The sequence below is a fragment of the Lissotriton helveticus genome, chromosome 12 (genome assembly GCF_964261635.1).
Source record: "Lissotriton helveticus chromosome 12, aLisHel1.1, whole genome shotgun sequence".
NCBI lineage: Eukaryota > Metazoa > Chordata > Amphibia > Caudata > Salamandridae > Lissotriton > Lissotriton helveticus.
The window spans coordinates 548,123,603-548,411,960 of NC_136073.1; the positions used below are offsets into that span (position 1 = coordinate 548,123,603).

Consider the following 288,358-nt stretch of genomic DNA (forward strand, 5'->3'; position numbering starts at 1 on the left):
TCCTTTTTTTCAATCACCCATGCAACTCTGCAGTGCTCTCTCGTTTGTTTTACCCTTCATCCCTATAATGTGATTGCATTCCTCATTATGTATTCTGTGCTGTGACTCGTGCATTAATACCATACTACGCGGGTTGCTTACCCCTTATTTCTGCAATCCCTTTTCTCTATATATTGACAGACCCTTTATTTCAGTAAAAGGTTGTGTAGCTCACCCGTTCATCCAATATAGGGCTTATTTGATTCACTCCGGTATATTTACAGTACTTAAGTCCATTCCTTTATTAGACAAGTGGTGTTACCCATTCCTGCTCTGCTGGGCTTAAGGGACTCACCCACTGTTCTTTGCATGAGCTGATACACCTTTCATTTTTACAGAACACTCGGCTCATCTGTTCGTCTTGCACATTGGATATCTGACTCACTTATTCTTAACTACTACGTAGGTAACTACATACTGGATGTGGAAAATTGGTGAATTGTTGCAAAACAGCACGTTTTAGTCACCTTTCTTTCTATGCAATGTAAAGTCCACATTTGTAAAGCGCACAATCACCCGTAAGGGTCTCTAGGCGCTGGGGGCCGTCGGGAAGATTAAGCGAGCTATTGCCCAGAGTCACATGGTGCTGGGCTAACCTGCCGCCGGAGCCGGGGATCGAACCGCGGTCCCCAGATTCCAGCGTCAGTCGCCCTGGCCGCGGCGCCGTGCGTTCAGAACCCATATTGCATATCTTGCACTTTTGAGCCTCAACATAGTTCCTATATATATATATATATATATATATATATACAAACGCTCATTTTAATCCTCCATCCATTCTGTAGGGTATCAATGAGTCATTAATACCAAAGGCTTCCCCCTACGCATTGATGCTATTCAGTGCTCCAACTTATGTGTAATTTGAGAAAAGAGGGTCTCTGAATCCATGTATGGAGTTACTGGGTGTGTATGTAACTGAGCACAGTGTGAAAATCACATTCTAAGAGAGGAGCACAATCTGACAGCATCGTACGAGTTACTTATGTTCGGTAATGATGTATCTGGTAGAGACGATTCTAGCCGCAGATTCCTTAACGTAGAATTATCCCCAGGTGTGAGACTGGATCTGGAAAAGTTTTTGCCCAGCATCCCTGCGTGCTGGGGGGGACGGCATCACGCGGCTCCGCTCAGGCATCGCCCGTGTACGTGACGTCAGCGAGGTCACATAAGTCCCACACCAGCGCGCCTACGTCAGTTTTCTTCAGAGAACTTTTCCTCGCCAAAACGCTGACCCAACAGACAAAAACTGTGGGATTATGGGTACAGTGTGCAAAAGAGCAGAAAAAGTGGAAACAGAATGGTGACGAACTACACCATTAGAAGCAGTGTCAACACTGCAGCAGCCAAAGGCAGGGAAAGAAAAAGAACAGAGTACAGCCCTGAACAGCCACTCTGCCAGGATGTAGACAGCCCCCTTTGGAGATAAGGAACACATGCAAAATTGTCACGACAATATACAGCAGGACTACAACCCCAACCAGGAACAACGAAGAGGAAACTGGTCTCAAGACTAAAACAGGAACGACTAATGTCCAGGGGAACCCCAGGACGGAGTGCGACAACTCCCCCCAAAGAAGAAGGACAAGGGCACGGTGAAAGGACCCCAACCCAGAAGGCAGCAGAAGGACCAGAACCCTCAGTAACCAACGGAAGAGGGAGGGGAGGGAGAAAGTGAAGACAAGCCCCTAATCTGGAACAGAGCACAGGAGAACACAGAACTCCATCCTCTAAAGATGCAAGAGGTGGAAGGAACAAGAACAAAACAAAACCTCCTGTCAAAAGAGCAAAAGAATGCGCTCACAGAAGACACCGCCACCTACCATGAGGCGAGTGCAGAAGACCAAGCCAAAGGCCCTCGCAGAACAGGGAGGAAGGGCGGGCCGTGAAGGAATATGTGGCTAGATTCGTCTCTACCAGATACATCGTTACCAAAGGTAAGTAACTCGTACATCTGATAGAGACTACTAGCCGCAGATTCCTTAACGTAGAATAGATACCCTAGCCATACCCACAGGGAAGGAGTGTCTGCGAAAGGGCCCCACCGGCTTGGACATAACAGAGGACCCAACAGGAGACCAGGCCAACGGAAAAGGCGAGGAGCCCCGTCCCCACAGGCAAGGGGAAAACCCCAAAGCAGAACGCCACCGATCGGGGGGGGGGGAAGAAGAAAAGGATAAAAAGGGAGCCCATTCCACTCAACAGAGGAAACAAGGCAAGGCAAGGGGAGATCGAAGCACCCCACGTCCTTTCAGGGCTACAGAACCGCCAGCCAAGGCAAGGAAGAGGAAGAAGAACAACCCAGAGGCTCCAAGGAGACTGGGAGGAAGAAGAAAGAACAGCCCGGGTAACCCAGGAAGCCCGGTAGGCTGCATCCCAAAAAGAGGAGGAACACAAGAACCTTCCTAACCCCTAGGCCAGCGACCATGAGGTGGAAGAAGGCCCGTACACACCACAAAAAGGGGTACGCACACATGACCCAAAGGGAGCGGACCAGAGACACGACGCCAGGCCACAAACAGCAGGCCAGACCTGACGATCAGCGCAGCAACCCCGGAGAAGGACACTTCGGGGTGCCACCCAGGCAATTACATTCAGCACAAGAAATAGCACCTTCAAGTACATAAACACCACGGAGGGCAGAGGCCCGAAGGCGACCACAACTCCCCAGCACATAGCAAGCTATATAACAGCTACCAGTACCCCACATAAGGGATGTTAGTCCCAACGTGGGAACCCTCTTAGGAAGAAACTTCCGCAGCAGAGGACAACTAAAAGAGCAACAGGGAAAAAAAAACACAGGTCACTGAGGGGGGAAAAAAGGAGGAGGACAGAGCCCCGCCAAGTACCTCCGAATGGCCGAGTCCGCCGGGGCGTGGGACAGGAGGGTGTCATCAAAAGGAAGATCCAACAACCGCTCCCGCACATTCTCCGGGATCACACTGTCCTGAAGCCAAGCATGGCGATGAAGGGCAACTGAAGAGGCCATGGCACGACCCAGCACCTCCGAGATATCCAGAGCGGAGCGGAAAATACACGCCGCCAGCTCCCGGCCATCTAGCGCATGGTGTCGCAAGTCAACCCCAGCACCCTCCTGCGAAGCTGCAGATCCAAGGGACGGCGCCAAGTCCCACAAGCAAGACGTGGCCCTAGCCAGCACGCATAAGGTGTTAAGGACTCGCAGAGTCGAGGCACATATATTGAGGCCCCAGGAGTCCAGCCAGCAGGCCTCCCGGGAAGGTGGAGCCAACAGCGAGGGAAGGGAAGACGGTCCGCTATAGGGGGCCACTGGCAGAGGGGTGAAGGGAAAGACATGCCGGGTCACACAGCGATGGAAGGTGCCGGTGCAGAAGGTGCTGGGGCACTGGATCCCCCGTGGTGGGACGCCCCCAAGTCCCCGTCAGCGAAGAATGGAGCGAGCCTTCAAAGGGGAGCCCGAGCTCCCTCCCACCACAGCCCTGGAGAAGAACCTCCAAAAGATGGTCAGCGGGGAAATGGGCAACCGGATCTCCCATGCGCAAAATTCCCACAGTCGTGGAAACAGCGCGAGCAAAGGCTGCACCCGCCTCAGTATGGCCCCGCAGAGGAAAAAGCAGCTCCTCCGTGGGCGACGGCTGTAAGCTAAGGCAGCCGCCTCCGAAGCCAACCGGAGTGGGCAAGGACCAGGCCTGAAAAGGAGAAAGAGGCGCCGAAGAATGGGGGACTTGTGGTTCTTCCGGCGAAAACCGCGGCCACGGCGATGGCACAGATCATGCTTTCGACAACGCTGGGGAAAAAGCCACGATGCGGCAGCCTGTCTCCGGTGAGGACGACACCAGCAGGCACCCAACCTCTGGGGAAGAGGGGACGTCCGAGGACGAATCCACCACCTGACGCCTGTCCGGTGCGGTTGAGTTTGCAACCTGGAGCAGGGCATCATCGTCATCCAACACCACAGGAGATGAACAGGCCTCCTTCCCGTCAAACGGGGCTGGGGACCGGGGCTTGACTGGAGCCGAGGTGGTCAAGGGGCGGTGCCGGAACGGCTCCGACTCTACCTCCAACGTGGCAGCCGCCTGTGTGGAGGAACAAGAAGCACCTGGAGAGCCACAAGGAGTCCTCCGCCAGCCTCGACTCATGGGGTGACGAGAGGTCCGCTGACCTCCACGGCGGCGCCAAGCCGACTCGACCTCTGACGAGGCAGCCGCCTGCATGGAAGGGCGAGAGGGACCCGGGGACCGACAAGGAGTCCCCCACCAGCTCGCCCCATAAGGGGACGAGAGGGGCTTGCCGATCCCTGCGGCGCCGCCGAGGCCGACTCGACCTCCAACAAGGCAGCCGCCCGCGTGTAGGGACGAGAAGGGCCCGGGCAGGGACGAGGGGTCCTTCTCGAGCCTTGACCCACGACGGGACGAGAGGGGTCAGCCGACCCCGGTGGCGCCGTCCGGGCCAGCAGCGGCCAGCGCCAAAGCGGCATCACCTCGGCCTCAGACAGAGCCTGTCGGAAGGGCCAAGTGTGGCTCGGGGATGCGACCTGAGCCCCAGCGACCTCCCGCGACACCACAGGGACTCCTGCAGGAGTTTGCAGCGAGGCACAGGAGCCGTGGTCCGAAGGAGGGACCCCCGAAGGGCCTCACCCCAACGGCACCACATCCTCCAAACCTGGAGCTAAACCAGTCGGCGCCGGGGTCGAAGCCGCGGGCGAAGCTGCAGAGGGCCCTGCATGGCGCAAGGGATCCGCCGATGTTCCAGGAGACGAAGGAGGAGAAGGAGAAGCCAGCGAGGCCTGCAAAGCCGTCGCATATGTCTCCATTTGGGCTCTTGACACGCCCTCACCGGGGAACAGTGGACAGGGGGACGATACGGGGGGCCGCATAACCCGCAGAGAGCCCACGCCCCAATAGGCCGGAAACCAGCCCTCAGGGACAAACTCCGACACTTACCCACAGGGGAGCAACGCTCTTGCAGCACAGGAGAATATAGGAGGACGACTGTGACTATCACGGCCGCTCCGAAAACCCTCCACTGAAGCGGAGCGAGGAGACTAAGCCGATCTGGACATGTGAGCCAAGAGGAGTTTCATGCGGCGTTCCCGCCGCGACTTCGGCTTCAACCGTGGACATGCCTCGAAATCCGTGGAACCGTGATCCTCCCCCAAGCACCACATGCAAATGAAGTGAGGGTCCGTCGTCAACATCAAGCGCCCACAAGATAAACACGTTTTGAAGCCCACAGGCATCCGCGCACTGTTCCAAAAATACACAAAAGAACGAAGGAAAAAGGGGCCTAAACCGGCCCAAAGCAAGAAGCGGGTCCGCGTTGCACGCAGAAATGGAAAAAACAGACATAGGCGCGCCGGGGTGGGACTTATGTGACCTCGCTGATGTCACGCCTGGGCGGAGCCGTGTGATGCCGTCCCCCCAGCACGCCGGGATGCTGGGCAAAAAAGTTTCCGGATCCAGTCTCACGCCTGGGGATAATTCTACGTTAAGGAATCAGCGGCTAGTAGTCTCTATCAGATATTAGTTTTAGTAACCCTCTCAGTTCATACCCAGGAAGTCTTCAATGATGCCTACCCACGTTGTGTGCCTAAGTAAGGTGGCACCCACCATGGGTTGGAAACCACTAGATTGGCAGCCTCCACCTGAACGCACTGCAACCCACACCAACACAGACAAGGCAGAGGCAAGACAGACAGAAGCTTACCCCCCTTGAGGCTCATGAATGACTATCCTCCAAAGGAAGAGGTGTGCCACCACAGCAGGAAGCACCAGTTACAACCTAATGATTACCTGCAACTAGCTACGCATGAAGAGAACAACCAACGACAGTAGCTCATTGAGCTGCTGCGGGGGCTGTTTACTGCGGTGGTCCAATTTTTTCTCTGGAGATTTAGGCCACTCCTGCACCTTGTGTTCCAGTTTGCTATCACTAGTGTTGACAACAAGACTAGTAAGGGCTGAGTAGCATTTCCACTGAGGGCTTGAAATGCTAGACAAACCACAGTGGAGTCAGAACTACTAGACTTGTTTAGGGTTATGGCAGTGAGGTGGACTCCTTTGCCATGAGGTGCCTGCCCCTTCCTTGGTGGACTAATCTACCTCTTCCACCAATGAAACAGACCTACATCATAAAGAAGGAAAACGTCAAACATCACGAATAACAGTTTCAGTAACCTATGGCTGTACTATGTAACGAAAGAAAAAGTTACTTACCTTTGGTAACACTCTTCCGGGTAGAGACTCAATCTAGCCACAGATACACAGCCTACAAGAACGCCATCCGTAGACACCATCTCCTCATCAGATCCGCCAAAAGGGCCTCCTTCAAGGACCGACTCGACAACAACGCACACAACAGCAAAGAGCTCTTCAACATCGTGAAGGAACTCTCCAACCCCAGCTCCAACACCAACGACATCCCACCATCGCAAGACCTGTGCGACTCCCTTGCCACCTTCTTCCATCGCAAGAACGCGGACATCCACGACAGCTTCAACAACCTGACCGCCCCGACAACCACCTACATCTCAGATCCCGCAGCCACCACCCACATCGATCCCCTGCTCACCTGGACCAACATAAACAACAACGACACCATCAAAATCATGAACACCATCCAGTCCGGCTCTCTGTCAGACCCATGCCCACACCATATCTTCAACAAAGCAAGTGCCACCATCGCACCCCATCTCCGCAAGACCATCAACATCTCCTTCGAGACTGCGACCTTCCCCGAGAGCTGGAAGCCAGCCGAGATCAATGCCTTACTGAACAAACCCAAGGCAGATCTGAGGGACCTCAAGAACTTCCGGCCCATCTCCCTGCTCCCGTTCCCGGCAAAGGTCATCGAGAAGACCGTCAACAGACAGCTGACCCGCTACCTCGAAGAGAACAACATCCTTGACCCGTGTCAGTCGAGGTTCCGCGGCAACCACAGTACCGAGACTGCCCTCATCACTGCCTCCGATGACATCAGGGCCCTGCTCGACAACGGCAAAACCGCGGCCCTCATCTTCCTGGACCTATCAGCCGCCTTCGACACTGTCTGCCACCGCACCCTACGCACACGCCTCCACAACGCAGGGATCCGAGACAAGGTTCTGGAATGGACCTCCTCCTTCCTCTCTGGGAGAACCCAGAGCATCCGCCTCTCCTTGTTCCGTTCCAAAATCTCAGAAATCACCTGAGGCGTACTCCAAGGATCATCCCTCAGCCCGACATTGTTCAATGTCTACATGGCACCGCTCGCCCACGTCGCCCGACTACACAACCTCAACATGCTCTCCTACGCCACGACACCCAGCTGATACTGTCCCTCACCAAGGACCCCCTCACGGCCAAAACCAACCTCCACGAAGGAATGAAAGCTGTTGCCGAGTGGATGAAGAACAGCCGTCTGAAGCTGAACTCGGACAAGACAGAGGTCCTCATCCCCTCAGCCTGGGACGACTCCTGGTGGCCGTCCGCACTGGGAGCAGCACTGACACCCACCGACCACGCACGCAACCTGGTGTTTATCCCCCGACTCAACACTCTCCTTGACCAAGCAAGTCAACGCCCTCTCATCCTCCTGCTTCAACACCCTCTGCATGCTCCGCAAGATCTACAGGTGGATCCCCACCGAAACAAGAAGAACGGTCACCCAGGCCCTCGGTAGCAGCAGGCTGGACTACGGAAACATCCTCTACGCAGGAGCCTCGATCAAACTCCTGAAACGACTACAACGCATAAAGAACGCCTCTGCATGCATGAGCCTCGACATCCCGCGCCACAGCCACATCCACATCCACATCCACATCACACCACACCTAAGAGACATGCACTGGCTTCCTGTCAACAAGAGGATCACCTTCAAGCTCCTCACTCACGCACACAAGGTGCTCCACAACACCGGACTGGCATACCTCAAAAGACGACTCGCCTTCTACACCCCGAACCGACAGTGCCGCTCCGCCGACCTCGCCCTCGTCCCCCGCATCCAAGGAGCAACGATCTTTCAGGAGGCTTCTCAAGACCTGGCTATTCGAGCAGTAGCAGCCTTGAGACCCAGTGCGCTTTACAAATGTACTGATTGATTGATTGACAGATTCTTCACCTTTTGGTAATTTCCCAGGGATCAGACTGATCTACAAACTTTTCAGCAGCACCTCTGCATGCTGGTAGGTGGAGCTGTGCAAAATGGTGTTACCAGTGTGAAGATTCCAAGATTTGGAATCTTATTAATGGATTGAGTATAATCACAGAACGGAAGGTTGGGAGTGTCGGTGAGGAGTCTGCGGCTAGATAGAGTCTACACCTGAAGGCGTCTTACCAAAGTTAACTTGTTCTTTTGATAGAGACTTGTAGCTGCAGATTCCTCACATTTTGAATAGATGCCAAATCAGTACTGATTTGTAAGGGGGTCTCTGGATAGACCCAACCTAGAAAGTTTTGCAGAACCAAGCAGGCAAAATGCTCCTCTCTGTGAACCTGCAATTCAGAAGAGAACACTTCATGAAAGTAGGTAAGGCAAATGTCTAGGACAGGGACTATGTGTTGCTAACAGTCTTTTTGGAAGCCGGTTTTGGACCAATGAGTAGCAGGTCGTAATGCAGAGCACAAGCCAACAGGAGATGGCTCACTTCTGCCCAGCTTTGCCTTTTTGTTTTTTTAAACAAGCTTTATTTGTCACGGTTCACATATACTGCATAGCTCCGCAACCCTAGAGACTGCTGCACACATCCAGTATACAACAGCAAATGACATTGACTTTTTATACTTAAGAAACAAACAAGAACACCCCCTCCCTCCTCCCCCCAATTGCGCCCACGCCCACTCGGAAACATTTAGCACTTCGCTCTAATCACATACAAAAGCCACCAGCCCCCAGCAGAGCTCATCTTCCTCACACCCATTAACCTGTCAGATGAGCATCCCCTTCCAACAGCGGATCTAAATCTAGTCCCTGGTAGTCTGCCTATCGTTTCCGAATCTTATAATGTTTACGGGGACACCCCCGGGCAGTGAAAACCGGCTGTTCAAGGCCCATGCAGAAATCTATCCCATTTCTCCATGCAGTCAGCGAAGGGGCCTGAGGTGCTTTCCAAGCCCTAGCTATGTCCCTCTTTGCCAACGTGAGACCAAGCAATAGGAGATGCCACTTATATCTATTGCCCCCAACCCTCTCCATGGCATGTAGCAGGGATAAACGTGGCGTGCGAGGAAGCTCCCAGCCCAGTTCTTCTGACAGGCAAGAGAACACCCCTCTCCAAAATCTGTGGAGCGATGGACAACTCCAAACCGTGTGCAAAAAGGCGCCCTCCTCTGAGCCACATCTAAGACACTCGGGGATACAATCATTCCTGCCCTCCACAAGCGCACCCTCGTAAAATGTACACAATGTAAATATTTAAATTGAATCAGGCGCAGTCGTGTAGCTATTGCCGCCACCCGCGAACTTGCTAATGCCTCTGCTTAATCCTCCCTCCTCCAGTTCCCCTACATCTTCCTCCCAAACCGTCTTAAGCCGCTGCAAGGTTGTGAAACAATGAATGATCAGTGTCTGATATATGCGGGAAGTCCGGCAGCTCCCCCATAAAGACCTTAGCTTCAATGGGTCTGAAATCAGGGAGAGACTCCAGGCCAGCCAGACTAGGCGCCAGCGCGTGCCGGAACTGTAGGTATGTAAAAAACTGGGATTGTGGCATAGCATACTCGTCCCGCAGATCCTGAAATGATTTAAGCGTCACATCAGACATCACGTCACCCAGAACCGAGATGCCTATGGAGTCCCACCCCACCAAAGCCCTGCAGGGCCGCCAGCCGAGGTAAGCGCCCATTACCCCAAAGAGGAGTCTCTCTAGTCAGGACATTCCACCACCCCATCCTACGCTGGGCCTGCCTCCATAAATGGAACACCACCTGCGTGGCCGGGGGCAAAGTCTTCCGACGCAGCGCGGAATATAGTAGTGCATGTAAGGAGTTGCTACCCATGAGCTGCCGCTCGACCGCATAGGCTGGGTCACTCCTGTCCCCGTACCACCATTCATTGAGGACCAGCAAGTGTGCGGCTTGGTAGTAGGAGAGGAAATCTGAGGTAGCTAGGCCCCCGTGTATGTGGATAGGAAGCATGTACGCAGGGCCACCCTAACCGCACCCCCATCCCATAAAAACCCACCCAGCGCCGAGTTGACCTGCCGGAACCACATGGGCAAAATCTGGTAGGGATTTTTGTAACTGGTAAAGGAGACGAGGGAGCGGCACCATCTTAAAAATGGCTGACCTACCATAAATCGTCTGGGGCATGCGAGACCACACCTTGAGATCCTCCTTAGTACGATCCCACACCGGGATCAGGTTACGATCCCTGGACACTGCCGGGACATCAGACAAGAATACTCCCAGATACTTCATCCCCCCCGTCGCCAATTGAAGGGGTGATGCCCAATCCCCCACCCCTTGACCACCCCCCCCAGGACCACAGTGTGGATTTATGGGGATTCATATATAGCCCAGAGGCCTCGTCGAAAATCGTGGCCCGACATGTCCAAGTCCGTAAGAAAGAACAGGACGTCGTCTGCGTATAATGCTATTTTATCTGTGAGACCCGGCGCCCATCTGAACCCTTTAAGCTGAGCATCTATACGCACCCAGGCCACCAGCGGCTCCATGGCGAGCGCAAAAAGGTAAGGGGAGAGGGGGCAGCCCTGGCTGGTACCCCTCCGGATAGTGAAGGAGCGAGAAATCCGCCCCCCTCCCCCAACCCGCACCGAAGCTGTTAGGGTAGTATACAACAGCTGCAAATAGGCCATAAAATGCGGGCCCAGATTGAGTTTCCGCAGCAATGCAAACAGGGACACCCAACTCAAAGAATCGAAGGCCCTGTCCATATCCGCCAGCAGTAACGCTGCCGGCTCCCCAAGCCGCACATAGGCAGACACAGCCACGTGCGCACGCCTAATGTTGTGGCCAGCTTTGCCTTTTTTCACTCCATAGAAATCCACAAAGAGCAGATCATCGACACGCTGTGCGATCTATGTAAAAGCTCAGCTCTTTTTTGGGTTCAAAGCAATGGAGTCTCTTCTCCTTTGAAGGGTGGTGTGAACCATAGAATGACAGCAAGGTGATATTTTGACTGACATCACAACTTTAAGCAAGAAAGATAACAGTGTCCTCAAGACTATTTTGTCTGGAAAGAAGGTGGTGTACGACAGGTTGACGCAAAGAGTTTGAAGCTCACTCACACACCCCATCAATGTTATAGTGACAAGGAACATGGTCTTGAGGGTGAGGAGCCGCAAGGAACAGCTGTGAAGTGGTTTAAATAAAGTGCATATCAGAAATGTGAGGATGAAGTTAAGGTCCTACAGTTGCATGACAAAGGGAGAGGAACCAAACAAATGTAAACCTTTCAAAAGGGGCATAACAACTGGAGACTTAAAGAAAGAGGGCTGATCTGGCATCAGCAAGAAAGCCGAAAGATACCCTTTGACTGTGAAGAGAGCAAAACCTTGCTGGGCTAGGGATAAAACAAACACAAAACGTCAAACATCTTTAGAAGGCTGGGGGTGTATCTGCCAAGTACTCCACAAAACCAAAAATTAATCCCAGCATATACAGAGGGATGACTGGCTGCCATGATGATATCAACCAACTTTGGAGGAAAGTAAAAGGTGCTCAGCTGTCACTGCTCAATCTCCAACATGAAGGGGGAGATTGCAAGGGCTGGGTGCAGAATCCAGCCTTGTTACTGTGACACAGGTCTTCCCAGAGGTGCAGCCTGATTGGAGGACAGATGCTCAGGCTCAAGAGTTCTGTATACCATACATACCATACATATGAAACCCGCAACCCTCTAATTAGATCGCTATCCAACCTCCTCGCAGATAACAACCTCACTCAACATTGCACCGAGGAGACACACTACAAAGGAGCCACACTGGACGCCATCATTGCACAAAAGAATTCAATCACGATCAACCACATACTCCCCGTTGACTGGTCAGATCATCATATGATCCTATTTCACATTAATCACCCCATCATCCCGTTCAAACCTCCCCAAGACCCACCCAAATGGTCAAGAAACCTCTCTCAAGTCCCCCTAGACATTCTAGAAGGGCAGCTAAGCTCACTTCTCCCAGACAACTCTCCACACCTTTCGACCAACGATCTCATTGACCAGTACAACTCTGAGCTAGTCTCCATTCTCGATAATCTAGCTCCTCCAAAGCTCAAAAGAAGCCGTACCACCCCGTCCAGAACCTGGTTCAATTCGGACCTCAACGCAGAAAGAAGATCATTGAGAGCCAAAGAAAGAAAGTGGAGAAACAACCCAACAACCTTCCTTCGCCTACAATTAAAAACAGCCCGAAAGAAGTATAACAACCATATCAAAAACAAGAAATCCAACTTCTTCCGAGAGGCACTTGCCAACTCCAAAAACAGACCTAAGGAACTCTACAGCATAATCAGACACCAAACATCCAAGCCTCTGCCCTCTCCCCTGCAGGCGTCCAAAGAACTATGCGACAACTTCGCAAGCTTCTTCAACGACAAGGTCCTAAAAATCGAACTATCTCTAGACATCAGCAACACGACCATCCCTCAGGCCCTCCCTTCCGGCCCCCCTCCCCTACCTTGGCTAAGCTTTCGCCACGTGCAGGAAACGGAGATAATCTCGCTAATCTCGACCTCCAAACCATCAGCTCACATCTCAGACCCCATTCCCCCCTCACTTGTCAAAAAAATGAAGCTCACCTTAGCACCAATATGGGGCAAAATCATAAACAGCTCCCTACAAAGCGGAGTGGTCCCCGACTGTCTAAAAATGGGACAAGTCACTCCTTTGCTGAAAAAACCCGGCCTTGACTCTACAGACTTGAACAATTTCAGACCGATATCCAACCTCCCTCTACTCGCCAAAACAATGGAACGCTGCGTGCTCCTGCAACTAACTCATCACCTGGATAACATCAATCTCCTGGACCCCCTCCAATCTGGCTTCAGACAAGGTCGTAGCACAGAAACCGCAATGCTGAACATCATAGACGACATTCACGGTTCTCTTGACGCTGACAAGTGCTGCCTTCTCATACTCCTCGATCTATCCGCAGCGTTCGACACGGTAGACCATAAGCTCCTCATCAAAACTCTGCAAGTAAGAGCCGGCCTCGGCGAGGTAGTTCTTGACTGGTTTTCTTCCTTTCTCCACAACCGCTCGCAAATAATAAAACTGAAGAACTTCACCTCCGAAACACAGCAAGTCAACAAGGGTGTCCCCCAAGGATCAGTACTTTCTCCTCAGCTCTTCAACATCTATATGGAACCGCTCGCCAAACTACTCAGGAATGCCAACATCCTCTTCCACCTCTACGCGGATGACACGCAGATCTACCTGGAAACCTCTTCACCCAACGACATCCATAGACTAAATGCTGTCTTAAAAGATGTTCAAGATTGGCTGACAAAAAACCACCTGAAACTCAATCCCGACAAGACCGAAACCCTTCTCATATCAAACAAAGAAGACAACCCTCAAGTCACAGAGTGGCTGAAGTCGATCGATGCTCTTAAAGGTTCTCTCACGCCAACGGACTCCGTCAAATCTCTGGGTTTCACCCTAGACCCCAAACTCACCTTGACAAACCACATCAAGAACTCGGCAAAAAGTGCCTTCTTCAACCTCAGACTGCTGAACAAAATCAAACCTTTCATTCCCAACAAGGATCTTAAACTAGCTACACAATCTCTAGTCCTATCTAGACTGGACTACGGGAATTCAATCCTTACAGGTATCCCCAAATCACACTTGGCGCCACTAAAAACAACACTACATGCGGCAGCAAGAATGATCACAGGATGCAAAAAATTCGACCACATCTCCCCAGCACTCAAAGAACTTGAATGGCTTCCGGTGGAAATGCGTAGCTCCTTCAGAACGGCCTGCCTAACCCACAAAGCCCTCCACACCGGTAAACCGGAGTACCTGGCAACCAAGCTCAAAAAAGCAGGCCAAAGCAGATATTTGAGAAGCTCCAACTCCCTGCTGCTCATCCTTCCAAAAACCAGAAAGAAGAAAACTGCGGACTGCTCCTTCACTGGAAATGCCCCCAAAATATGGAACTCTATCCCTCCACATATCAGAACTCTACCGTCCTATGCGGAATTCAAGAACCAACTCAAATCCTTGTTCCTCATCCGCTCCCTAGGTCCCAGATAACCAGGATCTCCCACTGAACTATGTGTTGCTATGTATCCTTATACCAAAAGTCCCACTGTTACGCACTTTCCCTCCCCCAATATTGGACTGCCTCTACTTGTTACATGTCTTGTTGTTCACCCTGTCACACCTGTTACTGTAAAGCGCTCTGCTACCTTCGGGTCTTGTTAGCGCTATAGAAAACTTCTAAATAAAATAATAATAAATACTCTCCATGCCTGGTCCAGGGCCACTGGGATGACTTGGGCACAGTCAGTCCATATCTTCTAGAGGACTCGGGGCAGGAGCTGTTTAGGCAACAAGATAAACAAGAGCCACAAGTTCCATCGTAAGCATAATGCGCCTCCTAGTGAGAGAGGCCATACAAACTCCAATACCCGGAACTGTACTTTCTCAGCGGTGACAAACAGATCGGACCAAAGTTCTGCCCATTCGGGGAAGAGACCTCATACCACCTCCAGGTGTAACAGGCACTTGTGATCCGCTAGAGACCGCCGCCGGAGATCCTCCGCCCTGCCATTTAATGGTCCTGCAAGGTGGTTTACCATCAGTAAGATTCCTTGGCGGTCCAACAATTTACAAGAGGCCTCTTGGCACAGGGTCCATGACCCCAACCCCACCCAGTTTGCTGCAAGACAACATGGAGGTGGAGTTGTCCATGAGCACCTGTACCAGCATCCCCTTGATAGATGTAACAAAGGCTTTCATTGCTAAGCAGAAAGTTAATATGGAGGCAGGACTCTGCCAGAGAACAGAGTCCTCTGATCGCCATTTCTCAAAGATGGCCACCCCCAACCCAGATGCGATTCATTGGTCACCACTGTGAGCTCTGCGTGGGGAAGGGAGGGGGGTCTGCTGCTGACCCAATCACGGTCCAGCAACCACCACTGCAGATATTTTACAATCTCCTCAGAAATCTGAACGTGATTGGAGAAGTCCCCTTAATGTTGGACCCACTGATACTACAGATCCTACTGCACACATGCAACCTGGCATTCTCAACCAGCAGGAGGCAGGAAGCCATTAGTCCCAGCAGCCTCAAAGCGACCTTATTAAAATCCAGGTCTGATGCTGAAAGATCAGAATCATGACCTGGAATCTCTTTACTGAAGAGAAAGGTGAGAAATCAAACTGTGTCCAGAATGGCTCTTATGACGAGGAGTTGCTGAGAAGTCATGTGTGACTTTGGCACATTGATAATGAACCCCGACGATGACAGGAGGTTCACTGTAGTCTTGAGGTGGCTGATGATTATATGGGCGAGCCCAGAATGGCACCCTTGACCCCAAAAGATGTGCTGCCACCACCACCATCACTTTCGTGAACACCCGAGGGGTACTAGTGAGACTAAAGGGAGCACAATAAACTGAAAATATTCCTGTCCCACCACGAACCACAGGTAGTGCTGCTGGGTCTGCAGGATGGGTATATGGAACTAGGCGTTCTACAGGTCCAACATCATCCATTCTCCAGGGTCGAGCGCAGACCAGACTCAAGACGGTTTGAACATTTCAAAATGTTCCTCGGGAGGAAGGTGTCGAGAGCAGGTCTAAAATAGGACAAACGGGGGGATGGTGGAAACTGCGGCAGTGCAGAAAGGAAGAGTTGAGCACAGCTGTCCTGAAAAATTATCAGGACAAACCTGGTGTTATGGCTTGCCAACCCAGCATGACTCCTTTGATCCTGCCTCTTACCAGTTGGCTGTGCTCCACTAAGGGTGCGCTAAAGAGGTTTGGCAGGTGGGGCTGCTTGGGCGGTGGGGGTTATGTATGAGGGACTAGTGGACTGGGTGGCCTATTGAGCTTGACTGTGGGGATGGTGGACAATACAACTGTGAACCTGCTGGGCCCATGCTGGCGTTGGATTGGCTGACGGTATGGGGTACCTCTGTGGAAGCCACGAAAAGCACAGTAGGGCTGATACAGCTGGTGACATGGGGAAGATGAGCCCAAGGGGCGTGCTGTGGCCCTGCTCTCCTTGACCAACACGAGAGCGCCATCGACCTTGTCCCCAAACAGATGCGTCCATGAGAAATGACAGGACACGGCCTGAAAAACTAGTAGACCACAGATAAGCGTGGCAGCAAATTGCGACACTGGGGCTCATGATCCGCCCGATAGAACTGGTGGTGTCCATGCCACAACGAGTTGCAAATTTGGCCACATCAAGACCGTCCTGTATGGGGTGGGCCAGGACCGATCGAAGATCGACAGGGACACAGGGGAGTACTTGAGCCACTGAGTCCAAAAGGGCATCAGAATAGCCCCCAGCAGGCAGCTGGCATTGACGGACCTCAGCATGTCTCCACCCATTTTGCCTCCCTATCGAGGTGAGCAGTAGGAACTGTGTTGGGGTTAGTTTTGCTTGCAGACACCTGCACCACCAAGCTTTCATACAGGATTGCCTGAAGCAGGGCAGTGGAATTGTGCAATTTGCCAGTTAACCGGGTGCCAGAGCAAGGTTTGGTCCATGCCGCCAACCAGGTGTCCAGATGAGCCTCATTAAATAATAAGAGGGGCTCATTTGATGTGTGCTCTGGCTGAAGAAAGTACATTGGCCTTGACCTCCAAGGTAGGGAGCTGCAGGTCAAGGACTTTGGCTGCCCTACGCATATCTGTGGTGTCAGAAGCACTCTGCTCAGTGGCAGGGGGCATGGGGAGGTGTCAAGGCCAGTAGCCTCCAGCAGATTGTCATACAAATTCTCCTCATACTAAGGTTCGCCAGTCACCTTACCTGATTCATAATCATCCAAGTCCGTGCTGAACAGAGATGCAGGGTGTGTGTTAGACATTGTGGAGGCATTTCAAGTGGAGTAAACGGAACCAACTCAAGGTCTGAGAGAACAATTGGTGCCTCATCTTCCAGTGTCAATGAAAGCTCCGGAATGCTCCGGAAACCGGCATGAACCACAGTGCCAGAGGCAAGACTGGAGCGGAAGGTGACCCATTTAGGGGCTTAGAGGCTCTAGCTGCCATAAAGGGTGAACTCGCTGGTTGTAACCAAGACGGAGAAACTCTTGGTTCTGTGGAGCACGCAGGCGAGCCAGAGGGAGTCAGCAAGGATCCGAAGACTCAGAGCATGGTCTTACAGAACTCTTTGCTATGCCTAGGAGTGCCAGGCGGCCCCAGAAACTAGGGTCAAGCCAGGACAAGTTGCAGGATCGATTCCAAAGTCAAACGACTTCGAGAGCGAGATCTAAGGTGCCACCCTGCTCCTTCACAGGGGAGTGAGAGTGGCAGGAAGGGGCCAAATCTTGCCTAGATTTCTTGTATTTTTTCTTCGACTTACCCGAAGACTTGGATCGAGAGGAAGAAGGACCTCTGGAATGAAGCCGGTGTCTTTCGGACCTCGAACAGGACCAAACATTTGACTTGGACCCATCTGGTGGCAGAGTCTTCCACTGCGTGGCAATTTAGAATTTGTCATGTAGATTCATTGACACCGAGTCATTGCAGGCCATAACCCCTTGAATGCTAAGGACAAGATGGTCTCGTCCTCCGCACCACTGGTTCCGTCTGCGCGGAGGACAAGACCATCTTGTCCTTAGCACTTAGGAGTTGTGGCTTGACTTCAGGCACCACAGGCAAATTTGGTGAGGATCGGTCATAGATATTTGCAACAGTCCTTACATGGTTTGCAACCTGTTGTTTTGGGAGGTGACATGTTCCTTGTAGTAAACAATTTTTAGATAGAGGTGGGTCTCAAACAGATGAGAGGAAGCTCCCAATCAGCGTCTGGTGGTGTGGAAAGAAAGAAACTGACATTATCGGACAGCAGTGATGCCTATATCGGCTCCGCATGTCATTTCAGGAGAGGGTCAGCATCAGTGCGCAGCAGCACAGCTTCACCTACCGGTGCACAGAGGTGCTGCCGAAGTTTACAGATCCAGTCTGGCGCCTGGAGAATAGTCAAAAAGTTGAAGAATCGTGGCTAAAAGTGTCCATCAAAAATAAATAACACAACAAGCAGTGGCTGGGAGAAAAGGACCTGTTACACTCTAAGTTTAAATATTGATTACTTAAGATCTGAAGAAGAAAAAGTCTATACCAGACCCAAGAACAGAACATCTTTGGTTTAGAATACTTAAAAGAAAATACAGCTGCGACTTTCAGAGTGCTAAATCCTTTGATGCATGGAAAAAAATGGATTTCAGAGGCGTTTATGGACACATACATACCAGTGGAGATATCACATCTGGAATGGTCTGTGATGGTGTACTGCATTGCCGCACATATGCGTCAACACACTGCATGTGTATTGGGGTCTGAAGGTTTCTTAGTCCAGTGTGGATCTTGCAAGAGAATAGTATGCTGGAAAAATTATCCATTTAATGAGCCCAAACAAAACCTGTTAATTTCGGGCGCAGCCTGTGCATAACGCAGGTATGCTGGTTATAAAACACACCAAAATAAAATTAACTGCTGTTGGCTCTGTTGAAGACTACAGGTTCACACACGAGTTGCTAACTATATCATTATAAATGATGGTCATTTACAATGTAGAAAATACAATGCCTTTATATATTGAATTTAAATGTACAGTTGTACTTACAACACCAACAGGTGTTTGAAGAATACATTTAGACATGACACTTGTAATTCAGGGTTACTTTATATCAAGCATATTATTACAGTTGAAAGGTTGCAGAGGTCTGCGACATGCCATTGTAAATGAAGGTATTATTAAAAATGACAAATTGGCCTGTGATTATTTTGATGGCTTCCTGAGCAGCAGCTCCTGCAAATGAAAAGAGACATACATCAATATAATTAAAGGTATTTTACACTTCTCAGATTTTGTTATGTCAATTTGCCACTATATGACACCCCCATTATTGAGCAGCAGAATAGGTCTGCTGCTACCTTCGGGTGTTAATTCCAACACATTAGCAACACACAGGTCACACTGCTGTCACTGAGAGGCAACAGATGTGGTACTAATTAAATTCTCTGGATTTTATTGATCTGTTCTTGATAAAGTATGTCAAGAACCCGGCAAAGGACAGCAGATCGATTTATATTGCAGTATAGTACAGCAGTGGATTCAGAAATGTATGGTGCTGCTACATTTCCCTGGGAGGTTATCCCTTCTTACACATGATTAAATTTTGAAACCAAATATACTTTAAACGCTTGACCCGAGTTAACTTACTCTTATAACTGGTATTAAAGTAAAAAAGTAGGATGGTGCGACTTTCATGTTAGTCTAGAGGACTTGTTTTTTTAACAGTACTATAGTATCCAAAGGCAGATGTAAGCAATCAACCTGAAAGGCTGAGGGGCAAAGATGCCACAGATTTGATTTGTGGTGGGACTCAACTTCCATCCTCTCCGGTCATGTGAACACAACAGGGCTAAACTAATATTTTTACTAAGAGTATTTCCCCTGTATCTCCTTTAGGTAGTTCAGCTTAGCACAAAGACGATTTTTAGAGATCTGAGTGGTGTGCACGGTAACAGAATACCAGCATTAGAGGTCAGTACCAATTTTTTTAGTAAACCATTTAACAACAACTCTGAAGACACCATGGCCCAGATTCACAAACTGTATTTTGTAGTAGGTAAAGTCGTACTACTCATGTACTACAAAATGCAATTCACAAACCCACAGCTACGGACATCTACTTACATCCTTTCTGTGCAATTCACAAAATATACTTCTACTGTTACTAAAGAGTCAAAATAGGCTCAAATGCAATCCAGTCCAGCCATGGTGTATGTCAAGCCCTACATATGGCCAACCACTTGTTAATTGTACTGCGACACACATGCATAGAAAATAATGGAGATAAAAACTTATTTTAAAAAGAACTGTTTTTAAAAGTATATACATTAATTAAATGAATAACTTAACCTAGTTAATTATAAATTGATACAAACAAAAAGGATAGTGAGGGGTTAGACTTGGCATCTTTAGGGTGGTCTTCCCCCCAATCGTTTTTCTTTTTACCTCCACGTTTTACTGTGTTTTTCTTGGCCGTAGGACTGAGCACTTTACCACTGCTAATCAGTGCTAAAGTGCATGTGCTTCTTCCCTAAACCGGTGTGTAATTGGTGTATACATGATTGACATATTTAATTTACTTATAAGTCTCTTGTAAAGAGGTATCCCAATGCCCAGGACCTGTAAGTTAAATGCTACTAGTGGACTGCAGCACTGATTGTGCCACCCACAGAAGTAGCCTTTAACACCTGTCTCAGGACTGCCACTGCAGTGCCTGTGTGTGCAGTCCTACTGCCACTGTGAACTGGCATTTAAAACTACGTACCAATCCTTGAATTCCCCTTTTATTACACATAAGTCACCCCATGGTAGCCCTAAGGGCAGGGTGCTATGTAAGTAAGAGGCAGGACATGTACTGTTATGTTTTGCATGTCCTAGTAGTGACAAACAGCTACGTTCATTTTCACTACTGTGAGGCCTACCCCTCTCATAGATTAGCATTGGAAATTCCATTATACCTGTTTAAGTAGTAATTCCTGATCAGAGAGGAGTATCGTTCTATATCTGTGGATTGGTAATGATAAATCCTACTTACTGGTGAAGTTAGATTTAACCTTACTGTTTTAGAAATGCCATTTTTAGAAAGTGGACATTTCTCTACACTTACTGCTCTATGTGCCCAACAGCCTGTCTCCACTACATGTCTGGGCTAGGTTACAGCTACAGTGTACATTCACTCTAGATAGCCACAACACAGGACACTTAAATGCATCTGCATTCTGATAGGTCTTCCTGGGCAGGTATTCACACTTCAATAAGTAGTGTCCTGTCTCCACATAATGGGCTGATTAGCCCCCACCAGTAGCCTGGCAGATGGAACTGGGTTGAAAGCGATCATTGTGCACTGCGGAGGGCTCCTTTGAAGTCATCCCCACATCAAAGGCACTTTTGGGTAGAAGTACTGGGGCTTTGTCCCCTTCAAATCAGACACTTTTTTGACCTGTAACCAGATGCTGCTGGTTCTACGTCTGCACATTGCCAGAAGGACTGCTGTGCTGTGAGGAGGGATTGCCACTCTGCTAACTGCTCTGCTGTGTTGGCCTTCTGCTTGTAGAGCTGCAGGAGGGACTGTAACTTTGCTGGACTGCTACCTTTAGTGTTCTCCAAGGGCTTGTTCCCTATTCTTGAAATCTCAGGGCCATCAAAGATTACACTTGCTGGCTGTGGAACTCCGTCACTTTTGAGTCTGGCAGTGGTACCTTTTACAAATAATCAGAGCATGCCTGATCAGCAGTGCCCCTTGTAATGAGAATGAGCAACTGAGCACATTGGTACAATCACAGACGCCGCAGCGCTAAAGAAGTCTTCCGACGCGGCCCACCTGACTTTCGGGATTAAGATTGAGCGCTTTCCTGTTTGCCCCAGAGCGCACTGCTTCCTCACAAGACGCTGCACCTCTACGCTTATTCCCTATGGGGCAGACAACGTGTTGCCTTGGCAGCCCCAGGACTCGTCAGCAATGTTGCATCTAAGCCCGTTCCCCTACGGGATCCCTGATGATGCGGAGCCTCGTTCCTCTTGCATTGTTAGGAAATGCTACTAACCAGTATGCATCTGTTCTTGGCATGTAGAGCTGCAGAGTTACACACTGTGCAGATTACACACTGTGCATGGATGGCCACCTAGTGTTGGGCCCGGATGTTTGCAGTTTTTTTTGTAGAAAAGTCGTTGGAAGTCACAGGACAGGTGACTCCTCCTTCGGATCATACTGCGCATGGGCATCGGCTCCATCCCCAGATTGTCCTTCGCCATTAGGTAAGTGATGGAGCTGTACAAGAAGTAGTGATGTCCATGTGATTTGTATCTAATTAAGATAATACTGGAACAGATAAAGGCAGCCGGGGAGGCTGGTGGTCATGTGTAACTCTGCAGCTCTACATGCCAAGAACAGATGCATACTGGTAAGTAGCATTTTCCATTCTAGGCATATGAGCTGCAGATTACACACTGTGCATAGATTGTATAGCAGTACCCACCTTTAGCGGCGACTACCCGTATCTGTTGCAGTTGTTTGAAACAGAGTTTTTAGTACATTGGCTTGTTGTTTAGTTTGCACATCTACACAATAGTGTTTTGTGAATGTGTGCGGTGTAGACCATGTAGCTGCTGTGCATATATCATCTAGGGGAATGTTCCCTAAGAATGCCATTGAAGCCCTTATTTTCCTTGTAGAATGGGCTTTTGGAGGAATTATTAATGTACGTTTGGGGCTTTCTGGTAACATATTTGTATGCATTTAACAATCCACATAGCTATCCCCGATTTTGATATGGGGTTGCCTTTATGTGATGGTGAAAAGACACAAAAAGTTGTTTCGTTATACGAAAAGTTTGTGTCCTTTCGATGTAGTACAGTAATGCTCTTTTGACATCTAAGGTGTGTAGAGCTCTTTCTGCGACGGTTTGTGACTGCGAGAAAAATACAGGCAGCTCAACAGATTGATTTAGATGGAATGGTAAAATGACTTTTGGAAGGAATTTAGGATTAGTACGTAGAACCACTTTGTTATGATGCATTTGCAGAAAGGGTTCTTGAATGGTAAATGATTGTAGTTCACTAACTTATGTAACGGTTCAAAGGGAGGTCCCATTAACCGTGTGAGAACCTTCCATAAAAGCTTTTATAGCAGGTACTCTAAAAAGAGATACATGTCTATTTTGTAAATATGCTGCAATGGCAGCAAGGTGTAGTCTGATAGACGTGTAGGCTAAATTACACTTTTGAAGGGGTAATAGGTATCCTATGATGTGTTGAATCGACACATCTAAAAGATTTATGAGGTTGTTTTGACAGTATATCACAAACAGTTTCCACTTAGCAGCATAACATGCTCTAGTAGTGGGACGTCTAGCTTCTTTAATAATGTTCATGCATTCTGGAGGGAGGTAACCAAACTATGACTTCAGGAGCCAGATCGCTAGGTTGAGCTGAGCTGGGTCCGGGTGTCTGATCTCTCCTGTGTTAATAGGCGTGGAGATAGGCTTAGTTTCTGGTGTGGTACCACAGATAGTTGCAGCAGCGTGGTGTACCACGGTTGTCTGGCCCAAGTTGGAGCAACTAGAATGAGTGTTAGGGAATGTTGCTGTAGCTTGCATATCACTAACGGAAGTAGTGGGAGAGGAGGAAAAGCGTACGCAAATTGTCCTGACCAGTTCATCCATATCGCATTGCCTTTGGACAGCGGGTGTGGATATCTGGCGGCGAAGTTTGGGCATTTTGCATTTTCATGGGTGGCGAAGAGGTCTATCTGAGGTTGTCCCCACATTTGAAAGAACGGTTGAAGAACTTGCGGATGAAGTTCCCACTCGTGGATCTGCTGTGTCTGTCGACATTTAATTATTTAAGATTAGATGATGTGTAAGATTAATTTTGAATTGATGTAAGTGAATACACGATGTTTACCTTTTGCTATTATTGTTGTTTATAGTGTTCCCTGACGAAGGGCAATGAGGTGCCCGAAATGCATTGGATTTTTTAAATAAATATTGCTTTGGACGAACCACTGCGTTGATCGTGTTTGATAATGAGGTCCGGAGGGCACGGTTCAAGCATTAGAAATCTGGAAAATGGCAGAACATAACCTGAATGTGAAGCGAAACGACAGAGTTACACAGAAAATGTGGCAAAACGTGGATTAATATGGTTAAAACTATGGAATATTAGCAAATGGAAAAACGTGGTTGGAATGTTGCCAAAAGGCGCAATGATGGCAGCTGCGACTGGTTTTGGGGTGACATGTGTTACCCCACCCTTCTTCATTGATTCAAAGGTGTCACCGGGGGAGGCACAAAAACCAGTATTGCACGTCGTAAATGATGAACTTTGGACAAACAGAAGATAAATAAATGTTGACGTAAAAAATAAGTAAAAAAAAAGGTGTGCATCCCACCCTCATTCATATTGTTCATAAATTTCCCCGTAACGTTGGGATTGCACCCACTAAGTAGTAGTCTCTTTGATTTTTGTCTTACTATTTTAAAAGACTTGACATTCACGGAATAAGATCTGGTTCGTTTTTTATAAAAGCAATGTTTTTCAGGTTGAATTTAACGACACTAATTATGACACATGTCGTTCATGCAAAGACGATTAAAAATTTCAGTGACAAATGCAATTGTGTAACAAAATGCAAAGATTTAAGAATGTTTTAATACTGCGCGTAGGTTAGCATGGTATTATGGGTAACGTAGTCTCAAGCAAAATGACGTGCACCACCACGTGAAGACGAGAGCGAAAGACAGCGAGCGGCACGGGCCAATTAGGAAGAAGGTAGCATAGAGAATGAGTTTTAAATGAAGGGGTAACAACAGGAGGGTAACTTCACCGGATTGGAAACAAGACAGGATGGGTTTTAGCGTTCATTGCAGGTACGTTTAAGGAGTGAAAATGAAGCAGGGAGATGCAATGCGACTAATGGACAAATAGACTTGTGAATGAAGACATGAATACTTTGTTTAACATTAAAAACGTACTGAAAGAGATACTGAGATAATCATGTTAAAGAACACAGGGGCCTAAAACGTAGTTTCTGATAGTAAAGAGTGAACAGAAAATGTTATATCAACGGGGAGGGGAATAAGAGCCCACAGTCTCTATGCACAATAGCACCGGATACGAGCGGTAAAATGTGGCTGGATAGGCACTGTTTACAAAAATGAGTTTGCTAGCGTTGAGGCGATAGGTTGCATAAGAAAATTCGCACAGTGATCATGATGTACAAGCATTTAATTATTTAAGATTAGATGATGTGTAAGATTAATTTTGAATTGATGTAAGTGAATACACGATGTTTACCTTTTGCTATTATTGTTGTTTATAGTGTTCCCTGACGAAGGGCAATGAGGTGCCCGAAATGCATTGGATTTTTTAAATAAATATTGCTTTGGACGAACCACTGCGTTGATCGTGTTTGATAATGAGGTCCGGAGGGCACGGTTCAAGCATTAGAAATCTGGAAAATGGCAGAACATAACCTGAATGTGAAGCGAAACGACAGAGTTACACAGAAAATGTGGCAAAACGTGGATTAATATGGTTAAAACTATGGAATATTAGCAAATGGAAAAACGTGGTTGGAATGTTGCCAAAAGGCACAATGATGGCAGCTGCGACTGGTTTTGGGGTGACATGTGTTACCCCACCCTTCTTCATTGACTTAGCAGATCTGCCATGGTGTTTTGTACTCCTGGAACGTGTTGGGCTAAGAGGAAGATCTTTAGTGGTATAGCCAATCTCCATATCTGCTGTGCTAACTGAGAGCTGCAGAGAATGTGTTCCCCTTTGTTTGTTTATGTAGTACATGGCTGTCATATTGTCTGTGCGGACTAAGACAGCTTTGCCCGATACTTGCTTTTGGAATGCTTTTAGGGCTAGAAATACAGCTAGTAACTCCAGATGGTTGAGGTGGAGTGACTTTTGTTGCGGTGTCCACCTGCCTTGCATGGTGTGATGCAGGAGGTGAGCTCTCCAGCCAGAGAGCGATGCGTCCGCTGTCATGATTATTTGAGGAACTGGCTCTAGAAACGGTCGGCCCTTTAAAAGGTTTTTGGTGCTCCACCATTGCAGAGAGCGATGAGTCCGACTGTCTACCAACACTGGGTCTGTTAATTGACCACAAGCCTGGTTCCATTGGCGTGCTAGGCACTCTTGAAGTGGACGCATTTGCAATCTTGCGTGAGGTACTATAAATATGCAAGATGCCATCATTCCTATGAGCTGCATGAACACTTGAGCTGGAAGCGAGTGTTGTAGTTTGACTCTTGTTAGGAGAGTTTGTACACTTGTTATTCTGGTTGGAGATGGATAGGCTAGTGTTTGTTGGGTGTTTATTGTAGCGTCAAGATATTGTTGTATGTATGAAGGTTGCAGATGTGACTTGGTGTGATTTACTGTGAATCCCAAGCCGTGGAGCAGTTGAATTGTAGCGGGAGTGTGTTGTACACACTGGCTTTATGAGCTGACTTTTATGAGCCAGTCGTCTAGGTATAGGAAGACGTGAATATGCGGTCTTCTTGAGTGTGCTGCTACAACTGCTAGGCATTTGGTAAACACCCTTGGTGCTGTTGTGACTCCAAATGGGAGCACTTTGAACTGGCAGTGCTGCCCGTCCAGCACAAATCTGAGATATTTTCTGTGCGCTGTGTGGATAGTAATGTGAAAGCTGGCGTCCTTGAGATCTAGAGTGACAAGGAAGTCGTTTTGTAATAGGAGCGGAAGGACTTGTTGGAGTGTGACCATATGAAAATGATCGGACTGTATGTAAATGTTTAGAGGTCTGAGGTCTAGGATAGGTCTTAGAGATCGTCCTTCTTTGGGATTAAGAAATATAGGGAGTATACTCCTTTGTTTTGCTGATGCATTGGGACTATTTCTATTGCATGTTTGTGCAGGAGGGATATCACTTCCTGCCTGAGCAGTGACACATGTTCCTGTGACATTGGACGCTGCCTGGGTGGTATGTTTGGGGGGTGGATGTTAGTTCTAGACAGTAACCTGACTGAATTATTTGAAGCACCCACCTGTCTGATGTGATGTTTTCCCAGGCTGCTAAGTGTTGTTGTAGTCTTCCCCCGACAGGAGTGGAATGGGGCGGGGGAAGGGGAGGGGAGTCATTGGGCAGGGGTAGAGGCAAAGCGAGAGTTGTTGTTTTTACCTCTGCCCTTATTGTTGTTACCTCTGTAACCACCCCTTTGGTAGCCCCTACTATAGGTGGATTGTGTGGGGGCTTTATACGAGGTAGAAGGTGTGTCTGAAGAGTATCCCCTAGTGGCGCCTCTGTAAGATGAGCGGCGAAATGAATATCTGGGAGCCTGCGACTACAGGGCTCCCATAGATTTGGCCGTATCTGTATCCTTTTTCATCTTTTCAAGGGATACATCCACATTGGGTCCGAATAAGTGTTGCTCATCGAAGGGTTGGTTAAGTATAGCACCTTGGACTTCAGGTTTGAACCCTGATATGCGTAGCCAGGCATGTCTAAGCAACATAACACTGGTGTTAACTGCTCTGGAGGCAGTGTCTGCTGCATCAAGTGCACAACGAATGGAGGTGTTTGTAATATTTTTCCCTTCTTGGATAAGCTCATTTGCTCTATCTTTGTACTTATCAGGGAGATGCTGCATTAACGATTCTAATTCGTCATAATGTGCTCTGTCATATCTTGCCAATAATGCTTGTGTATTGGCAATACGCCACATGCTTGCTGCTTGAGATGCAGTTCTTTTCCCCGAAGTGTCAAGGAGCTTAGACTCTTTATCTGGTGGGGGACTTTCACCTGATGTTTGTGAATTTGCTCTCTTGCGTGCATTGGAAACCACAAGCGAGTCTAGTGGTACTGGGCCTTGAATATATGCTGGGTCTGAAGGGGCAACTTTATATTGCTTCTCTATTCGTGGGTTTATGACCCGAGTTCTAACTGGGTCTTTGAAGACTTCAGGAGCATGCTTAATCACTCCTTTAAGAATGGGTAAAATGGATGAGGATCTTTGTGCATTATCAAAGGTATCCATTAGGAAGTCTTCATCTACAGGGTCTATATGCATGTCCACTCCATGATACTGCGCAGCTCTGTGTACTAATTGATTGAAGCCCATAGTGTCTTCTGGTGGAGAAGGCCTAGAGGGGTATATGTCGTCCTGAGGGACATTTGGGATGTCTGGGGTGTTATAATCCTCCCACGGGTCGGGTGAGCCTGGAGGAATAGATGGATCATGTGCATTACCCCCTATATCATCAGAGCTATCATCCCTGTTGTCATCATCTGGTATGATAGAGGATGTAGGGCAATGTTGTGCTAGGGGCACAGGTGGTGATGGCATAGGTGGAGGAGAAGGGGAAGGAACTCTTAGAGGAGAGGTAGGCATGTCCTTTTTTGGATGAGGAGCTGGTGCAGGTGTACCCAGTGGTCGTTTTTTTTTTAACTTAGAGTTAAATCGGCCAGTGATTGGATCTTTAACCAGAGTCTTTTGTGCAGGGTCTGGGTGACATAAGTCATCTGCAGGAGGCTGATCTTTTGGTGCGGAGGGTGGTTTCGGCACCGAAGTAGCTTCTATTGGTTTTTTGGCAATGTTTTTAACAGGAGAAGCAGGAGTCTTTTTCGGCTCCGATGTTTTTTTTGGCTCCGATGTTTTTTTCGGTTCCGGTGCATTTTTCAGATCCGATGTTTTTTTTCGGTTCCGGTGCATTTTTCGGATCCAATGTTTTTTTCGGTTCCGGTGGTCTTTTTGAATCCGAAGCATGTTTGCTTGGGTCCGACCTGGGTTTCGGTGCCGAGGGACTAGCGGTATGCTTCGGCGCCGATTGTTTCGATGCCAGCGTGGTAGGTGATGTTGTCTTTTTCGGTACCGGTAGGTGTGCGCCGGCACCGCGGGGAGGCCGACTCGAGCCCGAGTCGCCGGAAGGCTTAGCTAGCTTCTTAGCCGGGCCCGAAGATGGGGCAGTAGAAGCAGTGTCTCGGTGTGCACCCGAGCCCAAGGGCGTGACCGGAGCCTTTTGTCGATGTGTCGAGGAAGGGCCGGGGTCGACGGTCTTACTTACGACCCGCTGTGCTGGAGTGATGTCCTCGACTTCGGAATCTTGTGCCTCGGAGTTGCTGTCGACGCCATGTTGTTCTGGGACGTCGACGCCCTCTGCGAAGATGTCGTCTGGAATCGGAGCTGAAGATCGAGCCATTGTTCTCCTAGCTCTTCGGTCCCGGATTGTCTTCTTGGAGCGGAAGGAGGCACAAGCAGAACAGTCTCTGGCCTCGTGCTCCGGGGAGAGGCAAAGGTTACACACCTCATGAAGGTCGGTGTGGGGAAACTTCAACCCACATTGAGGACACTTTTTAAATGGCGTCCTTTCCATGAGCTGGAGTCGAGGCCTAGTTAGGCTCGAAGGCCGTCGTCGACGACCGGAATCGAAATCTTCGATGTTGAAGAGTAGCATCGACTGGAAACGCGTTCGAAACTAAATTCTGGAAGCTGGCGAGGATTGCGCATCGAAGGAAATCGGTTCCAACACGGAGCGCTGGAAACACATCCGAGCCCGGTGCCGGAAAAATCTATCTGGGGATGGAGCCGATGCCCATGCGCAGTATGATCCAAAGGAGGAGTCACCTGTCCTGTGACTTCCAAAGACTTTTCTACAACAAAAACAAACTGCAAACATCCGGGCCCAACACTAGGTGGCCATCTATGCACAGTGTGTAATATGCAGCTCATATGCCTCGAACATATTGTTCCTCGTTACGCTGGGCCCAGGATGCTACAACACAACCACCCCTCCGGGGCTCGATGACACTGGGGACTGTTGATGGAGTACTCCCCTTGAGATTCCCACCTTTTCCCCAGGTACTGTATGTGAGCCACTGGACCTGCGAGGTACTTGAAAGCAGAGCTGCATGCTCACAGTCAGCGGAGATCCTAAAACCACACTTTTCCAGAGGAACCCATGGATCACCTTTATCTAGGCACATGCTTTGAATACTGTTTTGGCCACGATAAGAGACAAGGGACTTGGAGCATTCCATATTTTGAACTGTTGTTCGTGAGTGTTGCCAAAGCACCGTATTTACCTTTATACTTTTAATGCTTATAACTTGAAAAGTATTCCTCAGATTTTTAGCCTCTTTGTATTGTTTTGTTGTTAATATACTAAGCTATGTTTACAAACCAGAGTTGAGTATTTTTGTGGTGTATTCATTGTGTTACTATGAGGGTGCGTTACACAAATACTTTACACATTGCCTCTTTTGATAAGTCTCTCTGCTTTGGGCCAAGCTACCAGAGGGTGAGCACTTGTTATCCCGGGTGTGTATCTAGCTTACCCTGACCAGAGTGGTGTGTTTTGCCAGGCCTGTGTGTATACCGTAGCCAAAAAGAAACCCAATATCTGACCTTGGTGATCAGCGGTGAGGATAGAACTTGGGTTTGTGCAATGCCATATAGTAACTCATTGTTCACTACAACTCTTTACTGAGACCATTTCGAATTTTTTTAATTTTCCTGGTTTAGCCTTTGTGATTTGTCCCTGCTATACCATTCCCCAAACTGGAAAAATAGTACCTGCACCAACTGATTTTGAGCTGGCTAAGTTAGAGTCCTACAATGGGCTCCAGGTGAAGGGGTTCCGTAAAGTATTTCAGGTTTCTATCAAGGGAATAACCAGGAAGATTAAGTTCATGAAAACTTTAAGAGCCTCAGCGGATACCCAAGTTGTAGGATGACAACCCAGGTGAGGCAGAAGGAGACGTGGCAGCATAAAAGACCACACAAAACAGAACAGAGCATGAAGGACAGGGGCAGCAAGCCAACCATGCAGGACAGTCGAAAAAATCTGTGCTAGCAAAACCAACCATGAAGGAAAGGAGGGAAAGGCAGTGGCAGCACAACAGACCATGAAGGGCAAGAGGAACGGATAAGGGCATGGCTAGTGGACGGATTTAGGGTAGGTGGCAGCAATCTGACAGCACACAGAGTGGACAAGAGTGGCAGTGGCAGCCCAACAGACCATGCAGCCATTAGATCAATGGGGTGTCACCCACAGAATCAAAGGACCTGGGTATAGGTAATATAGAAAACAAGGTGGTCCTCGATATTGGTTCAAATACAAATGTATAAATATAAATTGTAACTTATTTGTGCGATTAAATCCAAACACATTGATTCAAACAAAAGAGAGATATATATTAGCTTGGATGTTAATTATAAACACATTAAATGCAATGAAAAACAGTACCCAAACAAGACAATTTGAGCTAAAGAAAAAAGTAATTGTTAATCACACTTTGTATTCTTGTTATACCAAGATGTGTCTATTTATTTACATCGTCATAAAACACTTCTATCTATATACGGCGTGCAGGACTGTCAGAGTACAGTCGAAGAAGAAAGGAAAAGGGGGTGCTCTCGTGATTTTGAGAAGGAAGGAAAGAAGAGACAATTGTTATAATATACAATAATACTATTTACATAAAGAAGCGGTAGCTGGCCGCTATGTTATAAACCTGTCCACGTCTAATTAAAAAGGGGGGATAAAATTCGGGTGAGGGAGGTACAGGCCAATTAAAGTAAACCGTCGACGTTTCGACCCTATTGCTCCAGGGGTGTTTGAGACCTCGGCTGCGGGTCTTCTTCAGGAAAAAAAACAGTGGTATTGGGGGAGGAAGGCCGTGGTCCAGCAGGTTGTCTGGATTGAACACCAGTGATGGTGTATGAGGGGAACCTCCGTCTGAGCGTCTTAGAAGCAGGTCACCTGTCTCATCGATTCACGGTGTACTGGGATCTCACTAAAAAATTGTGGGCGCAGAATGGACGTGGCCTGTTCGACTGGATCAGGCCAAATGTGGAGTCAGCGGGAAACCTACCGGGGCCCCCACGGGCAGACCGGTGGTGTTGGACCTTGAATTCGCCTTGAAGTATTTTAGTTGGATTTTCTGTGGGTTGAGGCAAAGTGAGGTACCGGGGTTACCTCTTGGGTCTCGGGCACAGGCTGTATAATTACTTCTATAAGACTGGTCTGTGGAGGTCTCAGGCTCGCGGATGATTTGATGCAGCTAATGGTGTGTGGTTGCGAACTGACCATTAGCTGCATCAAATCATCCGCGAGCCTGAGACCTCCACAGACCAGTCTTATAGACCAGGTTACCCGGGAACCTCGCTTTCCATTACCTATCCCAAATTGGAAGTAATTATACAGCCTGTGCCCGAGACCCAAGAGGTAACCCCGGTACCTCACTTTGCCTCAACCCACAGAAAATCCAACTAAAATACTTCAAGGCGAATTCAAGGTCCAACACCACCGGTCTGCCCGTGGGGGCCCCGGTAGGTTTCCCGCTGACTCCACATTTGGCCTGATCCAGTCGAACAGGCCACGTCCATTCTGCGCCCACAATTTTTTAGTGAGATCCCAGTACACCGTGAATCGATGAGACAGGTGACCTGCTTCTAAGACGCTCAGACGGAGGTTCCCCTCATACACCATCACTGGTGTTCAATCCAGACAACCTGCTGGACCACGGCCTTCCTCCCCCAATACCACTGTTTTTTGTCCTGAAGAAGACCCGCAGCCGAGGTCTCAAACACCCCTGGAGCAATAGGGTCGAAACGTCGACTGTTTACTTTAATTGGCCTGTACGTCCCTCACCCAAATTTTACCCCCCTTTTTAATTAGACGTGGACAGGTTTATAACATAGCGGCCAGCTACCGCTTCTTTATGTAAATAGTATTATTGTATATTATAACAATTGTCTCTTCTTTCCTTCCTTCTCAAAATCACGAGAGCACCCACTTTTCCTTTCTTCTTCGACTGTACTCTGACAGTCCCGCACGCCGTATATAGATATAAGTGTTTTATGACGATGTAAATAAATAGACACATCTTGGTATAACAAGAATACAAAGTGTGATTAACAATTACTTTTTTGTTTAGCTCAAATTGCCTTGTTTGGGTACTGTTTTTCATTGCATTTAATGTGTTTATAATTAACATCCAAGCTAATATATATCTCTCTTTTGTTTGAATCAATGTGTTTGGATTTAATCGCTCAAATAAGTTACAATTTATATTTATACATTTGTATTTGAACCAATATCGAGGACCACCTTGTTTTCTATATCAACAGACCATGCAGGCCAGGGAAGAGGGGCAGGGCAGATAAATGGCCATGGAGGCAGTAGGGAGGGGGCCGGGGCATGCACATGGACAATGGAAAGCAGGGGTGAGCAGGGTGGGGCAGCAGGCTACCCACACAGGACAGACAGGAGGGGCAGTGGCAGCACAGCGGACCCAGCAGGGCTGTAGAGAGGGGGCAGGTGCATGGGCTATGACAGTGAAGGACAGGAAGAGGGGGCCATGGATGATAACAAGTTAACCATGGATGGCAAGTGAGAGTGGCAATGGCAGCACATAGGACCATACAAGGTAGGAGGGAGGGGGTAGAGGCATGGCCTTGGACAACAGAGGGCAGGGAGGAGATGCTTAGGGACAGCAATATAAGTATGGAGGGCACGTGGGAGCAGCAGTACAAAAGACCATGCATGGCAGGCGGGAGGAGGCAGGACACAGACTAGGGGAGGGACCTGGGGCAGAAAACTGTTCACAGAGAAAAGGCTTGCATGGACAGGGGCAGCGGCACACACATGGAAAACCAAGGGCAGTTAGCAGGGGGACAGGAGGAAGAGCAGCAAACTGACCACATACGGCAGGCTGGCAAGGGCAGTAAGCTGTTCACATTGGTCTGGTGGGATGGGGAAGGAGCACGCAGATGGTGAACAAATGAAGGCAAATGGGTGGGGGCTGCAATCTTATCATGGTGAGTAGGCTAATTCGGCAGGGTCAGCACAATGGACCATGGAGAGCAGAAGTGAGCAGTAGGGGTATGCACATGGAGTAAAAAGGGCTGGAGCTGGGGGGTAGCAACATGACCACGGAGGGCATGGGCCAGGTGCAGCGCAAGAAACCAGGGAGGGTAGGCGGGAGGGGCCGGAGTACACAGACGGAGAACACAGGGCAGGCAAGAGGGAGCCTGGGGCAGCAAGCTGACCACAGAGAACAGGTTGCTGTGGGTAGGCCACCAGCAGGGGGTTAGCCTGTACCAATTCCCTTATGCAAATGGCCAATGGCAGTGGCACAGTGAAGGTGATGGCTGCATATGTTTGTGGCAGGGCACCTTGTCTAACAAACAAAGGATACAAACCTCCCAAAAATGAAGCTATGGTGTGTGGCTCAGAAGCTCCATAACGACAGCTGCAAAGAAAGAGCATACTCTTTAGCATCTTATGAAGCATTTGAGGGATTGTTTTACCAGGTTAGAAAAACAAAGCACAAATATGACCATTTTAAAATCAAGACACATATTGCTATGCTTAGAATCCATCATGTACTAGTAAGCATAGCACAGCCTTTTGTTTCTACTTATTAAAAAAAACTAACAATTCACAGCAGCATTACTTTGTTGCAAAGTTTAAGCAAGCACTGGCAAAGTCAGTAGATATGACTTTAATGTTGTAACAAACAAGTTACTTACATTCAGTAATGCTGTTTTTGGTGGATACTCTATCTATCCGCAGATTCCTCAACTTGCGAGCATCCGCAAGTACTAAACTGGATCCGAAAACTCAAAACAGTGCTCCTGAATGCCATCACAGGGCTTCGTGCGGGTCCAAGCCGACTCTGTTCCACTCCGAAAGTGCCAAATGGAGCTGCATATAACTTCCGCGGATGCACTGTCCCATCAGTTTCTTCTGCAGGCTTTCCCGCATTCTCAGAAGTGGAGCCTGTCAACAAATTGGAAGGACCTGTGAACAGATTCTTAAATTGGGACCTTTTTAGATGGAAAAGGAGACCATTAATCAGAAAGGGGAGAAGGGAGGCAAGAGAGGAATCTGCAGTTAGCTAGACTATCTACCACAGAGCTTTCCAAACTGTGTGTCTCGACACAGTACTGTGTCGCTTGCAAATGCTGGGTGTGTCGCGTGATGACACTGGTATTAACGGGTACTTAGCACATTACTGCTACTAATTAAGAGGCATTCCTTTGAAAGCTTTGTTCTCACTATGCCTCATCTATTGCATAACGTCTCCCAGTAAATGGTCTTTAAAGACCTGCGAAATACTCGGGTGCGGCTGTGTGTGTGTGCCCGGGAAGCTAGGGTGGGGTGACAGACCGAGGGAGATAGAGGGAGGAAGACAGAGGGAGGGAGACAGGGCGACAGACAGAGGGAGAGAGGGAAACCGTGGGAGACAGAGAGAGGGAGACAGAGGGAGGGAGTCTTGGGGTAGACAGGGGGAGGAAGAGAGAGGGAGACGGACAGAGGGGGGGGAGAGAGAGAGACAGAGGGAGAGACAGAGAGGGAGAGGCAGAGACAGACAGACAGAGGGAGAGACAGACAGAGACAGACAGACAGAGGGAGAGGAATACCGAGGTGGAGAGACAGAGAGGAGACAGAGGGAGACAGAGGGAGGGAGACAGACGGAGACAGAGGGAGACGGAGGGAGAGGGAGGGAGGGACAGAGGGAGGGAGGCAGAGGAAGGGAGACTGAGAGGGAGGGAGACAGAGAGGGAGGGAGACAGAGAGGGAGGGAGACAGAGAGGGAGACAGGGGGAGAGAGAGAGAGAGAGAGAGAGAGAGAGAGGGAGACAGAGGGAGGGAGACAGAGGGAGGGAGAGAGACAGAGAGAGAGAAAGATATGTGTCTGCCGGGTCTGGTGTCTCAGTGGACGAAGGCATCCGCTGCAGGGGCCTGTTTTCAACCTCATGGTCTCAAATTTGCTTGAAAATGTACAATCTGCCCACTGTTATTTCAAAATTTTCTTCCGGAGGGAGAACCCCTCCCGAATCCCCCGTAAATGGTTCGGGCTCGCTCGCTACACTGCCTTACTGTGTCCCAAAATGATGCATCTCCAAAAAGTGTCACCAGCATGAAAAGTTTGGAAAGCTGTGATCTACCAGAAAGAGCCTAACACAACGTAAGTAACTTGTACTTCTGGTGGATACTTCCAACCATAAATTTCTCACCTTATGAATAGATACCAAAGCAGTACCTCCCAATTTGGTGGGTCTGTGTAAGGCCTCAGGTCAAAAAATGTTGCAGGAGTGAATGGGCAAAATTACCATCCTGGTAATGCTCTTTCTGGAGGATAAATCATCTAACTTTATATTCTTCATCTTGTGAAAGTTAAGGAGACACCAGAGTGGATCGAGAATCTTTAAAACAATACTCCTGCACGCTGGTAGTTGGTATCATGCGGCTCTGTGCAGACGTCCTTCTGCTACATGAGTCCAGAGCACAGCTGCATATAAGTGTCACCTATGCACACTGATGTCACTTGCATTTTTAGGCTGTCCACGTGCTCAGAAGCTTAGCCTATCAGTAGATTGGTATGCCCAGTGTGCAGATCTCTAGATTGGGATCTATTTAGATTGAAAGAGATCCCAGTTCACAGACCATTAAGGCATCAGGGTCAGTGAGAAACCAGCAGTTAGCGTATACACCAGAAAGTGTTACCAAAGTAAATAACTTGTTTTACTGATGAATATTTGTAACCGCATATTCCTCACCTTATGAATAGATACCATAGCAGTACCTGCCAAAGTGGTGGGTCTATGAACTGGCTCAGACCAAAATGTCCTGCAGTACCAAGCAGGCAAAATGCTCCTCTTGACGGACCAGCCTGTTGAGGCAGTAGTGTTTCATGAACGTATGTACAGACACCCACGCAGCTGCCTGACAAATGTCCAGGATAAAGTCCAAACAATTAAGTTGTTTTTTCTCCTTAGAGGAGTGAGGTGGCGCAAACAATGCAGAAAGGTGATAGTCTACCCAAATGGAGTGACCGCTTTCGGTAGAAGGAACATTTTACTTACTCTGTAATCATCTGTTTGTGGAATATAGTGCTGTAGATTCATAGACTGTGCATACTCTTCAGTCTAGTGTTAGGGTCGGAAGTGTGCAAATTGTTTTTCTTAGAAGAAATCTTTTTGAGTCATGATCTATTGTGGCTCCACCTACTGCTGGTAATGCGCATGTGGATCAACTCCATTGTTAGATAGTTTTTTCTGCACAAAGGTTGAGGATGTAGATGAAGCATGAAGAAATAGAACGTTGAACATGCAAAGGAAAGATTAAGGATAGAAATTGGAGAGAAAAAGTCTGCAATACCTCCAGGCATCAGGAAGGAGGGTCAGTGCATGTGAATCTACAATACTACATGACAAAACAGATGCGTACAGGGTAACATTTTCTGTTCATGGCATGCATAGCTGCAGATACACATGCTGTGCATAGACTGTAAAGCTGTCCTCCCCAAAGCGGGACCCAACCTGAGGATGTTGCAGAAGATTGGAAAAGTGGGCAAAGGACAGTCTGACCAACAAAAGTTTGCTGGTGAGCTAAAACATCCACACAGTTTTGTTCTGTAAATGAGTGGGGGTTAGACCAGGTAGCTGCCTTACAGATGTAAACTATAGGAATACTACCCAGGAAAGCATAGAAGCTCTTTTTTGCAGTTAGAGTGGGTTTAGCATAACAGGTCTGTATGCGTCTGACCAGCCAGCATGCTATACCTGCTTTCGAGAGAGCTCACCCTCTGCGTGGTTTGGAGAAAGAAAGACAAAAGGTTGTTGTGTCTTAGGGAAGGGATTTATCCTGTCAATGAAATACATAAGCACTCTTGACTTTCAAGGTGTGAAGAGCTTGTTCTGCTGATCATGCATGTGGGAAGAACACTGGGAGTTCTATGGCCTGATTGAGGTGAAGGCTAGACTCCATCTTAGGTAAGAATTGTGGGTATGTCCTGAGGACAACTCTATTGTGGTGTACTTGGAAAAAAGGTTCTCCCAGTGTAAGTGCCTGTATCTCATTAACATGCCTTGGAGAAATGATGGCTACCAGAAATGCAACCTTCCAGGAAAGAAAGTCTAAGTGTAGTGGTTCAAAAGGAGGACCTATTAGTCTAGTGAGAACAAAGTTGAGGTTCCACACAGGAGCAGGAGGCACCCGTGATAGAATAATCCATTTGAGCCCTTCCATGAAGGCTTTGGTAACAGGCACCCTGAAATGTGAATTGTGTTCTCTGCATTGGAGATAAGCAGTGACAGCAGCCAAGAGGGGTCTGAGCGAAGTGTAAGCCAAGCCTAACATCTGCAAGGAAGCAGGTAACAATGTCTTGGACTGGTGCTTTGGGAGGATCAATGTGTTTTGAGAGAGAGTAATGCACAAACTATTTCTACTAAGGTGCACAGCAGGCTCTGGTTGTGGGTATGCGTGTTTCTTTAAGAATGGTCATGGAATCTGCAGGCAGACCGAGGTACCCAAATTCTTAGACTTCAGGAGCCAAATCGCAAGATTGAGCTGTGTGGGATGCCTATGAGTGCTTGATTTGGAGAGAGAAGATCCGGCTGGTTGGGTAGCTTCTCGTAAGGCACTACAGAGAGGTGGAGAAGAATAGTGAACCAGGGCTGTCTGGCCCAGGTCGGGCTACTAAAATCAGAGTGAGGGATGTTTGCTGAAGCTTCTGATCCAAGAATGGAAGAAGTGGGAGAGGCGGAAAAGAGTTGGCAATATACCTGACCAGTATATCCATAGCACGTTGCCCATGACTGAGAATGTGGTAGCCTGGAAGTGAAGCTTGGGCATTATGGGTGGTAGCGAACAGGTGTAAGCGAGGGAACCCACTCAACGGTAAAAATACGGGAGTAAGACTTGGGGGTGAAGTTCCCACTTGTGAACTTGTTGATGCATGCTGCTGAGCAGGACTGCAAAGTCATTGTCCAGCCGGAGTATGTACTATATGAGGAGATGGACTTCGTCATGTATCGCCCACCAACAAATGCTCTGAGCTAGAGAAGACAACTGCAGGGAGTGTGTGCCACCCTGGTTGTCTAAGTAAAACATGACAATTGTGTTGTCCATCCTAACTAGAACTGCCCTGTGCGGAATAAGAGGAAGGAACACTTTGAGGGCTAGCTGGATTGCTAACAACTCCAGGTGGTTGATGTGAGATCCTGTCGGTCTGGTGTTCACACACTTTGTACGGTCAGTTCTTGTAAGTGAGTGCCCCAACTGGCGAGTGAGGCGTCCATGGTGAGGGTACTGGCATAGAAAGGGCCATCTCTGGAATACATTGCTGGCGTTCCATCACTGCAGAGAGCGATGAGTGCAGCCCTAGATCAAAACTAGATCCTCCCATTGACCCTTCGCTTGTGATCATTGTTCTGCTAGGCTCTCCTGCAAAGGACGCATGTGTAATCTGGCATGTGGGACTACGGCTGTGCAAGAGGCCATTGTCCCCAAGAGGCATATGACATTCCTGACCATTACCTGGAGATCTGGCTGAAAAAGAGGTAGCAGTTTTTGGAATGTCTGAACCCTTGCTGGCTGGGTTATGCCTTCCCTACTCAAGAGTCGAGTATGGCCCCAAGGAAGGTCTGTACTCGCAGGAGTTGCAGGTGGGATTTGGTTGCATTGATGGTAAAGCCTTGGTTGGCAAACAGATGTATGATGGCTTGGGTGTGCACTAGGCATTGCTGCTGCACAGCACTCTTGATCAGCAAATGGCCCAGGTAAGAAAAGACGTGGACACAGCTCTTTCTGAGATGAGAGGCAAGGCACTTTGAAAACACCCTGGGAGCTGTGGCTATTCCAAAAGGTCAGCACTTTGTGGTAAGTGGTTAGCATTTTCATTCCAAAGTGTAGGAACATTTGATGCCGAAGGTGGATGGGTATGTGCAGGCAGACGTCCTTCAGATTGAGGGCAGTCATAAAGCTGTCTTGCTGTAGTAGAGAAATGACATCCTGGGGCTGTATTATGAATACAGTGCACTCTCCCCGTTTGCGGTATGGCGCACCTCTCAAAAGGTGCGCCGGGCGCAAAAAGGGACAGTGCGCTGTATTACAAAGAATATGCTGTCCCCATGGCAGCAGCGAACTTGCGCTGTCCGGGTGGCAGCACATTCAAGTGAAAGACGGAGCAGCTGTAAAAGCTGCTCCATGTTTCACAGCAGGCGGCAAACTGTCTGCACTTTCAAGAGAGGAGAGAGATTTCCTTGCAGGCGGGTGCAGTGGGTGACTGCACCCGCCTGCAGGGGGATGTCTGCAGGGGGACCCCTTTCTCCCCTTCAGGGGGCTGGCTTTAGGAGGAGCACTGAAAGTGTGCCACTTTTTTGTTGCACACTTTCAGTGCGCCTCCTGAAGGCATGTTTGCCTCTGCGCTCGCGTCCATAGTACGGCATGGGAGCTGAAGCAAAGTGTTTTGCTCATTTGCATGGGGCTATGCAACCATACAAATGAGGGAATGCGGTATTATGATCGCGCTGGCACAAAATGTGCACCAGCGCTATCAGTATAACAGAAGGGGACCCCCCCTCTGTAATACCAATGTGCCCAGAGGACACAACGCAGGCGCACACACCAGTTACGCCCCAAGGCGCAATGTATAATACGGCCTCTGGGGTGCCACAGTATGTACATGTTGAGGTGGCACAGTGTTGGTGGGGCACAAGTTCCATGGCCCCTTTGCTGGGTAGTGCGTGCATCTCCTCTTGGAGCAGACACTGATGTTCTGGCAACGGTCTGTCACCAATGTTTGATGGTGTTTGTGTGAGCTCTAGACAGTGCCCGTCACCTTCCCCTCCCCGACAGGCGTTGGATGGTTGGGTGCGGGGGGAAGCGGGTAAGGGTTAGGTAGTCAATGCTAGACAGATGCAGCCTCTTCGAGGGCTGCACTTTTTCCCTTGCACTGGCCAGTGCTGCCCTTGTAACCTCCCCTGTAGTAGAGAGGGTGTTTGTTGATGCTGCTGTCTGGGGAAGGATGTGGATGTTTAGGGGGTGATGGTTCCCCCATCCCATGATATTGTAGGCAGCAAAAGGAGCAGAGGACAGGAGGTGTTTTTTAGGGCACCCACGGCCTTAGCTGTCTTGGTGTCCTCAATTTTCTCCAACGTCTCATCAACTTGCATTCTGAAGAGTTGTTCGCCATCAAAAGGTAAGTTGATGAACTGTTGTTGCCCCTCTGGTTTCAAACCATACACGTGCAGCCAGGCCTGCCAGAGAAGGTGGACACTAGTATTGGCTATTCGAGCAGTGGTGTCTGCTGCATCCAATGCACATCTGATGTTGGTGTTGCAAATGATTTTCCCTTCCACCATCAGCTCCGGCGTTTCTGGGAGGTGCTGGATCAGGTCTTCCATCTCATCCTTCGGGGACCCAGTCCTACTGAGTTAGTAAACCCACAAAATTAGTGATCCGCCAATGTATGGCAGACTAGACTGTGACAAATTTGCCAGCCACATCAATCATTTCGCTCACTCGGTCCATCTCCTATGCCCTGTGAATTAGCACGCTTCTGTGCTGTATGTAAGACCAGTGAGTTGGGTGGTAGTTGGTCCCTGATGTAGGGTGGGCCAGAGGGCATGCTTTATAGTTCTTGTTCATTCTCTGTGTGATAACTCGTGCCTTCACTGATTCCTTGAAAATGTAATTAACAGGCCTAAGCATGCCCTAAAAGGTCAATCTGCACAGGCCGATATTTCATCAACCTATAAGTGGAGGAGAGGGTGTCCATAAGAAAGTACTCCTCCTTAGGCTGCTTGTGCATCTCCATCTTGTGAAAGGTGCCTGCATGGTAAAGAACCTCATAGTATGAGGTGGTGTCATCTGGGGGTGAAGGATTAGCCCGATTGAGGTTCAACTCAGCTGGGGCGCCACATTGTAGTCATCCGAGGGGTCACCATGGGGATGTGTGTCATATGGCAGGTCATAAGAGTCCCCTCACCCCCAAGAAAGAGAACACTGAGGTGAATGTGGCATAGGATCCGGTGGGTCTAGTGGTGAGTGGTACGGGAGGCATAGGAGGAGGAGTAAGTGGAAGAAGCAATGGAGAGGTGCCCTTATCATGGCATCAGTGCTTCTTGGGCGTCGACTTAAGGTCTCTTCAAAAGTCAATTTCCTCTTGGGAGGATCAGGGACCATCTGCACGATCGCTATCAACCCCTGCAGATGAGCTACCATCCGTAACAGAAGGGTGATTAAAAGCAATCCAGCAACTGTACACCTGTCCGTCCCGACTCCTGACACTCCCTCTGACCCATCTCTGACTGGTCTCTTAATTAACTGCCGATCGGCAGTAAAGCACGCCGCCGATATTGCTGCTCTCATCCTGAACAAAAATCTCGACTTAGCAATTCTAACAGAATTATGGTTGAACAACTCCTCATCCCCATGCCTAGACCTCTTAGTCCCTCCCAACTATAACATTGCAAGGCTGGACAGGCAACATAGCAAGAAAGGAGGTGGCATCGCCTGCATCTATCGCTCTAACCTTCTGGTCACGGAACTTCTGGCAGATACCACCGAATCCTGCCAATGCCTCGCCCTCTCCATTTGCAGTAACTCCACCCAACTGTGCAACCTGCACATCTTTTACCACCCCCCAGGCATAAATGACTTCTTCACTGACCACCTCATGGAAATTCTCACAGCAGAGAGTTCCCCCAATGCTAGAGACATTTTCCTTGGCAATTTCAACCTGCACTGAAACGATCCCAAGGATCCTCATGTCAACGCCATTAAAGACCTCCTGGCCGATCAAGCCCTGACCCAATCTTGCTCACTCCCAACTCACTCGAAAGGGGCCACCCTTGACTGTATCATCTCAAAGGAATCAACAGTCAATCTTATCTCCATGGACCCCTGTGACTGGTCTGACCACCATGCCATTGCCTTTCTACTACCCGGCACCCACAAGACAAGGGCACCGCAGCCGGTGATTCCTAAACGCTGGGGCAGAGACACCAAGAACATGGACCACAAACAACTGGAGGCTCAGTGCAAATCTGACCTCCCACCCTCCTCGCATATCACAACGGTCAATGACCATAACAACCACTGCTCTGTGACTATATCGAACATTCTGGATGACCTAGCCCCTCTAAAACTAAAAAGAACCCAAGTCAAAGATAGAACCCCCTGGTTCGCTGGATCCCTCAACAATGAGAGGAGATCCCTCCGGCAATCGGAAAGTATCGGGAGACAGCACCCCTCTGCCGCTCACCTAAAACTTATCCGCCAGGCCAGAAATTAGGAACATCCTCAAATCAAAATAAGAATTCTTCAGATCAGAACTGGGGAACACCCAGAACAGACCCCACAAACTCTTCAAACTGGTCAAACACCAATTCAGCAAACTGGCCAAAACATCAAAATAAAACCCCAAGTCTCTAATATCATCCGAGGAATTCTCCTTGTTTTTTGCAGACAAAATCAAAGCCTTAGGTAATGAACTCAGTTCAGCCTTATATTCTCTACCCCCCCCAATGCCCCCCCGCCCCGCCTCTACCTTCCGCGCCGCCCCAACAGGCTTCACCTAAGAATCAAGCACACTGGACCGCCTTCACACTCTACGATGAAGACTCCGTCTCCAAAATCCGATCTACCTTAAACCTGAACAACCCGCTTCCCTCCAACTGCCTAGCTGCCGCTGCCCAATCCATTATTCCTAGCTGGACTACAATAATCAACGCCTCTCTCCGGCAGGGATCGATTCCTGACTCTCTGAAAGCCGGCCAAGTCCTCCCCATATTGAAAAAGCGGTCGCTGGATCCAGCCTCCCCGGACAACTTCAGACCTATTTCCAACATCCCTCTCTTAGCTAAAGTGTTGGAGAAGTGTGTGCTACACATCAACAACGTCCCCCTACTCGATGACTTCCAATCCGGATTCAGACCGGGTCACAGCACTGAAACCACCATGCTCCACATCGTTGATGATGCCCTACAAGCACTTGACCAAGGCAAAACTTGTCTCCTAATCCTCCCAGATCTATCCTAGGCCTTCGACACGGTCAACCATGGAAAGTTACTTGAGCGCCTCAAACTCAGGATGATATTAGATGGCTCTATCCTAGAATGGTTTAGATCTTTCCTCCAAAACCATTTCTCAGAGATTCCTAACTAACGGCAACCTGTCCGCTCCCTCTCCGGTCACGGTTGGAGCCCCTCAAGGATCAACGTTGTCCCCCACCCTCAACAACATTTACTTAGAACCGCTTTCCGAAGTCCTGCGCACTGCAAATATCTCCTACCATATGTACGCTGACAACACTCAGATCTATATCAAAATGTCATTCCTCGAGGAGATTCTCTCCCTGAATGAGACCCTGAAGCTGACCGTCCAATGGCTCACCTCCAATCAACTCAAACTCAACGCAAAGAAAACAGAATTTCTTCTAATTTCCCCTCCTAAAACCAATTGAGTGGATTGAAGTATCCTTGTTTCTCGATATTATCCAGTCTAAGGTTGCTCCTTTCGAGTGTGTTGGCAGTGTGCAGGCTTGGGTAAGGTTTAGCTCAGTTAAAAAGTCTTTAAGTGCGTTGACCTGTTTGTCATTGTTGTCGTCCCAGTGCAAATTAAAATCGCCTAGGAATAGGTTATTAGAGTGAGTGTTCGAGTTAGCCGTGATGATCTCCATTAACTGGTCTATGAAAGTAACATTATTTCCTGGTGGGCGGTAAAGCGCATGCAGGTTGCACCTTTGATTGTCTCCCGATCTTATATTGAGACCTAAGTATTCACAGGATTCGAGTGGGTCAGATTGTATTTGGCTGACCTCTACATTCGATCGATGAATGCAGGCTATATCACCTCCTGTCTTTTCTAGTCTATCTAATCTCACAATGTTATAATGAGGGGGCACCAGAAGATCCATGAGTGGAGAAGAGGATTCCGAAAGCCATGTTTCTGTTAGGGTTGTCAGGTCAATTTCCTGGCTAACGATGAGGGCAGCGATGTCTGATGCATGTTTTACTGCGGACCGACAGTTGAGCAGTAGGCATATCAGTGGTTTCCCTGAGCTACTAGGGTTAAGCTCTTGCGAGTTGGTGGTTAGCTGGACTTGTTGTAAGTTGTTACGGTTGGGTTTCCTTTTATTATGTCTGGATGTTCTATTAGCATCGATCATGACTGTCCTAATTTCCTCCCCTATACTGTGGTCTGTAGGCTCATATGCCCGGAGTAAGGATAAGGTTTCATCTTCAGATAAGTAATTAAGATTCCTGTCTGGTCGATTATGCCCATTTGATAATGGCATAGCCGTCTCACTGCTCTTTCTTTGAGAATTATGCACTAATTTTTGGATGTGCTCGACTTTGGAGTGAGTGCTTACAGTGATTTCAAGTATCTTTTTCATTGCTTGCAGTGCGCTTAGAATGTCTTGTGACATATTGCCTATTTGTGTTTGTAGCTCTTCAATTTCTCTGCCTGGGGTGACATATTAGGAGTACTTATGACATGACAATGACACAAGCCAATAAAAAATATGGGTGGAGAGTGGGCAGGGCTTCTATTTCCAACTCCACTACAACAAGCAGAGCAGCATATGCGCGCTAACTCTAGGCTCGACCTAAAAAACTGGGAACCTCTCATGGAAGTCTTGGATCTTTAAAAGTGGTCAGGAGAACGCTTTCCGGTACCTAAAGAAAGTTAGAACTTTCTCAGATTTATACATTCGAAGGCCTGTGACTCAATGCTGAGGTTAACAAGGAAGACACCGCCTCAGTGGGCAAGATTTTCTGGTTCATTGGAGCCTTTCACTGCAAAGCTAAAGGCATCAGCTGGAGCTCCTGCTGTAGGTATACCACCCTGCAGAGCTACAAGGGTCAAGCCAAGGCTCTCACTCAAAGTGTGTATAAAACTAGCAAAATATTGTGTTGCGCTGACGGGATCAATACTTCCAATAATAATTTACTATCTCATATCTGCCTTCTAAACTTTCAACTGTTTTTAAATTACACAATCCAGTCAAATTTACGTTCCACCTATTATAGAACTGGGTTCATTTATGACCCTACCTCCAGTTCTAGCTTATTTAGGGGCATACGGTTGACAAAGGGTTTAGACAAATGTTATTGTTATTAGAAAAATATTTTGTATGGTTGCTATTTTGGAAGCAGAAGTTCTGAATCAATGTGTTTGCCGCCCCTGTTGCTGCCTCCTGTTATTCGCAGACCAGCCTTGTGAAAAGACAGCAATGACTTGGCAAACAGTCATAGGCCATCTGGCCCCAGACACCCAATGATGCAAATGTTAGAGTAAGACCTCCTTTTAGAGATTTTTTAAACATTTAGCCACAGACTGCTTACTCATAATGGAAATGATGCAGGTGTCCAACACTCACTTGTCGCAGGATCGGCGACACTAGCCTAAGTCAGAGTCCAGAGATGTGTGCCCATGCTAGTGCCAACAATGGTGGTCATTGTCCAAGAGAGTAGAACTTCAACTATTATACCTTCCTGAATAAGTTCCAGCGCACTAACAACAATCAATTCATCAAATACTACAAGTATCACTGGCAAGTTTAGGTCACTAGATGCATGGTAATTTTCGCAGCACCAGTAGCATGAGTCTAGGAAGATACCTCACTGCTTATGGTTCTAGTTCCACAAGAATCCCTGTAAGAATCCTGGTACACAAAGGTTTATTGGGCAACCTAGAGTGAGCACCAGTGTTAGGCATTTAACACACTTGATGCTATCACCTAGTGTCATAGGGTTAGGATGTACCGCAGGGAATTCTTCTTTAGAACTGGAACTACTCAAGGAAAGGAGCTGTCCAAGGGCCAATTCTCTGATGACCATGACAAACTATATGGAAAATACATCGCCCAAATGGAGAAGGAAGAATGGGTCTCAGAGACTTATTATGTCATTCTGCTTATCTAAGAGATAACCCAATTCTATTCATTTAAGAGATTCTCCTGCTCTTGCCACTTTGTAGCTCAAACAAATAAAATGTATTAAAATTGCCACACGATGGGTGCAACTATGTGTCAGACACTGCAGAAGACGATTGGTCACCTATTCGCTATTACTTGAGCTATTCAGGTATTTAAAGAGGAGATCATTTTCTCCATCTTGGGTGCGCTACTGTAAGTTGAAAGACTCTGGATAGGGCAGCTTTTGTCCGCATCAGCAAAGAAAACTGTCTGAACTTGAATTAACTTTAATTAGTATGAAATTAAGTATTACATCATTATCCTGGGAAAAAAAATATTTTAGTAGTCACACAAATTCTTGTTTTCGTCTCATTTACTGTTTTACAGGCTGCAGTTATTTCAGGAGGTTGCCCAGACAACAAAGGACCCCAAACAGGTTGCACCTACTTTATGGTCTAAAATCATGAACCCTAAGTAACCTTCTCATGTGACATGTACATAACATTTACTTTGCTGTCCTTCAGGGTTTTAAGGAAAAAGTTGCTTCTATTGCCCTGTACAAGGAACACAGCATAAACCAAAAAAATGAAGAACATTTTAAAAAGATAGCTCAGAGAAGCTGAATAACAGAGATATGCCTTTCTTAACAAGAAGTGTGTACTTGTAGGTTTATTTTCTACAGTTATGTATTTTTTATATAATCTATTTTACTGCGGAAGGTAGAAAGGAATGTTTTAATAAAATGGTGTTCCTGTATTTACATGCGCAATACAGAGATTAACTGCAGGTGCATATCAAATTAAATACAAAATTTGCTGAATAATAAGATGTACTTTAATGCATTGTGATTCCTTTTGTATCGATGTTTTTAAAATGTCAATCTAGCTAGATAATGCCACAAAATGTGGGGACTTTATAACACAGTGGCTGATGCAATAGAGGAAGTGCACCTAAAGTCTCTGGGGTGCCCACTGTAAGCAATAAAAAAGAGACGTATATAAAAACAAATAGTACAGGTAAATGTATTATCTTTGAATCTGCTCAATTTTTGTTTTAAACCATTAAAATATTTGGAACTCACAATTCATGAATATAATCATCCTTCACTGTTACAGAAAGGCAATATTCCTGTAGGAAACCACTGAGGCATGTTTTGAGCTTTCCAATGTCGTCTTCCACTTGGTAGTTACAAACACCTAAAGAAGAAAAAACAAGCATAAACCACATGCAGCAAATGTCCTATTAACAATTACGAGGCAAAACCAGTTTTTTTGCTTTAGTTCCAGCCTTCTGTTTGCTAATTTTAATAAAATTGAATATAGAGTCTAGTCGAAGGTATTCCACCCTATTTCCTCCTTCGTGTTAGCTTAATTGTTGGCAGTGTTGTAAGCCATAATAAAAGTAGTGATTTCTTATTCCAGCATCAGTGATACCATCTGGTAGATGTTCCAATAAGACACACCCACTTTTGGAAAACTAACCACAAAATAAAATAAATTCTACCTACCATTAAATTCGGGTGCTAGATGGAAGACCATGGCAATAGATATGTTGAGGTCCTTGGTTAAAATCATAAAGTCCTCAGAGTTTGCAAAAATGTTCATCTCCAGTCTTAAGTTATAAATGGAAAACATTGTTTGACACATGTCCACAGTTTAATAGTGCCTAATTGCAACACAAACACATATGGCAGTGAAAATACACGTGGCCAAATAACACATCCTATTTAGAGCTAGTGAATTAATAAACACAGATTCACATATTTTTTACTATAGTGGAAAAGGTCAAATTCAAGTTTAGTACCACAGTACTGCAAAACTGACATGTGAACAACACCTTTTACGCCCCACAGATACATATAATAATTTAGAGACTGAAAAGCCATGAGAAGGAGTTGAGACTGTGTTGTTGCCGGCTTATTAGTAGAATTGTGATATATGATTATGTCAATGGTATTGTGGTGTAGTAGGCTCATGGAGGCTTGCTTTTCTGTAGATGGAGATACAGTTTGTTCTACAATTGTTTGTATGAGCTGGCGGAGTTTTGTTTGAGAAGAGCATGATCTGTGCTTCCTCTGAAGCCTAGCTAAGACAATCATGTACAACTTGTGATATTCTTATAATGTTTACATCCAATCAGTGTGATTTAAAGCAAGGGGCTAGAAAGAGGTCGCTTACTGGTTATTCATTGTAGTTGGGTGGGGGGAGTTAGAGAGTCTGCGAAGGTACCCAGTACAGCTGTGGGATAGCTTAATTCTAATTGTACTTGGAAAATTTCGAGTAAGTTATTATATCATACCAGAAGGAGTTGATTGATGTAAAATTGTACAGAGTGTGTTGGATGTCACGTGTGTCTTGATGACAACGCTAAGACCTAGTTTGCCAGGGGTCCAAAATGCCTTCCAGAATCTGGACTGAGCAAGAGAGCGTTCAATTTTGGCCATAAAAATATACTACCATATATTAACAGAGTTGGTCATAGGTATTTGGAGGAGGAACTGAGATTGGATTCAGATCAAATAGAGTCACAATTTAATTTGTTTTTTCAGTAGTTGAAGTTTTCTTGGGCAATAAAATTGTATATACTTTGGAAGCTATATGTTCAGATTTAATAAGAATATTATTAAGGATGTGTTGTGTAGGATGGTGTAGCTTATCTAGTTTGCTTATTGCCACTTTAGATTTTTAAAATCTGCAGAACTCTGAGTTGGATAGCTGAGGTCTGCTTAGGCGGTCGGCAAAGGTGACAGTTTTATCGCTTCAGCCCAGATGTCTCAGATATTAATTAGTATGATTTTTATTTTGCCCATTCTGACCAGCAGATTGTATTACTGTTTATTTTTACAGCACAATTGTGGCAATGAGAAGCAAGATATGATCTATTCATTTTGTGTTTCATCTTTCTGTCTAGAGTTGTAAGTGTCTGTAGTACAAGTTACTCGCAGCTGGTGCAATCTATTTATACCATTTAAACAACATTGAAATATACTGAATATAGCGGAGTCAGACTTGTATACACACAAATATGTTGGGTAAGCTGAAGAAAATCATTAACGTACAGGTTACTTACCTTCGGTAACGATGTATCTGGTAGAGACGATTCTAGCCGCAGATTCCTTAACGTAGAATTATCCCCAGGCGTGAGACTGGATCCGGAAAACTTTTTGTCACAGCATCCCTGCGTGTCGGGGGGACTGCACCACGTGACTCCGCCCTGCCGACGTCCGCGTTGTCAGCGAGGATACATAAGTCCCACCCCGACGCGCCTACATCAGAACATTTCCGCGCCACAACGCGGAGCCATCACAAACAAAACTGTGAGAATACTGGAACAATGTGCAAAAAACCCAGCTACACAGAAGGGAAAGAAACACATGGTGAGGAACAGCACCATCCAGAATAGTGCCAGGTACTGAGTCACCAAGATCTGGAATGAAAGAACAGGGCACAGCTACTGGAAAGCAATCCTGCAAACAAATGCAACAGCCTCCCCGGGGGCAGAAGCATGTGAAAAATACACAGCAGACTAAGAAGTCTGCAGCCACCGCCCGGAACAGAAAGAGGCGCCAAGGTCAGAACGGAGAGCAATAACCATTCAAGATTCAAGATTCAAAGATAGCTTTATTCGGTCTTTGACAAAAAACCATAAAAGCAAACATAAAAGCATAATACAGACACAAACACGTTAAAAAGCTTACTCATTTAAAACTCGTTATAAAAAGGACATGTCATATAAACAAACAAATAGCCAAATCTTAAAATTCTTTAAAAAAAAGTTTTCATAAAATTCATTATGTTCAATGGGTAAATTCATTGAATTAATACATCGCTTGAGATAAATATTTCATTATTGTGTATTATTTGGTGTTATTATGCACAGGATAATACTCATTAAACCTCAGGCTCTAATCGTTGCGCATGGTCCCTCTACATTTTATGATGAAAGTCAAAAATTTTATCGCCGTTACAATAGTTGACTCATCTTGGAGCAAGTACAATCTAAGCAGGGCAGATTTACAGCTTCGCAAACCCCATGTCTTTAGCAGTGGTAGCAAGTATTTTTTCCTCCCCCACTGATAGTACTCGCAGAAAAAAATGCAGTGTATATTAGACTGGGTGGCTAAGCCGTCACACGGGCATTTTATCAACTTCACAGACCAATCATTTGGGGCAGGGAACGTTATTAGCCTGAAAAAAGATTCCGTCCTCATTCGTGACAAAAGCATTCTATGATAACACGAATAGGTTGGCGCCAGATATGGATGAAGGCCTTGGTCATGGAGAATCTGACGATGAGCTACAATGGTGGACTTATTCCCATCTAAGTAATATCTCCTCTCCTCCAATAAACCAAGGCATGCCCCTTTTAAAGCTTTTTTTGATATTTGTGAGCATGATGTTGGGTTTGAATAGAGATCTGGTTGGCCAATAGAGGTCAGGAATTTCTTAACGTAGGCCAGCCATGGCTGCTTAAAGCCCGCGGCTTGGTCCAGGCAGTCATGAATTACTTCCCTGTTGAAGGTCGTGTCCTCGCATGTCCAAATCTTGTACCACAGCATGACTGGCGCTATCTTTATCAGATCGCTGATATGGGCTCTGTCAAGTTCTTTATGGCATATGGTAGTAGATGTGGAACGCGGGACTGCTAAAAGGTACCTCAAAAAGGCATTTTCCACCCTTTGTATTTGGGTGCTATCTGCCAATCCCCAGATGCCAGCCCCATAAACGGCTGTGGACACGCATTTCGCTGCATAGATCTTAAGTAATATATCTACAGGTTTCCCACCCAGTCTTTTAGCAAATTGTTTAACCGCACCAATCATGCGAGCAAAGGCCAGGTTCCGGGAGGTGATTGCTGAGGACCATGTGCCCCTATTATTAAAAATGATGCCCAAATAAGAGAACGTTTTAGTCATAGCTATCTTTGTGTCATTGACGAAGGTTTTGCAGTCTGGGATATTTTTCCTGGTAGTGCATGACATTGTAAAAGTTTTCCCCACATTTATTTTTAGGCCTCTAGTGCTCATGAAGGTTGCAAAACCCATTAATGCCTTCTGGAGACCCCGCTGTGTGCGGGCCATGATCACCGCATCATCAGCGTATAATAGTAATGGGACTGAGAGGCCGTTTATTTTAGGGTAATCCACTTCCAGGTCGTTTAAAAAGGCTGCTACCTCGTTAATATATAAATTAAATAGGAATGGCGCAAGGATGCAGCCTTGTCGAACACCCTTTTCTATTGGGAATTTTCTAGTTCGCTCGCCGTTTTTGCCAAATCTCACCGTGGCGCCTGCATCTCTATACAATTCCTGAATAAAACTTAAAATGTTTTTGTCTATCCCCATTTTGGCCAGGGTTTTCCATAACATTCTATGATCTAGGCAATCAAAGGCCGAGGTTAGATCAACGAATGTTAGGAACAGGTTCCCTTTTTTTGCTCCAATATATTTATTCGTTATTAGGGCCAGGTTTAGACCCTGCTCTACAGTTCCTAAGCCGGACTTAAAGACGTATTGGAATTTCGAAAGTATTCCCTTACTCTTGGACCAGGTTTGTAGTTTGGTTAACAACACCCTACCTGCGACTTTCATCAGATTGTCTAGCAGGGAGATGGGACGATAGCATTTTGGGTCTTGCCTGTCCCCTTTTTTAAATATTGGAATGACTATTGCTTCGTGCCATGTGTCGGGAAAACCTATTTTGGTATAAGCATTCATTACGTTTGCTAATAAAGGAGCCCATAGATCTACATTCCCCTTGAACAAATCAATGGGAACTCCATCAGGTCCAGGGGCCTTTAAATTAGCACTCTGACAGATTGCTTGTTCCACCTCTGGAGGGGTAAACATTACATTTAATGGGAAATTTCCATGAATCGGTGGGAGAACCACCTGCCCAGCTTCCGAATCATCTAGTGGGATCAGTGCTAATAAATCTTTCTTGTACAGGGAAGTGAAATAGTTAACCCAGACATCTTCCGTTATGGCTATCTCCAATGAGTCTACCTTACTATCCGAAAAGAAGGGGGCATTAATTTCTTTCCAGAAAGAAATATTATCCCGTAAGGCACTTGCCTTTATCAGGGCTTCCCAGGCTGCATTTTTCAGATCATCCTGTCTACTTCGGAGGGTCTGCTTGTAAGCTCGTCTAGCGTCCTTGACTCGGCCACTGTCCCTTGGGACAGTCTTTAGAGCCTGTAGGAGAGCTTTGTGTGCTTTAGTGCAGGCAGGATTAAACCAGCCATGTAATCTTATTTCTTCCCCTGTCTTTTGTTTTTTAGTTAGCTTGGCATTTATTGTGGCGATAATCCTATCATATGCCCCTATAATTAACTCAGGATTAGTGCTAGGTTCTAAGCAGGTGGAAAAATGTTTAATTTCTTTCTGGACCAAGTCCTTCAAGAAGTTTGTGGAATCAATTTTCGCCCATTTTATGGCGTATCCATTTTTTCTGGCCAGCGACACCGAGCGACAATGAAGTATATTCATTGTGCTTGTTTTTTGAGTCCCCGGCTTCCCTACAACAACGGTGGTACTAATAGGAAAATGGTCGCTTATTGCTAGGTCTTCCATTTCAAAACCCCCCACCCAGCCTTGATTCCTGTTGGAGACTAAGATGTAGTCGATTACAGTGCCTGCCCCTCGGCCAAAGAAGGTTGTCTGGAAAGCCACAGGTGGCTCACAAAGTTCGTTGGCGAAGCCCAGGTCCCAATCATGCATGAGTCGATTTAGCAAATTGCCCCAGATGGAATGTTCAAAATGCATGGTGGGATCCCCTCTTAGATCGAGGATGCCGCAATTTTTTGTTTGACTATGGGGACATAGGTGACAATTAAAGTCTCCTGCTATGAGGAAGCAGTCTGCCTCCTGCCCACCTCTCTTGAGCAATGCATCAAGCTCCGCTATTAAAGCTTTAACATCAACTTTTGGCGCATTATTATAGATGTTGATCAGGAAAAGAGAACGCCCGTTTGTTTTAATGCTCAAGCCTTGTAATGAGCTTCCTACAGCTGCTTTGGGTCCACTCGCCTCATATGTGCTCTTTTTTATATTGCACAGATTAGAGGCGAAGATACACAGTCCCCCAGAGCCTCTACCTCGATTGCCCTGAATGGAGGGAATATAGAAAGTACTAAAGCCCTCAATGTGGGTCTCCTCCAAGTCCCAGCACTCCTGAAGACAGATTATGTCCTGCCTTTCCATAAAAGTTAGAAATAACCATTCAACTTCAGACAATACCAGCAGGGAGAAAGTTTCCTGAAAGCCAAGGTCAAGTCCAGCCACTGTACCTCAACCCCAAGGACTGCCAAAGACAGAAGTGCAAGCAAACAAAGGGAAGAATAACACGAGAGAACCCCACACTGGAACCCAGTGTGCAGGGGTGCAGAAGGGCCCATAAAGTCAAAACTAGAGCAACCACAAGGCGAGCATCCCCCGAAGGAGGGAGTAAAAAAAGGCACTCGCTAAAGACAACCACTCGGAGGTAGGCGAGTGCAGAAGACCAAGAGGGACCCTCGCTGAACGGGGGGGAAGGGTTATGAAGGAACCTGCAGCAAAGTAACTCGTACATCTGATAGAGACTACAAGCTGCAGATTCCTTAACGTAGAATAGATACCTAGCCATACCCAAGGGGAAGGAGGGTCTGCGAGAAGACCTCCCCAGCTCAGGCAAACCCAAGACCCTGCCAGGAGATGAATCACCGGGACATGGAAATAGCCCAGTCCTCCCCAACAGGGGATGAGCCACAGGGACAGGGTAAAGAGCCCCAGGCCCCCCCCCCCCCAGCAGACTATAACTTCAGTATCGCGGAGACCACCACCCCACAGGGGATGTGTCGTAACGACAAGAGGCAGCCCCTCCCTCACCAAGCAGGAGAAGGAAGGGCAATGCGAAAGGAGGCCATCAGCCAATGTACCAGAGACCTCCACCGGAAGCCCCAGGTACAGTCAATATGAAAGGAGGTCAGCAGCCCATGTACCAGGGACCTCCACCGGAAGTCCCGGGTACAGGCAACACAGGGGAGTACCAAGGAAGAAGAGCAACCTAGAGACTCCAAGGAGAAGAGTAGAAACAAGGGCAAGAGCCCTCCACCGGGAACACACCCAGTGAAGAGGGCGGCCAAATCGTTATAGCTGGACGTCAACAGGCCAGACAGAACAGCGCCTCAGTAATAAGGCAGGTGGAAGAGAAAAACATAGTCCCACAAGGCTCCTGAAAAACAAGAAGCAGAGGCGCCAGGCCTCACTCCAAGGCCCCTGGCCGGTGACCAGAAGAACAGGCGGGCACAGCTGAACGCCGACAAGCGCCACTAATCTAAACGTCGAGACCACAACGCCCAGGCGGGGACAGCTGGGTCCCAACAAGCAACCATCCGGGAAACAAGAGGAGAAACAAGTAGGACGAACCAAGTCGTCAACACAGGAAAATAACCCTTCTCGACACCAGACAGAGGACCAGGCCAAACGGCAGACACAGGGCAAAAACACCGCAGCACAACGCCGCAGCTGCCCAAGAAAATGCACCAGCGGCCTACAGCAACACCAGGAAGGGCGAGGAACCCGCAAGGGGAAGTCCACATCTTCCCAGTGTAAGACAGGGCTATCCAATAGCTACAAATACCCCAAGTAGGGTAGGACACGGCCCAAGAAGTATGGGAACCACTCTTAGGGTAGAAAATCCCGCATCAGAGAATAAATTAGAAAACCTGCGGCAGAAACCAAAGAAGGCTTAGTACGCAGCCAAAAAGAACACTCTTTGCCAAAAAGGGCTGAACCAGCAGCCAACTGAAGAGGTAGGCCAACCCAGGACCCCGAGGGCACAGCATTCCTCACAGAAAGTGTAAGGGTCACCCCAACACCAGATTCCAGGAGCAGTGGGATAACACCTCCCACTAAGACCCGGAGGATCAACAAAATCACCTACTGAGGAGGAGAAGGAGGTGGAGAAGGAGGTGGAGGAGGAGGACGGAGCCCCGCAAGAAGACGCTGAATGGCGAAGTCCGCATGAGTGTTAAACAGAAGGACCCCGTCAAAGGGTAGGTCAGCCAGACGTTCCCTGATATTTTCAGGAAAAACAGCATCACGGAGCCAGGTATGGCGACGGAGAGCCACAGAAGTGGCCATAGCATGGCCTAGAGCATCAGCAACATCCAAGGCCACACGAAGAATAAATGCAGCCAACTCTCTACCATCCAACACTTGGCTCCGTAGGTCAGCATGGGCACCCTCATGAGAGACATGAGAAAGAAGGGACTCCACAGAGTCCCACAGGCTGAGAGACATGAGAAAGAAGAAACTCCACAGAGTCCCACAGACTGGAAGTAGCCCTGGTCAACACACACAAAGTGTTAAGCGCCCGCAAGGCAGCGCTAGAAGAAGCAAAGACATTACGCCCCCATGAACCCAACCACTGAGCCTCCCGAGACGGAGGAAACAACATCACAGGCAAACACGGAAAGGCTTTCCAGCAGAAGAGAGCCTTGAGTAGTGGGTGGAAAGAAAGACAAACAGGGTCCAGCGGAGCAGGGTGGGGACGATGCAGAATGCCTGAGGCACCGGATCACCTGTGGCAGGGCATGCCCAAGCCCCCGTAAGAGAATTGTGGAGTGACGGTTCAAAGGGAAGAAACAACTCCCGTCCACCAGAGCCCTGGTGGAAAACTTCCAAAAGGTTGTCCGTAGGAAACGGAGTGACAGGTTCACCCATCCGCAGAATACCAACGGCTGTGGAAATGACCCTAACAAAGGCAACACTAGCCTCCCTAGGGCGCAATGGAGGAGAAAGTAATTCCTCCGTGTGCGACGGCTGCAGGCTGAGACACCCGTCCCCGTGTCCAGGGGGAAGCGGCCTGCCCCTGAATAGTGGGGGATCCACAGATGAATGGGGAAACTGAGGAGCCCCAGGTGGCGGAGAGACAAGGGAAAAAGCCATCAGCAAACCACGGAAAGAATGGTTCGAGGATTTAGGCCATGGGGACGTCGAGGAGCCCTCCCTGGAAGATGCCGGTGAAAAGGCAACAACACAGCGCCCTGTCTCCGGGGAGTAACACACAAACAAATGGCCGACCTCTGGAGAAGAAGGGACTTCAGGGGACGAATCCAGAACCAGACGCTGGCCCGGCTCCGTAGAGGCCGCCACTAGCGCCTGCTCAACGTCGATCGACGCTGGAGTGGCTCTGCCACCACGTGCTCATGAGGATGGGGCGGGGCCGCTCGCACCGAGGGGGACTCGGGAAAGCACCCCAGGTCCCTGCCTCCACCCGTGACTCCTCCTGGAGCCAGGGAGGAAGGCTCCCGGTGCCAAAACGGCGCCAGCTCGACCTCCGGTGAGGCAGACGCCTGCTCAGAGGACGGAGGGGGACTCGGGGGCAACCCAGAGTCCCGGCAGTCTCCTGCGACACCAAAGGGAGCCCCGTAGGGGTTTGCAGCTAGGCAGGGACGCCAGGCACCGAAGAGGGGAGCCCCGAAGGACCACACCTCGACGACACCACCCTCCGACCTGAAGCTGAAAATTTTGGCGTGACTCCGCAGAAGGCCCTGCGCGAGGCAAGGGATCCGCGGACGTCTCAGGAGGTGGAGGAAGGGCCAAAGAAGCCTGCAGCGCCGCAGCGTAGGCTGTCATTTGGGCCCTAGTCGCCTCCTCGCCAGGAAACGGCGGGTAGGATGGCGACAGGCGGGGGCTCATGTCCCGGGGGGAGCAGGTGCCCACCGCGAAAAGAGGACAAGGCCTCAGAGATAAACTGAAGGACCTACCAGCGGGTGAGCCATGCGCTTGGGGCCGCGGCGAAAGATGATGTCACAGACAAAACCGGCAGTTCCTTGCTTCCGAGGTAGGAGACGGCTGCTGGGATGATACCGACCTGGACAAGCATGCCGACAGCAACTTCATCCGGCGCTCCCGCCATGACTTAGGCTTAAGGTGCTGGGAGGCGTTGCAGCTCTCCAAGTTGTGGTGCTCACCCAAGTATCACATGCAAATTGGGTGAGGGTCAGTCGCCGACATGGGATGCACACAGGAGGTACACGTCTTGAAGCCCGAAGGCATTCGCACACTGTTCCACTTAACGCCAAAGCGTGTAAAAGAATAGAAGGCCCGAAAACAGGCCAGGACACAATCCGGATCCACGTTGCACGCGGAAAAGAGAAAAAACGGATGTAGGCGCGCCGGGATGAGACTTATGTATCCTTGATGACGTCACGGAAGTCGGCAGGGCGGAGTCACGTGGTGCCGTCCCCCGACGCGCAGGGATGCTGTGGCAAAAAGTATTCCGGATTCAGTCTCATGCCTGGGAATAATTCTACGTTAAGGAATCTGCGGCTAGTAGTCCCTATCAGATTGGTATTATTTATATTGGCCTCAGCATGTTCTATTTTAATATGTCTGAGTGTTAGAAGAGCCTTGAGAGTGAGAGCATACAATAAGTCTTGTTCAATAAGAAGCAAAAAAACAACCTGCTGTATTTTCTTCTCCGAGCCACCATGCACCTTGTTTATAAATTAATGCAGTCTGACATTTTACAAAGTTAGGGAGAATTAAAGCCTCCCAACTTAATTTTGGTTAGTCTTGGTATTGATATATTGTGTTTGTTTGTTTTGTCTTAAGTATTTAGAGATGGAATTATCTGCCGTCTTGAATAAGCTCCTTGAAAGTCCTACGTGGAGCATGCTGGTAATAAAGTTAATCAATGGGGCAATTATCATTATAATAGTTTCTAGCCTTCCCTCACCAGTTTGTAAATGCTGCAGACCAAAGTGACAATACTTCTCATTTTTGTCCGCTTTCTGTTTCGTTACAAGTAGGGGACTTGGACAAGTTGTTACTAAACCATATACCAAAGTATTTTATAGCTTTAACTTTGCTATTTGAATTGTGTGAAGCCTACAATGGAAGAGGAGCAGAGGTAATTCAAAGTAAAAACTGTAGACTGATTTTTGCTTAAAGAGGGGCCCGATGCTGTATAGTAACTGCTGATAATCTCTAGGATCATCTGGATAGTTTTTTCAGCCTCCTCTGTAAAGATCAGTACATCATCTGCATATGCTGCAAAAACTAGGTTACCTGATAATAAAAGGATATCTTTTAGAGAGACATGCCGAGGCTCGATCGTAAAAGAAATCATGGGGGGGAAAAGGGCACTCTTATCTAGTCCTTTGTGTATGAAAGCAAGGATCAGAGAGAGTACCATCAATCCTTATGCACACCTTCCTTTTTGAGCAGACTGAGAAGATCATTCGTATGAAGTCTACTCCTACATTTAATGTGTCAAGAAAAGCCTGTAGGAAGGGCCTGGAAACTTTGAGAAGTCTTTACCGCATCTAAAGCAACTAATACAGCTAGAGATTTCAGTATTTTAGGTTTTCATAGCAAATGACAAATAAGACATTATCAGATGCAAATCACCTTTTATTGGAACTTGTTTGTGCTGGCGGTATCAGTGTATTTAAAACCATATCTAATGTTGCGGCTAGTATTTTAGCATAGACGTTGCAGCTGAGATTTATAAGAGAAATAGTGTGGTAATTATGGGTTTCTAAATGGCCTTTTCCTTCTTTCAGACTGACTACTAATGTAGCATTGCAGTTGTATCCTCCTTTCCCCCCTGATTCTTCAAACTGGGTATAAAGGGCCTCAAGCAGTTCAATGATGGTATGTGAAAAAATATTATAGAGTTTCCTGTTGAGGCCATCTAGCCCAGGTGATTTATATAGTTGTAGTGACTGTATGACATTGATAGGTTCCGACTGTAAAACTGGCTTACAAATCAGTTTCTTTCTCTCATTATTTAGTGTGGGGAATCAAATCTTCTCTACATAATTATTACATGCTTCTAAGTTAATTACCTCAATTGAGTTAAGAATGTATTGCAAAATTGTGGAAATTCCATATGATCCCTTTAGTTGAAGCATTAATTTTACCATCTGTATGGTTAATGCTTTGGATAGATGTTTTGTTTTTGCTGTATTTTAAGTAGTTTGCCAGCATTTTGCCAGCTTTGATACTCTAGTCACCCATGTATGAGTTTGTTTAGTCAGGATTTCATTACACTCATGTAGTAAATTGAAATTTTGTTGCATTTGTCCCACTACTTTTTGCCCCCTTTTTGACTACTAAATGCTGGTTTTCGACTGACCGTGCACTTCGACCTGCTAACCAGACCTCAGTGCTAGTGCTCTTTCCCTCAAAATAAGTTAACGTCTAATTGTAACCCAACTGGCAAGGACTATGGGGTACCTTTTACTAGGGGCTTATAGGGGTGCCAGATACCTAGGGCATGGGCACTAAAGAAGGCCCCTAAGCATCCCTTATGTCACCCTAAGGAACCCACATACTAATTGCATGCAGCCTGCCATTGCAGACTGCATATCATGGTGGATAACAGGAGTAAAATCATGACATGGCACACTCACTATGTGACATAACAAAGTCAGTGCATGTAATATATGTAAGTCACCCCTACAGTAGGCCTTGTAGCCCTAAGGCAGGGTGCATTATATTACATGTGAGGGGATATATGCATGAGCAGCTATGCACATGTGCTGTCTAGTTCAATTACTAGATGGTACAAGTGAACAGGGAAGTGATCTTAAGTACATGCACTGGGCACTGGTCATCACTAGTTACCCAGGTACATGAAGGCTTTATTGAAAATACTGGTGTTTGGTATCAAACACGTTGTCTGAATAAATCTGTACTGTTGCCAGTACTGGATTTATTATGACATATACCCAGAGGGCACCTTAGAGGTGCCTCCTGAAAAACCTTCCACTATCTATTGTACTGGCTGTATGGTCGCGTCCAGACTGCCACCACAGACAAGTTTCTGATCCCCTACAGGTGAGAGTCCACGCTCTTTGAGGCCAGAAACAATGACTGCTCTGGAGGAAGGCGTTCATACCTCCTCCAGCAGGATGGCTAGTAATGTACCATATCAAGGCCAGGGGCTTCAAAGCCTCTGCCCCCTTTGATATGCCACCCCTGATTCCCCCAGACATGGGAGATGCCACACCCTGCCCTGAGGCCCATTTGGCATCAGGACCGGTGGGAAATTAGCTATGTAGTAGACGTGTTGCACCACCAGGCTAGTCACACCGAGGTGGGCTATCTGATGCGCTCCATGAAAGAAGGATTCTTTTTTTTGGTGGAATTCTGTGACAGGGTTATGCCTACTCCCCACAGGAAGGGGTCATATGGGGGTGTAGTAAACCCAAGTGTAAGTAGCCCATTGGCTACTAACCTTCACTCCCCTTAATGCCCCAAAATTGTGCATTTAATTGGCCCCTGACACCAGGAACTCAGATTTGCCTTACTAAAGAAGAAGGGCCAAGAAGAGCCGAAGAACACAAGAACGGAGGACTAACTGTGGACTTAGCATCAAACCCTGCTTGCCTGCTCCTGTATAGACAATTGCAAAGAACCAACTTGTCCTGCAGCTGTGCATCTTCCAAAAACCTCGGAAGGCTGCCAGCACTTTGCCAACCAGCCAGCATCTCTCCCTTGAAGTAGGATAGCCACTTACCTGCAGCCTGAAGGCACTGACCACACAATCTGGTTCACCAATCTGCTGAACACCGGGTCCACCAATGCAGCAGCAGACCAGGTGGTCACCGAGTATCCAGGAGGTCATACCCGTTGATCCATGCGATCTTCAAGACGCTGGTGCACCACGGATGCTCCCTGCACCAATACCCTGGGTACCGGAGCCTGTTGCAAGCACATAGGCTTGTTTGTGTTCACTCCAAACACCACCGCTGCCAAAACCGGCCTGTACATCGAGGGACTCCAACAGAGGCCAGCTCCACGGCAGAAGTCGTCCTGCTGTGTTTCTTCTCCCTCTTCTGCAGGTGCACCAAGAACTGTGAGAGCCTCAAACTCAATGACCCGCCGGACAAAACACCTATGCACCTGAGCCCGCCAGCCAGAGCCCATTGAAATCGACGGTGGCTCGGTGGACCTGAGAACTTCAAGAGCCAAGCTCCCCTTTGGCTTCTGCCGGGCTGGTCCTCGAGTCCCCACTTGCAGCCTCTCTTTGCAGGTATGTTCCCCATGGACTTCAACGTGTAGCATTTGAAGCTACCACCGGGAAAAGCACCTCTGCACTCAGACACCCCAGGGCAGGTAAACTTGAACTCTTGGTGCTTTCTTGGACCTTTGCCCTACTTACCTTAAGTCCCGAAGAACAGTCCTGTAAGTCATTTACAAGTGTCCCTAAGCAGTGAGTGTTTCTCCCATAAGATAACATTACCACATTCGAGGCTCATGCTTCAAATCTGACAGCTGTATTTTCTGTGTTTTTAAACATTTCTAACTAGAAAAGTACTTAGTAGATCTAGAAGATCTTGGTGTCTAAATTAATATAAAAATCAGTGTTATTTTTTAATAAATTGGTGTCAGATTTTCTTATTGAGAGTATGTCTCATTCATTGGCTCTATGTGTGCAACACATGCCCAACACTTCCCTCTGATAAACTAAAGGCTGCTCGACCACACTACACAAATACAGCACCTGGGGATTGTTAATGCAAGCACCTGTACTCTAGTAAGTGATACCTGGACACTCTACACCCAGTCCATTTTATAGAGAGTCAGCTTCCTACAAGTCATATTTGAGCTTTCTGAGGTCTAGGAGGATACCCACACCCTTGTGTATACAAACTAGTGTTCTAAAGAGCTGATCTTTATCCCAAGCATACGACTGTCTTTCTTTCTAATTTCTTACAGCCAATATGTTGACCATGGTCTCTCTAATTGCCGTCTCACAGACGTTGGGGCGGGGGGGGGGGGGGGGGGGGGTTGAGTATTTTCCTTTTGTTATCCTGAATTAAATCTACTATGGCTTCATCTATTTGTATTTTGCTATCCTCGTTTTCTAGTATCAATTTGTTTACTCTGCATTCTTTATATTCAACTGATAAGCATGCATTGTCAGATATAGAGATCGCTTTGATTTTATTGGTGTGAGCAGCTGCCTAATGCAAATCAGTTAAAGACAGTTCATCACAAGAGAATGTGTTTCAAATGTTGATGACAAGTGAAGGAAAGAGTTTCTTTTAAACCCAACCCCAAAACCCCTTTCTTCACTGAAGTGGGGCAGGCAGCCGATTCAAGGAGGTCTAAGAAACTGATCTTGAAACATTAATTTGCAGGCAATAGAGAAAACTGGCACACAAATATCATCAATGCAATTGTCATCGACATTCGAAACATCATAGAGAATAAATTGAACATGAAGATAAAAGTGAATGCCTTACGAAAGACATTAAAACAACAACCAGCTTATAAGCAGAGCCTCTGGTCTAGCATTGTAAGACTTTAATGCAAAAGCTAACTTAATAGTAAAGCCACAGAGCAGGCTGAGTATAGCACAGTAGGCTAATGGCCTCTAAACGGAATAACAATTAAGTAACAACTCAGCTTGACAATTTCTATAGTGAGGATAGAAAGCCTGATCGAAGGAGTAGCGAAAAAATCATCGAGAAAGCATAATATGGCATGTTATTATTTCATGACAGCAAAAGGACTGGTATGTTAGCAAACACTGACTAACTCCTAAGGATCGGGTTCCATATCGGACTGCAAGAGATATGCAATTTACTTTTAAGGCTCGACCAGTTCATGAAAAAAGCTTGGATCTACCATTATGAATCACTTTGGATCTTGATGGGCTTGTGAATGAAACGAAGATGGAAAGGTCTATCAGCCTTTCCATAGTGTTACGTGATTCCAATCTATGCCCCATTCTCCTCATATGATTTAGAATCATTTTATTTTGTTTGCAATAAGAGCTGGCACGTTTGTAGTTTAAATATTGATGGTCTGGCTGTCTCAACAATTGTGGCTTGTCTTGTGACATCTTTCTTGAGGGTATTCTGTGAGCTCTCTATTTCAAAGTTTCTCTCAGATGAGATACCGAAACATTTTAGAAGCCATACTTCTAAAAATGCAGTACAAGCACTCATGCCATCCTCCGTACTTTTTGGAAGAATACAAATGTGCAGGTTTCCTTAGCAGTTTCTGTCCTCAAGTGCAGTCACTTATCTCTTACTTATTTTTTCAACGTAGCGGTCTTCATTGTAAGTGGCTTTATTTGTTTTTTAGTACAGTTTTCTTAGTCATTGATAGGACTGATCCTGGCTCTGCTTTCGTAACTCTTCCTATGAAGTCTTCAAAACCCTTCATTCTACCCAAGATTTTGTTTTGCATCAAATCGTTGTAGGTTTTCGGGCTTTGGGTCAAGACAAGAAAAGCGGATAGTCATTATTTGATTAGGTCGAAGTTTAAATTACACTCCGATTTAAATGTAATTGATGAGCCTAGAATCAGTGGCTCAGCCTTAGTCCACTTATGGCCTATCTTGACATCTTTGTCTTTTGAGCCCACCATGTTTGCTGGTGTTGGGCAACACAGGGTTTAGGAGCAAATAAAACTAGAGATAGCACAAGGAGCTCAGCAGCAATTTAGATACCCAGTGTTTAGAAGCCTGATATTTTTGCAATGTAAAATTGTGTGTTTTTCGTACCATTTCAGCATTCAGAAGTACACTATGTCTTATAAGAGACTATGCAGCAGCTTTCAGTTCCTCGCTTCCAGCTATTGGTACCTAGGCATGTGCAGCACCATCTGCTGATGGTTTTTAAAAAGTTGCAAGTGGTTTTCAGCCAATGGCTTAAAGTATTGGTCTGCAGTCACAAACAGCGAAATACATATGACCAGTAGTTTTATTGATTTTGCTGCATTTATTAGATTTGATTTGAGCTTGCTCAAGCATGAATAATGTCAACTCGGTGTAACATAATTACCGCGGTAGTAGTGGTGTGTCAGTATGGCACAACGGACCTTTACCTGTAACTTGCCCAAAGAGAGTTTTTTACTGGATTCCACCTTCTAAAGTAGCCTGCCAGATCCCTGAAGTCTGTTCTGTATAGTTGTGTGTGGATGTCCCATGTGTATGTATCGGCTGCGTACCAAATGTAAGAGGCCTTGCAGATTAGGGCAGGAGGGCAAGAAATAGTAATTTCCTACGGAAGTATGGAATTTGTCTAGAATTTGTCTCCAACGCGGCTTCCGCACCATGTTGATCTTGAACCTTCTTAATAACCATCGGAAGCACTGTCATGGAGGAGTACCAAAGCAAAAGGAATACACCGCAGCGAACACTCCTCCCCAGGTATTACAGTCAGCGAGATTGGGAACTAAGCCTTTCGGCATACACATGGTTTGAATCCTGTGTTTATCCACAGGAGACGTGTGTGTAAAAACAGCATCTAGCTGTTCACATTTTTCAGCCAACCAAAAAGGGAATTCATCCCTACTCTGAGGGCACTTCCCCATCACAGTATTGACCATGAAAGGATTCATCATTATGCCCCCTTGTCCCACTGGCTGTACAGCCCCCGCCAGAGCCGCAGGCAAGTTACGGGCCAAATACTGTATGACACTTCGGTGAATCTAAATCAAATCGGTATGTAATACTTTCAGCTCTGCAATGGTAAGATTCAAATAATTAGGATGTGAAGTATAGCCTGCCAAAACAGGCCACGCAGCCCCGTCGACTGACAATGGGCCGAGACGGACCGATGTAACAGGGTGAGGCAGGGCGCCATTAAACCAGATAGAGTGTTGCCAAGCAGATTACTCAAATCGGTATGTAATACTTTCCGCTCTGCAATGGTAAGATTCAAATAATTAGGATGTGAAGTATAGCCTGCCAAAACGGGCCACGCGGCCCCGTCGACTGACAATGGGCCGAGACGGACCGATGTAACAGGGTGAGGCAGGGCGCCATTAAACCAGATAGAGTGTTGCCAAGCAGATTACTCAAGAATGCAGTTATCATTACCGTCCACAGCAGGAACTTGAACCCAGGTGTAAAAAACCTCGAAGCGGTAAGCAGCATTTGCCTCAACGACAAAAATAAAGTCTGCTCCCGCAACGGGCACTCCATGTTGGGTCAAATGTGCTGTAACGGTTGCGCGGTTCGGCGATGTAATATTAACAACCATAACAAAACTGTAATCTTTTCTGTAGAACACATAGGGGAGATTATATATATATATATATATATATATATATATATATATATATATATATATATATATATATATATATATATATATATATATATATATATATATATATATATATATATATATATATATATATAGAACCTTTTATAATTCAAGTTCGAAAAACCTATAAATCATTTACAGGAGGTTAGCCCCTTGCACCATGGACTTCTCCAGTATTGGTGAGAGGGTATTGTGGACAAGCGCTACTCAGGGGTCTCGCTAATAAGCACCAGACCAAAGGGCGGCACGATGTTGTAGGAATTCTGCACATACACAAAACTATGCACAGGATTATAGGACCTTGGTGTATATAGGCTATGCCTTCCTACTGCCTTAGTACTAATGAACCCAGGACCGACTAGCTATAGTGTCTCATTCGCTCGCCTACTCACAAATGGAGTAACAAATGATTAGACAACCCAGAACACAACACTCCCGAATCTCTAAGGAATCGCGGCAACAAGACACCCCTTTCACTCACTTCTCTCGTACCTGTCCACAACAAGATCTGACAGAGTCACTGAATTAGTTTAAAATATTTATTTCAACTAACGTGCTCTAAACTGCAGTATACGTGCCATCACCAGCCTAATAATGAATACTACAAATACTGTCAGTATAGCAGCAAGTCCATACATTATGAAGGGGGGAAGTCATCTTATAAAGACATTGGATATGGACTATAATGTCCAAGCTCCCTCCCTGTGGACTGAATAGGAATTATTATATAATAGAAGATCTCTGGGCTGTCAGCAGACCCCATACCTTTAGGCCATAGATCGTATTTCTAAATCACAGGTGCGTTTTGCACTTCTCCCTGGAAAAGTCCCTCTCCAAGTGTGTCTGTGTTAAATCATGCAGTCCTGTAATTTCAAAGTACAAGTGTCCTACAAAGAGCAGCTGTAGGGTATGTTTTGTCTGGCCAGAACAGAACAACAAGGGGCAATGTTATTTGACCTTGCTTACAATGTTCAGACTAACCACAAACCAGACAGAGGACAGGCACAATATCAATATGGCCCCACCCTCAACTCTCTACCAAGCACAAATGTATATTGCTGACTCTTCCTGCGCTCCAACACCATACCTAGACACAACTGGCATGCAATTAATATATGGAACGGAACATTGTATGCTTGGCTGCGGCACACCCACCTTATGGAATGAATCTCATGAACTACTTGATTACACTATAATAAAGGAGACATAAGCAACCCTAAGGCTGTGACCTTCACCAACGTTGGTAAGTGACACAAACATGCAAAAAAGAAAGGAAAACCACACTCTGTCTCAATTTTGCAGGTTCAAATGGTGGGCGAATGGTAGAGCGGGAAGATGAACCACAGCATACTGCTTTGGAGAATTAGAGTCAAGATTCTGGACTTTGGGGGCTCTTCTATGATATGAAAGGTAGTCAGTCTGGCCACCATTGACCCTAAGATTGATTTACTTACCAAGCATCTCAACAACATGATAGACAGGCCGGATAAACCGCAAAACCACCAGGACCTTGCCGAATATAGAATCCCAGAGGTGGGGAATGATGCGACCATGCAGGCAAAGATGCAAAAGGAACTGCAAAGGGAATTGCAGAGCATTAGGGATAAACTGAGTATTTGAAGGCCAGTTCATGGAGAATATATGCACTGCACGGCTCCCAGAGTTAATAGCAATGGACAGGGTTGAGAACTATGTTGAGAAAAAGATTTGTGACAACTTTGGCCAAGACAATTTATGCTCTACATTTGTGGTGTGACAAAGCTCATTACATGCTTGGGCCTAAACCGAAACCTGGGCACCACCCAAAAAATCTCAATGCTCCTAAAATACAGATATTGGGAAAAGATTTTGCATACATTTGGCAACCTTTTTATAAACAAGAAATGTTAATTCATTAATGGATGTTATGACATACCATTGATTCGGCCAATCCTTGGGTATACTTTTTGGCCCTATGCCTGATGAACCTACAGAATGGTAAAGTACTTGTTACTAACACATGCCCCAACAAACTGATTACAAAAATGTATGCTAGTGTTGTTAGTGATCTTTTGAATGAAGATGTTCAATTGAAAAGTAAATGGGAAAATAAACTGAATATTGACCTACCGTCAAGCAACTGATACACTATTGTCAACAAATTAAAGAAGAATCCACTTATGGTAAATTCTGGCTGTCACAACTAGAATACATAAATAGAGTCTATGATACCCCTGTCAGCATAGTGCAGTTTGGTTTACCTATTGATGGTGATGGAAATGGCTAGCTTTGGCAGTGACGCTGAGGAATCTAAAATCAAAACTGCCAGACCCAATGCTGCTGCCACTCCTCCAGGTAGCTCAATCTAAAATACTACCAACAATCACTTATGAAAGTGAAGCCATGTTTAACATTCCAAACTACTGCTCAGCAGCACAGATCTGGCTGGAGTTTGGCTTAACTAAACAGTCCTTAGCAAGCAAGTATTCAGTCCGCTGGCACAAGATCAGGAACTCTGTTCCCAAAACTGTTAATCACCTGCTCTGGCAAGAGCTGCAGCACAGAAATTCATCACCTGAAAGAAGCTTCTTTCATGAATCCCTTGCTAGTACCGGGCTATCCCAGTTTTGGGACATCCCAACTAGCATTGCAGTTTTTTAAAAAGTGGTCCCGAAATCAATTGAAAATCTCTCTGACAAGGCCACATTCTCAGGCCAAAGCCACGCCTGAATGACTAATAACAGCTACCATACACTTGTCCCTCAAAAATACTGTTATATAGCTCCTATATATCCTTATATCGTGTTAAGTTAGCATAGGTACATTTTAGGTTTAAACGCCATTTTTCCTTTCTTGCAACTTCTGCACACGACCCTTAATTGTTGACTTAGCTTTCAACCTAGTGGTTTGCCGTGGTGTATGTGAGAATAATATGTTATTGCTCTGATATCAGTTTTGTTTAATAAACCATGTCTGCACGGAGAGTGCTGAAGTTTCAGGAGCAACACGATATGGAATTGTTATGAGGTCTGATCTCCACGCCTTCATAGTCATAACACAAGTGCAGCCTTTGCCAACTTGGGCTTGAGGCGGGATTGATATTGCTTTGCACGTAAATTGTTAACACACTTGATGCGGTGCACATGCAGAGAGAGCTGGTGTATGCTGATGTGATTCCTTCATGCTAGGACACTAAGGTATGGGCCCGCCCTAAAACAACCCAAAGAGACCTTCTTAGCTAATAATATAATATATGTGTTAGGAAGGGTGAGATATAAGTGTTGTTGACTCTTATTCATTACAGCATGTTAACATGCTGTCACCATTCGCTTTTTATGTCTTAGTAACTATGCTGATAATTTTGATACTGATAATAAGTATACTTGTATTATCTAAGATACTGCGCCTGAGAAGACGGCATTCGTAAATAAACATTTCAAATGCACATGTGTCTTCTTTACTCCATGTTCGGGTTTGTAATGATAATATAACAAAAGAGTGTTCATGAGTTCCACGTACCCTGAGGTACTGTAAGTTCATGTTCTGGTTTGTCTAAACATTGGGAGTTTGATATGTCCAATGAGACACTGTAGCTAGCTCGGTAAGGGGTGAGTTGGTTGCTAAGGTAAGTTTTGGGACACCCTAATTTGCCGAGGTTCCACTCCTCTGTGCACAGTTCTGTGTGAGAACAGAAACCCTGCGACATGGCGCCCAACGGTTTCGGTGGTCTTATATCATGACACTCGAGTAGTTTATCGTTCATGCCTTAACCCCTTCACATCCGTTTCCGGAAAACGGGGTGTCGGTGAAACCTACCTATTTTTTGAAATAGGTCTTTATTCAAGCTTGATTCTTTCTTAAACGGTTTCTTTGAATTACTACCCAGTTGTGCTACGAAGTATTCTTTGTGTTTTCTTGTTTCCAGTGTTGTCATGGCGGCGGTGGCTATTGCGCAGCATAGTCGCGTAGCGGTACGCAACCATCTTCAGACGTACCAGGTCCCAGTAGATGGGATGGCTGTGATTTTCGTGGTATGTGCAGATCCGGCGTTTCCTTACGAGTTGTTTTACTCTTGGGTTACGTTTCCGGCTGTGGACGCTAATTCTGGTTTGTTCCACTCCTACACCGCCTCGGATGTCCCGGCTGAATATACGCCGTACAGGGCATTGGAAATACCTATTGATCATTGGCAGCATCGAGTTTGGTTTGATGGCGCCCTCCCCCACTCTTTGTCCGCAGCGAGGTTAGGTCCGCTCTCAATTCCAGGTACGAATTGGCCTGCGTTGGGTGGCTTTACCCCGCACCCGAATCACGGGGCTTGTACCCTAGCAGAAATTCGCAGGCTACATGTTGTTTCCATTTCCGTGATTCGTGCTTTAGTGCAATACATCGGTCGACATCTTCCTGGTGGTCCCCAGGGGGGTGCGGCCGCTCCCGTGGATCGAGGCGGAATGCGTCTCAATCCAGTGATGGTTAATTCGGTTTTTGGTGCGCGTCCAGTTGACAACGATGACTTCCCATTCTGGCTAGCAGAGAAGTTTGATCAACTGGAGGCGGTTTTTCCGAATTCTACTCCTGCTGATAAACATAGAATGTTAACGATTACTCTACCGAAGGATATAACTCCTGAACTTGTTGACTGTGAAAGCTGGGGAAAAACATTTGCGGCAGTTTATACAAGGTGCTTCGGCACCCCGTCTATGACTGCCCTGCCTGAAATAATTAGGCGTGTCCAGAATGATCACGGTCCAGAGGCAGCGGTTGAATTGGGTATGCGCCTGTGTGGTTCTTTTGAGATTGTATGTGATCTCATTCTCTCCAATGTTAAAGGAGATGCAGTTAACTTTCAGGTGTCGAATGCTTTGGCTGCTCTGCCCGATGCCGACAAACCCCGCCAGTTAGCAAAGATTGTGGTGGCCGCTTATAAGACAATTGGCCGCACAAGTAGAGGTCTGAAATATTTTCCAGTAAAGGAGAAAAAACAACCTCAGGGACAATCTGCAGTGACAGATGTCCAGCCCAAGTCCAAAAAACAAAATTGGCCTAAGAAACAGACACAGGGGAAGAAGAATACACCGACTCAGGATTCTTTTCCTGCAGTACAAGCACCTGCGCCGACAGAAAAAGTTTATGATTTGCGCGATCGCGCGATGATTAAATCACCTGATCGATTTCAGGGTTCTGATCAACGCTCTCCTCGTTCCTTTCAGGACACATCGGCCCCGAAGACCGGTGGAGGAGGAGGGGGTGGACGTGGACGTGGTGGCCAACAAGGACGTGGTCAGTCCCGCCAGACGGACGGCGCAGTGAAGCAGGAAGATTCTACGCCTAAGCGTCCGCAGTTTGCGAAAAAGAAAGTCGCAGCCTTAACAGCGCATAGATATGCCACAGATAGTGAGAACGCGGCTTCGGAATCTGACGTGGGCTCTGACCTTGCTGGACAGCGCGGCGGAGATTACCATAGTCAGAGAGGCGCTCCGTCCACTACTGAAGGTGACAGCGACTGATGTGTTTGTTGTCATAGAAACAGCCGATACGAGATTAGCTCCCCCTGAAAGACTTTTTGAAATTGTCCTGTTAATTGAAGGTGACATACAGCGTACGGTCAGAGGGGTATTTTGGGAGAACATGTCGTCTACGTACGACATTTTGCTTTCTGAGGCTGACTGGCCCCCACCTTTTGTGCTCGCAGCGCCGCGAGGGGAGGAGGTAATCCTTCCCAGTTATGCGCACACTGTCTCCACTGAGCATGCGCAGCATTTTGCAGAAGAGTGGGCTCGGGCACTTGCACCGGCTCTCTACCGCAACCAATGTGGTTGGGACAAATTGTCCCCTTGCCACGAAATTCCTTTGCGGTCTGAGCCGCAGCCTCAGCCTCAATATCCCATACGACGTGAAGCTAAAGCAGCCGTCGCGGAAATCCTTAAACAATTGGAATATCAGGGAGTTATTGAAACGTGTGTGTCACCAATGAATAATCCCCTTTTTACGGTGACCAAACCTGACGGATCATATCGTTTGGTATTGGATTACCGGCATTTGAACTCGCATTGCCGTAACTGTGCAGTACAGAATACTCACGGCTCTGCGTTAGTGGATAGTCTAGTGCGTAAGCGTTTCAAGACAACGCTTGACATTTCCAATGGTTTTTATGCCCACAGACTGCATGGCTTTAGCTCCCAATGGACAAGTTTTACGTCCGCTGGTGTGCAAAAATGCTTCCGGCGACTCCCTATGGGCTACAAAAATAGTCCTGGAGTGTTCACCTCCAGAATAGTCACTCTATTGGAGGGTATCGATCCCGATGCATGTTCTTATGTGGATGACATTTATCTCACAGACAACGAGATTTGGATGCATCTGTGTCGAGTGAATTCCATAATTTGTACCTTTGCTGATATGGGTTACAAATTTAATTTTGCAAAATCGCACATTGCAGAACACACAGTGTTGTTCCTCGGCTATGAGCTGAACAATGAAGGTAGAGGTTTGGCTCCTCACTTCTTGGAGAAATGCGCACAATTGCGTGCTCCTACAACACTGAAAAAATTACAGTCTTTGCTGGGCTTTTTGAATTTCGGCAGAACTTACATTCCGGAATATGCCCAGCGTATCAAGCCGTTGTATGCTTTGATACAACCAACTTTCTCAAAATCATGCTGGCTGCCTGAGCATTCAGCCATTTTGCAATCCTTGCAGGCTGATCTGCTTGCTTCTAAATATTTACTGACTCGTGATAACCACACCAACCTGGTAATAAGAATAATTCCTGGGACGGTGGGTTTCACATACCTCACTTTTAATGAAGGTGACACAGTACCTATTGCTTACAAGTCGCACTTGTACACTTCGGCTGAGTTGCGGTTTCCCACAGTGGAGAAGGTTTTAACTGCTGTACAGATGGCAATTCTTAAGGAACGAGCACTGTCTCAGGGGAAACGCATGCTAGTGGTAACACCCTGTCCTCATTTGGAGGCAGTCACGAAAGCCAGTGTACCAAATTCAAAAGCTTTGCACCCTCGGTGGATTCAGTGGGCTGCGTCATTGTCATCCACGGATGTCATGTTTATTTTTGACGCCTCCTTACGGTCGCAAGAGTACTTGCAGTATGAATTCGTTCATCCTGCTCCTCTGGCTATGCGACCTTTGGAGGACTTCCATTGCATCATTTACACTGATGGGTCGGCGCAGGTTGCGCATGGCTCTAAACATGCCTACGTTTCCGCATGCGCCATTGTGGTCGGTGCTATGTTGAATGATGAGTTCATTTCCAGGGAGGTGCACACGATGCCCCTGGGCGATTGCACCGCACAATTGGCAGAGCTTCGTGCTCTATTACTAGCGTTAGAGTACGCGGATCCAAGTGTTACAACTCTGATTGTAAGTGATTCTTACTACTGTGTCCAGTCTTACAATGAAAACTTGTTCTTTTGGATTCAAAATGATTTTCATGATTCCAAGGGTAGCACAATAAAACATAAAATGATCTGGGTTCGAGTGGCAGAGCTTAAGGCTAAGTTGCCACTCGTTTTTGTTATTCATACTCTCGGTCATCAGCGCGTAGGAGTTCACGCTGTTGGCAACTCGCTTGCTGATGAAGCAGCGAAATCAGCAGTATCTACATACTTAGTTGCAGCAGTTACTAGGTCTAAAACCAAGATTGATAGCGACATCTTGGCAGCGATTGCTGCCTCTGAGAAGGGAAGTAAACATCCTGCGGGATTCCCTTCGAAGTATAATTACCACTTAAGTCCCGAAAAGGTTCCTTTTGTGACAATTCCTGATGTTGGGGAACGGCTGATTCCCAACTCGGATCGCAGAGCAGACTTGATTACAGCGGCTCATGAAGGTGTGGCGTCTGCGCATGCGGGCGTCTCGGCCACTGTAACGCAATTACAACTACGTTTCTGGTGGCGGGGACTGTACAAACAGACGCGTGATTATGTCCTTCTTTGTGACATATGCCAGCAGATTAAACCTTCAACTGCTACGCGTCCGCCACAGACTCAGTTGTACATTTCTAATAAACCGCTGGGCTGTGTTTATTTAGATCACTGCGGTCCTTTTTCATCTGATACTGCATATAAGTACATCTTAGTAGCAGTTGACTCATGCACACGCTTTGTGTGGGTATGGCCACATCGCAGCGCTGATTCACGGACTGTCATTAGAGATTTGCGTATCTTTATAGGGATTTTTGCCTGTGGTACCTTCCATTCGGATCAGGGTCCGGCTTTCGCCTCTAAGGCGTATAAGGATGCCATGACTTCGATGGGGGTTCAAGTCAAGTTTTCATCACCCTACAGACCTGAGGGTAATAGTGTAGTTGAACGAATGAACCGTGATTTAAAGCAATCTTTGACAGCCCGAGTTATAGGCACTGGCAGAAACTGGCTGGCTCACCTATATGGCGTGCAGCGTGCTCTTAATAATCTCCCTAGAAGGTCTCTGGGTGGGCGGACCCCATACGAAATGCTCTTTGGCATCAAGATGTACGTCCCTGACCTTGACGGTCTAGACTCTGTGGTTCGCGCCACTTCCTTTGACGCAGATGAACATTGCAATGTTTTACAGAATCTACAAAAGACCAGAGACAGTCTTGCAAAGGAACATTTGCCCTCCACATCGGATGATGCGTTGCAGATCCCGGTAGTTGGCTGGCTACCCCAGGTTGGAGAACTGGTTCGGGAGAAGATCGACAACAAGAAAGAGTTTGGTCCCTCCTATCGAGCTCCAGTCCCAGTGCTTGGAGTGAAGGGCACAAGAGCAGTCATTTTACCACCACTTCCAGGTCGTAAGGAAAACAGGTTTATTTCTATTGACAATGTCAAGATACACAGAGTGGCCGATTCTTCTTAGCATGACACCAGCTGTTTCCTGTCCTTCCATTGTGAGAAATTCAATTATGCCCACTGCTTCTAATATTGAACCTGAAGTGGCCATCGAATTACCTGCTGTTTCCAGTCCTTTATTAAATAATTTACCGGGAACTAACATTGATGAGACAGACTATGCCTATCCCACTGATTTGTCCATACCTGACCTGCAAGCACGTTTAGCCACAGAATCCAGATTTTCTTTTGACTCTGTTTCTCTTACCTCGAAGGAACACTCTCGAGTTGCAGTTTATGCAAGCCTGTTTAAAAAACATTTTTTAATACCACCTTGGACTTACATTTGGCTGGTCCTTGCTTCGATTTACATTTTTATGTCAGTTGGTTTTGTGTTTTATTTTTTTCGAATCATCAATGGACATTATGTCGAGGAAAGAACATGCATTACTCATTTGAATGGAACTTTGGCCCCACTTTCCTCTTCACATTCTACACACAGATTAAAAAGAGACTTGACTTTGGTTAACATCACAGCATGGCCTGTTCTGGATGGAATCGCGTGGGATGCAGTTCGGTTTCAAATTCATGGCCCAACGGAAGTCGTTAATGTTCCTAATGTACTTAGAGTGAATATGGGGGATGTGGTGAAACAAAACATTCGTTCTGATGATTGGGATGTTAATGCTGTGGAAAGTTTGTTTTCTGATTTGAAATACTATGCTGCTTTTGATGCTGAGGATTTATATTTAGAATCTGCTAATTATGGTGAATTGTTCTGTTACCAACATTATGGCAATCACTTCTTACACAAGACATCTTCCCGAAGGGATGCTGTTAATTTTACTCAGTGGGAACATTGCCCAGCACCTACACAAGGGAGTTCAGAAACGTTTCTTAAAAAGTATACTTATTTCACTGACTTTAATCAGTCCAATCCCGAGTCCTTTTATTTTAAATTTCACAAACAGCCATTGTCCAAGGTTAGACTTACAAATACAAAATTGTTGTATTCGAAGGCCTTCCTAGATCAATTAGTTACTGGGGGGTATGAGTTATGGAAGGAAAACATAGACCTTAAATCGGTTTGGGGTTCAAGGGCCTGGCAGGTACGAGGCACTGAGGCTTTGCACCGTGCATGTCTCATCCCGAATCATATGTTGTTTTTAAATGAAACCATTTCCCAGACCACATGCTTTGGATTGGCTACATCTAAAAGGTTAAACACCCCGTCTTTCCCAGAGTTGGAGGAATATGAGGATTGGAGTAATTTTACTCAATTGTCCATTAAAGATATACAGGCTCTGCTTCTTAATTCCTCCTTTAATATTTCCAGTATGAATCCTAAGGGTTGGTTGCTTTGGCACCGTAGTGCTGATTCTTGCCCAAAAAGATTTTTGAATATAACTGACGGTTTTAAGACTGTTAGATCTGATCCCCGGTTTGATTTGAGTCATACTGTCACCTCTTACTCTGTGGGCAAGTTATGTCAAGCTTGGCTGAAACATTCAACTTTACCTGCGGTTAAGTATCACCTTTCCAAACTGAATGCAGACGTGGATTTGAATGATTTCATTAGAGGCCCAGCTAGTGGCAGGTCGAAAAGGTGGTTATATGGGGTTTATAATGAAATTTGGAAACTGTCACAGATTGAGGCTGCTACACGCCTTAGGGCTATTGATCAGGCAAATCTTGAGAAAGTGCTTGCAGTTGTTGACAATAGCATTAACGTGCTTTCCTCTAGAATTTACACATTGGATAATATTGTGTCGTCTGTTGTTGATATTGTGCATGATGAAGTGTCAGTATTATACCATGGTCAAAATCAATTACGGTCAATCATGCAGTTTGCATGGACACTTCAGACTCTGAAAATGGGTAAAGTTCCCTGGGGATACATGAACGTTTCCTCTTTATTTGCACCATTTAATTTGACTGACAAACAACGCTTGCTTTCAATGCGTGATGCTTCCTTTTCTATGTTACATATTGAAAGGTTGGAATCTTTACCTTTTTCTGTGGCAGAAGCCACTGCTGCTACGTGGCTTATCCACGGTTTAATAACACTGCCTTTTGCTTTATATAAGTTTTCAAATTGTATGAAATATGTGCCAATAGGTCGTTTTGAACCCTTAGGTAGCGGTTTTCTTCATGAGGTCTGGTCGCTCCCATACACATACAGATGTTTCAAGGATGAACAGGAGGTTTATCTAACAGGGGAGGAGTGTACTGAGACGCCAGATCATTCTTTAATGTGCAGACACATACAGTTACACGGTTCATGTAACAAGGACCGACCGAATATGGCTTGCGTTTTACAGGGCACGCCAGTTCCGGCTATCATCCCCATGTTTAAATTGTTAGAAAATGGTAGTTATTTGATGCTCAATAATGAAAACTGTTGTGGGTTAATTAAAGGTATAGCTTTCATAGTAACAGTAAGTGAGCGAGTTATTTGCTGCAGAAATGTTCTTTATCCTCCCACGCGTGAACATAGGGAGTCTTCCATTTGGCCACAGATACCGACCTTGGGAGCAAAATTCAGCGGCATGGCTAGAATAAGAGCTCTTTTGTCCCAGAAAGAGGTGGCCTTGAGCTCGGCCCGTGAAACTTTCGTGCTTCACATTGCTAACACCCGTACGGAGGTTCAGGCTCTTTTAAATACTGATTTGCCTTTGCATTTCGGAGCCATGGTTCGTTCTATCTTTAACGCATCCTCCACAACGGGCCTAGCACATTTTTTTAAAGTTGTTAGCAGTGGTCTCGTGACTTCCTTTGAGAAGATTTTTGGAGTCATCCCTGCCTTCTTCCATTCTATTTTTTCATCCTTATTTGGAGGGTTCGCGTTTTTTCTTGCATTAGCGGCTGGCGCTTTGGTGGTTTTCTGCCTTTTTAAATATGGATGCCCTTCCTGTGCAAGACCACGCTCAACTGCTACTGACGCGGTTTCGCAACCGCATGCTTGATTATTATGGCACACTACCGTTGGCGACTCTAAGCACGGCGTTTGGATTATCTTTTCGGTTCTCCTATTTCACCTGTGTCCAGCCTGTATTTCGCTGCCTGACCTGTGATTTCCTTTGGGCCATTGATTTGTGTCTCTGCGGACCGATTTCTTCTGACGTCGATTTTGATCGATTGATGAGTCCTATCATTGCTCACGAGTTGGTTTGTTCTGACGAAAGGATTATGGCCTTGGCGGTGGCACATGGACTAATGGGTCCCTGGGATGTATTGTCGGCAGCGCAAAATTTCTTGGAACGAAGTTTTCTTGAAAACCCACCGAGCTGTCCTCTGATGGTTATAGAGGATCCGGTGCTGGGAGATCACGTATGTTCCTTTCATCTTTTAAATTGGATGGCTGAACTGTTTTCGGATGAGGACAGTGACTTCCTCCTGGAGGCTGTTGCAGCTTACTTTTCATATACAGTCTTATCATAAACACTGCCTCGAATTGACATGCTGATTAATAGCATTTCCTTGATTTTATTGACTTTTGGTCAAGACATTTTATTTTTGCTTGCCTATTGGCTTGAGCCACATTATACTTTTGGGCTATTTTTTAGCATTACTTTTTATAATTGAATTTTTATTCATGCTCGTTTATTGTTGGATTCTGCTCTCATGTGATGGCACTTCTGTTATCTTATTTAGTCCGTTCTCGGATCATGGGGGGGTGTTATATAGCTCCTATATATCCTTATATCGTGTTAAGTTAGCATAGGTACATTTTAGGTTTAAACGCCATTTTTCCTTTCTTGCAACTTCTGCACACGACCCTTAATTGTTGACTTAGCTTTCAACCTAGTGGTTTGCCGTGGTGTATGTGAGAATAATATGTTATTGCTCTGATATCAGTTTTGTTTAATAAACCATGTCTGCACGGAGAGTGCTGAAGTTTCAGGAGCAACACGATATGGAATTGTTATGAGGTTTGATCTCCACGCCTTCATAGTCATAACACAAGTGCAGCCTTTGCCAACTTGGGCTTGAGGCGGGATTGATATTGCTTTGCACGTAAATTGTTAACACACTTGATGCGGTGCACATGCAGAGAGAGCTGGTGTATGCTGATGTGATTCCTTCATGCTAGGACACTAAGGTATGGGCCCGCCCTAAAACAACCCAAAGAGACCTTCTTAGCTAATAATATAATATATGTGTTAGGAAGGGTGAGATATAAGTGTTGTTGACTCTTATTCATTACAGCATGTTAACATGCTGTCACCATTCGCTTTTTATGTCTTAGTAACTATGCTGATAATTTTGATACTGATAATAAGTATACTTGTATTATCTAAGATACTGCGCCTGAGAAGACGGCATTCGTAAATAAACATTTCAAATGCACATGTGTCTTCTTTACTCCATGTTCGGGTTTGTAATGATAATATAACAAAAGAGTGTTCATGAGTTCCACGTACCCTGAGGTACTGTAAGTTCATGTTCTGGTTTGTCTAAACATTGGGAGTTTGATATGTCCAATGAGACACTGTAGCTAGCTCGGTAAGGGGTGAGTTGGTTGCTAAGGTAAGTTTTGGGACACCCTAATTTGCCGAGGTTCCACTCCTCTGTGCACAGTTCTGTGTGAGAACAGAAACCCTGCGACAATACTTTAGCCTAAGTTACTCTAGGCACACAAAGGAGATAATATTGAAACACCATGTGGGCATACTCCTGTCTCCTCTGCATCTTCCACCTTGGCAATAGGAGCAAACACCAACTTGCTGCCGCTTATGTGGTAAAGGCACAAAGGACCTGCCACATATACTCTGCATCTGTAACGATCTGAAGGAAGAAAGGAAAGGATTGCTTAAAACTCAGTTCAACTTAAGAGGGATCCACAGGCGGAGACAGGCAATGCTGGCCTGCTTTAACCCAGAGGACCCACAGCATAGCTGCGCTGGTAAGAAAATGCCAAGAGCCAGCCTACAAACAGTAAACTTTGCATCCGCAGCTGTCACAGAAGCGAGCGGCCCTCAACCCACAATCCTCGATCTCGGCTCATAAGCACCGCCCTTTACTCTCCTTGATCGGGTTCATAAAACACAGCTTCCCCACACTGATAGGAAATCGCCCTTCCTTTGATGGACACACCGCACTTGGTCCATCAGGTTTACCACACAAGGAATCAGTGCCCCTGGCTTATAAGAGCACATCGCAAGATTCTGTCGCAACTGACCGACCAACTTTAACTGCTGGTACTACAGCAAAGTTTTGCTCTATGTAATTTTCACTGCTATGCAATTGTGTTTTATATCTGCCTTTTAACTGTGGGTTTTACATTGCATTTTATTTCTCCTTTAAGCTGGCTGTATTGCACTGGTTTGAATTAACTATGCAAATAATAAAATGTACTTACTTACTATTGTTGGCGATGTGGTGAGCAAGAACTGATGCATTACACTTAACATGGTCAAGCCAACAGATACATTCATTTTGGAAGGAAATTGGGGATGCATTGAAAACGATGACTGAGTGTGATCTAAATGGGATATCCTTAAGGGCTATCCCTGGTGTGTGAAGGGGTACTCAAAGTCATACTTCGCTTGAATAAATGAGGAACCTTAACCCACTTATCCCACATATACAGCCTTTGAGAAAAGAGCATATTAATTATGTGATACAAAATCCTCTGCAAGTGTGCTTTTCAAGATTTACTGTAATATCTCATATATGCAGAATCTTGTCTGTAAGCTGATATGATGTATCAAATGAAATGATGTCTATTTTCTGATGTAAAGCCTTGTTAAAAAATTGGAAATAACGTTTTTTTTAAAACTAGCTGATTTGTCACACTGCTTGTATGATTGGGTGTATTTATGGCAGGCGGCCGCTTAGTCTTCCCTGCATACATTTGCTACAAATTGTTTCATCTCCGATAGTAGGGCAGAATGTTGGCTTCAAGTACTGTGCTACATTTAAGTTAGTGAAAGACATCCATCCAAATTCTTTAAGCCTTAATGAGTAAATGTTTGAAAGATTTTTTTTTTAAATGCTGCAGGAGAAATAGTCTCCACTACATGAATAATTATGTACATTTGTAATGACTATTTCGACTGACATTTGGTTTCCTCAGCAGCTTTTTTTAAATAGCATAAGCATATATGGATAGTGATTATTAGCTGTAAAAACTATGAGCTGCTGAACACAAGATGCACAGGAGAAGACCAGCATGGTTGGGGGACGGGGGAGGGGGGGGAGTGGTACAAGGAGAAATTATTGGAGGAGGCCCAGGGAGGTGTGCTGAGGAAGACTAAGGATAGCAGGAAAGAGACCAGAGTGACAGTTTTACTTCAACTTCTTGGTCCAGTTTCTAGTAACAGTGTGACCCAGTGGGTTTTCGGTGTTTGGAGAGTAATAGCCTGGGGGATTTTGGTTGGGATGGTATTTCAAATACTTAGAGCATGGCAGGAGAATACTTTGGGTCTAGTGTTTTTTCTTTCTTGTATTTTCTAGTATACAGTTTTTCAAAGCTACTGCTGCAGAATTTTCATGCCCATTCAGAAATGCAGAGATTGCAAGCAAGGTACAAAGGAACACCATTACTGACGACCTTGTAGACAATGCAACATTTTGTGACTGTGGTGAGAGCCGGCAACAGCAGCCAATGAAAGACAAAGCCGGTGTGATCCCATCAATTATATTAGACTTCTATTATTTTCTTTGGGGACTCTTTGATGCTGTCAAGCAGGACATTGCCTCAATCGAAGTGGGAAGTAGATCAATAGCTCAACTGGTGTTCTGAACTTGCCTTTTGGAATAAACGGTTCAACTCTGTGGAGCCCAGAAATCGGTTCTCCAGCCGACAGCTAGCCAATGGGGGGTATTAAAGCTAAGTGTGGAGTTGAGATGGAAGCCCATGGACTTGCGATGTGAATGAAGCCAACCATGTTAACTTTGTTGAGCAATTTCCAGATTACAGTTAATCACTTCTGTTATAGATGATCACAAGAAGGGGGATCGCTCAGACCCAGGAAATTATAGGCCTATATGTTTAATTGATTACATCCAGAAGGTGATAGCTAGGCTCGTTTTGACCTGAATCCAAGGCTGGATTAAGGAGGAGGACATTCTGTCTCCTCTTCAGGCTGGGTTCCGCTCACATATGAGCACTATTGATCAGGTTTTTAGATTTGTTTTAATTTATTGGTGAGTGGTAATCCTTAGAGGAGGCACGCTTTTGCGGCATTTGTCGACCTCAAGTCGGCATTTGATTTAGTGACGCGTGCCAAGATGTGGAGTGCCTTTGCTGAACAGGGTATGCTACTGGACGTACTGGCCTCTTTAATTAAACTTCACGATGCAAACTTCGCCCAAGTACGCTGGGGACAGCAAGCGAAAGTAACGGATAGGTTTTCCATTTCCAGGGGGGTACGACAAGGGTGTGTACTAGCACCAACACTCTTCTCCCTGTATATTAACAGGGTGATTCAGTATTTTAAGAACCATCCTACTGATGCCCCCAAACTCAATGGCAAGATGATCCCTTTGCTAATGTTTGCAGATAACACCTTGTTAATTTCTAAAACGCAGCAAGGCCTTCAGAAGGCTATAGTGCGTTTTGAGGTGTTCTGCAAGGACCATGGTCTTACCATTAATGTGAGTAAGACAAAGTTTATGGTGCTGCACAAGCACAAGTTCGTAAGAGGGAGGGTGGTTATGAATGGTGTTATGCTAGAACAGACCCAAGTCTTTTCCTACCTTGGTATAACTCTGGGTTCTAAATTAGATTGGAAACCTCACACTAATCAGCTGGCCATTAAACATGCACAACTAGCTGGTGCCCTAATAAAGGAACTCCGCCTCTCAGCTACAAAACCAATCGCCCCGGCGTTTAAAATCTACAGTACTAAAATCAGCGCGTCAGTGCTTTATGGGGCTGAACTATGGGGGTTCAGCAATTTAGCAGCATTAACGAGCACCCAAAACAAGTTTGTGAGGGGAATAAGTGGCCTTCCACCATCTACGCCATTATTGCCCCTCTTTATGAATTGGGATGCCAGCGACTAGAGGACGTAGCACGATTTAGACCTGTGGCTTACTGGAGGAGACTGTGGGTTACCCCGGAGGTCTCCCAGTACGCTCAGGCTTTCCTCGAAATTAGAGATGCTGATCGTGCCCGTAGAATTACAGGGATGAGAGAGGCCAGGGCAGTCTATACTGCTATGGGCTTGAGTTCATTGTGGGAGAATCCCACTGTTAATCCTTTTCCGACTAGAAAGGCATTTAAGGAGTTATATTGGACGATGGTTTCTATGAGAAGTTTTAGGATTTGTATTAGTCCATTGCTCACAAGAGACTTCCTGGAGCTAAAACATGATATTGCTTATGAAGGGTACTGGGATTTTATCACACTTCCCTGTGATAGGAAACGGTACCACCAATTTAGGGTGGGAACACTTCCTGTCAACTCTTTCACCAGCAAATGGCATGCTAAAACCAGTACAAATTGTCCATTTTGTCCATCTCAGCCGTAAAGTATAACACATATCCTGTTTATTTGCCCAAATATACTAGGCATACGTGGTTGAAGCCTATTTGTCTGTTGAAGGGCATTACCACTGGTTCAGAGGCACTAAGGATACTTAAAACAGATTGTTCAGAACCCACTGTTATTGCTGTCGCTACATTTCTACATTGGATGTGGGTAATTCGTGCGCATAAGTAAAGCCAGAACTAAAAAATTTTAATATATTTAAATATACTTATTTTTAAATGAATTCTGTGATGCTCATTGTATTTTGGCACTGGACTCTTTTTCTACATTTTTCATAGTTTTTTTATTCTGCTTTTAGATACATTATTGTGTATTGGATGGATTAACTTGATGATCAAATCTTTTTGCTGTGTTGCTCGGTCACTCATATGAGAATGAAATGTTTATGTTTTTAAACTTTTTTAATTAACTGTATAGTCTTTTATGATATGTATATCGAAATAAAGACTCTTTTTAATTGAATTGAATTGAATGGATGATCACAACTTAGTTTGTGTCAGGGTTGAGGTAGGTCTTGACGTCCAGGCGTGGATAGTGGGGAGAAAAGTCTTTAGCGAGTTACATGCTTGTCTGGATTCACCTTAAAGTAGAGCTAGGTATTTTCTGCATAATGGTGGGTGTTGGTATTTTTGTCAGGCATTAGAACTACAGGAGTTTTGTGTATAAACTAAACATCAAGAGTGTGAAGATGAAGCACTGTTGCACACCGCACTTCACTGGTATAAGCTTTACTGGTATAAGATCGATGTCTCCCTTTGGAACAGACTCTGTTCTTCAAATGAGATTTAAACTCCATAGAAATGTGTTAAAGTCTTTACTCTAGGCCATTGTGTACAGCACCAATTGGTTACCCCTCCTACTGAAGCCTGCAGTAAAGATGAGAAGGGTAATGAAGCAAGGGTCCGCCACTGTCAGCACTACATAGGACATAATCTACTACTCAGATGACAGTCCTGCCTTATGGTGTGGAATATGATTTTGCAACAAATTTGTCTGGCCGAGGCCTTTTCAATGATGGTGTATGATTGTCCTCACCGCCTCCCACTATGGTCTTTGGGATATGTGTACTCTGTCTGTGGACAGAAATACCTGTGTGACAAGGGTTCATGTACACCTAGGTTACCATGCCTGGCCAACCAAGCGTTGCACTCAACCTTTGATACAAGGAGCTGTTTTGAGCGTTGTGCAACTGTGGCTGTTTCTTTTACATCAGCCTGAATTGCCATGGAGAGGGAAGCACTTAAGGCATAACAAATGGGTAAGTGTCTATTCTTTCTGGATCCATAATGATTTTCCTGTTTTGGGAAAATATTGAGTACATGTTCCATTTATTTTACTGAGCAATTCCTTGCAGTTAGATAAAAGCATAAAGATATTACATACATTCACATTAATAGCATGGTCCCAACAGATGTGATAAAAACACACTCAGACAACATCTTAATCCAATTTAGCAAGATTATGAAATATATATTCAACTACCTGGGTATCGGCCATGATGTTTATAAAATCTGTCAACAGCTCTTAGCATTAGGTATAGCACTAATTCACTGTCTGGGTTATCAATCCATGATGCTGAAATACAAAAATCTAATTTTAGACAAATGCAAATGTATCTGTTCAAGTACTAAAGAAACCATCACATTAAATATATCAGGAAACTAGGTAAACACGTTTACCTTTTTCTTAATGTTAAACGGTTAATTTACTTTGATGGCGACTAGTTGCTCAAAGTGTACTGGCTTTCTATTTCTACCTTCTGGAATCGGTCACTTGACTATAGGGCGCAAAACTGGCCCTCAAAGCCTTTAAGAATACATAACCAGGTGCACTTCCCCTGCACCATGCATGCACTAACTCTACAAGCTGCTCATAAACGTATGGGTGTATTTCGACTGATATTTCCAGCATCTTTTCTACCACTCGGTCTACAGAATATGTGTATGGGATCATTGTTAAGTACATTTCATCCTCTTAATATGTCTAGCCATCTCCTATTCTCAATTTGTGTTCAGATTTCACAACTTCACAATAGGAAAAATGGGGAATGAGAAAGGCAGGATTGGGGAGCCAACAACTTCAGCAAGCAAACTCTTCAAACTTCTTTGCAAATTGTTTATCACCTGTGAGAGAGAGCTTGATGCTAGCAAACCACTTGCATTAGAAAGATGGTCTGAAGAACTCAGACATTTGATCCAATCTGCCCAGATACAATCCAAACGTGTTCCTGTCAAACAAATGACTTATCTTCAGTACACTCTTTCTGGTGGACACTATTTAACCACAGATTCTTAGAATATCCCCAGACATTTTTAAACCAGTGCTCCAGTGAGATGGTAGGTGGCGTTGTGCGACTGTGTCAATGTTATTCTGTCCTGAAAGTGATGAACGGAGCCACATGCGTGATGACGTCAGTTTCTTTCAGGAACTCTTCCGCACCCTTAGAGCTGGAGCATATGAGCAGACTGACAGAACCTGTGTGCAGATTACTACAGTGGGATCTTTTTATGTGAAGCAACCATGCCACACAACGGTGAGATGGGAGGGCAATGAGGAATCTTAGGTTAAATAGTGCTTCCACCAGAAAAAGGCTATTCAAAGATATGCAAGTTGTTCTTCTAACTGCATATTCCCCACCTTTGGAAAATATACCACAGCTGTCCTTCCTAGGTGGTCAGTCTGTGGATGAATAAAACTGAAAATTCCTAAAGGAAGGCCCATCTTGACAGACCAGACTGTCGAAGCAGTAGTGCTTTGTGAACATGTGCAATGATGCCAGTGTCGCTGCCTGAAAGATATCCAGGACAGGCACTCTACATGCCAACACAGTCATAACAGCTGTGGCTCTAGTGGATTGAGCTATTCGGCCTTTAGGGAGCTGCTTTCTAGCCAACGTGTAGCAGATCTTAATGCAGAGGATTACCCATCAAGGGATGGTCCATTTCTGCACCTCCTTGCCCATATTCGCCGCGGAGTAATGCACAAATAGCTGATCATCCACTCAATGGTCTTTGGTCCGATCTATGTAAAATACGAGCGCTCTCTTGGGAACCAACTAATGGAGTCTCCCATCCTCTTTTGAGGAATGAAGCGGAACAAAGAAGGCCGTAGCGTAATAGTTAGACCAATGTGAAAAGTAGTCACCCCCTTCGTCAGAAACGCTTCCCAAGCGCTGAGCCCCAACTTATCTGTGTGGCATAAGAAGGCTGGAACGAGGGGGCCTGAAGTCCGCTCATCCAGAGTGCATATATTATTGTCAACAAGCAGGTTGTCTTCAAGGTGAGCAGATATACAAGCAACCACATGGACTTGAAAAGGTGAAGACTCAATTTGAGTCTCACTATGGTATCACAAAAGGTTTTCAAGACGTGATGCATTTTATAAAAGGTTTGCAGCATAACTGGTGATTTAAACAATATTGGCTGGTTCAGCAAAATTAAAAGACAGGCAGATGAACTTTAACTGTGCACAGAGCACAGATTTCAGGCCAAAGAAAAGAAAACAACAACATATCCAACAATTTTGTCTGTACCTGGTCCAATTGTCAGGTACCACACTACTTCACAAACGTTTTTCTGTGCCCCTAATGCACAGATTTTGCAGAAGGGTGCCTGGCTGCCAAGATGACATTGATGCCTTCCAGATGGAGATCAAAATAACTAATTGCTGCCGCTCAATCTTCACAAATGGAAGTGTAATTAGTGCAGACTAGGATGGGAGACACTGCCCTGCTGCTATGACAAGAGGTCCTCCCGTAGAGGAAGCCTGACTGAAGGACAGATGCTCAGGTCCAGAAGTTCTGGGCACCAGGCTCTCCTGACCCAATTCAGAGCCACTAGGATGGTTTGGTTCCCGTCATTCCTGATCTTCAGAATATGGGGACTGGGGAGGTGGTTGCAGGAATGGTATACAGAAGTCCTGTGCTCCACTCTCATCAGAGTGTGTGCCAAGGGAGTGCCTCCATGGAGACTCCAAAAAGTGCTAAATTTGCCCTTTCTCAGAGGGGGCAAAGAAGCTGAGTCAGGTTTCTTCTTAATGCTGGAAGAAGCCCTGTTCCACTTTCAGATAGAATCACTATTCGTGATTCGCTTAGAGCCAGCGGATGAGCTCATCCACTCAGGAGTTTAAAGATCCCACCAGGAAATCTCTGGTAAGCCAGTTATCTCCATAAGCAGACAGCTTCTTGGCCCAGACCTTAGGACCCACACAGTGCCCTGCCTGTTGCAGTATCACATGGTAGTGGTGTCTGTGAGAAACTGTACCAACCTCTCTTCGATGTATGACAGGAAGGCTTTCTGCGCCAAGTGAACTGGTTGCAACACCAATAGGCTGATGTGGAGGCAGGTCTCTGCTCTAGACCAGAGTCCTCTGCTCTAGACCAGAGTCCTCTGATCTCCACCTCTCCCAGATGTCCTCTCAAACTCAGAAGAGATGCATATGTCAACACCGTCAACTCTTGGGGAGGCAAGGAGAGGGTCCTGCTTTTGGTCCACTGCAGGTCTTTTGCACAGATGCACTGCAAAATGTGCATGTTCCACCTGACAAGATTGGCAAGTACAATCCAGGAAACAAACAGGCAAAGAAGCCTCAGAGTCATCTTCACCGAGACCCAGGGCAGAGGCTGAAATATTGGGATCATAGCCAAAATGTCCCAAACTAGTTGGTACAGAGGCAAGGCATGAAAGTGCACCATTTCCAAAAATGGCCCGATGAAGGAGTCTCTATGGTGGTGCAAGGTGCGACTTGAGCAAATTATTTGAGAACCCCAGAGATTTACCATCACCTGGCAGGGTCACAGCTGACTGGAAAGCCAGCCTTCAGCTGTCAGTCACTGAAGTAAGGGAAGACTGATACCCCTGAACTCCTAACATGTGCAGCGGTCCCCACCATCACTTTTGGGAACACCTGAAGGGAACTGGTAAGGCCAAAAGGCAGAACGGCATACTGAAACCGGAGATAACGTCTGTGAGCCTGCAGGACAGTAAAGTGGAAATAAGCATCCTCCAGGTCCATTGCTACCATTCAGTCTCCAGTAACTTGAATGGAAGACCCTGTGGATCAATGGCGCCCATAGGCATGCCAGAGGGAACCAGAAGGAACCAGAAGCGTGTCAAATAAATGCAGCAGAGTCACTCAGATGGTTGCAACTAGCTCAGGAAATTCAGGGTGCATCAGAACCAGAGAAGGAATCCGATACTCTGAGTGGGACAAAGTCTGTGAGGCACAATGTTGCCCTCGTGCATTTTTCAGAGCATGGCAGGAAGGGGTAGAGTCTCACTTGGAATATTTATGTTTTTCTTAGACTTACCAGAAGATTTTGACCTTGAGGAAGATAGGCCTCGGGAGCGGCTTTGGGAGCGAGAGCAGGACAGTGAGCAGGTCCACTATCTTAACTTGGGAGAGGGATCTGTGCAGAGCTTCACATGTCCATTTTGGTTGGCTTTTGGGTTCATCAGTGCACCGTCATTACAGCCATATAATTGTTTGACAAACCAGAGAACATCTCATGGGGGTCTGTCACAGATTTAATTGCAACAGTACCTATAAGGCTTAAACTTGGTTGCCTTCAGGGCTGGGACCCTTTCCATTTACACTGCAAAAAAATGTCAAGAAAAATATTGGTTGACCATTGAAGAAAATTGGAGCAGAGCTCCCTGTCTGAACACGTAGAAATAAAGGACATTGACCGCAGCGCCCATGGGTGTGGCTTATATGCAGTTCCACTTGTCATTTCAGAGAGGAGTGACACTGACGCGGAGCTGAATGATGCCACCTAAAGGCATGCAGGATCACTGCCGGTAACATTTCCAGATTCAGTCTGGCACCTGGGGATAGAATATGTGGTGAGAAGTACCCATCAAAAATTGAGGTTTTTCCAATCTCTCAGCTGAGAAAGTACCCAAGCACAGAAAAAAAACTGGGCGATAAATCTCCTTAATTAAATTAAATGCAGTACATAGCCTTGGAACAAAGGATGGGTAAATCCTAAGCCCCACCTAGTCCCAATTGAATATAAGGAATGTTTCCCGAGACAAATGTAGTTTTCACCTTATGTATGTGCCTTTCAGATTTAGTGTATATATGCAACAATGGTTCTGTTGGGAAGAAATATTTTCTTTTGGTTGTCCTTATGACAAAAAAGGGGGAGTATTTGCACTGTTACTTCAAAGTTACAAATATCAAATTACAAACTAAACGAACACACCATTCTTTGGATTTAATCCTATATATTTCATTGTTTTAGAAGATATTAGTTGTACAAATATCTCTGTTATACATACATTTAAAAGGTTGTCCTAAACAAAACTTCCTAAGAGCAAAACAAAAAACAAACAATGAGCTTATACGTGATTAAAGTGCATGAAAGTGAAAACAAGAAGGAAATGACATTCACTGCGATTCAACAACTATACATATATTACAAAAATTAAAAACCAGTCCAAAAAATTACTGTACATTGGTTGCAACCCTCTTATATTTTTCTATTTGAGGTTGGAACTAAGTAGCAACTGGTAGGTGTTAATACGTCGACGTTTCGACCCTGTTTTACGGTGCTTGTTTTTCGCAACCAGCTCGGGTCTTCATCAGGACTACACAACGACTGGACAACCTGTCGCACTCAATAACCTACGTCTCTTTCTATAAGACGAGGGAAGGAGAAACTGTCAGCCGACAATGTTTCCTGCTTCGAAGTAATCACTCTTCCAAAACCTTTCTCTTCACCACATCATCTGCTATTTATGCATCTGATTCATCCACCAGCCGGTGGGGAATCTCGGAATTAATCGTATATGTGCCACTTTTCGATCACTATTTTTGAGGTAGAGCAACCGTCTCTCTCTCATTCGGCGTTTCAATCGGAGATACTTGAGAAACGCCCTTACGGATTTAGTGGGCATTAAGAATGTGTGCATTAAGAATGGTTCCATTTTTAAATTGAAAAAAAAGCATTTTAATGTTGCAGGTGGTAATTAGTTTGAACGGCTTGGACCAACAGGGTTGAAGTCCCACCTGGCATAAAGCCTACTCATTAAATGGAGAAAAAACACAACAGCCCATTCTCAGGTCCTAAGGATTCTTTGTTGGAGATTTAATGTAAGGGAAAATGTTACTTAACCTATTAGCATCTGTTCATAGTGTGTAGTGCTGTAGATTCACATGCTGGGTATACAGCCGTCTAGTGTTGGGCTTGGAAATTACAAGTTATTTTTCTTCGAAAAAGGTTCTAGTCACACAGGGATGCTGTGTGACCATGCATGTGGGTACCAAATCCAACCATAGACTGCTTTTTGCTCAGCGGCTGAAATACTATATAGAGGGCATAGAAAAGTAGGCAGGTGTTCTGTGCATAGTTAGTTAATAATAGATGTGCATTTAACGTAACAAAAATACTATGACTGAACACTTTTGGGGAAGATGGTGTGTACATGTGAACCTACAGTGCTACGTTCTACGAACAGATGCTTATAGGGTAACATTTTCTGTTTGTAACATGTGTGGCTATAGATACACATGCTTTGCATCACCTGTAAAGGTTGGATAATGGGCAGATGATGCAGATTTCTGAAACAAGGTACTTAATACAGCCTGTCCTACCATCGCTTGTTGATGAGCTAATATAAACACACACAGTAATGCTTTATGAGAAGGTGTGTGCGTTGACCAAGTTGCAGCTATTTCAAATATCTGATCACTTAATATTACCCAAGAAAGCCATGGTGGCTCCTTTTTTACATATAGCGTGCCCATGGAATTACAGGAAGGACCCGCTTCGCCTTAGCATAATTTAATGCATTTTAAAAGTCACCTTGCAATACCTGCCTTTGAAACAGATTGTCTTTTGTAAGGTATAGCAAAGGCCACAGAGTTGTAATTTGTCTTTCAAAATTGGTCCTATCAACATAGCACATGAGCACCAGTTTTACATCTAAGGAGTATAATATCATATCAGGCTGTGGAAGTAAAATGCAGCTCAATTGTCAGATTCAGTTGTAAAGTTTACACCACTTTAGGTAAGAACTTGGGGATTGTCCTAAGAACCACCCTATCCCTGTGCAATTGCATATCTGGCTTTAGAATAGTAAAAGCTTGCAGTACACTAATTCGTCTGAGGGAAGTTACTGTTGCCATAAAAGTAAATTTCCATGGAAGAACTGAAGGAGACATGAGTGAGGTAGTTCAAAAGGGGGCCCCATAAGCTTTGTAAGCACTCATTGAAGTTCCAAGCAAGTAGAGGTGGGGTTCTTGGGGGGGTATAATCCTTTTGAGTCCCTCCATGTTCCTTTGCTACAGGAAAGCGAAACAGATGTGTGTTCCCTGTATTGTATGTATGTAAGTGAAGTTGTGTAGACGTATATGCTAAACCTGCCTTATGGAGGTGAAAATGAAACACATAGCAATACAAATAAGGACGAACCTTTTCCTGTTGGCTGCAGAACAGTGCCTTGTACCTTCTGTAGGAAAGCCATACACTCGTAACTATCCAAATTCTAAGACGTAAGGTTCCATATGGCAAAGCTGAGCTTGCTGGGTGTGGCTGCCTGGTCTGGCCCTGAATTCTCTCACCCAAGTCAAAGATATGAGAGTGAGGTGTTCAGCCGTCAGAAGCACTGAAGGTTTCCAGCGGAATACAGTTCTTGAAGAATGTGTGACCTCCCCTTCTGCAGAGACCACGTTACCCAATTATCCAAAACGTTTGGGTATAAAAATTCTAGAACCACTGGTAATGTAAGACTTAGTCTTATCCTCACACAGGTAGATTATGCTGTTAAACTAAGAAACCCATCAGCCTGACGAAGACCTGAAACCATGTGAGGGCTCTTTTTTGGGGCCCGAAAAATGTTGGCAGTTATGAAGAATGACAGGTTCATAATTTTCAGCATGCATCTAATTTTCGTTTTTTAATCCTGTCCTATGTACCCATGAATAAAAAGGAATCCTTTTGGGTATACGTGGAGGCAGGTTTAACAGTGACCTGGATCTCTTGCTTATCCAACAAACACTTATTCTGAACTCCCCATCAGTGACCGGACAGTACTATTCTGTCATGTGGGATGAATCACCTATGATGAAGCATGCCACTATGATGAGGGTGAGGCTTTCTCTTCGATTCTAAATATGACTGATCACCCCAAGTATATTTTTATGCTGTTGCATCAGGTGTGTATTTTTGGTTGTGGAGCCCTGCCTCATCTTGCTGACCACGTATAGAATGAGTGGGAGAAGTGGAAAAGCCCTGGCCAATTCATCCATAAGCACTGCCCATGGATGAGTACCTGTAGATGAAGCTTTGCAATTTGCATTTTCTGGGGTGGTGCATAGATCGGAAGGGGGTGAGGGGTTCAGTGGGTGTTCCACAGGCAGAAGTATCTGTGGAGGACTAGTGGATGGAGTTCCCACTCATGGAATTAGCTAATGTGTCCTGCTTAGGAGGTAGACAAAATCGTTGTCCACCTCTGGGAGGTGTTCTGCCAGAAGATGTACATGACAGCACATTGGCTGATGCCAAATCCTTTAAGACCTGGCTGGAAAGAGGTTAAAGAGTGTGCTCCACAGTTACTGAATGTAGTCTAGCAGTCATGTTGTCTGTGCATACAAATACTATCTTGTGGTGTATCATGAAGTAAAAGGCTTTGAAGGCGAGGAAAGTGGTCATGACTTCCAGGTAATTGATTTGCCTCACCTGGTGAAGGAGGGGGATCAAAGTGCCCTGTACTGCCAAATTATGTAAATGTGCACCACTCCCCTCCACCCCACGAGTGATGTGTGGGAGGTGGTCCACAAAAGGCCTAACCATCAACATTTTTGGAGTTCCCTCAATGCAAAGTGCACCAAGTACTGCCCTTTATCAATACTAGAACTTCTCACTGACCTGCCGCCTCTGACGATTGATTGGCGAGGCACTGCTGGAGTTGGCCCATGTGCAACCTGGAATGTGCAGCAATCACTACACATGATGCCATCATACCTACGAGCATGATTACCACTCTTACTGACCTGCCGCCTCTGACGATTGATTGGCGAGGCACTGCTGGAGTTGGCACATGTGCAACCTGGAATGTGCAGCAATCACTACACATGATGCCATCATACCTACGAGCATGATTACCACTCTTGCAGTTACTGCACAAGAGGTATGATATAGAGACAACAGCTGATGAAATGGCATCACTGTCTGCTGCCAGGGTATGCTCTCCCTATGAGAATGTTGAGAATGGATTCAAAGATGAGCTGAATCAGTTGGGGTTGAAGATGAGACTTCTTGTTATTTACTTTGAAATGTAGTCTATAGAGCAGGTTTACGGCTGTCTGGGTGTGTGCTAGACATTACTGTGTGCTGCTGCTCTTTATCATCCAGTTGTTGCGGTATGAGAATAAGTAAAAGCATGCTCTGCACTGATAAGACCACCAATGCCACACAAGTTGTGAAGCGCCTTGGGGTTGCGGTGACCCTAAATTGTGAGCTGCTATTGTTGTCCACTTATGACAAACTATATATACTTGAGGAGGGTTACAGGGATGTGAAAAGGCACCTCTTTGAAATATAATGTGGTAATGAAGTTGCCTTGTCGGAGTATAAGCATGACATCCTGGAGAGTGTTCAAGTGGAAATGTTTCAACTGGATGTATCAATCAAGCGGCCTCAGATCTAGTAAGGTGTGGACTAAACAGTCCTTTAGAATGGGGAAGCATAGTGAGTAAACTCCCTTTGCTTGTTGACACAGGGGCTGGGTCTTAAGGCACCCTTCTGCAGGAACACTGTGACCGCTTTATGGTCTTGACGGAGGTTGTCACAACATGGTTGTATGTAATGTGGGGTGGTATGAAATTCAAGGTAGTAGCCCTGCTGGACTACCACTAGGAACCACGGATCTGAGTTGATTTTTCATTCAGCGAGAGTGAAAACCTTCTTTCCACCCATCCCCCGACAGGTGTTGAATAATCAGGAAGGAATGTATGGACAGTCAGCTTGTCCTCTATAATTTAGAGAGGGTTACTGGGAGATGCCTTGAACTATATATCTGCCCTAGACATTACTGCCTTTGCTCTAACAAGATCCTTAAAGTTCTTCAGAACCGTCTAAGGTAATCCTATGACCAATGGCAAAAACTGGATTGTACATTCTGACCACTGTTCCCAGTAAGGTGCGCGCGCACCTTTGTTTTCCAGAGTGCCCAGTGCTGTGTGTGAAACGCGCGCACATAGCACATCCAGGAGAAGTGTTTGTATGCCGAAAGGCAGAAAATGCTTCTGTACTTGCTATTTTCTAAATAGAGCGCGGCTGCAGGACTGCTTGTGAGCCTTTCAAAAGGTCCACAATCTGCCCTACAGCAAGAAAATAAACGCATCTGGTTAAAGTTTAGGTGTGCATATTTTTTTGATTTAAGAGTGTAAATCCATGCTTGATATTATCATAAGCTACATAAACTCACTCTATTTCCGGGAGAGTATAGTTTTGCCCGTAGGCAGGGAGAGAGTGTCCCAGGCTTCAAATGCCCATGGGGTTTTTCACAAACTTTGAGCAAAGCAATCCCACCCTATCAAGTGCAGGTGTAAATTATTTCAAAAGGCAAACCATCAGCCCCACATTTAGAAAAGAAATGCAGCAAGTTTTTATATAGTGTGAACTCAACCCAAAAGTATTGGAGCACTTTACATGATTTTTTATTATTGCTTTTTTAATATGGTATGCTTGGGGAGATTCATTGATTTGCCCAGAATCATAGGATGTTATGCTGACCAGAGACTCAAAAGCCATCTCCTAAGTCGGCAGCTCGAGCATTAAGCCACAACCTCTACCGCAAGAGCGGAAGCATTTTCAATATTATATACAACTTTATGCAAAAAAACAACCATTAACAAAGCCAACAGTCCTGGCGTCTTGTAGGTGTAATCTTACTTGAATTATATATCTGGATGCGATGACAGAAGCAGCAAAATATTAGTCGGGTGGCACACTATGCTATATACATATTTTTAGCTTAATTGCTTTTAAACCACACCCTAAATTGCATCGTTACATCCCTTTGAGAGATCCCCTAGTTTTTTCATACCAAAAAGCCCTGGTCTACACACGCGGTCGGGTTCTTGGCGCACACAGCCTTGGCTGCAGTGCAAAGAGACCTTACTCTGCCACACAAAGAAGAACACAATTAGAGAGAACATTGGTCTTGACCCTTTTCCTCATGGGAATAGTCCAGCCCGAACTGCCAGGCCAGTTCTCCCTGGACCAGAAACAAGCATCCTGGAACCGGTTTCGGAGCATTACCCCTCATCAGTCAGGCTAGCTTGAATCCAGTGGCACAGAGAGCAAGGGACCCATGTCTGGGCATACCCATTCCACTTAGGGTGAAAAGTGCAGAATTATTTTTTGTATTACTTTGAGGGGAAGATTCGGTGTGCTGGTCTTTATTGGGCCTCTACCTGCCACTTTTTAACACCATGTCTTTGAAGTTTGTTTTGCGCAGAGGAGACAGGCCTCCTTTGTGTGTTTTTAAAGTAGAGGGTATAGAAATATGTCTTATATGGGTTTTTCAACACCTCTGGGCTTATCAATGAGATTTTAATGTATCCTACCCTCATGACCTAGCCATATGGCAGACTGAAGAATTTGGGGTTTTTTGGCACACACTTTGGTGCTTTCACAGCCTGCAACATCTGAGATTTGCTCTTAAATGCCAATGCCCAATCCCCGAAATGCGGACCCAAAAGCCATGCACCACTTAAAACAACTCCCAACAACATAGCATCAAACATCTAGCATTTCTGTAGGGTTTTCAGTTGAAAAGCTTAGCAAGGCTGTGCCACTGTGGTCAACAGAGGTATAAATTAACACACTGAGCTCACAATTTAATAATGTCAATAATGGGTATACAGTGGGCAGAACTTAAAAAGTGTAAACTCATCCTTGAAAACTCTGAACAAAGCCATAGTAAAAACACAATTTCTGTCATTCCATGCAACTTCTACCACATCCGATTTTGAAAGTCTGCAGCATGTGAGGTGCTGAAATAATAATGCACCCTGCAATGACATCACACATTTCTTCAGTTCCGAAGCAAGGCACCCAATAAAACAGCAGAGTTTCCCAAAATTATCCATCGCTTTCAATTGGGGCACAGATGAATTCAAATCAGATGGCAGAAAACAGAATTTGAAGGAGGCATAAATGTTGTGGGGCTTAGGGCTGGCCTCAGGTGTCATACTGACTCTCCGCAGGAAACTTTATAAAGTCATTCATGTCAAGAAGAAACTTTTCCGAGCCCACAAATCACATGGGAGAATGATGCCCAGGGTGTGAATTTGAGGAAGCTTTGTTTATCAATGGTGACATGTAACAACACTAGGAACAGCTTCAGACTCTTACAAATACATAGTATACAAAGATTTCATAATTTCAAACTAGAATCCATCTGTGCCTTTCTGAATCTTTAAAATATCATATAATTTCTATTACTTTACCACTTTCTACAAAACAATTTAAGAAACCTAATTTAAAAGAGTAAACGTCCTCTTCAACTTTTGCATTTCTACCTAAAAATGATAACTAAAGAAGTGATCATAAACTATCTACTCACCAATTTCATCCTTCTTCATAGTATCCAAACCATATTCTTCAGCTAGAGAACGGCACCTTACTAATCGAAGAAATGCTGCGTTTCTGCCTGACGATGACAAAAAAAGAGAGCGAATAAGGACGATTAGCATCTCAGGTTAGGTTTTACTCTTTCAAAGTCTTCCCTTTTATCTTATAAGTCTACATTTAAAGTTCTACTTAATGGAACTTTTATGAATGACGTGGTGCTGAGAACATTATATGAACACATAAACTATATGAAGCAGAGTAGTGAATGATATTTTCCAAACTATCTTTCAGTAAATGGAAGATGTTGGGCAACAAACGTGCACCTGACAAATTTTAAAATAGGTCACCTTATGGCAAAAGGGAACAATTTCTGCACTTTTTTTCAATGAGACAACACATTATAAAGCACACTAAACACGCAACAGTTTCTGTAAAAATAGTACGCAAGAATCTCTTATAATCAGGGCCACTGGAATTAAGCGGTAACGATGATCAAATTATGGGGCAGGGTTGAGTAAATTATGCAGCAAGAAAAGTCAAATTATGCGGTGCAATGCGGCGTATTTTGCTATAGTAATACTTCATTATTTTGTCACTTTTACACTGTTTGGGCATTGGTTGCACCTCTTTACTACCAGTTTACCAATATAGCAATAAGCAACAACAAGCATTTGCAATGCAATAGGTCTCGCATTAGGAAAGTTTGAGCTATTGGTATTGTAAATGACAAATATTTTATTTATGTTTTGGTTTTGAAAGTAGCGAAATTAATAGCTTTGTCATTTACAATGCCAATAGTTTTAACTTTCGCAAATGTGACACCTATAGCATTTGTAATGCAATATGTGTGGTATTTACGTGACTTAGATGTATTGATATTACAAATAACAATGGCTTTTAATTTTTTTAAATAATTAGTACTTAAATAAAAGTTATTGTAATTTATAATGGCAATAGCTTTAACTTTTGTAAATAACTTTTGTGAAGATTATGTTCAGTGTATTTTATTGTCACGAAAATCCAAGAACAGAAGTGAAATATTAACATCTTTTTGTGACATTTGTAATAAAGCTTGAAACATTGAGAGAACGTATTTGAACCAGTTGTTGTTGAATGGTTGCACAGATTGATGCTGTGGTGGCGCGGAGTGATGTTCTGGTGGGGATGAGTGATGCTGTGGTGTTCAGTAATGCTGTAGTAGCGCATAGTGATGTTGTAGTGCCCCTGAGTGATTCTATGGTGGTGCTGAGTGATGCTGTGGTGATGCGATAGATAGATAGAGTGAGTGCGATAGATAGATAAGAGTGAGTGCGATAGATAGATAGATAAGAGTGAGGGTGATAGATAGATAGAGGGAGGGCGATAGATAGAGGGAGGGCGATAGATAGATATATAGTTGTGTGTTGTTGTGTGTTGTGTATGTGGTTGTGTGTGTAGTTGTATGTATGTGTGGTTGTGTGTGTGTGTGGTTGTGTGTGGAGTTGTGTGTGGTTGTGTGTGCTGTGTTCGGGTTGTGTGTGTTGTGTTTGGGGTTGTGTGTGGTTGTGTGGTTGAGTGTGGTTGTGTGTGTGTGTGGTTTTGTGTGTGCGTGTGGTGTGTGCGTGTGGTGTGTGTGTGTGTGGTTGTGTGTGTGGTGGGTGTGTGTGGGGTTTTATGTGGGTGGTTGTGTGTGTGCGTGTGGTGTGTGTGTGTGGTTGTGTGTGTGGTGGGTGTGTGTGGGGTTTTATGTGTGTGGTTGTGTGTGTGTTGTGTGTGTGGGGTTGTGTGTGTGGGGTTGTGTGTGTGTTTGGTTGTGTGTGTGCGTTGGCTCAGCGAGACCTAAAAAAGTAGACACTACATGTAAATCGTTTTTTCCGTTTTTCAATCCGAGATAAAAAATCCAAACTCCAATTCGTGGGGTAATGTTTGCTGGGGGAAAACAGAGTACCCTTTCCTCCCTGAAAAAAATAACAAATGGTAGGATTCCATCGTTCTATACAGTTTCGAAGCACAGCACCAGAACAAGCAGCAATATCGAGAGGTGGTGGGGGCAGGGTGAAGGGTTAAGGGGTAGGGAGAGACGGCACAGGCTGGGCAGGCTGCGATGGGCTGGTGGGAGGAGAAATGCGAGTGAGTCACGACCTGGCGGCCGTGAAAAGTGAAGTGAATAATTAGGGGAGGAGAAATGCCAGAGGCCGGCCGAGCGCACGCTGGGGGAGCCTTTGAAGTCATGCGAGGCTTAGACAACAAGGCAGGAGGCAGGCAGAAGGCTTGGGGATGTGCTCGTGCATGAGCAATACAAAATAGTAATACACCAAAAAGTAGCTTAACAAAACAAAATGCCCATGACAGAACACACAATGAGTACACTAACAACATAAAACATAACAATGGAGTGGAGTGAGATCTATGCGTGGAATTCGGGGCAGCCCCCACTTGAGATTGTAACACAGCCCTGTGCGGTTTCCATGTTTGCAGTACATTTCCAGCAATAAAGGACACTGTATAAACGCTGCGTGTTTGGCTGCTGCTCTTTAGCCACGCCCATGTCCCGCCAGACTCTAAGGTGCCGACCGGGAGAGGATATGGCGCACGGGCCTGAGCTTCCGGCTTTGGAATTGGGAAGCCGCGTTTGGAAACTCCATTGAACGTCCTGTGATTCTGCGCAAGTCACTTGCTCTCCCCGTGCCTACAAAAATGAACGTGTCCTTGTGTGATGCCTTTGGGTCGGGTTCGGGCTGTGAGTGGAAGAGGGGAAGTGAGTAAACCAGAAGGAGAGGCGGGGAGGAGGTAGCAGGAAGACCGGAGGCCAGAGCGAGGCCTGGGTAGGCGCGTGACTCATGCATTAATTGGATGGCTGGGCTCGGTCTGCGTCCCCTGCAGCGTGCCCGAGGGAAGGAAGGCTGGCACTGGCAACTTTGTTAAAATATGCAGGTTATGAAGCAGATGATGGATTGTGTGGCAAATGTGCCAAATCTATAACTATGCGAAGAACTCTGCAGCCACACAATCGCATAGTTCCAGCGGCCCTTGTTATAATTATATCTTTAAGTTGCACATAAATACTGCCCATATGTCATCCATCATTTGATCAAAATAGGATATAAAGATCAATGTTAAACTAATTGTGAGTTCTTCAATATGCCCTTCTCTGGTTGGCAAGTAGTTAACCAATTCTTAGTAAAATAGGTTAAGATTACTACTGCCACAAAAATGCACACACAAAGCATAAAGAAATGCTGTAGTGACATACGCCAAACCAGTAAGAGGTTTGGTAAAAGAAGATAAGGGTTACATTAGTAGAATATGTTTGTTTTGATGCTGCCATGTCAGGTAAAATGCTAGATGTGTTTGCTGACAAGCCCGCAATAAGGCACTCAAGACTGTTAGCATTTGCTTAAATGATCAGTGGAGACTAGCAAACATGAACTCTGTATGGTATAGAAGAGTAGATTAAAAAGTGTTCTCATGAGGAGGCCGGCCAAACGGCAGAAAGGAAGAAGCATTTGCAATGCAATAGGTCTCGCATTTGCAAAGGTTTGAGCTATTGGCGTTGTAAATGACAAACCTTTTTTTGTGTGTTGGCTTTGAAAATTTTAGCTATTGGCATTGTAAATGACAAACCTTTTATCTGCGTGTTGGTTTTGAAAACCGATAAATAAAAGGCATTGTCATTTCCAAAGGCAATAGCTTAAACTCTCGCAAATGCAAGACCTATTGCACTGCAAATGCTTGTTCATAAAATGCTGCTGTGTGCTTTACAGCCTAATGCATTTTGTAGTACAAACACTCCTAATTATACCAGGCTCTATTAGAAACAGAATATATTTAATTTTATAAGTTTTGTTTTGTATAACAACAGTTTTATAAATGACGATGATTAGCATAAACCTCTCTCCAAAACTTGATTGGCCACATACCAGCACAGATATGCGTTATAGACTGGGCCACTGGAATTATGTGATTTTTGTGCTCAGTGCGTTTTCTGCATAAATTATTAATTTAGCACACAATCTATGATGTTCTGCATAATCTGTAGTTTTTGTCAAAAAAATGTCGCTAGGTCAAGCAGATCAAAAGTTACTGCAGCAACACGGGGGCAGAGAAGCCTCTAATGGGTATGCTAAACAAATCTAGTATTTGTCTATGTTGCATTGATCCACGATATATTTTATTATTTCATATGTTGCTGACTTGGTTCTTTGCAATAAAAGCATAAATAAAACAACAACAAAAAGCGGTGACATGTGTTGCTTTATTTGGGTGTTAAACTGATACTGATGAGGTAAAACATTTTCCCAGACAATGTTAACCTGAGAACAAATGACAAAATAATTAAGTAATGCCATCACAAAATGTGCTGCACTACGCCGCTCGATTTGCCGTTTTTGTTGCATATCTTAGTCAGATCTGCCGCATAATTAGATAGTCTGCTGCCGCATAATTCCAGAGGCCCTGGTTATAGAGGAATGAGTGTACAGGTAACACATGCAGCCAGGTATACACAACAGTCACAGTGACACTAAATATACTAACACTTGGACAGGGAGCACATTGAAACTAGGTCCGAGAATACACTGGCGGAGGGAGAGGGGGGAATAGACTGATAAATGGAGACAGACACTGGAAAAGGGATCTTCAGAAATCGGCGCATGGAGAGACATATTGAGCCCAGGAATACACGTCACTGGCATATTGGGACCGGAACTGACGTTCTTCTTGATCACACTCACACAGTTGTTGGAAGGATGAAAAGCGTCAAATACGAAGGCACCGAAAAACAAAAAAAGACTTATGGAGCGCCGTTATGGAAAACCCCAGGACTGGTTGCACAACGAGCCTCCCAGCAGTGCTGAGAGGGCAAAGAACATGCGAAGGCTCTTATATAATCCCCATGTATTTTGATGTAACTTATGAAGTATTTTCTTCTCCCCCAAAAAAACAGGTCTCCTGTTCCTATCCATCCCTTTGCCAACCAGCTGGTCTCGCTACAGCCTCTAGGAACTACGTTGTTGTTTTTGCTACCGATACTGGGCATTTATTACCCCTTATTCTCCACTGTTCTACAAGTCACCCCACCCCGCCCCGTCAGCGCCCCAACCGTAGTAGGTCCTTGCAATAGCATTGCGTCAGAAAACCTCCCAGCAACACAGAGGAAATCTCTCTTCATGTGTCTGTAACTAGCGATGCTGCTTGTTCACATGCAGTGATGCACAAAATACATACATAATAAATACAGGATGTGCCCATTCCATCCATGGTACCCCACTGCCACCTATCTACAAAGTTAAACAAAGTTTGTCCCCATTTCGTTACCTGTCTGCAAGATGTTTCCCAACTCTTTGGCAACATTACATGTTCACATGCAGAACCAGCCATGGAAAAATCCCTGTCTGGGCACTGTCGAAGCACAGCCCCGGATGAGGGTATTTTTTCCGACATGGCTCATGTCTGGGCACCGTGGCACCGCTTTTGATGTCTCCACAGCGGGAGAGGCAGCCATCACACCCAGGCCTTAAACTTGCAAGCCAGAGTTTCGCTTTGCTTGCAGGACAGCTTCCATCAAAACACAAGTTAAATCACATGAAACCTATTTAAAAGCCATTTTCAGATTTCGTCACCAGGTTTCCGTTATTTATGTCATGCCACAGTGCCAAGAGACACCGAGCCGGCGGCAAATCACATCAGCGCTGCTGACCGCAATCTTTGAAGCATTCATTTTGTGCCTCTCCTGGCTGTATTACGATCCTGTCTGGGTCTCTACAGTTTCCCTCGAGTTACTCCAATCTCTACACTATTAAAACAAGCGCTCACCAGAAAGGCAGCCGCTTTTTTATATTTGCAGTGCGCTTTCACTTAAAGTGAAAGAGTGAAAGCGCGATGGCTCACCCACCAGATAAAGCTCACCGTGTAATCTCCGCTAGTACATGATCGAGTCTGGTTGGGCCGTCTCAAAAGGAGACAGGGCGGTAATCTAAAAACCTCCTTTTCAATGGGAGGCCAGCGTTTAGCATAAATGCTGACACGACCCAATGAGAATGAAGGGCAGGGCTTAAACAGAACTTCTAGAAAATCCCACGTACAAGAAGCCTCGCAGGGAGAGCAGTGCTTGCGCGCTGCAACGCTAGGCGAGACCTAAAAAGCGGTTGCGATGTGCAATACTGACTGTGCACAGTAACTTGTACTGCTGAGAAAATCTGTTCTTGCCTAATCAGTAAAACAACTGAGCTCGTTTGGTCAGTAGGCAACCTTTTCAGCAGCAAAATTCACTTCAATACCCAGAATGTAAAACACTACACGTTTGGTTTGATCCCAAAACGTAAAAATAAAAATGACTAAAGAGAAATAACTTAAGCCTTTTATGTTATTTTGAAAGAGGGACTTGGTTCCAGAAGATACTGTGAAGCACCAATATGACACATTCTATAATCAGTGATATTTTTCAATCAATTGTACCAGTGAAAAATGTAGAATAGAATATGAGCCAAATGTAATGTATTTTTCATGTGAGATGTTTAATGAGCTAGACCAAAATAGACTATAAAATGCACTTTCCACAAATAAAATGATAAAAGAAAACACACACACAAACTTACAAAATAATCTGATGTCCTTCTGTGAAATACTTTCTGGAGGCTGCAATGAAAACACAAACAGTGCAATGAAACACACTTTGCATGTGCTAGCCACCATCCACTTTGCTTGAGGCGAAAGCCCGGGTAGTTAAACTGTTTTACTTCAGCATATCCCCATTTACACTCTCACGACATTGGTTTTATTAATACACCGAGGCCAATAATCCAGGAATAGCATCCGTTTTTTTGCTACAGCTTGGCCTCTAGTGTCATATTATCTGCCTATATCAGTACCAGCTGTATGCTACCCAGGTTCCGATTGCTGGCAGTTTCAGGTGGATCACAAAGAAATAGAGGAAACAAACTGAATCCATGAGCCGCACTGGTTCGATCAATTTGTGTGAATGCATCGTAGTCCAGTATTTCCCTCTTACTTCACGCTTTATGTTTGAAGCTTTATCCTAAGGATTTTTTCTTTATCCACTTACAGAGAAAGGCGTCATGGCAGCCAAAGTATCCAGCCACTGATCCAGTACACCTAACTTGCCATTCATACTGCAGAAGCAAAGTTGGCAGGCCTTCTAAATAGGGCAATGGAATCGTATTTTCAACGGGTATTTTACAAATTACTCTCTTCTTAGTGAAAACCACTCCTCAGATGTCATATTCTTTTCCAAGACAAGTATTCTGCTACATGGACCTGCCTCTGTTCCCTAGTCCATTAATGGTCTCCCTACTGCCAGGCTTACTAACCCAAGTCTTTCTATTTTAAATGTTCACTTCTCCTACAGTTATCCTCCTAAACAGTTTGTTCTAGAATATAAAATTTTATTTCAATCAATACACTAATTCCCACACAACCCGGCGTGAAACCCAACGGCTCTAAAAATTAGCCTTAGCTGGAGCTCATAAGATAAAAACTGGATCCTCTACAACGAAGGAAATGGCAAACAGACACTTCATTCATCACCTTCATAACGATTTATTTAATTAACAATCCCATTCTTTTTTTTATGCATTTATTGCTATATAATGATTCATCAACCATAAAAGACAAACTCGTGATACACAGCAGATCTGTTTACAGAACATGTGCTATATTCCCAGCAATTCCTTTCAGACCGGTGTCATGATTCTTAAGGTTAGGCATATACATTCCCCATCTTCCTATTCATCATAGAGAGCTGTCTCAGCCTAGAGGCACCAGTCTATGCCCTGAAGCCATTCTTCTATAGTAGGTGTACTCTAAATATTGGATATTTGGGCTACACCAATTCTATTCTTCTGCCTCACTCCTTCCTGTGGGGCTGCATTTTTAAATACCTGCACTAGGATTCTGTCTAGTATCAGTCTTCTCCTGTTGATGGGCATAAGAAACACTAGCACTTGAGACAACTTGCAAAATATATTAAAGGAAGAGGTATGGCACCTACTTCTGCATCTTCAGATCCAACATGCGAGATAACTTATCAGATATATCTAGATCAGGGTGGGGACAAAGATACAGAAGCAAAAGGCTCTTTCAAAATATATGGTCTGAGAGATGTGGACTGAGAATCAAGATGTCACAGAATGACTGTAATTACCAACTGCAGCACGTCCTCTTCAGACAAAGTTCTCCGCCATGAGGGACATTAACACTAAAACACATATGCCCACAAACCAGGGCTTGTGTTTATGAACAACACAAATCTCACTGTCCCATATTCATAGGACAATTTCTCCCAATATATGGAGAACACTGCTGCTATTCATTTAAGCCATGCCTTTCAGGGTGTCTGCACAAAGGGGGAAAAAACTGCAAACTGTTTCCATTAGCAGAAATACATGTGGTTGTGCTATCTCTAAATGAGGCAGTGGAACCCGAAGTCGAGTGAAGGGGGCATTCACTAATTTTTAATGAATCTAAATAAAGGTCCAAGTCTTAGGCTTCGTTATGAAGCGTGGCCCAAATGATATGGTCACATTCACCCAGAATCCCACAACTCGAGGGGAGACACATTGCTATTCCGAGTTTGTACATTTTCTCCTCATCATAAGTCTGTGTTTTATATTTCAGTACTTCTACTATTTCATCCTTGAGAAGGTAGGAGAGACATGGTTGAAACGGTCAAGTAACATTTTCTGTTCGCGGATTCTGGTGCAGCTCAATACAACTGTCTGCTTACCTCCAAGAGGCTCACAGAGAGTGTATTTTGTGTTTAACGAATGGCCATGAATAAATTAATTAATCAATACGTTGTTATTTCTTCATGGGCTTGGCATAAACTATAAAGAACTACACGCTCTTTCCCCATAAGCATTATTGGCATAAAATAACATAAGAAGAAACCTTGTATTTGAAACGGTGACCAACTTGAGCACTGTAAAGCAACACAATGTTTAGTAAATACGTGGACATAAGTCCATGTTCCTGACCTGCAAATGTCAGTTAAATCAAGATTTCCCTGGAATACCATGTTGTGGGGGCACAGTCTGCCCGGAGCGGTACGACTGGATCATCTTCAAGAAATCCATGTAGATTTTACAATATTTAATACTTGACTTTGAAACAGGCAAACAGAGATATGGTTGCGTAAATTTATTAAAACTTTTTGATTTGCAGACTGGCCTAATGCAATCAATATATAATACAGAGGAGTGAAAAGAAAGGGTAAGGCCCTACATACAGTGTTAAGCTCTACAAATATCGGATTCTATACTTGGCTACCCCAAAAAGTGTTAAGTCAATCTATGTGTAGGTTTCATTGCGGTTTTGAGGCTTAACTAGCTTCATATAGCAATGAACCACCCTAACATGAGCTATAATTACTAACACATGCATGTGGTAATAACTGAATAAAGTTGTGATGGCTCAACAGTACAGTTATTTAAAACAGAAACAGAAAGAAGGAAGTCAAATACCTTTCCTATTGAGACTAATAGTCTGGCAACATGGGCACCAACATCTGCTGCATCTTTTTTAGCTCGATCTCTGTATCTGAAATGGCAAAACATTAACCTAGTTTACTGAATGAAGGACAGTTAGTTGAGTAACTCACTGTGGAATGTGAATTCGGCAAGTCACTCAGATTCATCCTGGACACACACTCACCCTGAAGGAACACATCACCAAGAAAACCAGCAAGGCCGGGTACGAGCTCTGTCTACTAAGAGAAGTTAAATAATTTCTCTGCGATAATGACTTCAGAACTGCTGTTAAAGTCGTCATACTCTTGCAGATGAATGAGGCAATGCCCTGCTCCACATCTTCAGACTCTTGCCACACTGGGACCCTTTATGGGAATAATACACTCCCACAGCATGCATCATCAAGGGCCTCAAGAAGTATGACCACATCACCCACACTCGAACAGATGCTTGCAGGGTAACATTTTCCGTTCGTAGATGTGCAGCTGTAAATACACATGCTCTGCAAAGCTGTTTATCCCAAAAGCTGTGGCCAGTAAGCAGCTGATGCAGATATTTGGAGTAAAGTTCTTTACAATGTCTGACCAACCATCGCCTGTGGGTGGGCTAGAATAACCACACAGGAGTATTTAATGAACATGTGTGTGTTGTCCAGGTGGCATCTTTGCAAATATCAGCTAGCATGAGGCTATCCAGGATAGCCGTGGTGGCATCCTTTTGAGCGTGGACAGTGCTCTGGGATGGGGTAGAGCGGGGAGTGTGTGCGCTTTGCCTTGGTGTCGGAGGTCTAGACAATCCATCTCTCAATGCTCGATTTAGAGTGGGAGTCCCTTATAGGGATTAGCAAAGGCTATGGATGGGTGCCGCTCGCAGCAGTTGTTGGACCCTTGGATTTCTGTTTTACCTTGCCTGGAGATGCTTTTAAACTCCTGCCGTGTTGCTTGATATTGGGCGCTGTGAGGCCGGGACTGCACGGGGGAAAAGTTCCTGATTGTGAGGAAACAGAGCGGGCGCCCGGGACTGCGTGGACCAGCATTCTCCCTTCCACCCGCAGCTGGTGCCTCTTCCCAGGCGTGCTCCGCCCCCATCTACCGCCTCATTACTGCTCGCGGCCCCCGCTTCGCGGGAGCCGCTCGCAGCAGTTGTTGGACCCTTGGATTTCTGTTTTACCTTGCCTGGAGACGCTTTTAAACTCCTGCCGTGTTGCTTGATATTGGGCACTGTGAGGCCGGGACTGCACGGGGGAAAAGTTCCTGATTGTGAGGAAACAGAGCGGGCGCCCGGGACTGCGTGGACCAGCATTCTCCCTTCCACCCACAGCTGGTGCCTCTTCCCGGGCGTGCTCCGCCCCCATCTACCGCCTCATTACTGCTCTCGGCCCCCGCTTCGCGGGAGCCGCTCGCAGCAGTTGTTGGACCCTTGGATTTCTGTTTTACCTTGCCTGGAGACGCTTTTAAACTCCTGCCGTGTTGCTTGATATTGGGCACTGTGAGGCCGGGACTGCACGGGGGAAAAGTTCCTGATTGTGAGGAAACAGAGCGGGCGCCCGGGACTGCGTGGACCAGCATTCTCCCTTCCACCCGCAGCTGGTGCCTCTTCCCGGGCGTGCTCCGCCCCCATCTACCGCCTCATTACTGCTCGCGGCCCCCGCTTCGCGGGAGCCGCTCGCAGCAGTTGTTGGACCCTTGGATTTCTGTTTTACCTTGCCTGGAGACGCTTTTAAACTCCTGCCGTGTTGCTTGATATTGGGCACTGTGAGGCCGGGACTGCACGGGGGAAAAGTTCCTGATTGTGAGGAAACAGAGCGGGCGCCCGGGACTGCGAGGACCAGCATTCTCCCTTCCACCCACAGCTGGTGCCTCTTCCCGGGCGTGCTCCGCCCCCATCTACCGCCTCATTACTGCTCTCGGTCCCCGCTTCGCGGCAGCCGCTCGCAGCAGTTGTTGGACCCTTGGATTTCTGTTTTACCTTGCCTGGAGACGCTTTTAAACTCCTGCCGTGTTGCTTGATATTGGGCGCTGTGAGGCCGGGACTGCACGGGGGAAAAGTTCCTGATTGTGAGGAAACAGAGCGGGCGCCCGGGACTGCGAGGACCAGCATTCTCCCTTCCACCCACAGCTGGTGCCTCTTCCCGGGCGTGCTCCGCCCCCATCTACCGCCTCATTAATGCTCTCGGCCCCCGCTTCGCGGGAGCCGCTCGCAGCAGTTGTTGGACCCTTGGATTTCTGTTTTACCTTGCCTGGAGACGCTTTTAAACTCCTGCCGTGTTGCTTGATATTGGGCACTGTGAGGCCGGGACTGCACGGGGGAAAAGTTCCTGATTGTGAGGAAACAGAGCGGGCGCCCGGGACTGCGAGGACCAGCATTCTCCCTTCCACCCACAGCTGGTGCCTCTTCCCGGGCGTGCTCCGCCCCCATCTACCGCCTCATTACTGCTCTCGGTCCCCGCTTCGCGGCAGCCGCTCGCAGCAGTTGTTGGACCCTTGGATTTCTGTTTTACCTTGCCTGGAGACGCTTTTAAACTCCTGCCGTGTTGCTTGATATTGGGCGCTGTGAGGCCGGGACTGCACGGGGGAAAAGTTCCTGATTGTGAGGAAACAGAGCGGGCGCCCGGGACTGCGAGGACCAGCATTCTCCCTTCCACCCACAGCTGGTGCCTCTTCCCGGGCGTGCTCCGCCCCCATCTACCGCCTCATTACTGCTCGCGGCCCCCGCTTCGCGGGAGCCGCTCGCAGCAGTTGTTGGACCCTTGGATTTCTGTTTTACCTTGCCTGGAGACGCTTTTAAACTCCTGCCGTGTTGCTTGATATTGGGCACTGTGAGGCCGGGACTGCACGGGGGAAAAGTTCCTGATTGTGAGGAAACAGAGCGGGCGCCCGGGACTGCGAGGACCAGCATTCTCCCTTCCACCCACAGCTGGTGCCTCTTCCCGGGCGTGCTCCGCCCCCATCTACCGCCTCATTACTGCTCTCGGCCCCCGCTTCGCGGCAGCCGCTCGCAGCAGTTGTTGGACCCTTGGATTTCTGTTTTACCTTGCCTGGAGACGCTTTTAAACTCCTGCCGTGTTGCTTGATTTTGGGCGCTGTGAGGCCGGGACTGCACGGGGGAAAAGTTCCTGATTGTGAGGAAACAGAGCGGGCGCCCGGGACTGCGAGGACCAGCATTCTCCCTTCCACCCACAGCTGGTGCCTCTTCCCTGGCGTGCTCCGCCCCCATCTACCGCCTCATTACTGCTCGCGGCCCCCGCTTCGCGGGAGCCGCTCGCAGCAGTTGTTGGACCCTTGGATTTCTGTTTTACCTTGCCTGGAGACGCTTTTAAACTCCTGCCGTGTTGCTTGATATTGGGCACTGTGAGGCCGGGACTGCACGGGGGAAAAGTTCCTGATTGTGAGGAAACAGAGCGGGCGCCCGGGACTGCGAGGACCAGCATTCTCCCTTCCACCCACAGCTGGTGCCTCTTGCCGGGCGTGCTCCGCCCCCATCTACCGCCTCATTACTGCTCGCGGCCCCCGCTCGCAGCAGTTGTTGGACCCTTGGATTTCTGTTTTACCTTGCCTGGAGACGCTTTTAAACTCCTGCCGTGTTGCTTGATATTGGGCGCTGTGAGGCCGGGACTGCACGGGGGAAAAGTTCCTGATTGTGAGGAAACAGAGCGGGCGCCCGGGACTGCGAGGACCAGCATTCTCCCTTCCACCCACAGCTGGTGCCTCTTCCCGGGCGTGCTCCGCCCCTATCTCCATCTTGTACTTAATTGAATTCCCAACGCGTATCGCGGGACGCACGCGGGACTCAGCCCGGGGCTAAGCCCGGGCAAAGGGCAGGCCCTCTGAGGCTGAAGAAGGCTGTGCCCCCCCCCCTTAAAGAATATTCTATTTTGGGTTAACGTTTAATCGTAGGTCTGTGACTGTCTTATTGTGCATTACTGTTCCCGCGCTACCTTGTGCCCTCCCTAGATTTATTTGAAATGACGGCCAAAAAACGTAGGTCTGGGAGACTATTGGTTGGGAGGTCGTGTTCCAAAACAAAATCAAATCCACTTCGCAACAAGGTTAATCATGTTGTGCAACTTAAGGGCACTTGTCAGTTTTTCAATCTCTGGGAAAGGGGGAAAAATAGAGCATCAAATGTTGAGCTTGCTTATGATGACACGGTAAAAGCCCCCTCCTCTCAGATAGGATTGAGTACTGAGGGTTTGGTGCATGAGATTAACATGGAAAAGGGAGTCATCTCTTTAGCTGCAGTAACAGAAGGCTTGGCCTCCTTGAACAATTGTGTGTCTCCCCCCCCTGCATACTTCAAAGGATTAAAATAATCAATTCCCTCTCCCCCCACAAATCCCCCCCGAAGTTATTTTACAAGCGGTGAGCATGATAGAACATGTTTCTCTTCCTAAAATTAGTAAGCCCCCATCCAAACATCATGAACCTAGCACTTCTTCACCTATAGGAGTGTATAATAATGACCTAGTTTCTTCCGATTTAGATTTAGAGCTCTGTAGGAGATATAGCGAGGTGGATACTGATAAGGTTGAGGATTTTACAAAAACCCCTGTAACACCAGTTCCACCTGTTCTCCATCTTTATAGCAGTACGCCCTCGAATATCTCCCAGTTAAATATCTCAACAAGCTCTAATCTTAACATAACAGGTATTGATGCCATGCTCCCACCTAGGATGGACAAGCCTGTTTCCGATTGCCTATCCTCTCTTGAACATCTGCTCTCTTCCATTCTACAATTATTAGAGAAATTTGTTGGGGGTTCTGACTGTGTACTGGAAACAGTCACCCAAATACTAAAGGTTTTATTGCACAACAAATATGAGAAGAAACCCTGCTCAATCTTAGAGGCCGTGGGAGAAGATCTTGGAGAGCAGAAAGTCCTTAAGTCAGAGAATGGGTCTTCTAATATCTCCCATCTACCTAACGATGGGTAACAATTAGTCCTACCTTTGAAAAACCCTGTCTCAAACTGTGCAGTTGATATAGTGCCAGTAGTAGAGGTTTCACACGAAATGGTGTCAAAGGAAGGTATAGATCTACCCCCAATAATAGAGGACCTATACGAATTGGATCCTAAGGAAGATAAAGAACTCTTCCCGATCTTTAATAAACAGCACAGCGTGGGTGACAAGGAGGTTCTAGATCCAGAAGGCGACAGAAAAAAGGAAAATCAGCGAAAGTTAAAAAGAATGGGACAAAAAAGAGGAGACTAATTAGAAGAATTGAAAAAAATAGACGGAGAAAAATTCTTTGGAGAGAAAACTCGGAAATGATCTCAAATCAAGATTTACATCAGGTCTCCCTGTTGGTATTAAAAGATGAAAGTGAGGAGGCAAAAATAGCTGCGAACACCTTATTCCCCGCAGTACAGAGTTCTGGCCCTCTACCATCAATGCCCTGCTCTTCTGGTGGGCTCTTTATGGGTAAAGGGGATCTGTTAAACTCAATTCCCCCAAAAAATGAGATCATTTCTACTGGCTCTGTATCCCCTGCTCTTAATCCTTTGGCCAGTCCCTACTCCGCTAAAAGAGAGGGAGTATTGGTTTGCCAAAAACCTCCCGAAATTTCTATGGAGGAGAGCGTGGATACCCTTATTCTTGACTTCTTCCCCTTATTTGATGCTGATAATTCTATTCCAAATTAGTAGTAAATTTAATTCTACAACGGTCGGAAGATTTCCAGAGTAGAGGGATTGATGTTACGCCTTTTTGGGGTAATTTCCCCTTTGATAGACCTTTCAAGTCTTCACGGCCTTTAAGGTCCTCTCTATCTCTCTTGCAGGTAGCTCCTGGAAATGTAGAACAATCTGGCGGTTTCACTGATCTGAAAATTCGCCTATCAAAAGATCTTCGTCTTGTATCTTACCCTAACCCTCCTATATCCCTCCCACAAGATAAGGTTGTAGATGTAACTCTGCGCTGGAACTGGCTACCAGGTGTTCTTTCGAAGAAATTGACCATTAAGTAACCGCACAATCCTCATCTTTAGCGACAATATAATGTTATTATCCTGGAATTGTGCTGGGTTAAAGAATTGTCCTGAAAAAATTCAATTCCTTATGTCCTTAAAAGCGAGTGTGATCTGTCTCCAGCGTTGCGCTATTCCCTCCAGGAGAGGCCATGCTAGTGGGGGTATTGCCTGTCTTTTATCCAACCGGATAAAATGGAATTTCTCTCATTATTTGGATTCTTGTAACCCTTTTCAGGCTGTAACGCTGTTTAGTCATGACAATGTTGAGGTATCTAAACCTCTAGTATTGATTAATGCTTATATTCCCCCCGAAGCTAGTTTTAACGTAACTTTAAAAAGGGTTTTTGTCTATATTCAGAGCATTAGGGAGAAATCTCCTCCCCCTAATATAATCCTAGTAGGGGATTTGAATTGCAAAATCTCTAATTTAAGTATGAGCCTGTTCCGCGATAAATATAAAGAAGAATCATTACAGATCCCCCAAGCCCTCTTCCCTGAGAAGATTAAAACAAACAAGCGAGGGAAGATACTTCTCAAAGAACTGTCCGATATGGATGGGATCATAGCGAATGGAAGGCTCCCTTCGGATTCCCCTGCACATTTTACTCACAAATCTATTCAGGGAGAATCTATACTAGATTATGTGATAGTTGAGAATTCTACCTTTGCCCTATTAAAGGATCTCAGGGATACTGAAACCCTTTTCAGCGACCATAAATTACTTTCTTCTTCTGTGAATATACACCCTCCTAAATCCGACCAATGGTCACTTAATAGCGACCTGGTAAATTTTGGAGCGAAATCAGGAAGATGCTATTGGAACACAAAAGCTGAACGAGATTTGGAGAGTGTTCTTGATGTTGCAATTGATGACCTTGCTATGTGGCACGGTTCCGAAATTGTGTGCTTCTTAGATTTTATGAAGTTAGTGATTCTGGTAGCTAAATAACCAAATAAGAAAAGGTATTTTGCAATACCCTCTTGACCCCTGCGTCTACTTAATATAGAAATAAATAGGTTAGTCAGGGAACAATATTTGTGTAAATCGGCAGAAGGATCGCGTAGAGTAACTTTATTAAAAAGAAGGAGGAGAAGGTTACAAGCGAAATTACGGAAAGAAGGGGAGGATATCATTTGGATAAAACGAAGAGAGGCTGCCTTTAAAGGAGAAATGAGACAGTTCTGGTCTCTCATAGGTGAGGGCTGTGGATCAAGAATAAGACCGCTTCCTATTCCCATTGAAGAACAATCATGGGTGGACTATGTCACAACCCTCTATGCAAATAATGGAGCTGCGGTTCCCTGTTTAAGTTCTATTGAGAGGAGTCAGCTTTTGGTCCCTTTATCTGAAAAGGATATTGAATCAGCCATTAAGGAAATGCGTTCTTCCGGGGCAATGGGGCCGGACGAACTTCCAATTTCTGTTTTAAAGCAAAGCGCCGCAAAATGGAGCAAATTGTTATGCCCTGTGTTTAACATTTGTTTTTCTAGCGGAAAGATTCTTCCCTCGTGGAAAGGGAGTATTCTAGTGCCCCTCTTTAAAAAGGGTGACCGATTATCTCCCCAAAATTATCGCCAAATTGCCCTTTTGGATGCAATTGGCAAAGTCTTTGCAAGATGCCTTTTGAAACGAATTAATGATTGGGTGGACCAAGCTAATATACTTCCCCTTGAACAGACGGGATTTCGAAAGAACCATGGTACCATGGATAACTTAACTGCTCTGCAAGTGATAAGTGACAAATATATCAGGGTCAGAGGTGGGGGAGTCTATGCAGCCTTTATAGACTTCTCCACGGCTTTTGATAAAGTTGATCGCCCTTTGCTGTGGAAGAAACTATTTACTTTAGGTATGCCAGCTACGCTGCTAAATCTAGTTCAGGAACTCCACTCTGACACCTGGTGTAGAGTGTTGTTGGGTGGAGAGAGAGGCCTATCTCAAGCAATCCCCTCAGCCAATGGTCTTAAACAGGGCTGTTTATTAGCTCCATTATTGTTTTCCCTCTATGTTTGTGATCTCCCCCAGACCTTATCCTTAAGTGAAGGAATTGCCCCCACTCTAGGGGACAAACCGGTAGCATGCTTAATGTATGCAGATGATATACTTCTTTTAGACCTTACTCCGAAGGGTCTTAATAATCGTCTGCATGCATTGCATATTTATGCAGAGTCCCACCATTTGAAGATCAACATCTCTAAAAGCAAGGTAATGTGCATTACAGGGAATAAAAAACTCTAAATCTGGAAACTTTAGTTGGTTTTTAGGCAGTGAGAAATTGGAAATTGTAAAATCTTACGTCTTTTTGGGGAAAATAGTATGCGGTAACTTGAGCGATAAGGCTCATATAGATAACAACATTAGGAAAGCTAAGACACAGGGAAATGGACTGAGTGCTCTTTATAAAGCCACCGGCAGAAGACATTTCGTCCATTTGCTTGAGGCCTTCCGAGCAAAAATTCCTGCCTCTCTGCTCTATGGCATTGAGCTCATTGATCTGGGGCAATGGGGTTTTTTAGATATTATCGAGGGTAGACCTTTGCGAAATCTAACATCGGTCAATAATGCTTGTACAGTGCAATCCCTCAGACTTGAATTGGGCATATGAAGTAGTTGGGTTCAGGCCCTGGCAGGAGTAATACGTTGGGTATTTTGCTTAGCCAATGGTAAATCGGCTACTTTAAGATTTCTGATTAAAAAAGAATTACTGGGCCCCCTGAAAGAATATTCCTTACTTATAAAGAATTTTAGAAGAGCTGTTACTTTACTGGAATTGGAGGAATCAACTCTTTTTTCGCTATCCCCACATCAGCTAAAGTCGTCACCAAGACTGGCTACATGGGAGTTAAGTTTTAAGAGGGACAGAGTTGTCCTTATCACAAAGAAAGGTGTTACGCAGGTTGTTAATTCTTACTTATTTAAACATATACAACCTTATGCATCCTGGAACCTCCCACACGGTCTACACCGTTTTTGGTTCCTCTTGAGACATGATCTTCTCCCTTTAAATAAATTACTAGCTAGATCGTATGGCTCTTCCGATAAATGTAATTTATGTAGCAATAATGACTCGATTCAGGATATTGCCCATATCCTCTTCATTTGCCCTGCCCTAATGGCTCATCGCCGAAAGTGGTTGAGACCAATTTGTTTACAGTTAAGCATTTTCTCTGCTAAATCTTTACTCGATGCTATTTTCTACCCTCCCAATGAAATGTTCTGTTTCAGAATTTTTAACTTTTTAAAATGTTTCTTAGAATTATACTAATCGCTACGATTTTCCTTTTTTACCCTTGAGTAAATAGAATGTATTTTAATGATTGTATGTTTTGTAATTTTTGTTGTCGTTTATGTTTTGCCTATATGTGGATCTCAATTGAGTTCCAAATCATATTCAAATAAAACTGAATTGAATTGAATTGATAGTTGGTTTGTTTTATGATAGCATTTGAAGCCATATGTACAAAACATTTTTCCAGTCACAAACTGCCCGATTCTCAGAACGGGGCCGTTTACAACCAGAAAAATGCTTTTTCGAATGTACAAAACGCGATTCGGTATTTGGAAGGCCCGTGTTTTGGGAGTCCCTTCGAAATACCGAATCGGTATACTGTTTGAGACCAGGATTCAGTCACAAAACAGTAATGCTTTACCACCATTTTAAAAGTGATGGCAAACAATTCGCAAAAGGGAAAGGTTCCCCATTTGAGAATGTTGAAAAAAATATTTTAAAGAGCAAGCAGTGTTCCCACGAACCATTGCCTACTCTTTTTTTTAAGCCCATGCAGTTTTCCTTAAGGAAAATGGCTGCATTTAAATAAATACATAAAAAAAGATTGCCTTATTAAAAAGCAATCACAAACATGGTGGTCTGCTGACTGCAGCAGGTCACCATCCCTGTGATGGCTTTGAATCCTAATGGGTCACACATTGCAAAATAAGAAAGGTGTGATGGCTGGGATAGTTAGCGCACTCTACCATTTAAGTCTAGTAAAGTTCAAAGTCTTATTCGTTCAGTGTCCAAATATTTTCTGGTGCTAAGGAGAAGAAAGAGCCATCCATTCTTCCTCGACTGGAGAGGTCCAGGAATCAACAACATAATTCTCCAGGCACACAGAGATAAAATGGAGGTTGTGGTTTCAATAGTTCTTTTATTTTTTGTAGTTATATGTGTCCCTTTGCCAACACGTGTTTCGTCTCAGGCTGTTCCTGTTACAGCAGACTTCCTCAGGGCTTAATATTCAGTCTTCTATGCCTATTCCTGAGTATTACAGGTGAACCATTGCAAATAAATTCTAATGTTGTTCCAATTCTGTATATTGGGCTCTAGTTTTAGGCTGTGGATGGTATATTTAGCCACTTGTGGTTACGAAGCACAGTCTTCCATCTTGATCCCACCAGCAAACACGGCGGCAGCAGAGAAGATGGAAGACAATGCAATGTATTTTTGGAATTGGAAGATAGAGGGAGTACAATTGTTTGTCTCGTTAAAGCAGAGACTCCCATTTGATGTCTATGGCTCCTTTCGCAAGGAGTGCCTGAACTACTACTTCCAGAAATCGGCTGTGGTCTCAGCTGAGGATGTGCTTATGGGTTTGGATGTTAGGGCATGTGGTGTGGAACTAAAGGCATTAAACCTGCCTTACCACCATGAGCACCCATTGATCGGAGGTGATGTACTCCCAACAGGGGAGATAATTCCCTAGCCTTCCGACAGCAGGTGCTATGTGAGTGGATTCATCACTGCCTCTGCCTTTGCCCTGGTTGTTGTCCCTATATTCGCCTCTCATGTAACCCGTGCCTGTTAGAGAGATTGTCTTTGTGCTGTCTTTCTAAAAGAAGCTTTTAGGGTAGTAGCCTGGAGGGCACACATGGACTTCTCAGAGTCTTTTTTTTTTACTTTCGCCAACATCTCTTTGATTTGAGGGCCGCAAAGATGCTTCACAACATATGGAAAATGGAGAAGATGCTGTTGCACCTCTGGCCTCAATCCGGACATGTGGAGCCACACGTGGTACCATACAAGGGTGCTTTATGTTGATGCCTCGTGTAGCGGTATCTGCTGAATCTAGAAGGCTGCAGATAAAATCTTTTGAGATGACCTATCCCTTGGCCACCAGCCCCCTCTTTCTAGAGGTTTATGGGAGGTGATTTATCACCTTCTCCCGCTACTCTCAATAGGATACATCATAGCAAAATAAAAAAAAACTAGAGTTGGCGATGTACTGATGGATGGCAGCCCCCACCACTACATGCTTGCCAGCCTTTTTAATACGCTTGCTCTCCTCACCTGGTAATGGGGCATTACCTGTTACTTGTGCTAAGGTGCATTTTGTGCTCTACACACCACTAGAGATTCTCAGGGGAGGGAATAGGCGGACCACAAATGTAGAGGGGGGTAAGAAGGTTGGACCTTATGCTTTTTGTCTACTCTTGGCGTTACAACTTTAGCCTTTACAAGCACTTTAAAGTCAATCTTCAATAAGCACATTATCACAGGGAGAAGCTGCACTGACCTTTTGGTTTTCGAAAGGGTTTGTACCAGGAAATTATTCTCGTCTTGTAGGACGTGCATGTCCACCTAGTAGCACTAAGCAACCCTTTGAATAATCATGTGGTAGGCGGAAGTGTCATTAGGCAGAGACAGTTGCCGGGGTAGTGGGTCTATGTCATTGGTAGGGTTGACCACGTAGTCCTCCCAGGAGTTCTCCCCCTCCTTGAGAGCTAGCAGCTCTTCATAATAGTCTAGCAGTCAAAAGAGCTTCTTGGGTCTGAGAAAGTATGGACTGAGCAGTCAGGAGATGGTTGCTGAGAGGGTGTGGGAGGTGGTCAAGGTGGCGGAGGGTGCCTTGGCATAGGAGCCTGGGGTTTGTAGGCTTTTGCTAGTCTCTACATTTCATGGAGAGGGAGTCCTGGGTGTCTTAAAAGCCATCTCACCCTCAAACATAAGTCTGCACTTTGGGGGGGATGTGTGATAGTGTATGTGGAGTCTCCTCTGGAGGTGCCTTGGTGAGGATCTTAACATCTTGGTGTTATATAGGGTCTTCTGCTTGGTGTCTGTGACCTCTGGCAGCTACAGAAAGATGGGGGCCCTCAGTAGTGTCCAACTTCAGCATCCAAGGTGCATTTGATGTCTGTCTGGCCGATGGTTTAGATGGAGGTTTTGGCATTAACCTTTGTTTTGAGGGAGGATGCTTGGGTGGCAGTGAAGTTGCCTGCTGACGTGGCTCAACACTCTTGAGTGGAGGTTTTGAAGGCTGCATTTGATGTAAACATGCCTGGGGTGTCAGAGCCGAACCCGAAGGTCATTCCCATTTATGGTTTGGCTCGGGGCTCGATTGACGACTTCCTAGGCAGAAGTGATCTTCCTCGATCTAGTGGCGCTTTGGGGTGAGGCTTTAAGTGGCCCTTAAATGCTGGCATTGGTACTTTCAGAGCTAGGCATGGTCTTTTCCCAAAGAAGGAGGAATGTGTAAATATGTACCTTAGAGAGTCAAGGAGACCTTCCACTGACAATCCTTAGTTCCAATCCTTAGTTCCACTAAGATCAGTTGAATGGATGCCACTCTGAACCTCTGCTTCATCAAGAATCTGTTCAGACAACTGATGGTGAGGGTAAGCTCCAAGACTTCTGCTGCCTTTCAGATTGTGGAGGGATGAGAGTAATGTTCCTCTGACAAGGGAATTTCAGAGACAGGAAGCCTGCTGCCAGTCGAATAACCTAAAAATAATCCCATTTCAGTATTTTTGGGGGGAATCAGATTAACTGCTACACGATCACCATTCACTTCCCTAGATCTGTAACATACTGGAAATTGGAGTGAGCCAGACACCAAAAAGATCTTTAAATCGAGACACAGGCATGTGCCTACTAATTTTCTTTCCAGTGAGCATCTCTTCCTCCTGTAGCAAATGTGTCATATTTTTTCCTAACAGTCTGGAAGGTAGCCTGTCATGGCTGGAAGAATAGCTAGACCTTGAACTCTATTTCGAAGCAGAATTCACCCGTGCAGAAACGGTAGTCACGGTCAAGCTGAGCACTGTAGGTGTCAACTACCTTTTCCACAAAATCAGATACAGTGTCACAGGCATGCTATGGTGTAGCTAGTAAGACGATGAACCAGTACAAATTTAGAAGGACTGTCAGACACAATATGGTATTGGGGGCTTGTGACTAAAAGTCACTAGTATGTCAAGTTGGAAGGGTATGCCCTAGTTCTCCAGCTTTCCCAGCGGACATAAACGGTAATCAGTTTAACAAACTTTTCAAGAATGGGAAGTGGCCCTGAATAAGAAGAATTTCAGGTCTCGACCTCATTTTCTTTTGTCTGGTGAGAGAATGAGGGCTTATGCTTATTGTGTTGATGTCCCGTATGACAGAGAGCGCTAGGTAATCAATTTCATTTAGATTTAGTGAATCCCTTTGCACTGAAAGGCGATAAAGCGTTTTACCTTCTTCTCCCTTATGACCTTTGTTTACATAAAAGTCCACCTAAATCAAAAGTAGTGGCAATAAGTGCCAGAGGAATTGCCAATGTGTGCCCATACTGTTATATACAACCTGCATTTTGAGCAGCTCTTATGTCTGAAAGCCGTGGCGGAGATGTGCTTGAAAATCTGGAAAAGTTTGGGTTAAAAATTAACGTTTGGCTGGTCTCCAGATCCAAGCTAATGACTTTGTTTGAGGCAAAACAGTTCCCAGATTGCAGTTGGTCTGCTGGGATACAATATAAACAGTTACCAGTAGAGACTGTATTTCAGAAGATAAGTAAAGAAAAAAAAGTATTCTTCGTTGCCAAAATGAGGACTCAAAAACGGCAAATCCAAAATAGCAAAATCGAGAGAAATTAGTCAACACACAATTAAATGATTTTCTGCAGGAAGCCAATATCCTACACTCCAAGCAATTGGGTTTTAGGCCTGGTCACACAACAGAATCAGTGCTGCTTCATACAACGGAAACATGAAATTCGCCCTAGATCAGGGAAAAGATGCAGTACTGATTCTGTTGGACCTATCGGCCGCATTTGCTACGGTCTCCCATGACATATTGAGAGACAGGCTAGCAGATAGTGGCATCACCCACAAGGCGTTGGCCTGGTTAACATCTTTTCTGGAAAACATGCGACAAATAGGAACCTTTAGGCAACTACAAATAAACAGAAAAACTGTTGCCAAGTGGAATCACTCAGGGCTCGGCCCTGAGCCCAACACTTTTTAATCTCTATACGATACCGCTGCTTAACCTGATTGCATCCTTTGACAGCAAGTCTATCTCGTACGCAGATGACACCCAGATAATCCTCACCCTCGACAAAAATTCCACAGCAGCTGTAGAAAAATTCCAGCACTGTTTATCCGCAGTCATGGAATGGATGAAATCAAATCAAACCACCTCAAATATAATAGCTAAAAAACGGAAATCATGCTGCTTGGGAAATCTAACTTCTTCATGCCCAAACAGTGGTGGCCGATTGATACGGCTCCACCTCCCAACACAGTAGACACTGTGATGAACTTGGGAGATTCGACTCTGCTCTATCCTTCCACTAGCAAGCCCTCTTGGTGGCGGCCACATGCTTCCACATGATAAAAACCCTTAAAAAATGCTTTGATCTACTCTCTGTCACTGCTAGGAAAACAGTTGCAGTTGCACTAATTCTGTCACGCTTGGATTACTGCAACAGCCTTTATGCAGGAGCAAAAAACGCAGTTCTGAAAATACTACAAATAGTCCAAACCATGGCAGCCCGGCTGGTACTAAGACTACCTAGGAGGTCCTCGGCCACAGCAGCACTCAAAACACTTCATTGGCTGCCTATACATAAAAGGATTCTCTTTAAAATCCTAGTAATCATCTTTAAAACCTTCAGGGCAACATGACCCAAATACCTACGGTCCAGAATCAAACCATACATCACTAAACGACTCCTGCGATCATCCTTGGAAAACCTTCTAGCACTTCCCCCACCTTCCACTTGACATCCAGAGGGGCAAAGTCAATGGCAGTCCTAGGAATAAAAGCGTGGAATAGCTTGCTCACCCAGCTGAGACTGGCGCAGTCTGAACCTATGTTTAAGAAACTCCTGAAAACCTGGAGTTTTGCGGCCCCGGACCATACTGTTCTATCACTCATCTGATTCTTACACTCCACTGGGTCCACTATTTCCCTTACCTCAGACTTCCACGCATTCGATAGCGCCAAGATGCTCTTCGGAGTGAATGATGCGCTTTATAAATGCCTTCATTCATTCATTAAAAAAAAAGGCTGGATGAGCTAGGTCTCACACAAAAGAAGTAGTATCACAAAACAGATTGCAGACAACGCTGCTCAACAGAAAAACTAGCAACTGAAATACAAATGTTCAGGAGAGATACTTTAAGTACTGATGTTCCATGAATTCCAAACACAGTTTCTAGTCAAGACCATGGCACTGTCAAACAAGTATAAAGCAAACAAAATCCCATGAAAATCCCCCAAAATATTTCTTACAAGGAGGTTATTGCAAAACATGTGGGACGGATTCATAAATAAAAGAAAATACCATGTTTTCAGTTTGGTGTGGTCTCTATTTTTCATTGAAGAATCTCAAAGACAGAAAATAAGACATTATGAGGTGCTTAGCAGTTCACCTGGGAGCAAACTTCTCTCAGAGGATGCTTTTACTTTCAAAGCATTACTAAAAAAGTAAACCACTCTTCAAAATGAGTCATAGCACTAACTAGAGCTGATAGACTGCCATTTAGTGTGTGGAAAAAACCTTCTGTGGCTGCTTGCACTTTATTTAATCCTAAAGCATTTTAAATATCCCATGCACAGGAGGCAGTTCTTGAAAAAAGAAAAAAATACTTACACACTCTGTAGTCTAATAAATTTATCTGAATCTGCAATCATGTCTGGAATGGTGCCCCGGACAGGTAAATTTCCATGACCTTCTTTTAATACAAACTCCTTCAAAGCACGAGCTAAAATCCAAAAGGAGGAGGACTGTAAACGGATAAAGCAATACATGAGTATATGATTGTGCACGTCCATTTCAAACAAGGCAAAAGATAATATTCTTTGTGCTTCCGCTGCTTTTTTACCTGTTGCGAAAGGTTAACACCACGCTCATCATTGAAGATTTCATCAATACTACTTGGTATCTGCAAAAAAAGATAATTGCGAGGAAGATTATTTCTGAAGTCTCACAAATACCTGGCCTACATAATAAAAAAAACTGCAGTGAACCAAACAGCCTTTTAAAGCAAAGCTATGAATACATAGAACACATTCAAGGCAAATCAAGTTAATCAGGGCTGTATGCTCTAACACTGACAAAATGCCACATACTTAAAATGTCTGGTAGTGTCGGATTCCTGAAGTGAGAACCATTTTGGGGCCATCAAAACAGATGCTTTTGCCCTCAGGATTATTACCTTGTCTTGACATCCCTGGTGTGGTCGCTTTAGAAACTGTGAATGCGGGAAGGCCTACTAAGACTATCCTGGAGAGTGAATGGCATGCTTGCTATCAATAACATATATGGATCCGATATTCCACTGTGCGAGTAGTACACTGAACATGATTTAACTATGGACAATCCCATTTGTCATTAGATATATGCAGGTACCTGTTATTTACATAATTCAAAGTGGACAATAAAGAGGAAGTAAAAGATTTGGAAAAGTCAATATGTACAGTGGCATGCTGGACCGTTATAACAACATGTAAGCACGGAGAAGATACTATTTTTTGTACAGTTTCACTACCCTACCAAACCCAAGTACATTTTTACAAAAGCCAAATCTGAAATTCCTTCAATTAAACCTGTAACCACCATAAGAAATCTATAATATTGGTCTTGAATGGTCACCAGCTACAAAGCATTTCATTTGTTACTTTTGCGAATCTTCTCATTTGTCCAATTGACTTATTTTGAGAATAATCTTTAAGCTCAGAAAGTGTCTGTGAGAAGTTGGCCTGGCTTAGGCTGTCCACTAGTTATAGTGGGCACCTTGCACCAGTCCAAACAGCCCCTTAGAGGTGATAGGTTAAAGACATCCTTTATTGAAAGCTATCCTAGAGGTAGCTATGGAGAACAGCCTTCAGGCTAAGTCTTGAAGGAATGTAAAGCAGTTTGTTTTACCAGTCTATAATCTCTTGAATGACCAAATGAAAGGAGAACCACACCAGGTATATATATAAAATATATGTATATATTCTTAGCAAATCCTACTAGTCTCTTTATGAGGCTAGAGGTCAAAACACAAAAGATAATAACACAGTAAATTAGCACAATATACGTTGAGCCCTAGGGGCGTACCAAACCATATTTTAAGAAAGTGGTATGAGAACCACAACTTGACTAAACACAAGGCCTAGAGCCTGTAAAATCGCTTGGCCCTCAAGGCCCCACCCATGGTAGTGACACAGGGGACCCACGGGGGACGCGTGCAGTGTGAGAACACAGCCGCAAATCAGCGTTCACTTCTATGGGGAAAGTCGCGGTTGGAAATGTAAAGATGTAGGAGAGGACTTTGAGCAAACCCCTTTAGACTTAAGAGATTCTAGGGCCAACACCCACTGGAGCACCGGAGTACTCAAATTACCTCACCCAGGGAAGCCGGGTGCATAGGTGTCTTTTGGTGTCGGGAATCGTTGTCGTTTTCAATGGCGATCTGCTGCAAAGTGCTGCTGCCGTCGAAGGGGAAAGTGTCCGGGGTCCAAGCCTGGATCGAAGATGAGAAGAATCTGAAAGCAGAGGGGACAGAGTCTGGGTCACTTGCTAGTGACCAGGGGCACGATAGTCCAATGCCCACCGATGTCGGGTGATTTCAGGTGAAAGAGGTGAAGCTTGACTCTTTAGCCACGAGGACCAGGAGGCGTCGACGACGACCAGGATCTGGAATCGAGCTGCCCCACAAAGGATGTCGAGTGCTGCGGTGTCGGTGACCGGATTGAACCCAACAAGCCTTGGTAACAGCAACCCATGCAGAAAGTAAAGAAATGCTTCGGTGTGGACCAGCAAGGACCGAGGGACTCACCACGCACCTCTGAGAAGTCTGGAAATCCACCTCTGGTGTTGCAAAGTCGTCGGCGTCCGGCGGAAGCTTGGGAGGTTCAGACCGGCAAGATGAGTCTTTGGTGCCTGCCAAGCAGGGGAGTCACTCCTTGACCCCAAGGGAGATTCTTCCTTCCTCTAGTCTTGAGTAAAGAGTTGCAGTTCCAGGATTCAGTTGCAGAGTTTCGTCCAGGTGTAATCTAAAGCCCTGTTGCCAGGGGTTCCTTACTTATACCTAAGAAAGGGGTTGGACTAACTTTGTGGACCAACCTATGGGAGGGTTGGGAAAGAGGGGTGGCTACACCCATTTCCTTTGTCCAGTTTCACACCAGAGCATTGGCTTGTAGCACCTGCAACCGGTTTGAACTGGGCTATGCACAGGGACACCAAATGTGCCCCCAGTGCAGACTTCAAAGCACTCTCAGAGTGCACATACCCAGCCCCAATCCACTAAGGCCTGTCTGGGAGGTGAATACACCTCCCTGTGACAGGAAACCTATTGTCCAGGCCTCTCCTGCCGGAGTTTGTCAGCAGCAGGAGGCCAGACTCGTGTCTGTGGCTGCAGCATCCATTTTGTGATGCCAGGGCTCTTTTAAACTGGTACCGGGTATACCGGTGTGTACACGTCTCTCCCTTCAGAAAGATGAAATTCTACCCCCAACGTCAGGACTGGTGGGGGGGGGGGGGGGGGGGGGGTAGGATTCTAAAGTGTTTGACACCAAAAACACAACATGTTTCCATGCAGCCATTCCAAAGTTAGCATTTACAGCGAGGTTATAATGCACTTCAGAGTATCTGGTCTGGCTGCATCACAGAACCGCCCCAGAGAATAGATTCCGAAGGCTGCAGAGGGGCCCTGCTCATGCATGGGCACCCTCTCACACGAAACCAAGCACCCTGCCTTCAGGATTGATAAGGCCTGCCATAGGGGGAACTGATAGGTTTATATGTGCAGTGATTAAAGGTAGATAAAGGTAACCTATAACTAAGTAAGGGGTGCATGCACCACCTTACCCAGGCTGCAGTAGAAGTCCTGTGGTGTCATTTTGGAACGCTTCCCAGGGGTGGCATAATACATGCTGCAGCCCCTGGTAGGCCTCTGGGCTACCTATGCCCTTACTACCTAGTGTACCATATACTAGGGACTCACAAGGGTACCCCAGTAACCAAACAGGAGTGTACCTATAGTACATGGAATCAGTTTTAGAGAGGAAGCTGCTAGGCTGGGGTCCTGGATAGCAGGGCACCAGCCAGACTAGAGTCGAAAAACAGTGAAACATCAGCAAAAAGTGGGGGTAACCATAGTAAGCATATCCTACTCTCCTACAGTGTCAGGTTCTAAATGTTTGTACACTGACAGTGATGGCATCACTTGGTGCTTGTATTTAGAGGGATATCAATGGTGAATGCTGTTCAACACCAACATCACGATAGATAATAAAGTTCTATGGAGGGTTGCATATGTAGTTTGTCAATTGATTGTGTGGGTAATTATTTTAGGTAAAATAGTTTTTCCCAAAAAGTCATACATAGAGAGGCTGTCAGTCAGCACGCAACGGTCAGTTACATTGTCCTTTACATTTTGCTTCAGCCCACCACAGCATTCATCATAGGGCAAAGGGTCACTCTACACAGCTCCCTACATTTGAGTGACGGCACAAAGCTTGAGCACACGGTTCACGTTCGCTTAAGAGTGGCTCTTTTTCCTACAGTGACAAACCTGATTCTGTCTGTTGTAAAAAATATATATATACTGTTTATGTTGTCTGCACTTCGGTTGCCCAGCTAGATGATGATTTATTTCCTACCTTGTTTTTAAGGGTGTGTTTACAAAGAGTTCTAAGGCCATTGTATTTCCCTACAATTTGAGGGTTTGGTGGTGATTTCTTCTTGACATTTTCAATTAAAAAAATTAAATGCATGCCACAAATGAAACTTTATATTTAAAAAAACTATTTATCGCTAGCAAAATAACCACATCAGTCAATACTTCTTAAATTTAAATTGATTTATTCCAATCATATAATGGCCACATTTAGTTGGGGGCATGTTTTCTTTTTTTCCTATTTATTTTCATGGGGTAGGCTTGGAATTTTAAGTCAGAATTGTGCTAGCATGGGGGCTAGACCTGCAAGCTTTGCAATGATTCTTATTTATTACTTTTTCATCCACCTGGAGAGGTTATGTTGTGCAAACGGAAGCACAGCATTTAAGTCATAGTATGGATGCCTCATTAAGAGTTTCATATCATTCATGAGGTACACATTCATCACATATTATATATTATTTCCCGAACATATCATGTTAAAACCAAGTAGAAACAGAGTTAGTAGAAATACATTTAGAATTTACATTTCTTTCCAACTGAGTAACAGATCCATACAAACACTAGAACATTTGGATGCGCTATGACCCACACCACATACTCCGATGGGTAATAAAGCAGTAATAAAAGCGTGTGGACATATCCTGCTAATGTTGTATGTGCATTTCTTCAGCTAGAGTTGAGTTTGCATTTATTTTGCCAAACCAATAAAGCCAGTGTCCCCTGCTTTAACAAATGTTTTCATTATCATCAAAATACGTATTTCAGGGAGTCCCCCATCAAACACAGCACATCAATAAATTACAACCTTGAGCATATTCAGTCTGTGAAAGGCAGTTAAAAACAACAAAGCTTTAAAAGCAGTATCTTAAGTTCGTTTTCTACTTTCTCAGGCACCATGATGAAAGGAGGAATCTTGAGACAAACGAATTATTAACCAACCATTACTTTGCTAGCAGTACACCCAGGGACACCAATGTTTGCTTACGTTTCCCTTGTTTAGGTTCCGGGTTTCTACCTAGCAGACATTTAAGAGATGCATGGGATAAGAGTAACCAGGCAATCTATTTGTAACTCTATCCCTGGACCTACACACTTTGGTCATTCTCAAGCAAAATGGAAAAAAAACATCAGCTCCGCTGCTGCACATCCAGGGCTCACTCCTGGTCTTTCTGGTTTTATTTCATGATATATAGTAGGGGCCCAGCAGCAAATATGAAAGTGCACTAGCTTAAAGTGTGCATTAGTAGAGACTTTAGTGTGTTCAACTCATTCCACTCTACTTCTGTTCTGTCTGGGACACTCAGAGATAAGTAACCCAAATAGCATGTTCTTCATATCGGTCGGCAGCCTAAACTGCCTACATGGCTCGTACATGGACGTGATCTGCCCTCCTCTCAATTCCAATGACAGAATGCCCCTCTAGCTGCCTTGGTCTACTGTGTTGAGGAAATTGTTTTAAATGTATATGTCTGCCCTCTACTCCTGATAGAAATTTGCCACCGACCTGTGTCTCACCCATTTTAACACATCCCCTCCAGTTCTTTTAGGGGTTTTCATGCTGTTTGCCAATCTTCTGGAACATGTGTAACTCAAAGAAAAGCCTGCAGGACAAATGAAGTCATTAGTGGGTCACATCCCAAAGCTCTGCTCAGTAAGTCTGTGTCTGAATACCTCCTAACCAAACTATCACATGACATGCTGTTACAGTGGTGCTAGATACTACGCTTCAAGGTCAGGATATCCTAGTGGACTATTTTCATTTGTCAATTTCAAGGTACTTCATTTAACCCAGTTTTGGAAAACCAATGCACAACAATTCGACGAATATATCTTCAAGCTCTTTAAATGCCTATTTAGGGAGGGAACATAACCAGGAAAGGCATGTTAGCATCTGAGCAACATTACCATCTAGGCAAAGTGGAACACCCCATAACCAAGAGTAGCAAATGTAATGATGTCTATATTCTTGAAAATTGTTTCTGGTTCAGTGGGTCAGATTTGGATACCCAGCATCTAATGGTGTGTGGCAAACAACCCCTTTGTATTCCCACCAGTCCCACCAATGTGAATACAGTTAACGTTGCCCAATTAGTTGTAAGGCCTGAAACCAGAACAAAATGATCCATACCGTGAGGGACTGAATCCTTTAGGTTCCTGAAATGAATCGGAGTATTATCAGCACATATAGATAAAATATGCATATTTGTACCAATCTTAATACCTCAATCCGTTATTTTTATTAAAATGCTTTAAAGTGGCTTAATAACAAGGGCAATGTCTGAGGGTCATATTTAAAAGACTTGCTTTTCAAGCTTCTAGCTTCTCAAATTGGAATGTATGTAAAATGATGCACAACAACAAGGTTTGGCACTTGCAGGAAAGCAGCTGTTGCCCTGAGCACTTGAATTTGTGTATCGCGTAGTTTGGCTGCAAAAACCTTGAACTCGCTTCTTTTTTAAAAAAACAACAACGAAATTTTACATCTTACTTTATAATCTTTGTGTGGAAAGCTTTTACTGTGTTAATCTTGTGCTTTTAACTTCGCACTACCCTCGGCTCCCACTTCCTGGTTGAGCCACCCAGAGCCGCCATCTTGGGAGAGTGCGTGCTCTAGTGGTTGAGAAGGGCGGGGTTTAAAATGCGCGATGCGCAAGCGCGCAGCAGACGCGCCAAAGGAGTGCCTAAGGCAAGCCCGTCTGTGCCCGACAGCGTCCCGGAGGCAGCCAGCGGCAGCCACTATTTTCGGGGACTCTATTCAAAACAGTGCTAGCACTATTCAGTAATATAGAAAGGAATTGCTATCCTTCAATGCTTTTAATTGTAGAGACTGTGAGATGGGATGCCCCGTTGGACTGCTCCTACACTTTCCACCATTTCTCTTATTGATCTGGTCAGGGGTGGGAGGGTGCCGGTTATTATTAAGGTTGCACTTATAAATGCCCGCTCTATGTCTAAACACTGCCAGGACATTTTTGAGCTACTCACTGACGCATCTCTCAACATACTTTTCCTGACACAAACATGGTTTACTCCATGTTTTTGTCCAGTTATTGAAATGGCCATTCCCAACGGCTTCAAAATTGCCTGTGCTGATTGAAAAAACGGGCGGGGGGTGGCAGTGGTGGTTAAAGAGGATTGGGAGTGTCTATTCAACGAAACTAATGGATCTTCCTGAAGTTGAAGCCTTGGATTTTTGCATTAAAATTTCCCCTCACTACTGCCTGGGTGGGATTGTGCTGTACCGTCCCCTTGCTCGGTAGGCCCCTTTCCTAACTTGCTGGATACCTGGATCATGCCCAGAGCTTTGCGTTACTCGCACTTCTTGCTCCTCTGGGACTGTAATATACATATGGATAATTTGGATGGGAATGATACGCGTGATTTCATAGCCACGTGGCACGCGAGTGAACTTAAACAATATGTATCCTCTACGACCCTTTGACGTAATCTGTTCCAGTTTGCCACTGCTGGTGACCCCCCTAAGCCCCCCCCCCCGCGGCCAGTCTAGTCAGATCACTATTTGAGCACCTTTTCCTGGAGTATCGCCAAGTGTCCCTCCTCCTTTAGGCCGCGTTGTGCTGTTACACGCAGCGAACCTCACAAAATTGATCCAGCTATTCTTTGCATAGCACTGGCCGACTGTCATCTGCAGCTCCCTGACGATTTCGACCTGGCCCTTGTGCAGTTTAACAACTGGATTGAGAAGGTGGTCTGTGATCTCTTTCCGCAGGTTACACCTAGACACCTTAATGCGCATCTGTCCAAACCCTGGTTCTCGCCCCTGCTTAAATCTCAAAAACAGCAGTGTAAAACGCTGGAAAGAAAATGGAGGCAGAACTATAGAGTAGCTGCCAAGACAGAATTGAAAAAAGCCCAAAAATCCTATTACGCGACGATTGTAGCAGCTAAACGATGGTTCTATGCCAATCGTATCACCATGTCGGGCAATAATGCTAATGAACTTTTTAACATTGTTAAAAGTTATGTTTCCCCTAAAGCTATGAACAACCCCCACACCCCTTCTATCTCCTGGTGCGAAGAGCTTTCTGACTTCTTTATGAATAAAGTTAGATCGCTTCAAATGCTCTTCAACAAACCAGTAGCCCAGCCCACGCAGGTGTTCTCTGACCTTAATACTGCTTCTTCCACTGAAGCGCCTTTCTCCTCTTTCTCCGTCCTATCCTTTGCCGATTCCCTCGCTGCCTTGTCCTCTTTAAAATCTGGTTCCCCTCTCGATCCCAAACTCATGGCTCGTGCAGCTGTTGCCATCAATCCTCTGGTGAATCAGCTGATTAATACATCACTGGGTTCGGCCTTTGTTCCTCCCGCCTGGAAGCAGGCCCTGCTGGTCCCTCTCACCAAAAAGCCAACTCTGGATCCCCACGTCCCGTCCACCTATCGTCCTTTTGCTCTACTTCCGGGCGTGGCCAAAGTATATTAGAAATTGGTTAATAAACAGCTGACCTCTTATATTGAACAGCAGGGTCTGCTGCATCCGGCTCAATCTGGGTTTCGAGTTTCATACAGCACTGAGTCTGCCTTGGTGGAAATTACAGAGGCCATCCGGGAGACGTTAGATGCCAGGGGCAGGGCCGTTTTGGCCCTTTTGGACCTATCTGCCGCCTTTGATACTGTCCCCCACGCTCTTCTCCTGGCCCGATTGCAGGGGTTAGGTATCATCGGTGCCGCATGGGAATGGTTAAAATCCTTTCTCGACGGTAGAACCCAACAAGTATGGATCCCCCTTTTGCATTTACTAACCAAGCCCTGCAGACAGGGTCCCTCAGGGATCCATAGTGAGCCCTTTGTTGTTCAATATTTATATGACCCCTTTAATCCAGCTAGCCGAGGACCTTTGGTGCAAAAGTAGTAGCTTACGCTGATGATACTCAGCTTTTATTCACCTGGAAAAAGCATGAGACTGCTACCACTCATGTTAGAGCCTGCCTGTCTGCTATGTTCAACTGGTTCACGTCTGCCCAGCTGAAATGTAACGAAGATGAAACAGAGATCCTGTTATTTGAGTATTTTTCTTCGATGTTTTGGCACGACTGCTGGCCTGATGCCCCTCGACCCTCTCCTTCGGGCCTCCCAGTGAAAAAACTTGGGATCTGGTTTGACGAAAAACTCAGTTTTGTTAACCAGATCCGCAAACTGACAGGCACCTGCTTTGGTATCCTGAAGCTTCTTAGAAAATGTTTGCCCCTGCTGCGTCTCTCCCCCAAAGAAACGGTAGTCTGGGCCTTGGTCACCTCCCGTCTCGATTATGCTAATGCATTGTATGTGGGTGTTCCAGGCTACCTTATGGATAAGTTGCAGGTTGTGCAGAATGCCGCTGTGCAGCTTCTGCTGGGCTTACCCAAACACACTAGTGTTAAACAGCATCTGCGCAACTTGCATTGGCTGCCGATAAAAGCTAGGGTCATGTTCAAGGCTCTGGTTACGGCCCATGCAGCGCTCTACGAGTATGGCCCGGCATATTTGAGAAACCGTTTCTCGTTTTATGTCTCTGGAAGACTCTTGCACTCCTAAAACATGTGCCTGGCTTCCATACCCAGAATTCGTCTGAAAAGAAAGGGATGTAGTTCCCTGGCGCCTCTGGCTGTTAAGTCTTGGAACTCTCTTCCCCCGGATCTCCGTAGCCTTCAAAACCCTACTAAGAATGGGAAAAAACTAAAAACGTTCCTACTCAACTAAGCTTGTTTTTTATTTGCCTCTATTTCAGTACTCTGTTTCGGTTCTCTTTGTGCTCGCGCCGGGACACTCTTCTGAGTAGCCGCGCGCATTATAAATCACTGCTAACATAACATAACATAACACTCAGCAAGATGGATAAACTTATTCCTGGATTATTTTCTCACTAAATTAAGATCATTCGTTTGAAGTACCTTTGAGGCTCCAAGTGCTGTGTTCACATTCTTAATTGCTTCTTCAAAGTTCTCTTCATCTTCTGGGACCCCATTTTCATTTTTTAAAATTCCTTTTTGAAACAACAAAGACGCAAAATATTGTGGTTAAAACTGCTGATTCCTGTGTGATTAAAAAATCAAATGCATTTGGTTGCCTACCTTTTCTAATCATCTCCCTGAAAGCTTCTTTTTCCTTATAGTTTTTGGGTATCTGCCCATTATTCTAAATGAAAAATAACAGATATAAAAAGACAACACAACTCGCTATTTTTGTACGCTGGGATATGTAATATAATAAGTGTTAATGTATGCTTCAAATGAATAGGTCTTTCGAAAACAAAGACCATAATTTGAGATTAGTAATTAAAAAAGAGCAGGCTGTGACATAAGGAAAAAAAACATACCACAATTAATTTGTAAGCTTCAAAAACACATACACATTGGACATACCGCAATCCGCCACTTTTCCAGAAACTTTGCTACAATAACGATCCATGGTGTGTGGCTGTGGTCCTGCAAGCAGTTACAATGGAAAGATAATCAGTTATGATTTAGTCACACTTTTCCTTTCCTCCAGTCATATAGATGAAAGAAAGTTACAACCTGGAGCAAACATTAGAAAGCACTACTCAATTTCCTCATGTTCAGCACCACCGATGATGCTACAACTAACCTTTAAAAATCTCATTGAAAGAACAAATTACAACTTTCAGGAATTCTGCCCTGTTTTGCTTCTCCAACTGTGTATGGATTAGTACAGCGCTGACTACAATTATTAAATAAAGTTACCTTAAAACTGACTTTAAATCTACATTCCGAATAAAAGTAAATTTCTTTCATGTGAGCTATGTGAAACATAGGCTACTCAATTTTAACATTTGTAAACTCAAACACAAGCATGTCTTGTAAGCAGGGAAGAGAGTAAATACAAAGCGGACACATGCTACAGTTAAATAATTGTTCCTTCACTTCCATTCCATATAAACAGAGATTACCAAGTGGAGCAATATTTCTTCGAGGAGGTATTCCCGCACAAAAAAACATGTTTCAGGCAAAATAGCTGTGGAGCAAAGGCACACCAAAGTAGGTGATGTTCCAAAAAGTCCACACAGTAATGTCAGTAAATAACCTTCAGCCAGTGATAAAGCTTTTGACATATAGAGTACAGCGTTAATAGGCAAACTTCCATTCACCTCTGAAGAACCGAGCCTTGATTGCTCCATCAAAGAGGCTCAAGGTTGCACAATCTCTTTTTTGCACGGGTTGCACTCAACTTTCAAAAAATACTTTATGGCCAAGTAAAAAAATAAAATTAAAAAAAAGAGTAATTTACAAACTACAATTAGTAGTCGATTGATAACCTTTGATTGCAAATGTTATTGAAGAGAGTGAGAGTACCAACACATCAACTTGTTTTTGCAAGCACCAACCAGGAGCGTATTTGATGGTAAAGAAACGTTTGGCTCAGGTGGCCTCCTGAGATGGATCAGACAACCCTTCAGTTTAGTCACGCTAAAAATGTAGTGCACCTTCCACTTCAGGAAAACTCTGACAAAAATATTGTAAAGATGTTTACCAAAAACAAAATGGGCTGAAAAAGAAACCTCAATCCTTCTCTACGGAAAGGATCTTCCTTTCCTGGTCTCATCTCTGCATTAGCAATTCACAACTTACTTTACTCATTTCTTCCAAACAGCATGCAACACAAATGTCTAACCCCAAAAAGCACAAGAATGGTAACCCAGGTCTGGAATTCCATAAACTGACAACTGGTTTAGTTCAAATAAAGAAATTAAGTTGCCTTAAAATTGACCAAGTTACAGCTAGATATCAGTCTCTCTCCTATTCCCAACCTAAGGGGACCATGCCATAGCTAACAATGCGAGAGTGTTGCAGCCGTGCCTACATGTGTATGTATACATACATGTCAATGCACTCTTCGAATGAGCGAGTAGGTACTGTGCGTTTCTCCCAAGCACCACAGCTATGGATAAATGCATCTGATCACAGTAACTTCTGGATTAAAAAACAAAATATGACTTTCCAGCATGCTTTCCGATTTTATACAGTAGTTCTCAGACCCAGTCAGAATTAATTTTAATAAGATATTCATCTCCCAATCGCTAGATTTTTCCTACACACAGCATCTAGGTCTTGTTTTGAATATTACCTTATACATAGTTCTGTAGCGCACAACTGAGCCAGAAGGGTATCCTGGCACTGAAGCATGAGCTGTATTGGCCGAGCCAGGACTGGGGCTAGGTGAAGAGTTAGATCCTGGAGTTTCTTGTGGAATTCAAGAACTGAGGCGGAGGCTCTGGTGTGTAGGGCAATCCCTTCCAGGATTTAAAACAAGGAATGCAAAAGTGTGACTGCTGTATCTGGTTCTGCATATATAGAGGAGGTGGGTGTTGTAAGTAGGAGTCCGGATGAGCGCAGCCGTAAGAAGGATGCAGGAAGTATGAGCATAATAACACCAAAAATGCCCGATGAGGCAAAGGCAGGCAAAAAAATGTATTACTGATTTGGCACACACAAACTGATTGTCAATAAACAGGAAAGTTTTGCAAATTGCTGCTGAAATGAGATTGAAAATGATATTCTATCATGTATTTGAGCGATTTATTTTGCTTGAAGTTCAAGGATATGTAGAAATAGGTAATCTCCAAGTTCAAGGTGTATTAATTTTACATATATTTAAAAAGCAACAACCCTTTTACTAGAGTTACCATTTTGAATGAGTGCATTTGTTAAAACTCAAGGCAAAAAAAGGACCAAAGTCCCCAATCTTCATTTACACAACAAACTATTGTGTGGACAAACCTTTTCTGCAGCCTCTTTTACAAGCAGTTAAAGAATGACACATTGCAAAAGCACGCGATTACGCATAAGTTCAGAGAATATTCCCGATTTGTCACGTAATTACACACACCTCTAATAAATACATCAAGAGGGCAGTGAAGAGGGGGAAAAAAACAACATACTGTATTTTCAAGTACACTTGTATCACCCACTCACTGCATTAAAGAGCAAAACACTCATTTTGCAAAAATATAAATACTTTGGACATTGAGCTGACTAAATAAACAGGAAAGTGAACTGGTTGAATATGATACAGGGTATTTTAGCAATATAAATGTAGATCACTCCAATGTAATTGAAGAAAATACCAGGGAGCGTATACTTTAGATTTACCTTTCTTTCCATATGATCCAAACTAAAATGTTGCAGGTGGGTATCCAGCTCTGGAAATGGATGGTCCAATCTCAAATCTTCCAGTGCATTATCTGGATGTGATTCTATGACTTTTAAAGAAGACAATCATCATCACTTTGATTATCTATTCGGATTTAACAGCGCAGCTGTAGCTAATTTACAACATTCCGACAACAAAGTACTTACACAAACCACAATGGTTATCATTAAGCTAGTGCACACAACAGAATTCAATAAAGGCACCTCTCTCCAAGCTGACACTAATTATTCAAACATAACATCTCTTTTCGTCCTTCCTTTGCACTTTCGCCAGTGCTATTTATAAAAGTTAATAGTTGTAACATTACAGATCTTAGTAATTATCACATACCTGCAGGGTATTCACTTTATAAAAGACACTAAAACATCTTAAATGGATATTGTTGAATAGTACATTAATATGGACAGCTGGGTTACATCCATTCTAACGAGGCAGTCAATGTTGCACTAAGGTCAAAAGTGTCCCCAAAATAAAAAATGGTTGTAATCAAAGTTCTTCTTCAGTTACTGTTTAACAGTGAAAGCGGCACCCTTTTAGGAAACAAAAAAGTTAACAAGCATTGGCAGAGCCAACAGCTGTCGCCTATAGTTTTGCCTATTGGGATTGTCAATTTTTTTTAGACATGTTGCACAGCAGCGTAATCTGCTGCGCGACATGGCTTAAAGTAAGAAAAGAGAAAACAAAAAAGCATAGTGAAGTGGCCAGGGTTGACCAAGTGAGAGCGATTTTTTTCTCCATTTAAGCCATGTTGCACAGCAGTCCACACTGCTGTTCAACATGGGTAAAAACAGTGCATGGGGAGTGGGGCAAGCAACGACTTGTATGCATCTTTGACCTTGTTCAGTTCATGTCCAGACTGATGAGAGCAGGGGCCCCATCACTGATAATAACCAATAAAATGGTGTTACATTTAATCAGAAAGGCGTTCCTTACCAGTGTGTTCTTTCACTACAATCCTCATGTAGCCAACCAATCCATAGGACCGACAAACTAAAAATGGAATATTGGAACACCAGAGAACTTCGGCTAAACGTATAAGCGTGCTGCAAAAAAACATTTTATGATTAGAACCATCATAAAAAAGGAGAAATTATGTTCTGATGAGAAACCAAGGTGTGAACACCAATACAATGTGACAGGCTGGCAAGACAGACAGGATCTCATTTGTACATTGATAGGTAGGCATAATAAATTAACAGTGCTCTTAATGTCTCCAGGGCATCAAAAGACACGACAAACAAAACTGGATTGACAAACTGATGGACCCCAGGACAGTTATGCCCTTTATGAACTGATGCAGAGATGTTTGAGATACTCCCTAATACCTAGACAGCTTTGTTAGGAGGTAACAGGACCATCAGTACCATGGGTAACGTTTTGCCACTAAGGGCCTAGAAAAATCTTGGTCGTACCAGGAAGAAGCTACAGTCTAAAACATCTGAAATTATAGTTTAATTTTAAATCTTAAGCTAAGCTCAGATTAAATAGGGCAATAAATGAGAACATTATTGTAAACAAATACAGAGGGCAAGGAAAACTCAGGACAGTTAGACACAAAAAGTAGATGGACAACAAAACTGACCACAATAGGCTGTAAAGTAATTGGATTCGAAGTACCAAATGTCAGAGGCCGACATGTAACAGTAAGCTACAGCATTGTTCTCCCAAAATAAGCATAGGTTCCTCTGAAGGCCTGTTACAAATGGTGGTTTCTCAAAAAAGGAGAGCGGACTAAATGATATTAGGAGTACCAGTCCAAATGAACATGGGATACTCAAGATAGTTTTGAGTGTAGCTGAACAACTACAAAACTGCAATTCAAGTTCACTTTAGAAGACCAATGCAACCATAAAATAAATACCATAATAAGGCAACGTATTTTTAAACTACAAGTTTAAGTACCAGCTGAACAAAAGAGCTTGCAGAGTTGTTTCGTTCATGCCACGTTCTTACCTTTCTGGTATTTGAGTTGCAATCACAAGGCTGAATCGAGAGAAGAATGAAGGGCTGTTATCGAGAAGAGTTTCTGCGCTCTAAATAATAAGGGAGGAATATATCACAGGGTTATTTTCTTATCAGCACAGATAGCAAAGCTTTCAGTCATTCTGCATTAAATAACTGGTTCAAGATGGTTACACACAACTAAAGTTGGCTGTAGCAATTTTCACAGGTAGTTTACTGAACAAAGCGTTGTGTGTGTGTCAGATACAAAACTGTGCTATCTTAAAGCATTACCTCTGGGCACCACACAGACATGATTTACACACATTATATAGCAACACCTACATATACTAACCTCTTCCACAAAATGTCCAGAGACATCGTGATTTAACTCTTGCAAAAGTTCCATAACATTCTGTGCTCGATTCTGTTTGAAAGAAAATGCAATTATTTAATAGTAATTTAATTCACTTTATCTGGACATTCTTCAAAGATCCCAAATGTAAACAATTTAAATTCATTATGTTTTACAAGTTTGAAGTAGAATGTCTTTTCTGGCTGAAAGTGTTATATCAGAGACAGAACTGTACTTGCCCACGTTCGCAAAAGCCAGATTCAATAGTTCCCAGTCTTTGAAGCGCACTGCGGGTCTCTGCTACAAGATTTCCTACTCAATCAATTGTGTGTAAATGCTACTATCTCCCAGAGTGACTGGAATCTATGCATTTCCTAAAGGCGTAGCCTCCTGCTACAGATTAATGTTATAACAGGAGACACTGGAATCTATCTTGACAAAATGGATAGGTTGTCCAAACCATCTGAATAACTGCCAGAACAGTAAATTCAATCCTCTCTTTCATACTTGTGCATGAAAAAGGAAACCAGAGAGACAGCACACTAGATATTAGAGAGTACTTACAACTGGATATATTTTTTTTTTCAAAACCATCTTTATTGGCATTTCAAGCATGGATTGCGGAAACATTCACAGTACTCCAAACACTGGAGAGACCGTAAGCAGATTATCGTGAATCACAGTTGCAGCAATCAACATATGTAAGCGGATAAAACCAAATGACGTTAACCTCCCGGATCCCCCCCTCCAACCCCAAAACATCCCTCCACCCGGTTCCCACCCCCACCCCGTTCACGATGGTCACCAGAATCTAACACAACGTAAGCTGTACTAAGATGGCTATGCACTCTCACTCCCGCCCCGGTACTCATGACAATTGTTCTACGTGTGTATCCTGCTGCGATGGCGGCTCCAGCCACAGCCCCCTATACTCTGCCCACCTCTTCCAGATTTTATAATGCTTTCTAGGGCAGCCTCGGGCCTCAAACACGGGGCGTTCCAGTCCCATGTAGTAGTCCATGCCCCGTTTCCAGACCCCAATCGGGGGCGCCCCCGGATCCTTCCAGGCACGGGCCACATCCCGCTTAGCCACTGCAAGGCCCAAGAGTAGGAGATGTCTCTTATAGATGTTGCCACCCACCCGTTCCAGGACATGCAACAGACCCAGCTGCGACGTGCGCGGGAGCTGCCAGCCCAGGACCTCATCCAGGCAGTCCCAGACACGTTTCCAATAGCGGGCTATAGCTCCACACGTCCACACTGTATGTAAAAACGTGCCCATTTCCCTACCACACCGCAGGCAGTCAGGGGAAGCAATCAGTCCAGCCCGCCACAGCCTCTCCCTTGTGTAGTAAGCCCTGTGAAGGTATTTGAATCGGATGAAGCGCAGCCGCACAGCAACAGCAGCCTTTCTCAGGGCCGAAAGAGCCTCCCTCCACCCTTCCTCATCTATCTCCCCCACATCTCTCTCCCATTTGGACCGCAGACCCTCCAAGGAGGACGCACAGTGTGTAACTAGGGATTGGTATATGCATGAGATCTTCTTCTCAGTCAGTTCACCCATGAACAGTTTAGCCTCAATGGGACTGAACTCCGGTAGCGAGTCCAACCCCTCTAATGCAGGGGAAATAGCATGGCGAAACTGCAGGTATTTGAAGAACTGGGTGTTCGGCATTTCAAACTCTTCCCTCAACTCCTGAAAGGACTTAAGGGCCGTGCCCCTCATAACGTGTCCCAACGCCGAGATTCCTATCGAGTCCCAACCCCGAAAGCCCCTCAGGGTTGACAAGGCCGGCAGGCGGCCATTCTGCCACAGCGGGGTCTCCCCAGTCAGCCTATTCCACCACCCCATACGATGAAGTGCCCTACGCCAGATCTGAAAGACAGTTTGCGTGACCACCGGGAGCCTCCTCCGTTTCCCAGCTGAGTAGAGAAGTGTGTGCAGGGTGTCGGGTTCCATTAAGTACCGCTCCAGGGCATACGCTGGGTCACTCCGGTCCCCATACCACCATTCATTAAGTATCAATAGATGGGACGCTTGGTAGTAGGAGAGGATGTCCGAAGAAGCCAGACCACCGCAGTATGTAGACAGGAAGCAAGTGCGAAGGGCCACGCGCACAGCCCCCCCAGCCCACAGGAATCGGCCCAGTGCCGAGTTAACTTGGCGAAACCATTGCGGCGAGATAGGGTACGGGTGGTTCTGCAGTTGGTAAAGCAGGCGCGGGAGGGCGACCATCTTAAAGATGGCCGAACGGCCGTAAAGATTCAAGGGCATTCGGGACCACGTCTTCATGTCCGATCGGACTCTGTCCCAAACCGGAACAACATTACGCTCCCACGAGACCCCAGGGATGTCAGTCAGGAACACCCCTAGGTACTTAAGGCCTCCTGTCGCTATTTGTAGAGCCGACGCCCAGGCACCTGGAACTGCCCCACTGCCCAGGGTCCACAAAACTGACTTCCTCACATTGAGATGCAGCCCTGACACCTCACCAAACACCCTCATAATCTCAAGTATTCTGGGACCCGATCTGTCGAGCTCTGTAATGAAAAACAATACGTCGTCCGCGTACAGCGCGATGCGGTCCGACGGCCCAGCTTCCCACTCAAACCCCTTCATCTGTGCATCAATGCGCACCCAAGCCGCGAGGGGTTCCATTGCGAGGGCAAATAGGTAGGGCGAGAGTGGGCAACCTTGTCGGGTGCCCCGCCCGATGGGAAAGGCGTAGGAAGTCGCACCCGCCACCCGCACGGACGCCGTTAGGTCAGTGAAGAGCAGGCGTATATACGAGAGGAAGTGAGGGCCAAGATTCAGGTGCGGTAGAAGTGCCTGTAGATACGTCCAGCTCAGCGAATCGAATGCCCTGTCTATGTCAGCCAGTAGGAGCGCCGCCTGGGTGCCAGTAGCCTTCATCATTTCCAGAGCCACTTGAGCCCGCCTGATGTTGTGCCTAGTGGCCCTGTGGGGCATGAAACCCGCCTGGTCCGGATGGACCAAAGTGGCAATGAGAGGCAGGAGACGATTGGCCAGCGCCTTCGCCAGGATCTTCGCCTCTACATTCAGAAGAGAAATAGGGCGGTATGACTCGTGTTTATCCGGCGGTCTCCCCGGCTTGCAGAACACCACTATCTCGGCATGTCTCCAATCTGATGGTAGCCGGCCCAGCTCCCTTGCAGCATCCAACGCCTTCTTGAAATGGGGCCCCAACTGAAGGTGGTATTTCCGAAGGAACTCGCACGGGAAGCCGTTCGGCCCAGGGGCCTTCCCGGCATTCAGCTCGCCCAGCGCCTTACCCAGTTCCTCCGAGGACAGAGGGAGCTCTAGATCCTCACGCTCCTCGTCGGAGATCCCCCGCGGCGGGAGATCCGCCAGGAATTTGTCTACATCCGCCGCCAAAAGGGAGTCTCTGGGGGCGTATTGCGCCTCATAGTACTGCGCAAAGCTGGCAGCCATGAGCCCAGGTTCTGTGATAGGGGTCCCGGCCTCATCCATCAACGCCGGAAATGTCTGAGCCTGGAACGCGCCCTGGCACAGCCTGTACAGCATAGAGCTGGATTTATCCCCCCACTGGTAGATTCTACTCTGCGTAGCCAGCCAGATATGGCGTGATTCCTCAAGCAATAGAGAAGCAGCATCTTTCTGCGCCTGTAGGAGCCGCCGCGCATCCTCCTCCGCCCCCGTCTCCGTAGACCGCGCTTCCAGGGTACGGACGCGATCCTCCGCCTTCTCCAGGTCCTCCTTCCGAGTCCTACGGGCCCTCGCACACCAGGCTATGTCGACACCCCTCAGCGTTGGCTTCATGGCCTCCCAGAGGGTCACCGCATCCGAGCCCCGTCCCACATTCTCTTCCCAGTAGTGAGCTATGGCTTCACGCATATGGGACTGGTAATCATCTCGTTGCAGATGCCAGGTAGAGAGGCGCCACCGAAACGGCTGTCGCCGCCTGTCAAGGAGAATATCGATCGTGACGGGGGAATGATCTGAGAGCCCCCTGGGCAGAATAGCGGTCGAGGCCACCCTTCCGATCACGGCGCGCGGGACAAACAGATAGTCCAGCCTCGAGAAGGAGCGATGGACCGCCGAAAAGTAAGTGAATTCCCTGCTGTGTGGGTGTTGGCAGCGCCATGCATCCATCCATCCCATACCTTCGACCATATCTCTCAGCTTCGTGGGGGCAGCTACCAGTTGTTCGCCAGCAGGCCTAAAGCGATCCGCGGACCCATCCATCACGTCATTCCAATCACCACCTATCACAGACAGGACATCCGGCACCTCGGCCCAGATCGCAAACAGCTTCTCCACTAGAGACCATTGCAAGGGGGGGGGAGCATACACACTACCAAACACCACTTGTTCCTCACCTATCATCCCTTTGATGAAGACATATCTACCCTGGGCATCTATCCACTGCGAGGAATGGGTATACGAGACCCTCTGGTGGACCAAGACCGCCACCCCCCGGGACCCTCTGGCAAAACCTGCATGGTAGACCTGGTGATACCCATAGCGTTGTAAACTCAAGGTCTTCGTACCCAGGAGATGCGTTTCCTGCAACAGGAGGACGTCAGCCTTTTCCCTCTTCCCCTGTCGCAACACAGCCCCTCGTTTGATTTTATCGAGCATGCCCCTCACGTTCCAACTCACTATTTTCAAGGTAGCTCTGGGGGGTTCCAATGCAGGACTCCTAACCGCCATTAATAGCAAATGGGCGCAGCCGCCCGGGTGTAGGAGAGCGCAGTCGCACATATGACATAAGGCTTATCTGGCGAACCATCGTGCGTGAACATGTTACCCCTGTGGACCCAAACATCCCGTAACCCCCCTCCCCCAAACCCCAGACCCAACCCCTACCCAACTCCCAACAGACCAACCTCCCCCCTCCCCTATACCTCAACAACATTGAAGTACCTGTCGCGGTGCAGGGGCGCCCTAACCCCCAACGGGAGGTCAGCGGCCACCCACTCCAATGGATCCCCAAGAACCTCTCCCCCAACGGTCCCAACTACCCACCCAGCTTACAGACTCCCCCCCTAGTGTCTCCCACTGAAGTAGGAGGCAAGCCCCTATAGAAGAGCTATCTGAACCCCCCCGTCCCCCACACCATCCCAAGACTGATAAAGTATAGCAAGCAGCAAACACACAGCTCAGCAGCAAGCCGCAGTCCCAAGAGATTGAGGAAAACCTTCTCCCAGCGGGAGCCTGGAATCAGCACCAACAAGTTCAGTCCCCTGATGTACCACCATCCTGGCTGGGGTGGTCAGAGTCTGCGGGTGCTCCATCTCGCTTTCGGCTACGTGAATGGGAGCGTTTTCGTGACCTTGACCGTCTGTTCCTTCTGCTCTTGGCGACTGAATCTTCCCGCTCCGGCGACGGGTCCCTCGAATGGCCCGGGTTCAGACCCGGCTGAGCATGCGGCCGGACCCTGACTGTCTCATCAGTTCACTTAAAGACGTCCTCCGGAGTGTCAAAGAAATGGGTACGCGATTGGTATATGACCCGCAGGCGGGCCGGATAGAGGAGCGAGTACTGGATCTTCAGACCCCTCAGCTTTGCCTTGGCTGCGATGAACGAGTGGCGCTGTTGCTGCACGATCCTGGTATAGTCCGGGAAAATCATTATTTTCTGATTTTCAAAAAGAAGAGAGTCCTTGGTCCTCGCCTCCCGAAGGATAGTGTCCCTGTCGTGGAAATTTAGAATCCGTGCAATCACCGGCCTGGGCCGCTCCCCTGCCGGCGGTTTCTGTGTCAGGGCCCTATGCGCGCGTTCGATCACGAAGCATCGTGACAGCACTTCGGAGGGAAGTCAGGACTCTAACCATTGGGACAAGAACAGTTCCATGTTACCCTTCTCGCAACCTTCCGGAAATCCCACGAAGCGTAGGTTGTTTCTGCGCGCCCGCCCTTCCGCATCTTCCACGCGGAGCGCAAGGCCTCTCTGAACATTTTCCATCGCCGCCATTTTCCGTTTCAGGGTCCCGACGTCGTCCTCCACCACCGATATCCTGGACTCGGCCTCGGTAATGCGCACCACAGCGTTCCGCAGGTCCTGACGCAGAAGGGTCACATCCGCGCCAACCGCCCCAATCTTGGCGTCCAGCATATCCCTGGACCGGGTAATCGCCGCCATCAGCGCTGCGTTGTCAGGGCCCGGCCCACTTCCTCCACCCGAGGCACCCGTCGCACCACCGGCCCCTGTGAACTTATCCAGGGTTCCTTGCTTAGCCGACCCGCTGCCACCTCCGCCTCTCGTCATGTCCACAGCCCCTTGGGTCCAACCAAAGTCTGAACAGCTGTTGCGGGACTCGGAGCCCACCCCCGCGCTCCCGAATGGAGGCAAGGGCACCCCACAGGAGAATCGCTGGGCACACAAGTCTTCGAACGCCGTCTGCTGCCAGGGGGGCCGGGCACCCCAAGGCGGTCCTCGGGTTTATGGTGCGCCACCGCTTTCCAGCCTGATCTAGGCTTCGCTCCGCTGTGCCCCACCTCCTCTCCAGCCACAAGTAGGGGGGTTCCCGCAGGGCCACTCCGGGCCACGAGGCAAGTCTCCACCAGTGTCTAGTTGGGGAGCCCCCTGTTCTGCAGGCTAATGGTCTCGGGCACTCACCAGTGTCTTCTGTGCCAGCCGCCGGTGCACCCCCTCTCCAGCATGAATCACCAACTCAGTGGACTTCTCGCCGGGCGCCACCACCGGGCCCACTCAGGATCGAGGTAAGGGGAGCACGTCAAGCCCCAGGGCACCGTTTCCTCAGCTGCACCAGCCGGCTCCTCCGCCTCCGCACTGCATCTGAGGGTGCAGCAGGGATCTCGAAAATTGAGGACCCGGCTTCTCGGCCCCGATGTAGGCCGCGACGCCCTCAAGCCGTCTCCGTGGGCCGGGACAATGCACCCACCACCACCGGTGTGTCCGCCAGGCTGCACCCTGTTCCGCCTGAAAGGGGGGGCCCGCCAGCCCCGGAGAAGTGGAGACCCAGTTAGCCGGTGCGGAGACCCTCCGGCCGGGAGGCGCCAAAATCCAGGTCCCGGCTCACCCTCGGGGACCAGGCCGCGAGCCGCTGCTGCTGCGATCGGCACTGCGCAAGGTCCGAGAGCACCGCAAAGTGCACCGGACAACACCTCCTGCCCTCCGCTACGTTTGCTGTTGGTGTGGGCGACGGGGCAACTCCAGAAGCCGGGATAAGTCGTCGGATAACGGTCGGGCCGGTGGGAGCTCTAACAAGCTGCGTCCACCATTGTCGCCCGCGTAGCCATGCCCCACAACTGGATATTTTAAGTTTCCTTGAACCATAATATACAAGGAAAAAGTAAAACTACTGGAAAATCTGTGGAAACGCAAAGTACAGCTGATGAAGTAAAGGCCTTACTGCTGGAACATGGCACTAAAGTCCACAAGCTGGCAGAGAACAAAGCTTACCACATAAGTGGAGATTTAAAATAAAAATAAAAAACATAAAAGGACAAAGTCTGTCAGTTGCCCTTTCATTAAGAGCTCACCTGCTAAGCAGTGGAGAAATGGGGAAAACAGAATTACAACAGCAAGTGGTGAGCTGCGGACAGAGCAAGTAGCTGCGTGATCTAGCGGAAGAATTCTTTATTGATGGGAAATGTCAGATCAGTCCACTAACATTTCCCTTTCTCTCCAATGAATAACAAGCATTTACAATGCAATGGTTTTGCCTTTGTTAAAGTTAGAGCTATTGGCATTGCTCTTGACATTATTTTTATTTATGTGTTTTTTTTAAAACATAAATAAATGGCATTGTCATTTACAATGCCAATAGCTTAATCGCTCGCAAATGCATGACCTCTTGCATTTTACACCCACACAGAGCCACACACGCAAAGCCACCCACACACACATAGAGTCACCCACACAATCTGCACTCTGAATCTGCACTCTGCACTCTGAAATCTGCACTCTCAATCTGCACTCTCAATCTGCACTCTCAATCTGCACTCTCAATCTGCACTCTCAATCTGCACTCTCAATCTGCACTCTCAATCTGCACTCTCAATCTGCACTCTCAATCTGCACTCTCAATCTGCACTCTCAATCTGCACTCTCAATCTGCACTCTCAATCTGCACTCTCAATCTGCACTCTGCACTCTCAATCTGCACTCTGCACTCTCAATCTGCACTCTGCACTCTCAATCTGCACTCTGCACTCTCAATCTGCACTCTGCACTCTCAATCTGCACTCTGCACTCTCAATCTGCACTCTCTGCACTCTCAATCTGCACTCTCTGCACTCTCAATCTGCACTCTCAATCTGCACTCTGAATCTGCACTCTGCACTCTCAATCTGCACTCTGAATCTGCACTCTGAATCCGTGCGCTATACAAGTCACCATAGCATAGCATAGCATAGCATAGCATAGCATGGCTTCCACTCGCCTCCCTTGATTTAAAGATGCGTACGAGTGCCTGTAGTCTGGGTACCACTTGCGCAACGCCCCATGCTCAGTGAAGGTCACCGTGTGCGGATGTCAAACGTCTGCCATTCAGGTTCAGAGAGGCAGATATTTTCCCGCAGACGTGCTTGCGCTCAGGAAAGGGAGTATATATGTGTGGCACCGACAGTAACCTGGAAGTGAGGGCAGATGAAACCCCCATCCCCGCCGCTCTTCCAGGGGCTCCCAGAGGAGGTGCAGGCTGCGTGATTAATAATATTTTAGCGTGGCTGTCCTCTCGGGTTGGGTTTTTTGACGCACAAGCTGTTAAATCACTCTGGAGGTGGAAGGCCCTGACATGTCTCCGGTTACGAAAACAAGCCCCGAAAATGAATGAAATTATTTCTGTGCGAGGGAAGAGCTTACGCACTGTCCACAGAGGTCACACCGCAGAATTGGGTGGGAATTAAGCGTCCCCAGATGTGCCTCGTGCTCCTCTTCGTGCCGGAGTTCAGCATAGCTGGAATATTTGGTGTCTTCTGCTGCAGCAACAGCTCTGAAGAGCCAGCAACAATTTGCAGTCTGCCCTGGCTGGATGGACTGGCCCCTGGGATAGGGTGGGGACCACATTAAGGTTGACGGGCAGTCATAGGAAGTGACTGTAAGAACCTACTAAATCCATGTTTTAGGGAACTGTGTTTTTCCATCCAGAATACATCTTCGAGCTCCCCATGATTTTATAAAAATCCATGTGATTACATGTGATAGCCTGACGGGGTGTCTGAAATCTATACTGTGGAATTAAACACACCATTACGCAGCTTGTAAACTGTGCCAACACGTCGCCAGTGGTTCATTCTAAATCAGATTCGAGGCCAGCTTTAAAGTGTTGAATGTGCGGTAATACGCAGGTGGAATCCTGCTTTCCTGTACTGAACCCCAGCTGTGGAGTAAATAAACACCCACTCTTAATTTCTGCTTTATTCTATGTGGGAGACTATAATCACCTTATAAAGGCTTGCACAATATTTTCAGCAGGCGTGAGATGACATAATAAGAAGGTAATGTAGCAGAGTTGCTCCGTTTGCCAAAGAGATCGGTGCTGTTGTGTTTACACATACTGTGGCAGGGTTTGTAAAGATACCTACTTCAGCACTGACTGTGCAGAGTTTCTTAACATTTCCCTGCACAGAGCGGTGTTTGTAAAGTTCTCTCCTCTGCAGCCTAATGCAGTGTCTGCAAGTTGTCTGTGCAGCACTGAAAGTGCGGCGTTTGTAAAAGGAACCCCGAACACTGCTGTGTTTGTGAAGTAGTTTGCGCAGCCCTGCACAGTGCAGTGACACCCTGCGGCGGTCCCCTCCGGCACCTGTGTACAGCGCACTGTTTGTAAAGACACCCACGGAGCCCCGTAGACGTGAGTGGAAAGTTCCTTCCACAGCCCTGCTCGCGGCAGTGTTTGCAGTGCACCCATGCCAACCCGCACGTGGCAGCAAGCACTTCAAGTTATACATGGCATTTCCTGGTCGGCAGGGGCGCTGCCTCTGCCCCCAGAGCTGGCACCATTGGCTGGAGACAACTCTGCACACACGGAGTTTGCAACACTCGGATAGATACAGGAGAGGATGGGGTCCTACGTAACCCCAAGACACGGGAAGGGTGGGTTGGGGCAGGAACAGTGTTCATAGAATAAAAAGGTGACATATCCAGCAGTGAGGCGTGAGATCCTCGTGTGTGGGGCGCTATGCGGGGGGGGGGGGGGGGGCTCAACTCCGCGCTTTTGTTATCCTGACTGTTGTTTTCCTTGGCGCACTTTCCCCTGGAAAACATCCAGCATACCTTATCCACGAGTCCCTGCTGAGGAAACACCCTACCCGACCGACAAGTCTTCCTTTAACTCTGGATATTTGTATTTTTAGGTATCAAAACCTAGCCTCGCCAGGAGCCAACGTTCACTAACCTTTCCCTGTCACTTCCTCTTAAATAGCGGATATATTTCCCAGACAAAAAAAGTGTTTAACAGTCCCACGAGCTTCCAAGGCGATTAGCGTGCATTAAACGTGGCGCTCCAGCCGGAAGAAAGGAATGTTATCAAAATATTTCTCTTTTTGAGACGAAGGTGTACTTGCATATAATCTTCTAAAGGCAGGGGTTTGCAGGAGGGCAGTAAAACAATTCCTTGACAGAACGAATATTTCTAGAATTATTGAGAGAGGCATTAATATGTGTATCCGGACACCAAAGGTGTATATGAAACTGTATTTGTGTTCCACAAAAATAGATATATCTATAGGGGTGGGGCTCTGAAATATGGACGTGTCGAGTTCAGAAATGTGTACTTCCTTGAAATGTAAATTTATATATAATATTCCATTTCTGTCAGTGAAACTGAAAAAATACATCGTCGATTTTTCCCAATAATTAATAACATCGATGCGTGCCTCTGTTTGAACGTGCTCTCTACCGACGGGGAAATAAAAGGCGTGCACCTTTTATTCATCTCTCCCTTCGATTGTGTGCCGTGGGCTCCCCGTGGGTGCTGCAGGTGGTGGCAAGGTTTGTGTCCCTAGGAAACACACGGATTTAGGAGTCTTATCTGTCAAACGGGCCATGTTATATATACAAATTAAAACGTCATGGATTTGTTGGAATTCATTGGAAACAAACGGTCACTGTTTTATGGTTGGTGCCCTTTTGAGACGCACGGTTTTTGAACAAAATTCTGTCAGATGTGTATGCATTATTTTCATTAATTATCAACATCTGACGTGTGTTTGAACAGATTTTATTACTTTGAAGTTTACCACATGCGGTCGTTTTCGGTGTGGCCTGTTTTGGCATGTGTGGAATGTTCGTGTGAATTTAAGGTACTGCTCCTCTCAATAAATGTGCTCGGGCCATGTTATATATACAAATTAAAACGTCATGGATTTGTTGGAATTCATTGGAAACGAACGGTCACTGTTTTATGGTTGGTGCCCTTTTGAGACGCACGGTTTTTTAACAAAATTCTGTCAGATGTGTATGCATTATTTTCATTAATTATCAACATCTGACGTGTGTTTGAACAGATTTTATTACTTTGAAGTTTACCACATGCGGTCGTTTTCGGTGTGGCCTGTTTTGGCATGTGTGGAATGTTCGTGTGAATTTAAGGTACTGCTCCTCTCAATAAATGTGCTGTATTGTTTTAAACAGAAATGGAACATTTTTGCCGTATCCTCACACGTAGTAATAACAGGCTACAAAGAGCGCGACATTTCTCACACGTCGGCAAGCCCGTGGCTGTTGTAATCATGCAAGGTGGGCTTTGGAACCGGGTTGTAGTCTCGGCGTCGGCTCGCCACCCTGTTATTCTGGGCAAATCTCTTTAACTCCCCCTACCCAAAAACAAACGGCAAACTGATTGCGTCCTTGTGTAATTTAACCGGTGCTCCTCCAAAGATTTCTAATGTTTTTGAGGCGAGTTCATGCTATATAAAACTGCCAGAAAAAAACACTGGTTGCTTTCTGCGTTTTCAACTCCTCTAAGTCGATTTTGCTCCCGGGAGCAGACTGAGCTGGCCACCAAACGGCACTTTTCGAACAAGATTTTCAGGGCCGTCGGAGCTCGGAAACACGAGAGGGACGGGGGGAGGGGGGCGGGAGAGGACACGGACGGCGGGAGACACCGGAGCAGGAAGGCGGGTGCCGGCAATGCCGGACCAGATTCGGGGGCGTTCCTGGCTTTCGGCTGACGTCGCGTGACGTCGGCAAAAGCCAAAGAATCTCGGGAACGCCCCCGAATCTGGTCCGGCATTGACGGACAGGCCCCTCGTCCAATGGCTAGGCTCCATTTATGGAGCCAGCCAATGAATGACGAGGGCCGACCCAAAGCCACACTACAGTTCTCATCAGGATTTCGCCTGCGCGAAAAAGATGCGCAGAGCGCATCTTTTCGCCAGGCAAAACCTAACAAGCATTTACAATGCAATGGTTTCGCCTTTTGAAAAGTTAGAGCTATTGGCTTTGTAAATGACAAAATTTGTATTTATGTGTTGGTTTTGAAAACAGATAACTAAATGGCATTGTCATTTACAATGCCAATAGTTTAATCTCTGGCAAATGCCACTCATCAAGCTGAGACACTCAGCTGCAGTCACAACTGTGGTTTGGAAAAGACACGGACACGCTGGAAGTAAATATAGTGTTACTGGAAATCACAGCACGCATTAGTCAATTTCCTGGAAGAACCTCGATTCTACCAGCAGGGTAAACCAGCCAAACCCCTAAAAATAAGGAGAGGAGTAGACCAAAAGCACAGGAAGTAGAGCTGCGAAGCCGAGACACGAACCGGCAACCCCAGCCACAGGAACGAGTACACTAGCCACTAGGCTATCTTCCAGCTCACTCACACGCATGCATAGTGCACAGAAGTATGCAGGAAAAAAGGGGAAACCAATACCCGCAAAGTGGGAAAAATAACCCCAGGACAGGAGAAAGGCGTACACAGACTCATGGCCGGAACCTGAGTCCGAAACCCCCAAAAGGAGAGTACGTGGAATCCGACGCACAGCAATGGGACACCAGTGCCCAGCTTAGAGAAAATGTCATATGTAACAAAACAAACGGGAAGCATTCATCAGAAACAAGAGCCCCTTTCAACAGCACTCGCCCACTCCCCTGACAAAAGTAAACCAGACACGCAGCTGGAAACTAAGCGGAGCGCAGGCGTAAGTGCAAGCTCCAACCAACTGGAAACACCGGAGGCTACAAGCATGAAGGAGATAGACAAGAACCCCACACAGCCCACAAGCCGCACGCCGACAGCCAGAGGCATGGGAAAATATGCGGCAACCCTTGGGACCGAGACCGTCTGAGGCAACGGCCACAGAGAAACCGGGCCAGCAAGGTAAGCCCCCCCCCTTCGGTGGGCAAAAGCGGCCCACACATGACAAGCGCAGGCAGCCACTGGAGCCCTCACAAATACGAGGCACAATGCCCACAACCTCCCGCAGTGGGTGCAACGTAGCACTGAGGTACAGCAGCCGTCGCAACGCCAGCACCGGGCCGAGAGGGTGGACTGGAGCGGAATGCAAGAAACCCCATGACAAAGCCTGTAGCCCTCCCGGGGGCCGAAGGGACCCCGACAGAGAATGTATCCACAGTGCGGTCCAATACCCGAGAGGTGGGGAGGGACTCCCAGGGCTATGTGGAGCAGTGAGGCAGCCGAGCCGAACCACAGAGCCCGCTAAAGCAGGGCAACGGCCCCCAATGTCTAAACCGATGAATGAGACATACATGTTTTAAGCCTCTGCTCTGTGTTGAAGCACTTGTAAGGAAACTGTAAGGGAGGCGTTGTATTGCATTCTGTCTGGTCAAATGCCCATCTTCCAATTCACCTCAAAGGAAATTTGAGAAAACTCCCGGATATTTTCTCCAGGGGTCCCTGAATTGACACTCTTCAGAGATGGCCTGTCCGCGTCGGTCGAATTGTATTCGTATTTGCAAGGTCTGTGGAAACATTTCGGAGAAGCACAATGAAGCCAGCAGGTGGCAGACGTTGCTACGTTTTCCCCTGTTCAAACGTGGACACCGAGAACAACAGTACCATCCGTACAGATCTGTCTGGAGATGATACTTAGATAAATATTTATTACTTTATCACACTTGTAGCGTAGCAATCTATCTACGTATATTGTTACCCATGTTGCGGTCTTTATGCGAAGCCGGAGCAACGTGGTTTTTAAAATCAAGGCCCCGTGTTGTTGCGTGCCAAGAGAGGAACCCTTGCCAGAAAGTTACAGCCCGCTGTTATGAAAAACAAATAACCACAAATAAGGGGGAAAGCATAAATTGACAATAAAACATGCTGCAGAATTTATTAAACAATACAATATCTCTGTTGTGGTTTACCTGTGATACAGAATGTCTCGGGCGTCGGGACTGTAATACTTCGTAACTAGAGCACGGTCCCGGCGGGTGCAGGGTATCAGCTATCTAAAAATGGGATAGCAGTATTCAGGAACTGCTTATCGGGGCATTGTATTAAAGGCTACCAAAATTATGTGTGGTTGTGTTTCTTCATAGTTCTTACCTACGTTTAAAAGAATGGTGGCACGCTGCAATATGAGAGTGAATCGTCTATGGAACCACGTGGCTTCACAACCAAGTGGGATTTAGACGGGTTCAGATTACCGGCTATCTAGGATTAAAAATAGCCGACCTTAAGATACAACATTGCGAATTGCGTTGCAAGTTAATTATTGTGAATGGCGCGACGTTTTTATGCTTCATACCTGTATTAACAAGCGTGCCGGTGAATAGTTTATTACAAATGAGTTATGCCTCTGCCAGGGTCAACTGACACCGATAAAGGCAACCCCCCTAACCAGAAACTTTACGGTACCTCAAACAGTTAAAGGGACACCCAGCTAGCGGAGGCTCGGCCGGCTGGGCCAATCCCAGCGCGGCCTTGGCTGGAGGCACACGGCTGCTTCCTTCGGGCCGGATCTCGCTGCGGGCAGCATCTCCGGTCTCCCTCACAACACGGGAGACCGGCAAGGCAGGAAATGGCTTCCCCAAGGAAGGGGGAAGCGAAACCACGTCCTCCCGGCCCCGCCCACAACCAGGCGGCGGGCCGGACATCTTCTTCCGGTGTTTCTAATGCCGGACCAGATTCGGGGGCGTTCCCGGCTTTCGGCTGACGTCGCGTGACGTCGGCAAAAGCCAAAGAATCTCGGGAACGCCCCCGAATCTGGTCCGGCATTGACGGACAGGCCCCTCGTCCAATGGCTAGGCTCCATTTATGGAGCCAGCCAATGAATGACGAGGGCCGACCCAAAGCCACTCTACAGTTCTCATAAGATTTCTCCTGCGCAAAAGCTGCTTGCGCAGCTTTTTGCAGTCGAAACCTAAAAAGGACCATGCATACGGAAATGGGGCTTGACATTCTGCTTTCCACTTCCCTGGGGATTGTAACTATAGGAAATGTCATATTGGCTCAGAAACTAGAGTTATACTGGAGCTTATGTTCAGACTGCAGACCATGTACACACTTCTGCTGCGGTCGTGTCTCAGTATGGGAACTTATGAACAAAATCAGTCCCAAATAGACACCAATGGTTCTAGATTCATCATGCTACCTGTTAAAGAACCACATAATAAGAAATGATGATGTGAGACTGCGACCTGTGCGGAAAGTTTGAGACTAGGAGGGTGGGGACTAACCCACAGAGTGGACAGTAATGCAAAAAGTATTTGTCATTAACAGTTTCACTATCCGCTCCGTTAATGTAGGGGGGCACCTTGTGGTTAATACATTCCTGCTCACAAATCCAATATCCCAGATACGAAGTTGAGAGACAGACAGACAGACAGACAGACAGACAGACAGACAGACAGACAGACAGACAGACACACACACACACACACACACACACACACACACACATTTCTCGGTCACATCTCAGCCCGAGGTACAGCACAAGGAGTGGACACTGACTGAAAATCTTTACGCAGATGGCGTTGCAGAATAGGTAAGCTATCTGTATTTACTAGAAAAAAGTTAGTGAACATAATGGAATTATAAACACTAGCTAATGGTCAAATATTACACATCCATATCAATACCTCAACATCAGTTTGATTCAAAGAAAAACAGGTCAGTAAGTGGGGGTAGGGCGAGGTGCCTGTTAAGGTTCAGGAAGGATATCCCACTCCCCAAGAGCACTGGTCTGGACTTAGAGGATGTAGCAGGGAAAGGAGACAAAGAAGGGCTGCTCAAAAGCGTGCTGAACAGTAAACAGAATAAAGTCTAAGGGATCCAGAATGTAGCATATAAATACTGCAATAACAGTCAAGCGCTTCTTCTGGCATCTGATCAGAAATTCATGATGGGACAGTAAGCCGAATAGTAAGTGCTGATCAGAAATACATTTGCTGTATTGTGCCCGTGCCAAACGCTGGAGTGCAGTAATCTAGAGAGCAGTATCTGCATGTTGTACGTCTTCTGGATTTAGCCCTGATGCACTGAAGGGACCATATGCCCACATCATGAACAACACTGATGAAGGTACGGCCCCCAAACAAGGGAGTCAATGTGAACATATATAGTAAAACCCCATAGCACTTACAGGAGTCTGTTGCACTCCGCCACAAGAATGGCACACAGAGTGAGCGTCGCTGCAGTTGTCCCTTCAAATACTGGGCTATTTAAAAGAGAGAGGATAAGAAGGGCCGTGTGGGAAGCAATCCATGCGACCTTTTAATGGGCCCTTGGAAAACATTTCTTCAGGAAGCACAATCAAAGAGCTCCCCAAGGAAGGTCACTTATAAGGAAGGGAAAGAATCGGAGCACTGAGGGTACAGATAGTGGCTATTAAGTAGAGAGGCAAAGGCATGTGTCTGTGGTCCTCAGTAGGGTGTTTTGTGCAAGCCTCCACCAATGGGATTGAAGAATTCCTCCTACCTTCTTGTCAACTGTCCGTTATGCATCACAGTGGAAGGCAATGGGGCTGGTGGACAAAGATCCTCCACTCTTCCCCTTTGGTCTTACATCTCCCACCATGTATTATTCATTTATCACTGATGTCCTGGCTCTGAATAGGTGCCAGGGGCTCCAAATAACCTTCAAAGCCCTCCTCTTTTCTTATCAAGGATCCCACTGTAGATAGCATTATATTTCAAGGAGACCAGCTTGCCTATAGAATGTTAGCAATCAGGTATTTTTAAAAGGGATAACTCAACATAAAATGTTTTGAATTCTTCAATAGGTTTACAGATGCCAATCTTGCGTAAAACAAGTTTATCATTCCAGGGGGCATGTCGTTTTTTTTTTTACATGAGTGGGGTTGAACATTCCAATTTTTTAAAACTACTGAGTTAAGGGGTTAAGGTACCCCAGGGCAGACATTTTCAAATCCAGGGGGAAGCAGCAACTAATGAAGGATGCAGGAGAAAAAGGTGGTGGTACGATCATTAAAAAAAACTGCATAATGGGAAGAGGTGTGGGAAGTAACAGGCGAGCTGGAGGAGGGAGAGGAAAGCTGAGAGCACTGGTGTGTTTAATTGCATGGGAGTGAAGGGGAAGACAGCACACAGATTATAGGGGAGCGCGAGAAACCACATGCAGTCCTGAAGAGTGTTAAAATCAACAACAAAAAGTGCCTCCCTGAATTTAAGCAGCAGCAGGAGATATGATAAAGACAAAATATCCTGGAAGTGGGACACACACAGATCAGGGAAGAAACACGCTGAATAAGAAGCAAATAAATTAGACAGCCAACAAAGCCATCCAGTGAAGAGTAAGGCTTCACCCAAAGACCACTACATGTACATATTTTAATATAATGGAAATGGACAAGTCTCTGATGACAAGCCATCGAAAACAAACAGATAAAGCGGTCTATGGGAGAGAGCTAAAATGGCATTGTCCAGAACATAAGGTTAGCTTCTGTTCACTTTTGCCCATCCTCCTACAAAAACGTGAATGATAGATAGAGAAGATTAGTACAATTGCTACACTTGGTACTGTTGAATTATAGTTATGTATTGTGACGATAGAGCCCACTTTCTCAAAGGACACCACCAGGAGGTAATACAAATTCATACCAACCTCTTGCTGATGGACAATCTGCAATTTCAGACACTGAAACTAACGAATGTAACCTAGAGATGTATTCCTTTCTTTATATTCATCTTTGGTTTTCTCCTATTAGCATTTTGGATTTAGTCTTACAATTACTTACATTTCAACAAAATTCGCTTTCATATAACTTCCCTTTCATGAGCTAAACATTTGCACGTGAAAACACTAAGTATGAATTCATTCAGGCACCTTCAGACTAGTTGTGTTGGTTAAAGTACTCCTTAATAAATACATTAAGCGAAAATATATATCTTTAGTGGAAAACTGAATTCTCCTGGGAACACAAATAATGTCTAAGCATAAACAAAAACTCTGCATAAATAACATAACATACCTTTCCAATGCTGCTTCTCTGAAGAAAAAAACTGGAGAAAATAGAAAAGTAATGTTTAAAGCCCTGAGCACTCCATTTTACTATACACATACATATGAACAGTATTTTATTCTGAACAATATTCTGAATAATGTTCTCCAAATTCGATATCTTTATAATGAGCACTTGTCAAAGGGCTTATCAGACTGTAATATTTAATTTGAGCAAACATGTGTTCTAAAATTTGAGCATTCAGGTCTTTTCTGAGACAACTGCACGAGAAAGAAGTAGCTATGGTTTTTGAATAAACAGGTAGGAGGTCACTGCTTATGTGTTGGGTTTTTGGGTACTCATGAGTGTAGTGCTAGGCTGATCAGATAACGTGGGGAGGTGATGATGAGCATGACATTGAAAACTAGGATAAGGGTTGGGCATTGTAGAAGACTGCCTTCTAACCAGGATAAAGGGAAGCTAAAGCTGGATTGGTCAGTTGGGCGGTCAGAATGTTGAGCACAATGCAAGTTCTCAACTAAAACAGACCGACTGTCTTTTCAGCCAAAATGATCGGCGAGTCCCAGAAATCATTGTCCAATATAATATATTCAGACATTCTTTTCTATATTAGGAGGAGGGTTACCATGTTTGACATGACAGGTACGAGAGTGGGGTACCGCAAGTGATACCTAAGGGCATCTGTTAAACTTGAGTATAGGTAGGGAGTCAAAAAAGGACACAGTAAGTAAACAGTCTATGTAAAGGCTGAAAATGCGCCATGTACACAGAATTTTCCTTTAATAAACCTCTTACCAGATTCAAGCATTTCTGTAAATGGAAAACAGAGAGCACAACGTTCAAAACCACAGCCTTTATTGAAGGGGAAAATGGAAGGAATGCAGAGGCATTATTAGTCAAATAGCTGAAATAAAAGCATAACAAGAGAATGCTGGCACCGTGCCTTAAGACCTTCCAGGACCTCCTACATCCCATCATGTCCCAAAGGTGACAAGTCAGTTCTTTTTTTTGGCTCCTTCAGTGAGGATCCTGGAGCACTGAGCTCTCTCAGTTTTTGACTTCGTCAGAAATTGCTTTTCAAAATAAATCTTTCTCTGCTTCACTCTACGTCTTTTTTTTACTTCTAGAGTGAGGAAAAATTATTTTCTGATAGGAATTTTTATTTTTTATTTTAAAAAAAATGCCCGCTTTTGGCCAGTTGCCCTGCCTGTGGCAAAAAAAGGCACAGTCTGATACGCATTCAGTCTGCACCTACCTAATTCTCATCTGCTTGAGTCTTGCCACCACTTCCAGAAACTCTATAGAAGAACTAAAAGATTGAGAGAAAAAACTGTCTCCATGGTCTTCAAAAGAGAGGAAAAAATCAACAGAAGGACATCCTCCAGCTGCTTCCACAGCTTCCTCTCTTCACAAGATTCCTTCCAGCAGCAGATCTCCAAGCAGATGTGAAAAAAGGAGATCAAGATATTTATTTGTTGCAAGATTTATATTGTGTGACTGATCACCGGTGAGGTTATCCATGTGCTGTCCATGGGCAAGAGGAGATTAAGTGATTTTCCCAAAATCACACGTCGTAGCGTTGACGCAGAGACTTGAACCCAGATCCCCAGCTACCGAGTCGGCAGCTCTGACCGCTGCGCCTCATCCCCTCCCTCAACATTCAGAGGTAGGGAAATACCAATTTGTTCTCCATCTGCATTGGGATCGATGGCGAGAGTGCCCCCAACTCTGAGGCACTCTTCGCCTGCAAAACAACCGTCGGCAGCAAAACAACTCTACCCTGAGAAAGTTTCCATCGACCACGAACACCAATTCATTGAAGCCCATGTCGTCGAGGGCCCAGTTGGCGTCACACCATTCCTTGACATCAATTAAGAACACACCGGCAGCCAAGTCAATGGCATGTGTCCATCAATTGAGGTCAAGGCAAGTACAAGCTACATCGATGGGCGATCATACCCGTTTGAAGTTGAAGCATCCTAAAGATTTTGCTATCACTGAAAAATACTTCATCCTCTTGAAGAGAACAAAAACTAGTAAAAGCCTATCCAGCTAATAAAATGAAAACAGACCAAATTAAAGTGACTGGACACACAGACAGTCAACAGCAAATAGATTTTTTTGAAACAGCTAAATCCAAACAACACTTGAAAAAAGTGCCAAAGTTATTTGGTAATTAGAAAGAAAAGCATACTTATTCCCAACATCTTCTCCACTGACTTGATTCCCATCGACAATTGTGAAGGAGCCAATTCCTTAAAAAAAACAAAATATTATGAGGCTAGATATTACGTACATATTCAAGACATGATTCCAAAAAAGTGCTTTAAAATTTGTATGTACCTGGCAGCACCAAATTTTTAAGGATTTCAGTTCCTGTTGCACTTGCATTCACCAGACAAACATGAGCTGATTCCAACGCTTCCTGACCATGGTCACCCCACAACCTGAAAACACAGAACACAGTATTTTGTCAGTTGTGTCAAAAATATAATACGAAAATGTACCAAGATGATCACCAAAGTATGAATAAAGCATGCCAGAGCACTAACATGTCAGTAATAAACAGAGAGAAAATGTCATCAAATTCTACTTTTCTCTAGGCCAAAACACACACATTCTCAGTTTAAACCTCCTAATCTCCAATTGTCTCAACAAACTGAAGCCACAATGGTTATTTACAACAAAATTAAGATTAATAAACACTAACTGTGTTATTTAGTATAAATGAAGCTAAAACAATTACTGTAAACAAATTTCTGAATTTCGATGAAAAATAGTGTTGTGTGTTCAGTTTAGCCAAGGGGTTTTCCAAACTAGGATAAAGGAAAGAGCATTTAGATTACCTCATTTGAAATTCCTGAAAAATATTTTACTGAATGGCCCATATTGTCGATATCTGACTTATTCCACAAAGTTTGGGGGCTTATTACGAGTAATTCAGTACTCCCATTTTGTCATATTGTACAGATTGTATTATATTACTGGACCTGGTATTTCAGGATTGATTAAGCTTCAATTTTTTTTTGTAAATTGCGGACACATTTTCCAGAACATATCTGGAAGTTCTTGTCCTCGGTAAATTACCCAGAATTACGTTTGACAAGCAGGAATCATTGTGGAAATACCAATTGCTCCATGTATCCCCAATCATTTAGAATGCTATAATGAGTCAATTCATAATACCCCAATAATATCCAGACTCTTTTATTGATACCCCCAAAATTGGTAACAATGGGTGCACAATTACTGCCTCAAAACACCAGGAATGTCTGCTGATGTGCAGAAGAGGCCTTTCAGCCACTCTCCACTTTATCCGTGTGTTAATGAGTATTTAACGAGATCCAAAGGGGTATTAGCAGTCAATGTGTCCATTTATGTGTCTCCCATCACTGGATTAACGTTATGCACCAATCTGTGAGAACAGCCCTTCACTAAACGAATGGGCATAACTCCATGGACATTGTGCTCTCTGTCTCCTCGAGCTTTAAGCAAGAGTGCTTCGAGCTGAGTGATTTAAGAAAAAAATAGCATGCCCAAGTCAGGCAACAAAAATCTCCAACAGTGGAACATAAACCTCTGCAGGATCTTCAGTTACCAGCACATCCTGAACAGACTGCCCATGCACTTATTATATTAGGGACTGCAATACCTATTTTGATTTGATACCTATCAATTAACTACACAAAGCTTAATTATGAATGGTCGAAAGGCACCAAATCAAACTTGCTGAAACCACTATTGTTTTAACCAATGCGATTTGTTGCTTTCAATTAACCATAATTGAACAATGGGAGCGCAATCCATGTACCTATTGTAGCATCCAGTTTGATAAAGGTAACAACACCATTTTTCACCGCTTCTAAAGTGTTTTTGTCAAGTCTTGTTCAAATCCCCAACTATTTCACTGTGCTCCTACACCATGCCAAAGGGAAGTCAGGCATGAACGTCCTTGTGTGTATAGTAAGGGGCAACAATACAGATTTACTCCAATCAACTGTGAACCTGAATCCCCAGCCACCAAAGGCTACAAATTCTCTTAGAACTCGGTTTAGGCTGGATAGTCATTCTCTTCCATATATCAAATCATTAGTGTAGAGGGAGATAAAAATGTAACGCGATGCAAGCCATAGCGCTGAGGTTGCATGATGCTGCCGCAATTTAGCTGCAAGCAGTTATAGTGCTAGTGCAAGTAGTATGGGGCTAGCTGGCACCCGTGTCTACTGCCTCTTGAGATATATATTGGTAGTGACATTATTGAGGCTAATAACTCTAAGCGGTGCAGCTGATTTCATGTATAGCAGCCTAAACTGGTCGACAAAGAGTGTCAGCATTCCCATTCGCTGAATAAACAGTTCCACTCTAACAAGTCAGAAGCCTTTGTGACACCTAATAACATTGCTGCTGCCTCCAGATCAGGGCTGATATAAAGAATTATCACAAATTGCATGCGTAGAGTATGTCCCGTGGATCAACTTGGTATGAATCTGGCATGGTCTGGCTAGAGTAATTTTGGCTGAATTAGCAGTATACTATTTGGAATCAGGTTTGCAAAATTGTTTGTGTTACAATTATAGAGGCCTGTATGCGTCAGAGCCTCCCGCATCAATGGGAGTAATAAGTGGTTAGAGTTTGAATCTTAAAACAGGACGAGGAGATGAGGACCAGCAAGTCTGGGAACTCCTTTGAAAATTCGACCTGAAACCCATCGGTGTCTGGGACTATGCCTGCAAGCAGTCCTCTTATTGCATCCTTGATCTCCTATAGGAAGAACGACTAGCATAGGTGTTTTCTGTGCACATCACTTGCCCGAGCTATGGCAGTCTCCTTGAGGTAATTGCTTGAAGGAGTAAAGGTCAAACAAGTATTTCCTAAAAGCATTTAGAATGTCTTCTGCATTATAGAAGGTCTGACCTCCATCTGTAGTGTTATGGATTATATCATTGACAACCAAAAACTGTTTGATTAAGTTAGCTAACAATTTGCTGGGGTGGTCACCTAGCTGCGGGCTGACATAAGTTTACTCAGAAAGTTATCCTTCCGGTCAGAGACCTCCTTGTATTCTGTGATTCTGGTCCTAATCTCCACCATCACTGACTCGTCAACAGTTTGTGTCTGGGCAGCCTTGAGCAACTGGATTTCTCGATCAAGCCTACTAATATGGGCTTGGGGGTCTTTAGTACACCTCCCTATTTAGCTACGCACAGACCATGAACCAGGATTTTGAAGGCCTCCCAGATAGTACTCAATTCCGATACTGAACCAAGTATTGTGTCAAAGTACTCTGCTATCTACTTTCTCAGTTCAACTCTAAATATCTTGTCTGAGGGGGCCCTTGGTGAGTCGCCAGTCTATGGTTATTACTATGGGCTTCTGGGAGTGAAGTGTTAGCAGGACAGGTGCATGACTAGTCTATTCTCAGGGACATGCGGTGAGCTAACAGTTCCTCACTCGCCAATGATCTGAGACCGGATGGTTGGATTTAAGATCATTATTGCAAGTGTGATCCAATGCTACAGTGACAGAATCCTGGCATGAATATGTGATCTGTCAACCTTTTTCTCTGTATAGAAGTTGCACTTTGCACCTAGTTCACACAATGCATCATCTGCACTACTGTCACAAAGAAGTGGATTGTTTTTGTTTACCTACTTGACAAAAAAGAAAAGATTGTAAATTAGGGAATATACACAATCTATTACCAATGAAGAAGGCTCGGTTGAATAATTATTCTATGTTGATATTTCCATTGAATGCTATATGAAATTTTACATTGAATTAGGTTACAGTTGATGCATGCAAAACCGTTTGCCTGGAAAGGAGTCCCACGGAACCATTGCTTCATATGATATTAAAAATACAGACTTCTTTGGCAGTCAGAGCTGCCTTACAATGCTGCCAGCTTTATGCCAGATGTCTGGTACCCCGACCAGAAGAACAATAAACCTACAAAACTCAGATTATCAATGAACAAAACGAATGTGGCATCTAGAAGTACCATCATCCCACCTAAGAAGTCCACTGAATAAATAAACTATTTCATAAGCAAAGTCAATCTTATTAGGAAAAATAAAGAATCCCAACACCATTCACCCTCTCAAAAAAAGTCAGTATTTCTATCAGTGTCAAAACAAGAAGTCTTCTGCAATCAAGCAGAAGATCAAGAGTAACTTCAATGCCACATCTCTTCTAAAAAATAAACAAATGATTCTTGGACCAACTGATCTGCACTTGGAAAACAAAAACCTACTCCCTTAAATTGGAAATGTTTCCAGATGCCTTCCAACTAGTCAAAATAAAGTGGTTCTAAATAATATATACTTAAATACTGAAACTGTTAGTAACTTCAAGCCAACAATAAACAAGCATTTACAATGCAATGGTTTCGCCTTTGGAAAAGTTAGAGCTATTGGCATTGTAAATGACAACATTTTTATTTATGTGTTGGTTTTGAAAACAGATAAATAAATGGCATTGTCATTTACATTGCCAATAGCCTCTGCAGTCACTAACAATGCAGCAGGCACACCTGACACGGACAGGCAAGCAATGGAAGAATCAATGGGACACAGCGTGCTCTCGCACAAACTTCCATTCCGTATGACACCTTTTCCATGTCCCAAAGGATTTTGCTCGGATACCATTAGCACCACATTGGGAGGCATGCTCAGCCACGTCCGAACGATGTCCGAAACAAATAAGAGGGTGAGACTAGAAATGGACTGCCTGTGGAGAAACGGAGATAATGCTTGACAGGTAGCTGGCTCCAACGTTGGCGTGTGCAGAGGACGTAGTTGCATGTCAGGCCTTCCTGACATAGGAGTGGATCTTCAACAGCCTCACCAGCCAGCTAAGCAGATACTGTGATTGGTGTCAGGGATGTCTCAGTGTTACATAAACAGCCCCTCTCTGCCATCTCTTCAGACTGGGCCCGCCTCCCTCTAATGATGAAACCCCCCTCCCTCATCCCCCTTTCGAATAAGCCACAGTGAGTCTGCAAGCCTGCCAACCCCACCCCCCTCTAAAGAAAGTAAAAAAAAAAAAAAATGTTTCATTAAATTACATTCTGCTAGTGACCTGACCTTGATTTGAGGAGGGCCTGTAGATTGTTTTCCCAGTTTATGACAGCACTAGACAGTCCAGTTGCTAATTATGCACTTTAAAGTGGGCAGAAGTTGCCTCGAAAGGGTTGGGCTCAGTACCCTGCTCAAGAGTTTATGCAGATCACTATACTGCAGAATGGCAGTGCTTTCTTCTTTTCAAAAGGTGTTAGGTGGCTTACAGAAACGTAAGTATATCCTACTTTCAACATGGCAGCTTGACAGCTCTATATGAAACTACAGTGTGCAAGAAAAAGACTGCAGCCTGCTGTCGATTATACCTATTTGACAATAAATATCGACGGCACTGATTAACGCCGACCGGTTTAATCCAAACAACCACTTTCTGACTCATTTTCAAGACCTCTCCAAGACACAACTGATCTTCAAATGTAATCTAAATAAGTCGAGTTTTTCTTTACACCAACGCAGTAGTCAATAACTAGCTATTCCAACTTTCCATCCGTCCCCCTCCCCACCCCCGGTTCCCGTCTAAGCGCTTTGAAGCGAACGTATGCTGGCACAAACCCCTATACAAAATGATCAACATAGCATCCAATAAGCAAGGAAGGTGCATTCATCGTCATTTACCCCGTCAAACGGGAGCTTCTCGAATAAATGCGCCCCTGTCCACTCCACAGAATAAGAGCAACAACGGAATACTTAATGTGCGTTTCGGTGCTCGAGATGGCAGTGCTTCCTATGACTACGACACCATTTTCACATGCAGACCGGTAGCCATTCAACATATAAATTATTCATGTATTTACAGAATAGGAGAGGGGGGATTCATCTTACGTACAAAAAGCATTAAAAATACAACTACCGTTTGCCCAAAGGCACCGTATAACAACACAACAAAGTCTGTTGTATGGAAAAACCTTACCAACAATAATAAAAATGCATTAAAACATTTATCCCGAGTGCTTATTTCTCCTAGCGATTCAGTTTTTAAAACGCACCGCTAGTCATGATCATACTTTGCTGGGCCTCTGAAACATGCATGGTTAATTAAAAGGAATTGGGCATAAAGCGGTGACAGTTCATGGTTATCCAGTAAAGGATGTCACTCGGGAGAGGACTTTCATCTGTAACAGAAGCGGATGGATTTTTTTTTCATTGTTGGCAGAAGGGGTAAATAATATTAAAGGAGAGAAAATAAAAAAAGAATACAACTGCCTGTTAAACAGTAACAATGAGAAGAAAATGAAACTTTTCAACCCCTCCCCCCTTCTTTGTTTGTGAAAAGGACCCTCATTTAGTGTCCGTGCCTTGAGTGGGGTGAGAAGAGCCGGAACCAGACACCCACAGGACAAAAGCACCGGGAGACGCATTCACCTCTCACCGGTGCCGCTGCGGCTGCTGCTGGGCCCGGGGAGGATGGGCCGCCGTTTGACAGTCGCGATGCTAACGATGCCAGCCATAGTATCACTGTTACTTGCCTTTATATTTCATCTTTGACATAAAATGACCCCTAGATTGTGCTCTACGTTTTCAACACTTTTGGCTTTCAGTGGATGGAGCAGCGTGCGGTTTTAGCAGCTAGAGATCTCTGTAAAACTCGAAGCGCTGAGTGGCCGCCTCTGTGATGCTCTGTCGGTTGGTGCTAAAATCCACACCCTGGGGGTTGATGGGTGATTTAGAGACCCGATGGGTTGATGGGTTGATTTAGAGACCCGAGCTGGACCTCTCACGAGAATGGAGCCCTTGGCGTGGCCACAGAGTTACATCCACGCCAGGACTCAGGAAAGTGAGGGGTAGCTCCCACCCTGCATCTGTCAGATACATTTATTAAGATTTATTTTAAATATTAATTTACTGCTGTGCGCCAAGAGTTTGTGGGAAAATCAGTGCATGTATCAGCACATATCCCCTTTAATGCATACATAGCGATGCCACCATCTGTTGCAGAGCCAAGCGCTGCGTGGTAAGCTTGTTGTAGGCTGGGCATCATTAATTCATTCATTAATGCCATCGTGTTTATAGGGTGCTGTTTGCAGCTTGGCCGGGAGGGTTAGCAAACGGAGCCAGTGTTGGCCAATTTTGACTTCCCTTTTGCTAGAAATGGCCCCGGTAGCCCGCCCTCGTACTCAGATTTACCAAAGAGGCATGGATCGCATCTGTGGACTGCTCTTCCTTACAACCGCTGCCCAATGGGTTCCCAGTGCGTCTAATGAATTTAAAAGTCTTAAAATTACAAGGAAACTTTGTTTCAATTGTCACAGTGTTTGAAATGGAAAACAAGCCAGGTCCCGGGCCGGCCAGCCAATCACAGCGCGGCCCGGGGAATGACCTCTCGGGGGTGTCCTGGGCCGGCAGCCAATGACAGCGCGGCCCAGGACAAAGGGGCGGGGCTTAAAAAAAGACAGAGAAACGCCCCCGAATCGCGTTTTCATCGAGAAAGCGTGATTGACAGCCTCGGTCTCCCAATGGCTAGCCTCCATTTATGGAGCTAGCCAATGGGAGACAGAGGCGGAACCAAAGCCCATATGTAGGATCATGAGATTTCGCCGTGGGCGTTGCAACTGCTGCTTTGCAGTTGCAACGCCCAGGGCGAAACCTAAAAACCTAATTCAACAAGTGAGCAATGGTGGGAGTCCTTTTCCAACATACAAAGGATGATAATATTGTAATGCCCTACATGTTAGATGCCATCCTAAGTTTTTATGTATTTTATAGGTGATTTTTCGGTAGAGTAATCCTGACCAGCTGTTTAACAAAGGAAGTGGCTACCTTACACGCCTGTGTGGACCTATTGCATCTGGAAACAATTACACTGCTCTGGTGGAAAGCTGTTTAGAAAAACTCAACATTCCAGAACTACAACTTCCTCATGTGTAATAGCTCTGAATTTCACTCTAGACTCAAAACTCATGCCCAATTTTGGCATCAATTCTCATGTTATCCAAATTTCAATGGCATCTGCTCATAAAAATCTAATGTTTGGGACCCATAAGTAACGTTATATCGGTTATTCACCCCTTGGCCATACCCACTTGGACATAGAAAATTATATCTAAACCAAATGGACTGTGCAACCATGGCCCCACTGAATGCAACTCTGCAGGCCACAGCAAGTGATTTCAGGAACTAAACAATATGAACACACCACATCCAAAAACTGCACTGGCTCCCTTGAGGGAACAGAGTACAAACAAAATATACAAGACGAAACCCACCAACTCCTTCACAACCAAAAAATAAATATCTTCTGGGAAGCTTAATGTGAGAAGTAAATATACCCTAAGACTTGAAAGTCCCAAACTCAAAATCACAAGGTTTCCCAAAATCCTTTTCGGAACTGGTAACAGTCCCAATCTCTCTACCATTGACATCATGGATTCAGTCTTACCTTCTATTTTCAGAACCCTCGATGTTGCCCAACTAATCAACATTAATTTACTCAATTTCATTCCAAATTTTTGATGAACATTTTCTCGCCATTACTCTACAGATCATGCTTCTCCAACAAGTAGCTTGTGAGCTACTGGTGGCTCTCCATCTATCTCCAAGTAGCTTTCCTGTGTGCAGACCAACTTACTAAATTAGAAGCTTCGGCTTAAATGAATTAATATATGTATACCAAAATGGAAAAGCATGCATTCGAGACAAAATGTGGGTATGTCAGAACTCATAAGTTGTTGTTTGGAGAAAAATGGTTGAATTGCCAAAATATATTTAAGGCAGATTTTGGAGTGATAACTCATGCAATGTTGGGGAGACTTATTATTAATATTACATTGATAGCAGGGTTATTTCTGCTACGACTGATATGTATCACTTACGTGGAGACATTACACATTGAGAAAGACTTTTTAGATTATTGCTGGCAACCTTTCCTTATGAACGGAGGGGATTACTGCTGGTAATGTTGCATATGGTGGCCACTGGTGTTATCTTTTCTGATGTGGTCACTATTATAACTAATAATATTAGTACATCAAGATGCTTTTCATTGAACATTTGTAGATCTTATTTCAGGAAAGTTTGGAGACACCTGCTCCAGATCATCCTAACACTTCTTCCATGTGCAATCCTTTTACTGTGAATGCTTGTTACAGTGTTTTATAGTAGACACATTTTTTCCAACACAAGTGTTAGCCACTAGCATTATCCCACCAGTATTATAGTTTGCAAATTGCTGGAACCTTGAACCTCCCACCATTCATGCTTGCTTAAAATGCAGTTTGTTTGTGACCAATTTTGGAAAACAGAAAACCTTTACTATCCTGTTTTACTTTATTTCCAATTTCTTTGGGGAAGCCGATGTATAAAAAAAAAATGAATGGCTGAAGGTCATAGACTATGCAACTACTGACACTGCACCCAATTTAAAGTGGGTGTGTTGTTACTCACTCAGCTATTATACCAAGGTGGTAACAAGTAACCTTCAGGTAACAAATGGATTTCTGCAGAAAGATCTTTAGCTCATTGAACTAGCGCAGAAAATACAAATCTGTAACCTACAAGTTAAAGTCTCAGAGGCAGGCACAAACCATTTGCGCTATTTTATTATGTTTTAACCTGAGTCCAGAGAAGGCCCACATAGCTTTCAAGCAAGCACATTCACCACCAGAGTTAGCTCACTGCTATATCCTGAAACGTGCTGGGCGTACCTCTATATCAGTATCAGATGCTGTAGCCCCAGTTTTTATGTTGAGCATTCGAGACCTCGTGTATATACTTTAGTATATACTTATATAAGTATGTGCTGTGTGGGCTCTGGAGATCAGCCCTAGGACTTGTCTGCTTCCGCTTAGGGACTTTTTTTCTCTTCATCTGCCCCTATTTAACTGTCTTGTTTGAAAACAACCAGTAGAGGTCAGTCAAATACCAGAATTGCTTTCTGCTGAGAGACTTTCTTTTTTTTAATTTGTCTGGCAACTGCCTCTATGTAACTTTCTTGACAGAAAACGACCAGCAGAGGTCAGTAAAATACCAGAATCACTTTAGCATTCTCTAGATTCCAGTCCATAGAAATGGTCTTCCACGAGCACCGGTAAATAATTTTTTTTCAAATCTTGTATTTTCAGTGATATGACCACCGTAGGCCCGGATTTTATATTAAAAACAGAGCTTTGGACTATAACATTTCCTGCTGTAAGGCAATATTTCTTTCCATGTATTCCCATAACTGGCGTGTCACGCAGTTTGGTGCTTACTTTCCCTTCATGTTAAAGAACAATAGATGTTTCAGCACCAAGGCTGATGTGCTGCATAGCTAAATAAATATAAGGTCCCAAAGGTGAGACTGATTGCATTGCAAATGCTTGTTTATTGTATGGATCCACAAAGAAAAGGGGAGAGGTTTTGAGAGGGGTTCCTAGAGAGTTAACTTTTTCTGTACTCCAGGTCCCCAATCACTAAACAAACATTTTAAAGCTGCTTAAAAAAAGAAAGACAAAAACCTGAGTGACAGGCTTGGAGGTCGTACTTGGCTAACCTAACCTGGAGCTGAGTGAGAGCATTGCAGGTGAGTACCTGGGTCACCAGCAGGACGAGGAAGAGGAGGGGCCAGCACGAGGACCTGGATCACCAGCAGGACAGGATGATTGGGTTCAAGATGGCCACGAAGGTTGGATCAGGAGAGCCAAAACCAGGAGGACCAGAAGGACAGGGATTACGGACCAGTGCCAGATTGATCAAGACCAGGACATGAAGACCACTGGGCATAGCACCCTGCAGGCCGACACCTGGATGAGCAGCGTCAGGGGGATCAGAAACAAGCCATGGACCTACAGCAACAGGACCTGCACAAAGATGGCCAAGAATAGGCACAGGACCTGGAGATGGACTACGACTACGAGGACCAGGAGGGCCAGGGTGAAGGTGAAGATTAGGTGGGCCACAAAGATAAGTACCAAGACGACCTGGACATGCATCAGGGCCAAGAGGTGATAGGCAAGAGGATCAGGACCGGGTCTATGATAGCCAGAAACAGAAAAACTGTGACCGTTGATATTCCCAGTACATGGATGGAGTACTAAGAACAAGAGAAAAGGGACCATGGTGAACAGAAGGACCGAGAGAATCAGGACAAGGAGGGGAGATCAGGGGCAGGAGGACAAATACGAGAGGAGCAAGTCCAGGGGGCAAGGATAAGAGGGCCAGAAATAGAAGCAGAAAGAACAGGCACTGGAAAAGGTCAAACACCAAAAGAACCAGGACAAAGAAAAACAGAAGGGCAAGGACCAAGAAGATCAGGACTATGAGGTTATGTTAAGGACTAGAACCCAGAGGCGAAGCAAGACAAGTGGAAGGAAGACCAGGCAGCTGAGAAGTAGAATTAGGAAGCAGGTCAGGAGGAGGATCTGGATGAGCAACAGGAGCATCAAGAAGAGAAGAGTGACAAGTAAGCTGACGAGCTGAACCAGGGCCCGGTGGATGACTAGAAATATGAGGGAGAGATGGGGGGAGAGGAGGAAATGGACTAGAAAGGCAATAATAATAATAATAATAATAATAAGCTGGGGAATGGCCCAATGGGGAGGAATAAAAGTGCCAGGAAGACCAGGACCCAGATGAGGGAGTGAGCTGGGAGGCTTAGGAATATAAGGCAGGCCAGGAGTGTGAGGAGGGGCCCCTAGGCAGGGAAGAGGGACAGAAGTAGGAATAGGATTAGGAGAAAAGAAGAAACACCATGCAAGTTCTGATAACGAAAAGGACCAGAACATTGAGGTGGATAGTTCAGGACTCTGAAGAGAAGTAGATTAGGAGGGAGAGGGTCACAAGGCTGAATATTAGGACCAAGAGGATGAAAAGGAAAACCTGGACCAAGAATCCCAAGGGAACCTGAAGGACGAGGGACAGGAGGACTATGAAGACGAACATCAATGGAAAATAAAGATTAGGATCTGGAAGAAGGCCATAACCAGAATCTGCAGGACTAAGAAGACATGGATGAGCAAGGTCAGGACTGGAGATCAAGACCGGAAGAAGCAGGCAGACTTGTAAGATGGTCACAAGGCTGAAAAGTAGGACCAGGAGGCAGAACACTAGGATTAGGAGGAGAACCTGGAAATGATTGGGAAGGGCCAGGGGAAATATGAACAAGATTCACAGGAGAAAAAGCGTTTTAATGAAGATAATGACCCTGAAGAAGAAACAGAAGCAAGAAGGAAAACTGAGAAGAGGAATTGAAGACCATGAACAGAAGGAAGAGATGAAGGAGAGGATCAAGAGGGTGATGATGATGCGGCACGATAAGAACAGTAGGATGACCACACGAAGAAGTACGATTAAGCGGACGCGATTCTAGGCCCCATGTATATGGTCACACAATTAAACAAAAGCCACACCTCTTTTTTCATTAGTTTTAAGTTACTGTTCTGAAACTACCATACTTTTACAGATTCAAATGTTTTAGCTCCCTTAAAGCAGTTTTAACTATCTTCAAATGCAGTGTCTGTAATTCAGTAAGCCACCAGAACAGCTACCCTTTAACAATTTTCTGTGTTTTCTTTATCTTCAGGGCAGTTTTCCAAAAATAATGCATAGCTTTGTTTCACTTCTCACGGCTCGACCCCTTCCAGGGGCATCTAATTTAGGGCACCCAGGGAAACACATTTCATTTCCAGCAATCAAATGTGTGTTCATGGACAATTTCAATATTTATTTCAATATCTACTTCACGGCTGCTATTTGGAAAACCTTCCAATCTTCTATACAAATTGATTTGTAAGTATTAGCAAGTTTTCATTGACGTCCTTGAACCAAATGTCTCCTCTTAATGCCCAGTAGTGCTGCTCATCCCCCTCCACCAGCCACACAAATATTCTCCTCTATTTTCTACTTCGAATCATATCTCCAACATCCAGAACCTAAAATTAAACACTTTGAGGGCCACAACAAATAAGTCGCGGGACAGGCTGCTTCTCTTCCCATGGCACTAGGGGCTACTTTCCTCTCTGTACGTATGAATGGGGAGGTCTGCCTATCCCTGTGCAACGAGATGCGCTGCTTCGCTGAAAGCCAAGTCCTATCTGTCACAGACAGGTCCATTTTTCTCATCGGTGTAGCGACTACTCCGCTACATAATAAAAGCTCTGCTTTTCCCCGTGTGTAGTACCAGGTGCGGCGTTGTACCTGAGCTGCCGGTCATATTTCTGTTCTTTTAAAGTTCTGCCCTGCGCCATGACTGTACGGGAAACCAATTCGCCAATTTGATGCAGGGAGTTGCGTCACGTGACGTACAGAGTCGCACTTCCACAAGCAGCGTTTTCATTCGATACCTCGGCTGAGGCTTCGCCAGCGAACGGTACTCTACAATTGGTCAGGGCGTTTAGGATTCGGATTGGCTTAGTTTAAACATGTAAAACCTGGTGAACCGCAAAAGTATGTGGTATTTAAGAAAATGCACTACTTCTTGTTTGCGCGTATTATGTAGAAGAAATACCCAGAAATATGGAGAAAAATCGCCCGGCTTGTTTTAACCTGCTTGTATTAATCAGAACTCCCCTTACCCGGAAGTATACTATAATACCCGGAAGTAGGGGAGGGGGGTGGCGTTACAGCCAACGTTGCCAAGTTTGGATCTGGGCAGGTAGGTACGCGTGCAAGGGTCCGCTCAACAACCTGCGATTCTAGGCAAAATAGGAACGTGATCTTGAGTAATGTACGTAGTGCTCACGGAAAGCGCTCCGATGATTGCATGTTTTCGGGGCGAGGTCGCGCTATATAAAACGGCAAAAATAAAATAGCCTTTTATATTGTAAAATAACAGGTACTTGGTAAAGATGCTTCAAGGAAATATATGTCAAAGGATTAATATGGGTAATAACTTGACCCACTCTGCTTTGCTGCTTAGCTGCCAAGGTTTTAGATTGCTTATGTGTGACAGTTTACAATTTCAATATAATTAAGAGTGACATTCAACGACTATGAGTAACACTTTCTCACGACCAAAATCAATCATTAAAGTCCCTGGAAACAGACAATTATCAAAATGTACTTCCATTTGATCAACGAGAAACTCTAAGGAACTCTGTTGCGGGTGCTTTTAAACCTATTATTTATAAATACACAGCACCCTTCAACCCCTCACCTCTGCGCCAGGTGGGTTGAATAAGTAACAAAGGGGTGTGCCAAAAGCAGTGACACAATGCCTATCCACATAAAATACAGTTCTGTTATGTGCTGGGACACGTTTTTTGCAGGAGCACATTAACCCTCTGTGTTATTTTATGGCGAGATTCAAAACTGACAGAAGACAAAACTCGGACCTCTAGTCAGCAGCAATTTTAATCCCCAATGTTATCTTTGTCTTACAGTGCTTGAAAAATAACGCCTGCTGCATTGAACTTCCACTGTAGCTGAACTATATGTGGAGTCACAGTCACTGACTGCAGACAGCTGCTCAGACAGTGTCGCTGTCATGTAGAGGCAGGAGTCCGTTTCCAGTCTGGAGAGTGCTGGCAGGCCGGTTCAGTGACAGAGATGATGCTCCTCTCTGTAGACTGTACAGCACTGCTGTAATTTAAAGTCATGGTGAGAGCCATGTGCCTGTTAAAGGTACTCGGCGCGGCCTGCTCTCACCATGACAAGACACTGCCCCCTCACGTCCATACACACAACAGGCAAGCACGTGTCTTGTTTAGGAAAGAGATGGCTTGTCCTATCATGTAACATCGGTGTGCAGCAGCGCCAATTCCTGGTGGCCTGGGTCTGCAGAAATTGCCTTTACTCTGGTCAATGTTCATTCAATCAATCAGTTTCTGGCCCCCAGAGTGACTCAGCTCTATTCCTCAGACATTTTGAAAGATAAATAAGTTACTAGTAGCACAGGCACCCGCAAGATATCCTCCCACTCCCCATCGGTTTTGACTCCATGAGGAGCGCTACCACGCTGGGCCAAAGCCTGGGAAATGTTTAACTGGAGGCCACTGCCATTTCGCAACTAAACTTTCAGTTTTAATAATGTCTAATCTGCAAAAAGTGCTGAGCTCGTGAATCGAGCCCTGCCTCGCACACACACATTCCAAGGTGCGCGGGTATCAGACTTAAATGCACTTAATGCTGCCCTTGTCATAAACGAAAAAGGCCACTATGTCATATTTTTTATTCAGCATCATACAGGCGCAGATCCAGCACTTGAGAAAAATTTATGAAAATCGCCTTACTTGAATAACTAATGTTTCCTCTTTAAGCCGATGTTCCAGTGTCATCCAAATAGTTTCTTAACCATTTTCTCTGCAACTTTGGCATGCCATGTATGCCCGGGATTCGGGACAGCAGACTCCAGTTAAATCCCCCGCCACTTTCTGGCTGAATCTGACCTCACTTCCTTCCAGGACGTGAGGTCACGACATCCCCCGTGACAACCACTGCTGAGGGGGGGCACGCCCTGGGTATCGGTATTGGGCAGTGTGAGCCAGTGACTCACTGGGTGACTGACAGCTGCAGCGGAAACTTCAATGCAGCCAGCCTGCTGCCTGCAGTGCTGGCAAGTCTGTGGGGGCGAGCAGCAGAGCCGGCGCACAGGTGGCAGGCGCCAGTACGCGGGCTGGTACAGCAGAGTGAGACAGTGGCATTAAAATGCGTGACAGTGCATTTCAGTGTGGTGATGCGGTACACCGCACTGAAATGCGTTAAGAGTCACACCGGAAGCGTGATACTTGGCAGGCCTGGTGCTGGAAACAAAAGAAAGTTTTAGGGGCGCCACTATTTTTTTGTTGTTTTTGAAAAATACCTTTATTGTACTTTATCATCAGAACACAGCAATAGGCCTACAACCCACCACAAGGGCAGGCCGCGAAGCAATGCAAATGCAGATATTAATCCGTCTGTCAATGTAAACAGCAATCCCAACTGTGCAATGCTATAACAGGTCAGCAATTGGATCCGAAGTCTGGCATTTCATTCACGTGTGTTACACTAGGTCTCATTTTTAGTCATAAAACCAAAACAATTTACTACCCCAACAACCCCAACAACCCCCCTCCCAAAATACACCAGAGATCAATCAGGTCATTAGTTAGCAATGCAGCAAGAAACAATACAAAAAGACAGAAGTCGTACAAGGCCCAGAGATGTCCACACAGCGTTACTCAAGGCCAAGGATAAACTATACATACTGAGGAAGCGGTCCCTCATGTGTGAAGACGTATCAGAGACTTCCGAAGGCGTCACTAGGGAGCTCGCACATCACCCCTATACAGAACCCCCGGATGCAGAGGAAATGACCCTTAAATCAGATTCACACACTACAGCAGTCATCTGAACACTCAAGCCACACAGAAATTCTGTCAGCCCTCCAACCAGTATCGTGTGGTGCACTTCAAGTATCGTCCAGCTGAGATAACATGTATGTAGTGTAAGGAGTCCATACATCCCGCGGGCGGGAAGCGGCAGGCAGTTCTTCATAATAACAAGTCAGCTGATCTCGACAATACGCCATGTCCTGCAACCAATCTCTGACAACTGGCGCACGTCTCCCTCCCCAGCAAACAGCCACTCTGCGTTTAGCAATCTGCAACGCTAACACGACCAAGCGTCTCATTCTGACCGGTATTCCAGAGGCTATCCCCAGCAAGCATAATCTCGGGTCAGTAGGAATCTCAACTGACGTCATTTCAGATAGCGCCTTCGTGACATCCACCCAGAACGTCTGCACGCGCACACATCCCCACGCCATATCGATAAAGTCTGCTCCTTCCAATCCGCACCTCTTACATTCAGACGATTCTCGGAGACCATACCTGACCAATTGAACAGGTGTGTAATACCATTGGTGTACGAACTTATAGTGAATGAGTCGAAAATTCCCATTAGCTGCAAAGTCACCAGTCGCCGAACAGCACGCAGACCATTCATCATCTGTCAACGGTTCAGGCAAACATGCATCCCACCTCTCCTTAGCAGCCCCGCCACCTCCTCCCTCATCCTCTTGTGATACCCGGTATAAGCGCGAGATCAACTTCACCCGGTCAGTCGTTGTGTACAGTAACTGTAAAGCCCCCGACACTGGTGGTTCAGCCGGGAAAGTGGGATATAAAGCGCGTATCGCAGCCCGCAGTCTGACATAAATGAAGGTGGCCATCGTAGCATTAGTTACCTACTCCAATACTTTCTGCAACGGTATAAACTGAGCACCCGGGAATACATCTCCCATAGTGTGTATCCCAGCGTCCTGCAGCAATTGTAAAGGTCCCAGTTCACTGGAAACCGAGATATCCGCATGATATAGCAATAGCATACCCGGAGCATATAACGGCAGCCTGTCCGAACGCTTACCTAAGTTCCCCCAGGCCTTAGCCGTACATTGTACCGTGTCCACTTCCCCCCTGTCAAACACCGAATGTGGATTTACTATCATCGCCTTCAGGGGTATCGGGGTGACAGCGCTCGCCTCCAGTGCTACGTGTGGGGTGAACGGTGGTGGCGAAAGCCAGTAGGTAGCAAAATGTGCCTGAGCGCATAGATAATATAGTCGCATGTCCAGAACAGCAAAGCCACCCAGTTCATAAGGCTTAGTCAGCACATCCCACTTCACACGTGGCTTTTTCCCTGCCCAGGCCAACGTAGTTAACAAAGATTGTAGCTGCGTAAAAAAATGAGACGTCAAAGCAAGAGGCACATTGACAAATAAATACAAAAACCTGGGAAGCACTACCATTTTGATTAGTTATACCCTATCAGCAAAGGTAAGTGGCAACCGAATCCAGCGGGTCACCTGATCCTCCAGTTTCGAAATAGCCACGCCGTAGTTAGCTCTTATTATCTCTTGGGAGTCCCTGTGCATCCAAATGCCCAGGTAACGAACAGGCTCCGACGCCCATGCTAGGGGGAATTCCAATTGAAAGGGTTGCGTGATGTCCGTAAGAGGCAACAAGATTGATTTGTCCCAGTTTATGGACAGGCCTGAAAAACGCCCAAATCTAATAAATTCTCTAAGTATGCTCTCCAAGTTTTGAGACGGCTCCCTCACGTATAATACCATATCGTCGGCGTACATCGATACAGCCAGGGATCTGAGAGGGAAGCGTAAAGCCGTGTCTGCATACCTTTGCCTCAAGATACATGCCAGTGGTTCCATCAGGATAGCGAACAGTAAGGGCGATAGAGGGCAGCCCTGCCTAGTCCCCCTCTTTTCAGCAAATGGCGCAGACACATGCCCATTAACCCGCACCCTCGCTATCGGGTTTGTATACAGCAAAGTTATCAAGGTCGTGAAGAAAAACGGGACCCCCATGCGATGCAATATGGCAATCATGTATCGCCAGGCTACAGAATCAAACGCTTTTGCAGCATCTAGAAGCACCGCCACTGCAGCAAGGTCCGGCTTAAGAAGATGTAAAACTGCAAACAGCGCCCTTAAATTATGTGCCGTGGAACGCATAGGTACAAAACCAGACTGGTCCGGCAGTACCATATTCGGCAATACAAGGCGCAGGCGTGTCGCTAACACCTTGGCAATGATCTTGACGTCCGTGTTCATTAAGGACAATGGCCTATATGACTCACAGCAATTCAGGGGCTTGCCCGGTTTAGGCAAGGCCACCATTAGTGCCTCTCTCATCGTTGCTGGCAATTGACCCTGTTCAACTGCTTCCTCCAGCACGTGCGCTAACCGAGGGAGCAGTAAATCGACATATTCCTTATAAAATTCAGATGGCAAGCCATCAGTCCCAGCGGCTTTACCATTCGGCAGAGCGGCAATGGCATCCCGAAATTCTCCCTCCACAATGGGCTGCGATAAGAAATCTTGTTGCCCCCTCGAAAGCCACACCAAGGCAATATCTTCCAGATAATTCGCTATGTCCTCATCCCCGGCTGTCTCTCTATAATCATACATCCGCTCATAATAGTTCACAAAGCATCCCAGCACGCCTGTCGCACTCGTCACCGTGGTCTCTCCATCCCTAATCTCCTGTATAGTACAATGCTTAGCCCAAGGCTCCTTAATTCTGTCCGCTAATCCTCTGCCCGGTCGCCCTCCTTCACCATAGTATTGTGCGTTAGTGCGTTTGGACAAAAACGTAACCTCCTGCTCTGCTAATTCATTATATTCAGTAACTTTTGTACGGATATCGGCCAGTAGAGTGTCAGCTGGCTGCTGTTCCTGTTGGCGCTCAAGGGACAACAATTCCCGCTCCAATCTGTCCATGGAGCCTCTCAGCGATTTGAGCACCCCTGCCTGCATTCCCAAACACGCACCCCGTATGGTTACTTTAAAGGCCTCCCATACCGTTCCCATATTATCCACAGAGCCAATATTTCTGTCAAAGTAGTCCTCAACAATCGTACGCAGCTCCTCACGCATCACTTGGTCCTGTAAGACCCCCATCGGGAGGCGCCACGTGAAGGGAGCGGGTGCATGCATCGGCATCCATACTTCCATATACACTGGTGCGTGATCCGATAGCGTTCGAGGTAAGTGTCTAACTTTCATCACCCAACCACTAACATCCTTGGTCACCATCCAGTAGTCCAACCGCGACCATGTGCAGCCGTATAACAAGTACCTTCTCTCATTCCTGGATTCCCTAATCTCCACACATCCACCAAACCCAGCCCAGTCATTCCATCTCGCACCGCATCCCCAGCCTTCCTATGCATGTAGGGTCGTTCCTCCTTCCTGTCCAGTGCCGCATCCAACGTCACATTGAAATCCCCACCATACACTATTGCCGAGGGTGGCAAAGCATACACCTTGTTCCACAAGTTGACATAAAATTCAGGGTCATCAATATTCGGACCGTATACATTAATCATCGTGACCAACGTGCCACATAATTTCCCATGTAAAATAGCATATCGACCTTCTCTGTCAATGTCCTCGTGCAAGGAAACAAACGGTAAATTTTTAAAAATTAGAATCATGACCCCACGAGCATACGAGGAATAGGTCGACGCCAATTTAGTGCCCGCCCATTGTCAAGCCACTGTCTCGGCTGCCCGCCCCCTAAGGTGCGTCTCCTGAAGGAAGGCCACCTGCACTCCATGCCTATTCAAAAAGGCCAGTACCTGCCTCGTCTTCTGTGGGCGATTCAGTCCCCTCACATTCCATGTTATCCAATTAATCTTGCCCCCCTCAGCCATAGCGCTCACCCTTCACGCGATCTCGCAGCCCAGAAGGTAAGTGTACCCATGTATTACGACTGTAAAGTATATGACAGCAGACCAAACATCCGCTAGTAGGCGACAGCTGAAAATGACAGTCATACACCATGTAACCAAGTGTACGTACATCCCTCAGACCTCCCGACTCCTGGCTGCTGCTAGTTGACCAAATGCCCCAGTCCTGATATCTCTGAACATCCTCTGCCCACCTCCCACCCACTTCAGCTCCCCCAACCTGCCAAAGCCTTCCCCCCCTCCCCAAACTCCCTACCTTCAACCCAACATCCAAAAAATAGTGGGGTACTTCCATATGTGGGGGCGTAGAGGCGCTTAGTTCTCGTTAGTGTAGTGAACGGGAAGGGACTGGTTCGTTGGATGAACAGCCCACCCCTGCCCCTCAAGCAGCGCGTCCCTGATCAGCTCAGTCCTTACCAGTTCAAACCAATAGGTCGCAGTTTCAACAGTATCTCATAGGCAACCATTTCACTTCTAACTTGATAAATAAACCTGGTGACTGGTAGTGCGGTGTAGCAAATAATCTGCCAATAGTCCATACCTCTCCAGAGTGCACAACCGGCGTCCATGAGCGCAAAGTGAGAAATCCAACTATACATTCTCAGAACTCGAATGCGACCAGTGTTATTGTCATGCAGCAGCAGCCAGCATATTCATAATCACCACTGAAAATCTTAAAACTCCACACATCCATCACTCAGCAATCTAAAAGTCAAGTAAGGTAAATCTTCCAAGGACAGCAGTGACACCTCGACAAGGAGCGTCACCCCAACCAAGATGAGCAAGGCGTCCCGTGATGTGTGCAGGGAACAGTTATTCATACAATCTCGTCGTGCATCTCTTCTTCCCCATCCTGCGGCCTGGCGGCTTCACGCTTGCGTTTTTTTTTTGTTTTTTGGCATAGTCCATGGCCGCCTTCGGAGAGGTGAAGATTTTGTTGTCAGCAGGTGCCCCAATCCTCAGACGAGCTGGATATAGCATGGCATATGAGATGTCTTCCGCTCGGAGAAGTTGCTTCACCGCAGCAAATTCCTTCCGCGCCGTTTGCACTGCCACTGTGAAATCGGGAAAGAATTCAAGTTTGTTGCCTTGGTGCTCTATAGTTCCTCTTTCCCGCGCAAGGCGCAAAATGACATCCCTGTCCTTATAATTGAGTATGCGGGCAATTATGGGGCGCGGCGTTGCTCCGGTCGGCGTTTTTTTCGCTAAGGAGCGATGTGCACGTTCCACTATAAACACCCGTGACAGATGCTCAGCCCCAAATATTTCAATCAGCAACTTCTCCATGTAGTCCTCCATTCTGCCCACATTGGTGGTCTCCGGCAAGCCCGTTACGCGGATATTATTGTGTCGGGACCTCCCCTCCAACTCCTCATTCTTGGCCTGGATGACCGCCAACACCTTCTCCATATTGAACACCTTGGCTGTTACCGTGGTGAGGCCGTCCTCAGTGGCAGAGACCCTCTGCTCGACCTCCCCCATCCGCTCATTTTGGCGATCAAATTGCGTGGCCATGTGATCCAGTCTATGGTTGACTGCTTCCATAGTGCCTTCAATAGATTGTAATGTCCGTTGCATTGCCACCAGTGTGGCCTCTAATGTCGGCGTACCTCCTGATGCCCCTGGTGTTTCGGTGTCTGTGGGTGTTTGCGTGGAAGACATTGTTGTTTTTTTAGTCTCAAAGTTAATCTTGGGCTAATTCCTCTCCGGTCTGCCCATGGTATCACCAAACTGCTTATCGTCGAAATTCACACACCGGTAGACAGAGCACAAATAAGCAGGCCGCCACCAACAGGCACCCACTCAAGCGTCGCAGTCCAGGCCCAGGCAATTATCAAAGGCAACAACTCGGGCAGAGTCAGTGTACAAGAACACGAGGCACTGCGCCACGTGGGCCTCTCCACCAGTGTCAGACGCTATAAAAAAAATGGGCCCCAGATCAGCACCAGCTCCCGGTGCAGGCCCAGTCCTCAAAGCCGCTTTTCAGCCCATGACCATCAGAGCGTAGACGGCCTCCTCAACAGATCCGGAGCCAAGTAGCCCTCCCGGCCCGCTCCCCACCCCCGCCGGCCGTAGGTCGCACAGCGCGGCCCAGTACGGCCCAGTACCGCCTCCGCAGCCCCAGACTTTCCTGAGCCGCCGCCCCACTCACCGCTACCGGCGAAGACGGTCACAGGCGCCGGAGGACGCCACCGCTCCCCACTGCAGGGCTAAACGTCGCTGCCTCAACTTCTCGCCGCTGTGACCTCCAAGTGCCGCTCCTCGTGTCGCAGCGTCTCCCCGCGTCCACCAGCGTCCAGACACGGCAGACAGCTGCCAGCTTCCGCAGGCCAGCACCCGAGGCCGAGGGTCGGCAGAGGCCCCGGTCGCAGTACGTGTAGCCGGAAGGGAAATCAGCACCCCAAGCAGCCTCCAACGTTATCGCTTGGTATCAGACACACACCGATGCCAGGTTTGTGTGGAGCAAAGGCAGGTCGTTGAGGATAATGGAAGGATTTTATGTCAGTCCGGCGGAGCCTCACAGAAGTGCGGCCATCTTGCCCGGCGCCCTCTAGCGCCCCCGGGGCGCCACTATTTGAGGAGGAAGAATACAAAAAGTTATGAATGGAATGCTTGACTTAATTTTAGCCACTGGTAACTACTATAGTTACTTAGCACACCATGCCACCTCCGTTTTTACTCAGCTATATGCATATCAGTCTTGACCCTGCTTCAAATTTCAGCCACTGGCAATTACTATAGTTAATTTGCACTCCATGCCACCTCAGTCTTTACTCAGCTATCTGCATAACAGTCTTGACCCTGCTCCAATGGGAACAGTTCAGCCCAAACTGCCAAGCAAGGTTCTCCCTGCGGACGCGTGCTGACAGACTGCAGCGGTGATTAGTATTCATTATGTAAGGCTCGGTGAGTTTCTCTGCCCAGCAATAATAATAGCAAACCGCTAGCCTCCTGCAGTAACGCTTTGTTATTAAAGTTGAATAGCTCATTTGCACATCACTCTGTTTTTTCAAATTTTTACTCACTCTGCCTTCTTCCTTCTTTTGCCACCTGCACCCCGGTCCTCCACGGGGCTCTCCCGATTGTTGTGGAGGGTGCAGGCTGACACAGGCACACAAACTTTTCTTAGTGGCAGTTGGGGGCGGAGCACCGCGATTAGCACCATGCTTGCAGCCTATATCTGCCAATGTGCTAAGCGTCACGCATCTGGTGCGCCAAAGACGCGCCAAGGTCAAGTCCGTCTGGGGCCAGGGGCCACGCATCATGCCCGTTTTCCTTTCCGTTACTCCTCAACTGAGCTTAACTCCCTTTAGGGGGAGTGGGCCATCAATCCGGATACTGGGAGAATCTTAGAAAAACTAGGGATATTGTCCCGCAAGAACACCGCTTGTAGTACCACTACCTATCCTCCTGTTCACACGCCACCGACAATCCAGAGGTATGCTCTCCCCAACACTCCCACCCCTTTTACCAGATCTAGCCAAGACAACCTGTCCATTTGGTACCTTAACACCCACTCGATGGTTAAGCACCAATTAGAGATTTTCTATCTTCTAGACACCATTAAGCCAGACATACTACTTTTATCAGAAACCTGGCTAGCAGCCGAATCCACCCCGGACATTCTGGCTGCAATCCCGGACAACTACTATGTCCTCCAGGCCAACAGGCTTGAGAGTAAGGTGGGGGGGAGTTGCGGCCATAATCTCCCAGTCACATAAATTCACTTCTCTAACCACAGCAGTAATCCCCTCTGTTGACAGCCTTCTTTTAAAGTTTGAATCTAATGGCTTCTCCTTTACCTGCGCGTTATTCTACAGGCCACATGACCAACTTCCCGCAATTATTTGGTAATCTGATTGCTTAGTTGGTGATTAACCATGCTAGAATCCGGTCATTGGCGATTTCAACTATTGGCCACATGACCCGCGTGAAAGCCTTTGCTCAGCAGACTTTTCTGATTTGCTGAAAGGAATGAACTTCTCCCAGCACATTAAAGTAGCTACCCCCATAAAAGGACATATCCTGGATCAGGCCTAGACTTCCAATCTCGATATTATTGACCTACAAATCACTCCCTGCACATGGTCTGATCACCACTTTATTTCTGTTTCCATCCCTAATACCCCAGCCACTAAAGCTCCTCCACCAGATCCCTTAATGGTCAGGAACTGGAGCCAGGTAGACATCACAACTCTCTGCACCTTTTTAGCCACCTCCATGCCTTGTACCTCTCAGCCCACGGGCCATCCGGCTTTGCCGCACTTTCAGGCAGAAAACATCAATGCCTGGTTGGCTTCGGCGAGAGATAGCCTAGCTCCCCTGAAAAAGCTTAAAAACAAGAGGCCCCATGACACTCAGCATTGATTCACCAACGACCTCAAGGATAAGAAACTTGCCTTGCGCCAAACTGAGCGCAAGTGGAGACAGGATTATTAACCCATTAAAAAAATCCATCTTTACATCAGCCCATAAAGATTATAAAAGTGCCATTCTTACAGTCCAATCTGATTTTTTCTCCCTGAAAATCCTGGAATTCACTAACAAAGCTAAAGACATCTTCTCCATTGTGGATGAACTCGTGAAACCTGTCCGTGTCACTGTTAAACCCTCCCTATCACAAACCCTCTGTGATTCTCCCAATACTTACTTAATTGACAAAATTATCAATATCAAAACCAGTATCCTCAAGGCCACCTCACCCCCGATCATGGCTACGCTTATCGTAATCCTCTTCACTTTGACCTTTTACCTCCGATTACTCAGGAGGTCTTCTTTTCCCTCCTTAAAAAGGTTCGCTCAGGCTCTCCGAGGGACACTCGCCCTCCTCACATTGCCCGGGAGGTATTTCTCCTCATTCCTGAACCTCCCCTATCGCTCCTCAACAACTCCCTCACCACGGGCATTGTCCCCAACCTCTTCAAGACAGCGGAAGTTGCACCTATCCTCAAAAAAGCAGGCGCTGACCCCCGTGTGCTTAGCAACTTCCGTCCAATATCGCTGTTACCCTTCCTGGGTAAAATCTTGGAGGCTTATGCTGCAAACTGCCTGAGCACATTTGTGGAACACTCCCATTACTTGGACCCTCACCAAGCAGGCTTCAGGCCCGAACACTCCACCGAGTCTATTGCTCTGGCCGTCCACGATTAACTCAGAAAGGGGGCTGACCAGAACATCACGCAGGCACTAATGCTCCTGGATTTGTCGGCGGCCTTCGACACCGTCGACCACGATTTGCTGGTTGACCGGATCGAGAGCGCCGGAATCCGGGGCCTTCCGTTAGGATGGATCACCTCCTTTCTTAACAATCGCTATCAAGCGGTTCGTCTCTCCAACTTCTCTTTGGAGAAAAAAGATTGACCTGCGGGGTCCCCCAGGGTTCTTCTCTCTCCCCCCTTCTTTTTAATCTGTATTTTCCCCCCTGATTTTAGATCTCCGGAAGAGAGAAGTAGTTACATTTAACTATGCCGATGACCTCCAGCTTATTTTTAACGTTGACCCATCACCCTCTATGGAGAACTTTCAATCAACCATGAACTTCATCAGCAACTGGATGAACCTAAACCAGTTAAAGCTTAACCCCTTCCATGCTCATGACGAGCTCAGCTCGTCATGCAGTACAGTGCTCCTGTGCTCATGACGAGCTGAGCTCGTCATGACCACACCCGTTTCTATTGACCTTCAGCACAGAGATAGAATTAGAGCAGTGATGTGGTTAACCCCGACAAGACGGAGCTGGTCATCACAGGGTCCTTAGTTAATCCATGGAACTCTAACTTGTGGCCCCACTCCTTGGGATACCCGCACTCTCTAGTTAGCACGGTCAAGAGCCTAGGTGTTACAATTAGTAGTGATCTCACCATGAAGGCCCAGATTAATTCTGTGGTTTCCGTCTGCTTCTTCTACATGCGAAGAATTCGGAAAATAAGCAGATTCCTATCCTTTGAGGCTCTTATTCAAGTCACTCTGCCCTAGTAATGTTGTGTATCGATTACGCCAATTCACTGTACGCCGGAATCTCTGCATATCAATCAGAACTGTTACAAATGGTACAGAATCAAGCTGCTAGGCTTGTCTACAGCCAGCCGAAATTCCACCATGCGAAGCCCCTGCTTAAGAGTCTGCCCTGGCTCCCAGTGACCCAGCGCAGCCTCTTCAAACTTGGCTGCCTGATCCACAGAGCCTTGTCCTCCCACTGACCTGTTTTTATCGCTACCAGAATACAGTGCTACGTCCCCTCTTGTGACCTACGTTTTTCCAGTTTGAACCTAATGACCCCTTGTTTATTTAAACGGCAAAAACACAGTGGTCTAAGATTGTTGTCCCTGGCACCACATTTCTGGAATACCCTTCCTCCAGAATTGCGCCAAATTTCCTCCTATCCTCAGTTTAGGAAATCCCTTAAAACATGGCTTTTTTCCCAGGCCTATAACTAGTACCTCCCGCCGCATCTGTCAATGCCTCTCTGCCCAAGTGCCAAGAAACCGCTGGTGAACGTGCGCTCAACAAATAACTTTATCATATCATTTATCATATCATCACAAGCAACCCAGTACTGGTTTTGCCCTTGTTATGGGCTCATCAGTCGGGTATAGCTAGGTTCCAGTGGCACAGTGTTCATCGGACCCATATCTGGGCATCCATGCCCCACCTAGAGGGATGTACTGAAGGTAACAAAAAGTGATGTATAGAAGGCTTGAATTAATTTCAGTCACTAGTAACTACTAGGGGCTGTATTCCGACTGATCGTTATTTTGCACACTGGTTCCAAGTAATTGCCAGTGGCTGAGATAATTTCAAGCATTCCATCCATTACTTTTTGTATACTGTACTATTTGAGGAGGAAGCTGAAATTAGGTGGAGCCAAGAGCAACAGAGTGATAAGATACAGAGCATGCCACAATGGGCCGTTCATGACCAATTGAACCATGTAAAGGCTGCATGTACTCTCTACCGGCACATATGCGTTTTGTTTTCACAAATACCTGCCCCTAGCACAAAGGACGAAGAAAAAGTTAGTAAAGCTGTTATGGCTTAATTCATTTATTGCCACAGATAGCTTTTTATCACAGCTTTGTGGCTTAAACAATGCCTTAGAGGTGTGTTTTTCTCTTATTCACTTATTTATTAGTAATATTTACATACCGCATGTAGTGCCTTACGATTTAGCAATGATGGAACCCTTTTGGCTCAAAATGGACTCCGTAGAGCTGTGACGTAAGTGTTAGAGGGAATGCAATGAAGGCTTGCTTAGAATGTTGAGTTTGCAGTTAAATGAAGAAGAATAAAGACGTGTAATACTAAGCGCCGTGTGTGGCATATTCATTGCTGTGTACTCCGGCTGGAGAAGACACTACACCTGGTGACGAGATAGGGGATAAGTAACTTAATGATCGACAGTGCTCTATTAGAGAGTTTGTCGTGGCCCAAAACAAACTGCCCATGCGTGCCACGTGTGCCGTCGAAGTATGGAATCAAGGCTTGATGCATGTGGAGTCAAAGCACAGCTTCTGCCATTGTGAAGCAGTTGAAAATAACGAAAGCATTGCAGTGAATCTACACATCATTTGCTGAGAACCTGCTTGTCAGGCCATACATAAAGGTTCCACATTGCCACGCAAGATAAAGTTATACATTATATGGAGCATTACTGCTAAAGGTGGATATGTCCAAAGACTGAAAAAAAATGCTAAAGGCTGTAGTAGGCAAATATGAGGAAAGAATATATAAAAACGTTGGCTGACAGAATAATTGACGAGAAAGCATACTGTCATTGCACTTACCAAAGCCTAACTATGCAGAGTTCTACACCCTCAGCACCTGGTGAGGAGACCCAAGAAGAAGCACATGGTTGTGCATACTGAGCCGTCCAATACCTGAAGTGGCATGCCGCCAAAAACGGCCAGGTGGCAGCTCAGAACAACTCAAGACGTCTCCAGAAAGTTAAGGACTCCAATGGAGACCAAGAAGGAGGTCACTGTCTCACAGACTATCCAGGACGATCCGGAGGCCACGCCATTGCATGGTCTCAGAGATGATGTAAGTCCTAGTGGATAGCTGACAATATCAAAAAAAGCTCCACCTTCAATTGTGAAAGGTCTTCTCTCACCTTGATTTGAATAAAAGCCATCATCATTTGGAAATCAAGATTCGTCACATGAATGTGAGAAGAGGTTTAAGAAAATCGAACACACCATTGAGAATGCTACTGAAATGGCATACATGGCATACTTCAATCTAAAGCTTCACACAGAGGTTGTTGTTGACATTAGCCCAGTTGGGTTAGGCTCTATCCTTGCACAGCACAGTGGACACCTGAATGCTCGAAGGCATATTGTGGCATATGAAAGTAGGAGTTTATCCTAAAGAGAGCATGCTCATTCAGAAACTGAAAAAGAAAGTTTGGCCTTGATATGGTATTATGAACATTTCCATGTTTATCTATATGGAAAGCCCTTTACACTGGTAACTGATCATCAAGCTTTACTGACTATATTTGGCAATCCAAAGGGCAAGATGCCTCCTCACATTGATCGATGGGAACTATATCAGTACAAGAGTACAATTATACCATTGTACATTGTCTTTTTAAAAAAAAATGTTTTTATTGAAGTTCATGGTGCATAAAAGACATAACAGTTAATCACATGTGAGCCATAAAAACATCTATACAAATAAATAATCACTCAAATAAAAACATCTAAAAGCACATTTCATGATGTGGGAGTAAAATGCAATTGATCTTTTAATAAATATGACAATACAGTACATGTCGAATTCAGATTCTGTCCTCCAGCCACTTCTTGACCGGGGCCCAAAGGCGTCTTCCCATCTCTCGTTTTTTAGCACCTTTAAGATCATAGAGACAAGACTCAATATTATATATACCTAAGAATATAGAGAGCCACATCTGATAAGAGGGGACTGTAACCTCCTTCCAACCGGCCGAGATCAAGATTCTGAGCACGGCAACCGACATAAAAACCAAAGCGGCTTCGTCCTCTGTCAAGACCAATTTAGAATCTGAACCAAATAGCATCAGTGTTGGGGATAGATCGATCTTATGACCTAGCAGCCCCTCCCAAAATTTCATAACTGCGTCCAGAACTGGGCCCAGCCGATCACAGGTGACAAATATATGTAATAAATCTGCTTGCCCCGTATTACATCTCGGGCAGCAGTCGTCATTCCTGACACCCCAAGCAAATAATTTAGCCGGTGTATGATACAGATTAAAAACTTTTAAAATGCTGAGCCCTTAAATTAGAAGCCCGAAAAAGCTTTTTATTTAAACACAATGCAAGGTCCAGGTCAACATCCGGGTTTCCCAATTTGATTGCCCAGTCACTTTCCACTTTTCCTACATCGTCCTGTATCCTCGAGACCAGAAGGTTATAAACCACTTTAATCTTCCTACGGCCTCTTCCCAAGACCTCAACCATAGGGAAATCTACCAGGGGCTTCAGTTTAGGCCTGTAAGCCAATAAAATGCGAGAGGTTTGACCATAGATGAGCCACTGATTTACAGGAAGGCCATACCTCCTTTGCATATCCTCAAACCTGATTATCTTGTCTCCTACCATTAGGTCTCCAATAGTCTTAACCCCCAAACCCTTCCAAACTTGTAGATTCCTATCCTTACTTAACTGATGAAAAAGACTCGAATTTTCCAGAAGAAGAAAGGGGTTGATTTTAGGGACATGAAAGAATTTTAAAATTGCTTTCCAGACCTGCCATGCCCCAAGCAAGGTCTTAAATCGTGCCTTCTTATAGAACCTATATTCCAATTCCGTCAACAGGAGACCAGTTGCTTTGCCCCCACCAGCAATTTGAAAATTGGAGGGGGGCCCTGACTGTCTGGATTAACACTTCCTCCCACCGAGCCAGTGTCACATTGGAAGAGGATAGACATCTGGATCAGGAGACAAGACCAATGTTACAATCTCAAATTGGGAAGTGCCATCCCGCCCCTTTCCCTCGGTAAGGACATAAGGCTCGTCGATCGTCTAACCTTGCCATACTGCCATATGAACCTAATGAACACAGACTCGAGATGTTTCAAAATTTTCTCATCAATGAATAGGGGTATAGCTCTGAACAGGTATAACACTCTGGGAAACATCAGCATTTTTAACGCATTAACCCTCACAACCAGAGAAAGATGGAGAACATCTATCCTTTTCAATTCGACCTCTATAGATTTAATTAGGGGGGTAGTTCTCCTCCACTATCCTACCCACTAAAGCATTGATCTTTACCCCTAAATACACAGCAGAATCCACATATCTTATGTCGCATTTCGATATATTCTTAGAACAAATTATCTGAGTTTTAGATTCGTTCAAAAGGTATCCAGAGCCTTGACCAAAAACCTTGGCCATATGTACCAACACCGGAAGTGCCTGCTGCGGATTTGTCGTAATGACCGCCAGATCATCAGCATATGCTAAGATCTTATTTACATGACCGTTAAAAATCACTGGAGAAATTCTGGGGCACTCTAATATTTTCTGAATAAGAGGGTCGATGTACAGAGAGAAAAGGATGGGGGAGCAGGGACAGCCCTGGCGCGTCCCTCTCCTTATCTTGAACTTATCCGACTTCTCCCCCATAACCGTGATTCTTGCCACTGGGTCCCTATACATAGCCTTAATGGCTCTGATGACATTCGGCCCGAAACCTCTGCCCGCCAAAATACCCCAGAGGAAGCTCCAACCCATCCGGTCGAAAGCTTTCTCTGCGTCGAGCAGGATCATGGCCATCCCACCCCCCGCGGCTTCCTGGGCGTCAAACAAAGTTATAGCTCTACATGTATGATCTGTAGTGCCGCGCCCAGGAACGAAGCCATGTTGCCACGGGGAGACGAGACCGCCTATGATCCTGCCCAACCTCTTCGCCCAGATCTTTGAATAAAGTATTGTATCGGCGTTTATTAGGGATATTGGCCGGTACGACCCTGGTTTCTCAGCTGGTTTCCCTTTCTTGTGAAAGACTATAACGTTAGTTTCTCTCCACGAGTCCGGAACCACCCCGAATACAATATCCCATTAAATAAGTCTACTAATAGGGGAACAATCTCGCGTTCCACTGCTTTATACACCTCCAAGGGGAGCCCATCAGGGCCAGAGGCTTTCCTAGGCGCTAACTCTCGCAAGGCAGATAAGACGTCAGCAAACGTAATATCTTTATCGAGGGCTGCTCTTGTTGCATCAACCAAACAGGGGCCGCTATCAATAGACACCTCCGCCTGGTTACCATCAGAATCGTCCTCTTCATATAATTTCTGATAGAAGTTTTTAAACACCATCAGAACATCCTTTACCTCGGTATATATTGTCCCTTCCTCTATACATACGATCGCGTTCTTCGATCTTTCCTGTCTTATCCGAAGGGCAAGTGCTCTACAGGCTTGCTCTCCCGTTTCATAACTTTTAGCCCTTGAAGATTGAAACTCCCCAATCGCCTTCCGCGTAACCTCTTTCTGCAACGCCGCTTTGACTGCCAGCAAAACACTCTGACTAGCCTCACCATTACCGCCTGAAGCAATATCCTTTATATGTTGTTCCTCCGCAGTGACAAGCTTATCCATTAATTTCTCTACTTCACCCCTATCCTCTCTTCTGAGCCTGGCAGAGCAACTAATCGTTTCTCCCCTTAACGCAGCTTTAAAAGCCTCCCAGATCCCGTTCCGGGATGTGCTATACCTATTTGCCGCAAAAATTCTCCGACCCAAATATTCAGATGATCTACAAATCTACTATCTGCCAGCAGTCTTCTTTCGAACGTCCAGTTTGCTTTAGATCTTTCCAACCTTCCCACATCATAGTTTAACAACAGGGGGTTGTGATCTGAGATAACCCTTGGGAGTCTACAGATCTTGACTTTCTCAGATTCCGACACAGAAACAAAGAAGTAATCCAATTTTGAATACTTCTGAGCTGGATTAGAAAAGTAAGTATAGCCTGCGTTCAAGGGCTCCTTAGCTCGCCATACATCCTGCAGCCCATGTGAGCCAATCATAGCCTGAACCGCCGTAAAAACTCTGGGTTTCCTCCCCTGATACAATATACCCATACCCCATTCAGATGAAATATTTAAATCTCCTATAAAAACCAGAGGGGTAGACCAATTGGCTAGCTCAGTTTCTAGAAAATCCTAAATTTCCGGATCGTCCTCATTAGAGCCATATAGAACACAAATAGTAAAGCCCAGCTCCATTTCCATTATCACCCATCTCCCATTGCTATCCGTTTTCACTCTCCTAGCTTTTCCTAGAACTTTCCTTCCTAAAATCGCAACCCCCCTAATATTTGATGATTGTGTTGTACAGGCCAACAATTCAAATCAGTTTATGAAAAGCAAATTTCTCTTTGACCAGGGGAGGTGAGTCTCTTGCAGGCAGAGAAGGTCTATTCTATTATGTTTCACCACATATGCTAATTTCTGTCTTTTCCTCCAGTCGTTTAGCCCCCCACATTCATTGTACAAATATTAATGTGTGCCATCAAATTGAGTGAAGCAACCTATACCAAAAACCTGTTCAGATATCTTTTTCCTCGCTGACGCTCTATGTCCATAACCAATACTGCACCAATCCCTCCTTTTTCCATTTTTCAACCCCACCCCCCCTCCCTCTCCCTCTCCCAACCCAGAGCACCCACACATACAACCACCCTCCCCCCAAGCCCTCCTCCACCTGCCACCCTTCCTACTCTGTGAAGCGCACAGACCTGGTCTGTGCATGTGATGGAACGCGAAGTGTGGTGAAGGCTGGCTTAAATCATATCCCCCAACATCCTACCAAAACCGTGGAGTCTAACCTAACCCAATTTGCCCAAACCATCAAATAATACAGATTAATGACCCTCCTAAACATATTCTAACAACAAAATCCATGAACAGACCATAATCAAATGTCATAAGCCCAGTCGGGCTGTATTCAGCCTAATATCCTAGCATCCTATGGAATCCAAGTATTGCTTCGCTTTAATCTCTGAGGAGAAAAAGACAGTTTTCCCATCATTAATAATTTTCAGCTGCGCCGGGTTTATTAAGTAAGCCTGAAGCTTCTTGTCCTGAAAGGGTTTAATCAAACACCTTAACCGCCACCGTCTCTCCACCGTCGCATGACAGAAGTCCGGTTTTACAAAGAACTGAAACCCATCACAATTCCTTTTAGCATTAGATCTTGCTAGATCCGAGATGGCTTGGCGCAGGATGAAGTTTCCAAGAAAGATCAATATCGCCCTGGGTTTATCCCCCTCCTTCGGGTTCCTGCTGACTTTAAACGGAGTACGGTGAACTCTCTGCAGCTCTGAGTCCCAGTTCCAGCTAGTGAGCTCGGGGAATGCCTTTTCAAAAAGCCTGATTATAAATGTCCTGACATCGGTCCCCTCTGCCCCCTCCGGAATTCCCAGAATCCTCAGGTTGTTCTGGCGGAGCCTGTTCTCCACCTCCTCTAGCTTCCATTGTATATCAACAACCTGGGAGCTTTGAATGTTCACCTTAGCTACAGCCACCTCCACTTCCGCCTCAGTAGACACAATTCTATCTTCAAGGTTAGAGACTCTATCGCCAGTATTCACACAGGCCTTAGATAACTTCCTGACGACACCCCTCATTTTTCTCATCGCAGCTTGTGATTTCCGATTTTCATGTCGTGTCTCCTCCCTATGGGCAATAATTTCATGATGAATTGTCTCCAACAAAGTCATTTGAGCCAACTCAATATCCGCACTGCCATTTGCAGGGACAGACTGATCTAACTGTAGTTCACCTTGGGGCCCCCCTGATCCTTTACCCTCACTAGAGGTACTTTCAATGCGGTGGCCGGCTTTTCAATCTCCGGATCACTCTGAGTCCCCAAAGGAGCTACAGTCTCCCTCCTCCTCATCCTCAGTCCACTCCCTTCCATCCGATGCCGCGATGAAGGCTTCACTCTAAGCCCCATCCCCACCTCCTCCGGCCTCATCTCCTTGTTCCAAGAGAGCATGTTGCTCCCCTCCTCTAATACCGCTCGGACCTTGTTCCAGTACTTGAGGCTGAGAGACGACTAGGTGCCCAGTTATCTCCCTCAGAGATGCTTCAGAGTCTCCAGACATGATTCCCACTTTTGGCGTTTTCGGCTTCCCCTTGGCAGCAATCACTAACTCACTTACTAAGGGGACAGCCCCATCCACACCCCCATCCAAATTGCCATCCAACTTGCCATCCATCTCCACCTGGGGTGATAGCACAGTCTGAGTTTCAGTCATACTATCAGAGGTACTGATTGACAATACACCGGATACCTCCCCTGCTAAAGTCCTGGGCAGCGCCTCCGGTTTCTTCTCCTTACCGGCTTTGTTAAACATATCAGGTATCGAGGCTGTAGTCTGCCTCGTCCGTACTGCAGTCAGCTGCTTGCCTTTCAAATTCTCCCGTGCTGATGAGGGTTCTCCCATAGCTCTCGCAGAGCCCTCCTCCCGCTGATTTTTCTTTTTTGCCGCCACTTTCGATATTTGGTTTAATTTTGGAGCCATAATCTCCCGAAAATCTTCTTTCTTCACACCAAACCCGCTCATGTGTACGGTTTGTTTGATGTCGACACACTCCGCTCCACACCCGGAGCTCCAGCGAAACCGAAGCCTCCTCACACGGCTCCGCCCTCCAACGAACGTCTGACGCTGCAGGCTGGGAGAGAGAGCAACCAGCACTGCCGATAGCTCTCGCAGCACCGGGACGCTGAACCACGACAGGAGAGCGTTGTAATCATGCCTTGGAGCACCTGCTTTCTCCGTTCCGATCCAGCACAGAACGGATGGCGGTAAGTGATACAGATCTAGGGCTGCCTAGCGTTAGGTTCCACTTCTACTGCCGGCCCTCACCACACCTTCGCAACAGCCACAACTAAGCGGCCGCCATCTTGCTTCCCCCCTAGCCCTGTACATTGTCTAGGGAAGGATCAGAACCCTGCTGACTACTTTTCCAGAGTGCCTATACAAGGTTAGGGTAATCCATGACAGCTGAATTTCATATCAATTTCATTATAAAATCAAACACACTCAATGCCATTTTGTTAGCCCAGATTAACACTGCCATAAGCCATGATACTGACATGCTGAAGTTGAAAGATACACGTGAGCTAAAGAATGATGACGGATTAAACCAAGATCAGGTGACTGGGGTTGTGTGCTTGCAATGTTCAACACTCCGTCCATCATACCCTTTGGTTTTGCTTTGTTTGCCCTAAGTTGGCAGGGTTTGCCCAGACGTGGGTCCCTTACTCACTTTGACACTGGATTCAAGCTAGCCTGGCTGATGACGGCTGATTAGCCAGAAACCTGTCCCAGGATGCTTGTTTCCGGTCCAGGGAAGACATGGCTTGGCAGTTCGGGCTGGACTGTTCCCATGAGGCACAGGGTCAGACTGATTTGCATGGGGATGCACGACAGCACCAGGCTTCACTTCGCTCCGCAGAGCGCCGTGAGGGGAACGGCTTCTCCCTCCCAGTAGTGACCCCCGTGATAGGGGAAACACCAGCCGACCATCGAGGCTGCCGTGAGGTAAACGGCTACCAGCAGCACTTTGAGAATACGGTTCCCAGCAGCCCCAGGGAAGGCGCCGACAGGCAGCGTCATCGGCAGGCGCCACCTGCCTTATCAGTGCCTCACGACTCCCGCAGCGCGCGGGACGCACAACAGCACCAGGCTTCACTTCGCTCCGCAGAGCGCCATGAGGGGAACGGCTTCTCCCTCCCAGTAGTGACCCCGTGATAGGGGAATCGCCAGCCAACCATCAGAAGTGCCGTTAGGTAAACGGCTACCAGCAGCACTTTGAGACTACGGTTCCCAACAGCCCCAGGGAAGGGAAGGCACCTACAGGCAGCGTCATCGGCAGGCGCCACCTGCCTTATCAGTGCCTCACGACTCCCGCAGCACGGGACGCACAACTGCACCAGGCTTCACTTCGCTCCGCAGAGCGACATGAGGGGAACGGCTTCTCCCTCCCAGTAGAGACCCCCGTGATAGGGGAAACGCCAGCTGACCATCGGGACTTCGGTGAGGTAAACGCCTACCAGCAGCACTTTGAGACTACAGGTCCCAGCAGCCCCAGGGAAGGCGCTACAGGCAGCGTCATCGGCAGGCGTTACCTGCCTTATCAGTGCCTCACGACTCCCGCAGCGCGGGCCAAGGGCAGGCCCGTCCTAGCCCTGGAGAGGCTGGGCTGGGCCACCCCCCTTGGCGAAAGAAATATCTGGAATCTACGAAGGAAGGGGATCTGGACTCAAGGGAAGGTCTATCTAATTATTAAGTGCTGGTTGAAAAGAACCTTGGTAGTTATCGTCACTTAACCCCATCAGCGCGGCACAGATTCCTGCGCTGTGCTGAACATTCTAATGAGCCAACGGGCTCATGACGGAACGGTTCCGTCATGAGCACAGCTCAACCGACGCTCATGACGGAACCGTTCCGTCATGAGCATCGAAGGGGTTAAGAAACCTTGAGTCCCAAACCCTTCACCCGGATAACCGTGTGTGTTCTTATTAGGTACATATTGTACATTGATTATTTAAGTCAGCCAAAACGAATTATTCTATTAATTTACGTTGACGTATTGCAGCAAGAAATTGTGTATTTTAATATGGGGAAACATAACATAAAAGCACTGTGCCATGTAACCCCACTACTAGTACCCCCTTCTCTTCCCCAAACATCCATTGATAAAATGCTCCAAAGGGCCATAGGGGTGGTCGCAACAGAAATTGAACGCACGGAACGTAGGTTATCACTGACCCCAGACCTCCAACCATTGTGTACACCCCCCAACCCCTCAACTGCCTCTGATTCCCCTCCCCCCACTCCAGATCAACCTAGTCATAGTACTCTACAAGATAAGGGAGTGAGTATCACCCCTACAATTTCAGTGAAGAAAAGGGACCCGGCCAGAGGAGCAAAGAAACCCATAGATTGTAGGCCTAATAGTAGAAACACAAGAGCTGGGACAAACAGGAAAGCCACCCATGGCGATTCCATAGAACTCGTAGAGAGCGGCCCAGACCCTAACAAGCAGAGTGAGGCAAAGCGTAAAAAGGTTGATTTAGAACCTACTTGGTTCCCCTCCCTGCTGAGCTTTTTAAAAGTTCTAGGGCCAGATGTAGGTGTCCAAATACCGGTCGGAAGCGGCCAAAAATACAGATTTTCGGCCGTTTCCGACAGGTATTTGGACATTGGTATGTAGGGGCATGTAAAATTACAGAGTCTGTAATTTTACCGATTCTGTAATTTTACCCATTCGGTAAAATACCGAATTGGTAAAATTACTGATTCTGTAATTTCAGATGTAGGTAGCACTGTTTTCAGTGCTACAAGGGTTTAAGAATTCTTAATTTACCACCAACTAGTAGTTGGTGGTAATTTAAGAAAGCCATTTAAAAAGCATTTTTTTTGCTTTTTAAACAGTGCCATGTTGCAGACATACATGCCCTAAGGGCATGTATGTCAGCAACATGTGCACCCATGCACAATTGAGGGGTGCAACAAGGTGTCAAAGTGACACCCTGCCACCCTTCAATATTTCCCCCAATTACCGAATCGGTATTTACCGATTCGGTAATTGACATGGATTCCTATGGGCCTCAAGGCCCATAGGAAACAATGGCAGTTACAGACTCGGTAAATACCGATTCATTAATTACCGAATCATACCGATTGGTAATTAATTCGGTAAATATACCTACATCCCGATTGCCAGTTCTTAAATACCAAATCGGTATGATTAGTTATTTAAGAATCGGTAATCGGGGATTACCTACATTTGGCCCCTAATCAGAGATATAGTAAGGGAAGAATTGGCCCATATTCATGGCATATTGATAAAATAATCAGCCTCCAAGGGCCTAGTAATGAGAGATTACCCGCGCCTGTAGTTAGAAACAGCCCACTAGCCTTAGAAGAGGTGGCGGGCTCAGGGCCATCAGAGATAGGGGTGAGCATCCGTGGCCAGGACGGGAGAAGAACACTACCTGTAGAGTGAAGGAACTCAATTTCCCTATGGAAAAGAGATTAAATGAAGGGAGCTTGGAGGTTGATGGACCAAGAGTTATTACAAATACTGTCGCCGTTTTGTCCTCGGTTGGCAAGCTATCTAGTCCAGAGTTGCCTACCCCAAATCTCCCTCCAGCTTCAATTCCATATGTAGTTATTCTTTCTGGAGTCCTGTCTCTTAGTCCCGGGGCAAAGGAATCACACTTCGAGTTAAAAAACAAATGCCTCCATTTATTCTCTAGCAGGGAACAATTTGTCAGTGTAAATGATATTCTGCTGACAAGCAGAGTAAGTTGGGTGGGAAATAGACCAAAAGACATTAAAAGGGAGTGCATAATAGTTCATCTAAGAAAGCCACACATTACACATCTCCTACTACACTCTATCTCTGACCACCAAGTAAGAGGAGGACGTATTAGATGTCTTCCTCTTACTTCTATGTGCCCAATAATGCTAGCATAAGGTGTGTGGATCAGGGTATTGGTCCACATGATTGGCGCCGAGTGCGCCCACAATGGGGACATAATTTTTTCCATCAAAATCCCATCCAGTTTACTCTACCTCTACAAAATAGATTTAGGCACTTAGATCAAGTAGATTGACTGATGGAGACTCAACGGGTAGACAAATAGCTGGGCCAGTTAGTGAACAGCAAAGGCCAGATAGTTCAAATCCCCAGAAGGAGAAATCTGACCCCAGTCAAAGTGATGTTTATCTTTGTCCTGTACGAGCCTCACCTCCTGTTTCTTCGATCCAAAATTTGGCTTTGGTTAAGTTGAAGGCTGAAAGTGGGCATTCGCCCATTAGAGGAAATGGGCCTTGTAACAAGGCTGAAGCGCCCCTTGATAACATTGCTTGTTATCCCTGTTGGTTTTAAATGTGGATGCTCTGGAAGGGACCCATAATATGTCTATTTCCCCACTAAAACACAGTCTAAGTTTGAAACTCCTTTCATGGAACATTGCAGGCATCAAAAATAAATTGAATTGTCTGGACTGGGGAATACTGGTAGATTCCTGTGATATCTGCATGTCCAAGAAACTTGGGCTGTTGGGGAACATACTCGTCCGGGATTTGCATCCTATTACAATCCAGCCGTCTCTAAAGGGCAGGGTAGACCATCGGGAGGGCTAATTATGTGGATTGGGACCCATCTAGGATGCACTGTCTCACAAGTAGAGGAAACTGGGTCAGATATCTTGAGCCTTATCCTGTCCTTTAACAAGGATTATAAAATCAAACTGATCAATGTGTATTCTAGGCCTGTGAAAAACAGAAAGGAGTCACCAACAATAGACCATCTAGACATAGTAATGTCAGGTGCCCTAGAAGATGGCTTGATTCCTTTGGGTGGTGATTTAAACTGCCAATTTGAACCCATAAAACACTTTGATGACTCTTGTGGTAGAGAAGAAGACGAGGTGTGGGCCATTCCTGAGATAAACTCAACTCCGATTAGGGCCTGGTCTTCTCTGGCGCTACAAATCAAGGCTCTTACCTGAAAACATTCACTACGTGCCTGTAATGGTCGATTTAGTTCCGAGTCGCCTGGTAAATATACTTTTAACAGGGTGGGCCATGAGTCAATACTCGACTATGTTCTAATGGAATCTAGAGGTTGGTCTCTCGTTACTGAATTTATTATTCTACCCAGGCATGATAGTGATCACAACGCCCTGCTAGTAACCCTTGAGCTCCCTTTAGTAATGGGATCAAGAGATTTAGACCAGTGTGACAGGGATGGGCTATTTCTCTCTAACAACAAAAGAAAGGTCAAGTGGGCGCAGATGGAAAACTGTCAAGTGAAGCCGACCATACTCTACGAAAGTATCATCCCTGACTTAACGACCCTGTCAGACCTGATGGATAACAGGGTTTTACCTGAAACTTACAGTAGATTAGGGATCATTAATGATTCCATCTACTATAAACTAAGAGAAGCATTTTGTAGACCCTGCCCGCAGGTCAAAAGGAGTCAACAAAAGGTTACGTGGTTTAATAGCAGCTGTAAACAGCCAAAGACAACTCTTGTAGAGGCTATTAAACATAAATCCCAGAGTGCTGTCAAAACAGCTAGGGCCCAGTATAAGAACAGTATTGCTTCTGCCAAGGTTGCCTGGGAAATAGATAAATGGAACAGGTTAAAAACAGCCCTGGAATCCAAGGATCCAAGATTATTCTGGAACATTGTTACGACCGGTAGCAGCGAAGGCCGGACTCTTTTGGATACGAATATAGCGGCAGAGAGTTGGGTTACCCACTATCAAGCCTTGTACTCTTCAACATTAGACAATGGTGCTAAGGAAGTAACATCTCCCTTCACTCTACCTAACACAGTAATAGACTCCCCTCAAATCTCCTTGGCTGAAGTTGAAACTGCTATCAAAAATATTTCTATAGGAAAAGCCGCAGGTCTTGACAATGTCCCCGGAGAGCTATATAGAAAAGAGCCTAAAATTTGGGCCCCATACCTGTGGCTGATTTTTAATGCCGTCCTAAAAGGGATGAATTTACCTGAATCGTGGCTGGGGGCTGAGGTAATTCCAGTATTTAAGAAGGGCTGTCCTCTTCAACCCTCTAACTACAGACCCATCAGTCTAATAGACATATCTCAAAAGGCCTTTGCAAGGATCTTTCGTGCAGACCTGGCTGCATGAAAACAAAATAATGCCCTATCTACAGGTTTGGTTTAGAAACAAAACTTCGACTATGGACCAGATATTTAGGCTCCAACTCCTCTATAGGAAAACAGTAGTATCGGAGGGGGGGAGCCTTTATCTGGTCTTTGTTGACCTGCGGAGTGCCTTTGACTTGGTTCCCAGGGAGACCTTGTGGAGAGTGTTGTGGGAATTGGGGATACCCCCATATCTCCTAGAGATTATCATTCGGCTCCAAGTAGGGAACTATGCCAGAATTGGGTATGGGAAAAGGGGGGACCTTACTACCCCAATTCCGGTCAATAGGGGAGTTAGACAGTGGTGCATTTTGGCCCCCACCTTATTTTGCATTTACATCGACGTCTGGTACGCGCACTGAGCCAATGCAAGAACATCGATTCCCCGAAGTTGGTTCGGGGCTGTGTGCCGGCGTTGATGTTTGCTGACGACACGCTACTCCTGTCTAAGTCCCCTATGGGGCTCCAAAGAATAGTAGATGGATTCTCACTTTTTTTGCAAGGATAGGAGGTTGGAGATAAACATACAGAAAAACAAATATATGGTTTTTAACCCCCCGAAAACGCTTTATCCCTGCCCCCACCTAAATGTCTCACCCCTAGAGAGGGATAGCGAATTTAAATACCTGGGGGTCACCCTGAATGAAAAAATTACCTGGGGACCCCAGGTCACAAAGGCAAACCTTAAATTAACCCAAATCTCGGGGGTTTGGCCAAAGTTTTCAGGAATACTCATCACAAACCTTTGAGCCCTGTCTTAGAGATTTATAAAACACAGGTGAGAAATGCGACACTGTATGGTGCTGAGATATGGGGCCATTCAAACATAAACCCAATGCTGATCACCGAAAACAAATTCCTCAGACAAATAATTGGTCTTCCAGCAAGCACCCGTTTATTTCCTCTCCGCTTGGATCTAGGAGTAAGACCAATCATCCAGGATGTAGGCCACTTCTTTTCTGGCGAAGGATATGGTGTGGTGATATGTATTGCGTAACATGGAACCTCTATGTCATTGAGAATGTTCCACGTTTAGTGTTCTCTTTGGGACAGTTATTACTTTGACTTCCACCTGCCTGCTGGGACGGCTCTCCTTTCCTTACAATAAACTACATATGAAGAATATCTTTCCTGTGTTCAATTAACTTCATTTCACTGGCGACTGAGGACGGGATCTACTCTACGACCCTTCCGATCTACTAAGAAGAACTTTCCATTTGTGCCGTTTTTTTTTCATCCTACAGTCACTCTACCGACATTTTAACTAACAACGCAAAACCGTGAGTGCATTTTTAAACCTATTTGACAAGGATTCACTCGGGAGAGCCGTACCCATTCGAAGACTATTGTTTACACGGCCTACTTCTTACTTTACTTCTTCACTTAAAAAAAATATATAAGGGAAAACCTGAGGAAATCTATCTGTTCCTTTAAAAAATCTCCCTGGAGGATATAACTCTTCGAGGAGTTTCCCTGGTATTGAAAGTGCACGCAATTGCTAAATGCGTTATGTTTCTCACCGTGTTTCACGAAGTTCACAGGACCTTCCGCTGACACTGCGCTCATAATTGTGATGACGTGGTCGAACCTTGAGTGAGTGACGTGACCATCCGCTGCGCATTGTCAACCAATTACAGGCACGTCTTGACGCATTCATGTGCTGTGAAAGCATTTGCTGGTTTCAAATCTCCATAGCAACCGACATCGATGAAACCACATACCAACCGAAGCTAGCGCTGGACTGTTACCTGCATCTCGCTACGTGAAGTTACCAGTTTAAGAGAGAATTTGTGATCTTACACATCAGACACTTCAACAATTCTCTCGTTCTTGACAGTGATAAAGCTCTAAGTCAATTATCGTGCTGGTTGCCCTGTCTACGCATCGGATACATTTTTTCTCTCTCGTAATCAAATTGCACATAACACCAGATAATGCCTGCAATGCTGCGCTGACACACACAGCATCTACATGTGTTTGTCAAACATTCGTTTTTCATTTTACTACGTTAATGTGCAGTTTGTTTATTCAAGCAGTTCACACACTATCTCAAAAGACAAAGAAAAGACAGGATTTACTATCTCACACTGCCATCTAGTGACAGAAGTTTGAATTAAATCTGAATTGAACATTTCTCTTCATAGTTCCTTGCTTCTGTGATACACACACAGTCTTTGTAGTGTATTACTTCTGTGATACACACACAATTTTTGCAGTATGTCACTTCTGTGATACACACACAATTTTTGCAGCATATTACTTCTGTGATATGCTCACAATTTTCAGGAAATAAGTTCAGAGTGTTTTAAAGTACATTTTTCTTCACAAACAGCGCATGTTTTTTGGCAAAGAACTATACTATATCTGGATTTCACATATTTATCTTCAAGCAAATTTAACTTAGCAAATTTAACCTACATTCTACCAATACATAATAAAAATTCTATCTCAATATGCAAAGTGTCACTCCACCTGCACCATTTTTACAAGTACCTGGTGATCCCCCCATTAGAATGGAAATTATGGATTAGATCGTTTATGGCTTACTTGGGTGCTATTGATGGCCAAAGATATAGACCCGAAAGAAAGAAGAACCTTAAGTACTACCATTTGGGGGTCGAAGGTCAAAATGTTTTTGACCATTTACCTCCATACGATCCACCTGAAGGTCAAGATCCTGATGCCTTTGAAATAGCTAAAGCAAAATTAGAAAAATATTTTACTAAAACAAAAAATTTGTTTGTACATAGGTATAAGTTTTTCACAAGAACACAAAAAAGTGATGAAAATATCGATACTTTTATAACTGCTTTAAAAATGTTAGCCACAAATTGCGAATTTGACAATTTCACGTCACAACTCATTAGAGATCAACTTGTTGCACGTTGCTATTGTAAAGAAATTCAAAAGAAGTTACTTACGTGCAAAGACCCCACGTTAGATAAAGCAGTTGATATAGCTAAAAGCATAGAAACCTCTATGGATGATGTAAAACAACTGGAAACAGCCATGTCTAATACCACAGTCTCTGGTGCTGTTTCTAGTTCTCCTACAACCAAAATTCCTTTCGTTCCACGTGGTAATTTCAGAAGGCCCAATTTATCTAGAGGTGGTAGATTCAGACAATTTGACTCTAGAATGTTCTGTTATAGATGTGGTTCTTCTTTTCATGTTTCTTCTTTTAAGAATTGTCCTGCTGTCAATCAACAATGTGGGCAGTGTGGTAAAATGGGGCATTTTGCTAAGATATGCATGAGAGGCAGGAGAGGAAGTGTAAGAGGAAATATTCGATGTGTCATTAATGACGAAAGTATTGATGATAATGGTGACAATTTTTCACATGAGGGTGATCTTTCACATGAGGACATCATGCATCAGGAATACGTTGTGGTAGTCAAAGATTCCCATGATAAAAGAGATTCTCAACATATTCCTGATCCCGAGGTTGATGTTATCATTGGAAAAAATCATGTTCAATTGCTAGTAGACACTGGTGCGCGCATCACCATTATATCACAAGATAAATACACCAAGTTTTGGCCTGATAAAAGTTTATTACCCCCAGATATTCTTACTGTAGCCTTTGAAGGTAGTAGGATTAATTTACTCGGATTTTTCTGGGCTGACATTAATGTCTTAGGAGTAACTATCAAAGGGAAGGTGTATGTGGCCAAGAAAGGAATTAATGTTCTTGATCTTATCCACCAAGCTGAAATTGGTTTGACTATTAAGCCAGGATTAGCTAATCTGGTTTTCATTGACAAACAGATTAAAGAAGACATTTCTGTTACTATGATAACTGACGTTACACCCTGTACTCATGTTCATAATGCTTGGGAACAAAAATTTAGTAAAATTTCCGAAGACCGTCTTGGAAAAATCACCAACTTTCAGCATTCTATCAGAGTAAAAGACAATGTCGTTCCTACCAAGCATAAATTACGCAATGTTCCTTTGAGCATCAGAAGTGATCTGTCTAAGCATTTGAAAACTCTGTGTGATCAAGGGATCATTGAAAAAGTTGAATCCACCCTATGGCTTTCCCCCATTGTCTTAGCCAAGAAGAGGTCAGGCGATTTGAGAATGTGTGTTGACTTACGCACTCTCAATGAAGCCATTTGGGTTGATGGGTTTTCTCTACCACGAATTGAAGACCTTATTGCCAAAGTAGGGTCATCTTCGTGGTTTGCGAAACTTGATCTTAAAGCTGCCTATCACCAGGTAGAATTGCACCCTCAATCCAGACACCTCACCGCCTTTGTCACTCCAGATGGTGTTTTTCAATTCTGTCGTCTTCCTTTTGGACTAGCGTCAGCTGCAGCAGTCTTTCAAAGACTCATGTCAGAAATGTTTGCTCACAATCCTAATGTAGTTGTCTTTCAAGATGACATTCTCATCTTTACTAAAACAGAGAGCGAGCACAACCAAGCAATTAGTGAAGTTTTTAAAGTTCTCGAGAGTAGAGGTTTAACGCTGCAGAAAAGTAAATGTATTTTCAAAGCCAAAGAAATTGAGTATCTAGGACATATCATTTCGGAAAAAGGTATTAAACCTAGGCCAGGTTTAGTTAAGAGCATTATTGAAGCACCGGCTCCCCAAAATAGAGAACAGCTCTTGTCCTTTCTCGGTTTGTGTGAGTTTTATGCAAAATTTATGAAGGATTTTGCAAAAACCACTGAGTGCTTCAGGTCTTTGTTAAAGAAGGGGGCTGTTTTTGTTTGGTCAGAAGAATGTAAAAAAGGTTTTCAGATTATCAAAGATCATATACTTTCAGCTCCAGCTCTACAAGCATTTGTTGAAGGAAGACAAACTTTTGTCACGGTTGATGCATGTGAGTACGGATTGGGTCCAGTTCTTTCTCAATATTCTGGCGGGAAGGAATACACAGTTGGGTTTGCCTCTTGCACTCTCCGTCCCGTTGAACGGAAATATTCCGTCATTGAAAAAGAACTCTTAGCCTGTACATGGAGCGTGGAGAAATTCAAATCATATTTATGGGGTAGGTCATTTGTTCTCAAAACGGATCATCGACCTTTAGTTGATATTTTAAATGGAAAAAATGTCAAACGCACGACAGCTCGTTTAGCAAGGTTGTCCACGAAATTACTAGAATACTCCTTTAGCGTGGAATACATACCAGGGGGAAGAAACAGCAGGGCTGACTGCCTTTCTAGGCTTCCCATTCCCGATAATGATGAACAAGATTGGGAGACTGAAGTAGAGGAGTGTTTTGTAGCTAATGTATGTCAAGAGTCCATATCTTTTCTAGAAGATGATTGGATCAAAGAACTAAATGATGATATGGTTCTTAAAGAAGTTTCCTTTCTTATAAAAAAAGGATGGCCGAAAGAGAAATGTCTTTCTCCTGATCTTCAAATGTTTTGGAAGATTAATGCTGAGCTTTCAATGGAAAATGGTATAATTGTCCGGGGTGACAAATTGGTCCCTCCATCATGCTTTAGGGAAAAAATTATTTTAGCAGCACATTCTGGCCATCTTGGTGCCACCATTACTAAAAGAAAAGTGAGATCTGATTTTTGGTGGCCAAAAATGGATTCTCAGATAGATGAAATTGTCAGACTATGTTCACGTTGTAATGCCAGTGACAAAGTATTGGTTTTGGAAGGCCTTGTGGAATCTAAGGTTTCTATTCCTGGTAGAGCTTGGCAGAAGTTAGGAATGAACTTCCTGGGACCGTTTCATGTTCTCCCCAACAGCTCAAAATACTTTTTGGTTCTCATTGATCATTTGTCAAGGTGGGTTGAAGTTGAACCAATTAGTATACCGAATTCAAAAAGCGTTATTGATTGCTTGAATAGTATATTTTTGAGAGAAGGTTATCCAGAGGAGATTTTGACCGATAATGGTGTTCAATTCATCTCTCATGAAATGAATTCCTTTTTGAGGTCGTGTGGTATCAAACACACCAGAACTCCTCTCTATCATCCGCAAAGCAATGGCAAGACAGAGAGATTTAACAGAGTTATTGTGGAGTGTGTTCAAGCAGCTTTCAAGTCTAGAAGTTGTGTATTTAAAGCAGTCAAAGATCTTGTGTGGTCTTACCGCACTTCCCCCCCATTCTGCTACCAACTACACTCCATTTGAACTCATGAGAGGAAGAAAAGCTTGTTCACGAGTGTATCCTTTCTGGATGGTAAGAAATTTTTGTCAAGGTGGCAACATGAGCAATATGTGGGATGCTGCTCACAGAAAATCCTCTGATGTGTGTTCTAAACATGTTAAGCCTGGAAAGAAAATTTCTCACAACATTCAGATTGGAGATTGGGCCAAGGTTAAAAATCCTGATTCAGTTAGAAAGGGTCTTTCCAAGTTTTTAGATTCTCAGCAAGTAGTGGATACTCGTAAGAATGCGGTTAGATTGACCAATGGCAATTGGTGGTGCACTTCTCAGATTGCCAAAGATCCCTCTAGTTCTCCAAGTAATGTAAATTTCAACAATGTTTCAGAGGGGAATGAGGTTAGGAAAAGTACCAGAGTGTCAGTCAGACCTAGCAAACTACGAGATTATGTTTAATCCTTTTGTATTTTTCATTTAACTTTTCATGAGTTGTATTTTCCTCTCACTGCACTTATTGTTTGCTGTTCTTCTTATTAAAAGAGGGGAGGTGTGGTGATATGTATTGCGCAACATGGAACCTCTCTATGTCATTGACAATGTTCCACGTTTAGTGTTCTCTTTGGGACAGTTATTACTTTGACTTTCACCTGCCTGCTGGGACGGCTCTCCTTTCCTTACAATAAACTACATATGAAGAATATCTTTCCTGTGTTCAATTAACTTCATTTCATATGGGCTACCCCGGAACTCGCTGTATATAGAACTGAGCTAGAGGAGATTCTTAGCATTTCAGGGAACAGGAAGTTTCCATGGCTTATGTATGTCAAAAACTGTTTGATTGCTATAGGATTTTGTGACTTGTGGGAGAATCCCAGATTGGCCTGTGTAAGCATTACTAGGAAGGTCTTGATAAGAAGATATTAGGATGTTCAAATGGACAAATTGTATCTTAGCCTTAGGGCTGGCTCCAGGCTGTCTATATTTCTAGATGTGAAATGTACATATATGCTGGAGACTGTACTTGACGTTATTTATCCAACCCTGGCTAGGAAACTTTATTTACAATTTCGACATGGTTGTCTCCCGCTCAATGCATATACTAATCTGTGGGTACCCGGGCGGGACCAGGGCTTCCCTGCTTGTCCAGCCAAAGAGGAGACTGACCTGCACGTGCTCTTTTTCTGCCGAAGATACGGCAAAATGCGTCAGAAAGAGCTTATAAACTTGTGCAAGAACTTGGGTTCCGGACACTGTAAGGAAGTCTACAGACTTTTAAAAGCGAGCTCGGATTTGCACATTGTATTTGCATTTTCTAGGCTTTTGTGTCGTATGTGGTGGGCAAGGACAACAATTTTAAAACTGGAAGGATTTTAAAATTATTTATTATTGTAATTTTTGTAAATAATGTAATTTTCTGGTTTTCAACGGTTTTAAATATTTTGTGAATTTATTCTTTCTTGCTGCTTCTTTTATGGCTCATGCCGAAATAAAGAATTTTTGACTGACTGAATGACTGATTTGCATATGGCCATGTCTGAACTGGGCTGGCGGAGTGAGCTAAAGAATGATGATGGATTAAACCCAGATCAGTTGACTGAGGGTGAGCGCTTGCAATGTTCAACACTGCGTCCATCATCCCCTTTGGTTTTGCTTTGTTCGCCCTAAGTTGGCAGGGTATGCCCAGACGTGGGTCCCTTGCTCACTTTGCCACTGGATTCAAGCTAGCCTGGCTAGTGACGGCTGATTAGCCAGAAATTGGTCCCAGGATGCTTGTTTCTGGCCCAGGGAAGACATGGCTTGGCAGTTCGGGCTGGATTGTTCCCATGAACACAGGGTCAGACTGATTTGCATATGGCTATGTCTGAACTGGGGTGGCGGAATGAGCTAAAGAATGATGATGGATTAAACCCAGATCAGTTGACTGGGGGTGAGTGCTTGCAATGCTCAACACTCCGTCCATCATCCACTTTGGTTTTGAAAGATATAATTAGCCATCAGTCATGGAAACAACACAATCAACCTCTCACCAGTGATGGTGAATATAAAAAATAAATGTCAAAGGTGAACTGTTGATAACTCAGGAAATAGTTATACTCTGAGGTTTGAGAATCCTGATTCTGGAGAGTCTGGGACAAAAAATAATTGAAGTGGCCCACAAAGGACATTGTGGAATCATTGCCATACAAAACCAGCTTTCCGAGACTGAGACTGGTTTACTTATCTCAATTGCAGGGTTGAAAAGGAATTAAAGGCCTGGCATTTATGCAACTACCTTTTTATAAAAGTTGCTCAACACACCATAAACTGTCAGAACTCCCAAAGTATCCATGGGGAAAAAGAAGCGATTTACTTTTTCGGTCCACTTGATAATGACATCACCGGGGAACAGCCTTTACAACCACGTGCTACCATTACAATGCTGCTATTACAACGCAAGTCGTTACAACGACTTGCGCTGGAGGGCGCTGTTGGATAGGGAATAGTTTAATTTTCTATTCCAACACCTTCCCTACTGTAACGTGGGCTGGAGTTGGAATAGAAAATTAAACTATTCCACTATCCAGCGTTGACAGCACAAGTCGTTGTAACAACTTGCGCTGTAAAAACAGCATTGTAATGGCATGCGTGGTAAAAGCCCGCGTTGTAATGTCATACAACCCTGAGTCATTGAGAGACTAGATAGCATCTTTGCGACATGGGGTGTTCCAGCCAAAGTGACATCTGACAATGGCCAGCCTTTCAACAGTTGAGAGATCAGACATTTCTTAGAGCATCTGAATGTAAAGCATCAGAAGAGCACACGTCTGTGGCCTCGTCCAATGGGCTTGTTTAGTGTGTTATGAGCACGCTAGAGAAAGCAGCTCGATTTAAAAACTGTGTCAAACTCTCCCCTAAGAGCTTGTCGGTCAACCCCTCACTCAACCACAGGTGAAAGTCCTGCACATTGATGTTCGGGAGAGCAATGACAGCCATGTTGCCTCAATGGTCGAATCAGAGAGAGAAAGACGAGAATGCAATTCATGAGAAGGACTCAGTTCATAAATAAAAGATGGAAGTGTATGCTGACAAAAGATGACATGCAAAGAACATCGTCTTTAGGAAAGGAGATTGAGTGCCCACACGCCAATGGCGGAAAAGTAATTCTGATGCTTCCATTTGATGCAGAACGTTTTCAAGTGGTGTCTACAAAGGGGCACGTAACTGCTTAGCACCCTGGGAAGTCTATTACCAGAGACTTATCACTTTCTGCATTTCATTCATCGTTCATCAGATCTACATGTTGAAAGAGAGATTGGTTCTGAAGCATCAGGGACTGCTGTTGCCTCTAGACCTTCACCACAGATCCTGGACATTGATGGTGACAGTTCTCAGTTTCCCATGACAAGATAAGGTCGAACAATGAAAGCACTAAAAAGATTGATTGAAGAGATTTAATGTTATATAAATGAAAAATTAGAATTTTTTATATATATATATATATATATATATATATATATATATATATATATATATATATATATTAACAACGCCAAGTCCCACAGTCCTCGGGACTCGTTATTTCAATAAAGAGCACTCAAAGCCGCTGTAGCGTGGTTTCGCCAAGAAGTTTAATAGCAGAAGCTTATTGCAAATATTTCGCCAAGGTTACAAACGCGTTTCGGCGTTGCCGCCTTCGTCAAAAAAAAAAAAAATATATATATATATATATATATATTTATATATATATATATATATATATGTGCGCTCGCGTGTAAGGACACGGTCACACTCGCGGGGAGAAACTTGAACTCGCCTTTCTTGCCACAGCGTGCTTGAATAGCTGAGGAGCTCAAGAGAAAGTGATTCAATCCCATTTCGCCGTGGAATTCCTGACGCGTTTCGAAGGCTCCCGCCTTCTCTTCAGAGGATTTGGCGAACTGATGATGGGAATGCAGGTACCAGCCCTGATACTGATCATGGCACGCCCCTGATGGGCAGTCCAAATGTCCCAGTGCCTGCTGGGACTGGTAGTCCTGTTTAGTCTTGGCGCCCCATGTGTGGATCGAGGCGGACGAGTGGTCTCCCCTCGCCAACCAAGCGACCTCACGATATCGGAGTAGCAGACGGAGGTATGCCCGTCAAACTAGCAAGCTGGATGCTTGCCCTGGTCGGCTCCTACCTTGAGGCTGCTTGGCGGTGCTCAGCGTGTATGCAGGGGCTCTGCTCGCTCGTTACCATCATGGCGCTGCTGCACTCTTCTGGCGGGTGCGGTAAAAGGATGGTGATGGTTCCATCCACATATGTGCGCTCGCGTGTGGGGACACGGGCACACTCGCGGGGAGAAACTTGAACTCGCCTTTCTTGCCACAGCGTGCTTGAATAGCTGAGGAGCTCAAGAGAAAGTGATTCAATCCCATTTCGCCGTGGAATTCCTGACGCGTTTCGAAGGCTCCCGCCTTCTCTTCAGAGGATTTGGCGAACTGATGATGGGAATGCAGGTACCAGCCCTGATACTGATCATGGCACGCCCCTGATGGGCAGTCCAAATGTCCCAGTGCCTGCTGGGACTGGTAGTCCTGTTTAGTCTTGGCGCCCCATGTGTGGATCGAGGCGGACGAGTGGTCTCCCCTCGCCAACCAAGCGACCTCACGATATCGGAGTAGCAGACGGATGTATGCCCGTCAAACTAGCAAGCTGGATGCTTGCCCTGGTCGGCTCCTACCTTGAGGCTGCTTGGCGGTGCTCGGCGTGTATGCAGGGGCTCTGCTCGCTCGTTACCATCATGGCGCTGCTGCACTCTTCTGGCGGGTGCGGTAAAAGGATGGTGATGGTTCCATCCACATATGTGCGCTCGCGTGTAAGGACACGGTCACACTCGTGGGGAGAAACTTGAACTCGCCTTTCTTGCCACAGCGTGCTTGAATAGCTGAGGAGCTCAAGAGAAAGTGATTCAATCCCATTTCGCCGTGGAATTCCTGACGCGTTTCGAAGGCTCCCGCCTTCTCTTCAGAGGATTTGGCGAACTGATGATGGGAATGCAGGTACCAGCCCTGATACTGATCATGGCACGCCCCTGATGGGCAGTCCAAATGTCCCAGTGCCTGCTGGGACTGGTAGTCCTGTTTAGTCTTGGCGCCCCATGTGTGGATCGAGGCGGACGAGTGGTCTCCCCTCGCCAACCAAGCGACCTCACGATATCGGAGTAGCAGACGGATGTATGCCCGTCAAACTAGCAAGCTGGATGCTTGCCCTGGTCGGCTCCTACCTTGAGGCTGCTTGGCGGTGCTCAGCGTGTATGCAGGGGCTCTGCTCGCTCGTTACCATCATGGCGCTGCTGCACTCTTCTGGCGGGTGCGGTAAAAGGATGGTGATGGTTCCATCCACATATGTGCGCTCGCGTGTAAGGACACGGTCACACTCGCGGGGAGAAACTTGAACTCGCCTTTCCTTTCCACAGCGTGCTTGAATAGCTGAGGAGCTCAAGGGAAAGTGATTCAATCCCATTTCGCCGTGGAATTCCTGACGCGTTTCGAAGGCTCCCGCCTTCTCTTCAGAGGATTTGGCGAACTGATGATGGGAATGCAGGTACCAGCCCTGATACTGATCATGGCACGCCCCTGATGGGCAGTCCAAATGTCCCAGTGCCTGCTGGGACTGGTAGTCCTGTTTAGTCTTGGCGCCCCATGTGTGGATCGAGGCGGACGAGTGGTCTCCCCTCGCCAACCAAGCGACCTCACGATATCGGAGTAGCAGACGGATGTATGCCCGTCAAACTAGCAAGCTGGATGCTTGCCCTGGTCGGCTCCTACCTTAAGGCTGCTTGGCGGTGCTCAGCGTGTATGCAGGGGCTCTGCTCGCTCGTTACCATCATGGCGCTGCTGCACTCTTCTGGCGGGTGCGGTAAAAGGATGGTGATGGTTCCATCCACATATGTGCGCTCGCGTGTAAGGACACGGTCACACTCGCGGGGAGAAACTTGAACTCGCCTTTCTTGCCACAGCGTGCTTGAATAGCTGAGGAGCTCAAGAGAAAGTGATTCAATCCCATTTCGCCGTGGAATTCCTGACGCGTTTCGAAGGCTCCCGCCTTCTCTTCAGAGGATTTGGCGAACTGATGATGGGAATGCAGGTACCAGCCCTGATACTGATCATGGCACGCCCCTGATGGGCAGTCCAAATGTCCCAGTGCCTGCTGGGACTGGTAGTCCTGTTTAGTCTTGGCGCCCCATGTGTGGATCGAGGCAGACGAGTGGTCTCCCCTCGCCAACCAAGCGACCTCACGATATCGGAGTAGCAGACGGATGTATGCCCGTCAAACTAGCAAGCTGGATGCTTGCCCTGGTCGGCTCCTACCTTGAGGCTGCTTGGCGGTGCTCAGCGTGTATGCAGGGGCTCTGCTCGCTCGTTACCATCATGGCGCTGCTGCACTCTTCTGGCGGGTGCGGTAAAAGGATGGTGATGGTTCCATCCACATATGTGCGCTCGCGTGTAAGGACACGGTCACACTCGCGGGGAGAAACTTGAACTCGCCTTTCTTGCCACAGCGTGCTTGAATAGCTGAGGAGCTCAAGAGAAAGTGATTCAATCCCATTTCGCCGTGGAATTCCTGACGCGTTTCGAAGGCTCCCGCCTTCTCTTCAGAGGATTTGGCGAACTGATGATGGGAATGCAGGTACCAGCCCTGATACTGATCATGGCACGCCCCTGATGGGCAGTCCAAATGTCCCAGTGCCTGCTGGGACTGGTAGTCCTGTTTAGTCTTGGCGCCCCATGTGTGGATCGAGGCAGACGAGTGGTCTCCCCTCGCCAACCAAGCGACCTCGCGATATCGGAGTAGCAGACGGATGTATGCCCGTCAAACTAGCAAGCTGTATGCTTGCCCTGGTCGGCTCCTACCTTGAGGCTGCTTGGCGGTGCTCAGCGTGTATGCAGGGGCTCTGCTCGCTCGTTACCATCATGGCGCTGCTGCACTCTTCTGGCGGGTGCGGTAAAAGGATGGTGATGGTTCCATCCACATATGTGCGCTCGCGTGTAAGGACACGGTCACACTCGCGGGGAGAAACTTGAACTCGCCTTTCTTGCCACAGCGTGCTTGAATAGCTGAGGAGCTCAAGAGAAAGTGATTCAATCCCATTTTGCCGTGGAATTCCTGACGCATTTCGAAGGCTCCCGCCTTCTCTTCAGAGGATTTGGCGAACTGATGATGGGAATGCAGGTACCAGCCCTGATACTGATCATGGCACGCCCCTGATGGGCAGTCCAAATGTCCCAGTGCCTGCTGGGACTGGTAGTTATATAAATGAAAAATTAGATTTTATATATATATATATATATATATATATATATATATATATATATATATATATTACCTACTGGCGGTCGCCAGTAGGTATATATAGTTAGGATTTTTTCTCTATGGGATTTTAGAAAATTCTATGTCAAATAACTTTGGCGTTTGTGGACGGAATTGGCTGAAATTTTCAGGAAAATGGCACATTTTGTTTCTGAGCAGCCCCTGAAAATTGGGGGGGGGGTTCGTCCAGGGGGGGTCGAGAAAAAAGGGGGGTCCCAAAACGTGTTTTTAACATTGAGTTTTCCATAGGGCGGTTGGCCTCACTTTTAGCCCGAACGGCTGAATGGATTTGCACGAAACTTGGCAAAATTGTAGGGACTGGTAGCTCGATGTGCCTTTTGTAGGTCTCAATATATGTGCTACAGTGGATTTTGAGAAATTAACGTTTAAAAAAAGATATATATCTGTAACAGCGGACCGGGCAGCGCTCCAGTACGCGTACTTTTTGCGCAACGGAGCTTTGTGAAGCGAAGCTGATTGGTTCTCCGGCGTCTGTAAACATTCCAAACAGTCCGTAGCGGCCGCCATCTTGTCTCTCGGTAGGATCGAGAGACAAGAGGAGGCCAAAGCGAAGGGGCAAATGACCATAAGGGGGCATAGTAGATCCTCGCTGACCCCCTAGGTTTGATGTGGAGGTTTTAAAAGGGCCCCGCGGGGCAAAAAAAAAAAATAATAATAATAATCGAACGGCTGAATGGATTTGCACGAAACTTGGTAAAATATTAGGGACTGGTAGCCCGATGTGCCTTTGCTAGGTCTCAATATATGTGCTCCAGTGGATTTTGAGAAATTAACGTTCAAAAAAAGATATATATCTGTAACAGCGCTCCGCTTCGCGTAACGGAGGTTTGCGAAGCTGATTGGTCATTCTGTCACTGGGCTATAGTTGGGCTACATCTGGCTGATATTTGGGCTACATTTGTTTTTTTTGTCTCTGGCGGCCATCTTTGGGCTACATTGGGCTACATTGGGCTTCATTGGGCTTCATTGGGCTACATTGGGCTACATTTGGGCTCCAACATATATATAGGCCAATGTAGCCCAATATATATTTTTCAAAGTTAATTTTCGTAAAAACCACTGGAGCATATATCTTGAGACATAGCAAAGGCACATCGGGCTACCAGTCCCTACAATTTTGCCAAGTTTCGTGGAAATCCATTCAGCCGTTCGAGCTAAAATTGAGTCCAACCGCCCTATGGAAATGAAGGAAATGAATGGGTAATTTGTAATTAGCAAATAGCTCATCGCAAACTAGGAATGGTAAAGAATCGCTATTTATTCCTTAAAGTTCGCTATTTAGGAAATGCAAAAAACTTTGATGATACATATGGCGGTTCATCTCTAACAAGATAAGAAGCATAGGGATAGATTTATGATGACTGGCGCATCACCAGGGATGTGTTAGTCATTCTGTGCCGCTGTTCCGTCACCTATGGTGTGCTGCATTTACAATGCGGCGCATCATGGGGCAAAAACAGCACAGATGCGTGATGTATCTGTGCCGTAAAGGTGGCGCATTGCTGGAGTTGTATCGCAAGTGTGATGAAGCTCCAGCAAGGGTCGGGGGTGCCCCTGTCGCAGGGTTTCTGTTCTCACACAGAACTGTGGACAGAGGATTGGAACCTCGGCGAATTAGGGTGCCCCAAAACTCACCTTAGTAATCAAAAACCCCTTAGCAAGCTAGGTACAGTGTCACATTGGATATAACAAACTCTCAATGTTTAGACAATCCAGAATATGAACTTATAGTACCTCAGGATACGTGGAACTCATGAACAGTCGGTCGTTATATATTTCTTAGAAACCAGAACATGGAGTTAAGAAGAACACATGTGTATTTGAAATGTTTATTTACTAATGCCGTCTTCTCAGGCGTAGTATCTTAGATAATACAAGTACACATATTATCAGTAGCAAAATTACCAGCATAGTTACTAGTACATAAAAAGCGAATGGTGACAGTATGTTAACATGCTGTAAATGAATAAGAGTTAGCAACACTTATAAGCAGCCACGGGCCGTGGAGGGAGTTACGGTGGGGCAGGGAGGCGGGGAGGGGGAGGGGCAGGGTGGAGAGGGCTCCACCCTGCCCCTCCCCCTCCCCGCCTCCCTGCCCCACCGTAACTCCCTCCACGGCCCGCGGCTGCTTATATCTCACCCTCCCTAATACACATATTATATTATTTGCTAAGAAGGTCTGTTTGTGTTGGTTTAGGGCGTGCCCATACTTTAGTGTCTTAGATTTGAAGGAATCACATCAGCATACACCAGCTCTCTCTTCATGTGAACCGCATCAACTGTTGTGTATGTGTGTTCGGCAAAGCAATATAAAACCCGCCTCATGCCCAGAATTGGCAGAAGCTGCACTTATGTTATGAGTATGAAGTCGTGGAGATCAGACCTCATAACAATTCTGTATCGTGTTGTTCTTGAAACTTCAGCACTCGCTGTACAGATATAGTTTAACAAGCAAAGCAGATAGTAGAGCAATAACATATTATTCTCATGTAAACCACGATGAACTACTAGGTTGAAAGCTAAAGCAACAACTAAGTGTCATGTGCAGAAGTTGCAAAAAAGGAAAAATGGCGTTTAAACCGGTAATGAGCCCATGCTAACTTAACACGGTGTAAAGATATCCAGGACCTAGATGACACCTCCCCATGATCCGGAAACGAACTGAATAAGATAATAGAAGTGCCATCTCATGAGAGCAGATTGCAACTTTATATGTGGACGGTCCGCAAGGTAAAACATTAAAAACTAGGAAAATTTAATGCTAAAGAAAAATAAAACAGCCAAGTACTTTATCGAGTCTTAAGCCAATAGGCAAGCTAAATAATAAAAACTTGACAAATAAGTCAATGAATTGTCAATGAAATGCTAGTACTCAGCATATCAAACATGAAAAAGGTCTATGACATAACTGTGTATGCAAAATAAGCTGCAACAGCCTCCAATAGGAAGTCACCGTCCTCATCCGAAAAGAGTTCAGCCATCCAATTTAAAAGCGGAAAAGAACATACGTGCTCTCCCAGCACCGGATCCTCTATCACCATCAGAGGACAGCTCGGTGGGTTTTCAAGAAAGCTCTGTTCCAAGAAAGACTGTGTTGCCGCCAGTAAATTCCAGGGACCAATTAGTCCATGCATCAATGCCACAGCCATAATCCTTTCGCCAGGACAAACCAACTCGTGAGTAATGATAGGAGTCATCAGCTGATTAAAGTCGACGTCAGGAGAAACCGGTCCGCAGAGACACAAATCAATGGCCCAATCGAAATCACAGGTCAGGCAGTGAAATACAGGCTGGACACAGGTGAAGTAGGAGAATCGAAAAGATAATCCATATGCCGTGCTTAATATCGCCAACGGCATTGTGCCATAATATTCTAGCATGCGATTGCGGAACAGTGTCAGCAGCTGCAGGGCGGGAGCTTGCACAGGAGGGACATCCATATTTAAAAATGTAAAAAAGCACAAGAGCGTCCGCTGGTAATGCAAGTAAAAATGGGAATCCACGAAGCACAGTGGAAAAAAATAGAATGAAAGAAAGCAGGGATGATTCCAAAGATTTTCTCAAATGAAGTCACGAGACCACTGGTAACAACTTTAAAAAAGTGCGCCAGGCCCTTTGTGGAGGACGCGTTAAAGATAGTCCGAACCATCTTGCTGAAATGGAAAGGCGAATCTGTATTGAAAAGGGTCTGCACCTCTGTACGGGTGTTCGCTATGTGAAGCACGAAAGTTTCACGGGCCGAACTCAAGGCCACCTCTCTCTGAGACAAAAGAGCTCTTATTCTTGCCATGCCGTTGAAATCTGCTCCCAAGGTTGGTATTTGTGGCCAGATTGAAAACTCCCTATGTTCATGTGTGGGAGGAAATAGAACATTTCTGCAGCAAATAACCCGTTCACTTACTGTTACGATAAAAGGAATACTTTTAATTAACCCAGAACAATCTTCATTATTGAGCATCAAATAACTACCATTTTCCAACAACTTGAACGTGGGGATGATAGCAGGAACTGGCGTGCCTTGCAACACGCAAGCCATATTTGGTCGGTGTTTGTTGCATGAACCGTGTAACTGTATGTGCCTACACATTAGTGAATGATCTGGCGTCTCAGTGCATTCCTCTCCATTCAGATAAACTTCTTGATCATCTTTGAAACATCTGTATGTGTATGGAAGCGACCAGACCTCATGAAGAAAAGCACTACCTAAAGGTTCATAACGACCTATTGGTATATATTTCATACAATTTGAAAACTTATATAAAGCAAAAGGCAGCGTTATTAAACCGTGGATAAGGCACGTTGCCAAAAAACCCGCAATCCTCTGCTGATGATGTCACTGAGCATGTCATGAATGATGTAATATGTGACATCATCAGCAGTGGATTACGGGTAATAGTATCTCTAGTTTACTCCCCTATAGCTGTCTTTCTTTTAACATAAGTGTCTGTTTCCTTCCCTTATACTTACTGTTCTTTTTTTAAAAAAAATTTTTTGGTTCACTTCCGGTTCGCGTACCGGCGAGCGAACTGGGAAGCGAACTACGAGAAATAGAGGTTGGCACAGTTCCAAATATTGTACCAATTTTTTAATAACGGGGAGGTAGTTCTGAAAAGAACTTTTTTTTTATTGTTTTTGTTGTTTTATATTTTTTTTATTATTTTTCTGAACATTTTTTTACTTTTTTTGAATTTTTCTGAACAGTTTTATATTTTTTTGGGTTTTTCTTGCAGGGGGCAATGAAAACGATTCATTGTAAAGGGCTCAACAGGAGCAACAAAACAAAAAAAAAGTATTTATTATTTGGGGCGTTTCGTACAAACTTGCATATGATAGTCAATAGCTCTGTTGATCAGAGTGATGCTTCTTTCTCCGTAGCAAATGAATCCATTGCAATATACGCAGACGTGTTTTACTTCATGAAATCTCGTTTGAATATTTGGCACCATCTCCCTGCCCTCTGGTCCCGTTACTTCCGGTACAACAGATCTTCTGGCCATAATAGGGAGATTATCTAGGTCGTTACGAAACTGTGCAGCACTGTAGTTGTTAGGATGCCACCTAGTCATATGGCGATGCATTGTGTAGTTTCCGAAACTGTATTTTTTGTCGGTCCCTCTGGACAGTCTATCTTGACATATAAGGCAAGTTACGTATCTTGCATTTACTTTTTTCTGACCTTTGGGAATTTAAAAAAAATGCCAAATGAAGTTTTCTTTCCGGTGAGACGTCCTGGGCTCCTCAGGCAAAAAGTGCCTCTCTTCGTGCTCGTCGTCCTGTTCCTCTTCTTCCTCTTCTTGCTGAATTATAACTTGAGCAGGTGGTCCACTCTTCCTTGGATGTGGTGGAGGTGGTGGGGAAGCACCAGCTGAAGCTACTAAAGAAGCCATTGCTCACTGGTAACAAAGGGTCTTTCTCTCACAATGATGAAAGTCAGAGTGAGGAAAGAAGGAGGGATTTTCATCATTTGGGAAAAACAATAGTTCTCAACCAATGAAAAGTGTTCATTTTAGATTATATGACCTAGTCTTACATCATTAGGAAACCAAAAGTGAAATGAACCAATGAAAAGTGTTATTACCAAGTCACATGACCTGCTGTGTTTACATTAAGCGTTTTGCAGGGCCTCCCGGTTTGCTTCCAGAAACCTGTGCTTTGCGACTCGGTAAGCGTACCAGTTCGCTAACGTAGCACGTCATATGACGTATCACGCGACAACGCGAAACGTCATGCGGACGGGAGGCGTCACGATGTTGTTTTCTAACGCGGCAGTTGCGGTAAAGAAACGTTTACCGGCTCGCGGTCTATTTCGCGGCATCAAGGTCAGCTAACGGGAAGCTTCCCGATTCGCGAAGCGGGAACGAAGAAAAAAAAATATTAAAAAAAAAAATTATTAATAAACATAAAAATATATTTTTGGATTTAAAGAAGAATACATTTTACAGCTACAGATATTAGCTGTTAAAAAACCAATGAAATTCACTGAAAAAAACATAGGTTATAGACCATATATAGTTAGGAATTAGCATTTACAAAACCTTGAAAATTCACTGAAAAAACCATAGGTTATAGACCATATATAGTTAGGAATTAGCATTTAGAAAACCTTATTTTACTCACACAAAACCATTGAAATTCCATATATAGTTAGTTGCACTAACTATATATCGCGCACCCGCAATCCACTGCTGATGATGTCACATATTACATCATTCATGACATGGTCAGTGACATCACTGATGACATCACTGATGACATCTCAAATGACATAACTGATGACATCACTGATGACATCTCAAATGACATCACTGATGACATCATGACACACCAATACCAGTTACTACATACGCACTCACTGATTCCTACGTCTACACACACATTCACTCATTCACCCATACAATCACTCATACATACAGTCACTCATTATTACAACACTATCATACGCACTCATACACCTATGCAGACAGTCACACACTGCCACTCATCCATGGAGTTACTCACACACCAAGTCAGTCCTGTAAAGAATCAATCACACTTCCATTTCTTCATCTATACAGTTAAACACAGAACACCATACTTCAGTGACATCACTGATGACATCACTAATGACATCTGAAATGACATCACTGATGACATCTCAAATGACATCACTGATGACATCATGACACACCAATACCAGTTACTACATACGCACTCACTGATTCGTACGTCTACACACACATTCACTCATTCACCCATACAATTACTCATACATACAGTCAGTTATTATTAGAACACTATCATATGCACTCATACACCTAGTCAGTCCTGTGAAGAATCAATCACACTTCGATTTCCTCATCTATAGTTAAACACAGAACACCATACTTTTCACACATATACTAACACATACTTACTCTCTTATACAATCACTGATACAAGTACACATTGATATGCACAGCGTCACACACCTCCCAGCCAGCCACACACACACTCAGTCTTCCATCCATCCAGTCATTCTTCAATATGTAAAACGTATTTAAACTTTACAAAAACACACAGACACTAGATGATGTCATCAGTGATGTCATCAGTGATGTCACTGACCATGTCATGAATGATGTAAAATGTGACATCATCAGCAGTGGATTGCGGGTGCGCGATATATAGTTAGTGCAACTAACTATATATGGAATTTCAATGGTTTTGTGTGAGTAAAATAAGGTTTTCTAAATGCTAATTCCTAACTATATATGGTCTATAACCTATGGTTTATATATATATATATATATATATATTACCTACTGGCGGTCGCCAGTAGGTATATATAGTTAGGATTTTTTCTCTATGGGATTTTAGAAAATTCTATGTCAAATAACTTTGGCGTTTGTGGACGGAATTGGCTGAAATTTTCAGGAAAATGGCACATTTTGTTTCTGAGCAGCCCCTGAAAATTGGGGGGGGGTTCGTCCAGGGGGGGTCGAGAAAAAAGGGGGGTCCCAAAACGTGTTTTTAACATTGAGTTTTCCATAGGGCGGTTGGCCTCACTTTTAGCCCGAACGGCTGAATGGATTTGCACGAAACTTGGCAAAATTGTAGGGACTGGTAGCCCGATGTGCCTTTTGTAGGTCTCAATATATGTGCTACAGTGGATTTTGAGAAATTAACGTTTAAAAAAAGATATATATCTGTAACAGCGGACCGGGCAGCGCTCCAGTACGCGTACTTTTCGCGCAACGGAGCTTTGTGAAGCGAAGCTGATTGGTTCTCCGGCGTCTGTAAACATTCCAAACAGTCCGTAGCGGCCGCCATCTTGTCTCTCGGTAGGATCGAGAGACAAGAGGAGGCCAAAGCGAAGGGGCAAATGACCATAAGGGGGCATAGTAGATCCTCGCTGACCCCCTAGGTTTGATGTGGAGGTTTTAAAAGGGCCCCGCGGGGCAAAAAAAAAAAATAATAATAATAATCGAACGGCTGAATGGATTTGCACGAAACTTGGTAAAATATTAGGGACTGGTAGCCCGATGTGCCTTTGCTAGGTCTCAATATATGTGCTCCAGTGGATTTTGAGAAATTAACGTTCAAAAAAAGATATATATCTGTAACAGCGCTCCGCTTCGCGTAACGGAGGTTTGCGAAGCTGATTGGTCATTCTGTCACTGGGCTATAGTTGGGCTACATCTGGCTGATATTTGGGCTACATTTGTTTTTTTTGTCTCTGGCGGCCATCTTTGGGCTACATTGGGCTACATTGGGCTTCATTGGGCTACATTGGGCTACATTTGGGCTCCAACATATATATAGGCCAATGTAGCCCAATATATATTTTTCAAAGTTAATTTTCGTAAAAACCACTGGAGCATATATCTTGAGACATAGCAAAGGCACATCGGGCTACCAGTCCCTACAATTTTGCCAAGTTTCGTGGAAATCCATTCAGCCGTTCGAGCTAAAAGTGAGTCCAACCGCCCTATGGAAATGAAGGAAATGAATGGGTAATTTGTAATTAGCAAATAGCTCATCGCAAACTAGGAATGGTAAAGAATCGCTATTTATTCCTTAAAGTTCGCTATTTAGGAAATGCAAAAAACTTTGATGATACATATGGCGGTTCATCTCTAACAAGATAAGAAGCATAGGGATAGATTTATGATGACTGGCGCATCACCAGGGATGTGTTAGTCATTCTGTGCCGCTGTTCCGTCACCTATGGTGTGCTGCATTTACAATGCGGCGCATCATGGGGCAAAAACAGCACAGATGCGTGATGTATCTGTGCCGTAAAGGTGGCGCATTGCTGGAGTTGTATCGCAAGTGTGATGAAGCTCCAGCAAGGGTCGGGGGTGCCCCTGTCGCAGGGTTTCTGTTCTCACACAGAACTGTGGACAGAGGATTGGAACCTCGGCGAATTAGGGTGCCCCAAAACTCACCTTAGTAATCAAAAACCCCTTAGCAAGCTAGGTACAGTGTCACATTGGATATAACAAACTCTCAATGTTTAGACAATCCAGAATATGAACTTATAGTACCTCAGGATACGTGGAACTCATGAACAGTCGGTCGTTATATATTTCTTAGAAACCAGAACATGGAGTTAAGAAGAACACATGTGTATTTGAAATGTTTATTTACTAATGCCGTCTTCTCAGGCGTAGTATCTTAGATAATACAAGTACACATATTATCAGTAGCAAAATTACCAGCATAGTTACTAGTACATAAAAAGCGAATGGTGACAGTATGTTAACATGCTGTAAATGAATAAGAGTTAGCAACACTTATAAGCAGCCACGGGCCGTGGAGGGAGTTACGGTGGGGCAGGGAGGCGGGGAGGGGGAGGGGCAGGGTGGAGAGGGCTCCACCCTGCCCCTCCCCCTCCCCGCCTCCCTGCCCCACCGTAACTCCCTCCACGGCCCGCGGCTGCTTATATCTCACCCTCCCTAATACACATATTATATTATTTGCTAAGAAGGTCTGTTTGTGTTGGTTTAGGGCGTGCCCATACTTTAGTGTCTTAGATTTGAAGGAATCACATCAGCATACACCAGCTCTCTCTTCATGTGAACCGCATCAACTGTTGTGTATGTGTGTTCGGCAAAGCAATATAAAACCCGCCTCATGCCCAGAATTGGCAGAAGCTGCACTTATGTTATGAGTATGAAGTCGTGGAGATCAGACCTCATAACAATTCTGTATCGTGTTGTTCTTGAAACTTCAGCACTCGCTGTACAGATATAGTTTAACAAGCAAAGCAGATAGTAGAGCAATAACATATTATTCTCATGTAAACCACGATGAACTACTAGGTTGAAAGCTAAAGCAACAACTAAGTGTCGTGTGCAGAAGTTGCAAAAAAGGAAAAATGGCGTTTAAACCGGTAATGAGCCCATGCTAACTTAACACGGTGTAAAGATATCCAGGACCTAGATGACACCTCCCCATGATCCGGAAACGAACTGAATAAGATAATAGAAGTGCCATCTCATGAGAGCAGATTGCAACTTTATATGTGGACGGTCCGCAAGGTAAAACATTAAAAACTAGGAAAATTTAATGCTAAAGAAAAATAAAACAGCCAAGTACTTTATCGAGTCTTAAGCCAATAGGCAAGCTAAATAATAAAAACTTGACAAATAAGTCAATGAATTGTCAATGAAATGCTAGTACTCAGCATATCAAACATGAAAAAGGTCTATGACATAACTGTGTATGCAAAATAAGCTGCAACAGCCTCCAATAGGAAGTCACCGTCTTCATCCGAAAAGAGTTCAGCCATCCAATTTAAAAGCGGAAAAGAACATACGTGCTCTCCCAGCACCGGATCCTCTATCACCATCAGAGGACAGCTCGGTGGGTTTTCAAGAAAGCTCTGTTCCAAGAAAGACTGTGTTGCCGCCAGTAAATTCCAGGGACCAATTAGTCCATGCATCAATGCCACAGCCATAATCCTTTCGCCAGGACAAACCAACTCGTGAGTAATGATAGGAGTCATCAGCTGATTAAAGTCGACGTCAGGAGAAACCGGTCCGCAGAGACACAAATCAATGGCCCAATCGAAATCACAGGTCAGGCAGTGAAATACAGGCTGGACACAGGTGAAGTAGGAGAATCGAAAAGATAATCCATATGCCGTGCTTAATATCGCCAACGGCATTGTGCCATAATATTCTAGCATGCGATTGCGGAACAGTGTCAGCAGCTGCAGGGCGGGAGCTTGCACAGGAGGGACATCCATATTTAAAAATGTAAAAAAGCACAAGAGCGTCCGCTGGTAATGCAAGTAAAAATGGGAATCCACGAAGCACAGTGGAAAAAAATAGAATGAAAGAAAGCAGGGATGACTCCAAAGATTTTCTCAAATGAAGTCACGAGACCACTGGTAACAACTTTAAAAAAGTGCGCCAGGCCCTTTGTGGAGGACGCGTTAAAGATAGTCCGAACCATCTTGCTGAAATGGAAAGGCGAATCTGTATTGAAAAGGGTCTGCACCTCTGTACGGGTGTTCGCTATGTGAAGCACGAAAGTTTCACGGGCCGAACTCAAGGCCACCTCTCTCTGAGACAAAAGAGCTCTTATTCTTGCCATGCCGTTGAAATCTGCTCCCAAGGTTGGTATTTGTGGCCAGATTGAAAACTCCCTATGTTCATGTGTGGGAGGAAATAGAACATTTCTGCAGCAAATAACCCGTTCACTTACTGTTACGATAAAAGGAATACTTTTAATTAACCCAGAACAATCTTCATTATTGAGCATCAAATAACTACCATTTTCCAACAACTTGAACGTGGGGATGATAGCAGGAACTGGCGTGCCTTGCAACACGCAAGCCATATTTGGTCGGTGTTTGTTGCATGAACCGTGTAACTGTATGTGCCTACACATTAGTGAATGATCTGGCGTCTCAGTGCATTCCTCTCCATTCAGATAAACTTCTTGATCATCTTTGAAACATCTGTATGTGTATGGAAGCGACCAGACCTCATGAAGAAAAGCACTACCTAAAGGTTCATAACGACCTATTGGTATATATTTCATACAATTTGAAAACTTATATAAAGCAAAAGGCAGCGTTATTAAACCGTGGATAAGGCACGTTGCCAAAAAACCCGCAATCCTCTGCTGATGATGTCACTGAGCATGTCATGAATGATGTAATATGTGACATCATCAGCAGTGGATTACGGGTAATAGTATCTCTAGTTTACTCCCCTATAGCTGTCTTTCTTTTAACATAAGTGTCTGTTTCCTTCCCTTATACTTACTGTTCTTTTTTTAAAAAACATTTTTTGGTTCACTTCCGGTTCGCGTACCGGCGAGCGAACTGGGAAGCGAACTACGAGAAATAGAGGTTGGCACAGTTCCAAATATTGTACCAATTTTTTAATAACGGGGAGGTAGTTCTGAAAAGAACTTTTTTTTTATTGTTTTTGTTGTTTTATATTTTTTTAATTATTTTTCTGAACATTTTTTTACTTTTTTTGAATTTTTCTGAACAGTTTTATATTTTTTTGGGTTTTTCTTGCAGGGGGCAATGAAAACGATTCATTGTAAAGGGCTCAACAGGAGCAACAAAACAAAAAAAAAGTATTTATTATTTGGGGCGTTTCGTACAAACTTGCATATGATAGTCAATAGCTCTGTTGATCAGAGTGATGCTTCTTTCTCCGTAGCAAATGAATCCATTGCAATATACGCAGACGTGTTTTACTTCATGAAATCTCGTTTGAATATTTGGCACCATCTCCCTGCCCTCTGGTCCCGTTACTTCCGGTACAACAGATCTTCTGGCCATAATAGGGAGATTATCTAGGTCGTTACGAAACTGTGCAGCACTGTAGTTGTTAGGATGCCACCTAGTCATATGGCGATGCATTGTGTAGTTTCCGAAACTGTATTTTTTGTCGGTCCCTCTGGACAGTCTATCTTGACATATAAGGCAAGTTACGTATCTTGCATTTACTTTTTTCTGACCTTTGGGAATTTAAAAAAAATGCCAAATGAAGTTTTCTTTCCGGTGAGACGTCCTGGGCTCCTCAGGCAAAAAGTGCCTCTCTTCGTGCTCGTCGTCCTGTTCCTCTTCTTCCTCTTCTTGCTGAATTATAACTTGAGCAGGTGGTCCACTCTTCCTTGGATGTGGTGGAGGTGGTGGGGAAGCACCAGCTGAAGCTACTAAAGAAGCCATTGCTCACTGGTAACAAAGGGTCTTTCTCTCACAATGATGAAAGTCAGAGTGAGGAAAGAAGGAGGGATTTTCATCATTTGGGAAAAACAATAGTTCTCAACCAATGAAAAGTGTTCATTTTAGATTATATGACCTAGTCTTACATCATTAGGAAACCAAAAGTGAAATGAACCAATGAAAAGTGTTATTACCAAGTCACATGACCTGCTGTGTTTACATTAAGCGTTTTGCAGGGCCTCCCGGTTTGCTTCCAGAAACCTGTGCTTTGCGACTCGGTAAGCGTACCAGTTCGCTAACGTAGCACGTCATATGACGTATCACGCGACAACGCGAAACGTCATGCGGACGGGAGGCGTCACGATGTTGTTTTCTAACGCGGCAGTTGCGGTAAAGAAACGTTTACCGGCTCGCGGTCTATTTCGCGGCATCAAGGTCAGCTAACGGGAAGCTTCCCGATTCGCGAAGCGGGAACGAAGAAAAAAATATATAAAAAAAAAAAATTATTAATAAACATATAAAATATATTTTTGGATTTAAAGAAGAATACATTTTACAGCTACAGATATTAGCTGTTAAAAAACCAATGAAATTCACTGAAAAAACCATAGGTTATAGACCATATATAGTTAGGAATTAGCATTTACAAAACCTTGAAAATTCACTGAAAAAACCATAGGTTATAGACCATATATAGTTAGGAATTAGCATTTAGAAAACCTTATTTTACTCACACAAAACCATTGAAATTCCATATATAGTTAGTTGCACTAACTATATATCGCGCACCCGCAATCCACTGCTGATGATGTCACATATTACATCATTCATGACATGGTCAGTGACATCACTGATGACATCACTGATGACATCTCAAATGACATAACTGATGACATCACTGATGACATCTCAAATGACATCACTGATGACATCATGACACACCAATACCAGTTACTACATACGCACTCACTGATTCCTACGTCTACACACACATTCACTCATTCACCCATACAATCACTCATACATACAGTCACTCATTATTACAACACTATCATATGCACTCATACACCTATGCAGACAGTCACACACTGCCACTCATCCATGGAGTTACTCACACACCAAGTCAGTCCTGTAAAGAATCAATCACACTTCCATTTCTTCATCTATACAGTTAAACACAGAACACCATACTTCAGTGACATCACTGATGACATCACTAATGACATCTGAAATGACATCACTGATGACATCTCAAATGACATCACTGATGACATCATGACACACCAATACCAGTTACTACATACGCACTCACTGATTCTTACGTCTACACACACATTCACTCATTCACCCATACAATTACTCATACATACAGTCAGTTATTATTAGAACACTATCATATGCACTCATACACCTAGTCAGTCCTGTGAAGAATCAATCACACTTCGATTTCCTCATCTATAGTTAAACACAGAACACCATACTTTTCACACATATACTAACACATACTTACTCTCTTATACAATCACTGATACAAGTACACATTGATATGCACAGCGTCACACACCTCCCAGCCAGCCACACACACACTCAGTCTTCCATCCATCCAGTCATTCTTCAATATGTAAAACGTATTTAAACTTTACAAAAACACACAGACACTAGATGATGTCATCAGTGATGTCATCAGTGATGTCACTGACCATGTCATGAATGATGTAAAATGTGACATCATCAGCAGTGGATTGCGGGTGCGCGATATATAGTTAGTGCAACTAACTATATATGGAATTTCAATGGTTTTGTGTGAGTAAAATAAGGTTTTCTAAATGCTAATTCCTAACTATATATGGTCTATAACCTATGGTTTATATATATATATATATATATATATATTACCTACTGGCGGTCGTCAGTAGGTATATATAGTTAGGATTTTTTCTCTATGGGATTTTAGAAAATTCTATGTCAAATAACTTTGGCGTTTGTGGACGGAATTGGCTGAAATTTTCAGGAAAATGGCACATTTTGTTTCTGAGCAGCCCCTGAAAATTGGGGGGGGGTTCGTCCAGGGGGGGTTGAGAAAAAAGGGGGGTCCCAAAACGTGTTTTTAACATTGAGTTTTCCATAGGGCGGTTGGCCTCACTTTTAGCCCGAACGGCTGAATGGATTTGCACGAAACTTGGCAAAATTGTAGGGACTGGTAGCCCGATGTGCCTTTTGTAGGTCTCAATATATGTGCTACAGTGGATTTTGAGAAATTAACGTTTAAAAAAAGATATATATCTGTAACAGCGGACCGGGCAGCGCTCCAGTACGCGTACTTTTCGCGCAACGGAGCTTTGTGAAGCGAAGCTGATTGGTTCTCCGGCGTCTGTAAACATTCCAAACAGTCCGTAGCGGCCGCCATCTTGTCTCTCGGTAGGATCGAGAGACAAGAGGAGGCCAAAGCGAAGGGGCAAATGACCATAAGGGGGCATAGTAGATCCTCGCTGACCCCCTAGGTTTGATGTGGAGGTTTTAAAAGGGCCCCGCGGGGCAAAAAAAAAAAATAATAATAATAATCGAACGGCTGAATGGATTTGCACGAAACTTGGTAAAATATTAGGGACTGGTAGCCCGATGTGCCTTTGCTAGGTCTCAATATATGTGCTCCAGTGGATTTTGAGAAATTAACGTTCAAAAAAAGATATATATCTGTAACAGCGCTCCGCTTCGCGTAACGGAGGTTTGCGAAGCTGATTGGTCATTCTGTCACTGGGCTATAGTTGGGCTACATCTGGCTGATATTTGGGCTACATTTGTTTTTTTTGTCTCTGGCGGCCATCTTTGGGCTACATTGGGCTACATTGGGCTTCATTGGGCTTCATTGGGCTACATTGGGCTACATTTGGGCTCCAACATATATATAGGCCAATGTAGCCCAATATATATTTTTCAAAGTTAATTTTCGTAAAAACCACTGGAGCATATATCTTGAGACATAGCAAAGGCACATCGGGCTACCAGTCCCTACAATTTTGCCAAGTTTCGTGGAAATCCATTCAGCCGTTCGAGCTAAAAGTGAGTCCAACCGCCCTATGGAAATGAAGGAAATGAATGGGTAATTTGTAATTAGCAAATAGCTCATCGCAAACTAGGAATGGTAAAGAATCGCTATTTATTCCTTAAAGTTCGCTATTTAGGAAATGCAAAAAACTTTGATGATACATATGGCGGTTCATCTCTAACAAGATAAGAAGCATAGGGATAGATTTATGATGACTGGCGCATCACCAGGGATGTGTTAGTCATTCTGTGCCGCTGTTCCGTCACCTATGGTGTGCTGCATTTACAATGCGGCACATCATGGGGCAAAAACAGCACAGATGCGTGATGTATCTGTGCCGTAAAGGTGGCGCATTGCTGGAGTTGTATCGCAAGTGTGATGAAGCTCCAGCAAGGGTCGGGGGTGCCCCTGTCGCAGGGTTTCTGTTCTCACACAGAACTGTGGACAGAGGATTGGAACCTCGGCGAATTAGGGTGCCCCAAAACTCACCTTAGTAATCAAAAACCCCTTAGCAAGCTAGGTACAGTGTCACATTGGATATAACAAACTCTCAATGTTTAGACAATCCAGAATATGAACTTATAGTACCTCAGGATACGTGGAACTCATGAACAGTTGGTCGTTATATATTTCTTAGAAACCAGAACATGGAGTTAAGAAGAACACATGTGTATTTGAAATGTTTATTTACTAATGCCGTCTTCTCAGGCGTAGTATCTTAGATAATACAAGTACACATATTATCAGTAGCAAAATTACCAGCATAGTTACTAGTACATAAAAAGCGAATGGTGACAGTATGTTAACATTCTGTAAATGAATAAGAGTTAGCAACACTTATAAGCAGCCACGGGCCGTGGAGGGAGTTACGGTGGGGCAGGGAGGCGGGGAGGGGGAGGGGCAGGGTGGAGAGGGCTCCACCCTGCCCCTCCCCCTCCCCGCCCCACCGTAACTCCCTCCACGGCCCGCGGCTGCTTATATCTCACCCTCCCTAATACACATATTATATTATTTGCTAAGAAGGTCTGTTTGTGTTGGTTTAGGGCGTGCCCATACTTTAGTGTCTTAGATTTGAAGGAATCACATCAGCATACACCAGCTCTCTCTTCATGTGAACCGCATCAACTGTTGTGTATGTGTGTTCGGCAAAGCAATATAAAACCCGCCTCATGCCCAGAATTGGCAGAAGCTGCACTTATGTTATGAGTATGAAGTCGTGGAGATCAGACCTCATAACAATTCTGTATCGTGTTGTTCTTGAAACTTCAGCACTCGCTGTACAGATATAGTTTAACAAGCAAAGCAGATAGTAGAGCAATAACATATTATTCTCATGTAAACCACGATGAACTACTAGGTTGAAAGCTAAAGCAACAACTAAGTGTCGTGTGCAGAAGTTGCAAAAAAGGAAAAATGGCGTTTAAACCGGTAATGAGCCCATGCTAACTTAACACGGTGTAAAGATATCCAGGACCTAGATGACACCTCCCCATGATCCGGAAACGAACTGAATAAGATAATAGAAGTGCCATCTCATGAGAGCAGATTGCAACTTTATATGTGGACGGTCCGCAAGGTAAAACATTAAAAACTAGGAAAATTTAATGCTAAAGAAAAATAAAACAGCCAAGTACTTTATCGAGTCTTAAGCCAATAGGCAAGCTAAATAATAAAAACTTGACAAATAAGTCAATGAATTGTCAATGAAATGCTAGTACTCAGCATATCAAACATGAAAAAGGTCTATGACATAACTGTGTATGCAAAATAAGCTGCAACAGCCTCCAATAGGAAGTCACCGTCTTCATCCGAAAAGAGTTCAGCCATCCAATTTAAAAGCGGAAAAGAACATACGTGCTCTCCCAGCACCGGATCCTCTATCACCATCAGAGGACAGCTCGGTGGGTTTTCAAGAAAGCTCTGTTCCAAGAAAGACTGTGTTGCCGCCAGTAAATTCCAGGGACCAATTAGTCCATGCATCAATGCCACAGCCATAATCCTTTCGCCAGGACAAACCAACTCGTGAGTAATGATAGGAGTCATCAGCTGATTAAAGTCGACGTCAGGAGAAACCGGTCCGCAGAGACACAAATCAATGGCCCAATCGAAATCACAGGTCAGGCAGTGAAATACAGGCTGGACACAGGTGAAGTAGGAGAATCGAAAAGATAATCCATATGCCGTGCTTAATATCGCCAACGGCATTGTGCCATAATATTCTAGCATGCGATTGCGGAACAGTGTCAGCAGCTGCAGGGCGGGAGCTTGCACAGGAGGGACATCCATATTTAAAAATGTAAAAAAGCACAAGAGCGTCCGCTGGTAATGCAAGTAAAAATGGGAATCCACGAAGCACAGTGGAAAAAAATAGAATGAAAGAAAGCAGGGATGACTCCAAAGATTTTCTCAAATGAAGTCACGAGACCACTGGTAACAACTTTAAAAAAGTGCGCCAGGCCCTTTGTGGAGGACGCGTTAAAGATAGTCCGAACCATCTTGCTGAAATGGAAAGGCGAATCTGTATTGAAAAGGGTCTGCACCTCTGTACGGGTGTTCGCTATGTGAAGCACGAAAGTTTCACGGGCCGAACTCAAGGCCACCTCTCTCTGAGACAAAAGAGCTCTTATTCTTGCCATGCCGTTGAAATCTGCTCCCAAGGTTGGTATTTGTGGCCAGATTGAAAACTCCCTATGTTCATGTGTGGGAGGAAATAGAACATTTCTGCAGCAAATAACCCGTTCACTTACTGTTACGATAAAAGGAATACTTTTAATTAACCCAGAACAATCTTCATTATTGAGCATCAAATAACTACCATTTTCCAACAACTTGAACGTGGGGATGATAGCAGGAACTGGCGTGCCTTGCAACACGCAAGCCATATTTGGTCGGTGTTTGTTGCATTAACCGTGTAACTGTATGTGCCTACACATTAGTGAATGATCTGGCGTCTCAGTGCATTCCTCTCCATTCAGATAAACTTCTTGATCATCTTTGAAACATCTGTATGTGTATGGAAGCGACCAGACCTCATGAAGAAAAGCACTACCTAAAGGTTCATAACGACCTATTGGTATATATTTCATACAATTTGAAAACTTATATAAAGCAAAAGGCAGCGTTATTAAACCGTGGATAAGGCACGTTGCCAAAAAACCCGCAATCCTCTGCTGATGATGTCACTGAGCATGTCATGAATGATGTAATATGTGACATCATCAGCAGTGGATTACGGGTAATAGTATCTCTAGTTTACTCCCCTATAGCTGTCTTTCTTTTAACATAAGTGTCTGTTTCCTTCCCTTATACTTACTGTTCTTTTTTTAAAAAACATTTTTTGGTTCACTTCCGGTTCGCGTACCGGCGAGCGAACTGGGAAGCGAACTACGAGAAATAGAGGTTGGCACAGTTCCAAATATTGTACCAATTTTTTAATAACGGGGAGGTAGTTCTGAAAAGAACTTTTTTTTTATTGTTTTTGTTGTTTTATATTTTTTTTATTATTTTTCTGAACATTTTTTTACTTTTTTTGAATTTTTCTGAACAGTTTTATATTTTTTTGGGTTTTTCTTGCAGGGGGCAATGAAAACGATTCATTGTAAAGGGCTCAACAGGAGCAACAAAACAAAAAAAAAGTATTTATTATTTGGGGCGTTTCGTACAAACTTGCATATGATAGTCAATAGCTCTGTTGATCAGAGTGATGCTTCTTTCTCCGTAGCAAATGAATCCATTGCAATATACGCAGACGTGTTTTACTTCATGAAATCTCGTTTGAATATTTGGCACCATCTCCCTGCCCTCTGGTCCCGTTACTTCCGGTACAACAGATCTTCTGGCCATAATAGGGAGATTATCTAGGTCGTTACGAAACTGTGCAGCACTGTAGTTGTTAGGATGCCACCTAGTCATATGGCGATGCATTGTGTAGTTTCCGAAACTGTATTTTTTGTCGGTCCCTCTGGACAGTCTATCTTGACATATAAGGCAAGTTACGTATCTTGCATTTACTTTTTTCTGACCTTTGGGAATTTTAAAAAAATGCCAAATGAAGTTTTCTTTCCGGTGAGACGTCCTGGGCTCCTCAGGCAAAAAGTGCCTCTCTTCGTGCTCGTCGTCCTGTTCCTCTTCTTCCTCTTCTTGCTGAATTATAACTTGAGCAGGTGGTCCACTCTTCCTTGGATGTGGTGGAGGTGGTGGGGAAGCACCAGCTGAAGCTACTAAAGAAGCCATTGCTCACTGGTAACAAAGGGTCTTTCTCTCACAATGATGAAAGTCAGAGTGAGGAAAGAAGGAGGGATTTTCATCATTTGGGAAAAACAATAGTTCTCAACCAATGAAAAGTGTTCATTTTAGATTATATGACCTAGTCTTACATCATTAGGAAACCAAAAGTGAAATGAACCAATGAAAAGTGTTATTACCAAGTCACATGACCTGCTGTGTTTACATTAAGCGTTTTGCAGGGCCTCCCGGTTTGCTTCCAGAAACCTGTGCTTTGCGACTCGGTAAGCGTACCAGTTCCCTAACGTAGCACGTCATATGACGTATCACGCGACAACGCGAAACGTCATGCGGACGGGAGGCGTCACGATGTTGTTTTCTAACGCGGCAGTTGCGGTAAAGAAACGTTTACCGGCTCGCGGTCTATTTCGCGGCATCAAGGTCAGCTAACGGGAAGCTTCCCGATTCGCGAAGCGGGAACGAAGAAAAAAAAATATTTAAAAAAAAAATTATTAATAAACATATAAAATATATTTTTGGATTTAAAGAAGAATACATTTTACAGCTACAGATATTAGCTGTTAAAAAACCAATGAAATTCACTGAAAAAAACATAGGTTATAGACCATATATAGTTAGGAATTAGCATTTACAAAACCTTGAAAATTCACTGAAAAAACCATAGGTTATAGACCATATATAGTTAGGAATTAGCATTTAGAAAACCTTATTTTACTCACACAAAACCATTGAAATTCCATATATAGTTAGTTGCACTAACTATATATCGCGCACCCGCAATCCACTGCTGATGATGTCACATATTACATCATTCATGACATGGTCAGTGACATCACTGATGACATCACTGATGACATCTCAAATGACATAACTGATGACATCACTGATGACATCTCAAATGACATCACTGATGACATCATGACACACCAATACCAGTTACTACATACGCACTCACTGATTCCTACGTCTACACACACATTCACTCATTCACCCATACAATCACTCATACATACAGTCACTCATTATTACAACACTATCATACGCACTCATACACCTATGCAGACAGTCACACACTGCCACTCATCCATGGAGTTACTCACACACCAAGTCAGTCCTGTAAAGAATCAATCACACTTCCATTTCTTCATCTATACAGTTAAACACAGAACACCATACTTCAGTGACATCACTGATGACATCACTAATGACATCTGAAATGACATCACTGATGACATCTCAAATGACATCACTGATGACATCATGACACACCAATACCAGTTACTACATACGCACTCACTGATTCGTACGTCTACACACACATTCACTCATTCACCCATACAATTACTCATACATACAGTCAGTTATTATTAGAACACTATCATATGCACTCATACACCTAGTCAGTCCTGTGAAGAATCAATCACACTTCGATTTCCTCATCTATAGTTAAACACAGAACACCATACTTTTCACACATATACTAACACATACTTACTCTCTTATACAATCACTGATACAAGTACACATTGATATGCACAGCGTCACACACCTCCCAGCCAGCCACACACACACTCAGTCTTCCATCCATCCAGTCATTCTTCAATATGTAAAACGTATTTAAACTTTACAAAAACACACAGACACTAGATGATGTCATCAGTGATGTCATCAGTGATGTCACTGACCATGTCATGAATGATGTAATATGTGACATCATCAGCAGTGGATTGCGGGTGCGCGATATATAGTTAGTGCAACTAACTATATATGGAATTTCAATGGTTTTGTGTGAGTAAAATAAGGTTTTCCAAATGCTAATTCCTAACTATATATGGTCTATAACCTATGGTTTTTTCAGTGAATTTTCAAGGTTTTGTAAATGCTAATTCCTAACTATATATGGTCTATAACCTATGTTTTTTTCAGTGAATATATATATATATATATATATATATATATTCACTGAAAAATCCATAGGTTATAGACCATATATAGTTAGGAATTAGCATTTACAAAACCTTGAAAATTCACTGAAAAAACCATAGGTTATAGACCATATATAGTTAGTAATTAGCATTTAAAAAACCTTATTTTACTCACACAAAACCATTGAAATTCCATATATAGTTAGTTGTACTAACTATATATCGCGCACCCGCAATCCACTGCTGATGATGTCACATATTACATCATTCATGACATGGTCAGTGACATCACTGATGACATCACTGATGACATCTCAAATGACATCACTGATGACATCACTGATGACATCTCAAATGACATCACTGATGACATCACTGATGACATCTCATTTGACATTACTGATCACATCACTGATGACATCATTCATGTGATAATACGATGAACTTCTTCAGACTGTAATATAACCTTAGATACACTCAGTGTAAACAGACACTCACAGACTGTCACTCCTCCATGAAGTTACACACACACCTAGTCAGTCATGCAAAGAATCAATCGCACCTCCATTTTCTCAACTATACAGTTATACACACCTTACTTATTCAAACACATACTAACACATATTTACTCTCTTATACAATCCCGGATACAAGTTCACAATGATCCATACAGCCACTCACACATTCACTGGCTCTTATGCACAGTTATTTATATATGTCAACTCTCACATGTACTGTGTTTTACATATGTACTTACTTTGACATGTAGCACTGAGATATCCATTCACTCACCAATACACTCATGCACACAGTCAACCGCCCATACAGCTGTTTCCACATGCACTTTTGAACCCATACATCTAGTGAATCAACTGCTCACACATCTATGCACAGAGTCATACACCTCCCAGACACCCACACACACACTCAGTCTCCCATACAAATACATGGGCAACCAATCAATAACCCATATAGTTACTCATATAGCTACTGATCAACACATGCAGCAGTTTACAGAACAAAAGATATAATGATGCAGAAATTAAGACAGTTTAGTCACTAACCCATGCACTCAGTGAGACACATTTAATCACTCACTCATACAGTCAGTCATGCACCTACTAAATCCTTCATCCAGACACTTATAAATCCACTCATTCTTCAATATGTAAGACATATTTTCACTTTACAGAAACATACAGTCACTGGATGTTGTCATCAGTGATGTCATCACTGATGTCATTTGAGATGTCATCAGTGATGTCATCAGTGATGTCATTTGAGATGTCATCAGTGATGTCATCAGTGATGTCACTGACCATGTCATGAATGATGTAATATGTGACATCATCAGCAGTGGATTGCGGGTGCGCAATATATAGTTAGTGCAACTAACTATATATGGAATTTCAATGGTTTTGTGTGAGTAAAATAAGGTTTTTTAAATGCTAATTACTAACTATATATGGTCTATAACCTATGGTTTTTTCAGTGAATTTTCAAGGTTTTGTAAATGCTAATTCCTAACTATGGGGTCGATTAGGATCGCGGACGGACTTGAGTCCGTCCGCGACCCCTGAGGAGGAGGGAACGTCCGCATGGGCTGCGGCGTTCCCTCCGATCAAATTAGGATGTGACCGCCAGGGTGGCGGTCACATCCTCTATCTCTAACATTGCGGCGGGTGCAGCTTCAAGCTGCACCCGCTGCAATGTAAAAAATCCATGCACAGCATTTGCGTGCACAAAGCGGCAGGCACCGCGCGGTGCCTGCTGCATTGTGCACGCAAATGCAGGGGGTACCATAGGTACCCCCCATGTGCACCCCCACCCCACCTTCACCCAGGGGGCCCGCAACGGGCCCCCGAAGTGAAGGTCCGTATGCTTTTCCACGGCGGTAAAGCCGCCGCGGAAAAGCATATATTTTCAGACATCCTAATATGCCTGGCGGTGTCTGATAGACACCGCCAGACATGTTAGTGCTTTTCCGCCGCGGTCGCCTTCCGACCGCGGCGGAAAAGCGGCGGACAGATTATCAGACCCACCAGCCATCCTAATTTGGCGGTGGGTCTTTGGAGTCTCCGCCGCGGTTTTTCCGCATCCTCCAGGCCGGCGGACACTTCCGCCGGCCCGGAGGATGCGGAAAAACCGCCATCCTAATCGGCCCCTATATATGGTCTATAACCTATGGTTTTTTCAGTGAATTTCATTGGTTTTTTAAAAGCTAATATCTACAGCTGTAAAATGTATTCTTCTTTAAATCCAAAAATATATTTTATATGTTTATTAATAAATTTTTTTAAATATTTTTTTTGTTTCGCTCCCGGTCCGCTAACCGGGAAGCTTCCCGTTAGCTCAATTCGATTCCGCCAACCGGTCCGCGAACCGGTAACAAATCAACATAGTGACGGTATCGCGTTGCCGCGTAATGCGTCTTATGACGTACTGCGTTAGCGCACCCGGAAGTGCCCCGGGGCGCGGACCGAGGCGCGAAACGCAACTCCCCGGAAGCGATCCCCGGCGCGAAAGCGCGACGTATCGCGTTGCCGCGAAATGCGTCTTGTGACGTATCGCGTTAGCGCACCCGGAAGTGTCCCGGGGCGCGGACCGGGGCGCGAAGGGGAGCGACCCGGAAGCTAACCGGGGAGCGTTCCGCAGCGCGTAACATGAGCGTGAGAGGTCATGTGACTTGTTAATAAAACTTTTCATTGGTTCATTTCACTTTTAGTTTCATAATTATGGAAGGCTAGGTCATGTGACCTAAAAATAACACTTTTCATTGGTTGAGAAGTATTGTTTTTTCCAAATGATGAAAACCACTCCTTCTTTCCTCACTCTGACTTTCATTATTGTGAGAGGAAGACCTATTTTGCTTCTTGGAAGACCTATTTTGATTGTATGAAAATGGCTTCACTGATTGCTTCAGCTGGTGCACCCCCACCACCACCTCCACCTCCTCATGGGAAGAGAGGACCACCTCCCCAGGTGGTTACCAACACTGAGGAGGAAGATGAAGAGATGGATGAGGAGGGAGAACAACCACAATTCCTGGAAGAGTTGCCCCGGGTTTCAAGAAAGAAACCCAGTTTCATCTGGCAGTTTTTTTCCATCCCTCGTGGCCAAAAAAAGGTCAATGCCAGGTACGCAACATGCCTCATATGCAAGGAACAATTGTCCAGAGGGACGGACAAAAAATACAGCTATGGTAATCATACCATGCATAGGCACATGACGAGGAAACATCCCCTAAATTACAGCCGGGCGGAATTAAGGGATATGATGGACAATCCTCGACCAACTCCTGTGGCGAGACCAACAACATCGGTTTCTTTATCACCAGAGGAGGCACGGGAAACTGTGCCAAATATCCAACCAAATTTTGGGCACATGATTCACTTATGTATGCACTGTCGTGCATTATTAGCTTGTGGCAACATGAGCATCAATGCACTGAACCTGGCGTATGAACACCATGATTGCCCTAACCGCCCCCAGTAATTTTTTTTTGCTCCTGTTGAGCCCTTTTCAACGCCTGTTTTTTGTTGTTTCCCCCCCCACAAAAAAAATTATAAAATCGTTCAAAAAATACAAAAAAAACAAAAATTTTTCAAAAAAAAAAAAATATATATAAAACAACAAAAATATTTAAAAAAAAGTTCTTTTCAGAACTACCTTCCCTTTCCAAAAAAATTGCTACAATGTTTAGCACTCTGGCAAGCTCTATTTCTTTTGGTTCGCTCCCGGGTTAGCTTCCCGGTACGCGGACCGGGAGCTAAACAAAAAAATTTTTTTTTTTTAAAAAAAAGTGTAAGTATAAGGAAAGTAAACAGAGAGTGATGTTTCAAGAAAGACAGCTATAGGGAGTAAAGAAGAGATACTGTTTAATAGATCTATTTACCAAAGAACAGACAGAAGAGGGTATAATTGTGAAAAACAAAATAGATAACGAAGTGAAAGAAAAACAAGCATTGGCATAGCCAATAGGTATCGACTTTGGGACCTTCTAAGTATTTAGTTATGCAGCATAATATCCTTGGTGCAGCAACATCAACTGTTGCATGGCTAAACACGTATAAGGTCCCAAAGGCGAGACCTATTGTCTATGCCAATGCTTGTTTCTTAAGTAGAATTGCAATACGTCTGGCTCTTCCATGTGAAAAGATCTTATCTTGTGCTCTAAAAATTGCTAAAGTCTCGACAGAGAACAGGCTAGGCTGTAAGTAGGGTAAATTGCGCTTGGTGATCTGTTTGAGGGAGCGTCTGCTTTGCCTGGTGTCTTTGGAGAGCAATTTTGATTGTTATACTGGACAATATAGCCCTAATGTAAATAACATAGGGGCATATTATCAACATAGGCAATAAAAGTTTTGCAGCTTTTATCGGCAGAAATGTGTCGCTAAAGCTGCTTTTGCGGCAGAAAACTGCCGCTAAAGCCGCTTTTGCACCAGTTTTCTGCCAATAAAAAGAGCAATAATTTTATTGGCTGCATTCATAATATGCCCCTTAGTGTGCTTCAACTACACAGAGAAAGCATTATGAACAAATAGTGATACAGTGATCAGTCAAAGACACTAAGAGTAATAGAGACGGAGTGAGTGAACAAGAGTGAGGAACTATGAGAAGAAAGGGACTGAGAAAAAGAGTGGAAGGAGTTGAGTAAGTAGGTAATAGAGAAAGGAATGAGGGAAGTAGCAAAGGCAGGAAACTGAGGATTAAAGAAATGAAGCAGTGGAACTAATAGTAGTTCAATGTGATAGAAATGTAACGAAAAGAGTACAAAATATTTACCTTATAATTGTCGTTAAATTACTCATTTTTTATTTTTATACTTTCAATCTGTGAAAGAGAGAACAAACATTTGAAAAATATAAAAACATGTATTAAAAAATTACAAAAGACAAGGGCAAAGATTGAAGGACAAACAGTTTTTCAATAACTTTGACACTTACAGAAGCTACACAGTCCTAAAGATATACATTTTAAACTAACACTATCTTGATGCAGATGAAGTGAGGCCTATCTTAAAACATGGTGCATCTTTTGCATTGCTGTTGTCTCAGAAAAGTGTCGCAAGACACTAAAATTTAAAATAATTGCTTCAGGATGCCAATAAGATGTCTACTATCCAGAGTTTTGTTTCAGGTGAGGCCTACTCAGGGTTGCAAATGAAATTTCGAGTTGTTGAAGAGAATAGAGGACATAATACATGTGAAGGTCTACCAATGAAGTGAGTCATGTCCACTGCAATCTTCAACAAAGTCCAAACCTCCTATGTTTCCCTGGACAGACCTAAACTTGATCTGCACAATGTGATTCGTAATGATAGGAAACACAGGTGATGTAATTGAAATACATGCAATTTATTTTGCTCATTTCACAATCACATCACTTGTGTTTCCTTTGCTTAGGTATCTCATTGTGCAGATGTAGTCTAGCATATGAAAGAATACGCAGAAGTGCAGCACTGCATGCAACAACTTTGACACTTACAGAAGCCTCACCTTCTCCATGCCTCCTACACAGTTCTACATATACATCATAAATGCAAACAGTACAGAATTAATTATACATGTTAAATGGTTTATTTTTGCTGTTCTCAGAATGTATCAAAATTCACTAAAAACAGTGACTTGAAGGTATTCATCATGTAACAGCGGGGAAAAAAAACACAATCACAATGATTGTGTTTAAAAAACCCATACAACATCAGAAATCAAAAATCAGAACTCCTTAAAGTTAACTTACTTTCCATGACGTCCAAGGATGTCCTATGAATAGCTTACACTCTTTTGTGCTGTTATTACTTTCAGCCCGCCACTTTCTGAAAGAAAATCTCCATCGTTTTTAAAAACATGTTACATATAATAAATGACTTCTTGCTCTCTACCACAAGATTCCACAAGGCCAAATCTTGTCAGAGCCATGTATAACTCTTGGATTTCTTGTTAGCCAATCCCATCATTTGGCATTTCCGCAACTTTCAGAATTAAAATGTTGAAGATCATTTTCACAATCCTGGAATAGTAATATCTTCCCCTTCTTGCTCAGTCATGTTCTACATTTCCTATGACACTGATACTGCTTAATATGAAGCAGACTTACACTACCTCTATGACTACAACAATTATTTAATTCTCTACATCACTTTTAATCACAAAGCAATGTAAAACAGTAGACAGCATTGCAGACTTACATTCCCTCTACTCCATGTTTTGATTGGCTGCTTCAATTAGCTTATAAAAAGAAACAGTTTTTCTGAACTCATTCAAAGTGCATATATATCTCCATGATGTCCAGTCCTATGATTAGAAGTTATGTCTCTGAACTACACTTATCCTCAAGGCCAAATTGTGTAGGAGCCATTAGAACTTCTTGAAATTCCACAGAGCACATCCCGAGATTATTTCCCTAAAATTTTGGTTTTAAAAACACCAGGTAAGAGTTTTTAAGGTCATACGGCAATTTTTTTTTGAAAATTAAAACAGAATCATTGCAGAATGACCAGCCATTTCTAGACTTTAAATAAGCTGTGTAATGTCCTGATGATATTGAAGGGCCGTCATGATATATAACTGCTGTAGTTACAAAAGTCCTTCCTGATATTGACAACTGCGAAGCTACAAATTTTTTTATTAAAGTTGTCAATTTTGTTCCATCAGGCCTACATCGTTGGAACATTAAAATGACGTACTGGCCATATGTTCGTATAAATAATGTGGACATCATTTCAGATTTACATTGGCTACACTCCATGTTGTGATTAGCAGCTTTTACTAGCTTATTAAAGGAGACTGATTTACTGTCTGGCAAAGTTAAATATATAAATCTTTCTGAGTCTACACTAGTAGTACTTGATATCATACAGTTCTCGCAGTCATGCTGCCATTGATAAGAAAGCCCAAACAGCTGATCTACATCTACACCTTCAGCATGTAATACATCAAGCATATACATTAAAAACTCCTGACAATCTTGCTGAATATTTTGAGAGAATTGTGTTTGGCCTGAACATCTGTCTAACAGATTTCGAATTTCAGACACACTTTCTATGTTTCTTCTATCAGTGGTACATTTCTCTAACACAGAATTTAACAAACCGCAAAATCTTTGATCAGAATTGACCACAATCTCTTCTTTTACATTTTTTAGAGAAAACAAAACATTAATTACTACATTAGCATAGCAGTTGACACCAGAACTGTTTTCAAACTGAAAACCAACAACATCTTCAACAGAATCCTTTTTGTTTCTGCTTGTAATTTTAGGTTCATTCACTTTTTGTCTTTTTGCTATAACCTCCCCAGTATTGTTCTCATTTCTTCGTTTCCGGCCTACCAGACGTTTCTCAAACAAAGGAAACTGAGGCAAATGTGGCGCATACTCTCTTCTTAACCTATTGTATTCCTTAACACAATCTAGATCTGCACAAATGTTTGTGACATCACACTCAATCAAGTACAATCCCGATAAAGTTCTAACTCGTGACAATGCCACATATGCCATACCCTCCTTGAACACAGAACTGCCAATATTCACCAATGCACTGTCTACACTTAAACCTTGCGATTTATGGATTGTCACCGCATATGCCAAGCAAACAGGAAACTGCTTACGGCGAACATATAAGTCTTTTACAAGCAAAAATCTAGCAGAACAACGAGCAATTAGCTGTACTTCCTCAATGCCATCAAATTTAATTTTTAAAAATTCAATTCCATCTCTATTTCTGTATTTCACAAAATCAACAACATTACCCATTGATCCATTTACCAGACCTCTTTCAACATGTAAATTCCTTCTTAAAATTATACGGCAGTTCAAGCACACATTCAGAGTCTTTTCAAAACCTGCAGTTTTAGATATACTCTTCTCTAATGAATCCAATTTTGTTTTCAGATTCTCAGACAAAATAATTGTTGATCCCATATGCTCTACTCTATCAATAGCTTCCAGTTTCACAATCTCTTGCTTTTCTAAATGCAACATTTTGTTGTTAAATTTGGCACATTCTGCAAGAGTTGGCATCAAACATATTCCAGATTTCTTTTCAGTAATTTTCTGGAAAATATTCTCAGGCACAACATCTTGTTCTGGATATAAATTTGACAGTAATCGTGCATGTAAAGCTTCTTTCCCATGCTCGGTCACTTTTCCAATTCTAACATCTTGTAGAATAGTCTTGTAAACTTCATCCTTCGCCTGACGCATATTTTCATGCAGTTCAGCATAATTGAAGTTTAACCATATATTGACGTTGCCAATGCTGCCTAGGCACTTCCTGGTATCTTCATGCGTGAGCATTTTGAACACAGGTTGCCCTTTCACTGGTGTCAGCTGCAAAAGATCTCCGAAAACAATGATGTGTTTGCCACCAAATAACACATCATACTCTGTTTTGAGAACTTCTTGCATCCTCAAATGCACAAAGGCAAGCATGACATTGGAAACCATGCTTACTTCGTCAATGATAAGAAGTTTCATTTTCCTCAAGATTCTTGAAACTTCAAAACAAGCATCTCCAGATAGCTTGTGATATTCTAATTTGTTGTCATGCTCCACTGGCAGCATCAGTAAACGATGTAAAGTAATCCCTTTAATATTATGTGCTGCCAGTCCAGTTGGAGCAGTGACAACACAAGACAGCGATGACTCTGTCCTTTCCTGCAAATAGCATGAAATTGCTTTAATGAGGAAACTTTTTCCAGTTCCCGCTTCTCCACTCACGTACAGTCGGACAGGCTTCAACGACGTACATGAGCACTCTTTCTTATCATGACTTAATCCATGATCAATTTGCATGGTAACTTCGTCATATATTTTCCTCTGCTCAACGTTGAGTTGCCTTTCCAACTCTTCTAAGTTAACCGCATCCTCTTGAGCATGTGCCATGGCTCTTTCCACTTCATTCATAGCAGTGGCAGCTTCATTTTCGATAAGAGGTCCTCCTAGTGGATCCTGACTCAATGAAGCAGAACTCTGACTGTCCTGAGAACTGTCTCTGGCAATCTCGGCTGCAATCGTTGCTTCCTGCTCAATTTCCGCATTCAACATTTCTACATATTTGGAAAAAGCAGGACATTCTATGGTCTCCTTGGCGGCATTGAAAGAGTCTTCGTAACAGAGGAAATCTCCAAGCAGTTCCTCTTCTGCACGCCAAGGCTTGAAAAGTTGCAAAAGTGCTAAATAGAAAAACTCCTTTTTTTCAGGAGATTCGCCACTCAATTTTCGATGGTTTATCAAGTGGCATTTTCTTTGCTTGACCAGACATCCCTCACTTCCTATTACAGCATACACTCCTTTCTCAGTATCTTCTTTGATGTTCCTCTTGAATATGTAATTTTGCAGGACCTCATACAGACAAACATTCTCGAGGTGACTGCTTCGATTTGGATAATATGTATCCAACATGTTTGTCTTCAAAATGTCGGTACTGTTTGGCTCCTTTTCCGCCAAATACTCAATTTCCCGCACAGGTTTGAGAACTCGATTACGCGTTGCAGCAAGACCAAGACTCGCCCAAACGATACTCCTGGACTTGGCATAGAGACTTGCTGAAGACAACCGGTCAGAACATTCGTACGCTCCGATTTCTCGATGCGACAACATCTTCAGACTGAAACTGTACAACTTCTTGCTGAGGCTCTTTTCATGGGAAATGTCCTCCCACATATCCTTCAATTCTGTCTTCTCTTTTTTGGTGATGTAAGACGTCACATACCGAGCCACAGCCATACAGTTATCAGCCACAAACTGTATATCCATGTTAGCATTCCACATGGACAAAATCACCGGGTTGTAGTCGTTGATGTACTTGGACTCTTCGTTCCTCTTCAAATTGTATGTGTTTTTAGGTGATTTCTTCATCACATTATGTCGCAGCGAAGACATCAAACTGTTTACTCTTCCTTTAGAAATCACCGGTCGTGGAAAGCCGAAACGACATTTGGTGTAGAACTTGTCTTTGTTTCGGAATTTACGACGGCAGTACTTTCCACATCGATGGCTTTGGAAACGCAGAACTTTTTCTCTTAGGCTTTTCTTCTCCTTTGCGTTTGGAACAGCACACGTAGAATACTGTTGGATGAAACTCATCACTGAGTCTTCTGGATCCGTTCCAAATTTAGGTGCATCCTTGATCCACAGCAACATATGTATATGAGGAGCACCTCTTGCTTGGTACTCCTTTCTCCAGAAGAAATCCAACACCTCTCCAAGAGGTGGATTCTTCTTATTCATGATGAAAGACATCATAGCTTCAAATCTATGATTGAAGTACCTACATACATTGACTGGATCCAAAGAGCACAGTTCTCCGGGTGTCTTGAATTCGATGTTATCTACGTTAGCATTTGCCTCTCGTAGAAATTGAAGTAAGTCTTACCAGCCATACTCGGCACAACTCAGAGTGAGGAACCATGTGGGAGTACCTAAGTTCCTCAGCATACATTTTAAATCACCATGACGACGGTACCAGTACTCATTAGTACCACGCTGACACGCCATGAGATTAATCAGGTGAGAATCCAAAATACTATCTTGGACATTCACTTTATCCATAAAATCACTTGCCGAGATGTTTTGCATGTGTATACCACTTTTCAAGATGTGGTTCACTGCATATGACAGTCCAGACAGATCGCTTTCAAACAGGAGATGAAACAAATAAGGAATGCATTGTCGAAACCTAGCATCTCCTGCATACAATCGCAAAGTCCGGTATTCAGAAGCAGGAATTTGATGAGGTCGCTCATCATATCTTCCTCCCTGACCTGTTGGAAAAAGCTGTGGGAAACACCGAGCTTCCAAACTTTCCTCCCAAACACTAATGGGACTCCCTTTGGCTTGTTTCATTTGAAACAACTCAATAGCATTCCCCATGACTTCCTTGGAATGCAAAGGATGAACACTATAATGTTCATATATTTCTTCACTAGTAGAGGGTTCTACTTTCTCAATTTGACCAGCACACAAATCGCTATCCTCTTCCTCACTTACTTCCTCTTCTGCAACATATACATTCTTATAGTATTTATTATTTTTTTTCAAATACAATGTTGCCTTTTTAACTTTCCTAACATCTACTAAATCTTGCCATATTTTCTTATTCTTTGTCGGAACCCCATTAACTAAGATAACCAGAGGTTCCTCTTCCACTTTTTCTACTCCAATTGTGTTAATGTTTTTCTTGAAATCTAGAGGCAAATAAACAACTCTTCCCTTTAATCCTCTCTGTAAATCTGATGGAGGCAATTTCCCTGTCTTTGGCTCCATTCTTACAATAGCCTGAAAGGGATGGATACTTTGAATCAAAATAGATTCATAAGTATTTAAGTCCTTCAATTCAGAAGGAATCTCAACCAATTCCAGATTATTATGAACTGCTCTAGCAGGCATCTGGTTTTGTTTTAATTTGTTACAACAATAAGTACACACACGTTGATCCAATCCCAAATCAAAACAATTTTCTACCATCAAGTATGTTGCAAAATCCTTCCATTCACTCTTATTTTCCCTTTCACTTTTTGCATATAAATCCACTAACTTAGTCTGATTCTTATAATAAGTGCGTCTACAACACACACAAGTGAAATTAGGCCTCTCACTTGATTTCACGTCAAACGTCGCAATTTCCCTCTGGAAATTATCTGTACTGGAAACCTGTACACTATCTTCCACATGACCCTCTACTTCTTGCTCAATTTCAACATTCTCCTCTTTACTTCCAAAGTAACAAAACTCAATTTCTTCACATATATTCTTCACATCTATTTCAGAACCATGCAAAAGAGCAGCGCATAATTGTTTCAGCATAATTGCTGGACTCTTAGCATAATACAACATTCTAACTAATTTCCTCACTTTGTTATGATGCACTGCTAGCATCCTGAAATGATGAAAAACACTCTTGCATACTCTCCTGGAAAGACAAGCCAGTGAATGACCATGCAAACCTGTCACGTCTCTTACTCTGCAAGGATCTAATTCTTGCAACAACATCATTTTCTGCTTCAAACTTTTTTTGTTAAATGACCGTACAAAATCACAAAGCAAATTGATGGAATCCTGTCGCACACTGCAAATACTACTACACTTCCAGGTGTACACAGGACCCTTAGCACGTCTTCCTAAAACCTCATTACCTAACAACTCTTCTGCCTCTGTTGTCACAAGTTTTTCTTTTTCAACTGGACAACCTTCTTTCACTTCATAAGCACGACCACTGGTGTCAACTGCATGCACCAAATCATTATCCTGGAAATAACTCTCTTCATTAAAAAATGCCTCACAGCTTGAACTATGCATCCATTCTCCAGAAAAAACTTCACAAAAATTACTACGATTAACTATTCTCTTCCATCTACTATTTCTTTTAAAATCAAAAATTGCCTTGTTTAGCTTCCTAATTCTATTGATTATCAAAATAAATAACTTACGTTTAATTTCAAATGCCTGATCAATAACTTTCTCAACTTTTTTTTTTCTCTTATAAAAAACTAGTTTCTGTTGACCTTTCTTAATATTTTTTAACAAATTGCCAATTATCCTGTTGCGGAACATTCGTTTACGAATCTCCCTAAACTGTTGTTTCCTTCTACTATCATGCACAGATTTATCTCTTGCTCTAGCAGTAACATTTTTCATTGTCCTTTTCTTTCCATTTGATTTCCTTCTCGTGTTATGGACTGAAACATTTTCTGTAGTAATATTTTTTTTATTACAAATATTTCTTATGAAATATTTAGAGGTCTTACCCGGTGCTTTCTTCGTGGCTTGAGAAATCTTTTTGTTAGAGGACTGCTGCGTTTTTTTTTTCACCTGCTGTCTTTGACGTTTTGCAGCCTTTATCTGTCTTTGTATTGTAGGCATGGTGAAATCTTGAAATGATCTGCAGTTGAATCTGAGGAAAAATATAATAAAAAATGTTAATAAACATTATTATCAAACAGTAAATCAGTAATAGTGATCAAAAACATAACACACTACTTGACATTTTAATTTGAAGATTTTTTAGTCATTGGCAATTTTACAATACAGAAATACCAGAAAAGAAATGACATTTATATTTATGTTACCTATGCTATTTTATATGTGAATCTGATCTAATTTTATGAGCATATTTTAATATTTTATTGAAGACACTACACATAACCTGTTTTTGAAGGTGTCTTTATTTTTAAATTAAACGGTTTACCTTTTTACTTTTTATTGATTATAAATTTTAAAAATAAATGTTTATAATTCCAAAGGCTCAAGCAGGTCAGCTTCCCATCCTATATCATATAATTCGGACAAATCTGCATCCTCATCACGCTCTTCTTCATCCTCAGGATTTAAATCATCCAAAGGATCAACATCCACTGATGTTTCAATTACAAGTTCAATGATGAGGTCAAAATCAACTGATTGCAGATTGTCGCTCATGTTGAGGTTGTCTTTATCTTTAAAGAAAGATAACAACAATGAGATGTTGCAGAGTAAGAAACAAATCTCAGAGATTATAATAGTAAAATTGTTTAACAAGATTAACATTTTGCAGCTATTATTTAGCCATGTCCAGCAATGCTGAGCAGGTGAAGCCTATGTCTAATTTTTCACTGAACAGGACTCATCTCTTCTTAACCTTGGATAAGCCTCACCGACTCTGTGTCCCCTGCACATACTTAAATGTTAAAGGGCAGATTTATATTAAATGGCACATCCCCAGGCATGCACCAGTTAATGTGCACCACTGCTTTACCACCCATGGTGTGCCGCATTTACAATCAGATAGGAGAAAGCTGCGTCAAAACCCTGCGCCTGCTTGAAGCTGGCATAGGTCTTGACGCAGCATTGTGGAGATGGGGCACCCCTGAGCCTTGCTGAAGCTGCATCGCACTTGCGATACAACTCCAGCAATGCGCCACCTTTACGGCACAGATGCGTCACGCATCTGTGCCGTTTTTGCCCCATGCTGCGCCGCATTGTAAATGCAGCACAACATGGGTGGCGGAACAGTGGCGCAGGATGACTGTCACATCCCTGGTGATGCGCCAGTCATCATAAATCTATCCCTAAGCTTCTTATCTTGTTACAGATGAACTGCCATATGTATCATCAAAATATTTTACATTTTCTAAATAGCGAATTTTAAGGAATAAATAGCGATTCTTTACCATTCCTAATTTGCGATGAGCAAATTGCTAATTGCAAGTTACCCATTCATTTCCATGGCCTAGGAGGCTCATATGAATGAAGGTTTAATTTGCGATTAGCAATTTGCTCATCACAAATTAGGAATTTTTCCAAGGGTGCAGGGGTGTCTCAAGAACACCCTGCTGCACCCCTGAAAAACAAATTTTGGGGCATTTGGCACACATACATGCCCTAAGGGCATGTGTTGGCGTCATATGGCACCTTTTGTTTTTTTGAAAAAAAGCTTTTTGAAAAGAATTCACAAATTACCACCAATTTACCACAATAGTTTCCAAATCCTTAATGTCATTTTTTACATAGTTTTTGTTTGATACATTGCATTTAAGTAGTCACAAAATTTGCAAATGCTTCAGTGCAATCGCAAAATAAGGAATAGCAAATTTTGCTACTCCTTATTTTGCATCAAAGTTGTTTGATACATACCATTTGTCTAATTAACATTCGCAAAGGCCGAAATTCATAGAATTTTGATCTTTGCAAATGCTAATTAGCTTGATACATATGGCCCCAAGTGAGGCCTGTCTTGCGACATGGTGCATCTTTTGCATCACTGCTGCTTGGGTTTTATGTGGTACGTTTTTTTTACACCATGACATATCTGCCTAAATGCATCAATTTGTAATGTTGTCGCCTCATAGCAAATCTTTTGCACCACCGCTGCATCATAAAAGTGACGCACAGTGGCACAAAAAAGGCATACACCTATCATAAATCTGTCCCTAGCATTTTAAATGATTAATCCAGGATGACAATAAAGTGTGTCCTATCCAGAGGTTTGTTTAAGGTGAGGCCTACTCAGGATTGCAGATTAAAGTTACGCTTGATGAAGAATACAGAGGAGATAATACATATAAAGGACTACCAATGAAGTAAGTAATGTCCACTTTATTGCACCAGTCATCATAAATGTATCCCTAAGCTTCTTATCTTGTTACAGATGAACCACCATATGTACCATCAAACTATTTTGCATTTCCTAAATAGCGAATTTTAAGGAATAAATAGCAATTCTTTACCATTCCTAATTTGCAATGAGCAAATTGCTAATTGCAAATTACCCATTCATTTCCATGGGCTAGGAGGCTCATAGGAATGAAGGTTGCAATTTGCGATTAGCAATTACCTCATCACAAAATAGGAATTTTTTCAAGGGTGCAGGGGTATCTCAAGAACACCCTGCTGCACCCCTGAAAAAGAAATTTGGGGGCATATTGCGCACATACATGCCCTAAGGGCATGTATGGGCGTCATATGGCACCTTTTTTTTTGTTGAAAAAAATGCTTTTTGAAAAGAATTCGCAAATTACCACAAACTAGAAGTTGGTGGTAGTTTCCAAATCCTTAATATCATTTTTTACATATTTTTTTTTTGATACATTGCATTTAAGGAATCGCAAATTTTGAATTATTGACATTTTAAGTCATTTCCACATGTGCAGTGTTTTCAAAATATAATTTGAAAATCGTTTTTGGGGAAAAGTAATGGTTTGCAAATTTATGACAAGGACATAATGGTGTATGCTTCTCTATAAGGCATTTCAGTGTCTCTGATGTCATTTTTCCCATATTACATTATAAGACCTTTCCCCATGAAGCACATTCCTTGTAAATATGCTCCCACCTGTGCATTGCGAATTTAGATTTTGACTGTTTCAGTCACATAGCCATGTTGAAAGTGACCCAAAAAAATTGCAAACGTTTTAAAATAACACATTCATGTGTCTTAAGGACATTTTAAGTCATTTCCCCATGGACAATGTTTTCTAAGTGGCGCAAAAGAGGTATACACCTATCATAAATCTGTCCCTAGCATTTTAAATGATTAATACAGGATAACAATAAGATGTAGCCTATCCAGAGGTTTGTTTAAAGTGAGGCCTACTCAGGATTGCAGATTAAATTTACGCTTGATGAAGAATACAGAGGAGATAATATATGTAAAGCTCTACCAATGAAGTAAGTGATGTCTACTTCATTGCGCCAGTCACCATAAATGAATCCATAAGCTTCTTATCTTGTTAGAGATCAACCGCCATATGTATCATCAAACTATTTTGCATTTCCTAAATAGCGAATTTTAAGGAATAAATAGCAATTCTTTACCATTCCTAATTTGCAATGAGCAAATTGCTAATTGCTATTTTACCCATTCATTTCCATGGGCTAGGAGGCTCATATAAATGAAGGTGCAATTTGCGATTAACAATTTGCTCATCACAAATTAGGAATTTATTCCAAAGGTGCAGGGGTGTCTCAAGAACACCCTGCTGCAACCCTAAAAAAGAAATTTGGGGGCATATGGCACACATAAATTTTAACAACATTCCTTTACCTCAACAACGATTTTCAAATCATAACTTCAAAACACTACACATGGGAAAATTACTTAAATTGTCCTTAAGACACATAAAAGCGTTTTTTGATTGGCTTTCCTGCATGGTAGGGTCACTTTTAACATGGCTATGTAACACAAACATTCAAAATCAAAATTTTCCATGCACAGGTGGGAGCATATTTACAAGCAATTTGCGCCACAGAGAAAGGTCTTACATTAAAATGGGAAAAATAACATCAGGGACAGTCAATTGCCTTATAAAGAACCATACACCATTATGTCCTTGTCATGAATTTAAAAACAATTCCTTTTCCCCAAAAACGATTTTCAAATCATAATTTCAAAACACTGCACATGAGAAAATGACTTAAAATGTCATTAAAACACATGAAAGCGTTTTTTGATTGCCTTTCCAGCATGGTTGGGTCACTTTTAACATGGCTATGTAACACAAACATTCAAAATCTAAATTTTCCATGCACATGTGAGAGCATATTTACAAGCAATTTGCGCCACAGAGAAAGGTCTTACACTAAAATGAGAAAAATAACATCAGGGACAGTCAATTGCCTTATAAAGAACCATACACCATTATGTCCTTGTCATGAATTTAAAAACAATTCCTTTTCCCCAAAAACGATTTTCAAATCATAATTTCTAAACACTGCACATGGGAAAATGACTTAAAATGTCATTAAAACACATGAAAGCATTTTTTGATTGGCTTTCCAGCATGGTTGGGTCACTTTTAACATGGCTATGTAACACAAACATTCAAAATCAAAATGTTCCATACACATGTGAGAGCATATTTACAAGCAATTTGCGCCACATAAATCATAATTTTCTCCTTAAAGCACACTATTCTCTATCTAAATTAAAGAAATATTTTCTCACCTTAGCAAATACTTTGAGTTTGAAAACAGTCTAAGAAACACACCAATTTGTCTTCAGCAGAGCAAAAGGTATGCACTCCAGAGTCTGCAGCTATCAAAAGCACAGAAATGCTGTAATTCTTCACACATATTTCTCATGTCACCCAATCAAAACTCTTCCCTCACTTTTTTTCAAATGAAAACCCTTCCCCCTCTGCCCTTTCTGCCTATTTTCCATAGCAACCACCTCTTGGAAAAACTCTGGTGTTTGCAAGTTCACACAACAATGTTGCAATTGAACTCTGAACTCTCAGTGCACCTGCATATCCAGTGCATTCTTTCATTTAATGATTTTTTATTGACCACTCAAAATACATCTTTCAAAGAACACATCTGTGCACCCTAACTTTCTGTTTTCATCAATCAAAATCCACCAATCACTGTTACTGCTTCATGAACACAGAAACTCCACAGTTTTTTTTTCATTTTACACTCTCATTTTTTCAACTGCCATTTCATTGCCACACTTCATCTGACTGCAGGAGAACCTTCTCTCACCATGTTTTCTGTCTGGATTGTTGGTCATAGTTATATTCACTGGGCTCAAAGGTACGTTGAAAGCAGGAATTTACCTAACCTCAATTTACAAGATGTGGAAATTAAGTGGTTTGGCCACAGAGGATTAAAATGTCACCAATTGATACCATTGGTGAAAACCTTTATGCATTTGCCAAAACCTGACCTGTTAATTGTGCACTGTGGAGGTAATGACTTGGGCACTTTGACTGGTGTAGGTCTGGAAATGCTTTTAAAGGACACCTTTGAGCAATTAATGGCACTTTTTCCTCAGACTGCCTTGGTATATTCAAATATATGCCAAAGACAGAAATGGAGGTGGTCAAACCAATTTTGTCCACAAATTGAGAAGTCGAGGAAGCATGTAAACAAATCTGTTTCAGCTTACATGAGAGACCATGGAATGGGCTCCCTGTACAACAATAACTTGCGTTACTACATGCAAGATATCTACAGAGGAGATGGAGTTCACTTCTCAGATGAGGGCAACAGAGTTTTCACTCTGAATTTAAGAATGTGCATTGGTACCTACTTATAAGTACCTAAATGTACCATAAACCCAAAAGCTCTTCTCAGAGCTACCCTACATCTAATCACTCACAATTATTATTTTACTCTAACTTTTTTCACTAATTTTCAACAAAGTACGCTCCCTGGGGCGCTACCCGGTACGCGTACCGGGAGCTAACCTCGCGAAATTTTTTAAAAAAAATGTTTTTTTTTCGCACATATAAACCTCCTCAGCCACCCTCAGAAAACCTAGGGGGTCAAGATAACTCTACCGTGCCCCCTTCTACCCATTCCGAACATTATTTGCCCTCCATCTTGTATCTTAATTCGACCGAAACACAAAATGGTGGACTCCCGGAACGCTTAAGGTCCGCGAACCGAGGCGCTCAACGGTTCGCGTACCGGGTCGCTCCCTGGGAAGATAAAGGAAATAAAAAATAATCAAAAAATCCAACAATCAATTAACATACAGCATTTGAAAAGACTATCATTCATTTTTCATTGTAGTACGCTCCCCAGAACGCTTCCCGGTTCGCGGGGCCCCTTTTAAACCTCCACATTAAACCTAGGGGGTCAGCGAGGATCTACTATGCCCCCTTATAGTTATTTCCCCCTTTGTTTTGGCCTCCTCTTGTCTCTCGATCCTACCGAGAGACAAGATAGCGGCCGCTCCGGACTGTTTAGAATGTTGACAGACACCGGAGAGCCAATCAGCTTCGCTACGCGAAGTTCCGGTACGCTTAAGGTCCGCGAACCGGGGCGCTGCCCGGTCCGCGCTTACAGATATATATCTTTTTTTGAACGTTAATTTCTCAAAATCCACTGCAGCACATATATTGAGACCTACAAAAGGCACATCGGGCTACCAGTCCCTACAATTTAGCCAAGTTTCGTGCAAATCCATTCAGCCGTTCGGGCTAAAAGTGAGGCTAACCGCCCTATGGAAAACTCAATGTTAAAAACACGTTTTGGGACCCCCCTTTTTTCTCGGCCCCCCCTGGACGAACCCCCCCCAAATTTTCAGGGGCTCCTCAGAAACAAAATGTTCCATTTTCCAGAAAATGTCAGCCAATTCCGTCCACAAACGCCAAAGTTATTAGACATAGAATTTTCAAAAATCCCATAGGGAAAAAATCCTAACTATATATACCTACTGGCGACCGCCAGTAGGTAATATATATATATATATATATATATATATATTGTTTTCCACCAAACACAGCGTCCGCTGTGTATATGCAACTCCACTCCAGTTAGTCCAAAATAATTACCATCAAACCAGCGCGTTTTGCTAAGGAAAATTTATTCCATATAAAGTTCCAGCATGTAGTACACGGACAGTATGGAACCAAACCCAACGCGTTTCGGCGATACCTCTCGCCTTGCTCACGGGTAACTCGTGCGTTTCAAACTACAAACTAAATAAAGTTCAACAAAAGTGCATACGTGGTCAGTAACCGGCCATAAACATAGAAAGTGGACATAGGTAGTCTCACTTTGGTGGCCATCTTTGCATGGTGTTAGGATATGTGACAACCATATAATTGTAACTGTTGACACTGTTTTATCTGTGGACATAAATGCATATTTATAATGGAGGTCAAAACAGCAAATACGTGCCCAGTGGCTAATTGAATACAACATTTAAATATATATATACACGTGGTCGGTTTTTTAGCACAGTAACATGAAAAACGGACCTTGAGTTATAGTTGCCTTTTTAGCATAATAAATCCACATGGGTTCTCTTTGACCCAATCTCAATGCAGAAGATTCACCCATGTCCTGTAATTAAATTAAATTAATAGCACAAAATCATTAAATCGAATATGTGCATGAACTGAAATACAAGCCAAGTGGCTAATAACGGACGGTCCATCTGGGGCTTATGTCACATGATCTATGACTGTTCTACTGTCAGAGCATAGCTGGAAAAAGTCTTGATTAATAAAGCCCAAATTGAATAAATAAATAAAATTAAATGTAAATGCTGAATAAGCAGAGCCAAGTGGCCAATTTTGATCAGTACAATTTGGATATGTGCTTCAAAATTAAATGTAAATGCTGAATAAGCAGAGCCAAGTGGCCAATTTTGATCAGTACAATTTGGATATGTGCTTCATCTGAGCCATGTTTGGCTTGTGGACCCTGCTACGCTCATCTTTTCTCATCTTATCTTTCCCAGTGATAAACCATCTATTCTCTTCTGGTGACAAGTCTTCTGGAACCTGTAAATATGGTAAACAAGACAAAATACAGCCTGTCAGCTCATGCATACTGGATACAGTAAATTACAATTGTGCTTCATACTATGTACAACATGATCGGCTACACAACCTCAGTGATACTAGTGTGATTAAAAGTCTAAAAATTACAGGATTTAGGACACATAATGTATATCGTCTACGTAGCTAGCTAGAGTCAATACTCAGAATTATTGAGAATCAGAGAATGGGACCCCCAATGACCTTGTTGATTCAATCACCCAGATGCCACACCATTTCCTCCTCAGAATTCAAACCTCCCGGGATCAGGCTATCTAGGTCTACAATATACCTGTTCTCGAGCTGTCGTAGCTTACGGATCTTATCACCCCCTCTTTTCATTGGTGGCAATTTATCTATCACAAAGAATTTCAGGAGATTACGATTCCCTCCATGCAGCTCTTCAAAATGGCGAGCGACAGGTGAATTCTGTTCCTTATTTTGGATTGCCCTCATGTGTTGTAGGATGCGGGTCTTGGCTGGGAACATAGTGCTGCCTACGTACTTTTTATGACAGGGGCATATCAGCACATAGACACAGTATTCTGACAGACAAGTGAGATGTTTTTCAATTGTTCTTTCCTTGTCCTCAACAGGGAAATATACTCTCTTGACATTAGAACTATACTTGCAAGCTTTGCAGTTCATGCAAGTGTAGAAACCCTGGATTTTGGAGGTGTTGGACTTAATCATACTCACCTCATTGCGGCTTACTTTATTCCTTAAGGTGTCTGCTCTACGATAGGTGCTTCTAGGCCTTTCCTGAAGGATGTCTTTGAGGGTTGGTTCAGTTTTTAGAACATTCCAATGTTTCTGTAGACTCTTTTGCACCTTCCATGATTTCGAATGAAAGGTGTAAATGAATCTTATTGGCTCATTTTCCTCCCTCTCTTTTCTTTGTTCCGGATTCAGAAGGGACAAGTGACTGACCTTACTAGCTTTATCAAAGGCGCAATCTATGACATCTTGTTTGTATCCTCTTTCTATAAAACGCTTTTTCATGCATTCTCCTTCTATAATGAAGTCGGAGTCTCTGCTACAATTCCTCCGGGCCCGGAGGAATTCCCCGTAAGGAATGCTTTTGATTAACGCTTTGAGGTGGCTGCTTTCCGCATGGAGCAGGGTATTTCCTGCGGTCTTTTTGCGAAATAGTTTCATCGCAAGTTTACCTGCTGCCACTTCCACAGATAGATCAAGGAAGACTGCCCCCTTGTCACTGATGTTACCCTCCAATGTCAGGTTCATGTCGTTCGTATTCAATTCTTTAATGAATAACTCTGCAGTGCTTTGTGGACCTTCCCAGATGATGAATAGGTCATCTATGTACCGCAGCCATACTCTCACATGGCTGCGGTACAGATGGTTGGTCCTGGCTACCTGCTGCTCCCAGCTCGCCATAAATAAATTAGCGAAGCTGGGAGCAAAGCAAGTCCCCATCGCCGTGCCCTGACACTGACGGTAGTACATATCATTGAACACAAAATAATTGTGCTCAAGACAGAACTCCATCATAGTAATGATCATGTTTGTGTGTTCTAGATAGGAGATGGATCTCTTCTTCAAGAACATATGGCAAGCCTCAATACCATTGGCATGTCTGATCGACGTGTATAAACTACACACGTCAAGTGTGACAAATAGGTAGTTCTCTTTCCAAACACAGTCTTTCATCTTATTGATGAAATCTCTACTATCTTTGAGGTAGGATGGGGTGTCTTCCACAAAGGGGCGTAGGAAATGGTCGATGTATCTGGATGTATTTTCCAGCAAGGATCCAATTGAAGAAACAATCGGTCTTCCTGGAGGATTATTAAAATCCTTGTGGAGTTTTGGCAATAGATATAGGACTGCTATCACGGGATTACGGTTCAGAAGGAATGAATACTCATTCCATTCAATCAGTCCTTGGTCTTTCCAGCATTTCAACATGTCAAAATATCTCACATTTGTTTCTTCAATTTCTTGCACAGATGCGACCTCATAGCAGTCAGTACAATTCAATTGCCTCATACCCTCAGCAATATACGCTTTAGCATCCATTACCACCACGTTCCCCCCTTTGTCCGATTGTCTTATCACAATGGATGAGTCTTCACGAAGTGTTTTTATGGCAGATCGTTCACATTTGGTCAGATTGTCTTCAGACCAATGCTTATGTTTTGCCATATGTTTAAAATCAGTAATCATCAGGGATTCAAACGTATCAATACCACATGTAGGTAACGAAGGATTGAAAGAGGATTTCTGTTTGAACAAGTTAGGACAATTTAAGTTAGTATCAAAACCCAAAGAATTGGCATCAATTGATTCACTCATCGGTGTACCCCCTTCTAAACCCTTCAAGGCAATCAGAGCCTCTATTTCACTTATACTCTCCTTAGCAGGTTTTGTGCTCGATGGAACCACAGTAGTGTTTTTTACTTTTAATTTGTTCCACTTATGGAGTCTTAACTTCCTTGTGAATTTAAAAAGGTCTATACGTTCCTGTGAGTAACAAAAGTTAGTGGTAGGACAGAAAGAAAGACCAAATTGGAGTACCTCATATTCATTCTTGGATAGGGTGCGAGACGACAAGTTTATCACATTCTTTAGATTCATTTTCCTCTTCTTTTCTGGCCCCGTGTTTCCACTCCCATAGGGGCTGTGTTTCCTTTTGCCGCTTCCGCCCCGCCTGCCTTTTGGTTGGGCTTGTTGTCGCTTTTTCCTTGATTTCCTCTGCCTCTGCCTCTTCCTCTGAATCCTTGGGCCCTTCCTCGGCCCCGATCTATTTGCCAATTCTGTTGTTGTTGATTCTGGTTCATACGTTTGAATTCCATCCAAAAATTTGTCGACTTGGTTGCATCTTTTGCTAGATTTTCTGTCGAACCTAAAGCCTGCTCCTCTACAGACACATCACTCTCTACCACCTCCTCACCAGATTCACCCTCCACCTGGGTTTTGTCGATATTTGCTTGTATTCCCTTGCGTACCATGTGGTCATATTTTTTACTGAACGTGAATACTCTTCCAGAGTTATAGTCAATCTGGTCTCTTAAGAACTTCCGTTCTTTTTTGGCAATTATCTCATCTTCATGTTTGCCAATTCTTTTGTTAATTTCTTCCATCCTTTTGGTCAAGTTTTCAGGTGTTTCCTCTTTGGAGATTTCTTCTCTGAGCTCTGCTATTTTCTTGAGTAGTATCAGTCTATCCTTCCATGCATGTTTGATTAGGATGGATAGCATTCTATTTGAACAATCCATAAGATTTTCCGCCCACTCCTCTGCAAGTTCCATGTCTGGTTCCTCATACGAGGGTGCTATCAGAATCCTTAAACCTCTAGGGATTCTCTTTTCTTCTTGGTATTTTTCCAAGGTTATGGCCTCCCACCATTTTGAGACCTCTTTGCGGATTAATTTTTCCAATTTACTGTATTTACTGTATTTATTCTGTAAATTTGCTGTTGCAGATAGGGGTTCTTTGGTCGATTGCCCTATAGGTGTTACTACAAACATTGTTTGTGCCCCTAATTACAGGACATGGGTGAATCTTCTGCATTGAGATTGGGTCAAAGAGAACCCATGTGGATTTATTATGCTAAAAAGGCAACTATAACTCAAGGTCCGTTTTTCATGTTACTGTGCTAAAAAACCGACCACGTGTATATATATATTTAAATGTTGTATTCAATTAGCCACTGGGCACGTATTTGCTGTTTTGACCTCCATTATAAATATGCATTTATGTCCACAGATAAAACAGTGTCAACAGTTACAATTATATGGTTGTCACATATCCTAACACCATGCAAAGATGGCCACCAAAGTGAGACTACCTATGTCCACTTTCTATGTTTATGGCCGGTTACTGACCACGTATGCACTTTTGTTGAACTTTATTTAGTTTGTAGTTTGAAACGCACGAGTTACCCGTGAGCAAGGCGAGAGGTATCGCCGAAACGCGTTGGGTTTGGTTCCATACTGTCCGTGTACTACATGCTGGAACTTTATATGGAATAAATTTTCCTTAGCAAAACGCGCTGGTTTGATGGTAATTATTTTGGACTAACTGGAGTGGAGTTGCATATACACAGCGGACGCTGTGTTTGGTGGAAAACAATGTATACAGGGCGACCTCCGCCCCTGGATTGCACCGCGGTTTAAAGGTCCCGACGTAAATGGAGGAAGTGGACCGATTTATATATATATATATATATATATATATATATATATATATATATATATATATATATATATATGCTCCAAAGTTGCCCAGCTGGCAGGGAAGCACTCAGAGACTCAAAGATGCCCGACTCTGTCACCCACGGAATGCAGCCTGACGCGTTTCAATAATTCTTCTTCAGAGGCCGTTTCCAAATGTTAAAATGGCACAGGCGCCACACCTTTATTCAATATGCTGCCTCCTGATAGGCTCCTACTCGCTGAGCAGTATCGGCAGTCTCCCACAGCATTGTGGTATATGCAGTGCGGCGCTGATAAAACCTGTATAGGCGCCATCAACAAATGTCCACAGATTCATACCCTGGATGGGCTCCGTGAATTTCAGAGTCTTGGATTCCGGCGCTGACTCCCTCTTTACAACCTGTGTTCGGATCACAGCTTGCCGACCCGCTTCTCTTCTCGCGGTGGTGCATCCCTCGCGGCAAGGCGTGCCGCGTATACATAAAAGCTCCAAAGTTGCCCAGCTGGCAGGGAAGCACTCAGAGACTCAAAGATGCCCGACTCTGTCACCCACGGAATGCAGCCTGACGCGTTTCAATAATTCTTCTTCAGAGGCCGTTTCCAAATGTTAAAATGGCACAGGCGCCACACCTTTATTCAATATGCTGCCTCCTGATAGGCTCCTACTCGCTGAGCAGTATCGGCAGTCTCCCACAGCATTGTGGTATATGCAGTGCGGCGCTGATAAAACCTGTATAGGCGCCATCAACAAATGTCCACAGATTCATACCCTGGATGGGCTCCGTGAATTTCAGAGTCTTGGATTCCGGCGCTGACTCCCTCTTTACAACCTGTGTTCGGATCACAGCTTGCCGACCCGCTTCTCTTCTCGCGGTGGTGCATCCCTCGCGGCAAGGCGTGCCGCGTATACATAAAAGCTCCAAAGTTGCCCAGCTGGCAGGGAAGCACTCAGAGACTCAAAGATGCCCGACTCTGTCACCCACGGAATGCAGCCTGACGCGTTTCAATAATTCTTCTTCAGAGGCCGTTTCCAAATGTTAAAATGGCACAGGCGCCACACCTTTATTCAATATGCTGCCTCCTGATAGGCTCCTACTCGCTGAGCAGTATCGGCAGTCTCCCACAGCATTGTGGTATATGCAGTGCGGCGCTGATAAAACCTGTATAGGCGCCATCAACAAATGTCCACAGATTCATACCCTGGATGGGCTCCGTGAATTTCAGAGTCTTGGATTCCGGCGCTGACTCCCTCTTTACAACCTGTGTTCGGATCACAGCTTGCCGACCCGCTTCTCTTCTCGCGGTGGTGCATCCCTCGCGGCAAGGCGTGCCGCGTATACATAAAAGCTCCAAAGTTGCCCAGCTGGCAGGGAAGCACTCAGAGACTCAAAGATGCCCGACTCTGTCACCCACGGAATGCAGCCTGACGCGTTTCAATAATTCTTCTTCAGAGGCCGTTTCCAAATGTTAAAATGGCACAGGCGCCACACCTTTATTCAATATGCTGCCTCCTGATAGGCTCCTACTCGCTGAGCAGTATCGGCAGTCTCCCACAGCATTGTGGTATATGCAGTGCGGCGCTGATAAAACCTGTATAGGCGCCATCAACAAATGTCCACAGATTCATACCCTGGATGGGCTCCGTGAATTTCAGAGTCTTGGATTCCGGCGCTGACTCCCTCTTTACAACCTGTGTTCGGATCACAGCTTGCCGACCCGCTTCTCTTCTCGCGGTGGTGCATCCCTTGCGGCAAGGCGTGCCGCGTATACATAAAAGCTCCAAAGTTGCCCAGCTGGCAGGGAAGCACTCAGAGACTCAAAGATGCCCGACTCTGTCACCCACGGAATGCAGCCTGACGCGTTTCAATAATTCTTCTTCAGAGGCCGTTTCCAAATGTTAAAATGGCACAGGCGCCACACCTTTATTCAATATGCTGCCTCCTGATAGGCTCCTACTCGCTGAGCAGTATCGGCAGTCTCCCACAGCATTGTGGTATATGCAGTGCGGCGCTGATAAAACCTGTATAGGCGCCATCAACAAATGTCCACAGATTCATACCCTGGATGGGCTCCGTGAATTTCAGAGTCTTGGATTCCGGCGCTGACTCCCTCTTTACAACCTGTGTTCGGATCACAGCTTGCCGACCCGCTTCTCTTCTCGCGGTGGTGCATCCCTCGCGGCAAGGCGTGCCGCGTATACATAAAAGCTCCAAAGTTGCCCAGCTGGCAGGGAAGCACTCAGAGACTCAAAGATGCCCGACTCTGTCACCCACGGAATGCAGCCTGACGCGTTTCAATAATTCTTCTTCAGAGGCCGTTTCCAAATGTTAAAATGGCACAGGCGCGACACCTTTATTCAATATGCTGCCTCCTGATAGGCTCCTACTCGCTGAGCAGTATCGGCAGTCTCCCACAGCATTGTGGTATATGCAGTGCGGCGCTGATAAAACCTGTATAGGCGCCATCAACAAATGTCCACAGATTCATACCCTGGATGGGCTCCGTGAATTTCAGAGTCTTGGATTCCGGCGCTGACTCCCTCTTTACAACCTGTGTTCGGATCAGCTTGCCGACCCGCTTCTCTTCTCGCGGTGGTGCATCCCTCGCGGCAAGGCGTGCCGCGTATACATAAAAGCTCCAAAGTTGCCCAGCTGGCAGGGAAGCACTCAGAGACTCAAAGATGCCCGACTCTGTCACCCACGGAATGCAGCCTGACGCGTTTCAATAATTCTTCTTCAGAGGCCGTTTCCAAATGTTAAAATGGCACAGGCGCCACACCTTTATTCAATATGCTGCCTCCTGATAGGCTCCTACTCGCTGAGCAGTATGGGCAGTCTCCCACAGCATTGTGGTATATGCAGTGCGGCGCTGATAAAACCTGTATAGGCGCCATCAACAAATGTCCACAGATTCATACCCTGGATGGGCTCCGTGAATTTCAGAGTCTTGGATTCCGGCGCTGACTCCCTCTTTACAACCTGTGTTCGGATCACAGCTTGCCGACCCGCTTCTCTTCTCGCGGTGGTGCATCCCTCGCGGCAAGGCGTGCCGCGTATACATAAAAGCTCCAAAGTTGCCCAGCTGGCAGGGAAGCACTCAGAGACTCAAAGATGCCCGACTCTGTCACCCACGGAATGCAGCCTGACGCGTTTCAATAATTCTTCTTCAGAGGCCGTTTCCAAATGTTAAAATGGCACAGGCGCCACACCTTTATTCAATATGCTGCCTCCTGATAGGCTCCTACTCGCTGAGCAGTATCGGCAGTCTCCCACAGCATTGTGGTATATGCAGTGCGGCGCTGATAAAACCTGTATAGGCGCCATCAACAAATGTCCACAGATTCATACCCTGGATGGGCTCCGTGAATTTCAGAGTCTTGGATTCCGGCGCTGACTCCCTCTTTACAACCTGTGTTCGGATCACAGCTTGCCGACCCGCTTCTCTTCTCGCGGTGGTGCATCCCTCGCGGCAAGGCGTGCCGCGTATACATAAAAGCTCCAAAGTTGCCCAGCTGGCAGGGAAGCACTCAGAGACTCAAAGATGCCCGACTCTGTCACCCACGGAATGCAGCCTGACGCGTTTCAATAATTCTTCTTCAGAGGCCGTTTCCAAATGTTAAAATGGCACAGGCGCCACACCTTTATTCAATATGCTGCCTCCTGATAGGCTCCTACTCGCTGAGCAGTATCGGCAGTCTCCCACAGCATTGTGGTATATGCAGTGCGGCGCTGATAAAACCTGTATAGGCGCCATCAACAAATGTCCACAGATTCATACCCTGGATGGGCTCCGTGAATTTCAGAGTCTTGGATTCCGGCGCTGACTCCCTCTTTACAACCTGTGTTCGGATCACAGCTTGCCGACCCGCTTCTCTTCTCGCGGTGGTGCATCCCTCGCGGCAAGGCGTGCCGCGTATACATAAAAGCTCCAAAGTTGCCCAGCTGGCAGGGAAGCACTCAGAGACTCAAAGATGCCCGACTCTGTCACCCACGGAATGCAGCCTGATGCGTTTCAATAATTCTTCTTCAGAGGCCGTTTCCAAATGTTAAAATGGCACAGGCGCCACACCTTTATTCAATATGCTGCCTCCTGATAGGCTCCTACTCGCTGAGCAGTATCGGCAGTCTCCCACAGCATTGTGGTATATGCAGTGCGGCGCTGATAAAACCTGTATAGGCGCCATCAACAAATGTCCACAGATTCATACCCTGGATGGGCTCCGTGAATTTCAGAGTCTTGGATTCCGGCGCTGACTCCCTCTTTACAACCTGTGTTCGGATCAGCTTGCCGACCCGCTTCTCTTCTCGCGGTGGTGCATCCCTCGCGGCAAGGCGTGCCGCGTATACATAAAAGCTCCAAAGTTGCCCAGCTGGCAGGGAAGCACTCAGAGACTCAAAGATGCCCGACTCTGTCACCCACGGAATGCAGCCTGACGCGTTTCAATAATTCTTCTTCAGAGGCCGTTTCCAAATGTTAAAATGGCACAGGCGCCACACCTTTATTCAATATGCTGCCTCCTGATAGGCTCCTACTCGCTGAGCAGTATGGGCAGTCTCCCACAGCATTGTGGTATATGCAGTGCGGCGCTGATAAAACCTGTATAGGCGCCATCAACAAATGTCCACAGATTCATACCCTGGATGGGCTCCGTGAATTTCAGAGTCTTGGATTCCGGCGCTGACTCCCTCTTTACAACCTGTGTTCGGATCACAGCTTGCCGACCCGCTTCTCTTCTCGCGGTGGTGCATCCCTCGCGGCAAGGCGTGCCGCGTATACATAAAAGCTCCAAAGTTGCCCAGCTGGCAGGGAAGCACTCAGAGACTCAAAGATGCCCGACTCTGTCACCCACGGAATGCAGCCTGACGCGTTTCAATAATTCTTCTTCAGAGGCCGTTTCCAAATGTTAAAATGGCACAGGCGCCACACCTTTATTCAATATGCTGCCTCCTGATAGGCTCCTACTCGCTGAGCAGTATGGGCAGTCTCCCACAGCATTGTGGTATATGCAGTGCGGCGCTGATAAAACCTGTATAGGCGCCATCAACAAATGTCCACAGATTCATACCCTGGATGGGCTCCGTGAATTTCAGAGTCTTGGATTCCGGCGCTGACTCCCTCTTTACAACCTGTGTTCGGATCACAGCTTGCCGACCCGCTTCTCTTCTCGCTGTGGTGCATCCCTCGCGGCAAGGCGTGCCGCGTATACATAAAAGCTCCAAAGTTGCCCAGCTGGCAGGGAAGCACTCAGAGACTCAAAGATGCCCGACTCTGTCACCCACGGAATGCAGCCTGACGCGTTTCAATAATTCTTCTTCAGAGGCCGTTTCCAAATGTTAAAATGGCACAGGCGCCACACCTTTATTCAATATGCTGCCTCCTGATAGGCTCCTACTCGCTGAGCAGTATCGGCAGTCTCCCACAGCATTGTGGTATATGCAGTGCGGCGCTGATAAAACCTGTATAGGCGCCATCAACAAATGTCCACAGATTCATACCCTGGATGGGCTCCGTGAATTTCAGAGTCTTGGATTCCGGCGCTGACTCCCTCTTTACAACCTGTGTTCGGATCACAGCTTGCCGACCCGCTTCTCTTCTCGCGGTGGTGCATCCCTCGCGGCAAGGCGTGCCGCGTATACATAAAAGCTCCAAAGTTGCCCAGCTGGCAGGGAAGCACTCAGAGACTCAAAGATGCCCGACTCTGTCACCCACGGAATGCAGCCTGACGCGTTTCAATAATTCTTCTTCAGAGGCCGTTTCCAAATGTTAAAATGGCACAGGCGCCACACCTTTATTCAATATGCTGCCTCCTGATAGGCTCCTACTCGCTGAGCAGTATCGGCAGTCTCCCACAGCATTGTGGTATATGCAGTGCGGCGCTGATAAAACCTGTATAGGCGCCATCAACAAATGTCCACAGATTCATACCCTGGATGGGCTCCGTGAATTTCAGAGTCTTGGATTCCGGCGCTGACTCCCTCTTTACAACCTGTGTTCGGATCACAGCTTGCCGACCCGCTTCTCTTCTCGCGGTGGTGCATCCCTCGCGGCAAGGCGTGCCGCGTATACATAAAAGCTCCAAAGTTGCCCAGCTGGCAGGGAAGCACTCAGAGACTCAAAGATGCCCGACTCTGTCACCCACGGAATGCAGCCTGATGCGTTTCAATAATTCTTCTTCAGAGGCCGTTTCCAAATGTTAAAATGGCACAGGCGCCACACCTTTATTCAATATGCTGCCTCCTGATAGGCTCCTACTCGCTGAGCAGTATCGGCAGTCTCCCACAGCATTGTGGTATATGCAGTGCGGCGCTGATAAAACCTGTATAGGCGCCATCAACAAATGTCCACAGATTCATACCCTGGATGGGCTCCGTGAATTTCAGAGTCTTGGATTCCGGCGCTGACTCCCTCTTTACAACCTGTGTTCGGATCACAGCTTGCCGACCCGCTTCTCTTCTCGCGGTGGTGCATCCCTCGCGGCAAGGCGTGCCGCGTATACATAAAAGCTCCAAAGTTGCCCAGCTGGCAGGGAAGCACTCAGAGACTCAAAGATGCCCGACTCTGTCACCCACGGATTGCAGCCTGACGCGTTTCAATAATTCTTCTTCAGAGGCCGTTTCCAAATGTTAAAATGGCACAGGCGCCACACCTTTATTCAATATGCTGCCTCCTGATAGGCTCCTACTCGCTGAGCAGTATCGGCAGTCTCCCACAGCATTGTGGTATATGCAGTGCGGCGCTGATAAAACCTGTATAGGCGCCATCAACAAATGTCCACAGATTCATACCCTGGATGGGCTCCGTGAATTTCAGAGTCTTGGATTCCGGCGCTGACTCCCTCTTTACAACCTGTGTTCGGATCACAGCTTGCCGACCCGCTTCTCTTCTCGCGGTGGTGCATCCCTCGCGGCAAGGCGTGCCGCGTATACATAAAAGCTCCAAAGTTGCCCAGCTGGCAGGGAAGCACTCAGAGACTCAAAGATGCCCGACTCTGTCACCCACGGAATGCAGCCTGACGCGTTTCAATAATTCTTCTTCAGAGGCCGTTTCCAAATGTTAAAATGGCACAGGCGCCACACCTTTATTCAATATGCTGCCTCCTGATAGGCTCCTACTCGCTGAGCAGTATCGGCAGTCTCCCACAGCATTGTGGTATATGCAGTGCGGCGCTGATAAAACCTGTATAGGCGCCATCAACAAATGTCCACAGATTCATACCCTGGATGGGCTCCGTGAATTTCAGAGTCTTGGATTCCGGCGCTGACTCCCTCTTTACAACCTGTGTTCGGATCACAGCTTGCCGACCCGCTTCTCTTCTCGCGGTGGTGCATCCCTCGCGGCAAGGAGTGCCGCGTATACATAAAAGCTCCAAAGTTGCCCAGCTGGCAGGGAAGCACTCAGAGACTCAAAGAGGCCCGACTCTGTCACCCACGGAATGCAGCCTGACGCGTTTCAATAATTCTTCTTCAGAGGCCGTTTCCAAATGTTAAAATGGCACAGGCGCCACACCTTTATTCAATATGCTGCCTCCTGATAGGCTCCTACTCGCTGAGCAGTATCGGCAGTCTCCCACAGCATTGTGGTATATGCAGTGCGGCGCTGATAAAACCTGTATAGGCGCCATCAACAAATGTCCACATTTGTCCATATATATATATTAACAACGCCAAGTCCCACAGTCCTCGGACTCGTTATTTCAATAAAGAGCACTGAAAGCCGCTGTAGCGTGGTTTCGCCAAGAAGTTTAATAGCAGAAGCTTATTGCAAATATTTCGCCAAGGTTACAAACGCGTTTCGGCGTTGCCGCCTTCGTCAAAAAAATATATATATATATATATTTATATATATATATATATATATATATATATATATATATATATATATATATATATATATATATATATATATATATATATATATATATATATATATATATCCTCACACGTCGGTTCCTGGTTTCCCAGTCCTTCGAGCGCTCAATGTGGGTGCGTTTCCCTACGGCGGAACCTCGCCGTTCCATATGTCAAAACACCTCCGGGTTAGCGAAAGTAATGGGCGCACTCGTGCTGTCTCTCCACAATGATTTTATTATATTATTTCAGCATGGAAACAAAATTAAATGATCAACGCGTTTCAGTGCTGCTGGCACTTTGCTCACGATCACCTTTTTTACATTTTTTCATCACTTTTAAATTAACCAATGACGTTGGATGTTACCTCACATCCTGTGTTACTCTGGGCATTGTGGTATTTGTAGTTTTTAAAGAGTTTTTTATAAAAAGAGTCTGTGTTGTGAAGTTAGACCACTGGTTGCATCCGTATTCACTTCGTCACATTTTCATTTATCCATTGCATCATGAATAATTATTTATGATTATTTTTCATTTTTGAGTGTTTTTATGCTGTCCATTTTTCCACCCCTCTAGTGGGGATATTTATCAACCAGATTTGAACATGTCCATTTTTATTGCCAAGCCAAATTATTATGTCCCTCTGGTGGGATTTGTCATGTTAATCTTTTCTACTTATGAAGATGCTCTACACATTCTTGTCCGTCTGTCTTTGTCCTTCACCTGCTCATTCTGATTAGTCTTATAAGAGGTGGATGTACAACTCCTCCGATTGGTTCAGGCCATGCGGATGCAGAGTTCTAAAGTTCAAGATGTGGCGCGATTCTTTTTTGCGCATGGTTTTCTCACGATCTCCACCACGTATGTTCTTCGGTATAGTTTCAATTCCGAAGAATCTTAGTTTTAGCCAATCCGCATTGTGCTTCAGTTCCATGTGTTTAGCCACCGCATTTGTTCTATCCTTGTGTGTCGTTGCTCTCGCATGTTCCATTATTCTTTTCTTCAGTTCGCCCTTGGTGCTTCCCACATACATCAGAGGGCATGGACATACGACACCATAAATTGTAAATTCTGTCGTGCAGGTTATTAGTTGTTGTATCCGCCATTGTTTGTTGTGTGGTAATGGTATTTCTTTGGTAGGTTTGGCGATTTGGCACATTTTACAATTATAACATTTGACAAAACCTGTAGTTTTCAACCATTCTTTCTTTTTGGTCGTGATGCAGTGGCTATGGATCAGCTGATCTTTCAAATTTGGTGCTCTTCTATAGGTGACCACTGGATGTGAGCCGACTATTTTACCTACAGTGTCATCCAAATGGAGTATTTTCCAATTCTTTCTCATTATTTTTACCAATTCATTGCTGTTTTCGGAAAAGTCCATGATGAGCCGGATTGGTTCACGTGTAGTTTTCTCTTTTTCTTCAATTGGTTTTGTCAGACACTCCTGTCTTGTTTTTTCATTTGCCTTATGCCAACACTTTTCAATATTTCCCAGATTATATTTCCGGTTTTTGAATCTTTGTTTGGCCTTGGTGCTGTGCTCCAGCCATTCCATATCTTCACTGCATATCCTTCTGATTCGGAGGAACTCCCCGTATGGTATGCTTGAAATGAGAGACGCTTGGTGGCAGCTGGTTGCTTCCAGTGTTGAATTAGTAGCCGTTGCCTTTCTGTGAAGTGTCGTTTGGATGTGATTCTCCTTGATATAGATCCGAGTATCCAGAAAGATGATCTCAGTGTTACTGATTTCATAAGTAAATGTTAGTCCGGCCGTGCTGGCATTGATGATGTTAAAATATTCCTGGAATTCATCTTTCGTTCCGTCCCAGACAATCAACAGGTCGTCTATAAATCTAATCCAACACATGATCTTGACTGTGAATTTATCATGTTCTGCTGCCCAAGCTATCTCCTTTTCCCAATACCCCATCGTGAGACAGGCGTAATTGGGACTGAATGAAAAACCCATCGTGGTCACCTATAGAAGAGCACCAAATTTGAAAGATCAGCTGATCCATAGCCACTGCATCACGACCAAAAAGAAAGAATGGTTGAAAACTACAGGTTTTGTCAAATGTTATAATTGTAAAATGTGCCAAATCGCCAAACCTACCAAAGAAATACCATTACCACACAACAAACAATGGCGGATACAACAACTAATAACCTGCACGACAGAATTTACAATTTATGGTGTCGTATGTCCATGCCCTCTGATGTATGTGGGAAGCACCAAGGGCGAACTGAAGAAAAGAATAATGGAACATGCGAGAGCAACGACACACAAGGATAGAACAAATGCGGTGGCTAAACACATGGAACTGAAGCACAATGCGGATTGGCTAAAACTAAGATTCTTCGGAATTGAAACTATACCGAAGAACATACGTGGTGGAGATCGTGAGAAAACCATGCGCAAAAAAGAATCGCGCCACATCTTGAACTTTAGAACTCTGCATCCGCATGGCCTGAACCAATCGGAGGAGTTGTACATCCACCTCTTATAAGACTAATCAGAATGAGCAGGTGAAGGACAAAGACAGACGGACAAGAATGTGTAGAGCATCTTCATAAGTAGAAAAGATTAACATGACAATTCCCACCAGAGGGACATAATAATTTGGCTTGGCAATAAAAATGGACATGTTCAAATCTGGTTGATAAATATCCCCACTAGAGGGGTGGAAAAATGGACAGCATAAAAACACTCAAAAATGAAAAATAATCATAAATAATTATTCATGATGCAATGGATAAATGAAAATGTGACAAAGTGAATACGGATGCAACCAGTGGTCTAACTTCACAACACAGACTCTTTTTATAAAAAACTCTTTAAAAACTACAAATACCACAATGCCCAGAGTAACACAGGATGTGAGGTAACATCCAACGTCATTGGTTAATTTAAAAGTGATGAAAAAATGTAAAAAAGGTGATCGTGAGCAAGGTGCCAGCAGCACTGAAACGCGTTGATCATTTAATTTTGTTTCCATGCTGAAATAATATAATAAAATCATTGTGGAGAGACAGCACGAGTGCGCCCATTACTTTCGCTAACCCGGAGGTGTTTTGACATATATATATATATATATATATATATGCGGTACGTAGCGCCAACAGCCAAATTCTGACAAGGACGAGACGAGACTCAATATATATATATGAGTTGTCAATGATTGACCTGTTTTGGCTCCTGCTGGACTCTGTAGCGCTGTGACATACGTGTTAGACAGGAATACAGTGAAGGCTGGTTTAGAATGTTGTACGGCTTAAAACTAATATTATTTAAATGAAAGAGAATAATGTGCTTCAATTTGAATATGTGGTTATAAAATTAGTAGGTTATAAAATGTTCCACAATGCAGCAAGAAGTACAGTTCCATACCTTCTTGGAATCATGTGGAACTGCACATCTAACAAACAGCAATCTGTTGTTATATGAATAGTTAAAAGAACACCAGAATGAGTTACAAAAATGCATTTAAGACATCCATTTTAACTTGGGAGCTACAGCTGTTTCAGGTGCAAACAATTATCTGTGCTTAAAATTAGAATACAAGTCATGCTCAAATTGTTCTTTCTGACGCTTCTGGGTAACAAAAGGTAGAACTGCTGTAGCTGTACTTTAAAAAAAAAAACGTGTTTTGAATTTATTATTTAAAAAGCAACAGCACTGACGGTACTGAGGAAACATACAAATAATAATGTAGGCCCTCATGAACAAAGGGTTCTTATGTTCAAAAACCCCTTGATCCCGTTAATTAGAGGGTATGGAAACCCTAAAACCTTTTTTGAAATGTACTAAGGCCATTTAGTGATTCGGAAATGGGATTAGGAAATCATTAGGCCCTGATCCTGCCCAAATGGGACCCAGGGCCTGGAATCCTGCCCCCCAAATTGAAAGTAAGTAAATTTATACATCCCTACAACTGTGGGCTCTTAGGGAAACTATCAAAGAAGAGTGTCTTCACTCTATCGACTTCTATAGTAAAGAATTGGAATGTAAGAGCTGTTCCTTCTCCTCCCTTACACTCCTCTTTTTAAAAGCGTCAATAGGATCACCACCTACTGGCACATGTATAATGATTAACTGCATATCCCCAGCCACACACAAATTCGAACTCTTCCTGAAGGAAGATAAACCTGATGTAGCTTTTATTGCAGAAACCTGGCTCCATGCGGAAGCCAGACCAGGTATTAGTCATGCTCTGCTTCCATGCTATCAAATATGCCAAAGGGACAGACCTGAAAGAAAAGGGGGGCTTGCCATTATTTTGAAAGATGGTTTTAAATGCTTCTTTGAATCAACACCTCTCCCGGATTGCAAAAGTATGGCATTTGCCATCTCCATGACCCCTACATACGCCTTCTCTGGGATACTCCCCTCTAAGCCTCCTGGTGAGTGTAGTCATTTCTCACTGGCCCTTCCAGACATAATTGCCAGCCAGGCACCCAATAAGTGAAAAATTACAGTACTGGGAGATTTCAACATTCATTTGTAAGACTCAATTGGGCCATACGCCGCAGGGCTTCTGAGTGATTTATCTTCCTTACAGATGTCCCAAAAAGTGCCATGGCCCACACAAGAAAGGGCATCTCCTTGACTCCATTTTTACTACTGACCCTCATCTAAATGTCCTGAATCCCCAACCGGTATATGGCAGATCACTATCTGATCTCCTTCCTCGTGAATACACTGAGTGGCAGCCAACCTCCCAGACCAATCTCTTGGAGAGACTGAATCTAGTCAAAACTTAACTTAGAAAAGTAGAGGTTGACTCTTAGGGGCTCTAGACCAGACCTAGGCAAGGACCCTCAGATCGCAAATGCCAAGATTACCGATCGGATAAAAAACTCACTGGACCATATCTTCCCTATAAGAACGTTCCTACAGCATACCAGGAACAAATCTGCTTCTTGGTACACCCCTCATCCTCTGACACTGAAAAAGGCATGTAAAAAGGCTGAAAGGAAATGGAGAAAGACTATGGAGAATGCAGCAAATCACAATATAGTGAAGTCATGAGGACTTACCACTTTGAAATAAAAAAGGTCTAGATTGTAAAAAAGAAAGGTGTCCAAATGGACTTTACCGGATGTATGACGTTACAACGCAGGCTATTACAACGCCTGCCTTTACAACGCGGTTTTTACATCGCATACCATTACAACGCATAGCGCTTTTGGGTGTTGGATAGTGAATAGTTTAATTTACTATTCCAACTCCAGTCCCCGTGGACACTAGGGAAGGTTATTGGATAGTAAATTAACCTATTCCCTATCCTAGAGCGCCCCCCAGCGCAATGCGTTGTAATAGTTTGCGTTGTAATGACCGCGTTGTAATTTATTTATTTATTTATTTATTTTTGGCATTTATTAAGCGCGAACAATTGCCCGCAGGCGTCTCGGCGCTGTACTGTTTTACCCTCCTATATGGTCTGTATAGTTTTCAGAGATTAAATAGCCAGGTTTTCAATTTCTTTCTGAAGGACAATAAATTTGGACTTGATCTTATGTTTTGTGGAAGCATGTTCCACAATCTTGGGGCGGCGACTAAAAAACGTCTGTCTCCCCAGTTGACCAGTCTGGTTCGAGGCACTATCAGGTCATTCTGTCCTGCAGATCGTAGCATTCGAGTGGGAATGTACGGGACGAGATGGTCGCATAGGAACTGAGGCGCTTGATGGTGCCGTGCTTTATAGACGATACATAGCGTCTTAAACTTAATTCGGTTCCTAACAGGTAGCCAGTGGAGACTCCTCAAGGATTCGGATATAGGTTTGAATTTAGGAATGTTAAGGAGAAGCCTGGCTGCTGCATTCTGGATTGTCTGCAACTTCTTGATAGTTTTCGCTTGAGCATTTGCAAACAAGCCATTGCAATAATCCAGCGCTGAAAGGACCATTGCGCTAACCAATGTCTTTCCCACGATGGTAGGGAGAAACGGAAGAATCTTCCTTACCAATCGCAGCTTGTAGAAGGCATTGGAGGCTGTCTGGTTTGCGTGAGCCATGAAATTTAGGTTGTCATCAAAGATGATACCCAAGTTTCTCACTTTCGTAGCTGGTTCAGGCACAATTCCGAAAGATGATGGCCACCAAGTGGGGGACCAGCTTGGGCTGAGGTGGCCAAAAATGACCACCTCGGTTTTGTCGGAATTTAATTTCAAGCAGTTTTCGGACATCCATTTCCCAATGGCCAGTATACCTGTCTTGAAATTTTCCGCCACTGTTTCCCCGTCATTTCTGACAGCCAGTATCAGCTGAGTGTCATCTGCGTATGAGGTAAGGTTCATCCCGTGCGCTTTGATGGTATTTGCGAGGTCCGACACATAGATGTTGAATAGTGTCGGACTAAGGGATGAACCTTGTGGTACCTCACACGGCAGTGATAGTTCAGCAGACTCATACTGGCCCAGTATGACTGCCTGGGATCTTTCTGCTAGAAAAGACGCTATTAGGTCTTTCGCTGTGCCTTGCACGCCCATCCTTTCGACACGGTTGACTAGGATCTTATGGTCAACCGTGTCGAAGGCAGCTGATAAGTCTAAGAGCACCAATAGTGCGGTTCCACCTTGGTCTCTAATTAATCGGATGTCGTCTGCTGCCTTTATGAGGGCTGTTTCCGTCCCGTGATATTTGCGGAATCCGAATTGTGTTTCATCGAGCAGATGGTATTGCTCGATGAATCCCGCAAGTTGAACGTTCATAGCTTTCTCAATTACTTTCGCGATAAAAGGTAGGTTGGCTATAGGTCTATAATTTTTTAATTCTGGTTTGTCCAAGCCAGGTTTCTTCAGGAGTGGTTTAAGTAGTGTTTTCTTCAGCTGACTAGGGAAGATTCCTGTGTGAAACATGAGATTAGTCATTTGAGTGATGACTGGAATTATAGTATCTATTAATGACCGAAGGGTGTTTAAAGGGCAGGGGTCCAAGGCTGATCCAGATTTAATTGTTTTCACGATGTCTTGGATATTGGCATCTGTTACCTCTGCAAAGCATGAAAGGGTGTTGCTTGGAGGGGAAGTATTTGTTTTCCCGATCCTTAGATCTTCACCTTGGTTAAATGCCGAGAATATGTCATTTACTTTGGTGAAGAAGAATGTTGCTAGTGAATCACAGAACTCTTGTGAGCACGGAGGGTTAAGATCTGGGGCACATCCCGCAAGATGTTTAGTTATTTCGAAAAGCTTTTTATGTGAGTTTTTGGCGCTTTCGATTTGCTCTGTATAAAACTTCTTTTTTGTCTCTATTATTAGAAGTTTATATTGGGTTAAGAGTTCCTTGTACACTATCTTATCCTTATTATCATACTTTTTTCTCCATGTTCTTTCTTTGTTTCGGCATTGCTGTTTCAATTTTTTAAGCTCTTCAGTGTACCAGGGGGCTGAAGGGGTATTTCTATTTCTGGACATTCTTTTTTCAGGTACCAGTTTGTTGGCCGCCTGGCCTATCCATGTATAATATTGTTCGACAGCGATATCTGGGTCATCTGCCCATTTGGGAGTGGAGTTCACTAACGCCTCCTTGAAGCAGGGAATATTAATATCTTTCCAGACCTTAAACAATTCTCGCAAAGAGGATGTAGAGGATGTTATAACTTTGTTTATTTGAATGGTTGCCAAAACCAAATAATGGTCAGACCATGTCATGGGTAAGATATCGGACACTGATATATTTTCCAAGTTGGTAAAGATACCATCTAGGGTATGGCCTGCCTTATGGGTAGGTCCTTTCACCAGCTGAGCTAGACCAAAGACCTCCATTTCAGATTGCAATGAAATGGTGTCCTTGTCTTCGCCACATTCCAAATGGAAATTAAAATCACCTAACAGAGTTATCGAGTTGTCAGTGCCAGAGGTTTCCAGAATAGTAAGTATTTCTGTCAGGAAATCTGCCCTTGTTTCTGGCCTTCTATAAAGTAATGTACCTTTAAAATTGTAAGATGGTGAGAGATAAATATCGAATTGAAGCGCCTCACATGCCTTTAGAGGTAAGGCAGTAGTGCGGATTTTAAAAAAGTCACGGGCAATGATTGCAACCCCACCACCTCGTTTGCCACTTCTATCTAATCTGTAGCAGTTGTATCCAGGTGGAACGGCTATCACGAGGTCTGGGTCCGAGGCTTTGTCCAGCCAGGTCTCTGTCAGGAACATAATATCTATGTTCCTGTCAGTAAGTACATCGGCTACCTCTTGCCTATGTTTGGGTAAGGAGCGCACGTTAATCAGGGCTATTTTAAACATTTGATTTGTTTTATTCCCGTTTTCGCCATCTATTCCTTTATTTAATAAAGGGGTAGACATTTGACAATATTTACATTGCAATTCAGTTGATGGCAAAGAGTCAGGGCTGTACCTTGTGCAGTGTTGCGAGGTTTGCGGGCGCAGATCTATCAAAGCCGAGCGTGGGTAGGAGATAAGGCTTGCGTGGACATTTTGACCAGGGGGGGTGGCCCTAGGCCCGTGTCTGGCGCGGACGGGCGCAGACGGGCCCGCCTTTGGCGCGCCGCCGGCGCGCCCGCTGCGCCCGCCCGCTGCGCGGACGGAATGACCCCATTATTTTATATCCTGTGGAGGAGGGCGGGAGGCGTCCTGCCACTGGACCGCCAACCCTTCCTCCCTCCAAGATGGCGCCCCTGTCCCGCGTCGTCAGCCCGCAATTGGCCACGCCGGGATGAGGGGGTAAGTGAAGCACGCCTCGGTGCTGAGGAATTGTTGCCCTTTAGCGGACTTTGGTTCCAGCAAATTAAAACTGTAGCAGTTAAAATATATACAGGTTTTAAAAATTTCTGCAGTAACAGCGTTAGAAATCAATCCGCGTGTCTGCGCGCATCAACAAAGAAAAGAGTAGAGAACCCCCGGCTTTTCGCCTCAGGGGAGAGTAGCAAGTACAGCGAGCCTTAAGGAAACAGCTCCTTAAGTATCCGGGAGGGCGGGAGGCGTCCTGCCACTGGACCGCCAACCCTTCCTCCCTCCAAGATGGCGCCCCTGTCCCGCGTCGTAATGGTAGTGCGTTGTAAAAGTTTCGTTGTAAGTGATGTTTACCGACTTTACCAAATCTACCCCTGATAGTTAACGAAGTCTCCCGCACATTCTCACGAAAGCAGCTGAAATCACCTTCCCAGCGATGCTGGAAACTGACAACATATCCTTAGCAACAGGAATAGTGCCACCCTCATGGAAACATTTGATGCTAAAGGCCCTGTTTACAAACCCAACCTGGACCCTCTGTGACTAGGGTACTACAGACCCAGCTTCTTACTACTTGGTCTGATTAAAGTGGTAGAGAGACATGTAAACAACCCCTCTTGGAGTTTCTTGAATCAAACAATCGCCTGCATTCTATACAGTCTGGGTTTCACACTAAGCATGGCACAGAGACTGCCCTTCTGGCGGTAGTAGATGAGTCAAAAATGCTGCATGACAGAGGAGGTACGGCAGTCATTATCCTCCATGATCTCAGCACAGCATTGAACACGGTGAACAATGAAATCCTCATTAATAGAAATTACAGTGCAGGTGTCATGGGACCGGCAGTAAATTGGCTCACCTCCATCTTGAAAGATGAGACCTTCCACGGCTTTGATAGATCCTGTTCTTCAGATATCTCTTCCCTGAGGTGCAGATCCCCGCAGGGCTCATCCATTTTCCCACGTTAGAACCTTGTCTGGAGAGAGTAGCTATGTGGATAACAGACTCCTGCCTCAAACTAAAAGGGGAGAAAACAAAGCTCATGGTGCTGGGTAAAAATCTCAATATCGACCTCAACTTGGGTTGGCCAGATTGCTTAGATGCCACCCCTGCCCCCAAGACGGCTATTAAAAGCCTGGGGCTATAGTAGGACAAATCATTAGGCATGCAGGATCCGGCCACAATACTTTCTGCATGGTGTTACAACATTCTTAGAATGCCCCGTAAAATATTGCACCTACTCAACCTACATTCCAGTAGACTTGTGGTCCAGGCACTTGTCCTTTCTCCCCTGAACTACAGGAACTCTCTCTATCTGGGACCCCAAAATTGATCATCAAAAAACTCCAAGTGGTGCAGAGCGCATCTGCTCGAGTTCTGCTGAACATTCCCAAACACAATACTGCCCAGCAGGCCTTGGCCATCTTGCACTGGCTACCGATCGAACAAAGGGTAAAATTCAAAGTCCTTTGTATAGCTCACAGGGCACTTCAATCAAAAGGACCTATTCTCCTCAGACCTTTGGTATCCCATCACAGGCCTAACAGAGTCCTCCGCTCCACCAACGTCTGCTTCCTCACTGGTCCATTTACAAAAAGAGCAAGAAGTGTAGGGCGGTCGTTCAGATACAAAGTGGCCAAATTATGAAACACCCTCACAATGAGACTTACTGCACAAAAGTTTCGGAAACTTCGAAAAATGTGGCTATTTGGGAACTAATTTCTGCCTGAGCACTTTGGTGGATGTTTTGTTGCATTTCCAGTGCTGGGATGCCTATGGGTCGCTATGCGCTTTTTAAATGCGAAAAGAAGAGAATAAGGAATTGATATTTGGAAGGGGGGTGTTAGGGGTGTTTTCTAATTACTAATGGCATGTGTTAATGTTTTGCAACTGAAATTTGGATGTAAAACATTAATATTTTTACCACCACCTCGAGGAGGAGGTAACCCATTCGTAAAATGGCAGTGGTCCCCAAGGGACCCCTTCCCCTTTCTCTATGTGGACAAACCATTTTTTTAGACAGAGGCAGTGGTGTAACATTAGCCTCCTCCGCACTGTACACTGGGTCTGGTACCAAAGTGGTAGGTGGCGGGCTGGGGCTAAGCGGGCCCTCTGTGTACTTTGCAGGGGGCTCACTCAAGGTTCGTTATGTCACTGGGAGCAGGCAGTTGTCCATGGGACCACTGCCTGTTCCTAAAAATAGTTTTCAAATGTTTTGATTTTCTTTTTTAAATGCATCTTATTTCCCTTCAGGAAAACAACGGGCTTCATACAAAAAAATCTTTATTTAAAAGCAATCACAGACATGGTGGTCTGCTAACCCTGTCAGGGCCCCATACCTATGATTGTAGCCGATCATAGTGGGTCGCTATTTGCAACAAACTTCATTACTATTTATGAGGTAGATTGAATTTCAACCCAGAACAATTGTGTAATTTGTGGATTTACTTAGTAGTATATAGGTTGGTGCACAAAATACAAATGCATTGGGTAAAATTTCATGCACAATTTGCGATTACTTATACCGAATCCATTTTTATGAGTACATGAGGCCCAAAGTCTGTTACTGGAATGATAATAGAATGCTGCAATTACATACATGTGTTTCATCTCATTCGGTAGTTTCAACATTTTTGAGAATATAATTATGTACACTTCAAAGACCACTAGAAAGTCGAACAACATGGTACCATTCCTTTTGCATAAGAGTGCATTAGCCAGCGATTACCAAATGACAACCGATATTAATTATCTGGAAGTGGAAATAATTGAGCTAATTTGTCAAATGATCCAAGTAGCTGGAATTTTTTTTAGTGTGAGTGGTATAATAAGGGACACTGGAATTATGCGTCTGTGAAGCTACAGCGTTTTCTGCAGAATCCTGGATTTGCCACACCTCCCACATGATCCATCATCTGCTGTATAATTTGCAGATTTTAAGAAAAAAATCTAGTTCATAATGATCAAAAATTACTAAAAAATGCTACTAAACTTGTACTAATGAGGTTAAACAGTTGCCAGTGTTACGTATAATAATGGCAAAATACTGAATACTGCCACAAACTGTGCAGCATAATTTAGTCAACCTGTGGTAAATAAATAAATAATACCTCTATTTTTGAATGGATAAATGAATAACAGATAGCTCAATAAATAAGAGTCAAGATTCGAGGTAGTAGGAGTTTGCAGGTTTAATACAGCATAAAGGACAGGAACAGGACAACCTGCACGGGAACAGGATGACAGGGCCCGGCAGGGGGGCCGGATTGGACTAGCGTGGCCCGGCAGCTGCCGGGGCTGGATCTGGGATGAGCGCGCTAACTTTAATAACAGTACACAAACATATATACTAAAACAGTTGCATTACAATACATATGATAGGCGGAGCAGTGGGTGTGGTCAATAGCAGTCGCGAAAGATAAGGGTGAAAGTAGGTGTAACAAGAGGCGTGTACATAGACATGTGATGTAAACGTAACAGAATATGTCATAAATGGGGCAGAAACATGGAGGGGGCTACCTAAGGAGCCGGGACCTCTGACCTAATGATGCGCGCAAACTGACAATGACGTGTTACTAGGAGAAGCTGGGGGCTATGAACTCTGTGCTAGGAGCAGAGACTGAAGTCTGGAAAGTCAGGGCGACATGTACCTAAACCCTATCTAGTATCTAATGTTTAGAGGACATGTTGATATAAACTAAGAGTCAGGAGGGGAGAGGCTAACAGACTCTAAGACTGGAGCATGCATTATTCTACATGTAGTGCGTGATGAAGAACATTAAATGACCATTAATTCAGTATTTCTCTTACATGGAGACGTAAAGGCTAGACAATGACGGAAACTATTGATGCGATTCAGTAGCTTAGGAATGCAGAGAAGGAGGGCTGGACTGATAACTAGAATCATAACATACTCTTGACAGACTCGTAGGCAGAGCCAGGCCGAGCCGGGCACTGCGAGGCAGGAAGTAAGTGAAGGGTCGAGGATACAGGTGGGGGCTGTATCGCTCCTCAGCGAGGGTTCAGGAGACAGGAGCTGAATCTGGTGTCCGGGCCCATTTGAGGCCTAGAAACGGGGACTTTTCAATGAAATAACGTGCACACTGAGAAACGTGGCAACGTAACTGTACATAGGCCTAATACTCGTAGCTTTCACGAGAACTGGGAACTGGCATACTAGAGATGGACACAACTATAATTGCATCTTAAATCGAACAGGGGGAATACATATGCATATTAATCATGCACACATAACATAAGATGGAGGACACGTAGGGACACAGAACATGGCAAAATTTACTTTTCCACATTCCCTCCTTGTCACTACGTTTCCATCAGGAAACATCAATATTCATGATACCATCTATCATTTCATACAGTATCATTTGCTCGTCTCGAATTTTCTTGGAACTGGATTTAGAACGGGACTTGGGGCTAGGAATACAAGAGGTAGCACAAATGCCACAAATCGCAGGGCCACATTGTAAACAGAGGCAGCAACTGAATATGATCGCTACTGCAATACCCAGAAATGACAATACTTTCCATCCCCAGGCGGAAATTATATTCCAGAACCAACCGGACCATGTCCAGGTGCCTGGATCTTGGTGTAACATATGGGCAATTTTATGGAGTCTGGTTATGGCTGAATAAACAGACGGCGCGTTATTAGGAATGAAAATGCAGCAACTAGATCCGATGACTCTACATGCCCCGCCCCTATCGGCCAGTATGACGTCAAGGACGAGACGATTCTGGAGCACGACAATTCTCATAAAGGATTGCTCCTCGGTTAAATTACTTAGAGCAGAAGTAGTCTCAATCACTACTGCTTCAAGGGTTCTGGTTAATCTACGTATCAGTTTACTATTCACAACAGTACCTAAATAGGGGAAAACACCTTTATTGATATCTATGTATTGTTCTAGAGCAGTTTCAGTATAATCGACAATCGGGAGGTCTCTCTTCTGTCTAGTATGTACTAGGTGGGAATTCCTATGGTAGTCAGGTGGGGCTAGGAAAACTGGTGGCAGTAGGAAGGCAATGTAACAGGTTCCCTCCCAATCGAGGGGCAAACGAACATATGCGGTCTGACCACAAACAAAATAAGAATGACGTGAAGCTTTGAAAATAGATTTCCTACTGTCACTATACTTGACAATAGTAGTACAATCACTATGTCCTACATGTACGGAACCATTATTTCGGACACATAATTCGCCTTTAACTGGTAGTACTGAAATAGCCGGGAAGTCTGGAGTAGAATCAGACTGAACATTCAGGACCATGAAATTCGAAGAATAATTACCTAAATTATAAACTTCATTTTCTAGATCTAACCCTGTTCTGTGGGGAAGACCTTGCTTGTCTGGAAAACATGTACTGTTAAGAAAAGACATATCTGTTGAGGATGACGTTAACGTGGACCATGCTCCACACGAACCATTATGTGAAAATGGATACGGAAAGAGTGGCAGAACTCCCTTCGGTGTCTGGAAAGGAGGGAGTCGACCACACACCCAACAATTAGTGGCATTGCTGGTCTGGTGTGAATAATGTAACATGCGGATAAAAGAATTATTTCGCATAGCGAGACGATATGAGAGTTCATGAGGAGGCAGATCACTAAACGTGTGCTCTACTGTAGCATTAGCAGACTTATTTACATGAGAAACTGGAAAATACAAATAAAATGCATAACTGGTGCAGGAAATCATAATGCTAAAATATAGCAGAAAACATAAAATAATAATGCAACTTTTAGAGTTCTCACTAACTCTCTCTCTGTGGGGGTCTATTATATACATGTCAGAAACCGGTCTAACCGTTTCACCTAGGGGAGGACTTAGACAATCAAACTGGCTGACTTATTTTACTAGACCTTAATTTGAGCTTATACTCCTGTTGCGGAGTTTTCTCTAACGGGGAGGGTTCAATATCATTGTCTTTTGCGGGACAGTCCTTAAGAATAGTACTTTGGCAGTCTTTCAAATCCTCGGTAATGTTCTTGGTAACAGGTTTTAGTCCAAAAAATCTTTTCACATGTGACAGGTGGACCCAGCCCTTCCTGCCTTCCAGCTTGACGGCAGTACGGGTGGCCAGGAGGACCTGTCGGGGTTCCTTCCAGCGAGGCTCCAGCGGACTTGAACGATCAAAATTCCGGACAAGAACCATGCATCCGGGAACGATGTCATGCGGTGCCACCTCGGTATTGTCTGGAAATGCGGCAGCAACCTGTGAACGACAAGAGTTGAGGGCAGACATCAAGGAAGCTAGGTAATCTGTCAGCATATTACTTGAAACATCGGTAATACTTCGAGGTCTAGGTGTACCCCACATGTTAGGGGGGCGGCCGAATACGACCTCATACGGGGACAGACCTGATCTGGAATGTGCGACCATGCGCATATAAAATAAAGCGACTGGCAAAGCTACTAGCCAGTCCACACCTTTCTCTTTACATACTTTGGCGATGCGGATTTTCAGGGTCTGATTATGTCTCTCTACTAGACCAGCTGCTTCTGGATGGCGTACACAATGGAACTTCCACTGGTACCCTAACAACAGGGAAATGTGTTTCATAAGCTCGGATGAGAATGGCTGGCCGTTATCAGAATATACGACTCTAGGGAGTCCATAACGGGGGAAGAATTCACGAACCAACTGCTTGGCAGTGGTCGCGGCTGTGTAATCTGGGACTGGATATGCTTCTGTCCACCTGGACAAAGCGCATACAACTACAAGGACATACTTGAAACCTCGACATCGCTCCATCTGAATATAATCCATTTGGAGGACTTCAAAAGGGTGGTCAGGGGGCTGGAATCCACCTTGATCCACCGGGACACTTTTACCTGGATTAAACTGGCAACATATCATACAGGTACGGACTTTCTGCTTGGCTGCAGCTCGTAAATGCTTGTTGAACCAAATGTTCTGGATACTGTCTAACATGGCTTTTTCTCCTAAATGTGCTGGACTATGTGCGGTATTGATAATGACTTGAACCATGGAGTCGGGGAGAAACCATGTGGCTTTTCCCTTCGTTACCCATCCCTGATCTGTCTGGACCCCTCCTTGTTCGGACCATTTCTTGATTTCATCGGGAGTAGCATGTAACTGAATATCTATGACATCTTGAGTGGGGTCCTTAACTGTCATACATGTAGTCTGATCTGGAGTATGTGTCTGTGTCGGATTAACTGAAATGTCTGGAGTCTGTGCTGTAAGCTTGGCTGTGCGATCTGCTAGATCATTACCTTGGGAAATAGTGTCAGTAACTTTCGTATGTGCTTTGCACTTCATGATAGCAATAGATGTCGGTAAGTGTATGGCATCTAACAGAGCCTGAATAAGGAGACCATGCTGAATCTTGGTTCCATGAGAAGTCATGAAACCTCTCTCCTGCCAGAGCACTCCAAAGTCGTGTACAACTCCGAATGCGTAGCGTGAATCTGTGTAAACATTAACTTTCAGGTTCTTAGCGTGTATGCAGGCTTGGGTCAGAGCAACTAGCTCTGCTGCTTGAGCAGACAGGGTGTCAATACGGTGTGTTTCTATAACTTCAGTGTCTGTAGTCACTGCATACGCGGCTACTAGTTCTCCTGTACTTGTTCTCATACATGAACCATCCACATAAAGTGTCAGGTCGGGATCTGGTAATGGAATATCTGTCAGATCTTGTCTTGGCTTAGTCATAATGTTGACTACTTCCACACAGTCGTGTGTGGCAGGATTTGAATTAACTGATGGTAACAGTGTTGCAGGATTTAGAACGTTGCAGCGTCTGATTTCTATGTGTGGCTGGAATAGTGTCAATTCATAACCTGTTAAACGTGCAATTGTCAAGTGCTGAGTCTGTGTTCGGTTTAAAAGAACTTCCACAGAGTGTGGAACTTGTACTGTCAAGGAGTGTCCTAATACTATGGAATCACTTTGTCTGATAGCTAGTGCTGTGGCTGCAACTGACTTGAGGCACGCAGGCAGAGCCTGGGCTACAGGATCTAGTGTGCTCGAAAAATAAGCACATGGCTTGTATTGTCCTGCTTGATCTTGTGTGAGAACAGATAATGCTGTACCTTCACGTTCTGTGACGAAAAGTGTAAAAGGCTTACTGTAGTTCGGTGTAGCTAGAACTGGAGCTTGGCATAAAGCTTTCTTTAACTCATTGAAACTAAGTGTATGTTCAGATGTCCAAGGGAGGACAGTCGATACGGCTGCCTCCTGTGTCGTTAAATGTATCAGTGGCTTGGCTAGGAATGCATACTGAGGAATCCATTGTCTGCAGTAAGAAGTAAGGCCGATAAAAGCACGTACCTCCTTCTGGGTCTTGGGCTGAGGAAGACTCGCTATTAACTGGATACGGTCTGGTGTCAACTGCCTACCCCTCTTGGACAGCAAGTGGCCTAAGTAGATCACTTGCTGGACACAGAATTGAAGCTTCGAAGGGGACACCTTGTGCCCCATCTCGGCAAGGAAATACAAGACTGTAAGTGATGCTCGCTCGCAAGCACGTTCAGAACGGGCTGTGATTAGTAGATCATCGACATACTGGAGCAGGGCAGTGTCAGTTGGCATGTGAATGTTGTCTAGTTGTCTCTTAAGTGCTTGACTGTAAATACTAGGACTTTCTGTGAAACCTTGAGGAGCTTGTGTGAACATATAGCTCCTTCCATTTAAACAAAATCCGAAAAGAAACTGGCTGTCTGGATGAATGGGGACACTAAAAAACGCGTTCTTGAGGTCTATGACTGTGAAAAATGAGGCTTCGGAATCAATAGCTGTCAATAGGGAAGAGATATCTGGAACAACTGGGTACTGGGGAATAATACATTTATTAAGTTCTCGAAGATCAATCACTAATCGATATACTGGGGGTGCATTTGGATCAGTACGTTTCATGACTGGAATGATCGGAAAATTACATACATTGGAGTCAGTTTCTACAACTACTCCTTGAGCCATGAGCTCGTCAATAATTTTGGATAAGGCTGCTACAGCCTCAGGTGGCAATCTGTACTGTCTGATTCGTGGCAGGACTACACCTGGCTTGAGAGTCACACGATGGGGTGTGATTTGCATATAACCAACATCAGTTGGACCTTGCGCCCATAGATGCTGCGGGACATTAGACAATCTCGGATCAAAATCTCGTAATACATAGTGACCCTTGAAGTCACGTAGAAACAGTCGTATTCCCTCGGGGGAACAGCAAATAACTGCACCTAATTCTTTCAGTGTTTTAATACCTAACAGATTTTCTGGACATGACTTCGTAAGTAATAGATCAGTAGTGCGGGACAATGGACCTACTTCTAGAGTAACTGGCTTAGATATCTCGTTTACAATAGGCTTTCCTGAAAATCCAAGGGAAACATTTCTAGAGCCTGAGAGCGGAGCCCCTGGAACTTCGGCGTGACTGATGGTCGTCCTACTTGCCCCTGTATCAATCAGAAACTTTCTGTCTTTCCCTAGTACTTGACTATGAACATAGGGACCTTCTTGATCTACAGGTATCTCGATGAGAGGCAAGCCTACCTCCCTCTCTAGGCTGTTTCATGAATATGGCTGATACTCTGGATACTCGGACTGTGCATACTGGTACATCTGCTGTGTAACATGCTGTGTTGCAGCGATAGGCTGCGGTGCTGGAACTGTCTGTTGTGCATTCTGTGGCTGAGAAGTCTGTGAAACTTGTTCTTGTCTAGGCGGACGTGGTCTTTCTTTAGTCTTACCAGTAGCTATATTGTGTTTCAGAACTGCACACTCGTTTATAAAATGACCTGGCTGTTTACAATAATTGCATGTCCCTTTAACGGGAGCTGCAGGATGACTGGCTTGATTCGTACCCCTCTTCTGACTGTCTTGAGGAACAGATTGTGCAACTAGTACTTTCATTTTCGTGTCTTTCATACGTTTTCTTTCATGATCTTGCTCTTCTCTGATTCTATTCTGGTGGTACTGGAGCATCTGTAACATCTGGGACGGGGTACTAGCTTGCCACGTACTTTCGACTTTCAAAACTCGATTCTTAACTTGGGGACTTGAATTCTCGACTAATTTAGTAACAAAAAGATGAGGGTATGACTCGCTACTCGTTTTCAATCCACTGTTTATAATGAAACACTTTTCAAATCTAGAATAAAAATCACTAGTGTCTTCGTCTTGTTTCTGTTTACAGGCTGAGATTGCATCCCAGTCTTCCTTTTTAGTGGCTAATAATCTAGGCAAAACTTGTATTAACAGTTCTGGTAATTCTTTACATTTCTCTCCTAGACCGGTACCTGGTACTCGTATCTTATCTTCAGCTTCGAGAACTGCCCAATCGATCTTTTTCTCTCCCACCTCCCAATCTTTTTCCTTGAGTTTCTCATATACCCCTGCGGGCAATAGGACTTTTAGCATTTTAATTATATCTGGATACGTGTATTCTCCCATACGGAGCATGTCTTTTAATTCTCGGTGGAACCCTGCTGGATCTTTGTCATGACAGGGAATTAATTTCTTCATCTCTAAGAGTTCCATCTTTGTAATCGGGGTGTAAACAAACACTCGTTGCATTTCACCATCTGTTGTCCTGACTGGGTGCACTTCCCGTAACGGGTTCTGTCTATCTATGTAAAAGGGTTTACTTTCTGGGGGTGAGACATGAACAAAATGCGGGTTCAAAAACGTTCTATATTTGTGGCGCTGTTCTAGAATGACACTAATTAAATCGGTACCTAGACCTTTCCATCTATACTGGAGTAACTCGTTCAGGACATCGTGTAACGGACCTGGATCAGAATGTTGACCCTCATACAGAGTAATGAGGTGCTGGATCATATACATACCCACCAGTCGTTGCTCGGCTGGGGGCAATTTCAGAAACATTTGTGCCACTATTTCGTCTGGAAAAGTGGTAGAATCAGTAATCCATCGGACTGCTGATCGGACTAGTTCTTGTTCATGCATAGTACTTAACTCACTATAACCGATTCGTGACTTCAAAATGTGATCGGTAGCTTGAAATACTTGTTCTAGAGAACCTTGTTCTGGTGCTGGATGATGAAAAACTGTCTTGTGTTCTAGGCATAAATGGCGATCTGGAAATCTAGATTTTCCTACATACGCTATTTTAGTGGGATTCTCGTCGTCTACCTCTTCGGTAGAGTCATTTTCTTTCTCGCTTACTTGTGCTGCTTTACGTTGTTCGTGTAACTTTATTATTTCTTTACGGATTTTCTTGTACATACTCTCTATACTACTGATAGTCTTGTGCTTACCCTCTGCTATATTATCACTCCACCTTGTCAGGATTCTCATTTCGGCCGGATCTTTAGTCGGGTAGTCTTGTTCTCTTATTAGACAATTAATCAGAAACTTTAATATCATGAGCTGGATCTCAGCTTTCCTTTGAGACATGGCTTCGCTAATGCTTTCTGGATCATTCCCTGTACGGATGAAACGATATATTCTGTCTAGATCTTCTTTCATATCCGGTAGGGTGTCCAAATACCCGGTCACCCGTCTTACACGGATGGAATATATAACTGTACTATCATCACCTGCGACTGGATCATAGCGGCATTCAGTAAGGGCTCGTCGGATATCTGCAACGGACTTGTATTTGGGCGTACGCTGTAACGCACATTCATGTAACTCGGCCAACGTTCTACCTTGGTGTGGTGGCGGGGTACCAGGAGGACCTCCTCCTGCGGCTTCTAAACTGGAATCGTCGACTGACACTCTTCGTGCTGGCAGAGTGGGAAATTGTAATGCAGGCTGGACCGGGGGTACCGTAACAGGTACTGCAAAGGGTGCCCCGGTGTCTGGGGGAGCAGGAATTGCCTGATTTACAGGGACTGGCGGAACAGGATTTGCATATTCCGGGACTGTGTCATCCAAATAGGACGAGATGAAAATATCAGCTGCGGTCGGTTTGTGACGTAGCTTAGTCGGAACTAATGGTGGCGGAAAATTACTGGATGCCTCCGGGGTCGCTTTTGGCAAGCCCTCGGCAAGAAGAGGATACATACCCTTAATAAGGGCATGCCTCTGTCTGTCTGACTGTTCGGTTTTGACTCGTTCACCTATCTCGATTAATTCCCTTTCTTGGGCTCGTTCTAAAGATTCTCTACTTAATTCTGACTTTCTGATTTCTTTTTCGGTTCTCTTATGAGATTCTTTGCGCCATAACTCGATGGCATCTTTCTGTGACTGTCTGGCTTTCTTTTTCCATAATGCTTCTTCTACTCGCATGATGCACTCGGCATCCCATGTGCCTGATACAGGCCATCTATACTTTTCCTCTAACTGTTTGGTATACTCTACCCATAAATCTAGATATAATATGGCACTTATGCCATGCTTTTGATACATAAAATGACCTGGACTGTCCCTAGGCGGGACAGGAACTGCTGCTTCTAGCAGACCTTTTCTGGTTTTTAACTGACGTAGTTTAGAAAATAAGGGCATGACTGAACTGTAACCTAGACACAATACGCAATTACAATACACAATGAACACGATAAATACTCCACATTCATACCACGACATTACAATACATGAAAAACATTTAAAATAACAGTTCGAACAGAATACTACCTGGAATACTGAAAACAGAATACATGAATTTTCTCGAGAAACAGAACTGACTAGAACAGAAACTAGATGTACTGCTAAAACAGTACGAAACTCACCGGTCTCATAAAGAGACACGTTAGGACCCGCATCCACCAAAGTGGACACTTCGTTTTGGGTCTGTGTCCCACCAACCCACGGACCAGAGTCAATTAGATTGACCCTGTCTAGATACTACCCCAGCAATGGTACTCACCGGGCAGCAAGAACGGAAAGCCTCGGACTGGACTGGACTGCTTCGACGCCGGACGGACGAACTTCGGACTTCTGTTACGGGTGGGCCTCCGGATACCTCGGACCTTGGACTCTCGGCTTGGGCTCTGGTCGGGACTCGCCGCGTTCCTCCACCGCCTCGTCTGGATGCTGGACCGCCACCTCCGTCTCCTCCGTGGGCCTGAGGGATACTTGAAGCAGAAATATCTGCACGTGCACGGTATGGTTCCGTCACGGCTGCAGAGGGTCAGGGGGCCGGCGTGGCTTCACCGGCGCGTGGGGAAAGGGCAAGTCCCTGTTTGGGCGCCATTATGTGGTAAATAAATAAATAATACCTCTATTTTTGAATGGATAAATGAATAACAGATAGCTCAATAAATAAGAGTCAAGATTCGAGGTAGTAG

The 288,358-nt window shown here is 44.8% G+C and overlaps 1 protein-coding gene across 1 annotated transcript; it reads right to left on the bottom strand.

Moving 5' to 3' along the window:
• Window positions 1–18,716: 18,716 nt before the first annotated feature.
• Window positions 18,717–170,793, bottom strand: NAE1 (NEDD8 activating enzyme E1 subunit 1). Its single transcript, XM_078668391.1, has 20 exons — window positions 170,655–170,793; window positions 157,813–157,916; window positions 157,664–157,724; window positions 155,479–155,509; window positions 137,131–137,202; window positions 136,788–136,867; window positions 135,768–135,877; window positions 134,774–134,883; window positions 132,029–132,091; window positions 131,738–131,801; window positions 131,558–131,649; window positions 121,884–121,943; window positions 121,652–121,785; window positions 105,824–105,899; window positions 102,941–102,980; window positions 96,358–96,444; window positions 84,263–84,355; window positions 47,490–47,604; window positions 33,897–33,946; window positions 18,717–18,954 (listed from the first exon to the last, which is right to left on the bottom strand). Exons 1-20 carry the CDS (start codon window positions 170,702–170,704, stop codon window positions 18,845–18,847), a joined length of 1,602 nt encoding a protein of 533 aa, XP_078524517.1. The 5' UTR covers window positions 170,705–170,793; the 3' UTR covers window positions 18,717–18,844.
• Between the last annotated feature and the right edge of the window lie 117,565 nt (window positions 170,794–288,358).

Coding starts and splice junctions, on each gene's coding strand:
- NAE1 (XM_078668391.1), bottom strand. CDS start 170,704: ATGGCGCAGGGCAGAACTTTAAAAGAACAGAAATATGACCGGCAGCTC. Junction 137,203..155,478: donor AGAGAAGCAGCATTGGAAAG/GTATGTTATGTT, acceptor TCTTTCAAACAG/AATCGAGCACAGAATGTTAT. Junction 131,802..132,028: donor TGGAAAAGTGGCGGATTGCG/GTATGTCCAATG, acceptor TTTTTCATTTAG/AATAATGGGCAGATACCCAA.